This window comes from Manis pentadactyla, chromosome 8 (genome assembly GCF_030020395.1).
Source record: "Manis pentadactyla isolate mManPen7 chromosome 8, mManPen7.hap1, whole genome shotgun sequence".
Lineage (NCBI taxonomy): Eukaryota > Metazoa > Chordata > Mammalia > Pholidota > Manidae > Manis > Manis pentadactyla.
Genome location: NC_080026.1, coordinates 94783589 through 95071946, shown reverse-complemented (window position 1 = coordinate 95071946; position 288358 = coordinate 94783589). Strand labels below are relative to the sequence as shown.

The 288358-nt window shown below is 37.0% G+C and overlaps 2 protein-coding genes and 1 pseudogene across 6 annotated transcripts in view; all 3 read left to right on the top strand.

Annotated features, from left to right (window-relative positions):
• The first annotated feature begins 50414 nt into the window (after window positions 1-50414).
• Window positions 50415-286351, top strand: MICU1 (mitochondrial calcium uptake 1). Of its 3 annotated transcripts, XR_008998935.1 has the most exons (13): window positions 50415-50527; window positions 114136-114297; window positions 127634-127808; window positions 131301-131463; window positions 149647-149690; window positions 175638-175752; window positions 204392-204474; window positions 209488-209685; window positions 245181-245318; window positions 251874-251982; window positions 270529-270618; window positions 278866-282038; window positions 284838-286351. XR_008998935.1 is itself a non-coding variant. In XM_036928847.2 (12 exons), the coding sequence occupies exons 2-12, from the start codon at window positions 114137-114139 to the stop codon at window positions 279024-279026; spliced, it is 1437 nt and encodes a 478-aa protein (XP_036784742.1). In that variant the 5' UTR covers window positions 50415-50527; window position 114136; the 3' UTR covers window positions 279027-286351. The 3 variants fall into 3 exon arrangements, 2 of the variants coding, with proteins under 2 accessions (XP_036784742.1, XP_057361947.1); XM_036928847.2 differs by having other exon boundaries at window positions 278866-286351; XM_057505964.1 differs by lacking the exons at window positions 175638-175752; window positions 204392-204474 and having other exon boundaries at window positions 50416-50527; window positions 278866-286351.
• Window positions 134808-134944, top strand: LOC118933910 (U1 spliceosomal RNA; annotated as a pseudogene).
• Window positions 286352-288178: 1827 nt separating the features above from the next.
• Window positions 288179-288358, top strand: part of DNAJB12 (DnaJ heat shock protein family (Hsp40) member B12) — a 16166-nt gene continuing 15986 nt past the window's right edge. For all 3 annotated transcript variants that reach the window (XM_036928848.2, XM_036928849.2, XM_036928850.2), the window contains exon 1: window positions 288179-288358. This exon is cut by the window's right edge and continues 55 nt beyond it. In XM_036928848.2, coding sequence (XP_036784743.2) covers window positions 288281-288358 — 78 coding nt within the window. In that variant the 5' untranslated portion in view covers window positions 288179-288280.

Below are 288358 nucleotides of genomic sequence, written 5' to 3'. Positions count from 1 at the left end.
TATGTGTTAGCTCACTTAATCCCCTCATTAGCATCCTGACTATTCCTCTTTTACAGATGAGGAAATTGAGAATCAGTCATTTGTGCAAATTCAGTACCCATACCCAGGAATGAAGGACTCCAGCCCCTATCTCTTAACCATTAATGTAATTTGCCTGTCTGAAAGCCAGCAATCTTGATAAGTAGTTTAATATAATATTCTTTAAGCTACAATTCAGCATTGCCTTTTTCCTCCTAGGCTTTTCAATTTGTAATGGTAAAAAAGTAGCATGGAAGGTTAGACCTGAAAAAAACTCTGGTTCTCTAATTCAGTCTCTCAGTCCACAGTGAAGTCATTGAGGTCCAAGCACATAACTTACCTTCACAAGGTCACAGAGCTATTTAGTGGTAGAGGCAGAACTATAACCTAAGTTTCCTAAATCTCAAGGTGGTTCTCTTTTCATTGTACCACAAAATCTGCCCTTCCTACATTCTCTTCATTCAGAGGTCGGTATTGTTATATGGTCCAAAATTCTTTTTACTCTTTAAATGGACTGGCTGATGTGGGACAGGCAGGATTATTCCTTAAATCTATGCAGCTTCTACTTGCTGATCTATACTCAACGCCACCTCCAGTTTTATACGTTAGCAAAGTAGATAGCTATTATGTGCTATACTGAAAAGTTCCCTATTTTCAAACAGCTTCTTTGCATTACCTTTGCCTCGATACCTCAAACCCTCTCAAGCCATTTGCTCCTTTGGGTTGGGACAGTGGAAACATTAAAATGCCAATGGACACTATAACTAAAGGAAAGTCCTATCAATTTTTAGCTCGAATTAGTTTATACACTCATCTCCTTATTAGAAGAGTCCTAAAGGAGTGGGACTCCAGAAAGATTAGAATTTTCATGGCAGAATCAAATGGTTTCAGATGACCTGAGAAATCTGAAGTGGGCTATAATGGGAACATCAATGATGGGTCATGGGCATATGCAGTCACTGAGCATCTGGAGAAGGTGGGAACTGAAAGTCAGGAAGTGGTACAGAAACAGGGTGGAGAATGGACCACCTTTGTACAAATTAGAAAGAAAGGCTCTTTCTGCACATCTTGGAGAATGGAGCAGAGAGCACATTTTTACCCCTGCTGCCCCAACCTGTACAGTGAACAACCGTTTATGAGAGACTTGTATAAATCACATACATCATAATGTTTCTGAGGGGTTGCCCACCACCCCTACTGTTGCTATTCTTTTTCCAAGATAGCCTAGAAAAAGAATTGCAGCCCCAGCGAATTTGCCAAGCTCTCACTCTGTGCATTAACTGCTTTCACAAAAGACTCAATGATACGAGATAGATAATAGATATTATTTTTCCCAACTTTACCGATGAGAAAAACAAGGGCCGAAAGAGTTTATGTAATTTCCCTAAGGCACATAACTAAGAAATCATTCAAAGAGGCTAAGTACTATGTACGAAGCTGAGTCAAACTGAGGTCTGTCTGACTCATGCTTATCTTTGTCTCAGTACACCACACCCCTTCACAGAAAACTGCTTCCTAGATTTGCATGTTGTACATTCTCAGTTATGCCAATCCTATTCTTTACTATACTGCACTGACCTTAAATGGTCTAATTTATCACAGGTAAGCACACAAGTTTCTTATTTGTAAGTGGGCCATCTGGCAGAGAGCATATGGAAGCAGACCCTTTGACAAGATCATAAGAAGGTTAGGTCTAAATTTAAAAGTATTTTTCTAAAATAAGAAAGAAAGGTGAGAAGGAGGGGAGGGAGGGAGGGAAGAAGGAAGAAAAAGAAAGAAAGAAGGAAGAAAAAGAAAGAAAGAAGGAAGAAAAAGAAAGAAAGAAAGAAAGAAAGAAAGAAAGAAAGAAAGAAAGAAAGAAAGAAAGAAAGAAAGAAAGAAAGAAAGAAAGAAAGAAAGAAAGAAAGGAAGGAAGGAAGGAAGGAAGGAAGGAAGGAAGGAAGGAAGGAAGGAAGGAAGAAAGAAAGAAAGAAAGGAAGAAAGGAAGGAAGGAAGGAAGGAAGGAAGGAAGGAAGGAAGGAAGGAAGGAAGGAAGAAAGAAAGAAAGAAAGGAAGAAAGAAAGAAATAAAGGAAGGAAGGAAAGAGAAGAAAATAAAAGAGACAGAGAGAGAGGGAGCAAGCAAGAAAGGAAGGGAGACATAGCTACTGTTAATGATAATGTTGAATACCAGCTATTAGGAGAGTGTTATGTGGGGTGCTATAATAAACATTACATACATTAAATATACAAGCCCCTATTTTTCAGACAAGAAAAATTTGACATTGAGAAGTAACTGCTAAAGACTTCTTGGCTGTTAAGTAGTAGAGCCTAGATATGAATCCAGGATATCTGACACCAGAGTCTACACAATTAATTTATTCCTCTACACTACCTCTTCTGATTTGGAACAGTTCAGCACATGATGAAGATCTCATAATAAATCCTGTATAATCTTAGACTATTAGCTCAAAAGCAATCACCATAAGCCTTCAGGTGGTAGTGTCAGATAAAAATAGAATGAAAAGGAGATTTTGTGTTTTTAAGTAATTTCTTTGGCATGTTTCAGTGTACTAGCTGTTCAGCACGTTTTGGGTAAATGCCACATCTTTGTCTCTTTGTTTCCTTCACTCACTCAATCATTATCAAATCACTATTAAATGATATTGAATCTTTACTGTGGTGAAGGCACTACAGTGCCTAACACTGAGCTTGGTATATAATGGAGAATATTCAAAATGTTTATTGCATGATTGATTACAGAAGGCAGAGGCTTTACCCTGAACTCCTCTAGATGTATTTCCATAGGAATTAATCATTAATTATTTTGATAATTTCATCATCAAATCACTAAGACAATATTCCACTGGATAGGGGTTGAGTTAGAATCTATGTTTAGTGTAATAACTTGTGAAGGGGTGGTAGTCAGCAAATGTTCAATAATGATAACCTTTCTAGGAAGTAAGTAAATTAAAAATAATACTTGTTTGCCTTTTCTTAAAATCTTGAAGACCCTAATATCTAATAGTAGGCTGCACTAACATCAAAAGTCTGTAGTTCAGTTTATTCACTAGTATTTTCTACCTCATTTTAGATAGTGTAGGAAATCCTTTATTTATAGTAAGTCAACTCACAAATATTCCTTTTTGAGGAAAATAAACATTACATACATTAAATATACCAGCTCACAAATATTCCTTTACATTACCTCCAACTGTTGCAAATCAGACAAACATTACATACATTAAATGTACCAACTCACAAATATTTCTTTTTGAGGAAAAATATCCACTTCTCAAAAAGCAGTCAAATAGCCTAAAATTTTTATTTAGAAATTGCCTCAAAGGTAAAAATACAAATATATCCATAGCCTTCTGTGACACACTGGGAAAGGGTATTATAAGTGGCTTGAGGCAACTAGATTCTAAACCCGGGTCTAACTATCATAAAAAGTTCTGTGTGACCTTGAGGAAGACACAATCTCTACTTTCTCATCTATAAAATAATACTCTCCTCTCTGAGTTGTTGTAAAGGTTTAAAAAAAAAAGGCAATGTAAATAAAACTATGTTACACCCTAAAAACTGTCATGTTGATTAAAGCCAAAAATACTGTATTAAGGATGTTTCCTTATTTTCTTTCTAAAAATAGGAGATAAAACAGAAGTTTAAGAACAGGTATGTCTCCTGTATTCATGGGAGAGACCCAGGGAAACTGAGTAACCCCAAAGCTATTTCTTCATCTGCTAATTAGTTGTAAAAAAAAAAACTAAGAATTATTACGAAATGAGATCTTTGTTCATTTGGACCCTACCTTTCTGGAGTTTTGATTTATATGAAGAGCTTTACCATTGAGGAAGTCTATTATCAGCTTTATATTCCTTCCAGAGGGCAAAATACCCATGCCCTTGTAAATACAGGAGAAGAGTACCATGTGTCAGGCTATATAATACGAATTCATCTCACCATATTGCATCTCTTAGAATCTTTCTCATTTGGTGAAAAGTTTCTTGATTTCTGAATTATTAGTGAGACTGGTCTCATTAATCCAAATTTACAAAGTTAAGCAACAGATGTCTTAAATGTAGGGTAAAAGATGATATACATAGCCCCCTCCTTGTCTTCTATTTTCTCCTCTCCTCCCATGGCTTAGTCTCAGAGCTTAGAATGGACCACAGTACCCCTCAAACTGACACAGTTGAAAAACTGAGCTTTCCTAATTGTTGATTCACACCTTCTTTAAGCAAAGAGATGATTGCTTTTTAACTTGCAATGTTATTTTTTCTGACTCCTAATAAGCTTTAGTCAACCAAGATACTTTTTATATCATACAAGTAAATACCTATATAACAGAAGAAATGACAGTGTCCAAAAAGAATTTCGATTTGAGATTATGTTCCCTTAGGTAAACCAAAATATGAATTATTCTGTCTGCTACAATGAAAAGCTAACTGAACTAATGCTGGTTAGTCTCTAAAAACATTAGGCTGCCACTTTTTAATGAAGTTCAGTAATTCAATCCTGCAGCTTAATGGCAGGATCAATGGATGGGAGTTAGAAGACTTGGACTCTCTTTCTAGTTCTCCCTCTGGCTCATTACCATTACTCTGTCCTGACCCCCTTTTATTATTATTTGGAATCTCAACTATATTAGTAATGCAGAATGATCTTGAAAAACCACCCTGCAAGCTAACAAGTAGAGGTAACAGTCCTATTTGTGTAACTGATGTACCATTGTGGTCCCAGATAAGAAATTGTCTAAGTTGGTGCCTCAGTTTCTTTATTCATAAAAATATGATAAATTATTTGTTCCTCTTTCCCCCCAGTCCCCTCACAGAAATGCAGTAATGGTAATGGTAATGGTATTAGTGATATAAAAGATTTTTTATCTCTTTGCTATATAAATAAAAAATCTTATTTATTTTTTCTACTGGCATTTTTAGGTACTAAGTGCCCTGAGTTTTAGCCATATCAATTCTATTTGGAAAATATTCCTGTTTATATATCATTCTTTACAGAACCTTTGCAGAAATAAGATGAGCTATGGAGAACATGCTTTAAGAAAACAAAATTATTCCACAAAATTTGTGAATGTTGACAGTTAATGTGAAGAAGTTATTCTTCTGATTTATACTATCACCCCTAATCATCTTAACTTGAGAAACTTAATTCAGAGATGTCTCTAGCCATGTTGCCAAGGTAGCAAATACCAGCTAACAAATAAGGATGCCATTCAGTTGATTCTGGTCATTCCAGGATTTTTGTAAAGTACCTCAGAAAGTGTGTAAATTGTAAGGGATCTTAAAATCTAACAATAGTTGGCAGAAAACTTCTAATTTTAATTTTGTATATATAAAACCTAAGAATTTTATAGGGATATTCTCCTAGCTCACAGAGCTAATAGGAGTATTGATAGATAATAATTACATTCTACCAATTTGCTACAAGAAGTATTATCCTTACAATTCCCAATTTAATTTCTAAAGATTGTGATGATAATGCATGTTATATAATCTCTTTGTCATATTAGAGTATTATCAGATCCAAAGCTCAGACAATGAAGGAAAAAATTCTTAGATTGAGACATAAAATTGTAGTAATTCAAAGATGGGTCTGACAGTGTAGCTCAGAGAAGACAAATAGGGACTCTGTGGCATCATACTACACTGATGGACAGTGACTGCAATGGGCTATGGCGGTGGGGGGGACTTGATAATAAGGGTGAATGTAACAACCACACTATTTTTCTTGTGAAACCTTCGTAAGAGTGTATATCAATGATACCTTAATAAAAAAAAAAACTGAAAAAAAAAAGATGGATCTGAAGTCAAAAGGTCAATTTATGGATTAAAAGGAATAGAAGAACATAAGTACCAAAAATCCCAGCCAAGGAAGACCAAAGATGTAGGAGTTGGGCTGGTAACTGACAGAGATTCTTGCAGGCAGGTTAGAACTGTAGATGCCTAGCAACAAGTATTGGGGAATAGTCACTAGGAAACTGGAATCCAAAAGCAGGATCCAGGTACTTAGGTTACAAAAGTTACACATAGAACACCTGTAAAACTCCCTGAGGAAAGAGCTTCATTCATTCATTCAATAAATATATATTAGGCACCTATACATGAGAGACTCTATTCTAGACTGGGGAATCAGCAAAAACAGAAGAAAGTTCACTGAACTTATGTATTCTAGTTGCGGGGATGGGGAGGGCAGACAATAAACAAATGAATAAATAAAATGTATAGTGTGGCAATAGAAATAAGTTTATGGGGAAAATTTAAGTAGGGAATTCTGGGGATGGAAAGTGGAGTTGCAATTTTAAAGAGGATGGTAGAGAAGGACTCACTGAGAAGAGGACATATGAGTAAAAACTTGGATGAGGCAAAAGGAAGGAGAGAGTCATGCAGATATCTAAGAAACAGCATTCTAGGCAGAGAATACAGCAAGTGCAAAGCTGTTGAGGCAGAATCCTGCCCAGCACTTTGAGGAAAAGTAAAGAGGCCATCACAGTTGAAGTAGAGTAGAGTGAGGAAGGGGGAAGAGTAGTAGATGATGTCAAAGAAGAAAGGAGAGAGACTTACCATGTTGGGCTCTGAAGATCATTTTGAGGACACTGGTTTTTATTCTGAGTGAGATGAGAAACTTTCAGAGCATTAAGCAGAGGAAAAGCACAACATAACTTACAGTTCAAAAGGATCAGTCTATTGTTTTGAGACTAGACCATAAGGGGGCAAGCATGGAAGCAACACCATTTAGGATACTATTCCAATAATCCAGATAAGAATGACAGCTCAGACAGGCTGGTGTGGTGGAGGGGTGAGAAATGATTGGACTATGGATATATTCTGAAGGTAGAGCCATTAAGATGTGCTAATGGATTTGAAATATGATGTAAGGAAAAGAGGAGTCAAAGATGACACCAAGATTTCTGGCCTGAAAAACTGGAAAATGGAGATGCAGTTGATTAACACAGGGAAGATTGTGGGAGGCGTCTTACCTTTCTTTGCATCCTGATGGCCTAGCCCAATGCCAAACACATGGGAATGTTCTGTGAATACCAATAATCTCATCTGAATCTGGTAATTTATATTAAAAACAAAGGAAAAATACTTAAAAATTCATTACTTCCTAGTTATTTCACTACATTTTATGCTTCTGAGGTTATTTATGTTTATTGTATCTGTATACTAGAAATACTACATAATGGTGTGCTACTGTGCATCTCTTCTCAACTCTGTTCAGTGATGTTATGTCAGTAGCTTTAAACTGGCCATGATGTTGAGCATTTAAAATACAGGAATTGGCAAATACTACCACTGAGGGCTCCCCACTCTTTCCCTGCCCCCAGAACTGGTTGAATCTGTAAGTGGGAATTTAGTGGTGCCAGCTTTGAAGGCAGTGATAGGAGATGAGCAAGCTGTTATATATTCTGTAAATATGCATGTGCAAGCACTGCACAGAGTATTATATTATGGCTGTATAGGAGGTCTTCCCTGTTCAAGTGAGGGAGGTTTTGAGGACTTTGGAAATTGTGGTGGGAGATAGACACACAAAGAATTCCACATAGGGAAAGGAAGGTCTTAATTATTGGCCAAACTAGGAATTGCTAAAAAAGATTAGCATCTACATTCAATACACACCTTAATAAAAATAAACCTGGAAAAAATTACAAACTGTTCACAGGCGTTTTGGACTGCTTATTTGTATAATGGATATTGTAAAAGAAAAGGAGAAAATGCCATGAGTAGTGACTGCCTATCTGTGAGACTTTCCTGTATCAAGAATCTTCTATTGTGTTGGTAGGACTTGTAAAAGAAACATCAAGGGTACTAAAGACACTGTCTAATTATTCCTGTGAGACAGCTAGAAAAATTGCACAGTTTAGTTTTATTGTCTTTATTTTGCAAAGAAGTAAGCTAGAATCCAAGGAAAATAAAAATGAGTTGTGGAGTATAATAGAATGTGTGAGACAACTAGAGGGAAAAGTATATATACTTCCATATATATGCACACATATATACATATAGATGATGGACAACAGTGAAAAGTCATATCATTTAGTGATTCATTTTTCAAGAGAAGCAGAAGTAAAAATAGGGATATTAATTACAAACATGGCGATTAAAACAACAAAAACTTGAAAATGACAGAGGATCTATGAAAAAAATATATCTTTGACCCCCAATTTTCCCCAAATCTTTCCATTTTGCTGATTCTTTTCCTTTTCCTTAAATATGAAAAAATTGTTAAAACTTTTAATACTTTTTCTCCTCTTCCTTAAATATACTCATTTGCCATCTCCCATTCCCCTCCACTGGCTTTTTGTTCAAAACTTTAATCTTTTTTATGCTTTCACAGAGTTGTTTTCTGTAGCTCAATAAAACTTACTATTTATCAGAATCACTTGGTTTGAGCATTAGTCTTATCTTCCCAAAGATACTTACAGATGTGGGGTTGTGGAGTTACTGGATCAAAGGATAGGAACATTTTGATGGCTTATGGGTTTATCAAGACTTTAGTGATATGAAAGTATCTGTTCATTTTACCCTTGCTTATTCAATATGATTGTTTAAAATATTTGCTAAGCTCCTAAGTGAAAACAGATTATTTTATTATTCTTTCAGTTTGCATTTCTATGATTACTAGTGAAACTGAACACTTTTTTCTACATGTTTGGTCACTAATATTATATAACTTGCTCTCCATTTCTTTGAGGCCTACTGTACTTCTATCAATTTGTATGAGCTCTTCATATAAGAAAGATAATAGCCCTTTACATTTACTAATTTTTGCAGATATTTTCACATTCTTTTGTGGTGTTTCCTTTTTGATTACTTTTAAATATTTGTTCATATTTTCTTAGATTAAAAAATATTGCTGGGGGATCATAGGAAGATGGCAGCGTGAGTAGTTCAGTGGAAATCTCCTCCCAAAAACATATATATTTATGAAAATAAAATAAATACAACTATTCCTAAAAGAGACACCAGTGGATGCAGTACAACAGCCAGGATACATCTACATCTGTGAGAACTCAACATCATATGAAGCGGGTAAGATACAAGCCACAGCCAGGAGGGACCCGAATGCTCCCACACCCCAGAACCTGGCAGGAAGAAAGGAGTCAGAACAGGGAGGGAGTGAAAGCCCAGGAATGCTAAACAACCAGCTCTAGAAATCTGCACCCGGAGCGCAGACATGAGGTGCCCAGGGCGCTGGATATTAGAGAAACAGAAAAGCAAAACCTGCAGGCAGGTCCTCACAACCGGCGTCCCTGAGACAAAAGAAAAGCAAGTGCTTTTTGCAAGTCTTAAAGAGACAGGGACCCCACAGCTGGACGAAGTTTAGGAATAGTTGTATTTACTGTATTTTCTTTTAGGAATAGTTGTATTTATTGTATTTTCATAAATATATATGTTTTTGGGAGGAGATTTCCACCGGCACACTTAGCTAGCAGCTGGGAATCCCGGGGAACGTCAGGTGCCCTAAAGCCCTGGGTGGCAGCGCAGCTCTGAAGCCCATCATGGCACTAAGCAGCCTGCCAGTTGTTCCCCGAACTGGCGCGGAACCCAACACACTGGCCCAGTAGTGGGAGAGTGGCAGTGCGCGCCAGGGGTGGCGGCACCGGAGGGGATCGGGAGCAGCCTGCGGGTGCCAGCGGCACCAGAGGGGACCAGGAGTGGCTCGTGCAAGTCCACTGTGGCAGCGACCAAACAGCCCGGGAGGGGCCCGCACGTGCCAGTGGCAGTGGCGCCAGAGGAGCCCGGGAGAGGTCCGCACGGGAGAGGCCCGCGCGCACCTTCAGCGGTGCCAGAGGGAGCAGCCGCACTCCCAGCAGCCAACCAGAATCCCACCCAGATGCACAGCCACCTGGGCCAGACCCAAAGGCCACTGCTGGCACACAACTGCCTGGCAGGGACGCCGCTATCAGGGAGGAGTGCACCTGGCATGCCTGCCACTCCCCGCAGGGCTCTGTGCTGCTCTGACGGAGACCCTACCCACAGCAGCTTAGGGGATTAACCCAGTGGCTGCTCCAGGAGTGCGGGTAACTGACACAGGCAGCGGAGAAGGGCAAGGCATCCAGCAATCAGGAAAGGACTTTCTTCGCCCAGCTGACACACCCGCAACCTGCCTACAGCCACTGCTATCACTATGAAAAGGCAAAAAAATTTAGTCCAGTCCAAAATAGTTCAGACAACTCCTGAGAGATGATCTTCAGAGACAGACCTAACCAGTCTCCCTGAAAAAGATTTAAAAATAAAAATCATAAACATGCTGAGAGAGCTGCAGAGAAATATACAAGAGCTAAGGGATGACATCCGGAGGGAGATTACAGAAATGAAATAATCTCTGGAAAGATTTATAAGAAGAATGGATAAGATGCAAGAGGCCATTGATGGAATAAAAACCAGAGAACAGGAATGCATAGAACCTGATGCAGAGAGAGATAAAAGGATCTCCAGGAATGAAACAATATTAAGAGAACTGTGTGACCAATCCAAAAGGAACAATATCCGCATTATAGGGGTACCAGAAGAAGAAGAGAGAGAAAAAGGGATAGAAAGTGTCTTTGAAGAAATAATTGCTGAGAAGTTGCCCAAACTGGGGAAGGAAATAGTTGCTGCAACTATGGAAGCACACAGAACTCCCAACAGAAGGGACCCAAAGAGGACAACACCAAGACACATAATAATTAAAATGGCAAAGATCAAGGACAAGGACAGAGTATTAAAGGCAGCCAGAGAGAGAAAAAAGGTCACCTACAAAGCAAAACCCATCAAGATATCATCAGACTTCTCAACAGAAACCTTACAGGCCAGAAGAGAATAGCATGATATATTTATTGCAATGAAACAGAAGGGCCGTGAACCAAGGATACTGTATCCAGCATGATTATCACTTAAATATGAAGGATGGATTAAACAATTCCCAGACAAGCAAAAGTTGAGGGAATTTGTCTCCCACAAACCACCTCTACAGGGCATCTTACAGAGACTGCTCTAGATGGGAGAACTCCTAAAAAGAGCACAGAACAAAACACCCAACATATGAAGAATGGAGGAGGAGGAATAAGAAGGGAGAGAAGTAATCATCAGACTGTGTTTATAATAGCTCAATAAGCGAGTTAAGTTAGACAGTAAGGTACTAAAGAAGCTAACCTTCAACCTTTGGTAACCACGAATCTAAAGCTGCAATGGCAATAAGTACATATCTTTCAATAATCACCCTAAATGTAAATGGACTGAATGCACCAATCAAAAGACACAGAGTAACAGAATGGATAAAAAAGCAAGACCCATCTATATGCAGCTTACAAGAGACTCACCTCAAACCCAAAGACATGCACAGATTAAAAGTCAAGGATGGGAAAAGATATTTCATGCAAACAACAGGGAGAAAAAGGCAGGTGTTGCAATACTAGTATCAGACAAAATAGACTTCAAAATAAAGAAAGTAACAGGAGATAAAGAAGGACATTACATAATGATAAAGGGCTCAGTCCATCAAGAGGATATAACCATTAAAAACATAGATGTACCAAATACAGGGGCACCAATATATGTGAAACAAATACTAACAGAATTAAAGGAGGAAATAGAATGCAAGACTTTAACACACCACTCACTCCAAAGGACAGATCCACCAGACAGAAAATAAGTAAGGACACAGAGGCCCTGAACAACACACTAGAACAGATGGACCTAATACATATCTATAGAATAGAACTCTACATCCAAAAGCAACAGGATAAACATTCTTCTCAAGGGCACATGGAACATTCTCCAGAATAGACCACATACTAGGTCACAAAAAGAGCCTCAGTAAATTCAAAAAGATTGAAATCCTACCAACCAACTTTTCAGACCACAAATGTATAAAACAAGAAATAAATTGTACAAAGAAAGCAAAAAGGCTCACAAACACATGGAGGCTTAACAACATGCTCCTAAATAATCAATGGATCAACGACCAAATTAAAATGGAGATCCAGCAATATATGGAAACAAATGACAACAACAACACAAAGCTCCAACTACTGTGGGACACAGCAAAAGCAGTCTTAAGAGGAAAGTATATAGCAATCCAGGCATATTTAAAGAAGGAAGAACAATCCCAAATGAATGATCTAATGTCACAATTATCGAAATTGGAAAAAGAAGAACAAATGAGGCCTAAGGTCAGCAAGAGGGACATAATAAAGATCAGAGAAGAAATAAATAAAATTGAGAAGAATAAAATAATAGAAAAAAATCAATGAAACCAAGAGCTGTTTCTTCAAGAAAATAAACAAAATAGATAAGCCTCTAGCCAGACTTATTAAGAGAAAAAGAGAGTCAACACAAATCAACAGAATCAGAAACAAAAGGAAAAATCTCAACAGCCCCCACAGAAATACAAAGAATTATTAGAGACTACTATGTAAACCTATATGCTAACAAGCTGGTAAACCTAGGAGAAATGGACAACTTCCTAGAAAAATACAACCTTCCAAGACTGACCCAGAAAGAAACAGAAAATCTAAACAGACCAATTACCAGCAACGAAATTGAAGCGGTAATCAAAAATTACCCAAGAACAAAACCCCCGGGCCAGATGGATTTACCTTGGAATTTTATCAGAAATACAGAGAAGACATAATACCCATTCTCCTTCAAGTTTTCCAAAAAATGGAAAAGGAGGGAATACTCCCAAACTCATTCTATGAAGCCAACATCACACTAATACCAAAACAAGGCAACGACCCCACCAAAAAAGAAAACTACAGACCAATATCCATGATGAACGTAGATGCAAAAATACTCAACAAAATATTAGCAAACCGAATTCAAAAATTCATCCAAAGGGTCGTACACCATGACCAAGTGGGATTCATCCCACGGATGCAAGGATGGTACAACATTCAAAAATCCATCAACATCATCCTCCACATAAATAAAAAGAAAGACAAAAACCATATGATCATCTCCATAGATGCTGAAAAAGCATTAGACAAAATTCAACATCCATTCATGATAAAAACTCTCAGCAAAATGGGTATAGAGGGCAAGTACCTCAACATAATAAAGGCCATATATGATAAACCCACAGCTAACATCATACTGAACAGCAAGAGGCTGAAAGCTTTTCCTCTGAGATTGGTAACAAGACAGGGATGCCCACTCTCCCTACTGTTATTCAACATAGTACTGGAGGTCCTAACCACTGCAATTAGACAAAACAAAGAAATACAAGGAATCCAGGTTGGCAAAGAAGAAGTCAAACTGTCACTATTTGCCGATGACATGATATTGTACATAAAAAACCCTAAAGACTCCACTCCAAAACTACTAGAACTAATATCGGAATTCAGCAAAGTTGCAGGATACAAAATTAACACACAGAAATCTGTGGCTTTCCTATACACTAACAATGAACCAATAGAAAGAGAAATCAGGAAAACAATTCCATTCACAATAGCATCAAAAAGAATAAAATACCTAGGAATAAACCTAACCAAGGAAGTGAAAGACCTATACCCTGAAAACTACAAGACACTCTTAAGAGAAATTAAAGAGGTCACTAACAAATGGAAACTCATCCCATGCTCCTGGCTAGGAAGAATTAATATCATCAAAATGGCCATCCTGCGAAAAGCAATATACAGATTCGATGCAATCCCTATCAAATTATCAACAACATTCTTCAATGAACTGTAACAAATAGTTCAAAAATTCATATGGAATCACCAAAGACCCCAAATAGCCAAAGCAATCCTGAGAAGGAAGAATAAAGTGGGGGGGATCTCATTCCCCAACTTCAAGCTCTACTACAAAGCCACAGTAATCAAGACAATTTGGTACTGGCACAAGAACAGAGCCACAGACCAGTGGAAGAGAATAGAGACTCCAAATATTAACCCAAACATATATGGCCAATTAATATACGATAAAGGAGCCATGGACATACAATGGGGAAATGACAGTCTCTTCAACAGATGGTGCTGGCAAAACTGGACAGCTACATGTAAGAGAATGAAACTGGATCACTGTCTAACCCCATACACAAAAGTAAATTCGAAATGGATCAAAGACTTGAACATAAGTCATGAAACCATAAAACTCTTAGAAAAAAACATAGGCAAAAATCTCATGGACATAAACATGGGTGACTTCTTCATGAACATATCGCCCTGGGCAAGGGAAACAAAAGCAAAAATGAAGAAGTGGGAGTATATCAAGCTAAAAAGCTTCTGTACAGCAAAGGACACCATCAATAGAACAGAAAGGTATCCTACAGTATGGGAGAATATATTGATAAATGATAGATTCGGTAAAGGGTTAACATCCAAAATATATAAAGAGCTCACACACCTCAACAAACAAAAAGCAAATAATCCAATTAAAAAATGGGCAGAGGAGCTGAATAGACAGTTCTCTAAAGAAGAAATTCAGATGGCCAACAGACACATGAAAAGATGCTCCACATCGCTTGTCATCAGAGAAATGCAAATTAAAACCACAATGAGATATCACCTCACACCAGTAAGGATCACCATCATCGAAAAGACAAACAACAACAAATGTTGGCGAGGTTGTGGAAAAAGGGGAACCCTCCTACACTGCTGGTAGAAATGTAAATTAGTTCAACCATTGTGGAAAGCAGTATGGAGGTTCCTCAAAATGCTCAAAATAGAAATACCATTTGACCCAAGAATTCCACTTCTAGGAATTTACCCTAAGAATGCAGCACTCCAGTTTGAAAAAGACAGATGCACCCCTATGTTTATCGCAGCACTATTTACAATAGTCAAGATATGGAAGCAACCTAAGTGTCCATCAGTAGATGAATGCGTAAAGAAGATGTGGTACATATACACAATGGAATAATACTCAGCCATAAGAAAAAAACAGATCCTACCATTTGCAACAACATGGATGGAGCTAGAGGGTATTATGCTCAGTGAAATTAGCCAGGTGGAGAAAGACAAGTACCAAAGGATTTCACTCATATGTGGAGTATAAGAACAAAGGAAAACTGAAGGAACAAAACGGCAACCGAATCACAGAACCCAAGAATGGACTAACAGTTACCAAAGGGAAAGGGACTGGGGAGGATGGGTGGGAAGGGAGTGATAAGGGTGGGGAAAAAGAAAGGGGGCATTACAATTATCATGTATAGTGTCGGGGGTGGGCATGGGGAGGGCTGTGCTACACAGAGAAGACAAGTAGTGATTTTACAGCATCTTACTACTATGACGAACAGTGACTGTGAAGGGTTATGTGGGGGGGACTTGGTGAAGGGGAGAGCCTAGTAAACATAATGTTCTTCATGTAATTGTAGATTAATGATACCAAAAAAAAATTGCTGCTAAGTATAAAAAATAATCACCTTCCAGAGGCTTATTATATATTCCATTCTATTTTTTCTGATTTTTCTTTTGTTCTATATTTTATACTTATTCTTCAATTCATCTCGAATTTATTCTGATGTATAGTATGAGAGGATAATCTATTTTTCTCTAAACTGAAACCATTTAAAATGGTCATTTCTTTCCCTATGTATTTATGAAATCTCTTGTATCACACATTAAGTTTCTACATATAAAGAAGCCATTTCTGCACTAGGCTATATTTACTTGTATCTCCTTGCTTAATATAGTAGTTTTGGCATATTACTATATTGAATTGGTTTAGTCCTTTTTCATAATTAAAAATTTTTTTCTCTTCAATTACTTGCATTCTTATTCTTCCATATCGTTTTAGGATCACTGTACCTGTCAAAAAGACTGTGATAGGAACAACAGTCTATTTCTTTAATAGAACAATGGTTATTTCCCCAATATTACTGATTATATTAATAATTATGTACATTAACCAAAAGGAAAGAAGTATACAAAATTAACTCACGCTACTGAATTCTACAGTATTGTCTGAAACATTTGTATGTCCCAGAGAGCTGACAGAAAAAGGTTTTTTAAGATTTAAAAGTGACAAAAACATCTATGCAAAGTTCTTCCTGGGAGGCTATTATTTGGAAGAAGGAGTATTTCTTTTGAACCAAATAAATACAAAGAATATGAAACTCAGAGTGATTGAAAATATAAATACACATGCTTTTGAGTATATCACATACCTTACAATAAACCTTTCACAATGCCCCTGAAACAGAAGCCCAAGCACTGTGAACAATTTCACAATAGAGCTGCTTGTATTCACTGACCTAATTTAAGTTATTTTCCACATATGTTAATTTGCATATGTATCACTTAGAGCCTCTTAAAAGTTAAAAGAAGAAAATATTTTCTTTCTCATTTATTTTTTCTTCAAAATAATACAATTCTTAGATGCCATATAGAAATTGAGAGAACTTGAGAGCCTCTATAGTCTAATTATAGCAAATGTTTCTTGGTACTTAAAATAGTGAAAATTGCATTTCCAAGTTCATTTCAGCATTTTTCAAAACAGCCAAATATGGAAAGAACCTAAATGTCAATTGGTGGATGAATGGATAAAGTAAACGTGTGTGTGTATAATGAAATATATTCAGCCTTAAAAAAAGAAGGAAATCTTGCCATTTGTAATAACATGGATGAACCTGGAGGACGTTATGCTATGGGAAATAAGGCAGATGCAGAAAGACAAATGATCTCACTTATAAGTGGAATCCAAAATCATCAAGCTCATAGTAACAGAAAGTAGAATGGTGGTTGTTAAGAGCTAAGGGAAGGGGGAAATGGGGAGATGTTGGGTCAAAGGATACAAAGTTCCACTTAGGCAAGATGAGTAAGTTCTGAAGATTTAACCTACAGCAATGTAACTATAGATAACAATATTGTATTGTATATTTGAAATTTGGAAAGAATATATAGGTAGTAAGTGTTGTCACCACAAAGAAGAAAAAGGTAATTAGATGAGATGATGGATGTGTTAATTATCTTGATTGTGGTGTTTATTTTGCAAATGCATACATATATCAAATCATCAAGTTGTATACCTAAAATATATACAATTTTCAAATTGGCAATTATATCTCAATAAAGGTGGGGAAAAAAAGTGAAAATTAAATTTCATTGTCCTAACATGAACTAAAAGCTTTCATGCTTTTAGATGGGTCTCCACAGGGCTCCACAATGACATCTTCTCTTTAATATGTAAGTCAGATGAAAGGTAGCAGAAACACTCAATTTGAAGTATTTTCCTAGGAGTCTATGGTAATGCTTTAAAGTCTTATCCACAGTTATTCCTAACAATGTTTAAATTTCTTTATTATGTGACGAATGCATTAGCTCTCCCAAAATAACCAGGAACTGGACTTACCCAATAGCAACAGACCCATTCTTTACAAATGGGACACACAGGTGTGAATGGGAACTCACAAAAAGCAGCTTCACATACTCTACATCTCTCTTTCAAATTGATTCTATCAAAAATATTTCATTATAATGTTGGTGTTCCATTGTAATTGGTTCCTATTTCAAAAGGAGCCAGCCAGGTTGGAAAGGAATGTCAAGAGTACCCAAGAGTTCGTTTCTATGTTCTCTTTCTTACTTATAAAGTTCTTGAGATATGATTTCATTTTCTCATCCTGCTATTATAACTCTTGCTTATAAAACATATATCTTCTGTTTTTGATTTGTCATGTTTCTTTACATTGAATATTTATATATTTTTTAGATTTCTAATTACTTAATTTCCAGTTGCTGAGACTTGTTTTGTAATCTTAATAAAGTATAAATGGTGTCTGCTATGGAATTATGTTTACCCATGCCATTGAATAGCCACATCCTTATAATTAGAGATTCGGTAGTCATCAGAGAGTGGTACAGTCAGCACCAAAATATTGTGCCACAGGCATTTATGTAAACACTATTTTTGAATTCATCTGGAAGCAGCCAAGACATTCACTAAACACTAGGGATATGATATTTACTGTTCATGTCTATGAAATTAATAAACTTAAAATTTGGTAAGAAAGATATCATAGTTACAAAAATACTACTTTTTATGCTTTCAACAGCTCAGAAAACTCTGCTTCCTCCCAAACTCCCAACCAATAACCTGCAACTGTTTGAATTATGCCAAGAAAACAGAATTGCGGGGATTAAGAGCTATCAGCAACAGGGGTGGCTAATTATGATTAACTTACATAGTGGAATATTATATAGTCATTAATAATAATGGTTTAAATCTGTCTTTATTGACTTAGGTATTTATAGTACATAAATAAATAAAAAGAATTTATAAAAAACATGATCTCACTTTTGCTTAAAATAAGAAATAGTACTTGTATATATACATGGGAAGACATGAAAAGAATAGTTTGTAGGTGTTGAACTCAATATAACTTTAATTTTCTTCATATTTTTTATATTCTCTGGATTTTTAAAAATGAACATTTTATTACTGTCATAATCAGAAAAAAAAGAAGGATATTTCTATTTAAAAAATAGTATATGTGAGCTGTTTGCTGATGAGAAAACAGGTTCTTTCACTCCATTTTTCAATTCTGCTTGCCTCTAACTGGCTTATTACTATATACAAGTTCACTACTATATGAAGGTTCTAGTCCCAAAGTGAAAAAGATGATGTTGCCAGCTCCAGACTCCAGAATGTAACCACAATTAACTCCAGTAGGATTAGAGACAGTCTTCCCTCTTAGCCCTGGCAGAAATGTCACAAGGCTGGCTTGTCTTGACTTGTGTTAGAAACCAAAATGTGGAGGTGAGTGAGTGGGAATGGATAGGGGATGTAATTTTCTAATGAGACAGGTCTTGGTTACATTACACATCGATGGAGGGAGGAGAGGAGGTCTACAATGAGTTGGTTCCTAATAGGAAAGAGGAGTTTTGACATCTGAAGACTGGAAGAGGAAGTGATGCCGAAGAGACTAAAATAACAGATACCATTACAATATTCATTCTAGACTCTCATAATAATAATGAAGTTCTTAAAGGAGTTCCCACAGTTTTTCAGTGTTTGGGAATTGGAAACCACCATTCAATATTAAAACACAATACTTATTCATTCAATAAATATTCATCAAGTATCTACTATGTGCTTAGTAGTCTATATTCTATCAGGATGATCAGTAAACAAAAACAAACAAAATATCCCTGCCTTTGTGGATCTTACATGTTCTGACATCAGTAACAGCTCTAAAAAATGAGTCTGAAATTGTCCTCTGGGTAGAAATTTTATTACAGTAGTTATATTTTTGAAAAATGCAATTTGGCTTTCATACATATATATATTTACATATATATATACATATACACACACACACACACATATATTTTTCTTGTCTGTGAATAGTAAGATCCTATTCTTGACAGAAACCAGGCTGAAATGAGTCATGAGATTTACAAGCAAATGAGGACAGTACTGTCTTTTGTGCTTTGATATTAATGAAAAACTGTGTTATCTAGACACACCCCAAGGTGTTCTGTAGCACCCTTGACCTTTAACTTTTGTCTTACCTAACCTGCCCTCACAGGGACACTGGGCAAACCAATCTTGTGGTGCACATTTAATTTTAAGCAAAAAGCCTTCTACTGTTGACTCCAGTAACAACAAGCAAACTTCTTTTTGCAGGTCAATGGGTTAAGGTACATGGATCAGAACAAGGTATCCTTGTTTTGTTTTGTGTCTTGTTAGTGTTTATCTGCTATAAACTGAATGTTTGTGTCTCCCTAACATCCAAAATTCATATGTTGACACCTAACTCCCAATGTGATGGTATTTCAAGACAGAGCATTTGTGAGGTTATTAGGTCGTGAAGATGGAACCCTCATGAATGGCATTAGGGTCCTTATAAAAGAGACCCTAGAGAGCTCCTTTACCCCTCCTGCCATTGTGAGGCCACAGGGAAAAGACAGCCCTTGATGAACCAGGAATTAGCTCTCACCAGAACACTGAATCTGCCAGTGCCTTGATCTTGGACTTCCCAGCTTCCAGGACGGTGAGAAATGAATTTTTGTTGTTTAAGCCACCCAGTCTGTCGTATTCTGTTACAATAGACTGAACAGACTAAGACAGCTATTGTTGGTATAGCAAAACCCTAACACTAAATTTAAAAAGCTTTGGAAGGAGAACAAAAACAAGTCTTGGCAAATGTGTCTTCATGCTTCTCCTTTAAAAAAAAAACACAGCAATTATAATTCCCTAACACAGTGATTCTCAAATTTAACTATACATTAGAATCACCTTTTAAAAAATGCTGGGATGGGGATGGAGGGTGCGGACTGGGCATTGATACCCTTTAAAAAGTATTGTAGGTGATTTTAATATGCAGATGAGGTTGAAAACTACCCAAAGAATAAAACATTCTCACTAGAGGAGGAAAAAGGTGGATATTTTTAGTTTAGAACATTTGGGTATGTTCATTTGATTGCCAATCTGACTGTCATCAGTGAATCACTTTAAGTCATTATTTATCCACCTTTAAAAGAGGGATAAATGATCGCATATCCTTTCATCGTCCATTTTCCTTCCTTTTATTCTTTTTCCTTTCTCTCCTTTTCTTTTTCTCAATCATTCAGTCATTCATTCATCAAACAAGCATTTAAGAGGGGTTAGTACTGTGCTGTTCTAAGGATACAGAAATAGGATTTATACTTTCATTCTAGTATTACACTATTAATAATGTAGTACATATAAATTAGTCATCCTGAGATTCTCATGTAAAAATTACAATTAAAAAATAGTTGCAAAAAATACACACCAATCTGTCCCCTGCTTAATTTACTTTGTAGAAAAATTGTGTTGAAGGTTGAGTTGCCATGTTAGCAAACAACAACATGCCTGACCTATTGTGCTTTTAATGAGGCAGATAGTAAGCTATACATCAGCAACATGTAATTTTCATTCTTTCATATACTGAATGAAAAGATATATGACTATAATTCACTAGGTTTTACATAAGAAAAGATTCAGAGATACCATCAATTTTAATTAGGAATTATTCTCATTTAAGACTTAATATGGCTTTGGAGTATTTTGTGAGGCTCTGTTACTTCTGATATACGAAATCTCACCCAGATTCGAGCAGCATAGCTTGATCTTTGACTCCTATGAAGCGTAAGTTTCTTCACAATTCCCAATCAGGTTGTTTTGTAGATGAAGGTAGAACCCTACATACTAAAAGTAAGCAGATACTTTCCTCTGGACTGTTCATACCATTTTCCCCATGTTTAAGTTCTAAGTTGCAGCACAGCAACCCATCAAAAAACCTACTTCCATGACCAACTCCAAGACTAGGACTGGTATATCCCTCCTCGGAAGTTGGATAATATCACACTGTTCATGTAGTTACTGACACATATTTAAAGGAATAACAAACGCAGGCTTACCTCATCCACTGAGGCATCAGAATTATTTCTGAAGCGGCAGACAAGAGAACCTAACAACAACAGACAAGAGAAATATTGAATTTAAATCAACATCAGTAGGAAAACAGCAGTAGGGTATAGAGAAGAATTTTCCTACCAAGAACAGATTCAAAGCTAAACGGTTCCAAGAGAGCAAGCTTTACCCACAGCGTAGGGTTCTCTCTAACCAGGAATTTGATATTGGTACTACCATATAATTGTGATTATTATGAAGCGTAAGTTTCTTCACAAGAATCAAAATACAAAAGAGAAAAAGGAAAATCAACATGAAGAGAATAAAGTAATTCTATACCTAGGAGCAGACAGATTTACATTTTTGAGATATATAAACATTCAGTACTCTCCATGAATAAATCACTTAAGTCTGAGAAATAATGACCTTATTATTAAAAATACTAACAATAACTAATAGTTACTGAGCATTCATTTTATGCCAGGCTTTGTTTGTGCTTTACATGGATTATATCATTTAATCCTCACGACAATCCTATTTATCGTTATTCTCATTTTCCAGATGAGAATAATGAAGATCTGAGAATTTATTAACTTGCTTAAGTTAATACAACTTATAAATATGCATCCTTTGATTTGAAACCGAGACGAGCCTGACTCCAAAACCCATTGTCTTAACTATTACACAATTTATTGTCCTAATTTACAACTGGAGATTATATATCTATAGCCATCTGGCTCATAGGAGCTTATAGTATCTTTAAGACTTCCATATTTTTGCAACTACTCTGGGCTTTTGCAATTTATCTGTCACCAGTACTAGACAGATCCCTAATGGTGATATAGTACACTGGCAGGTAGTTGCAAAAAGGAAGCAATTTGCAGCTGCTGAGTGTGCACTGCACAAGTTAGGAATTGTAAACTTCTAGTTGGGTACAAATGTGAACTATAAAGCAAAACTCATCAATATATATTGTGGAACTAATTACAAGAAAGAATATTGCTAAGACTAGTTGCTCCTCTTTAAAATAAAGAAATAAGAGTTGTAGTTTTGCAAATCCTACTATTTGCAACAACATGAATGGTGCTAGAGGGTATTCTGCTCAGTGAAATAAAACAGGTGGAGAAAGACAAGTACCAAATGATCTCACTTATTTTGAATATAACAACAAAGCAAAACTGAAGGAACAAAACAGCAGCAGACTCACAGACTCCAAGATGGGACTAGTGGTTACCAAAGGGAAGGGGTTGGTGTGGGGAGGGAGGGAGAAGGGGATTAAGGAGCATTATAATTAGCACTCACAATATAGGTAGGACAAAGGGAAGGCAGTATAGCACAGAGAAGACAAGTAATGACTCTATAGCATCTTACTATGCTCATGGACAGTGACTGTAATGGGTTGCAGGGGGACTTGATAATATGGGTGAATGTTGAAACCACAATGTTGAAACCCATGTGAAACCTTCATAAGATTGTATATCAATGATACCTTAATTTAAAAAAAGAATGTAGTATGTAATACCTATAACATATAAAAAAAAAGAGTTGTAGTTTTAAAAACACTATTTGTTCTCCCTTTGTATTGAAAAGTAGTAAACACACACAATTTTCAGATTATCTTGGACATTGTTAACTTAATGGGGATATTAGGTATGTTGAGCTGAAGTAGCAGTGTTAGCCTTTATTGAGGGAAATTATGTTGCTAATGTGATAGGGAAATAATAGATTTTTCAGGACATTTTTTTTAATGAAGACTAACAACACCAACTCTTTCATATTACATCAAATGGAATGAGCTGACTTTATTAGGAGCAGATTGTGAGTTGCTCAGGACAAATTTTTGGCTCACGATATACATTTCCACATGCTTTGAGCAGCCTACGTATATCCAGTAGGTCTCTATTCAACCTCTGAATTTTAAAACTTTTTTCTATTTTTAAAAAATCACCACCCATAACCTTCAGTTTAATATATTTCCATGATACTTAACTCCCATGCATATATTGGAAGATTTAAAAAATCAGGAAAGGTGGGAAAGATTCTGGTAATAAGCTTCAGCAGATATAAACATGTATATGTGTAACTTGCTTCGGTAACCCCTTGAAGTATATACACATGAAAATTTCCAGTAAATATAGGAAGGTTTTGACTACTAGTTACAACTATTTATGCTGTAACCATGAATCGCCCATAATGTTACAAAATCCAGGGCCACACTCCAAAACTTGATACAGCTGCTGGTTCCTCCAACATAGTTGAATTCTAATGTGGTGATTCAGAAATACTCGTTTTACAGGGGCCCCTGGCAACTGCAAGTGATCTCGTACAATGTTTTTCCCACTTTATGGTGCACAAGAACCACTTGGAGGGCTCATTAAAGCACAATACTAGTCTTCACCCTAGAGATTCTGATTCTGTAGCTCTGGCTGGGGTATGGGAAATCTGTATTTCTGATGAGCACTTAGGGGAGAGGGAATCTGCCTAGCCAGGGACCATGCATTGAGTAGTATTGATTCTGAACTTTAATCATATTCTTGTCTGAATGCAAATCTGATGGCTGTAGAAGGTAAACTCGGAGAAAGTAGAAACTGGCAAAAGGTGTATATCCTTTGGCTGGATAGAACTATGATTCTTAGAATAATGAGAAGCTATAAGTATTCAATAAAGGTCCTCCTTGAAACAATTAAGACAGGCTCTTTTGCTCTAAGTGCTGAGATAATATATACAGAAATCAATGGGAGTGTTCATTGAGTTGATCATTTTAGTCATAAATTAGAGAAATAATTCAGCAGGAAGGAAATATCCTCATTCTACTCCCTTCACAATTGTAATTCGTGGACCAATGGTCACTAGACCAGCAGCGTCAGCAGCGTCTGGGAATTCATTAGAATTGAAATTTGAATTAGTGAATTAGAAACTTACTGAATTAGACACTCTGGGGATGAGGCCCAGAAACCTGTGTTTTCACAAGTCCTCCAGGTGATTCTAATGCCTGCTGAAGTCTGAGGTCAGGGTATTGCCAAAGCTAAGCTGGCTCTGTGGGTGGGCACCACTTAAACAAATTCATAGGCTAGGATCTGCCCCTCAGTCTTTAAGGCTTAAAGGCCTGATCTCATCCTGTGTCATCTTGGCCACAAAATGGTGCCAAGACTCTCAGAGGGCTGACTAATAGTAGCTGAGCTTATAAAGAGTAATATATAAAATTAGATACTGGAAAGTTTATTTTACAACAAAAATTATATTGCTAAGAGGATTAACCTATGCATCTTTTTCTTGTGTCCTTTTTCTTCCTTTGAGAGCTTTATATTGGAAAGCAAATTAGAATTACAAAGTTGCTGGGTGAGCATGGAACCAGAGAAAAAGAAGTTGGTTGAATATTTCAAATGTTTATGTATCTCCAGAATAAAGCACCTGCTACATGGCACCTTTTCACTAGGCCAGGCCCCTCAATTGCCTGTCTTTGAGAGCTTCTTTTTCTGGACTCCTGCAGCTGACTGATCCACATTTTGACTGAATCTTTCTTTAACCTTATTAGTACATTTAGTGAGTTCATCAAGTATTCTGTGTCTTTTAGATACATATCTCTACTCTAACCCACAATTATGTGTTATTTGTGTGGTCTCTCAGAGGGCAATTAAATTTCTATTTTTTTGAGGGACTTTTATTTGCTTCCTTTTATTAATCACCATAGGTTTAACTGTTGGACTATTAGAGTGAAGGAAATATCAGTGTCTCCCTATTTCAATCTAAATATTTTCTACCTTTAAAAAAATTATTTTTATCAAATTAATATAATACATTACACAGACTTCAAGACCAAAATTGCTAAAATTATTGTAAGAAAAATGGTGGAACACTGCCCCTCCTCTCCTAATACTTTCCTTGCTACCCAGAGGCAGCTATTTTCAACTTTTAAAAACTATGTCTATTGGCCCTTACCTCCATCTATGTTTCTAAATAATATCTTTACACTGTTATTTCTTGAGTTTTCTATTTCAAACATTATTTACTGACTTTTTTCTATGGAAGATGAGGATTTGGAAATCTTATACCTACATTCACACATTTACTCTTCCTCTTTCTAAACTCTCAATTATATCATTATGTTTTATTAAGTTAATAATTAGTGTTCATGTTATTAGGATTATATAATATTATTTCTTTCTGAGCCATGAGGTATACTATGAGAGCATTGCCTTTCTTGTACAATTTCTTGGTTTTCCTGGAGTAAATGATTGTCTCCCACTTCCACCAGTTAGTTCTTTAAAATACAAACAAACAGAACTGTTCTACATTTACAGAAAAACTGTAAAGATAGCACTAAGGGTTCTCATATACTCCATACCCAGTTTCTCCTGGGGGCCAAGAATGGGGAAGGAACAGCCTCAGGATTTGGAAGACTCACTTAATCCTCTTTTTAAGTTTTATATCTCATCCCCACCATTTACGTTGCATAATTGCTCCTACCTCAAGGCTTTTCTAGTTCAGTTCAAGAGAACATTTCTAGAGTTTCAAAGAGATATTCACTGACTCTGCCAGTGGGATGTACTAAGAGTGATAGATCTGTAGGTCTAACACTCTTAGGACATTAGACTATCAACCTACTCCCCTGTTTTCAGCTCACACCTCAGCCTCTGATACACCTGGTACCTCCAACTACTGAAGTTTTTCAGCTTCTGCAATGTAATCAGCTTGCTTCTTCTTGGCTTCTCCTTTGGCAAGACAGATTCAGTTTCTCTTACAAAATTAGTGACTACTGTTCCATCTATTTTGTATCATCTTGGTCTCCTCCCTTCATCTAATAAGTCACCAAAATCTTTGATTCTACCTCCTAAACATCAATGAAATTCAGCCCCATCTCTCTCTTCCCATTGTCATTGTTTTAGTTTAGGCCTTCATCATTTCTCTCCTACACTGTTGCAATAAAAGTCTATGTGTTCTCTGTGTATTAATTAATCTTTTTCCATATACACTGCTCCCCAGATTTTCTTTCAAAAACATAAATATGGTTTTTTTCACTTCTCTGTTTAAAATTATTTGAAGAGATATGCAAGAGAGATTCAAGATGGCAGAGTGAGAGGTGAGACAGAGAACTCCTCCCAAAACCACATATAATATGAAAATATAGTTGATATAACTAATCCTAAAAGAGCAAAAGGAAAGAAGGCTGCACCAGACTGCATACACGTGGAGAAGAGAGCAGACTTCAGGGAATAGGGTAACGTACCAAAGCCTTGATCCAGCAGGACCCCCAGGAGGAAGAGAAATGGAGCAGGGATGGGGTGGAAGCCTAGGACTGGTGAACACCAAGCCATGGACATCTGCTTTGTGAGCAAAAACCTACATTGCATGGTGCTCTGGAGATTAGTGGGGTTGGAAAGCTAAGACAGGCAGAATACTTGGAGAGACTGAGATTCCAGCTATTTGTGGAGGACAGGGATCCACATCTGGATGCTCTGGGACTAAGGAAAGGTGGGTAGTCTGAGAGGCATCCTAGCAGCAAGAGGGCTGCTGAAGGGGTGGGGTTTGCATGAAGCTTGCTGTGTGGAAGAAGGGATAGGTGGACAAGGTTGTCTAGGCCCAGCAGGTTGGGAACTTTCAGGAGCTTCAGGAGCTCCATACCCCTTGCTGGTTACTCAGCTCCAAGGCCCCCACTGTGACACACAGCCTACTGTGCCTTCTTCCTGACCTGCCAGCACAGGCCTCAAACAAGCAGTCCCTGCCCTTGCATCAGGCCAGGCAAAGGGAGGCCCCACCTATGGCAGCTACAGACACAAAGCACAGAGGCGTACACCTGTGCACTTGGACCACTGGTTATGACAGTGGAGACAGGCACTGCAGCCAGGAATCAGAAAATAGCTCTTTCCTCCCCCCAGGCACAAGCACCACACCCCTGTGTCCCCTAATATCACTCCAGGGATGGACCAGCTCCAGAGACTAGAACTTCTGGGCACTAAAGGGTGCCACATACAAATATGAAACATCAAAGGAAACTGGTTCAAACAAAAATCTCACAAACACCAGGAAAGGGGCCAAATGAAACTGAACTCATCAAACTTCCTGAAAGAGAGTTCAAAATAAAACATATAAACATGCTCATGGAGGTACAGAAAAATTTTCAAGAACTCAGGGATGAATTTAGGATGGAGATTCAATCATTAAGAAATTCCATATCTGACATGAAACATACAATGGAGGGATTTAAAAGCAGATTAAATGTAGTAGAAGAGATGGTAAGTGGAATAGAAATTAGAGAAGAGGGATACAAAGAAGCTGAGATGCAGAGAAAAAAGGATCTCTAAGAATGAAAGAATATTGAGAGAACTGTGTGACCAATCCAAACGGAACAATGTTCTCATTACAAGAGTACCAGAAAGAAGAGTGAGGAAAGGGGATAGAAAGTGTCTTTGAGGAGGTAATTGCTGAAAATTTCCCCAGTCTGGGGAAGGAAATAGTCTCTCAGGCCACAGAGGTACACAGATTGTCCAACACAAGGGACCCAAGGAAGACAACACCAAGACATTCAATAATTAAAATGGCAAAGATCAAGGATAAGGACAGACATTTAAAAGCAGCTAGAGAGAGAAAAAAGATCACATACAAGGAAAACCAATCAGGTTATCATCAGACTTCTCAACAGAAACCTTACAGGCCAAAAGGGAGTGGCATGATATATTTAATGCAATGAAACAGAAGGGCCTTGAACCAAGAATACTCTATCCAGAAAGATTATCACTTAAATTTGAAGGAGGGATTAAACAATTTTAAGATAAGCAAAACCTGTGAGAATTTATACCTCCCACAAACCACCTCTACAGTGCATTTTGGAGGGACTGCTATAGATGGAAGTGTTCCTAAGGCTAAATAGCTGTCACCACAGGAAATAAAACCACAGCAAATAAAGTAGAACAATTACTAAGCAGATGCAATATCAAATCAACTACCCCCAAAGTCAATCAAGGGATAGACAAAGAGTACAGAATATGATACCTAATATATAAAGAATGGAGGAGGAAGAAAAAGGAGGAAAAAAAGAACCTTTTGGTTGTGTTTGTAATAGCATACTAAGTGACTTAAATTAGACTGTTAGATAATATGGAAATTACCCTTGAACTTTGGTAACCATGAATCTAGAGCCTGCAATGGCAGTAAGTACATAGCTATCGATAATCACCACAAATGTAAATGGTCTGAATGCACCAATCAAAAGACATAGGCACTGAATGGATAAAAAAACAAGACCTGTCTATATGCTGCCTACAAGAGACTCACCTCAAACTTAAAGACATACACAGACTGAAAGTGAAGGGATGTAAAAGGATATTTCATGCAACTAATAGGGAGAAAAAAGCAGGAGTTGCAGTACTTGTATTAGACAAAATAGACTTCAAAACAAAAAAGGTAACAAGAGACAAGGAAGGACATTATGTTACATAAAGATAAAGGGGTCAGTTCAACAAGACAATATAACTATTATAAATACCTATGCCCAACACAGGATCACATACATATGTGAAACAAATACAAACAGAATTAAACGGGGAAATAGAATGCAATGCATTCATTTTAGGAAACTTCAACACACCACTCACTCCAACAAACAGTTCAACCAGACAGAAAATAAGTAAGGAGACAGAGGCACTGAATGACGTATTAGAACAGATGGACCCAATGGACACTTTACAGACCAATACCCCTGATGAACATAGATGCAAAAATACTCAACAAAATATAAGCAAACTGAATTAAAAAATACATCAAGGAGATCGTCCATCATAATCAAGTAGGATTTATTCCAGGATGCAAGGATGGTACAACATACAAAAATCCATCAACATCATCCATCACTTCAACAAAAAGAAGGACAAAAACCACATGATCATCTCCATAGGTTCTGAAAAAGCATTCAACAAAATTAACGTCCATTCGTGATAAAAACTCTCAACAAAATGGGTATAGAGGGCAAGTACCTCAACAGAATAAAGGCCATATATGACAAACCCACAGCCAACATCATACTTAACAGCGAGAAGCTGAAAGCTTTTCCTTTAAGATCGGGAACAAGACAAGGATGCCCACTCTCCCCACTTTTATTCTTCATAGTACTGGAGGTCCTAGCCACAGCAATCAGACAACACAAAGAAATACAAGGCATCCAGATTGGTAAGGAAGAAGTTAAACGGTCACTGTTTGCAGATGACATGATATTGTACATAAAAAAAAACTAAACAATCCACTCCAAAACTACTAGATCTAATATCCTGATTCAGCAAAGTTAGAGGATACAAAATAAATACACAGAAATATGTTGCAGTCCTATACACTAACAATGAACTAGCAGAAAGAGAAATCAGGAAAACAATTCCATTCACAATTGCATTAAAAAGAATAAAATACCTAGAAGTAAACCTAACCAAGGAAATGAAAGACCTATACTCTGAAAACTATAAGAGACTCATGTGAGAAATTAAGGAAAATACCAATAAATGGAAAAACATCCTCTGCTCATGGATAGAAAGAATTAATATTGTCAAAATGGGCATCTTGCCTAAAGCAATCTACAGATTCAGTGCAATCCCTATCAAAGTAACAACAGCATTCTTCAACAAACTAGAGCAAATAGTTCTAAAATTCATATGGAATCACAAAAGACCATGAATAGCCAAAGCAATCCTGAGAAGGAAGAATAAAGCAGAGGGGAATTACGCTCCCTGACTTCAAGTTCTACTAAAAAGCCACAGTAATCAAGACAATTTGGTACTGGCACAAGAGCAGACCCATAGATCAATGGCACAGACTAGAGAGCCCAGTTAAAAACCCAAGCATATATGGTCAATTAATATATGATAAAGGAGCCATGGATATTCAGTGGGGGAAATGACAGCCTCTTTAACAGCTGGTGTTGGCAAACTGGACAGCTACATACATGTAAGAGAATGAAACTGGATTACTGACTAAGTCCATACACAAAAGTAAACTCAAAATGTATCAAAGACCTGAATGTAAGTCATGAAACCATAAACTCTTAGAGGAATGCATAGGCAAAAATATCTTGAGTAAAAACATGAGCAACTTTTTCCTGAATGCATTTCCTCAGGGAAGGAAACAAAATAAAAAATGAACAAATGGGACTACATCATGCTAAAAAGCTTCTTTACGGCAAAGGACACTATCAGCAGAACAAAAATGCATCATACAGTATGGGAGAATATATTTGTAAGTGACATATCCAACAAGGGGTTAACATCCAAAATATATAAAGAACTCACACGCCTCAACACCCAAAAAGCAAATAACCCAATTAAAAAATGGGCAGAGGATATGAACAGACACTTCTCCAAAGAAGAAATTCAGATGGCCAGCAGGTACATGGAAAAATTCTCCACATCGTTAATTATCAGGGAAATGCAAATTAAAACCACAATGAGACATCACCTCACACCAGTTAGGATGGCCAACACAGAAATGACTAAGAACAACAAATGCTGGTGAGGATGCAGAGAAAGGGGAACCCTGGTGCACTGCTGGTGGCAATGTAAACTAGTGCAACATTGTGGAAAGCAATATGGAGGTTCCTCAAAAACTAAAACTAGAAATGCTAGAAATGCCATTTGACCTGGGAACTTCACTCCTAGGAATTTACCCCAAGAAAACAACTTCTCAGATTCAAAAAGACATAATGCACCCCTATGTTTATTGCAGTACTATTTACAATAGCCAATATATGGAAACAATCTAAGTGTGCATCAGTAGATAAGTGGATAGAGAAGAGGAGGTACGTATACACAAGGAATACTACTATTCAGCCAAAGGAAAGAAACAAATCTTATCATTTGCAACAACATGGATGGAGTTAGAGGGTATTATGCTCAGTGAAATAAGTCAGGCATAGAAAGACAAATACCAAATGATTTCCCTCATTTGTAGAGTATAACAACAAAGTGAAACTGAAAGAACAAAATAGCAGCAGACTCACAGACTCCAAGAAGAGACTAGTGGTTACCAAAGGAGAGGGGTGGGGAGGTCGGGTGGGGAGGTCAGGAGAAGGGGATTGTGGAATATCATGATTCATGCACATGGTGTGTGTGGGGTCACGGGGAAGACAGTGTAGCTCAGAGAAGACAAATAGGGTCTCTGTGACATCTTTCTTCACTGATGGACAGTGACTGCAATGGGGTATGGGGGGGGACTCTATAATAAGGGTGAATGTAGTAACCACATTGTTTTTCTTGTGAAACCTTCATAAGAGTGTGTGTCAAAGATACCTTAATAAAGAAAATATACATATAACCAGAAAATAAATAAATAAATAAAATTATTTGAAGACTTTCCTGTTACTTACTAGCATAAACTCCAAACTCTTCACACACAACCCCCTTCAGAATTTGGACCCTGCATACCTTTTCCAGTCTCATTCCTTGCTACCATCCCCAATGTGGTCCTATACTGCAAAGCAAACTATCATTTTCTGTCACACCTTTAGGTCTTTTTATAACTCCTTTCCTCTTTGTAACCATCCTTTTCTTTTCCTCTTTCTAATAAAGTATTACTTACCCATCCAAGCTCAGACCAAACATCACCTCCAAGAAGCCTTTCCCAATTCCCAATCCCCAAAATTAATTCAGTCTCTTCTCTACATTCTCATAGCACTTCTCACAAACCTTTGTTATAGCCCTCTATATTGTATGGTGGTTATTTTTGAGTCTATTTCTCACACAACCTGTCCTACCCATCTTTGTACCCTCGTTTTCCCCATGCACATTTCACCCCTCAGTTTATAGCATGATACCTGGAACACAGTAAAGCTGCTAACATGTGTTGAGCACTTAGGCTCTCAATAAAACCTGTTGAATAAATGAAGGCAATGTATGAGAGAACTGAGGAAGACTGAGAGTTCCTGCCCTTAGGATTTCTTGAGGTCCTAATGACAGGGGTTTACACAAGAATACACTTGAAAGGCACACGTGTGCATTCCTTACTTGTGACTAATAACAAAACAGGCATATGAATTTCAGAGAAGCAAGTCTATAATTTAGGTAGGCCTGTCTGTAAGGCATTTTGAAACTGGCAAGAATATAATCCATCTGTAATTCTCCAGAAAGCAGAAATTTTTATCTCTGTTTACTGTTGTATCTTCAGGCCTGGTACATAGTAAGTACTTGTATTAGTCAGGATATCAACATGAAACAGATGGCACACTCAAAATAGGATAAGTTGAGGAGAGACCATTTATAAAAGTGTAGGTGGAGTACAGGGGAACCACAAACGATAGCAAAGTAATATGGGGCTTATAAAATTAAGAAGCTATTACCACCATTCTAGGTCTAAAATGAGGGGTTATGCAGAGTAGGCTACGCTGCTTTGAGAAGACAATGACTATCAGTCACAGCATCTGATTGCTGGAATGGCCACCTCCATAACCTCAGTCCAAATCACAATGTTCAAGAGCATGTGGAAAAACTCAGGCTCAATGGCTGCCATTAATGCAGAAAGACTAATCTAATCCAGTATGGGGATCAAGCGGCAGGAATCTTTCAACCAAGGCTTGTAAATGTGTGACATATGTGCCCCAACCTTTTCCTTCTACATTCCCTCACTGTCACCCCCCAAGAAAGACTTTCTTTGTCAGTTATGGTTCTCTTTCCTTCTTCACCCAGAAAAGGCTACATACAGTACATCTCAACACAGTGCTCCAGGCAGCGACTAACAGTAAATTGCTGTTACAGGGTATGAAACCTATTTGCCAAACGGGTTCTAGTCTAACAAGGATTTAAATAGGGTTAGTAGGGTCTTTTCAATTTGAAGTAGGTCTCTAGCATCAACTGGAGATACAGAAATTGGGTCAGCACCAGGGAGAAGGGACTGCCAATTTCTAGACTAAGCAGATATTTCTGGGGCCCCAGTCAGGCTAGGGTTCAAGTTAGGATGCTGGTCTTAAGGAAAAAAGAATGCTAATTAGCAATCAAAACAAAAATTCTGCAGACTGGTCAAACAGTGAGAGTTGAGAAAAAGGCATATAGTAGGTGTATAGGAATATGTTTATCAGAGCAAGTTTGATTTCAAACTCATCTACTGGTGGAAATGGTATTTCTAACATACTATTAGGCATGGTATGGATTGACTTTAAGATTTGGTATGACTGAACTCACAACAGTTGGAAGATCTTAGGTACCTGCAGCTAAGCAGAGGAAGATAGGGAAAGAAGTAATAAGTTGCTTTCTTTTGATCTTCTCCCCTCCATTGGAAAATTTTTCTAAATTAAGCCAAAATCTTTTGCTGTGATGCTTAATTAACTCAAGCATATGAGATCATAATCGCCAGCATTTACTGAGTATCTACTATGTTTCATAATTTAGATATGTTCTCATTAATATGCATAACAACTCTATAAGGCATATATAATTATACTTACTTTACAGATGAAGAAATGGAAGTTTAGAGCAATAAAGCAAATAAGTTGCAGCTTTAGGGTTTCAATCCAAGCTTATTTGGCTTTAAAGCCTATATTATTTCTGAATCTTCAGCTGCTTATGCTATCCTGTTGAGACCATGATTTCAATCAACCGCAAGTCTTAGATTCCTAGGGCCATTATAAACAATGACAGGCAAGCTTAATGTGATAAGAGCATAGGAGGATAGATATTAGTACACTGCTAAATATTAGCATGGTTAAGAATAACCAGAATATTTTATTTACCTTTAAATTTTTTCATGTCAATTACTGTACTTGCCATATTCAAAGTACTCACTTATGGTTCCTAATGACAGAACAATCTGTGTTATTTTCTTTCATACTTTCCATCCTCTGGTGTGTGGCCCAGGGACAAGCACCTGCCCTAAGAGCTATTAGTCCTTAGGCTAGCCTGTGACATCCTACACAGTCTGGCATGAAAAACAAATTAAGATAATTGAGTGGGATTTTCTCATTAGAATCTGGAATTTGAAAATACAGAGAATGTCTGGTAAGGGTAGAACTGGAGCCATGTTGGATCATAGTAAACTAAAGCAGAAACTATGAGATTAAGGAAAACAACTACAGATAAACATGTAACTCAGGGGCCTAACAAGAAACAGATGGTAGTTGCAAATAAGAATAAGTTAAGGTGAGTTTAAAAAGGAACTAATTACAAATGTATGGACAAGGTGTAGGGGAAATACTAGGATAGTGGAGGAACCCAATCTAGGTAGCAAGGAACCTATTACCACCCTTAGACCTGAGGACAGGGAAAGAAGAGGTTGGAAGGGCAAAGCTGTGTACAGTGAGTCATCTTGAGAGAAGCAATGGTATTTGGTTGAGGGATAGTCTGTCTAAATGACCTTGCAGGTAGGGAGCCAGGAGAATAAATACACTGACCTCATTCTGTTGATCCTATCTATACAGGCCAGGCTTCCAAGGAAAGAGAGCACTGCAAAGAAAGATGAATAGTGGATCTGGCGAGGCACACTGAAGATATCTCAGGCACAAGAAGATAAAAAGAAAGAATAAAACAATGAATAGAAGGAGGAGAACAAAGTAAACATGTAGAAAGAAAAAGGTTCTATAAAACAGAAAGAATAAGAGAAAGAGAACACACTCCCCACAAGAAATATTGAAAGGATAGCTAATTCCTAGAGTTGCCTCAGATCCTGATGACTTTCCAGTTTGAAATCCAGTTCCAATTTTAGTCTAGGTGTATTTTTATAATAGACTCTTCTTTTAAAATAGTCTATGAGCAATTCTCTCTTTCTCGCAACTCCAATAGCCTAATAAAATGCTGGGTCCAATGAGAATAATTTATTCCTCTTAGAAATCCTGCAAAGACATTTGCGACAGGTAGGCCACCTACCGAGAAAGAATCATAACACTCTCCACAGCTTTTTGTAAAGTGTCCAGATTTAAAAATAAAGGTGTCAGGGTCATGAAAACCACTTACTGTCAAAATTGGGAAACTATAAAACTGACCTAATTAAATGAACTCTCTTGAATTATGGAAAACTAGGCTGCTCTTTAAAAGAATCACAGACTGTTCTACATGAAATTAAAACAAATTTTTTCTATACCTCTCCCAAGCTTTATTGATTTATCAATATACTAAACTGCTCATACTTAAGGAATACAGTTTGATCTGTTTTGATATGCGTATTCATCATCATAGTCAAAATAACATTTCCATCTACTCCAAATGTTTCTTTGTACCTCTTTGTAATTCCTCCCTTCCTCTACTCATATTGCCAGGCAACTGCTAATCTACTTTCTGTTTTTATTTCACATTTCCTAGAATTTCATATAAACAGATCAAAAGTATAAATTCTTTTTTGCCTGCTTTTTTTCACTCTGCATAATTATTCTAAGATTCAACTACTTGTGTATCAATAGTTCTTTCTTTTACACTGCCAAATAGTTTTCCTTGTATGGATATACCTCAACTTATCCATTCTTTTTTTTTATTGATGTATAATTGACATACAACATTATGTTAGCTTCAGGTGTACAGCATATTTTATATTTGTATATACAGTTGACCCTTGAACAACATGGGCTTGAACTCTGTGGGTCCACTTATATGTGGATTTTTTCAGTAAATATACTGGAAAAATTTTGGAGATTTGTGACAATTTGAAAAACCTTACAAACCCATGCTGAGAAATATTTTAAAAAATAAGAAAGAAAAAGTTATGTCATGAATGCATTATATATATAGATAGATACTACTCTATTTTATAATGTACTACCATAATATATATACACAAATCTATTATAAAAGTTAAAATTTGCCACAACTTATAGACATAAGCACCTTCAGACAATAGACGGCACCATTTGCAGTTGAGAGAAATGTAAAGATGTAGTATCAAATCATAACCACATAAAACTTACTGCAGTATATACTGTGGTACTACACTAATTTTGTAGCCACCTTTTGTTGCTATTGCAGTGAGCTCAAGTGGTGCAAGTATCCACTTAAAACACCATGAGCTAATCACCTCTGCTTGAATTCATCTCTCCAATAAATTTTGTGTTGCAGAAAAAGTGATTTCTCACACTGCTCGTGTATTTTTCATCATGTTTAATGCAATACCATAAACCCTGTATAACACAATGGGACACACACGAAGTGCCACCAGTGATGCTGGGAGTACTCCCAAGAAGCAAAGAAAAGTCATGGCTTTATAAGAAAAGGAAGAAAAGGTTGAATTGCTTGATATGTACTGTAGGTTGAGGTCTGCAGCTGTAATTGCCTGCCATTTCCAGGTAAATGAATCCAGTTTAAGGACCACTGTAAAAAAAAAAAAAGAAAGAAAGAAAAGGAAATTCATGAATCCGGTACTGCAGCACTATCGCCACGAGGGGTGAAAATCTTGCACTTTTTGCAAAACACCTTATCTCATATTAAAAGTACAGTTTTTATGTGGGTCAGCATTGCTATAAGAAAGGCATACCCATAGATTCTAACATGATTTAAGAAAAAGCAAAATCATTATATGACAACTTAAAGCAAAAGGAAGGTGAAGGATATAAAGATGGAGAATTTAATGCCAGCAAAGGATGTTTTGACAATTTGGCTTAAAGACTGTCAAGATAATAGGAGAAGTAGCTTTTACCAACAAGACGTAACAGACAGGTTCCCAGATTAATGATTAAGAAAATCATTAAAGAGAAAGTATATCTGCCCTACCAGGTTTTTAATGCAGACAAAAATGCCCTATTCTGGAAAAAACGCCACAAAGGACACATACAGTGAGAAAGAGAAACAAGCACCAGGATTTAAGGCAGGAGGGTATAGGCAAACTCTACTGTCTCATACAAATGCAGTCGGTTTATGATATGACTGCTATAACTTATAAAGTAACCCCTTTATAAGTAAACCCCTGAGCTAACCCCTGAGCCTTGAAGGGAAATGATGAAATACCAACTGCCAGTCTTTTGTTGTACAAGAAGGCCTGGAAAACCCTTTATCTGTATTGGTTCCATCCATGTTTTTTCCCTTAAGTCAGGAAGTACCTTGCCAGTAAAGGTACTTTTAAAGTTCTTTTATATTGGACAATGCCCATGGTCACTCAGAACCCTATGAATTCAACACTGAAGGCATTGAAGCAGTCTACTTACCCCCACACAAACACAGCAACACTAATTCAGCCTCTACATCAGGAGGTCATAAGGAACTTTAAAGCTCATTACACACAGTGCTCATGAAAAGGATCATCAATGCCTGGAAGAAAACTCCAATAGAGTGAATACTCTAAAAGATTACAGCACCATTAGAGATGCCATCATTGTTACAGAAAAAGCCATGAAAGCAATTCAGCATGAAACAATAAATTCCTGCTGGAGAAAAACTGTGTCCAGATGTTGCACATGACTTCACAAGATTTATGACAGAGTCAGTCAAGGAAATCGTGAAACAGATTGTGGGTATGGCACAAAAGGTTGTGGGGTGAAGGGTTTCAAGATATGGATCTTAGAGAAACTCAAGAGCTAATAGAAACCATACCAGAGGAATTAACAGAAGACAAGCTAAACGAGATGATGTTTCTGATGTTGTACCTTATATTTCCATGATTTACTTAGTTTATACCTAGAAGTTTGTACCTTTGTACCCCCATCACCCATTTTCCCCACTCCTCATCCGCAACCTGGGAAACCTCCAGTCTGTTCTCTACATCTATGAGTCTGTGAGTTTAGGTTTTGTTGTTGTTGTTTTTTTTTAGATTCCATGTACCTATTGGCTATTTGCATGTCTTCTTTGGAAAAATACTTATTCAGATCCTCTGCCCATTTTTTAATCAGATTGTTTGGGGTGTTTTTTTTTTTGCTTGAATTGTATGAGTTCTTTATATATTTTGGATAGTAACCCCTTATCAGATATATTATTTGCAAATTCTTCCTCCCCTTTCATAGGTTGCCTTTTCATTTTGCTGATTTCCTTTGCTGTTCAGAAGCTTTTTAGTTTGATATAGTCACACTTGTTTATTTTTGTTTTTGCTGCCTTTGCTTTTGGTGTCAAATTCAAAAAATCATTGCCAATACAAATATCAAGGAGTTCACTGTCTATCTTTTCTTCTAGGAATTTTATAGTTTCAGGTCTTACATTCAAGTCTTTAATCCATTTTGAGTTGATTTTTGAGTGTGATGTAAGATAGTGGTCCAGTTTCATTTATTTGTTTGTGACTGTCCAGTTCTCCCAACACCACTCACTGAAGAAACTGTCCTTTCTTCAGTGTATGTTCACAGCTCCTTTGTCATAAATCAATTAACCTTATATGTACGGGTTTATTTCTGGGCTCTCTATTCTGTGCCATTGATCTATATGTCTGCTTTGATTACTATAACTTTGTGATATAGTTTGAAATCAGGGAGCATGATGCTTCCTGCTTTGTTCTTCTTTCTCATGATTGCTTTAGAGATTTGCAGTCTTCAGGATTGCTATTCAGAGTCTTTTGTGGTTGTCCATTCATGTACTGTTAGATATTTGGGTTGTTTCCAGTGTCGGTTATTAAACAACTGTCAATTTTAAGGTAGGAATGGGAATAATATTTTTCTGGAAGACCAAGGGATGTTAGAAGCAATTGCTTTGGTAAAAGGAAATTCAAAACACTACACCTGGAGTCAGAAGATTTGGGTTGGTCACTTATTGTCTGTGAGACCTGAGGCCAATAACTTTAAATTTGCTGAGCTTTGATTGCTTCATATGTAAAAGAAGATTAATAATACCTGCCTTGCAGGGTTTTGTGGGGATTGAATAAGATCATTCATACATTTAACCTTTCGTTCAAATATTAATTTTGATTATGATGAAAATAGAGTGAAGAACATTAAGAAGTTAGGGAATAACACTTTTTACTTTTCAAGGCCTCTTAGTGGACGCCTGTATTGAGGACCAAAAGACATCAAATATTATGGCTATCAGCAAAAAGATACAATATGATGATCAATGTTTCTTTCTCCTTTGTTCTCTGCTGCCTCCTCTCCCTCCTCTTCCTTTTCCTTTTCCTCTCCCTTCCCTTTCTCCCTCGCATGGTGTTTGTTACTGATGAAGTGTGTCTCTTCTGGAGGGTAAGAATCATTCCTTTTCCTCTAACTTTCATATTAGTTAATATGTTATTCTTATATCAAGTTATCCATGAATATTATTGAGTTAATAGTAAGTACTCATATAATGTTTTACACACTATAATGCACAGATACATTATCTCATTCTGACCCTCAAAACTCCCCATTGAAGTAGTGACAGCAGATAATTTATCCCTATTATCAGATGCGCAAGCTAAGGTTCAGGGAGGTTAAAAACTAACTGAGACAATACCCTAGTTCTTCAAAGGCCGGCTCAGAGTGCCTTCACCTTGACACACTGCCTACCAACATTCTTGACAGAATTCAGAGTGCTTTAGCTAATATTAATACATAAAATCTTTGCAGGTTAAAAGACCAAACTTAATTTTTGGAAAACTAACAGTTGGTGGCCTTTTGGTGCTTACACTGAAATATATGCTTTTACAGAGAACAACATGAGATTTGAAATTTTCAGGATATAGTTTCAGGACTGTGACTTCTTGTAAAATTTGAGATAAATATAATTATTATTCTCCTTCCTCATAAAGTAGTTCTGGGCAAAATAAGAATTTAAAATTACTGTAAGTACTCTATACCAGTTAAAAATAGTTTCTTTTTGAATATTGTTTCTGATTTAGCCAGTATACTAAACATTGCCTGAGGATTATTTCCCACTTTTTCTTTTCTTCTTTTATCTAATCTTACGTAGAACAATTTTTGACCTATTGCAAAAGTGTAATAATTGACAGTACATAGTACATCTATTTTACATTTTTATCTGTGTAGAAAGTTCAGGGTTTTCATTTTCTCTTGGGCTAATCTCTCCCCTAACTATCTCCTGGAATAGATTTTTTTCCCCCTGTAGATAAAAGAACAATAAATGGTTGGAGACCCTTCTTAAGTAATCACATTGTATTTCTTTTGTTCGGTTTTAAATTAGATATTATCTCATAGGATCTAAATTGGTACTTTTTATGGTTTGCACATAATAAACAACTTAGCAAATGTACCCTGATATGCAATAAGCTGGACTGTGTACTCTTCATAATTAAAGTTATTGATATTATTGCTTTAAGTTCTTATTTTGAAACTCTAATACAAACTATTTTTTGTAACAAGGGACTTAGTCTAGTTGGATTATAATAATTCTAGCTCCTCTAATAAAATCGAATTCTTAAAGAGATTTTAAAAATGTCATAAAGACTTAGAAAATATTTTGCCTTCATTTTCATAAAAATGAGATTTTATATTTCAGAGTCTGAGTTTGTAACAAGGTTTGTAATACACTAAGTTTTCTCAAAATCTAGAAATGCTATAAAATTAAGTTAATTTTTGATTAGTTTGATACTAAATGCTCCATTAGTTAAATAATGCTAATAGTTTTGGCTCCCTAAGAATAGTTGGCTGCGTTTTAAATGCACTAGATAATGTACCTGTCTTATTTTAGAGGTTGATAACAATCCTACAATATTTTAGCCAGGTGAAATTTAAAATCTTATCAAACCAAAATTGGTAGATTAAAAAGAATGACCTAAGTGCATTACTTAAACTCATAAAGGTAACTAAAGTGCTAAAAGAAAACAACAAAATGGGAGGAAAAGGACATAAGGAAAATTGAGAAGTAATTTAAGTGGGCTAAATTTTGTATTTTTCATAATTAGGAATCAATAAATATTGTTGAAAGTTGATAAATCAAGAAATAGAAATAACTTTATTTTTACACCATACCTTGTAGTACTGTTTGAAAATGTCAAGTGCATACATTGCTTTTATAGTTAAAAAATTAAAACGCTGTACTATTTTTTAAGTATGGCTTAGCTAGATCTAGTATTTTGAGCTCCAATTCTGTACAACTAAACTGATTCAGAAGATAGAAAGGCAGCTTCCCAGGGAACATGGCTATATTTTAATTTGTAGTCAGAGTAAAGACTTCTAGTCTGTGGAGTTGTGTTTTTTACTCCTTATTGGGAAACAAAAGTTAAGTAGACTTTTCTTACTTAGCGCATAATCATGGTAAGCAGGGGGCAAAAGATGATTTGCCAGCCCCTGGTCAACTAGTAAGGTCCCTTGGAAGAGAAATAGTGCACTTGTGCAGAAATAGGATATGCAAGGGTTAGAGTCCCTACCTGTATACAGTTAGTAAGTGCTTTAGCTGAGAAAGAAATTAAGCTGTGAAGAGACTGGAACCCTACACAACATTTTGTAGATAGTGTGCATTCAGTAATTGTCTATTGAATTGAGAGAGGAATGTAAAATGATACATACATTATGATACTAATATTGGGCCACTTGGGAGGAGAACCCTCTAACATAAAAGGTGCCCAGAGCACCTAATATTTCCTATTTATTTTTATGAAGCTTCATTCTAATATATTCTGACTAACATTCTGGCTGATCAGTAAATCGATTTCCCAGCATCTGGACAGAAGCTCAAGCCTTGTGAAATGTGACATACCCACAAGGTGTGTCATAGTTCCATGACTACCTTTGACCCATAAGTCATTACTGGAACACCTTGTTGGTATGTAACATCTATGTTGGTTCTTATATATATTTACACTATGTAAATTCTTCAAAATTTCAGTACAATTACATTAATTACTGGTAAAGTAAGTTAAATTAGTCTCATTTTGGAGTAAACAGCCATACGGAAAGAAGCTAAGTTTACTATGCTACAAAATATGGTAATTTAGTCCATCATGATTAAACAGTTTTTACATTTGTGAACAGAGAGGTTGAGTTGAGGTGAGGATGCCCTAATGCTTAATTGCCTTCATTTGGGTTCTCCTATAAGCACACCCAAGAAGATTCAAATGCAAGTTGTTTACTTGAGAGAGTATAGGATTGGGGAAGTAAGACAGGAGAAAGAAGGCAGTCAATAAAGGGTTCATTATTCAGGTAGCTACTGAGGTAACATGAGGAAGCCCACCAACAGACATCAAGACTAAATTTCCCATGGGCAATTGACTTTAATTCATTTTCAAAAACTAATGTATCATTTCTTGTTCAGCCAAGTTGGTTACGGAATAATCTACCCATTTAGCTCATCGTCTGATACTTGTTACTACTAGTTTAGAAAGAAATTAAGTTTTGAAGAGACTGGAACCCTACCTAGCATAGTATTTTGACATAGTGAGCATTTAGTAATTTTCTATTAAATTGAGAGAGGAATGTATAATGATATTTAGTGAAACTAATATTAGGCCCATTTCCATGAATCCAAAGTCATTTGAATTGAGAAGCCAGCCTGGCAAAGAAAGATGGGCAGGGGACCTCCAATCCATAGGAATTATTCTAGAACCCTTTATGGTTCTGGAGTACATTTCAGGGTCATCTTTCTAAGGATTTTGATCAAACTTATGGCAAAATTTTTGAGTATGTGCTCTTTTTTCATTTTTACTTCAAGCATTTCTTATTTTTTTACATTATAAAGTATATCAAACATAGACAAAATAGTTTAACTGACACCTACATATTAACCATGCAGATTTTACTTCAGTTGCTTCAATTTTTTAAATAAAAAAACTCTATATAACTTAAATCCCTCATTTTTCATCTTTTTTTTCTCATAATGTAATAACTATCTTCAAGGTGATATGTATTCTTTCCAGGTTTGTTTTTATACTTCTACCTTATGTGTGTCTATGCACAACACAGTTTTTGTGCTTTTAAACTTTATATAACAGCACAATATTTTACATTGCTTTTTGAAATTTACCTTTTTAAACACAACATCATAATTTAGAGATTTATCTGTGTTGTCACATTTAGTGCTGTATAGATTTCTATAGTCTGAATAAATCATACTGGTTGCATTCTTTTACTCATGGATATTAGTTGTTTACAATTCTTTGCTATTATAAAAATGCTGCAATTCACATGTGCTCAGTTTTCTGTAGACTACATAGAAATTTATTGTCTTTTCATGTAGTTTATAATAACTTTTGCAGTTGGAAGTTTTAACTTTTAGGTCTTTAATCTAGTTGGAATTAATTTTATATGTTTATGCTGTGAGACAGGGATCTGATTTTGTTTTTCCATGGAAGAAATATGAAAAATTTCTATTTTTTCACATTAAACTGAAGTATTTCAAATATGTACCTCTCTAACAGATAAAGACTTACAAAAAAACATAACCACAATGCTATTATGATGCCTAAGGAATTAACAATAATTCCTTAATACTATTTAATTTTTCATCTATGTTCAAAATTTCCCAAATATCTTTTTACAGTTGATTTCTTCAAATCAGGTTTCAAACAAAGTCAACACATTGCATTGGTTGACACATCTCTTAAGTCTTAAGTCTACCACAATTTTTCCTCTTCCTATTTTTTATGCCATTATTTAAGCTATGGGGTCATTTGTAAAAATCCCACATTCTCAATTTGGTTGATGGCATACTTGTAGTATTGTTTAACACAGTCAACTATCCACCACATTTCCTTATAAGCTAGTAATTTGATTTAGATGCTTTATTAGGTTCCAGGCGCAATCCTTTTGGCAGGAATACTTAGTAGGTGGTTCTATGTACTTCCTATTTCATTAAATTAAGAGGAACATAATATCTGTCCACATTTTTTAAATTAATAGACCTATTTTTTTAGAACAGTTTTACATTTACAGAAAAACTAAGCAGATAGTAGAGTTCATGTGTTTACCCTGCTTCCACTCCCACTTACCCTGTTATTAACACCTTACATTAGTGTGGTACATTTGTTGCAATTAATGAACTAATTGATACCTTATTAACTGAAGTTCATAATCTGTTATTCAAATTTCCTTAGTTTTTAATCTAATGTCCTTTCCCTGGACCCCCAACCAGGACAACATAGCTGTCTCACTTTATATGATCTTAATTTTGACCAGTGGGTTCAATTGGATGGATCCCTTATAAACCTTTCCATTCAGTCTTTCTTTTAATAATTTTACTTGTCTATTGGTAATTATTGCCTAGGCCCATTATTTCATTAGGAGTTTCAAAATAGTGATTTTTGATACTCTGATTTCTTCTGCAATTATTAGCTAGAATACTCCTATAAAGAACTTGCCCTTTTCAGCTACTTGGTTACTTTTTAAATACTATACAATCTATGTTGAATAGATTTGAATAGTTCTAAATGTTAATAATTCTAATATATCCATGTGATATGTGTGAGAAATCTAATTGCTTTTAACTTTTAAATTCTTTGCACAAAATTACAAATAAAATATTTTAGAATGCTAGTCAAAAGATGTAGTTTTCATCTTCCTCTAAGTAATTTCTGCCATTTATGCCAACTGCCCAAATACATGTTGAAAGGGTAACTAAGTTGCTTAAAAAGAAAACTATTACATTATGCTTGTTTTGAGCCAAAAAAATGTCAGGCATTTAGCTCGTATTAACAATTAATCCTCATAAGTTTTTTAAAAACTTCGTTATGGTAAATGTTAGTCCAAATTAATTTGCATGATGCAATAACAAATACCATAATAGTTTATAGCTGAGGAACTGAGAACCAGATAGTTCAAGGGAGTAGCCTGAGGGAATTCAGCAATTTAAATACAGGCCTACTAAAGAGAGTAAATAATATAAAATAATATAATCCCTTCTACTAAGGTATGGCATGTCAGTTGTTTCCCTTCTCCCAAACACAATCTACTTGAATAAACTTTATTTTCTAATATTTTTTTAAGTCACATGATATTAGAACCATAGGAAAAGAATAAATACCTAGTAATCAGTCAAAAATTGTTTACAATAAAACACAGTTACCCAGTTACCTCTTGGGATCTAATTAACAAAATATTCTCATGATTAACTATTTTATTTATTTTGCTCATAAATATCAATAACATAATTGCTTAGAAATTAAGAGTATATGATCCAAATTTTTTAATGACATGTAAGATGGGATCTGTGGCTAGTTCTTGAAGAAACATTTCACACTGTCTATCTCATAAACACGTTATCAAAAAGTATGTTCCAAAAAATGGGGCGTATACTCAATTAAATATGTGAGACTGACAAGATTCATGCTACTGATCTGCGGAAGTAATAGCTGAGGGTGAGAGAAACTTAGAATTGTTCATGAAGGAGGGAAATGATGAGTACCAGTTGTGGCCGGAGACTAGCTGATGTTATGGGGCAAGGCAGCTTGTCCCACCATTATTCCTCTTCTAAGTTTCCCCTTAGGAAAGGAAGACCACAGGAAACATGGCAAATCTGCTTTCTGAACATACTGGAGAAATGCATCAGTGCAGAACAAGAGATGGATTGTGGTAGTCATGGAAGTGTGAAATGGCTTACATTTTAAAAGGGTCAGTCTGGCTGCCATGTGAGAACAGACTGTAGGCAGATAAGGGTGGAAACAGGGAGACAATAAGAAGGCAATTGGAATCATTACCTAATAAGGAGGCAATATCCTAATAACTCAGGCAAGAGACATTGGTAGACTATAATGGTACATCTGCTGAAGGGTTGAAAGAGGAATTAGTGATAAGCACAGAAAATAAAGCAAACTTAAGAAATAGTATTAACAATAGGAAAAACAGAAATGGTATAAGAAAGGAAAGGTAATTATAGTAGTCAATGTGACTCAGTTGTGAACGTTTCTGCAGTCACAATAATGTAAATACTAAATGATAATTTAACCAAACACTTCCATATGATTATATTTGGAGGGTATGTAGTGAGAGTATAACTAGTTTCCTAACATTGTGTTCCCAATCCTGTGCTCATGGTTAGGAAGAATTAACATTGTCAAAATGGCCATCCTGCCTAAAGCAATTTAAAGATTCAAGGCAATCCCATTCAAAATACTAACAGCATTTTTCAATGAACTAGAGAAAACAATCCTAAAACCCATATGGAACATGAATTGAATAGCCAATGCAATCTTGATAAAGAACAAAGCTGGGGGTATTATGCTCCCTGACTTCAAGCTACACTACAAAGCTACAGTAATCAAAACAGTATGGTACTGGCACAAAGACAGACCCATAGATCAATGGAACAAAATAGAGAGCCCAGATATAAACCCACACATATATGGCCAATTAATATATGATAAAGGAGTGTATCTATGAAGAGAAGACATATCCCTTTATATAATTAAAACATAGTTATCAAATGTGGGAGCCACTTTAATCTATGGCCCATATTCCAATTTTGCCAATTGGTCTAGTAAATCTTTTATAGCATTTTCTCCCTCTCTGGTGCACGTTTCCAGTTTAGGATCATGTATGAACTTTAATTGTGAAGTCTTTTTATTCTCTTTTAAAATGGGAATATTGGTCAGTAGACCCATATTACTGACCCAATAATATGGGTCAGCTAGTTTCTCAGCCCATTCTGTTTTGGTCTTTCCTGATAGTTATTTCATAGAATGTTCCTCAGCATGGGTTCGGTTGATGTTTCCTCCCGATTAGATTCAAGTGATGCTATGCCCTTCTCAGAGTATCACTCTGGGTAGCACATGATCCCTGATGAAAGTGTTGCCCAGTTTCTCTACTGTATAGTTACTATTTTCCCCTTCTAACAAATATGCAATCTGTGGAGAGAGACTTTGAAAACTGGAAAATACACTGCTTCTCATCAAACTGCCCCCCTAGATTTAGAATCCATTGACAACATTTCCCCAAGCCAATGTTTTCTGTGATAGTTGCAAAATGGTGATTTTCCAACCCTTTCATTGTCTATTTATTAGGGGGCATTCTTTTTTTATTATAATTTTTTAAATTAAGGTATTATTGATATACACTCTTATGAAGGTTTCACATGAAAAACAATGTGGTTACTACATTCACCCATATTATCGAGTCCTCCCCCATATTCCATTGCAGTCACTGTCTATTAGTGTAGTAAGATGGGGGGGGCATTCTATTTTAAGGAACAGCTTACCCTTTTCACCAATTTCCCTCTCTCTCTCTCTTTCATCAGTAGACTTATGGATTCTTATTTTATTCAGTGGGTTGTAATTCATTACTGTTCTTACTTTGATACTCTAGTTATCCCAGATTTGGCCAATGAGGGGTTTCAATCCTAAAATCAAGTGGAATATTACTGATTTTTATAAATCATATTTATGGCTCATTTAGCTATTTCCTTTTTTCCCTTTGTGATAAGAAAGAAGGAAACTTTAAACTTGTTTATTGAATTTCTTTTTTACTTGAATATGGTTAATTCTGGCTATAATCATCAGCAAAGAACACCAAGAGTAATTTTGGATCATAAGGGTCTACATAGCTACTTGCATGAAATATATCCCATAAGAAATTTGTGATTGAATACTATATAGGTTTTGAAATACTACAAGATAATTAGTGGAACCCTAAAGATAATGGTAATGAAACACAGGACACCTCACTGAATCCATTTTAAAGAAAATTTTATCAAAGCTCTTTAAAATAACACTTTCTGCAGTCAGATACTAGTTGCAAAAGATGTTTTGCTTTTTACAGCAGTGTGATACATTGGAAACTGCTGTGGTAACATCACATTATTATTTTTATGGGATAAAAGCAGATGAACAATAAAGTGTCTGAAATAAGTACATCAATTTCTATTTTAAAGGAATGTAAAATATGATGTTTTTTACATTCTTGATAACAGATCCTTCAACAATGATAAACTTTTGAAATACTGAAGATGAAATAAAGAGATCATATTTTATGTGTGATAGTATGAGGGGCAAAGACAAAATCCATTTCTTTGTTGCATGTACTTCATATTCATTCCCAAATCCATCATTATATAGGGATCACCCAGGTCACATTTTAAAAATGGAAATTCCTGAGTACCACCCTTGTCCACTTAAACAGCATATCTCATGATCCTTGTATTTTTAAAACCTCCCCAGATAATTCTGAGACATTTGATCATCAAACTGTTTTGGGAACTGTTGAACATGGAAAAACATATATTCATATGAGGGTATAAGTTTTGTTATATATACATTACCCAAAGACAGGAACTGTGCTTGTAAATTTTTATAAGCCCAGGATCTATTAGGAGCCTTGCATATATTAGGCATTCATTACAAGCTTATGAAAAGAATTTTGACTTAACATTTTATTGGAGTCTTACTATTAGTTTGTGCAGGGGATACAAACCCCTAGTGATATTATATATTCATGTGACAGGGACCAGCCTGAACAACAGTTTGAAAGACAATATGGGATTCATGGAGTAATTTCTAATGCAAAATATAGTTATATTTAGTAATGACCCTTGAATCCTGCTAACTTACTCTATGTTTCCCCCAAATGAAGAAAGAAGACTCACATTTATAAGATCGGCCTAGTTTCTAAATTGTGTCTGTCTTGTTCCTCTTTCCACTAAATGTTCTACTTGATGTCAAAATGATTAGACAAAAAATACAATAGTGTTAAACATTCGTATGGTTTAAAACAGTGGTTCTCTAAATGTGGTCCAAGGACTCCTGGGGGTTCCTGAAACCCTTTCTGGTGATCCATTAGGTCAATACCTTTTTCCTAATAATAACAAACTATTATTTGCCTTTATTCTCATTCTCTGAGTGTACAGTTAAAATTTCCAGAGGCTACATGGTGTGTAATATCAAAACAGAATAATGAAGATAAGAGAATCAGCTGTCTTCAAAAGGATCCTAAGACCAAAAAGCTTGAGAACTAGTGATTTACGTTTTTACATGTTATTTGATAATTAGTTTAACTGGTTATTTAGTCTTATATAGCCAAATATTGCCTAAAATCAGGATTGAATTTCACCAGTTCTTAAAAGTTGATTTTTGTTCAACATTTATATATTGATGATTTAACTTTCTTCTTTCCTTGTTCTAGCACAGTTGACTTAGCGGCTGAGCCTCTAAAGTGTTCCACAATAATTCCCATTATCAGAGTTAATGGACATACTCCCTGGGAAGGAGTCCATGTTAAGTGCTTACTAATAGGGAAGGATTTCTTTATCGGATTTCTCATTTAACAGGTTCTAAATGGAGAGACACACGGAAATGGTACATTTTGATAACTGAGAAGCAAATCAATGAACATTCCTAACTCTCGTGGCAGGTGGATCCAGATTGAAGAATACTGCTTAGGAGTCCAGACCTTAGCATCATTCAGATCAGGTCTGTGTCCCAGTTATAGAATTTACAGAATTATTTGGGGGTCTTAGTCTGCTTTCCACATGTAATTGAATAAAAGCAGTATCTATCCCACAATGGTTGTAAACAAACACTGGGTTTTATGTAAAGTGCCAGCACACTGGCATGAATACAATAATTTGTTGGTCTTAGGTTAGTGGGGCAGGAGGGTCCTCTGAAAAAAAATGGAGAATAGTTGTTTTGCTTACTTCAGAATTTAACCCAATGACAGTTGTCTGTCTTCTTTTGTTTCCATGGTTGTAGCCTTCCGACAGGTTTGATAAATAAATTTTTGAAAAGAAAATTTTTATTTGAAAGTTCTTTGGTATTATAATCAAAATATTTTCATTCTATTTCTACAGCAGGGGAGACAATCCTCCTTTCGCATTTCTGATAACATTCAGAGAAAAATATGTTATTAGCAAAGGGACTGAACCGTCCAATAGTATTAGTTTGCAAAGACAACAGCTGAAAAACCCATACAGTAGAGGAAGGGGTGAGGAGGTTTTTAAATTCAAAGCTGAAGGTCAGGATATAGGGAAATTTTACTCGCAGCCTAAACCTAAACGCAGTTCAAACAAAACAACTGCGAACTCACTGTGGTCCAGTTTTCTCTGCACTGACTCCTTTTTGCTTAGCCAACGCGTAAACTTGTACCCCTGAGGGGGCAGCGGACACAGTAAGTCTCATAACTGACTCCAGTAACTCCTGGTGTGTATGTGAGGCGGTAGGCGGGGATGCCTGAGTACAAACCCGAGAGCCCCCTGGGAGCCCTCGCGCTATCCCGCCCAAATACCGGGGGGCGGGGCGGGGCCCGAGGCCGAGGCGGGGCCCGAGGCCGGGGCGGGGCCCGAGGCCGAGGGGCGAGTAGCTTCGCTGGGCCCGCCTCACTTCTTTTCCTCCGTGCCCCGCCCACATACATTTCGCCACGATCCCGGCAGGCCCAGCGGCTAGGAGAGTCACGTGAGAGTGGGTGGTGGAGGTGGAGGCTTGTGTCTGCTGTGTATTTTTTTTTGTCTCTGTAGTTGGCGGAGGTGGGCGGCTTTTACCGAGAAACCGCTGAAGCTCGGGAGTGGACAGGTGAGTTCTGAACTTGAAGCGTGTGAGATGACAGCCATTTAGGGGAGGCTAAAGGGAAGGGGGGCGCGGAACAGCTTTAGGGGTCTGAACTCTGGGCGGGCAGCTCCCCTCCTCTGGGATCCGGCGTGTTCCCTGATGCGCCCAGCTCAGCGGCCTGAGAGCAGACCTTAGTCCTGCCTGCACTCCATCCCATTTCCCTGTCCCAGAAGTTCTCTTCGTGCCGAGTTCCCAACTTCAGAGTTCACTTGGGCGCCGACGTCCCTCTCCTCACGGGAGGTCACAAGTAGACTTGACTAGTTCCCCAGGGGCTTGTGGATGTGTTTGGAAGTGGATGAAGAACTGTACAGTGAATCTCTGGTGGGAAGAAGGGTTAATCATCGAAACGAAAAAAGAAGTGAAAACTCAATGGGGACCCGGAGTAGCAAAACAAAGTGCAGGCTTCTTGGACTGGTCAGTTCTTATCTTTTCCAATAGCTTCCCATTCTGGTTCTCTCTCAAGTGTCCTCACCTTCCCATCCTGGAGCATACGAGGTTTTGACAAAGCTGGTTGTTTTTGACTCTGTGAATGTTGTGAGAAAAGTTTAAAACAGACTGTTCTTTAAGATGCTACCTCAGGAATCTTACGGTTTGTAGCTTCTTTATCTTCCCTTGCTCGTATTTGTAAATAAAAGTATTCGTATTTGTAAATAAAAGTAAAATAACCGCTTTATAATGCAGGGACTAGAGTTCAGTATTTTATTCTCCCTTGGTACCTGGAAAGACACATTTTCTTTGTTATTTTATAAACAGATGTGTCTATCACAGTTTTTTTAGGTGGTTTCTTGGATATACCTTTGTTTATGTTTAAGCAGCCCTTTGGGTCACATGTGCAAGTGATCGAACAGTAGAGGAAAGCAATTTGCAGATAAAGTGAAGCAGTTTGGGGACTGATAGCAGTAAGAGAGTTTAGGTTTCATTAGACCATATGACAAATTAATAAAATGTCAACAACTTGAGACACAGGTATTGCCCAGGATGACCAACCTGCTTCTTTCTGGTGTTGGATGAGGTAATGAGCCTGCTGAATATATTCTTATTCTAAAAACTTTTTAGAACTCATTGCCACTTGTGTGTACTCTCCAGCTACTCTTTATCATCAACCGTGATAGGCGATTATTTCTTCCACTAGGAACATTGCTTGGGGCACCTAATTATGTCAAGAAAGTGCCAGTGGCACCTTCTGTGTGTCCTTACTGAGGAATATAAAACTAAGTAATGCTAATGAAAATGAAGATTTAGGAGTGGATTGTGTGCCTGGGGAGAACGAGAGTGATAGAAGTTTAATAAAAGCAGGAGAACAAAAGCATGTATTGCTATCTTTCTATAGAACATTTACTGTATTCCGTAGAGTTACATTCTTAAGGAGTGCATCTTGAGACTGACTTTCCTATATTTAAGAGTAAAACAATGGTGTGTAATTTCTTCCATAATACAATATAACATAAAATAACTGTAACAAAGATTTAATTGACCCTTCAGATTTTACATTATTCAGAATTATAGGACTTAAGTAATTGATAAAGTTATTAAACCCAATTTGGCTACTTTTAATCTTTAGTTTTACTGCTTGAGCAATTTTTACAGCGACTGCAGCACTTGGTGAATGTTAGCCAAATTTCTTTGGCATATAGAGTTGTTTAAAATGCCTTTTTCAAAGAGAACCAATTTTTTTTTTTTGAGAGGGCATCTCTCATATTTATTGATCAAATGGTTGTTAATAACAATAAAATTCTGTATAGGGGACTCAATGCACAGTCATTAATCAACCCCAAGCCTATATCTCAACGGTCTCCAATCTTCTGAAGCATAACAAACAAGTTCTTACATGGTGAACAGTGCAAGGGCAGTCATATCACAGAAACTTTCGGTTTTGATCACGCATCTTGAACTATGAACAGTCAAGTCAGATATGATTATTCGTTTGATTTTTATACTTGATTTATATGTGAATCCCACATTTCTCCCTTATTATTATTATTATTATTATTTTAATAAAATGCTGAAGTGGCAGGTAGATGCAAGATAAAGGTAGAAAACATAATTTAGTGCTGTAAGAGCGCAAATGTAGATGATCAGGTCTGTGCCTATAGACTAAGTATTAATCCAAGCTAGACAAGGACAACAAAACATCCACGGATGCAGAGGATTTCTCTCAAAACATGGGGGGTGAGGTTCTAAGCCTCCCCTCTGTTGGTCCCCAATTTCTCTCCTGATGGCCAAGAACTAATTTTTTTTAAAGTTTGCTCACAACTTTTTTATTCCCACTCAAAACAGTTTAATTTTGTGCCAGGCTTAAAGTCGATTCTTTTTAAATAGATGTTCTACTCACTTTGGTAAATTATGAGAAAGTTGTTAATCTTTTACGATATTAAAACATGATATCTGAGCATATTTGAGAAGAAAACGTGGGCAGTATCTTTAAATGTTTTATATTCCCTATTATAAAAGTAGTATGTGCTTATTTTTGAAAAATGGAAACATTATGAAAAAATAAAACACTGAAAGTTGAAAGCCTTATTTATCTTTTCCTTTGCCACCAGGTAACCACTAGTTCACCTTGCATATTTGAGAATCAGTGTGGAAAGAGTCGAGTCAGACTTCTTGTCCAAAATGATACTAATAGCACTAGGTTTACAACCTTAGAAACCCCAGAAGAGAAAGAACTTCCCCTTCACTGTATTTCTAGCAAACTATTGTGTCAGAGTCTCATTTGCCTGACTTGGGTCAATTCCCATTCTAAAGGCAATCTCTGTGGCCCAAAGTGATGAAATTGTTTGTGTGGCCAAGAGGGGATCTTACTCCCTCCCTGGAGTAGGGTATAGGGGGATACAGTTTTCAACCACATGAATTAAGAGTAGGCAACATATAGTTTCTAAAAGAAAATTGAGGTGTCATTTCCTGGACAGGAGAGAGAAGTTGCTGGACAGACAGAAAAAACATGTTCACTAATGCAATTTTACATATATTTGTTTCTTATAATAAAAGAACTTTCTTTCCTTTCCCAATATTAATTAATTAATTGTATTTTACAGCTTATGTGTTGCTTTTTCCTTTTAAAAAAAGGTATATTATTTAATTAGCTTACAGAATTTTAAGTTTAAACTCTCAAATGCATATATTTGTACTGTTATTACATGTTAAGTACCCATGCTCTGGCATATTCAGGTTTCTCACTTTAAATATATTGTATATTTGGCCAGTTTATTAAAATTGATTACTCATAAATATTTTTCATAACAGTGAATGTACTTGGTTAACAAACTGCAGTTTATAAATAGCAAATAAAAATGTCTTCAATATTTAAGTATATGTAATCAATATGATTAAATGCTTGATTCTTTTAATTGTTCCATGTCTAAAAACCGGTTAGTGTAGAAACTATTTCATTTTGAGCACTGTATGAAAAACAAATCACTATAATTGTCACTAATTGATGTAACTAATGTTAACTGTCAAACTATATTTAACATTAATGTCTGGTTTTACCTACTAATGGATTGTTCTGATTCATTTTATTTTAAGAGAAAATATAACTGAAGCAACATATTGTTTACTCCACTGTCTTGTTCTGTTCTTTTTTTTTTTCGTAGATAATTATTTTTTTATTGAAGGGTAGTTGACACATGGTATTACATTACATTAGTTTCAGGTGTACAACATAGTGATTCAACATTTATATACATGAAAATTCTAGGTACCAGCTATCACCATACCAAGCTGTTACAATATCTTGACTATATTCACTACATCCCGGTTACTTACTATTTTACCATTGGAAGTGTATACTTTTTTTTTTTTTTTTTTTTTTGTGAGGGCATCTCTCATATTTATTGATCAAATGGTTGTTAACAACAATAAAATTCTGTATAGGGGAGTCAATGCTCAATGCACAATCATTAATCCACCCCAAGCCTAATTTTTGTCGGTCTCCAGTCTTCTGAGGCATAACAAACAAGTTCTTACATGGAGAACAAATTCTTACATAGTGAATAAGTTCTTACATGGTGAACAGTACAAGGGCAGCCATCACAGAAACCTTTGGTTTTGCTCATGCATTATGAACTATAAACAGTCAGTTCAAATATGAATACTCATTTGATTTTTATACTTGATTTATATGTGGATACCACATTTCTCTCTTTATTATTATTATTTTTAATAAAATGCTGAAGTGGTAGGTAGATACAAGATAAAGGTAGAAAACATAGTTTAGTGTTGTAAGAGAGCAAATGTAGATGATCAGGTGTGTGCCTGTAGACTATGTATTAATCCAAGCTAGACAAGGGCAATAAAACATCCACGTATGCAGAAGATTTCTCTCAGAACGGGGGGTGAGGTTCTAAGCCTCACCTCTGTTGATCCCCAGTTTCTCACCTGATGACCCCCCTGCAACTGTGCCTGTCTTAGGTTGTTCCTCCCTTGAGGAATCTTACCCGTCTCTGGCTAACCAGTCACCTTCCGGGGCCATACAGGGAAATGTAAAGTTGGTAAGTGAGAGAGAAGCCTTATTGTTTGAAAAGGTTAGCTTTTTATTTCTTTGCATATTTATGCCCTGTAGCTTCTATGCCCAGCATTTGTCTTGAGGTATCTTTACCACTTGGAAGAATTATGATACTCGGTAAATTTGATATGAGGCACGAATTCTATTTAAGGGTTGTAATTAGGAAGGAAGAAGAAAAGCTGTAGAAGTAGCAGGCGGCAGAAAACCTGGGAAGATTGATTATTTCTTTGACATATCTTCTTGTAGAGTAACTTCAGCATGTATAGGTTTTAAGCTACTACTTAAATTGCGCACACACATTAACATAATAGGAGTATAGTTACATAACCAAAGCATACCTGTAATTACCAGCCATCTCCAGTGAAACCAATAAAACCAGTTAGGCACCTTAGGCATTTGTGAAAACTTATCTATAATATGGTGGATATTGTCCAACTGAACTTGAACAGTCTGAGAGAAATCAGACAAATTAAAACAACCCATTCCTGGGGAATGTTCACATCCCTTATGTTCTTTTAACAGTAAATAGTCTGTAGTTGTAAGATTTTGGAGCGCTACAATTTGCACTTCTAATTCTTGATTGAGTTCCAACAGTATAGATCCAGTCAAATTTGTTGTTTTAGTGTATGCACAGGCCAGCTTAGATATCTCCTTCCTCATTCCCATGGCAAGTCCAGGAACTGGTGGGATGAGTGCATCTACAGCTGTAGCAGTGCGTGGATCTTTGTTGGGGTTTTTTGATGATCATCTTCTGGCATGAGTCTTCCAGAGAGTGCTGATGTTGGAAGTTCTTTTTCATATCGTATCTTAGTTCATTTTCGGGGTACCCAATTAGGCTTTGATCCTCTGTATAAACACAAACAGACCCTTTGCCTACGCTTTTATATACCCTTTATACTCTTGTGTAGAACTCATTGGAGGTTACCACACAGGAACTGCCCTTTTTTTTTTTTTTGTATCACTAATCTACACTTACATGACAAATATTATGTTTTCTAGGCTCTCCCCTATACCAGGTCCCCCCTATAAACCCCTTTACAGTCACTGTCCATCAGCATAGCAAAATGTTGTAGAATCCCTACTTGACTTCTCTGTGTTGTACAGCCCTCCCTTTTCTCCTACCCCCCCATGCATGTTAATCTTAATATCCCCCTACTTCTCCCCCCCCTTATCCCTCACTACCCACCCATCCTCCCCAGTCCCTTTCCTTTGGTACCTGTTAGTCCATTCTTGATTCTGTGATTCTGCTGCTGTTTTGTTCCTTCAGTTTTTCCTTTGTTCTTATATTCCACAGATAAGTGAAATCATTTGGTATTTCTCTTTCTCCGCTTGGCTTGTTTCACTGAGCATAATACCCTCCAGCTCCATCCATGTTGCTGCAAATGGTTGGATTTGCCCTTTTCTTATGGCTGAGTAGTATTTCATTGTGTATATGTACCACATCTTCTTTATCCATTCATCTATCAATGGACATTTAGGTTGCTTCCAATTCTTGGCTATTGTAAATAGGGCTGCGATGAATATAGGGGCGCACTGATCTTTCTCATACTTGATTGCTGCATTCTTAGGGTAAATTCCTAGGAGTGCAATTCCTGGGTCAAATGGTAAGTCTGTTTTGAGCATTTAGATGTACCTCCATACTGCTTTCCACAATGGTTGAACTAACTTACATTCCCACCAGCAGTGTAGGAGGGTTCCCCTTTCTCCACAGCCTCGCCAACATTTGTTGTTCTCTGTCTTTTGGATGGCAGCCATCCTTACTGGTGTGAGGTGATACCTCATTGTAGTTTTAATTTGCATTTCTCTGATAATTAGCAATGTGGAGCATCTTTTCATGTGTCTGTTGGCCATCTGTATTTTTTTTTGGAGAACTGTCTGTTCAGTTCCTTTGCCCATTTTTTAATTGGGTTATTTGTTTTTTGTTTGTTGAGGCGTGTGAGCTCTTTATATATTCTGGATGTCAAGCCTTTATCGGATGTGTCATTTTCAAATATATTCTCCCATACTGTAGGGATCCTTTTTGTTCTATTGATGGTGTCTTTTGCTGTACAGAAGCTTTTCAGCTTAATATAGTCCCACTTATTTATTTTTGCTGTTGTTTTCCTTGCCTGGGGAGATATGTTCAAGAAGAGGTCACTCATGTTTATGTCTAAGAGGTTTTTGCCCATGTTTTCTTCCAAGAGTTTAATGGTTTCATGACTTACATTCAGGTCTTTGATCCATTTTGAGTTTACTTTTGTATATGGGGTTAGACAATGGTCCAGTTTTATTCTCCTACATGTAGCTGTCCAGTTTTGCCAGCACCACCTGTTGAAGAGACTGTCATTTCGCCATTGTATGTCCATGGCTCCTTTATCAAATATTAATTGACCATATATGTCTGGGTTAATGTCTGGATTCTCTAGTCTGTTCCATTGGTCTGTGGCTCTGCTCTTGTGCCAGTACCAAATTGTCTTGATTACTATGGCTTTATAGTAGAGCTTGAAGTTGGGGAGTGAGATCCCCCCTACTTTATTCTTCTTTCTCAGGATTGCTTTGGCTATTCGGCGTCTTTTGTGTTTCCATATGAATTTTTGAATTATTTGTTCCAGTTCATTGAAGAATGTTGCTGGTAGTTTCATAGGGATTGCATCAAATCTGTATATTGCTTTGGGCAGGATGGCCATTTTGACGATATTAATTCTTCCTAGCCACGAGCATGGGATGAGTTTCCATCTGTTAGTGTCCCCTTTAATTTCTCTTAAGAGTGACTTGTAGTTTTCAGAGTATAAGTCTTTCACTTCCTTGGTCAGGTTTATTCCTAGGTATTTTATTTTTTTTTATGCATTTGTGAATGGAGTTGTTTTCCTGATTTTTCTTTTGTGTTGGTTCATTGTTAGTGTATAGGAAAGCCACAGATTTCTGTGTGTTGATTTTGTATCCTGCAACTTTGCTGTATTCTGATATCAGTTCTAGTAGTTTTGGGGTGGAGTCTTTAGGGTTTTTTATGTACAGTATCATGTCATCTGCAAATAGTGACAGTTTAACTTCTTCTTTACCAATCTGGATTCCTTGTATTTCTTTGTTTTGTCTGATTGCCGTGGCTAGGACCTCCAGTACTATGTTAAATAACAGTGGAGAGAGTGGGCATCCCTGTCTAGTTCCCGATCTCAGAGGAAATGCTTTCAGCTTCTCGCTGTTCAATATAATGTTGGCTGTGGGTTTATCATAGATGGCCTTGATTATGTTGAGGTACTTGCCCTCTATTCCCATTTTGCTGAGAGTTTTTATCATGAATGGATGTTGAACTTTGTCAAATGCTTTTTCAGCATCTATGGAGATGATCATGTGGTTTTCGTCTTTCTTTTTGTTGATGTGGTGGATGATGTTGATGAACTTTCGAATGTTGTACCATCCTTGCATCCCTGGGATGAATCCCACTTGGTCATGGTGTATGATCCTTTTGATGTATTTTTGAATTCGTTTTGCTAATATTTTGTTGAGTATTTTTGCATCTCCGTTCATCAGGGATATTGGTCTTTAGTTTTCTTTTTTGGTGGGGTCTTTGCCTGGTTTTGGTATTAGGGTGATGTTATCTTCATAGAATGAGTTTGGGAGTATCCCCTCCTCCTCTATTTTTTGGAAAACTCTAAGGAGAATGGGTATTATGTCTTCCCTGTATGTCTGATAAAATTCCGAGGTAAATCCATCTGGCCCGGGGGTTTTGTTCTTTGGTAGTTTTTTGATTACTGCTTCAATTTCGTTGCTGGTAATTGGCCTGTTTAGATTTTCTGTTTCTTTCTGGGTCAATCGTGGAAGGTTGTATTTTTCTAGGAAGTTGTCCATTTCTCCTAAGTTTCCCAGCTTGTTAACATATAGGTTTTCATAGTATTCTCTAATAATTCTTTGTATTTCTGTGTGGTCCGTCGTGATTTTTCCTTTCTCATTTCTGATACTGTTGATTTGTGTTGACTCTCTTTTCTTCTTAATAAGTCTGGCTAGAGGCTTATCTATTTTGTTTATTTTCTCGAAGAACCAGCTTTTGGTTTCATTGATTTTTGCTATTGTTTTATTCTTCTCAATTTTATTGATTTCTTCTCTGATCTTTATTATGTCCCTCCTTCTGCTGACCTTAGGCCTCATTTGTTCTTCTTTTTCCAATTTTGATAATTGTGACATTAGATCATTCATTTGGGATTATTCTCCCTTTTAAAAATATGCTTGGATTGCTATATACTTTCCTCTTAAGACTGCTTTTGCTGTGTCCCACAGAAGTTGGGGCTTAGTGTTGTTGTTGTCATTTGTTTCCATATATTGCTGGATCTCCATTTTGATTTGGTTATTGATCCGTTGATTATTTAGGAGCATGTTGTTAAGCCTCCATGAGTTTGTGAGCCTCTTTGCTTTATTTGTTTAGTTTATTTCTAGTTTTATGCCTTTGTGGTCTGAAAAGTTGGTTGGTTGGATTTCAATCTTTTGGAATTTTCTGAGTCTCTTTTTGTGGCCTAGTATGTGGTCTATTCTGGAGAATGTTCCATGTGCACTTGAGAAGAATGTATATCCTGTTGCTTTTGGATTTAGAGTTCTATAGATGTCTATTAGGTCCATCTGCTCTACTGTGTTGTTCAGTGCTTCCGTGTCCTTACTTATTTTCTGCCCAGTGGATCTATCCTTTGGGGTGAGTGGTGTGTTGAAGTCTCCTAGAATGAATGCATTGCAGTCTATTTCCCCCTTTAGTTCTGTTAGTATTTGTTTCACATATGCTGGTGCTCCTGTGTTGGGTGCATATATATTTAGAATGGTTATATCCTCTTGTTTGACTGAGCCCTTTATCATTATGTAGTGTCCTTCTTTATCTCTTGTTACTTTCTTTGTTTTGAAGTCTATTTTGTCTGATATTAGTACTGCAACCCCTGCTTTCTTCTCGCTGTTGTTTGCTTGAAATATGTTTTTCCATCCCTTGACTTTTAGTCTGTACATGACTTTGGGTTTGAGGTGAGTTTCTTGTAAGCAGCATATAGATGGATCTTGCTTTTTTATCCATTCTATTACTCTATGTCTTTTGATTGGTGCATTCAGCCCATTAACATTTAGGGTGACTATTGAAAGATATGTACTTATTGCCATTGCAGGCTTTAAATTTGTGGTTCCCAAAGGTTCAAGGTTAGCCTCTTTAGTATCTTACTGCCTAACTTAGCTCACTTATTGAGCTGTTATATACACTGTCTGGAGATTCTTTTCTTCTCTCCCTTCTTATTCCTCCTCCTCGATTCTTCATATGTTGGGTGTTTTGTGCTGTGCTCTTTCTAGGAGTGCTCCCATCTAGAGCAGTCCCTGTAAGATGTTCTGTAGAGGTGGTTTGTGGGAAGCAAATTCCCTCAGCTTTTGTTTGTCTGGGAATTGTTTAATCCCACCGTCATACTTGAATGATAGTAGTGCTGGATACAGTATCCTTGGTTCAAGGCCCTTCTGTTTCATTGTATTAAATATATCGTGCCATTCTCTTCTGGCCTGTAGGGTTTCTGTCGAGAAGTCTGATGTTAGCCTGATGGGTTTTCCTTTATAGGTGACCTTTTTCTCTCTAGCTGCCTTTAAAACTCTCTTTGTCCTTGATCTTTGCCATTTTAATTATTATGTGTCTTGGTGTTGTCCTCCTTGGATCCTTTCTGTTGGGGGTTCTGTGTATTTCCGTGGTCTGTTCGATTATTTCCTCCCCCAGTTTGGGGAAGTTTTCAGCAATTATTTCTTCTAAGATACTTTCCATCTCTTTTCCTCTCTCTTCTTCTTCTGGAACCCCTATAATACGGATATTGTTCCTTTTGGATTGGTCACACAGTTCTCTTAACATTGTTTCATTCCTGGAGATCCTTTTATCTCTCTCTATGTCAGCTTCTATGCGTTCCTGTTCTCTGGTTTCAATTCCATCAATGGCCTCTTCCATCCTATCCATTATAAACCCTTCCAGAGTTTGTTTCATCTCTGCGATCTCCTTTCTGGCATCTGTGATCTCCCTCCAGACTTCATCCCATTTCTCTTGCATATTTCTCTGCATCTCTGTCAGCATGTTTATGATTTTTATTTTGAATTCTTTGTCAGGAAGACTGGTTAGGTCTGTCTCCTTCTCTGGTGTTGTCTCTGTGATCTTTGTCTGCCTGTAGCTTTGCCTTTTCATGGTGATAGGAATAGTTTGCAGAGCTGGGACGAGTGACGGCTGGAAGAACTTCCCTTCTTGTTGGTTTGTGGCCCTCCTCTCCTGGGAGAACAGCGACCTCTCGTGTCTTGTGCTGTGCAGCTGCGCGCAGACAGGGTTTCTGCTTCCTGCCGGGCTGCTATGGAGTTTATCTCCGCTGTTGCTGTGGGTGTGGCCTGGTTCGGGCCTCTTCTCCAAAGTGGTGGAGTCACCTTGGAGGGCGAGCGGCCTGAAGGCTATTTATCTCCGTAAGGAGCCTCCCTGCTCCCTGCAGCCCAGGGGTTAGGGTGCCCAGAGATCCCCGATTACCTACCTCTGGATTAAGTGTCCCGCCCTGCCCCTTTAAGACTTCCAAAAAGCACCCACCAAAACAAAACGACGACCACAAAAAAAAAAAAAAAAGTGGCTGCTCATTTTTCTTTATTCTCCGGTGCCAGCCTCAGGCACCTGCTCACCGGTCTTGCTGCCCTGTTTCCCTAATATTGGGGGCCCTATCCCTTTAAGACTTCCAAAAAGTGCTCGCCAGAACAAAACAGCAAAAAAAAAATGGTCGCGCATTTTTCTGTTGTCGTCTGGCGCCAGGCCACCAGTGCCCGCTCACTGTTCTTGCTGCCCTGTTTCCCTAGTATTGGGGGCCCTATCCTTTTAAGACTTCCAAATAGCTCTCTCCAAACGAAACAGAAAAAAAGAAAAAAAAATGGTCGCGTGCTTTTCTTATGTCCTCCGGCACCCGGCCTCCGGTGCCTGCTCACTGTTCTTGCTGCCCTGTTTTCCTAGCATCCAGGACCCCCTGGGCACGTACTGTGTCTGCACTCTGGCCCGGATGGCTGGGGCTGGGTGTTCGGCAGTCCTGTGCTCCGTCTCCCTCCCGCTCTGCCTGCTCTTCTCCCGCTGGGAGCTGGGGGGAGGGGCGCTCGGGTCCCACGGGGCCGGGGCTTGTATCTTACCCCCTTCGCTAGGCGCTGGGTTCTCTCAGGTGCGGATGTGGTCTGGATATTGTCCTGTGTCCTCTGGTCTTTATTCTAGGAAGGGTTGTCTTTGTTATATTTTCATAGATATATGTGGTTTTGGGAGGAGATTTCCGCAGCTCTACTCACGCCACCATCTTCCGCCCCTTCTGTCTTGTTCTCTTTAGAAGAAATGTTAGTGGCTTAATTTAATGGAAATTTGATCTTTAATTGCTAACGTCAGTGGCATGGGCTTTAGTTTAGACAGGTAGATCTGTATTCTAAAACCAACTCTATCACTTCTTAATATTGAGCAAGTTACTTAATCTCTCTGAATTTATAAAATAGAAATGGTATCCTTCCTAATTACAACCCTTTAGTAGAATTAGTGCCTCATATCGAAAATTACCAAGTATCGTAATTCCTCCAAGTGGTAAAGATACCTCAAGACACATGCTGGGCATAGAAGCCACAGGGCATAAATCTGCAAAGAAGTAAAAAGCTAACCTTTTCAAAGAATATTGCTTCTCTCTCACTTACCAACTTTACATTTCCCTGTATGCTCCCGGAAGATGACTGGTTAGCCAGAGACGGGTAAGATTCCTCAAGGGAGGAGCAACCTAAGACAGGCACAATCACAGGGGGGCTATCAGGTGAGAAATTGGGGACCAACAGAGGGGAGGCTTAGAACCTCACACCCCCTGTTTTGAGAGAAATCTTCTGCATCCATGGATGTTTTGTTGCCCTTGTCTAGCTTGGATTAATAATTAGTCTATAGGCACAGACCTGATCATCTACATTTGCCCTCTTACAGCACTAAATTATGTTTTCTACCTTTATCTTGCATCTACCTACCACTTCAGCATTTTATGAAAAAATAATAATAACAGTAAGGGAGAAATGTGGGATTCACATATAAATCATGTATAAAAATCAGACGAATAATCATATCTGACTTGATTGTTTATAGTTCATGATGCATGATCAAAACCAAAAGTTTCTGTGATATGACTGCCCTTGCACTGTTCACCATGTAAGAACTTATTCACTATGTAAGACCTTGTTCACCATGTAAGAACTTGTTTGTTATGCTTCAGAAGATTGGAGACTGTTGAGATATAGGCTTGGGGTTGATTAATGACTGTGCATTGAGTCCCCTATACAGAATTTTATTGTTGTTAACAACCATTTGATCAATAAATATGAGAGATGCCCTCTCAAAAAAAAAAAAGAAAGAAAGAATACCTTTGGCAGCTCCAGTGGAAAAAGATGAAAAAAAAAAAAATAGAAATGGTAATGCATATCTCATAGGAGTCTTATTAGGATTAACTTAGTAGATATCAAGAACCTGTGAAACAGCAGGTTCTCATTAAATGCAATTGTTTTTAATAACAGCAATAAGAAGTAATATCTGAAAGGATTTTATGTTCTCAATTTCAGAATGTTTAGCCCCAGGAGTTTAAAAAGTGTGATAGAGGAATTAACAAGATTGCTCTTCATTCATTTTGTCTAGCAGGTTTTTAAGTTTCATGTTGCATATATAGCAATAAACCAGATAACTTCATTTAGACTACATAATTATTAGTGGACTGCCCACTATTGAAGATTACTTAATCCAAGTGTAATAACTGTCAGATTTGGGGAATATATTGAGAGAATTTTACACAAACTCTTGAGCACAGTAAACTTTAATATTTAGTGGAAAATAGCATGTTTCTTCACTGTACAGGGGAGCTAGGCATTGAGCACCTTGGAAGTTCAGGTCAGAATTTGTGGTGACTGGGTTATAGACAAATTATAAAAATGGATTGTTTTTATTTCTAAGGATATGTTCAGGAGAATAGTTCTGTGAAGAAGTAATGCTTGAGAACATCATAATGCTGGACACCTGCAGGTGGAAGAGATAACAACTTAGAATGTTATTTGAAAAACCAAAAAAGGCAACTGGAATTGAACAACTGTGAGAAATGATTGACATTAAATATAATTAATGATCTGGCATTGGGAAGTTAAATACTGCCACATTGGGAAGAGAGGTGTTGTAGCCCTTTTTATGAGAACAGAAATAGCTAGAAATGGATTAATCTTTTTCCCCCAAACTCAGAGAGGTAGTTTTTTGCAATTTGTAAACATCCCCTAGGCTAACTAAAACTCTAGGTGGGTTTACTAACTATGAGAAAAATGAAGCTTTAGTGTAATCTTTGAAAAGTGTATGTCCTCATCATTCATGTAAAATGTACAAATAATGTTTGCATTTTTTTCAAAGTGATTTAATGTTGGTCATTTAAAACTTAGTCCCTGTCCTAATAACCTTGCTTTTTCAAAGTTGAACAGTTACTTGGTGTCTATTCATAACCAGTACTCATAATTTAGATTTTGCTTTATATGAATAAAATGAAGTTTGTTCATTAAGTATTAGAATTAAATCCACAAGCAGTTTTTTTCTTTTTAAAACACAGATATCAGTACTTTGATTGTTTACTCTCCTAGTAGAATTAGGTAAGCATTCTATAATATAGCACATAAGGAGCATTAGAATCTAGCTTAAAAGAGATTTTCATTGACTTATGATGGGGTTATGTCCTGATAAACCCATCATAAATTGAAAATATGTTTAGTTGGAAGTGTATTTAATACATAATCTATGGAACATCATAGTTTAGATTAGCCTACCTTAAACGTACTCAGAACACTTATATTGGTCTATAGTTGGGCAAAATCATCTAACACAAAGCCTGTATTATAATAAAGTCTTGAATATCTAATGTGATTTATTGAAAACTGTACTGAAAGTGAAAAACCGAATGGTTTTATGGGTACGGGATGGTTGTAAGTGTATTGATTGTTTACACTCCTGGTCATGTGGCTGACTGAGAGCTATGGCTCACTACTGTTGCCCAGCATCATGAGAGAGTGTCACACAGTAAATCACTAGCCCAGGAACAGATCAAAATTTAAAGTACGATTTCTACTGAGTGCATATTACTTTTGCACCATCATAAAGTTGAAATATCATGACCATTGTAAGTCAAGGACTGTCTGTATCTTTGTAGTTTAGTTTTTATGTCTCTACCTTCCCTTTTCCTTCCCCCATGTTCTAGTCATAGTTAACTATTTTTTGCACCCCCTACAAGCCATGCCTTTGCATAGGCTATTTGTTGTACTTGGAATGCCTCTCCATCATCTTGCCATCTTCAGTGGTAAGCTACTGTTCATCTTTAAACTAGATGAGTAAATTATTCTCCAATTTGTAAAACTTCCCTCCACCCTCAAGTGGTTATTTTACTTGGTGGTTCCCATCATAATTATTTATAACTTAAAAAAATATTCTTAATATTCTTCTTACTTTGTGGAGCAATTGTATATATTTTCTGTAAGACTGAGTGATTCTTGTTGCCAGAAACAAATCTTATTCATCATATCCTAAACACTCACCAGAGTACCTGCCATATATACTAGCTCAGAACATGTTTGGTGAATAAAAGAGTAAATAAGATACTTAATCTGCTTTAAAATCACAACAGAAACAGGATATAATCCAATAGATTAATTGTTCACTCTATAATCTCTATCAGTCTGAGAGAATTTACCTGAATACATGCAGAAAATTCCATCCACACTTTCTACCACACAGGAATAAACATGTTTTATCTGTCTAGTGTGTACCAGGGCACTGGAGAGAGAGGAAAAACATTCCATTCATCAAGGAGTTCACAGTCTAGTGATGGAGATAAGACAGGTGAATTGATAATTCCAACTTAAATTTATGTGTATTAAAATAAATTCAGTTAATCATTTTCGCTAGACATATTTCAGGGGCTCAGTAGCCACATATGTCTAGTGGTTACTATACTGAACAGTGCAGATATAAAACATTTCTATCATCATAGTAATGTTCTATTTGGCAGAGCTGTTATAGAACATTATAAATACTCTTGAATCTACATTTTCTAGTTTCAGATGATAGTTTATTTTCATTTCAATCATGTTCCCTCCTTGTTCAAATAAAACTTGCTTTTAGATTTGGAAATTGTATTGTTTAAAACTATCAAGTGGATGCAATTGTAAAATTGAAGTAAATTTCAACGCAACATTGGTAATTTTCTCAGGTCTTTGATCTGTCATAGCATTTAAATTAAGTAGTTTCAGAATTTGATTTTCACCTTCAGTATTGGTATCATCTGATTTTCTATCCCAATAATTAATTCCTGAGATAGTAGGGAAGCATAATGGTTAAGAGCAGTGTCTTTGGAATCATCAAAACCTTCCTCTTTCATCTACTGTCTATGATCTTAGGCAAATTTCTTAAAAGTGTTGAGCTTTGATGTCCTTCTTGGTAAAATAAGATCAATAATACTACCTCAAGGATTATTGAAGATTAAATGAGGTAGTTGATAACAAGCAGTTAGCATAGTACCCCTTATAGAGTAGTGTTTACTAAATGCTAGCATTAAAGAGAATTTGAACAAGTAGTGGTTTAAAATAAAAAATTTTTTAAGAAAGGGAAATTAGAATATAGACTGGTATTAGAACATACCAAAGAACTATTGTTACGTTTGTTAAGTGTGACAGTTTCATGATTATGTGGAAAGAAGATCCGTATTTTTGGAGAGACATGCTAAAATATATAGCAGTGAAATATGATGTCTGAGTTGCTTTAAAATAATTCACAAAGGTAAAGAGAAAAGGGACAGAAAAATTGGCCTTAACTTTCATTTCTGGTGAAGAAGGAGTAACAGAACATATTTACTCTCCTGCCTTAAACAGTGAAAAAGGCAGACAAAACATAGTTTCCCAAATTTTGGACATTTTGCAGCAAAGAAGAGTTATCCCCGAAAGATGGGATGCAATGAAGTGAGCTCTGTGATTGCTGTGGCTGCTGCCTGGAGTTTCCCAGCTGCGGAGCATGGAGTGGAAACCCAAGCAAAGCACAATGGTCTCCCTCAACTGAAAGAGTCTGGGTAGGCTAAGGTAGCTGGAGTTTTTGCAGAGCAGAATATTAGAGATGAGAAATCTGAAAGGAGCATAATGTAGGAGATCTGTAGATGTTCGCCCTCAAGTAGTAGCTGAGAACCGATTTGTGCATATATGTGAGGAGGAAACCACCTGAGGCTAGAAGAAGAACCACCTGAAAAGATTAAAGAGAATAGAACTTGGAGTTCTTGCAGAGACAGGAATAGTGTTTTTTTCCTACCAGTCAGAGTGGAAAATGTCTTAACAGGCTGTCATGTAAAGTACTTAAAAAGATTTTGCCTTAATGGTAGTGGGGTAAATTAGCCTTAAACTAAGCACTGCTCTGGCTCAGTCTAAAAAGCTTAAAAGCAACACTTGAAAGGGTCAGACTGTTTCTAAGTAACTTAATTGTGTCCCAGAACTGAGTTCAAGAATAGTTACAGTAATATCCAGCACCCAACAAGGTAAAATAAACAGTGTTGGGATCCAATCAGAAATACTAGACATGTAAAAGAGAAGGAAAATATAATCCATGATGACAAAAAAAAAATCAAAACCAAAACAAGTGACAAAGGTGGTAAAATTTAGAGAGGAATGTTAAAACATTTTTAAATAACTATGCCATATGCTGAAGAAACTAGAAGATTGAATGTGTTAAATAGAAACATAGAAAATATGAAAAAGACCCAAATGTAACTTACAGAGACGGAAATGATAATGTCTAGAATGAAAAATACACTCCGTGGGATTAATGGCAGATTAAACAACTGGAAAAGAAAATATAAGTGAAGGCTTATGAAGTATATAAAATCACTTATGAAGAATTCTTGCTAGAAGTACTTTATTTGACTCTGATCAAGCCTTTAGATGTAACTTCCAGTTTACAGGAAATAAACTAGAGAAACAATTTAAACCATATTACACAAAAGCAATCAAATAAATCTTGAATTTGAGAAATGCTGCAATATAGTTGCCCTGTTCACTCAGAAAATTAGGATGGTGTTGTGATTGCACAACGTGATGAATATAATTTATGTAACTACATTGTACATTTTGTATATTTCACAATTTTAAAAAAATTACCATTTTAACTATTTTTTAGTGTATAGTTGGGAGGCATTAAATATATCTGCATTGTTACACAGCCATTACCACAGTTCATTTCCAGAACTTTTTCTTCATGCCAAGCAAACTCTGTACCCATTAAACAATAACTCCACAGTACCTCTTCCTCCAAGTCTGTAGTCTCACCATTCTGATTTTTTTCTATGAATTTCACTACTGCTGGTTCCTCATATAAGTGAATCATATAGTATTTACCTTTTTGTGACTGGCTTATTTCATTTAACGTAATGTCTTTAAGGCTCATCCATGTTGTAGGATGTATTAGAATTTCCTTTTTTTTTTCAAATTTTTAAAATTGTTGTAGAATACACACAAAATTACCATCTTAACCATTTCTTAGTGTACAGTTCAGTGGTACTAAGTACATTCAAATTCTTGTGAAACCATCAGCCTCATCCATCTCCAGAAGTATTTTCATCTTGCAAAAGTGAAACTCTGCATCCATTAAATAATAACCCCACATTACCCCCACCCTTTAGCTCCTGGCAACCATGATGCTGCTTTGTCTCTACAAATCTGACTACTCTAGGTACCTCAGATAAGTAGGATCATACAGTGTCTTTTTGTGACAGACTTATTTCACTTAGCATAATGTCCTCAAGGTTCATCTATGTTGTAGCAGGTGTCAGAATTTCCTTCCTTTTAGTGGCTGAATAATATTCCATGTATGTATAAACCTCATTTTGTTTATCCATTCATCCATTAATGGACACTTGGGTTGCTTCTATCTTGACTATTGTGAATAATGCTAGGAGCTTGGGTGTACAAATATCTGTTTTATGTCCCTGCTTTCAATTCCTTTGGATATACACCCGAAGTGGAATTGCTGGATCATATGATAATCCTGTGTCTAATTTTTGAAGAATTATAATACTGTTTTCTGTAGTGGTTACACCTTTTAACATTCCCATCAGCAGAGTACAGGATTCCAGTTTCTCCAGTGCTTGTTAATTTCTGTTTATTTTAAGCAATACTGAACAATTTTTTGCTTTCTGTATTTTTTTTTCTACTGGGTGTGGGTAGACTTTATGTTATGTATATTTTAACACAATAAAAAAAATTAGGATTGTGAGGGGAGAAAAAGGTTGTGTGGGAAGGAACTATTCTAGATTAAAAGAGACTAGAGAGAGAAAGCCAAAGATAATGCATGGTTTTTATGTGGATCCTGGTTTGAAAAATCAGCTATAAATTTTGTGGACATTTGAAGATGTACTAGTGTGAGAAGATATTAGGAAATTGCTGTTAACTTGAATAAATTTGGTAATGGTATTATGTAGGAAAATATTGGAATATTTAGGGGTAAAGTGTTGTAATGTCTAACTTTGAAGTGAGTCATCATTAAAAATAGTGTGGTATTATACTAAAAAGCTGCAGTAATCAAAACAGTAGGATTCTGGGGAAAAAATGGAGTAAGAAGACAAGGCAGAGACCTCCTCCACAACTCAGGCAGAACATGAAAATATCACAAACACAACTAAACTTGAAAGCAACCTGAAGACTGCACAACTGACCACCTGCATCTGGGGAAGAAGAGAATCCCTCACAGAAAAGGGTAAAGTGTCAAAGCCTAAATCCAGCAGGACCCAATCCCTCCCCCCAATCCAGCTCACAGGTGGGAGGAAGAGGAATGAAGCTGGGAGGGAGTAAGAACCCAGGACCATTGAACACCTGGCCCTGGAGACCTGCTCTGGGAACACAAACCCACATTACATGGTGCTCTGGTGATTAGTGGGGTTGGACAACAAACACAGGTGGGAAAAGGGGTAGAAAAAGAGTTCATGCAAATAATAGGGAGAGAAAAAGCAGGAGTAGCAGTACTTATATCAGACAAAATAGATTTCAAAACAAAGAAATAAGAGGAAAAAAAGAACATTACATAATGATAAAGGGGTCAGTTCAACAATATATAACAGTTAAATAGCTATCATCCAATATAGGAGCACCTAAATATGTAAAACAAATACAGAATTAAAGGGGGAGATAGGCTGCAACACATTATTTTAGGAGACTCTCATACCACTCTCACCAGTATATCAATGAGACAGAAAATGAGGTAACAGAGGCATTGATCCATGCATTAGAACAGATGGACCTAATTGATACCCATAGAACATTCCACCCAAAAGAAGCAGGATACATATTCTTCGCAAGTGTACTGGAACATTTTCCAGAATAGAGCATATACTAGGCCGCAAAAAGAACCTCAGTAAGTTGACAAAGATTGAAATTGTATCAAGGAACTTCTCATGTAAGAGGCCACAATGATATGAACCTAGAAATAAATAACACAAAAGAAGAAAGCCTACAAACATATGGAGGCTAAACAATATGATTCTAAAAAATCAATGGGTCAATGGCCAAATTAAAGCAGAGATCAAATATATGGAGCAAATGAAAGCAACAACAGCCCAAAACGTGTGGGATGCAGCAAAGGTCGTTCTAAGAGGAAAGTACATAACAATGCAGGCTTACCTAAAGAAACAAGTACAAAAATAGTCTAAACTCATACTTAAAGAAACTAGAAAAAGAACAAATGAAACCCAAAGTCAGTAGAAGAGGTATAATAAAGATAATTACAGAAATAAATAAAATTGAGAAGAATAAAGCAATAGAAAGAATCAATGAAACCAGGAGCTGGTTCTTTGAGGAAATAAACAAAATAGATAAACCACTAGCCAGACATATTAAGAAGAAAAGAGAGTGTACACACATAAACAGAATCAAACAAAAAAGGAAAAAATCATACACCACGGAAATACAAAGAATTGCAAGAGAATACTATGAAAAACTACATGGCAACAAATAGGACAACCTAGAAAAACTGGGCAACTTACTAGAAAAAGTACAACTTTCCAAGACTGACCAAAGAAGAAAAAGAAAATCTAAACAGACTAAATACCAGCAATGAAATAGAATTGGTAGTTTCAAAACTACCGAAGAACAAAATGCCTGGTCCGGATGGCTTCACAGATGAATTTTATAAAACATTTAAAGAGCTAATACCTATCCTACGTAAAGTATTCCAAAAATTAGAAGAGGAGGGAATACTTCTAAACTCATTCTATGAGGCCAGCCAGCATCACTATAATATGAAAATCAGACAAAGACACCACAAGAAATGAAAATTACAGACCAGCATCCCTGATGAACATAGATGCAAAAATCCTCAACAGAATATTAGCAAGTCAAATTCAAAAATACATCAGAGAGATCATACATTGTGACCAAGTGGGATTTATTCCAGGGATGCAAGGATGGTACAATATTCATAAATCAACCAACATCATACATAACATCAACAAAAAGAAGGACAAAATTCACATGATCATGTCCGTAGATGCTGGTAAAGCATTCAGTAAAATTTAACATCCATTCATAATAAAAATACTTAACAAAAAGGGGGTAGAGGAGAGGATGTACTTCAACATACTAAAGGCCATATATGACAAACGCATAGCTAACATCATTCTTTTTTTTTTGAGAGGGCATCTCTCATATTTATTGATCAAATGGTTGTTAACAACAATAAAATTCTGTATAGGGGACTCGATGCACAATCATTAATCAACCCCAAGCCTAATTCTCAACAGTCTCCAATCTTATGAAGCATATGGAACAAGTTCTTACATGGTGAATCAGTTCTTACATGGTGCACAGTGCAAGGGCAGTCATATCACAGAAACTTTCAGTTTTGATAACGCATCATGAACTATAAATCAAGTCAGATATGATTATTCATTTGATTTTTATACTTGATTTATATGTGAATCCCACATTTCTCCCTTATTTTTTTTTAAATAAAATGCTGAAGTGGTAGGTAGATGCAAGATAAAGGTAGAAAACATAGTTTAGTGCTGTAAGAGGGCAAATGTAGATGATCAGGTGTGTGCCTATAGACTAAGTATTAATCCAAGCTAGACAAGGGCAACAAAACATCCACAGATGCAGAAAATTTCTCTGAAAATGGGGGGTGAGGTTCTAAGTCTCCCCTCTGTTGGTCCCCAATTTCTCACCTGATGGCCCCCCCTGCAACTGTGCCTGTCTTAGGTTGTTCCTCCCTTGAGGAATCTTACCCGTCTCTGGCTAACCAGTCATCTTCCGGGGCCATACAGGAAAATGTAAAGTTGGTAAGTGAGAGAGAAGCAATATTCTTTGAAAAGGTTAGCTTTTTACTTCTTTGCAGATTTATGCCCTGTGGCTTCTATGCCCAGCATTTGTCTTGAGGTATCTTTACCACTTGGAAGAATTTTGATACCTAACATCATTCTTAATAGGAAATAGCTGAAAGCTTTTGCTCTACAATTGAAAATAAGACAAGAATGCTCATTCTCACCACTTTCATTCAGCATAGTGCTGGAGTTAATAGCCACAGCAATCAAACAACACAAAGATAAAAGGCATCCAAATTGCTAAGGAAGAATTTAAACTGTCACTATTTGCTGGCAACATGATATTACACATAGAAAACCTAAAGACTCCATCAAATAACTTCCAGAACTAATAACTGAATTCAGCAAAGTTGCAAGATACAAAATTAATAGGCAGAAATCGGTTGCATTCTGATATACAAACAATGAATTAGCACTTAGCAAAAAAAGAAGTCAGGAAAACAACTACATTTACAATTCAATCAGAAAGAATAAAATACATAGGCATAAGCCTAACTAATGAGATAAAAGACATTTACTTTGAAAACTGCAAGACACGGATGAGAGAAATTAATACCAATAAGTGAAAATCTAATCTGTGCTCATGGACAGAAAGAATTAATATTGTCTAAATAGCCATCCTGTGTAAGCAATCTACAGATTCAATGCAATTTCTACCAAAGTATCAACAGCATTCTTCAACAAACTAGAACAAATAGTTCTAAAATGTGCATGGAACTACAAAAGACCCAAATAGCAAAGCAGTCCTGAGAAAGAACAAAGCTGGGGGGATTAAACTCCCTGACTTCAGGCTCTCCTACAAAGCAATAATAACCAAAACAGTTTGGCATTGGCACAAGAATAGACCCATAGATGAATGGAACACAATAAAGAGCCCAGATATAAACCAAGATATATGGGCAATTAATACATGATAAAGGAGTTAAGAATATACATTGGGGAAATGACAGCCTCTTCAACAGCTGGTGTTGGCAAAACTGGACAGCTATATGTAAGAGAATGAAACTGGATTACTGTCTTAAGTCTATACACAAAAGTACATTTGAAATGGATCAAAGACCTGAATGTAAGTCATGAAACCATAAAACTCTTAGAAGAAAACATAGGCAAAAATCTCTTGAATATAAACATGAGCAACCTTTTCTAGAACACATTTCCTCAGGCAAGGGAAACAAAAGCAAAAATGAGTAAGTGGGACTACCATCAAACTAAAAGGCTTCTGTACACCAAAGGACACCATCAGCAGAACTAAAAGACACTCTACAGTATGGGAGAATATGTTCATAAACAATTTATCTGATAAGAGGTTAATATCCAAAGTATATAAAGAACTCACATGCCTCAACACCCAAAAAACAAATAACCCGATAAAAAAAATGAAAGATCTGAACAGATATTTTTCCATGGAAGATATACAGTGACCAACAGGCACATGAAAGATGCTGTGCATCACTAATCATCAGGGAAATGCAAATTAAAACCACAATGAGATATCACCTCACATCAGATAGGATGACCAATATCCAAAAGACAAGAACAAATGCTGGTGAGGCTTTGGAGAAATGGAAACCTTCCCACACTGTTGGTGGGAATGTAAATTGGTGCAACCATTGTGGAAAGAAAAATGGAGGTTCCTCAGAAAAGTAAAAATAGAAATACCATTTGATGTAGAAGTACCACTCCTAGGAATTTACCTGAAGAAAATAGATACCTGATTAAAAAAGACATATGCATCCCTGTGTTTATCGCTGCACTATTTACAATAGCCACAATATGGAAGCAACCTAAATGTCCATCAGTAGATGAATGGATAAAGAGGATGTGGTAAATATACACAATATAATATTATTCAATGATAAAAGGAAATGAAATTCTCTCATTTGCAAACACATGGATGGATTTAGAGGATATTATCCTCAGTGAAATAAGCCAGGTGGAGAAAGACAAATACTAAATGACTTCTCTCATTTGTGGAGTACAAAAGCAAAGCAAAACTAAAGGAGCAAAACAGCACTGGACTCATGATACTGAGAAGGAACTAGTGATTACCAAAGGGGAGGGATTGGGGAGGCTGGGTGGGGAGGGAGAAGGGGATTAAAGGGCCCAGTCATTTGCAATCCCAATATACGTAGGTCTCGAGGATGGTTGTAGAGCATGGAGAAGACAATTAATGAATCTATAAAATCTTACAACCTTGATAGACAGTGATCGCAATGGAGGGCATGAAGGCTTGATAATATTGGTGTATGTTGAACCACTGTTTTGTGTATTTGAAACTTTTATAAGACTGGGTATCAATGGTACTTTAATTAAGAACAGAAAAACCTGTATGGTACTGGCACAAGTAGATGCCTATAGATCAATGGAACAGAACAGAGAGCCCAGATAGAAACTGACACATATATGTCAATTATCCTATAAAGGAGCCATGAATATACAGTGGGGAAAAAAACAGGCTCTTCAATAAATGGTGTTGGGAAACTGGACAGCTGCATGCAAGAGAAACTGGATTACTGTCTAATCCCATACACAAAGGTAAACTCAAAATAGATCAGAGACCTAAATGTAGGTCAGGAAACCATAGAATTCTTTGAAGAAAACATAGGCAAAAATCTCTTGAACATAAGCATGAGCAGTTTTTTTCCTGGGCACATCTCCTTGGGCAAGGGAAACAAAAAATGAACAACTGGGACTATATAAACTAAAAAGCTTCTGTACAGAAAAGGACACATTGAGCAGAACAAAAAGGCAACCTATAGTATGGGAAAATGTATTTATAAACTATCCTATAAGGGGTTAACATCTAAAATATATAAAGAACTCATAAGCCTCAGCATCAAAAAGACCAAAAAAAATGGAAAAAATTGCATGGTGGAAAGGGATTAAAAATGGTGGTGTGAGAAGTGAGACAGAGACCTCCTCCTGAAACCACATATAATACTAAAATATAATTAATACAACTAATCCTGAAAGAGTAACAGGAAAGAAGGCTGCACCAGATGGCATACAACTGGAGGAAAGAACAGACCTCATTTAACAGGGTAACGTACCAAAGCTGTGACCCGGCGGGTTCCTTGTCCTTCCCCCAGCTGAGCTCACTGGCCGGAGGAAGAGAAACAGGGGGGGAGGGAGTGGAGGCGTGGGACTGCTGAACACTTAGCCCTGGCGATTTACTCTGGGAGCATGAACCTACATTGCATGGTGCTCTGGTGATTAGTGAGGTTGGAAAGCTAAGACAGGTGGAATACCTGGCGAGACTGAGATTCCAGCTGCTTGTGGAAAACAGGGGTCCATATCCGGCTGATCTGGGCAGGCAGTCTGAGAGAGTTCCTAAAAGCTAGAGGGCCGCCAAAGGGGCAAAGATTGCACAGAGCTTACTGCTCAGGATAAAGGACACATAAACAAAATTGGGTGCACACTGCCCAGTAGGTTAGGAACTTCTACGATCATCAGGCGCTCCACTCCCCTGGCTAGCTATGCAGCACCAAGGCGTCCCCACAGTGATACACAGTCTGCTGCTCCTTCCTCCCACATTTTCTCCAACACTTGTTCTTTTCTTTTCTTTTTTTTTTTTTTTGATAATAGCCATCTCGTGTTGTGAAGTAGTATCTCATTGTGGTTTTCATTTACATTTCCCTAATGTCTAATTATGTTGAGCATCTTTTCATGTGCCTATTGGCCTTTTGTATATCTAGCTTGGAGACATGTCTATTCAAGTCCCTTGCCCATTTTTGAATTTTTTTTCTTGTTGAACTAGATGGTTTTTGAGTCAAAATACATGGTTTATTAGCAGTGGCAAAGTGATTCTGTGAATTTGAAATGGCATTTAAGTTAGAAGAAAAGGAAGAAAAATAGTCATTTCCATGATTAGAATAGCAAGGGTAGATAATAGGTAAGTTTATGATTAGATAAGTTTTTGATTAGAGCCTCAGTTTGCATTTAATTAAATGTTTGCAATAAAAGCAAGATAGTTAGGTATTAAATATTTAACATTTTAGTAAAATTTATATTACATAATACAGTTTTTATTTGAATTATCACCATCAGCAGCATCCTCTTATATATATCCACCAATATTAACATATATTTTTGTCTGCAACAATTTTTACTGTTGTATTAAATTTTCTTTTACTACCATTCCTTCTACAATTATTAATCGGATTTATACTGAAAGGAAGAGCTGCCCCTTCTCTATTTATTTAATTATTTGATTATTCATTTCAGTATGGACTCGTGGATATTTGTTTGTCTATAGTTTAATTCATTACTATCATTAATTGTTTTGTTGCTTAAATTGTCCCTGATTTGGCCACTGGTACCTCCTTCAAGTTAATTTTTCTGGCCTTTCAACAGACCTTCATCATTTTTCAAATACTTTTTACTTTCTGGCATCACATGATATTCCATGCTTGTCTTGTGTTTTCCCTGCTCCAGTCCAAAACTTAACCATTTTTTTGAAGTAGCCCTAAGTACATTTATTGATATTTAGAAATGAAGATTTGGGCCCGAGGTGGGCTCATAGTCACATATACAAACCATACACATCTATATTTAATTCTATAACTATCCATCTCTACATATATTAAACACCAGGAGTTCATAGTAATATCTCCAATTCAGCCCCACATTGCACGATTCATGATAGCCTTCTCCCTTAGTTAATTTGTAACTCCTTTCTCTGACAGAAAATTAGATCCTGTTATCCATTATAATAGTACTTATTTGTTTACTCCATCCTAGTATGCACATAAAGTAATTTCAGAATTGCTTACACATACCCTTGTGACACACAAATTTTAAAACTAGTACAGTATTTACTTGCAGTACCTTTTGTTTATAGTTTGACAGTATACAATCAAAATACTGTTTTCCAAAGTTACCTAAATTTAATTTTTTCTTCCTCACCTCCTTTGGTGTAGTTATATAATCATGTTATTCATTTTTAATACAGTTAAGTTTATTTGTTACTGTTTACATTCCATTTTGGGCATACCTTTCAATGCTCAGACAGACAATTTACAACTCTGTGGTCTTCCTTTGCTGCTTGCACAGAGCCTCAAAATCAGCCAGAGAGGAGAGATTGGGGCCTTTTCAGGTCTTTCCGAAGTATTTGCATAACTTTTCACAGTATGTGGCATTCTAGATTCTCGGGAATATGTTGGAGCTTTTCTAAGTCCTCTATGGACATCTCCTTCCCCAGTTTCTCCTTTTTCAGTTTTTGGTCTCCAGCAGCTGCAGTGTTAAACAACTGCTGCTTATTGTTTTCAACAAATGCCCTTGGGATGGAAATAGAGATATTCTCACTGAGTGAGCTCTGAGTCCTGTTAAATTTAAGACGAGACATGAGAATGGAGCTAATGGAGCTTTTCATTGAGCTGCCAGACAGGTCAAATAATAATAATAATTATCTGGGGATGAGGCTTTGGGGGAGTTTCAGATCTGTTCTATCCCCTCCAGTGATGGAGGGCTTTGGTTTTTTTAACTTTCATAGTTATGAATCTGTTAATTTTCAAGGCTACCGTGAAGTTGGGTAGAATGGGTAAGATTAGGGCAAATTAAAACTCCACAAAGCTTGATGTGAAAGTTGATAAGCAAGTAGATCTTAAGTGTTCTCATCACAAGAAAAAAATCATGACTCACTTATTTATGTATATTGCCAAATGATTAGCACAATAAGATTAGTTAACACACATCACTGCACAGTTACAATTTTTTTTCTTGTGATGAGAACTTTTAAGATCTTCTCTCTTAGCAACCTTCAAATATACAGTACAATATTACTATAGTCATCATGCTGTATATACATCCCCAGGACTTGCTTATTTTATAACTGGAAGTTTATAGCTTTTGATCACCTTCACTCATTTCACCCATTACCCCCACCCCACCCCTGTCAGTGGAAACCACCAAGTTGTATCTATTTGTTTTTTTTAATTCAACATGTAAGTGAGATCATACAGTATTTGTCTTTCTCTGTCTGACTTATTTCACTTAGCATAATGCCCTCAGGTTTCATCCATATTATCACAAACAGCAAGATTTCTTTTTTATGGCTGAAAAATACTCTTCTGTCTGTGTGTGTATTTTCTTTTTAATTAAATTCTTTATTTTAAAATGGTTATAGATTCACATGCAGATCTAAGAAGTAATGCAGAGAAATCCTGTGTACACTTATTGAGTTTCCACCAGTGATGTCAATATAATAAATGTTACACTAGAATATTGACATCAGTGCACTCAGTATACAGAATATTTTGATCACTACATTTCCATCCATTAGATTGCCCTTTTATAGCCATTCCCACTTCCCTCCACTCCCTTCTTAAACCCTGAGACTACTAACTTCCATTTCTGTAATTTTGTCATTTCCAGAATGATGTATCAGTGGAATACGATACACGACTTTTGGGGAGTGGCTTTTACTCAGCATAATTTTCTGGCAATTCATCAAGGCTTTTATGTATACCAATAGTTTATTCTTTTTTTTTTTTTACTGTTAAGTTGCAAGAGTTCTTTATGTATTACAAATATTTATCCTTTGTCAGATATGTAATTCGCAAATATTTTCTCCCACTCTAGCTTATCTTTTCATCTTAACAGGGTCTTTCACAGAGCAAAAGTTTTGTTTTGTTTTTTTTAATGTTGACAAAGTCCAATACATCAAAATTTTTCTCTTACATATTGTGCTTTTGACATTAAGTCTTGGAGCTCTTTGCTTACTGTTGTTCCCAAAGACTTTTCTCTTATGCTTTTGCCAAAAGCTTTACAGTTCTAGGACTCTCTTGTCCCCTCCTGGCGTGAGCCGGGAGCTCTGTCATTTCACTTTATCTCTAAATAAAAGCCTGTACCTTGCTCTCCTAAAAAAAAAAAAAAAAAAAAAGTTTTACAGTTCTATATTTACATTTAGGTCCTTGATATATTTTTGAGTTCATTTTTGTAAAAGGTGTAATATTTAAGTTGACGTTCACTTTATGTTATTTTATTTTTGTTTATTTTTTCCCTATGGAAGACAGTTGCTATAGCACCATATGGTTAAAAAAAGGCTATCTTTCCTTCATTGAATTGATTTGTAACTTTGTCAAAAATTAGTTGGACATACTTGCATTGGTCAATTTTTTTACTTTTTTATTTTTATTTTTTTTATTGAAGTATAGTTGATACACAATATTATATGTTTTAATTATACAACACAGTGGTTCATCAGTTATCCATACGATGTTTGGGGGAGGTGGAGAGTGAAAGATGCTTTTAGACATGCTTCTTCTAGACTATTCCTCTTCCTCTTCACTTCTATATACCCTGACCTTTGCCTTGTACAAGTTAATATTTCCTTGGCACTAATTGCTTTTGGAGCAGTGCTTGAACTTTCCTTATTGATAGCTGTTTTTTTTCATCCTGTGTTTTTTTTTAATTGGCTTGAAAGTACATTAAAAGTACTAACCATTAAAACTCTGTAGCTATGTAATTTCCAAGACTTGAATTGAAAATGAAGTTGGAGATTGTGTTTTATGGAAATTTTAAATATTGAAGTTTACTCACAGTTTCAACACATTAGCACATCCTAAAGGTTTTAGAAAATTTATATTGGTCATCATTGTTTCTGTAGTTTCCTGGATGGTTTATTTGTTTTTGTTTTTATTTTAAGTGAACTGTTTTTAGTCAATTAATTTTTTTCTTTTCCTTCTCCACACTTTGTTTTTCTGTGCAGCTATTCAGGAAGGGATATTCCTACTCTACAGTTCTCCTTCTTCCTTCACCCAACATAAGTTTCAGATTTTATTATTGCAGTAAAAAGGCTGTCGGGTATGTGTGTCTGTGTGTGTGTTAAGAAAATGAACCATGGAGGTACTTGGTGGATGAAGGGAACAATTCATGAAGTATTAGAAGGTTGAGTGTTACAGGATACTGACCTTCTTTTCCATAGCATCTTCATTTAGCAAGAATATGTACAAAGTTCTGTGTCAAACCTAACATTTCTGTGAGATGATTCTTGTTCCTACTGTTATCATTTTTTACTTTTAGAGACTTGTATGACAGGTTAACTTTATGTTCTCATCCAGTTCATTTAAAATAGCTCTTTCTCTGCTGCTGGAAAATACTCACTTCTCAGAACAGAGTTAGCTGATGTGTGAGCCGTCCTCATTTATTCTGTCAGTAATGTCACTTTGAAGTATGAAAATGCATTTTTTCTAGACATAAACATTAATCTCTACTGTATTTTGGCAGTCATCCTAGTGTCTTCAAAGCAGAAGCTTCAATCTGATCCATTTCATCTAAAAGAATGTATGGAGATGTTTAAAAAATTATTTGGCATAATTAAAGTCTAATATATTCTTGCATTTTTATAAGTACATAGTTGTGCAGCAAATATTATATTTCCAATAGCTTATCCCATTCCTCAAATAAAATGACAAAGGTTTCTAAGATAATGCATCAACCAAACTCCTTTGTAAAGAATGCTCAGCTTTTTTCCTACACTATGAAAATCTCTCATGGAGTCTTCCTTGAGACTATTCCACTTACTAACTTAATGTAATTTCTCCTTTCTTTGAATCCCTGTATTATGTTCTTGTGGCCCTTACCTTTTTTCCTTCCTTGCATTATACTTATTTGATTAGTTGTTTTATGTCCACTATCAAAGGGTCTGTGGGCAGACTGTGTCTTGCTCATTTTTGTGTCTTTTGCAGTGCCCTCACAGTACCTTACTCAATAAATAGCCAATGGCATGAATGAAATAATGGCAGTTGGCTATTTTGGATTATGTGAAATTTGTTTAAACCAGTGAGGCTAATGTAGGATGTTATTTCATTAGTAAGCATTCATGATGGCTTTCTCCTTACAGAAAGGACAAGATATCTTTACACTGTGTTTTTCTGAAATGAATTCTTAAAGCCATAAAGGATTTAGAAATAAGTAGCACCTGTGCCCTGCATCTCCCAGAGTATTCTGGGAGAGTGTCAGAGAGAATAAGGCTTTTACTGGTCATACAGCTGGCCAGTAGTAGAGCTAGAAAGAGAACCCAAGTTTTCTGTATCTGTAGTTAATAATAACTTCAAATTCATTAATTGGCTCTGAGGATACTATGAAGCCTAAAATCTACTTCGTATCTTTAAATTTGTAATCTCCTGGGCAAATTGACAAGTATATATTAGAATGGTTTTATAACCACAGTACCATAATAGTGGTATAGAACATTAATTCTCCAGTAATTCAGGTGAAGAAATCAAGAGTAATAATGATTTTTTTTTTATAATTATTTTTTTATTGAAGGGTAGTTGACGCACAGTATTACATTACATTAGTTTCAAGTGTACAACACAGTGGTAGAACATTTATATACATAATTCGAGGTTCCGGCTATCACCCTACCAAGCTGTTACATTATCTTGACTATATTCCTTATGCTATACATTACATCCCGGTTACTTATTTATTTTACCATTGGAAGTCTGTCCTTTTTTTTTTTTTTTTTTTTTTTTTTTGTGAGGGCATCTCTCATATTTATTGATCAAATGATTGTTAACGACAATAAAATTCTGTATAGGGGAGTCAATGCTCAATGCACAATCATTAATCCACCCCAAGCCTAATTTTCGTCAGTCTCCAATCTTCTGAGGCATAACAAACAAGTTCTTACATGGAGAACAAATTCTTACATAATGAATAAGTTACATAGTGAACAGTACAAGGGCAGTCATCACAGAAACTTTCAGTTTTGCTCATGCATTATGAACTCTAAACAGTCAGTTCAAATATGAATACTCATTTGGTTTTTATACTTGATTTATGTGTGGATACTACATTTCTCTCTTTATTATTATTATTTTTAATTAAATGCTGAAGTGGTAGGTAGATACAAGATAAAGGTAGAAAACATAGTTTAGTGTTGTAAGAGAGCAAATGTAGATGATCAGGTGTGTGCCTGTAGACTATGTGTTAATCCAAGCTAGACAAGGGCAATAAAACATCCACGTATGCAGAAGATTTCTCTCAGAACGGGGGGTGAGGTTCTAAGCCTCACCTCTGTTGATCCCCAATTTCTCACCTGATGGCCCCCCTGCGACTGTGCCTGTCTTAGGTTGTTCCTCCCTTGAGGAATCTTACCCGTCTCTGGCTAACCAGTCATCTTCCGGGGCCATACAGGGAAATGTGAAGTTGGTAAGTGAGAGAGAAGCCTTATTGTTTGAAAAGGTTAGCTTTTTACATCTTTGCATATTTATGCCCTGTGGCTTCTATGCCCAGCATTTGTCTTGAGGTATCTTTACCACTTGGAAGAATTATGATACTTGATAAATTTGATACGAGGCACGAATTCTATTTAAGGGTTGTAATTAGGAAGGAAGAAGAAAAGCTGTAGAAGTAGCAGGCGGAAGAAAACATGGGAGGATTATTTCTTTGGCATATCTTCTTGTAGAGTACTTCAGCATGAATAGGTTTTAAGCTACTACTTAAATTGCGCACACACATTAACATAATAGGAGTATAGTTACATAACCAAAGCATATCTGTAATTACCAGCCATCTCCAGTGAAACCAAGAAATCCAGTTAGGCACCTTAGGCATTTGTGAAAACTTATCTATGACATGGTGGATGTTGTCCAACTGAACTTGAACAGTCTGAGAGAAATCAGACAAATTAAAACAACCCATTCCTGGGGACTGTTCACATGCCATATGTTCTTTTAACAGTAAATAGTCTGTAGTTGTAAGATTTTGGAGCGCTACAATTTGCACTTCTCCAAATTCTTGGTTGAGTTCCAACAGTATAGATCCAGTCAAATTTGTTGTTTTACTGTATGCACAGGCCAGTTTAGATATCTCCTTCCTCATTCCCATGGCAAGTCCAGGAACGGGTGGGATGAGTGCATCTACAGCTGTAGCAGTGCGTGGATCTTTGTTGGGGTTTTTTGATGATCATCTTCTGTCATGAGTCTTCTAGAGAGTGCTGATGTTGGAAGTTCTTTTTCATATCGTATCTTAGTTCATTTTCCGGGTAGCCCAATTAGGCTTTGATCCTCTGTATAAACACAAACAGACCCTTTGCCTACACTTTTATATGCCCTTTATACCCTTGTGTAGAACTCGTTGGAGGTTACCACACAGGAACTGCCCTTTTTTTTTTTTTTCTTTGTTTTTGGTATCACTAATCTACACTTACATGACGAATATTATGCTTACTAGGCTCTCCCCTATACCAGGTCTCCCCTATAAACCCCTTTACAGTCATTGTCCATCAGCATAGCAAAATGTTGTAGAATCACTACTTGCCTTCTCTGTGTTGTACAGCCCTCCCTTTTCTCCTACCCCCCCTTGCATGTTAATCTTAATACCCCCCTACTTCTCCCCCCCTTATCCCTCCCTACCCACCCATCCTCCCCAGTCCCTTTCCCTTTGGTACCTGTTAGTCCATTCATGAGTTCTGTGATTCTGCTGCTGTTTTGTTCCTTCAGTTTTTCCTTTGTTCTTATATTCCACAGATAAGTGAAATCATTTGGTATTTCTCTTTCTCCGCTTGGCTTGTTTCACTGAGCATAATACCCTCCAGCTCCATCCATGTTGCTGCAAATGGTTGGATTTGCCCTTTTCTTATGGCTGAGTAGTATTCCATTGTGTATATGTACCACATCTTCTTTATCCATTCATCTATCAATGGACATTTAGGTTGCTTCCAATTCTTGGCTATTGTAAATAGTGCTGCGATGAACATAGGGGTGCACTGATCTTTCTCATACTTGATTGCTGCATTCTTAGGGTAAATTCCTAGGAGTGCAATTCATGGGTCAAATGGTAGGTCTGTTTTGAGCATTTTGATGTACCTCCATACTGCTTTCCACAATGTTTGAACTAACTTACATTCGCACCAGCAGTGTAGGAGGGTTCCCCTTTCTCCACAGCCTCGCCAACATTTGTTGTTGTTTGTCTTTTGGATGGCAGCCATCCTTACTGGTGTGAGGTGATACCTCATTGTAGTTTTAATTTGCATTTCTCTGATAATTAGCGATGTGGAGCATCTTTTCATGTGTCTGTTGGCCATCTGTATTTCTTTTTTGGAGAACTGTCTGTTCAGTTCCTCTGCCCATTTTTTAATTGGGTTATTTGTTTTTTGTTTGTTGAGGCGTGTGAGCTCCTTATATATTCTGGACGTCAAGCCTTTATCGGATGTGTCATTTTCAAATATATTCTCCCATACTGTAGGGATCCTTCTTGTTCTATTGATGGTGTCTTTTGCTGTACAGAAGCTTTTCAGCTTAATATAGTCCCACTTACTCATTTTTGCTGTTGTTTTCCTTGCCCGGGGAGATATGTTCAAGAAGAGGTCACTCATGTTTATGTCTAAGAGGTTTTTGCCTATGTTTTCTTCCAAGAGTTTAATGGTTTCATGGCTTACATTCAGGTCTTTGATCCATTTTGAGTTTACTTTTGTATATGGGGTTAGACAATGGTCCAGTTTCATTCTCCTACATGTAGCTGTCCAGTTTTGCCAGCACCACCTGTTGAAGAGACTGTCATTTCGCCATTGTATGTCCATGGCTCCTTTATCAAATATTAATTGACCATATATGTCTAGGTTAATGTCTGGATTCTCTAGTCTGTTCCATTGGTCTGTGGCTCTGCTCTTGTGCCAGTACCAAATTGTCTTGATTACTATGGCTGTATAGTAGAGCTTGAAGTTGGGGAGTGAGATCCCCCCTACTTTATTCTTCTTTCTCAGGATTGCTTTGGCTATTCGGGGTCTTTTGTGTTTCCATATGAATTTTTGAATTATTTGTTCCAGTTCATTGAAGAATGTTGCTGGTAGTTTCATAGGGATTGCATCAAATCTGTATATTGCTTTGGGCAGGATGGCCATTTTGACGATATTAATTCTTCCTAGCCACGAGCATGGGATGAGTTTCCATCTGTTAGTGTCCCCTTTAATTTCTCTTAAGAGTGACTTGTAGTTTTCAGAGTATAAGTCTTTCACTTCTTTGGTTAGGTTTATTCCTAGGTATTTTATTTTTTTTGATGCAATTGTGAATGGAGTTGTTTTCCTGATTTCTCTTTCTGTTGGTTCATTGTTAGTATACAGGAAAGCCACAGATTTCTGTGTGTTGATTTTGTATCCTGCAACTTTGCTGTATTCTGATATCAGTTCTAGTAGTTTTGGGGTGGAGTCTTTAGGGTTTTTTATGTACAGTATCATGTCATCTGCAAATAGTGACAGTTTAACTTCTTCTTTACCAATCTGGATTCCTTGTATTTCTTTATTTTGTCTGATTGCCGTGGCTAGGACCTCCAGTACTATGTTAAATAACAGTGGAGAGAGTGGGCATCCCTGTCTAGTTCCCAATCTCAGAGGAAATGCTTTCAGCTTCTCGCTGTTCAATATAATGTTGGCTGTGGGTTTATCATAGATGGCCTTTATTATGTTGAGGTACTTGCCCTCTATTCCCATTTTGCTGAGAGTTTTTAACATGAATGGATGTTGAACTTTGTCAAATGCTTTTTCAGCATCTATGGAGATGATCATGTGGTTTTTGTCTTTCTTTTTGTTGATGTGGTGGATGAATTGATGGACTTTCGAATGTTGTACCATCCTTGCATCCCTGGGATGAATCCCACTTGGTCATGGTGTATGATCCTTTTGATGTATTTTTGAATTCGGTTTGCTAATATTTTGTTGAGTATTTTTGCATCTACGTTCATCAAGGATATTGGTCTGTAGTTTTCTTTTTTGGTGGGGTCTTTGCCTGGTTTTGGTATTAGGGTGATGTTAGCTTCATAGAATGAGTTTGGGAGTATCCCCTCCTCCTCTATTTTTTGGAAAACTCTAAGGAGGATGGGTATTATGTCTTCCCTGTATGTCTGATAAAATTCCGAGGTAAATCCATCTGTCCCGGGGGTTTTGTTCTTTGGTAGTTTTTTGATTACCGCTTCAATTTCGTTGCTGGTAATTGGTCTGTTTAGATTTTCTGTTTCTTCCTGGGTCAATCTTGGAAGGTTATATTTTTCTAGGAAGTTGTCCATTTCTCCTAGGTTTCCCAGCTTGTTAGCATATAGGTTTTCATAGTATTCTCCAATAATTCTTTGCATTTCTGTGGGGTCCGTCGTGATTTTTCCTTTCTCATTTCTGATACTGTTGATTTGTGTTGACTCTCTTTTCTTCTTAATAAGTCTGGCTAGAGGCTTATCTATTTTGTTTATTTTCTCACAGAACCAGCTCTTGGTTTCATTGATTTTTGCTATTGTTTTATTCTTCTCAATTTTATTTATTTCTTCTCTGATCTTTATTATGTCCCTCCTTCTGCTGACCTTAGGCCTCATCTGTTCTTCTTTTTCCAATTTCGATAATTGTGACATTAGACCATTCATTTGGGATTGCTCTTCCTTTTTTAAATATGCTTGGATTGCTATATACTTTCCTCTTAACACTGCTTTTGCTGCGTCCCACAGAAGTTGGGGCTTAGTGTTGTTGTTGTCATTTGTTTCCATATATTGCTGGATCTCCATTTTGATTTGGTCATTGATCCATTGATTATTTAGGAGCGTGTTGTTAAGCCTCCATGTGTTTGTGAGCCTCTTTGCTTTCTTTGTACAGTTTATTTCTAGTTTTATGCCTTTGTGGTCTGAAAAGTTGGTTGGTAGGATTTCAATCTTTTGGAATTTTCTGAGGCTCTTTTTGTGGCCTAGTATGTGGTCTATTCTGGAGAATGTTCCATGTGCACTTGAGAAGAATGTATATCCCGCTGCTTTTGGATGTAGAGTTCTATAGATGTCTATTAGGTCCATCTGCTCTACTGTGTTGTTCAGTGCTTCCATGTTCTTACTTATTTTCTGCCCAGTGGATCTATCCTTTGGGGTGAGTTGTGTGTTGAAGTCTCCTAGAATGAATGCATTGCAGTCTATATCCCCCTTTAGTTCTGTTAGTATTTGTTTCACATATGCTGGTGCTCCTGTGTTGGGTGCATATATATTTAGAATGGTTATATCCTCTTGTTTGACTGAGCCCTTTATCATTATGTAGTGTCCTTCTTTATCTCTTGTTACTTTCTTTGTTTTGAAGTCTATTTTGTCTGATATTAGTACTGCAACCCCTGCTTTCTTCTCACTGTTGTTTGCTTGAAATATGTTTTTCCATCCCTTGACTTTTAGTCTGTACATGTCTTTGGGTTTGAGGTGAGTTTCTTGTAAGCAACGTATAGATGTGTCTTGCTTTTTTATCCATTCTGTTACTCTGTGTCTTTTGATTGGTGCATTCAACCCATTAACATTTAGGGTGACTCTTGAAAGATACGTACTTATTGCCTTTGCAGGCTTTAAATACGTGGTTACCAAAGGTTCAAGGTTAGCCTCTTTAGTATCTTACTGCCTAACTTAGCTCGCTTATTGAGCTGTTATATACACTGTCTGGAGATTCTTTTCTTCTGTCCCTTCTTGTTCCTCCTCCTCGATTCTTCATATGTTGGGTGTTTTGTGCTGTGCTCTTTCTAGGAGTGCTCCCATCTAGAGCAGTCCTTGTAAGATGTTCTGTAGTGGTGGTTTGTGGAAAGCAAATTCCCTCAGCTTTTGTTTGTCTGGGAATTGTTTAATCCCACCGTCATATTTGAATGATAGTCGTGCTGGATACAGTATCCTTGGTTCAAGGCCCTTTGTTTCATTGTATTAAATATATCATGCCATTCTCTTCTGGCATGTAAAGTTTCTGTTGAGAAATCTGATGTTAGCCTGATGGGTTTCCCTTTATAGATGACCTTTTTCTCTCTAGCTGCCTTTAACACTCTTTCCTTGTCCTTGATCTTTGCCATTTTAATTATTATGTGTCTTGGTGTTGCCCTTCTTGGATCCTTTCTGTTGGGGGTTCTGTGTATTTCCGTGGTCTGTTTGATTACTTCCTCCCCCAGTGTGGGGAAGTTTTCAGCAATTATTTCTTCTAAGATACTTTCCATCTCTTTGCCTCTTTCTTCTTCTTCTGGGACCCCTATAATACGGATATTGTTCCTTTTAGATTGGTCACACATTTCTCTTAATGTTGTTTCATTCCTGGAGATCCTTTTGTCTCTATGTCAGCTTCTATGCGTTCCTGTTCTCTGATTTCAATTCCATCAATGGCCTCTTGCATTCTATCCATTCTGCTTATAAACCCTTCCAGAGTTTGTTTCATTTCTGCGATCTCCTTTCTGGCATCTGTGATCTCCTTCCGGACTTCATCCCATTTCTCTTGCGTATTTCTCTGCATCTCTGTCAGCATGTTTATGATTCTTATTTTGAATTCTTTTTCAGGAAGACTGGTTAGGTCTGTCTCCTTCTCTGGTGTTTTCTCTGTGATCTTTGTCTGCCTGTAGCTTTGCCTTTTCATGGTGATAGGAATAGTCTGCAGAACTGGGACGAGTGACGGCTGGAAGGACTTCCTTTCTTGTTGGTTTGTGGCCCTCCTCTCCTGGGAGAGTAGCGACCTCTAGTGGCTTGTGCTTCGCAGCTGCGCGCAGACAGGGTTTCTGCTTCCTGCCCGGCTGCTATGGAGTTAATCTCCGCTGTTGCTGTGGGCGTGGCCTGGCTCGGGCAGCTACTCCAAAATGGTGGAGTCGCGTTGGAGCAGGAGCTGCTGGGAGGCTATTTATCTCCGTAAGGAGCCTCCCTGCTCCCTGCAGCCTAGGGGTTAGGGTGCCCAGAGATCCCGGATTCCCTACCTCTGGATTAAGTGACCCGCCCTGCCCCTTTAAGACTTCCAAAAAGCACCCGCCAAAACAAAACAACGACCACAAAAAATAATAATAATAATAATAATAATAATAATAATTTTTTTAATTAAAAAAAAAAAAGTTTTTAATAAAAAAAAAAAAGGGGGTGGTCGTTCGTTTTTCTTTATTCTCCGGTGCCAGCCTCAGGCCTCTGCTCACCGGTCTTTCTGCCCTGTTTCCCTAGTATTGGGGTCCCTATCCCTTTAAGACTTCCAAAAAGCGCTCGCCAAAACAAAACAGCAAAAAAGCAAAAAAAAAAATGGTCGCGCGCTTTTCTTATGTCCTCTGTCGCCCAGCCTCCAGTGCCCGCTCACTGTTCTTGCTGCCCTGTTTCCCTAGTATTGGGGTCCCTATCCCTTTAAGACTTCCAAAAAGCGCTCGCCAAAACACAACAGCAAAAAAGCAAAAAAAAAATGGTCGCGCGCTTTTCTTATGTCCTCTGTCGCCCAGCCTCCAGTGCCTGCTCACTGTTCTTGCTGCCCTGTTTCCCTATTATTGGGGTCCCTATCCCTTTAAGACTTCCAAAAAGCTCTCGCCCAAACAAAACAGCAAAAAAGCAAAAAAAAAAATGGTCGCGCGCTTTTCTTATGTCCTCTGTCGCCCAGCCTCCAGTGCCTGCTCACTCTTCTTGCTGCCCTGTTTCCCTAGTATTGGGGTCCCTATCCCTTTAAGACTTCCAAAAAGCGCTCGCCAAAACAAAACAGCAAAAAAGCAAAAAAAAAAAATGGTCGCGCGCTTTTCTTATGTCCTCTGTCTCCCAGCCTCCAGTGCCTGCTCACTGTTCTTGCTGCCCTGTTTTCCTAGTATCGAGCGCCCCGCACTCTGGCCCGGATGGCTGGGGCTGGGTGTTCGGCAGCCCTGGGCTCCGTCTCCCTCCCGCTCTGCCTGCTCTTCTCCCGCCGGGAGCTGGGGGGAGGGGCGCTCGGCTCCCGCGGGGCCGGGGCTTGTATCTTACCCCCTTGGCGAGGCGCTGGGTTCTCTCAGGTGCGGATGTGGTCTGGATATTGTCCTGTGTCCTCTGGTCTTTATTCTAGGAAGGGTTGTCTTTGTTATATTTTCATAGATATATGTTGTTTTGGGAGGAGATTTCCGCTGCTCTACTCACGCCGCCATCTTCCGCCCCTCTGCCGAGAGTAATAATGATTTTACATAACTTTTATGGATGAGGTAGGATTTCATTTGAGCCTTAAGAAGGGCTGGTCCAAGAGATAGAACAGAACTAGTTTGTCATGTTAAGACATTTGGAAACAATGAAAACCAAGCAGAGACTTGACTTTCCTCATTTCCAGTCCAAAAGCCTATCTATTATATAGTCATCATATTTATATTTAGCATTATTCAATTTACACTATTCAAAATATTTCTATTTAAATCAATAAACAGTTGAATGTATTTAATGCCCAAAGTATTATATTAGGCTTGGTGTATTGTGTTAGGCACAGTACTCATGTTTCAGCTTTCTTGCAGATACATAAGTCCAGTTTAAAGAGATCTATGGTTATTTAAACTATGAATATGAAATCAACTATGAAAATATGTTAATTGCAATAATTTTTGTAATCTGCACAAGGAATAGCTTTGCTGGCTAGTCTAAACTACTTGAATCTGCTCTCAGAAGTCCATAATTTTTAAATATAGCAGAAGCAGATGCTCATTTTTTCTATTATTTATTTTTTATGTTCATGACAAGTATTGTTTTCATAGATTGCACACCCTTTGCAAAAAGAATCATTGCAAACATCAGTGAAATAATACACCTTGCTTATGTTTCCACTACTGCCTACTGTGTATTTAGTAAGTTGTTGTAGGTTGTGGCTTTAGTAAAGTAGATAAAGAAAAAGCTCATCTCGTGATAGAAAAAAAAGATGATGGCATGAGAAGTGATTCAGAAACCTCCACCCAAAATCACATAAAACATGAAAATACAGCAAATACAACAAATCTTGAAAAAGTGACCGAAAGACTGCAGAACAGACTCTGTACATCGGGGGGAAAAGAGAAGACCTCACAGAAAAAAATCCCTATGGACACCATGGAAATACAAAGAATTATTAGAGAATACTATGAAAAATTATACACCAAAAAAATTGGACAACATGGAAGAAATGGACAGCTTCATAGAAAAATACAGCCTTCCAAGACAGACCCAGGAAGAAACAGAAAATCTGAACAGACCAGTTATCAGCAATGAAATCAAATTGGTAATCAAAAAACTAAGATCAAAATCCTTGGCCCAGATGGCTTCATGGCTAAATTTTATCAAACACTTAAAGAAGAGCTAATACCCATCATCCTTAAAGTTTGCCAAAAAGTAGACGAGGAGAGAATACGTCCAAACTCATTCTGTAAGGCCAGTATCACTCTAATACCAAAACCAAAGACACCACAAAAATAGAAAATTACAGACCAATATCCCAGATGAACATAGATGCAAAAATCCTCAGCAAAATGTTAGCGAACGAAATTTAAAAATACATCAGAAAGGTCATCATCCATCATGACCCAGTAGGATTTATGCCAGGGATGCAAGGATGGTACAATATTTGAAAGTCCATCAACATCATCCACCACATCAACAAAAAGGACAGAAATCACACGATCATCTTAATAGATGTTGGAAAAGCATTTGACAAAATTCAACATCCATTCATGATAAAAACTCCCAACAAAATGGAATAGAGGATAAGTACCTAAACATAATAAAAGCCATATATGACAAACCCACAGCCAACATCATACTTAACAGCAAAAAGCTGAAAGCTTTTCCTCTAAGATTGGGAACAAGACAAGAATGCCAACCCTCACCACTTTTATTCAATATAGTTCTGATGGTTCTAGCCACAGCAATCAGACAACACAAAGAAATAAAATGCATCCAGATTGGTAAGGAAGAAGTTAAAACTGTCACTATTTGCAGATGATATGATATTGTACATAAAAAAGAAACTAAAAAATCCACTCCAAAACTACAAAAGTAATATCTGAATTCAGCAAAGTTGCAGGATACAAAATTAATACACAGAAATCTGTTGCATTACTATATACTAACAATGAAGTAGCAGAAAGAGAAATTAGGAAAACAATTCCATTTATAATTGCATCAGAAAGAATAAAATACCTAGGAATAAACCTAACCAAGGAGATGAAAGACCTATACTCTGAAAACTACAAGACACTCATGAGAGAAATTAAAGAAGATACCAATAAATGGAAACACATCCTGTGCTCATGGAAAGGAAGAATTAATATTGTCAAAATGGCCATCCTGCTTAAAGCAATCTACAGATTCAATGCAGTCTGTATCAAAATACCAACAGCATTCTTCAACAAACAAGAACAAATAAGTCTAAAATTCATACAGAACCACAAAGACCCCAAATAGCCAAAGCAATTCTGAGAAGGAAGAAAAAAGCTGGGTCAGGGGGAGATTATGCTCCCTAACACAAAGCCACAGTAATCAAAACAATTTGGTACTGTCACAAGAACAGACCCACAGATCAATGGAACAGAAAAGAAAGCTCAGATATAAACCCAAGCATATATGGTCAATTAATATACAATAAAGGAGCCATGGATGGGGAAATGGGGAAATAACAGCCTCTTCAACAAATGGTGTTGGCAAAACTGGACAGCTGCATGTAAGAGAGTGAAAACTCAAAATGGATCAAAGACCTGAATGTAAGTCATGAAGGCAAGAACTCATAGAAGAAAACATAGGCAATTAATCTTCTGGATATAAACATGAACAACTTTTTCCTGAACACATCTCCTCAGGCAAGGGAAACAAAATAAAAAATGGGACTACATCAAACTAAAAAGCTTTTGTACAGTAAAGGACACCATCAGCACAGCAAAGAGATGTTCTATAATATGGAAGAATATATTTGTAAATGACTTACCCAATAAGGGGTTACATCCACAGTATATAAATAACTTACATGCCTCAACACCCAGAAAATAAATAACCTGGTTAAAAAAATGGTTGGAGGATCTGAACAGACACTTTTTCAAAGAAGAAATTCGGATGGCCAACATGCACATGAAAAGATGCTCCACATCACTAAACATCAGGGAAATGCAAATCAAAACCACAATGAGATATCACCTCACATCATTAGGATGACCAACATCCAGAAGACAAAAAACAACAAAGGCTGGCAAGGATGTGGAGAAAGGGGAACACTCCTACACTGTTGGTGGGACTGTAAATTAGTTCAACCATTGTGGAAAACAATACAGAGTTTCCTCAAAAAACTAAAAACAGAAATACCATTTGACCCCCTAATTCCACTCCTAGGAATTTACCAGGAGGAAACAAGATCCCTGATTCAAAAAGACACATGCACCCCTATGTTTATTACTGCTTTATTTACAATAGCCAAGATATGGAAGCAACCCAAGTGTCCATCAATAGATGAATGGATAAAGAAACGGTGGTACATATATACAGTGGAATATTATTCAACCATAAGAAGAAAACAAATCCTACCATTTGCAGCAACATGGGTGGAGCTAGAGAATATTATGCTCAGTGAAATAAGCCAGGTGGAGAAAGACAAGTACCAAATGATTTCCCTCATTTGTGGAGTGTAACAACAAAGTAAAACTGAAGGAACAAAACAGAACAGACTCACAGACTCCAAGAAGAGACTAGCAGTTACCAAACGGAAGGGACTGTGAAGGGTGGCTGAAGAGGGAGGGAGAAAGGAATTAAGGGGCACTATAAGTAGCACTCAAATATAGGTGCGTCACAGGGAAGGCAGTACAGCATGGAGAAGACAAGTAATGATTCTATTGCATCTTACTACTCTTGTAGACTCTACTATGGCGGGTGTTGAGAACTTGATAGTAAGGGTGAATGTCGAAACCACAATGTTGTTCATGTGAAACCTTCATAAGATTGTATATCAATGATACTTTAATAAAAAAAAGAGAAAGCTCATCCATCTGTGTTGTGAAACATTGAAGTAATTATGTCACTATAGCATAGTTAAATATGGCATACCATAATTTTTCATATGGATTTTGGCATGTTTACCATTATAATTAATTCAGAATTCCTATTTTCTTGTTTGTTTTTCTGTTTTCAAGAGTAAAATGGCAGCAGAATGGTGTATAATCTTGTTTTCCAATAGTGTAAGAAGATGAGGTATTTGTGGGATATTTTTGAGAAGTCTGTTGCTGTTTACATTAAGTATTTTTTTTCAGTAAAGTAATGAATGAATAATCTATTCAGGTGTTTTGAAAGCATAACTAGTCATTAGAAAAAGCAAAATGTTGGATGAAAAAAAATCTTCCCACCTCTGATGGAGCTTACTTAGAGATCAAATTGGAAAAGTATTAAAATGATTTAATAAAAATATTAATAATTTATAAAAATATTAAAATGATTAATAAAAATAATATTCTATTCAAAAATAACTTTGGGTGGAATAGTAATAATATAACATCTGACTTAACATATTATTTTATATCTAAAATAAATCTACAAGAAAAGAATGCCCCTGTTTTACAAGGAAGGAAAAATTAAACTTAAGGGCTGAGAATATGACTGAAACAAAAGAAAATAAATACAGCTTAATATTCTAATAACCCTCAGAATAACAATGATAAGCTCTTGAAAAATAAAGATTATCAAACTCACTTGCAATAGGGAATATACAAATTAAATTAGAAATCATTTTTTTTCTCCACCAGATAAATGAAAAAAATTGATAATAGCAAATACATGGAAAGGAGTACCCCTCATACACTGCTGGTATAAGCTGAAATGTTCATATTGAAGGGCAGGATCTATCAAAGTTAAAAATGCTTGCACTAGTTTTAACATAGCAGTTTCATTTCTAGATACCTGTCCTACAAATTACTTGAATAAAAAGTAATAAAAGAAATGCATAGGACAAAAGTCTCAGTAGCTCTGTTCATAATGGCAAAGTATGGAAACAACCTTACTGTATTAATTGCCAGATAGTTAAATTGTGGAACAGTCATTGACTGAACTACTCTGTAGTGGTTAAAAAGAAAAAGATCAGTATATCGCTTGCTGGAATGATTTTTAGTTGTATTATTTCGTTTAAAAAAATTGCAAATGTAAATGCTATGACTCTATTATATAAAACAAAGGATAATGTGGAGCATCCCAAATGCTGAATGTGGGAGTTGATATATATATGTATGTGCAATACTATTTTTACATAAACAGAACAATTTCAAGAAATATACATATAAACTTCTTCCTGAGTTTATGTCAAGAGAGAGTGGTGGAATTTCAAGTGTGTTGAAAAGAAGACATAGTTTATATACTTTCTTTTTTTTTTTTTTTTGTAGATAATTATTTTTTTATTGAAGGGTAGTTGACACACAGTATTACATTACATTAGTTTCAGGTGTACAACATAGTGATTCAACATTTATATACATGACAATTCTAGGTACCAGCTATCACCATACCAAGCTGTTACAATATCTTGACTATATTCACTACATCCCGGTTACTTATTATTTTACCATTGGAAGTGTATACTTTTTTTTTTGTGAGGGCATCTCTCATATTTATTGATCAAATGGTTGTTAACAACAATAAAATTCTGTATAGGGGAGTCAATGCTCAATGCACAATCATTAATCCACCCCAAGCCTAATTTTTGTCGGTCTCCAGTCTTCTGAGGCATAACAAACAAGTTCTTACATGGAGAACAAATTCTTACATAGTGAATAAGTTCTTACATGGTGAACAGTACAAGGGCAGCCGTCACAGAAACCTTTGGTTTTGCTCATGCATTATGAACTATAAACAGTCAGTTCAAATATGAATACTCATTTGATTTTTATACTTGATTTATATGTGGATACCACATTTCTCTCTTTATTATTATTATTTTTAATAAAATGCTGAAGTGGTAGGTAGATACAAGATAAAGGTAGAAAACATAGTTTAGTGTTGTAAGAGAGCAAATGTAGATGATCAGGTGTGTGCCTGTAGACTATGTGTTAATCCAAGCTAGACAAGGGCAATAAAACATCCACGTATGCAGAAGATTTCTCTCAGAACGGGGGTGTGAGATTCTAAGCCTCACCTCTGTTGATCCCCAATTTCTCACCTGATGACCCCCCTGCGACTGTGCCTGTCTTAGGTTGTTCCTCCCATGAGGAATCTTACCCGTCTCTGGCTAACCAGTCATCTTCTGGGGCCATACAGGGAAATGTAAAGTTGGTAAGTGAGAGAGAAGCCTTATTGTTTGAAATGGTTAGCTTTTTATTTCTTTGCATATTTATGCCCTGTAGCTTCTATGCCCAGCATTTGTCTTGAGGTATCTTTACCACTTGGAAGAATTATGATACTCAGTAAATTTGATATGAGGCACGAATTCTATTTAAGGGTTGTAATTAGGAAGGAAGAAGAAAAGCTATAGAAGTAGCAGGTGGAAGAAAACATGGGAAGATTGATTATTTCTTTGACATATCTTCCTGTAGAGTAACTTCAGCATGTATAGGTTTTAAGCCACTAATTAAATTGCGCACACACATTAACATAATAGGAGTATAGTTACATAACCAAAGCATACCTGTAATTACCAGCCATCTCCAATGAAACCAAGAAAACCAGTTAGGCACCTTAGGCATTTGTGAAAACTTATCTATGATATGGTGGATATTGTCCAACTGAACTTGAACAGTCTGAGAGAAAATCAGACAAATTAAAACAACCCATTCCTGGGGAATGTTCACATCCCTTATGTTCTTTTAACAGAAAATAGTCTGTAGTTGTAAGACTTTGGAGCGCTACAATTTGCACTTCTCCTAATTCTTGATTGAGTTCCAACAGTATAGATCCAGTCAAATTTGTTGTTTTAGTGTATGCACAGGCCAGCTTAGATATCTCCTTCCTCATTCCCATTGCAAGTCCAGGAACTGGTGGGATGAGTGCATCTACAGCTGTAGCAGTGCGTGGATCTTTGTTGGGGTTTTTTGAAGATCATCTTCTGGCATGAGTCTTCCAGAGAGTGCTGATGTTGGAAGTTCTTTTTCATATCGTATCTTAGTTCATTTTCCGGGTAGCCCAATTAGGCTTTGATCCTCTGTATAAACACAAACAGACCCTTTGCCTACACTTTTATATGCCCTTTATACTCTTATGTAGAACTCATTGGAGGTCACCACACAGGAACTGCCCTTTTTTTTTGGTATCACTAATCTACACTTACATGACGAATATTATGTTTACTAGGCTCTCCCCTATACCAGGTCCCCCCTATAAGCCCCTTTACAGTCACTGTCCATCAGCATAGCAAAATGTTGTAGAATCCCTACTTGCCTTCTCTGTGTTGTACAGCCCTCCCTTTTCTCCTACCCCCCCATGCATGCTTATCTTAATACCCCCCTGCTTCTCCCCCCTCCTTATCCCTCCCTACCCACCCATCCTCCCCAGTCCCTTTCCCTTTGGTACCTGTTAGTCCATTCATGAGTTCTGTGATTCTGCTGCTGTTTTGTTCCTTCAGTTTTTCCTTTGTTCTTATATTCCACAGATAAGTGAAATCATTTGGTATTTCTCTTTCTCCGCTTGGCTTGTTTCACTGAGCATAATACCCTCCAGCTCCATCCATGTTGCTGCAAATGGTTGGATTTGCCCTTTTCTTATGGCTGAGTAGTATTCCATTGTGTATATGTACCACATCTTCTTTATCCATTCATCTATCAATGGACATTTAGGTTGCTTCCAATTCTTGGCTATTGTAAATAGTGCTGCGATGAACATAGGGGTGCACTGATCTTTCTCATACTTGATTGCTGCATTCTTAGGGTAAATTCCTAGGAGTGCAATTCATGGGTCAAATGGTAGGTCTGTTTTGAGCATTTTGATGTACCTCCATACTGCTTTCCACAATGGTTGAACTAACTTACATTCCCACCAGCAGTGTAGGAGGGTTCCCCTTTCTCCACAGCCTCGCCAACATTTGTTCTCTGTCTTTTGGATGGCAGCCATCCTTACTGGTGTGAGGTGATACCTCATTTTAGTTTTAATTTGCATTTCTCTGATAATTAGTGATGTGGAGCATCTTTTCATGTGTCTGTTGGCCATCTGTATTTCTTTTTTGGAGAACTGTCTGTTCAGTTCCTCTGCCCATTTTTTAATTGGGTTATTTGTTTTTTGTTTGTTGAGGCGTGTGAGCTCCTTATATATTCTGGACGTCAAGCCTTTATCGGATGTGTCATTTTCAAATATATTCTCCCATACTGTAGGGTTCCTTTTTGTTCTACTGATGGTGTCTTTTGCTGTACAGAAGCTTTTCAGCTTAATACAGTCCCGCTTGTTCATTTTTGCTGTTGTTTTCCTTGACTGGGGAGATATGTTCAAGAAGAGGTCACTCATGTTTATGTCTAAGAGGTTTTTGCCTATGTTTTCTTCCAAGAGTTTAATGGTTTCATGGCTTACATTCAGGTCTTTGATCCATTTTGAGTTTACTTTTGTGTATGGGGTTAGACAATGGTCCAGTTTCATTCTCCTACATGTAGCTGTCCAGTTTTGCCAGCACCATCTGTTGAAGAGACTGTCATTTCGCCATTGTATGTCCATGGCTCCTTGATCAAATATTAATTGACCATATATGTCTGGGTTAATGTCTGGATTCTCTAGTCTGTTCCATTGGTCTGTGGCTCTGCTCTTGTGCCAGTACCAAACTGTCTTGATTACAATGGCTTTATAGTAGAGCTTGAAGTTGGGGAGTGAGATCCCCCCTACTTTATTCTTCTTTCTCAGGATTGCTTTGGCTATTCGGGGTCTTTGGTGCTTCCATATGAATTTTTGAATTATTTGTTCCAGTTCATTGAAGAATGTTGCTGGTAGTTTCATAGGGATTGCATCAAATCTGTATATTGCTTTGGGCAGGATGGCCATTTTGACGATATTAATTCTTCCTAGCCACGAGCATGGGATGAGTTTCCATCTGTTAGTGTCCCCTTTAATTTCTCTTAAGAGTGACTTGTAGTTTTCAGAGTATAAGTCTTTCACTTCTTTGGTTAGGTTTATTCCTAGGTATTTTATTTTTTTTTGATGCAATTGTGAATGGAGTTGTTTTCCTGATTTTTCTTTCTGTTGGTTCATTGTTAGTATATAGGAAAGCCACAGATTTCTGTGTGTTGATTTTGTATCCTGCAACTTTGCTGTATTCCGATATCAGTTCTAGTAGTTTTGGAGTGGAGTCTTTAGGGTTTCTTATGTACAGTATCATGTCATCTGCAAATAGTGACAGTTTAACTTCTTCTTTACCAATCTGGATTCCTTGTATTTCTTTGTTTTGTCTGATTGCCGTTGCTAGGACCTCCAGTACTATGTTAAATAACAGTGGAGAGAGTGGGCATCCCTGTCCAGTTCCCGATCTCAGAGGAAATGCTTTCAGCTTCTCGCTGTTCAATATAATGTTGGCTGTGGGTTTATCATAGATGGCCTTGATTATGTTGAGGTACTTGCCCTCTATTCCCATTTTGCTGAGAGTTTTTATCATGAATGGATGTTGAACTTTGTCAAATGCTTTTTCAGCATCTATGGAGATGATCATGTGGTTTTTGTCTTTCTTTTTGTTGATGTGGTGGATGATGTTGATGGACTTTCGAATGTTGTACCATCCTTGCATCCCTAGGATGAATCCCACTTGGTCATGGTATATGATCCTTTTGATGTATTTTTGAATTCGGTTTGCTAATATTTTGTTGAGTATTTTTGCATCTATGTTCAGCACTGGTATTGGTCTTTAATTTTCATTTTTGGTGGGTTCTTTCCCTGGTTTTGGTATTAGGGTGATGTTATCTTCATAGAATGAGTTTGGGAGTATCCCCTCCTCCTCTTATTTTTGGAAAACTCTAAGGAGAATGGGTATTATGTCTTCCCTGTATGTCTGATAAAATTCCGAGGTAAATCCATCTGGCCCGGGGGTTTTGTTCTTCGGTAGTTTTTTGATTACCGCTTCAATTTCGTTGCTGGTAGTTCGTCTGTTTAGATTTTCTGTTTCTTTCTGGGTCAGTCGTGGAAGGTTGTATTTTTCTAGGAAGTTGTCCATTTCTTCTAGGTTTCCCAGCTTGTTAGCATATAGGTTTTCATAGTACTCTCTAATAATTCTTTGTATTTCTGTGGGGTCCATCGTGATTTTTCCTTTCTTGTTTCTGATACTGTTGATTTGTGTTGACTCTCTTTTCTTCTTAATAAGTCTGGCTAGAGGCTTATCTATTTTGCTTATTTTCTCAAAGAACCAGCTCTTGGTTTCATTGATTTTTGCTATTGTTTCATTCTTCTCAATTTATTTATTTCTTCTCTGATCTTTATTATGTCTCTCTTTCTCCTGACCTTAGGCCTCATTTGTTCTTCTTTTTCCAATTTCGATAATTGTGACATTAGATCATTCATTTGGGATTGTTCTTCCTTTTTTAAATATGCTTGGATTGCTATATACTTTCCTCTTAAGACTGCTTTTGCTGCGTCCCACAGAAGTTGGGGCTTAGTGTTGTTGTCATTTGTTTCCATATATTGCTGGATCTCCGTTTTGATTTGGTCATTGATCCATTGATTATTTAGGAGCGTGTTGTTAAGCCTCCACGTGTTTGTGAGCCTCTTTGCTTTCTTTGTACAGTTTATTTCTAGTTTTATGCCTTTGTGGTCTGAAAAGTTGGTTGGTAGGATTTCAATCTTTTGGAATTTTATGAGGCTCTTTTGTGGCCTAGTATGTGGTCTATTCTGGAGAATGTTCCATGTGCACTTGAGAAGAATGTATATCCTGTTGCTTTTTTATGTAGAGTTCTATAGATGTCTATTAGGTCCATCTGCTCTACTGTGTTGTTCAGTGCTTCCGTGTCCTTACTTATTTTCTGCCCGGTGGATCTATCCTTTGGGGTGAGTGGTGTGTTGAAGTCTCCTAGAATGAATGCATTGCAGTCTATTTCCCCCTTAGTTCTATTAGTATTTGTTTCAGATATGCTGGTGCTCCTGTGTTGGGTGCGTATATATTTAGAATGGTTATATCCTCTTGTTGGACTGAGCCCTTTATCATTATGTAGTGTCCTTCTTTATCTCTTGTTACTTTCTTTGTTTTGACATCTATTTTGTCTGATATTAGTACTGCAACCCCTGCTTTCTTCTCGCTGTTGTTTGCTTGAAATATGTTTTCCATCCCTTGACTTTTAGTCTGTACATGTCTTTGGGTTTGAGGTGAGTTTCTTGTAAGCAGCATATAGATGGATCTTGCTTTTTTATCTATTCTATTACTCTATGTCTTTTGATTGGTTCATTCAGCTGATTAACATTTAGGGTGACTATTGAAAGATATGTACTTATTGTCATTGCAGGCTTTAAATTTGTGGTTACCAAAGGTTCAAGGTTAGCCTCTTTAGTATCCTACTGCCTTACTTAGCTCGCTTATTGAGCTGTTATATATACTGTCTGGAGATTCTTTTCTTCTCTCCCTTCTTATTCCTCCTCCTCAATTCTTCATATTTTGGGTGTTTTGTGCTGTGCTCTTTCTAGGAGTGCTCCCATCTAGAGCAGTCCCTGTAAGATGTTCTGTAGAGGTGGTTTGTGGGAAGCAAATTCCCTCAGCTTTTGTTTGTCTGGGAATTGTTTAATCCCATCGTCATACTTGAATGATAGTAGTGCTGGATACAGTATCCTTGGTTCAAGGCCCTTCTGTTTCATTGTATTAAATATATCATGCCATTCTCTTCTGGCCTGTAGGGTTTCTGTCGAGAAGTCTGATGTTATCCTGATGGGTTTTCCTTTATAGGTGACCTTTTTCTCTCTAGTTGCCTTTAAAAGTCTTTCTTTGTCCTTGATCTTTGCCATTTTAATTATTATGTGTCTTGGTGTTGTCCTCCTTGGATCCTTTCTGTTGGGGGTTCTGTGTATTTCTGTGGTCTGTTCAATTATTTCCTCCCCCAGTTTGGGGAAGTTTTCAGCAATTATTTCTTCTAAGATACTTTCCATGTCTTTTCCTCTCTCTTCTTCTTTTGGAACCCCTATAATACGGATATTGTTCCTTTTGGATTGGTCACACAGTTCTCTTAACATTGTTTCATTCCTGGAGATCCTTTTATCTCTCTCTATGTCAGCTTCTATGCGTTCCTGTTGTCTGGTTTCAATTCCATCAATGGCCTTTTGCATCCTATCCATTCTGCTTATAAACCCTTCCAGAGTTTGTTTCATTTCTGCGATCTCCTCTCTGGCATCTGTGATCTCCCTCCGGACTTCATCCCATTTCTCTTGCGTATTTCTCTGCATCTCTGTCAGCATGTTTATGATTCTTATTTTGAATTCTTTTTCAGGAAGACTGGTTAGGTCTGTCTCCTTCTCTGGTGTTGTCTCTGTGATCTTTGTCTTCCTGTAGCTTTGCCTTTTCATGGTGATAGGAATAGTTTGCAGAGCTGGGACGAGTGACGGCTGGAAGAACTTCCTTTCTTGTTGGTTTGTGGCCCTCCTCTCCTGGGAGAACAGCGACCTCTAGTGGCTTGTGCTGTGCAGCTGCGCCCAGACAGGGTTTCTGCCTCCTGCCGGGCTGCTATGGAGTTTATCTCTGGTGTTGCTGTGGTTGTGGCCTGGTTCGGGCCCCTGCTCCAAAGTGGTGGAGTCGCTTTGGAAGGGCCTAGAGGCTATTTATCTCTGTAAGGGGCCTCCCTGCTCCCTGCAGCCCAGGGTTTAGGGTGCCCAGAGATCCCTGGATTCCCTACCTCTGGATTAAGTGTCCCACCCTGCCCCTTTAAGACTTCCAAAAAGCACCCACCAAAACAAAACAATGACCAGCAAAAAAAAAAAAAAAAAAAAAAATTTAAATTAAAAAAAAAGTGACCACTCGTTTTTCTTTATTCCCCGGCACCAGCCTCAGGCATCTGCTCTGTCCTCGGTCCTTCTGCCCTGTTTCCCTGGTATTGGGGGCCCTATCCCTTTAAGACTTCCAAAAAGCGCTCGCCAGAACAAAACAGCAAAAAAAAAAAAAATGGTCTCGCGCTTTTCTGGTGTCCTCCAGCGCTAGGCCACCGGTGCCCTCTCACTTTTCTTGCTGCCCTGTTTCCCTAGTATTGGGGGCCCTATCCCTTTAAGTCTTCCAAAAAGCGCTGGCCAAAACAAAACAGCAAAAAAAAATGGTCGCGTGCTTTTCTTATGTACTCCGGTGCCCGCTCACTGTTCTTGCTGCCCTGTTTCCCTAGCATCCAGGGCCCCCTGGGCACGAACTGTGTCTGCACTCTGGTCCGGATGGCTGGGGCTGGGTGTTCGGCAGTCCTGTGCTCCGTGTCCCTCCGGCTCTGCCTATTCTTCTCCCGCCGGGAGCTGGGGGGATGGGCGCTCGGCTCCCGCCGGGCCGGGGCTTGTATCTTACCCGCTTCGCTAGGCGCTGGGTTCTCTCAGGTGCGGATCTGGTCTGGATATTGTCCTGTGTCCTCTGGTCTTTATTCTAGGAAGGGTTGTCTTTGTTATATTTTCATAGATATATGTGGTTTTGGGAGTAGATTTCCGCTGCTCTACTCACGCCGCCATCTTCTGCCCCTCTCCTCAGTTTATATACTTTCATACAACATTTTTAACAATAAAAATGTATTCCTATTTATTTGTAACAAAAACACAAGTAGTCTTTCTTGTTCCACACAAAATCTGTATCATATCCAGCACATGAATATTCCCATCATTTACCTTTCTTTAGACTCTTCATTTATTGCCTTCTTGTAACTCGATTACACCAAGGCAGAAGGCAAGTGAGGGTCCTTCCCTAAGTTCAGTGATTCTGTCATACAAAACTGAAGATTCTCACTGACATCTATTCCAGGGGTGGAAGATTGAATGAAATGGCAAGACAGAAGGGCAAAATGTCACCATGGCCCCAGGTCTAGCCTTTGAACCTTCTAAGTCCTTGTATTGGATCTTGTTAGTATCTTGGAATTGATAGGATTCAGAGAAGCTTCTTTAGGCTAGGATGACTAAAATCATGGGAGATTCAAATTTTAAGCCAGATTGCCAATTTATTAATTTACCATGAGAAATATAGCTGGCATGAGAACTAGGTATTCCCATCTTCTGATCAGCATGTTCTGTCTTTGAAGACAATCTAAATAGGAAGCTTAATTAAAATAATAAAATTACTTAGCCAGCGTGGGAATAGAATAAAGTATATAATTATATAAATTAAGTATATCATTAACTATATTTTTATATTTTATGTTTATATATTATGAATAAAGATATATGATTTAATTATAATGTAGGCATATAATTATATCAATAAAGGAGAAATAAGTATATAATTCAGATACTTAATGGCTAAAGCTCTGATGGACTACTGAGCCCATTAGTATATAGCTGCCCCTGGGATATATAGGGTGAATCCTTGTTGGGTACCCCAGATAGTGCTAATTTTGCAATGTAGTTCACAGAGAGCAACTGTATTTTCAGGTTCATAGTATACACCTACATGTACTACCTATGCTAGATGCTGTATTAGATTCTGCAAATATACAGATACAAAGGACACCCAGTTCTTATTTTCTCAAGCTCTTAGTTCATGTAAACTAAACACTTCGGAACCATGAAGTTTTATTTAACTGAAATCTAAGCTTTGTTGTGGGTCAAATTTGGGTAGATCTCAGAAATTTATCTTGACCACCAAATTAGTGGATGTTGCTTTTAACAACAGTGCTGGGTAACAGTTGGTGATCGTACAGCAGAGGTTTGTTTATCCCAATGTCAGGATTGGAAGAGGCAAGCAATCCTTTAAATGTGCAGTTGTCAGAGGTCAGAAACACAAGGCAGTAAATCTCAGAAAAATGGAAGCAGATATTTAAGTTAGGATCAGGATAAGGTCTGTAAATCTAATGATGTGGCAAGTTGAATTAGGATGTGCCAATAATTAGAGGTAAAAAAGTTTAAGTAAACATCTACCCCAGAGGATCATTAAATTGCATTGGCATCATCTAAATTGTTTAAATAAAATTTTTAAATTGCACATATACTTTACATTATTTTATTTGGCATGGATGTATTACCTGGTATTCTTCCTTTAAATTTCAATGAAAATGCTTATATGAAATACTGTATATTTGTTTGCATGGATAGATACATAAGCATAGCTTTGGAAATGAAGTATCTTGTAAGTTTCCCTTTCTCTTATCTTACCCATCTCCCACCCCCACCACTATTAATTTTTTGTGTGTGCTTCCAGAGTTACTTAAAAGGATCATACAAATATGCATTCTTATTTCCCCTCTTTTTACATTAAAGGTAGCATAATATATATGCTATTCCACACATTGCTTTTTTAAGATAACAGTATATCAAAACTTACATAGTTGTTTCATTCCCTTTTTACTGCTACATGGTATTGTCTTGTATATATTGACCATAGTTTAACCAGTCCTTTCTCTTTTTTTAATTTTTATTTCTTATTATTACTTTTTATTTTGGTATCATTAATCTACAATTACATGAGGAACATTATGTTTACTAGACTCCCCCCATCATCAAGTCCCCCCCACATATCCCATTGCAGTCACTCTCCATCAGCGTAGTAAGATGCTATAGAATCACTACTTGTCTTTTCTGTGTTGTACAACCCTCCCCATCCCCCCCGACATTACATCTGCTAATAGTAATACCCCCCTCTTTTATTCCCCCCTTATCCCTCCCTTCCCACCCACCACCCTCAGTCCCTTTCCCTTTGGTAACTGTTAGTCCATTCTTGGGTTATGTGAGTCTGCTGCTGTTTTGTTCCTTCAGTTTTTTTCTTTGTTCTTATACTCCACAGATGAGTGAAATCATTTGGTACTTGTCTTTCTCCACCTGGCTTATTTCACTAAGCATAATACCCTCTAGCTCCATCCATGTTGTTGCAAATGGTAGGATTTGTTTTCTTCTTATGGCTGAATAATATTCCATTGTGTATATGTACCACATCTTCTTTATCCATTCATCTACTGATGGACACTTGGGTTGCTTCCATTTTTTGGCTATTGTAAATAGTGCTGCGATAAACATAGGGGTGCATATATGTCTTTTTCAAACTGGGATTATGCATTCTTAGGGTAAATTCATAAGAGTGGAATTCCTGGGTCAAATGGTATTTCTATTTTTAGTTTTTTGAGGAACCTCTATACTGCTTCCCATTTTTTAATTGGATTATTTGCTTTTTGTTTGTTGAGGTGCGTGAGCTCTTTATATATTTTGGATGTCAACCCTTTCTCAGATCTGTCATTTATGAATATATTCTCCCATACTGTATGATGCCTTTTTGTTCTCTTGGTGGTGTCCTTTGCTGTACAGAAGCTTTTCAGCTTGATATAGTCCCACTTGTTCATTTTTGCTTTTGTTTCCCTTGCCTGGGGAGATATGTTCCTGAAGAAGTTGCTCGTGTTTATGTCCAAGAGATTTTTGCCTATGTTTTTTTCTAAGAGTTTTATGGTTTCATGACTTACATTCAGGTCTTTGATCCATTTTGAATGTACTTTTGTGTATGGGGTTAGACAATGATCCAATTTCATTCTCTTACATGTAGCTGTCCAGTTTTGCCAACACCAGCTGTTGAAGAGACTTTCATTTCCCCATTGTATGTCCGTGGCTCCTTTATCATATATTAATTGACCATATATATTTGGATTAATTTCTGGACTCTCTATTCTGTTCCACTGGTCTGTGGGTCTGTTCTTGTACCAGTGCCAAATTGTCTTGATTACTGTGGCTTTGTAGTAGAGCTTGAAGTTGGGAAGCGAGATCCCCCCTGCTTCAGTCTTCCTTCTCAGGATTGCTTTGGCTATTCGGGGTCTTTTGTGGTTCCATATGAATTTTAGAACTATTTGTTTCAGTTTTTTGAAGAATGCTGTTGGTATTTTGATAGGTATTGGGTTTTTAGGAGTTATTATAGGTTTTTGTACTAATTAACTTTGAGCAAATCATATAAATATATCTGGATCTCATTTGCTTCATCTATATGATAAGGATATTGAATTAAATAATTTCCTGGTTCTGTGACACTTTGAAATTTAACAAAAACAATCCATTAAGCTTAGTAGTCTTAAAACAGTAGATATAGAAATGTATGAATGACAGAGTGTTTACAGTTTTAAAAACTTCTCTGTCTCTTATTGGGTAAATAATGCTTTTCTTTGGTAACAAAATTATCTTTCACTTCCCTCCCTTGACACTTCTTGGTTAGAAATACCTCTTCATCTTCTTTCAATTCACATCAAAGCTATTAGAGCCTTGCCTCTTTTTGGGAGGTGGAAGAGCTGTTAGGGAAGAAAAATGCACTGCTTTTGATTTAATTTAGCCCATATCCTAAATTGTGCATGTTAATCTTCATTACTGCATAACTGCTGCCAATTGGCTTGTTCAGTTTTCCAGACTCAGTTGGAAAGCTGATCTCCTTAAGTCTGTTTAAATGGTCTCTCATAAAAAATTAACACATTCCACTAGTTACACTATTTCTTCACTACAAAGCTAGAGATTAAGTTATAATAGAGCCTTTTCTCAGTGTATTTTTTCTCTGTTACTTGGCATCTATGAAAATTGTACTATAGAGAAGATGAATAGATACGTCTTTTGATTTGTCCCTTGGGAAATAAGGTTAAAACCAGTGGTGAAATGAGATATAGACAGTAACATTTGAAGTACAACATCAAAATTTAAGTAGAATGTTAGTAAAACTCCATACTTCCAAAGTTTAAAATCCTCTAGAACCAAAGTATACATAGATTATCAAAATTAATAAATATTGAATCTGTGATATGGTCTTAGTTCCTCCCTCAAGTGAAATAGAGTAAATTTTGCCATACAGTCTCAGTTTTTTCACCAGAAACACAAGAGCATAAAGCTATAAATACTAATGTTCATCTAGGCAATTCTCTCATTTTGTCAATGAGTAAATTGTTCCCTTGAGAGGGGAGATGAGCTTGCTTTGTGAACAGCTGGTCAGTAATAGAGTTGAGACTATATATTGGGTCACTGGATTCCTCATGCATTTGACTTTTCACCATATTACTTAGTGTTGCTGTTATTGTTTCATTCTCTTTCCCCTTTTTATCTTCAACACCTCCTATGCGGTTGAGATGTTGATGTGTTAGGCACTGATTTGAAACAAAACAAAGTTTTGTTTCTTTTTGGAAATTTCTATTTTGTTTTTGGTTTCTGTTCTTATCCTGAGCTAGGCACTCATCACCCAATACTTAGGTTATTAGTTGCCTTCTGGGTGTACCAACTGCTTCCCTGTTACTTCTCTCTGCCTTTGGTTCTTTGTAGTTTATTTCAGTCACTGCTGGTAGGTAGATTGCTATTCTTTTTTTTTTTTTTTTTAGTGGAGTATCATTGATGTACAATCTTACATTGGTTTCAAGTATACAATACAGTGGTTCAACACTTACCTATATTATTAAATCCTCACGCCTACTAGTGTGGTTACTAGATAAATTGCTATTCTTTAAAAATGTTTCATCATCTTCTTTTCCTATTTAAGGACTTAAGTGGCTTCCTGTTGCGTATATGATCAAAAATCTCATGTTAGCATTCAGAGGATCTTCTCAAGTGATCATGGCTTACATATTTGATCTATGTTTATTTATTCTCCATATCTGATCAGATGTTGTAAACTTACCTTCCAGCCTTACACACCCCTTGCTTGTTCCAACTTTGAAATAGTTATTTTTCTTTAACATCGAAAACTTTCCAGTGCCCTTTTCTTTCTGTTGTCAGTGATGAATAATGTTTTCTCCAGGTGTGTATGTTTCAATTGTGCTCATTTTTATGACAAACAAAAGCCATACTATGTATGTAAATGCACTCATGGGTCTGGAAAATGTTCATTTAAAGATGAATCAGAAGTTGACACAAAGGAAATATAATGGACAGTCTTGGTGCTGGATTTTGTGACAGTATGGTGCAATAAAATTAGATGATTTCTGGGATTGGAGAGAGATGTAAAAATTGTGCTGCTGAAGCTTAAGTCATAGGAAATAGGAGGAAAATTTCATTCTTGTTCCACTTTGTCTATAATGGCAGGATTTTGCTCCAGCTTTGAAATTAGCTGTAGGTTGAATGAAGAAAAGTTTACTAGGAGAAAAGTTTATTTAAGAGATTATAGGTATAGGTCCCAGAGAAGAGTCAGTTAACCAACTCAGTGATGGTAGGACACAGATAAGTAGTCTAAACTGACTTGAACCCAAACAATAAAAGACATAGTTTTTTTCAGTATATTGGGGCTGAGAAGTATACTTTTTATTTTGGTAATTAACTTGGTTTTTTTTTACTGAAGTGTAGTTGATATACAATGTTATATTGGTTTCAATTGTACAATACAGTGATTCAGCAGTTGCACACCTTATTAAATCCTCACCCCAACTAGTGGAGTTATTATCTGTCAACATAGAAAGATGTTACAGAACCATTAAGTATATTCTCCATGCTGCACTTGCATTCCCATGATCAACTTACATTATGGTTGATATTTTGTGCCTCTTTATCCCCCTTCACCTGTTTCACCCACCCATCCCAACCAGTCCCCCCATTGTAATCACCAATCAATTCTCAGTGTCCATGAGTCTACTGTTGTTTTGTTCATTCTGTTTTGGTTTGATTTTAGATTCCACATATAAATAAAATGATATGGTATTTGTCTTTCTCCACCTGACTTACTTCACTGAGCATAATACCCTCTAGATCATTCTATGTTGTTGCAAATGGCAGGATTTCTTTTCTTTTTATGGCTGAATAATATTCCATTGTGTATGTACCACATCTTCTTTATCCATTCATCTAATTGATGGACACTTTGGTTGCTTCCATATCTTGGCTATTGTAAATAATGCAGCAGTAAACATAAGGGTGCATATATCTTTTTGGATCAGGGATTTTGTTTTCTTTAGGTAAATTCCTGGAATTGCTGGGTTGAATTCAATTTTTAGTTTTTTGAGGAACCTCCATACTGCTTTCCACAGTGGCTGCACCAATTGACATTCCCATGAACAGTGAAGGAAGGTTCCCTTTTCTCCACATCCTCACCAACACTTGTTATTTCTTGTCTTTTAGATAGTGGCCATTCTAACTGGTTTGAATTGATATCTCATTGTGGTTTTGATTTGCATTTCTCTGATGAATAGCGATGTGGAGCATCTTTCATGTGCCTGTTGACCATCTGTATTTCTTCTTTGGAGAAATGTCTGCTCAGTTACTCTGCCTATTTTTTAATTGTGTTATTTGTCTTTTTGGTGTTAAGGCATATGAGTTCTTTATATATTTTGGATAAACTATTTACAAATATATTCTCCCATACTGTAGATTACCTTTTTGTTATGCTGATGGTGTCCTTTGCTGTACAGAAGCTTTTTAGTTTGATGGAGTTCCACTTGTTCATTTTTTATATTGTCTCCCTTGCCCAGGGCAATGTGTCCAGAAAAAAATTGCTTATACTTATGTTCAAGAGATTTTTGCCTATGTTTTCTTCTAAGAAGTTTATGGTTTCATGGCTTACATTCCGGTCTTTGATCCATTTCGAGTTTACTTTTGTATATGGAGTTAGACAGTAATCCAGCTTCATTCTCTTGCATGTAGCTGTCCAGTTTTCCCAACACCAGTTATTGAAGAGGCTGCCTTTCTCCATTTTTATTCATGGCTCCTTTATCATATATTAGTTGACCATATATGTGTGGTTTTATTTTTGGGCTTGGGGCTGAGAAGTATACTTAAATGTTAGGAGCCAGGCCTGTATAATTTTCACCTTGATATTTTTCATGCAAAAGTAAAATAAAGAGTTAAATATTTTAAGCATATATAATGTAACAAGACCTGTGCTAGGCTATTTGTTTACAAAGAGGAAAAAGGTAATTTTGGTCTTAAAAGATACTCAGAGCCAAGTGGGGGAGACAAACTTATATGAACAAATATGTTAATTGCCACATGTAGAAAGTGTAAGTTAATTTAAATTAGGAAGCATTGAACTATGTGTTAAAATCAGAGGGGAAGAGAATGGATATTTTGTGTGACATGTATAAATTGCTACTGTAAATGTCATGTGACCAGGAAGAAATGCCTCTTTCTCCTTTAGTCTGCCTGGTGGAATGAAAGTGTAGGACTATACTCTGGCCTCAAAATCATTGTCTAGAAGAAACGAATCATTTTCTATTCTCTGAATAGAAGTGCCAGAAATGATACTAAGTCTTTTGTGGTGCTCCTAACATTTCTATCACTTGATCAAAATTTTATACCATTCTGAGGCTCAAGAGTAAACAAAAGCCTTTGCTGACTAACCCAGTCTTACCCTGGTCTCCCTTTTGTTTGTTTGTTCATTTGTTTTTTTATGATTAAGGTATCATTGATAAACAATCTTATGCTCAGGTTTCACATGAGCAACATTGTGGTTACTGCATTCACCCATATTATCAAGCCCCCCCCACACACACCCCATTGCAGTCACTGTCCATCAGCATAGTAAGATGCTATAGAGTCACTACTTGTCTTCTCTGGCCTATACTGCCTTCCCCATGCCCCGCCCCACCCCATACTATATGCGCTAATCATAATGCCCCTTAATTCCCTTCTCCTTCCCTTCCCACCCCTCCTCTTTGGTAATTGCTAGTCCCTTCTTGGAGTCTGTGAGTCTGCTGCTGTTTTGTTTCTTCAGTTTTGCTTCATTGTTATACCCCACAAATGAGGGAAATAAATCATTTGGTACTTGTCTTCCTCTGCCTGGCTTATTTCACTGAGCATAATACCCTCTAGCTCTGTCCATGTTGTTGCAAATGGTAGGATTTGTTTTCTTCTTATGGCTGAATAATATTCCATTGTGTATATGTACCACATCTTCTTTAGCCATTCATCTACTGATGGGCAGTTAGGTTGCTTCCATTTCTTGGCTATTGTAAATAGCGCGGCGATAAACAAAGGGGTGCATATGTCTTTTTGAATCTGGGATCTTGTTTTCTTCAGATAAATTCCTAAGAGTGGAATTCCCAGGTCAGATGGTATTTCTATTTTTAGTTTTTTTCCCTTTTGTTTTTACTTCTCTAACATCTATACCATAATATTTTTATACTTCTTCAAGGTACCGTTTTATGCAATTCCTTTTTTATTTTTTTTTAAATTGAAGTATAACTGACATAATAACTTCAGGTGTACAGATGGCTAACAGACACATGAAAAGATGTTCAGCATCACTAATCATCAGGGAAATGCAAATTAAAACCACAGTGAGATATCACCTCACACCATTCATAATGGCTCTTATCAAAAAGACAAGAAATAATGAGTGTTGGTGAGCATGTGGAGAAAAGCAAATTCTCAGTGCACTGTTGTTGGGAATTCAAGATACCACTTTAGTAATGTATCATTTCAAAAATGTTTCGTGTGCATCTCACCTGATTAGAATGTAAAAAAGAAATTGGCCTTTATGGTCTCACATAGGGCTGAATATTATGAACCTAGTAAATTTTTGTTGAATGATAACTTACCGGTAATTCTCTCAGATGCTCAATTAGCTTTTGCTGTGTCAGCAAACAACCCCCAAAGTTTAGTGGCTTATGGTAACAAACATCTATTTCTGCCCAGTATTCTACAAGTCAGCTGTGTGCAGGTGGTGTAGCTGGTCTTAACAGTGCCTGGCTGCAGGCTGAGATCTGTATGTTAGAAAACCAGGCTGAAGGATCCCTGTCCACCTGGGGCCTGATCTTCTCTTGGTAGAGAGCAGGAGCACGAGAAGGCCAGCAGCAGTGTCTCCTACAGGCACTTCGTGGAACTGGGCTCCATTCCATCAGCAACAGGAAGGCATATGGCAAGATACAAACCCAAAATGGAAAGAGTAGGAAAGTAATATTTGTTTGTAGGGTGGAGATGGGAGAGTGGATGTTTACTCAACAGTAATAAGACCAAATATAGATGATTCTGAATTAAAACAAAAAATTAAAGGAACAGGAATAGTTTTAAGTATGAATCTAAAGAATCCAGTGGAGAGGAGGGCTTCCAAAGGGCTTGGGAGTGAAGAAGATGCAATTAAAACTAAATTATTTTAACAAAAGCAGTATCAGCACTACAAGGAAAGGGGCAGCAAAGTTTCCTAGTTAAAAATAGGCTCTGGAGTCTGTCCATTCTCTGTTCAGATTATAACATTTCCTACCTGCATACTCTCCAGCAAGTCACTGTCTCTCAGTTTTCACACTTGTAAATGGATGTCCCATTTATCAATCTCCTGCTTTTCTGCTCTAAATTCATCTTTCATTGTCCTTGGAATTGGAAATTTCTCTCTTCCAACTTCTGTTAAGCTTTGTCAGTAGAGGGACAAAAGGGAGACTGGAGAAGGGAGAGATGTTTCCTCCTGATTCTAATGTGCTCCTGTAGTATGCAGGGGCTAACACAGCAGGCAGGATGCCCAGTGGTGCTCAACCCTTAGGGAGTTTCAGCGGCAAAACTCCCACATGTAGTTTCCCAGCGGGTTCCATGCTATGCTGTCTCCCCAAGGGCACCTTCCTGTTTTCCACTGGCATGATTTCTTCTAGTAGATGGCTTTACAGTGACTTCTGTTCTATGGCACTTTAGTAAATTTCTCAAACATCCATGGTCGTGTCCTCACCATAAGGTCTGGGTCTCAGCCCATTTGGAAGTGGGTTCTTTACAGATTTATTCCTTTCTTATTGCTCTGTCTCAGTCTTCAAAGTAGTCGCTGCTCCCTATATCTTCTCTTTACCTCTTAGTACCTAGTCCCCTTTTGTAATTAATAATGCTTTATGCTAAACTTTCCCTGTCAAATTACCATATGGTTTCTTTAATTATACCTTGACTAAATCAATTTTATAAGTAGTACTTTTCTCATATGATTGTTCTTAAGATTAAATGGAGTAACACATGATATTGCAGAGTGTTTAGAACAGTGTCTGTCTGCCATTGAGTAAGAGCTTAGTGTTTATTGATGAGGATTGTGATGATGATGAACATCACCTACCATACAACTAGTGCTGGTTAGGGGTAACATTTCTACTTTTTGTCCACAGGATGTTTCGTCTTAACTCACTCTCTGCATTGGCAGAACTGGCTGTGAGCTCTCGATGGTACCATGGGGGGTCACAGCCCACCCAGACCAGACGACGACTGATGATGGTGGCTTTCCTGGGAACATCTGCAATAACTGCAAGTACTGGTCTCTTGTGGAAAAGGTGAGTGTTATTTGAGCATCTTGTTCCTGCAGGTACTTTTGTTCTTCCAGTTATCTGTTATCTAAAAAGATTGAATTGATTTCTGGCTTACCTTTGTTATCAGAATTTCTTGTCCAAATCATTTGGCTTTGATAATAGTTGTCTATGAAATAAGGTGTTTCATAGAGTTCGGCTGTCATATCAAAGCAACAAACAGGAAATGTTCTGCTTCAAGATCGGTCTCCTCCACTGAACATTTTAAATAATTTACCAATTTAATAGTTGTAATGACTTTCTACTAAATAATATATAATATAATTAATAGCTTTGATAATTTAGACATTTACCAATTTAGTATGTACAGTTCAGTGGTTTTTAGTATATTCATAAAGTTGTATTGCCATCACTACTAATTCATGACAATGTTCATCACTGCACAAAGAAAATCCATGCCATTTGGCAATTGCCTCCCACTTTCCCCATCCTCCTATCTTCCCAGGCCAAGGCAACTATTAATCTACTTTCTATCTGTGGATTTGCCAGTTCTGGACATTTCATGTAAGTGGAATCATATAGTATGTGGTCTTTTGTGACTGGCTTCATTCCCTTAGCATAATGTTTTCAAGGTTCATCTATGTTATACCAGGAATCAGTAATCATTCCTTTTTATGACCAAATAATATTCCATTGTGTAGAGTTATACTACATTTTGTTTATTCATTTATTTGAAGATGGCTATATAAATTGTTTCAACTATAGATTCTGGGTTCCTCAGAAACTTTTTTAGGGGAGGATACAGCTTCTCTGTGTCTGTGTTAGAGGCTTGCCAGTGTTTTAGAGGCTTGTAATGTTTTGCTCCTTCTGGTGTCCGTCTGTAGCACTTCAACTTCTTTTGTCTGCAGGGGAAAACCACCCTACTCTCTTTTCATCAGCCACCAGGCATCAAAAGTATGGCTGCTCCCCAACAACACCTCGAGTCAGGTAAGACAGACAGATACCAGTCCTTTAGGCAGCACTCTGGAAAGCTAGAACCACACACTCTTCTACTTCTTTCCTCCCCTCCTGAGGCAGAAGCCTTAAGTTGTGTGCCTTTACCATTTCTCCAAGTGGTGCCAGCTGTAGTAAGCCATGTCCTGCTCTTCTTTGTTGTCAGTGGCCGCCAAGCAGGCAAATTATGCCACTTCTGTCAGTGTTCCCAGGAAGGTGAGCAGAAACCATTCTGTTGGGCAGCCCTCTGAATAGCCAGAACCTTGAACACCTACTCCATTATTTCTCCTCTATGTGGGAGACGTTGCTGCCTGGGTGTTCTCTCTTAGTGCTGAGCTGTGTCTGCTTGGAGGAGGTGCTGACATGAATAAAGTGAAATTGCCCCTCTCACCCATTTCAGTTCTATTCTTGGCATTGTACTTGCCTGGTGTACCTCAACTTCTTAATTGGATTTGAGAAATCTCATCAAAGTATTTTGACCAATATATCATTGTTAAATCAGTGTTTCTGTGTTTCTATGGGGGGGGACAAAGGCTGGGACTTCCTGTTCTGCCATACCTCCCAGTCTGCCTTGCTGACATCTAACAGTTATTTTATTGGATATTTTACATTGTGAATGTTAAATTGTTGAGTGTCTGGATGTTGTTGTTTTCTTTTAAAAGTATTGATTTTCACATTGGCAGGCAGTTAATTTATGGGAGAATCTGCTTGATCATCCAAAGCTTGTGTTTAAGCTTTTTTAAAGCATGGTTTTGGGTATCCTTTGCTCAAGGTCTAATTTAGCCCTACTAATAAGGCTTGACTTGTCTGCAGTATTTTCTAAATGCCTTGGATGTTCAATGGTTTGTCACTACTTAACATTTTCTGCTTGTGAGTTCTGGAAATTATTTGGTCTACAACTCTTTGGTAATTGTTGTTTGCCTAGCTTTGGATACTTTAATCCTAAAAATGCACTGCTTAATGTTAACTCAAGGAGATCTCTTTAGAGTCATGGAACTTTTTTGTGTGTAATTTCCTCCTCTCTGGTCCTTTCCCACCAATTCCAGCCACCTCAGTGTCTCCAAACTTTGATCTCTGTCTTCTCAACTTAGCATGATCACTAAGTTTTGTTTGGGATCTTGGTTGGGATCTGGAAATTTGTCCAAACGAAACTTCAGGTAATTATAGGCCTCATTTTTTTCATAGAGTTGCTATCTGCATCTGAGTTCAGTATCTGAAAGTTTGTTTTATATATCTTGTTCAATTTTTTGTATTTTTTCCCTCTGTGGGAGGGCAAGTCAGATGAAGTTATTCCATTGTGGTTGGAAACAGAAGTTCTCTCTATACATCATTATATTCCATCAGTTTTATAATGTTTAATCATTATATTATCATTTCATTTCCAATGTGGTTTAAATATCAGGAATAAAAGAGGAAAAAAAACAAAGTGACTCTTATAAGTGTGCAACTCTCAGGTGGTTTTAAAATCATATGGCTGTAAGGGATGTGACCTGTCTGCTGTACATGTGCAGCATTGAAAATGCCATGGGGATCCACCTGTAAGTTTTTCAGAAGAAATTATGAATGCTGTTTAATTAGTTAAACTGAATGAAATAGTGTGGTTTGGAGAGTTTCTGTTATTCCAGATGATATTGAATGTCTGTAGATCTTCTATTTTAAGACTTCAGTTTTTGAGAAGTCATCTCATGAGTCATCCTTTCCAGGAGGCTTTTTCTGACCCTGTTCTCTGTCTCTACATGTTCCTTTCTCAGTTCATTCTTTTGTTTTCTGTAGTGACTATAAACTTCTTAATAACAGAGACAGTCTTATTTATATTCATCTTAGCAATTGGTGTACCTCTTACACTACTTGAATGATAAATTGAAAGAATGCTATGTCTTTTCTTTGTGGATAAGTAGCTTCAGCTCCACTTTACCAGCCCATCATCTTTAGCTACACAAGATTCTTCAGAGGGAAATAAAGCAGTGAAACGATCCAGTATATCACTTGCTCAGGGTTGAAAGGAAATTTGAGCTAAGGTCAAAAGGTTGCTTTTGAACCAGGTTTAAGCTTAAATAAATGGGTAGTTTCTTGCTGATTTTTAAAAACTTTAAAACTTTAAGCTTAAGACTTTTAAATATTATTGTTTTTAACAATTATATTTAATTTAAATTATTGCGTATAACTCAAACAATTCTTAGTTTTTGTTAGTATTTAGAAAATGTTATTTACAAGTAAATAAAATAAAAACTATTTATTTAAATCTTTTCTAGTCATGTGAAAGAAATACCTCAAGAATTTTCTGACAGTGCAGTAACTCAACCCCTTGTATTTTTTTCTAATTCCTTTTGTGATCAACAAAGGTGAAGACTTCTAATTGTGTTCCTTAATCAGCCACACACATAACATGCTTTCTTTGTGTAAGGCACTGAGTGGGAATTTTGGATGCTTAAAAGAATACAGTGGTCAGTCTCTTCTTAATGACCTTATATATTGGGTTGAGCCATATGATGTTGTTGATATTGTACAGTTTTTGATTTATAAAAGCAAAAATATCAGGATTAAACAAGATGGCAGCATGAGAAGTGAGGCAGAAACCTACTCTCTAAACCACATATAATATGAAAATACAGCAAATACCACTAATCCTGAAAGAGCAATCCAAAAGAAGACTGCAACAGACTGCCTACATCTGGGGAAAAGAGAAGACCTCATGGAAAAGGGTGAAGTAGCAAAGCTGTGATCCGGCAGGACCCAAGCCCTCCCCTGACCCCAGCTCATGGGCAGGATGAAGAGAAACAGAGCGAGTAGGGAGAAGAAGCCCAGGACTGTTAAACACCCACCCCTGGAGATCTGCTCTGGGAGCATGAACCCACATTACTTGGTGCTCTGGAGACTAAAGGGTTGGAAAGCAAAGACAGGTGGAGTACTCAGAGAGACTGAGATTCCAGCCACTTGTGGAGAACAGGTATCCACAACCAGCTGCTCTGGGACAAAAGAAAGGCAGGTACTTTGAAAGACTTCCCAACACTAAGAGAGCTGCTGAAGGGGAAAGGATTACACAGAGCTTGCTGCTCAGGAGAAAGGACAGGTGGACAATATTATCCCAGCACATTCAGCCCAGCCGGTTGGGAATGCACATGCTCCATCCCCCTGGCTGGTATTGCAGTGCCGAGGCCCCCCACTATGATATACAGCATGCCACACCTTCCTCCCAGCCAGTACTGGTTCACAAACCTGCTGCCCCTGACATTGCGCCAGGCCAGCCAGAGGGCGGCCCCGCCTACAGCATCTACAGGGTGTAACACGAAGATTCCTCCCTGTGCGCTCAGCCCACTGGCCCTGGCAGTGGAAGCAGGCACTGCATCCAGGAAGCAGGGAAGAACTCTCCTACCAGCAGGCAATGGCGCCACACGCCTGCAACCCCTACCATCGCTCCAGGGGCTAGGCAGCTCCAGAGAGTAGAGCTTCTAGGCACTAGAGGGCACCACTTACACAAAGTTATTATTCCATAGGAATCATAGAAATATGAAATGGCAAAAGAACCTAGTACAAACAAAAATCCCTCTAACACCAGAAAGAGGGTTAAGTGAAACTGAAATCACCAATCTTCTTGGTAAAGATTTCAAAATAAAAATCGTAAACATGCTCAGAGAGCTACAGAAAAATATTCAAGACCTCAGGGCCTCTAACCAAGAACACTCTACCCTGCAAGATTATCATTTCAGGCCCTCAGGGGGGACTTTAAGAAAGAGATAGACACTTTTAAAAATACAGTATCTGAAATGAAACATACAGTGGAGCAATTTAAAAGCAGATTAGATGAGGTAGAGGGGATGGCAAATGAAATAGAAATTAGAGAACAAGAATACAAAGATGCTGAGACACAGAGAGAAAAAGGTTCTTTAAGAATGAAAGAATATTAAGAGAACTGTGTGACTAGTCCAAATGGAACAATATTCACATTATAGGGGTACCAGAAGAAGAAGAGAGAGAGAACCGGATAGAAAGTATCTTTGAGGAAATAATTGCTGAAAACTTCCCTCCCCAATCTGGGGAAGGAAATAGTCTCTCAGGCCATGGAAGTGCACAGATCTCCCAACACAAGGGACCCAAGGAAGACAACACCAAGACATAATAATTAAAATGGCAAAGATCAAGAAGAAGGACAGAGTAGTAATAGCAGCCAGAGAGAGAAAACAGATCCACATACAAAGGAAAACCCATGAGGCTATCATCAGACTTCTCAACAGAAACCTTACAGGCCAGAGGGAAATGGTATGATATATTTAGTGCAATGAAACAGAAGGGCCTCAAACCAAGAATACTCTACCCGGTAAGATTATCATTTCAATTTGAAGGAGAGATTAAACAGTTTTCAGATAAGCAAAAGTTGTGGGAATTTACCTCCCATAAACCACCTCTACAGTGTATTTGGAGGGACTGCTGTAGATGGAAGTGTTCCTAAGGCTAAATAGCTGTCACCAGGGGAAATAAAACCACAGCAAAGAAAGTAGAACAATTAATTACTAAGCAGATGCAAAATCAAATCAGCTACCCCCAATGTCAGTCAAGGCACAGACAAAGAGTACAGAATGTGACACGTAATATATAGAGTGGAGGAAGAAGAAAAAGTAGGGAGGAAAAAAGGACCTTTAGATTGTGTTTGAAATAGCATACTAAATGGGTGAAGTTAAGACTGTTAGATAGTAAAGAAGCTGCCCTTGAACCTTTGGTTACCACATATCTGAAGCCTGCAATGTAAATGGACTGAATGTACCAATAAAAAAACATAGAGTTACAGAATGGATAAAAAACAAGACCTATCTATATGCTGCTTACAAGAGACTCACTTCCAACACAAAGACATACACTGACTAAAAGTGAAGGAATGGAAAAAGATATTTCATGCAACCAATAGGGAGAAAAAAGCAGGTGTTGCAGTACTTGTATCAGACAAAATAGACTTCAAAACAAAGAAAATAACAAGAGACAAAGAAGGACATTATATAATGATAAAGGGGTCAGTCCAAGAAGAGGATATAACCATTATAAATATCTATGCCCTTTATATAGGAGCACCTAAATATGTGAAACAAATACTAACAGAATTAAAGGGGGAAATAGAATGCAATGCATTCATTTTAGGAGACTTCAATACACCACTCACTCCAAAGGATACATCAACTAGACAAAATAAGTAAGGAGACAGAGGCACTGTATAACGTATTAGAACAGATGGACCTAACAGACATCTACAGAACACTCCATCCAAAAGCAGCAGGATACACATTCTTCTCAAGTGCACATGGAACATTTTCAAGAATAGATCATATTCTAGGCCACAAAAGAGCCTTAGTAAATTGAAAAAGATTGAAATTGTACCAACCAGCTTCTCAGACCACAAAGGTATGAAACTAGAAATAAATTGTGCAAAGAAAATGAAAAAGCCCACAAACATATGGAGGCTTAACAACATGCTCCTAAATAATCAATGGGTCAATACCAAATAAAAACAGAGATCAAGCAATATATGGATCAAGCAATAAGTGAAAACAACTCAACACTGCATAATCTGTGGGGCGCAGAGAAGACAGTTCTACAAGGAAAGTATATAGCAATCCAAGCTTACCTCAAGAAAGAACAATCCCATATGAACAGTCTAACCTCACAATTAATGAAAAAAAGAAGAACAAATGAGGCCCAAAGTCAGTAGAGGAAGGGACATAATAAAGATCAGAGCAGAAATAAATAAAATGGAGAAAAATAAAACAATAGAATCAATGAAACCAGGAGCTAATTCTTTGAGAAAATGAACAAAATAGGTAAACCCCTAGCCAGACTTATCAAGAAAATAAGAGTGTTTTTCACACATAAACAGAATCAGAAGTGAGAAAGGAAAAATCACTTCAGACACCACAGAAATACAAAGAATTATTAGAGAATACTACAAAAAATTATATGCTTGCAAATGGATAATCTAGAAGAAATAGACAAGTTTCTAGAAAAATACAACCTTCCAAGACTGACCCAGGAAGAAATAAAAACTGAATAGACCAATTACCAGCAATGAAATTGAATTGGTAATCAACAAACTACCTAAGAGTAAAACCTCTGAACCAGATGGCTTCATCCAAAAGAAGAAACAACAAATGCTGGCAAGTATGTGGAGAAATGGGAACCTTCCTGCACTGTTGGTGGGAATGTAAATTGGTGTAACCGTTGTGGATAGCAATATGGAGGTTCCTCAAAAAACTAAAAATGGAAATACCATTTGACCTAGTAATTCCACTCCTAGGAATTTACCTGAAGAAAACTAGATCCCTGATTCAAAAAGACATATGCACCCCTATGTTTATCACAGCACTATTTACAGTAGCCAAGATATGGAAGCAACCTAAGTGTTCATCAATAGATGAATGAATAAAGAAGGTGTGGTACTTATATACAATGGAATATCATTCAGCCATAAGAAGAAAACAAATCCTATCATTTGCAACATGGATGGAGCCATAGGGCATTATGCTCAGTGAACTAAGCCAGACAGAGAAAGACAAGTACCAAATGATTTCCCTCATTTGTGGAGTATATCAACTGAGCAAAACTGAAGAAACAAACAGCAGCAGAGTCACAGACTCCAAGAAAGAACTAGAGGTTACCAAAGGGGAGGTGTGGGGGAGGGTGGGTGGGAGGGAAGTAGAAGGGGATTGAGGGGCATTATGATTAGTGCATATAATATGGTGGGTGGCACAGGGAAGGCAGTATAGCCCAGAGAAGACACGTAGTGACTCTATAGCATCTTACTATGCTGATGGACAGTGACTGCATTGGGGTGGGGGTGGGGTCTTTATAATATGGGTGAGTGTAAAAACTACCAATATTGCTCATGTGAAACACTTTTAAAAGATATACAATCTTTATAAGATTCTATATCAATGGTACCTTAAGAAAAAAAGCAAAAATTTCATCTGAGTCTACCCTAATAGTTAAAGATCAAGATAGGTTCTGGGAGAACATTAGTAACATAAATTACATGTTTTCCTGCAGTCGCTAAATGGTGTAGGAGTTCGAAGGAGTAGAGTCATTACCTTGTATGTGGAGGTTGGGAAAACCTTCATAGAATACATTACTAATTTCAATCTCCAATATGCCAGGAGGGCTTCTACTGAACATTCAGTTTTTTCTTGTTGTTGATAATTGAATGAACCTGGAAAGCACATCAGATCAGTTGTCTTCCTGTTGGATTTTTTGTATGAGTTTTACTTGGAATACCTGTTTTCTATTCTTTTGGTTCCACATGTCTTCCTTCAATGTATTTGTGTGTGTGTGTGTTGTTAAAAAAATGTATAACATAAAATATACCATTCTAATAACAGTTTTTTTTTTATGGTGTGTAACTTTATTTTCATAAGCGTATATATATATATATATATATATATATATATGTATCCATAGACACCCATAGGAAAAAGGTTATACACCAAAATGTTTTAACAGTGGGAAGAGTGTGAGATACTTAATTTTTTTCTTATCATATTTTCTTTGAGAAATATATATTACTTATATACTTTATAATTACATACATTTTTAAGTTTCTAAGAAAATACTTCACAAAGTAATGACCAGTACTGAGAAGTATTAGAGGCTCCAATATCACTTCAAACAGGAGAAAAGCTAATGATAGCAACCAACCAGTGGGATCTGGTGTGTGCACAATCAGCCTAGATGAAGTAAACCAAAATACAAAGAATATAAGGACCCAATAAATGTCTGATCAAAGTATAAAATAGCAGGGCAGAACCGTGCAGGAGTAAAGTCCATGGTTTCTAACAAGACTGCCCCTGTCTGAATTCCCAGTCCACCATTATCTTAGGTCCTTAAGCTAGCCACCTAACATCTCCATACTCAGCCCCTCCAGGGAAACAGGGATGAGGGCCAGTCTCTCTTTCACAGGGTAATGGTGAGAATGAAATGCGCTAACATTTCTAAAGGCACCTGGAATGGTGCCTGGCCCAAGTGCTCTATAAGTATTTGTTAAATAAAATAAATAGCAGATAACTATAAGCAATACTGGTTATAACTAAAGATATGCAAAGCAATGGAAAGGTGATATTACATTCTAAGTTACAGGGTTTTCTTTTTTTTTTTTTTTTTATTGAAGGGTAGTTGACACACAGTATTACATTACATTAGTTTCAGGTGTACAACACAGTGATTCAACATTTATATACATGATAATTCTAGGTACCAGCTATCTCCATACCAAGTTGTTACAATATTTTGACTATATTCCTTATGCTATACATTACATCCCGGTTACTTATTTATTTTACAATGGGAAGTGTGCACTTTTTTTTTTTTTTTGTGAGGGCATCTCTCATATTTATTGATCAAATAGTTGTTAACGACAATAAAATTCTGTATAGGGGAGTCAATGCTCAATGCACAATCATTAATCCACCCCAAGACTAATTTTTGTCAGTCTCCAATCTTCTGAAGCAAAACGGACAAGTTCTTACATGGAGAACAAACTCTTACATAGTGAATAAGTTACATGGTGAACAGTACAAGGGCAATCATCACAGAAACTTTCGGTTTTGCTCATGCATCATGAACTATAAACAGTCAGTTCAAATATGAATACTCATTTGATTTTTATACTTGATTTATATGTGGATACCACATTTCTCTCATTATTATTATTTTTAATAAAATGCTGAAGCCGTAGGTAGATACGAGATAAAGGTAGAAAACAGAGTTTAGTGTTGTAAGAGGGCAAATGTAGATGATCAGGTGTGTGCCTGTAGACTATGTGTTAATCCGAGCTAGACAAAGGCAATAAACATCCATGTATGCAGAAGATTTCTCTCAGAACATGAGGGGGGAGGTTCTAAGCCTCACCTCTGCTGCTCCCCATTTTCTCACCAGATGGCCCCCTGCGACTGTGCCTGTCTTAGGTTGTTCCTCCCTTGAGGAATATTACCCGTCTCTGGCTAACCAGTCATCTTCCGGGGCCATACAGGGAAATGTTAAGTTGGTAAGTGAGAGAGAAGCCTTATTGTTTGAAAAGGTTAGCTTTTTACTTTGCATATTTATGCCCTGTGGCTTCTATGCCCAGCATTTGTCTTGAGGTGTCTTTACCACTTGGAAGAATTATGATACTCGGTAAATTCGACATGTGGCACGAGTTCTATTTAAAGGTTGTGATTAGGTAGGAAGAAGAAAAGCTATAGAAGTAGCAGGCAGAAGAAAACCTGGGAAGATTGATTATTTCTTTGACATATATTCTTGTAGAGTAACTTCAGCATGGATAGGTTTTAAACTACTAATTAAATTGTGCACACACATTAACATAATAGGAATATAGTTACATAACCAAAGCATACCTGTAATTACCAGCCATCTCCAGTGAAACTAAGAAAACCAGTTAGGCACCTTAGGCATTTGTGAAAACTTATCTATGATATGGTGGATATTGTCCAACTGAACTTGAACAGTCTGAGAGAATTCAGATAAATTAGAACAACCCATTCCTGGGGACTGTTCACATCCCATATGTTCTTTTAACAATAAATAGTCTGTGGTTGTAAGATTTTGGAGCGCTACAATTTGCACTTCTCCTGATTCTTGATTGAGTTCCAACAGTATAGATCCAGTCCAATTTGTTGTTTTACTGTATGCACAGGCCAGCTTAGATATCTCCTCCTTCATTCCCATGGCAAGTCCAGGAACTGGTGGGATGAGTGCATCTACACCTGTAGCAGTGCATGGATCTTTGTTGGGGTTTTTTTTTTTTGCTGATCATCTTCTGTCACGAGTCTTCCCGAGAGTGCTGATGTTGGAAGTTCTTTTTCATATCGTATCTTAGTTCATTTTCGGGGAAGCCAAATTAGGCTTTGATCCTCTGTATATACACAAACAGACCCTTTGCCTACAGTTTTATATGCCCTTTATATCATTGTGTAGAACTCATTGGAGGTCACCACACAGGAACTGCTTTTTTTTTTTTTTTTATCATGAATCTACACTTACATGATGAATTCTTTGTTTACTAGGCTCTCCCCTATACCAGGTCCCCCCTATATACTCCTTTACAGTCACTGTCCTTCAGCGTAGCAAACTGTTATAGAATCACTACTTGTCTTCTCTGTGTTGTACAGCCCTCCCCTTTCTCCCACCCCCCTATGGATGCTAATCTTAATACCCCTCTTTTTTCTGCCATAATAACAGTTTTTAAGTGCACAGTTCAGTAGTGTTAAGTATATTAACATTGTTGTCAAATTGATTTCGTGAACTTTTCATTGTGCAAAACTAAACTCTATACCCATTAAGAAAAATTTCTCTATTCTCCCTCCCTGCAGCCTTGGTTACCACCATTCTACTTCTATCTCTATGAAATAGATTGTATTAAATACCTCATGTAAGTGGCATCATATAGGGCTTCCTATCCTTTTTTTTTAGAATTTCCTTCATAAAAAATTTTTACATACAAAAAGCTATATGTAATTAATACCTACAACTTGATGAGTTGTAGCTAAGCATACGCATATGAACTATCACCACAATCTTTGCCATAAACCTCTCCATTAACTCCAAATTTTCCTCCCATCCTCTTATTTATTATTATTATGGTTTTTTTATATGATAAAACACTTGACATAAGTTCTAACCTCTTTGTGAATTTTAAAGTATACAATACAATATTGATAACTATTGGGACTATGCTGTACAGTACATCTCCATTTATCTTGTTTAACTGAACCTTTGTACACTTTAACTAATACCTTCCATTTCCCCATCCCCAGACCCTGGAAACTATTATTCTACTTTTCTTCTATGAGTTTGGCTTAGTTCACTTAGTATAGAATCGTCTAGGTTCATCTGTGTTGTTGCAAATGGTGGAATTTCCTTCTTTTTTAATACTGAACAATATTACATTGTATATGTACACACACATATAATGTGTGTGTGTGTGTGTGTGTGTGTGTGTGTGTATGCCACATTTTCTTTATCTATGTCTTGATTAGTAGACATTTAGGTTGCTTCCACATCTTGGCTCCTGTGAGTAATACTGTGGTGAACATGGGAGTGTAGATTTCTCTTTGAGAGCCTGATTTTACTTCCTTTGGATATATACCTAGAAGTCGGATTGCTGAATCATATCGTGGTTCTTTTGTTAGTTTTTTGAGGATCTTCCACACTGCTCTCTGTGGTGCCTGTAGCAATTTACATTACCACCTACACTGTACCAGAGATCTTTTTTCTCCACATTCTTGCCTACACTTTTTATCTTTATGTTTTTCCATCCTGCCAGGTGTGAGGTAACATCTTACTGAAGTTTTGATTTGCATTCCCGTAATGATTATTGATATTGAGCACCTTTTCATATATATGTTGGCCATTTGTGTATCTGATTTGGTGAAATATCTATTCAACTGCTTTGTCCAATTTTAATCAGTTTTTTTTCCTATTGTGTTGTTAAGAGGTCCATTTTGAATAGTAACCCTCTATTAAGTATATGGTTTGCATAAAGCAAAACCGAAGGAATAAAACAGCAGGAGACTCACAGACTCCAAGAAGGGACTAGCTGTTCCCAGAGGGAAGAGATTTGGGAGAATGGGTGGCGAGGGAGGGAGAAGGGAATTAAGGGGTATTGTGATTAGCACATATAATGTAGGGGGGTCACGGGGAAGGCAGTATAGCACAGAGAAGACAAGTAGTGACTCTGTAGCATCTTACTATGTTGATGGACAATGACTACAATAGGGTGTGGAGTGGGGACTTAATAATATGGATGAATGCAGTAACCACAATGTTGCTCATGTGAAACCTTCATAAGATTATATATCAGTGATACCTTAATATAAATAAATAGATAGATAAATAAAATAATATGGTTTGCAAATATTTTCTCTCCTTGCATAGGTAGCCTTTTCATTTTGTTGGTTGTTCCCTTTGCTGTGCTGAAGCTTTTTAGTTTCATGTAATCCTGTTTTCTGTTTTTGCTTTTATTGCGTGTGATTTTGGTCTCATAGCATTTATTTTTAAAGCTGATATTCTCTTGTATGTATATGCTACATTATCTTTACTCATTCATCTGTCAATGGGTTCCCTCTACATTTTAGCCATTGTGAATAATGCTGCTTTTAACATGAGTGTGCAAAACTCTTTATGACCCTGCTTTCAATTCTTTTGGGTATATAACCAGAAGCAGGGTTGCAGGATCATGTAAAAAGTAGAAATAAGTCTACTTTTAATTTTTGAGGAACCTCTTCATGTAGAACTTTTCACAGATTTCATTGCTGTTGCTCCTGCTAAATTGTACCTAAAAATCTGGTTAATATTATGGACCTTTTTAATTAAAACAGGTTTCTTTTTTTTGCATATCCAGGGCCCTTGCAGAATCTCCACCATCTGTAAACAACCCAAAGAGTGAACTTGGCGATAAAAGAAAGAATAAAGATGAAGGGGAAGTTTGTAATCATGAAAAAAAGTCTTCAGATGTTTGTCTTGAACCTAATCCAGAAGAGAAAAAGAAGAAACGTTCTGGATTCAGAGACAGAAAAGTATGGAACAACAATCTTATAAACCAATCAGAGCAATAGTTAATCCCAAATTAGAATAAGGCAGTTGAGTCTCTTTTATCATGTATTTCAGAAGGTTTGTATTCATTTGGAAGTTATTCACCTCTGTGCTTCTTTTGATCATGTTCTAAGGCAAATGTGCTCCTGGAAATTGAAGTTAATGGGGATAGTGAAAAGGATCTAGGATTGGTAATCAGGATTAGCATATATTTTCTTCATTCTTTTAATTCATTTACCTCAGGTGATTCTTGCTTTCTGGATCTTTCTGATGCTGAATGTTCTCATAGATGTTGAGTCTTTGTGATATTACTGATTTTTGATGCCAACTGGTAAAGGCAGGATAAAGATCTCTTTGGAAAGATACAAGTATTTATATTCTTTTCCCTTGCTTATGCCATTAAAAATGGGAGAGGAGTATCATTCATCATTAGTCTACATCACCTAAAGTTGTAAAATCACAGTCAGAAAATATTTACTTTATTCTTTCTAAAAACTTTTTGTGAGATTATAAAAATTTACTTTTCCTTCCTAAAACTCAACTCTGAAGCAGGGGATTACTTTTTATTGGTTCGTCTGCTTTTGGTTTGATTGCTTGGTTTTGGGAAATAAAATTAAGAACAGTAAACTAAAAGATGACAGACTGCTAAATACAGGTTTTAGTTGGGTTGATTTACTATCTTCACATATCGTTTCTTAGGTAATGTAATCGTAATGATTATCTTAATTTGTTTACTCATCTTTCACTTTAATATTTCCTGTGTTGGGTAACTGTCTCACTTTGGAGTACTATTACTCTTAGAAGTTCTTCCTTATCTGGCTGTAATTTTTATCCATGAGTCTAGTTCTGCTATTTAGAATCACATAGAATATCTGAATTTTTAAAAGTAATTGTCTTACTATAAAATAATACATAGATAGAAGAATCTACTAAATGGATTTCTGTAGTCATCATTTCCTTTCATTCTTTATAGTTTTATCATCCAAATGTGCATCCCTAGGATGTATAGCTTAATCTTACCTTTTTGTTTTGATACATGTCTTTTAAATCTTTCATTCTACAGGTGGAAGAATGTAGGGCAAGTTTCCTACTGTCTGGATTTTACTGATGTTTATTGTCAGTGAAATTGAGCACATGCCTCTGTTTTCTGAATTACTTGAATATTGGCAACTGGATTCTAAGGCTTGAACAGTCTCAGATTTAATCCTAGTGGCAAGACTATAAGTGGTATTGTGTTCTTTTATCAGAAGGCACCTAATTTCTAGATGTATTTCTTTTTGTGATATTAACAGCTATTGATGTTCAATGGCTAGATCTGTTCATTGAGGTTGCAAAATAGTGATATTCTAACTTTATTAGGTCTTTTCCATTTATTAATTGGAACACTATAAAAAAGATACTTTTCCTCCTCTACTGTTTGGTTGCAACTAGTATTTTGTACTCTTTGGTGCATTTCATATAGGATATATAATTCCTGAATTTTGATCAACTTATGTCTAGTAGTTTTATTGAACACAGCTGTTCATGATACCCAAGAATGTTTTAAGTAAATGATTGACTATAACTGTTATAATTCCTTTAGTCAATCTTTTCTCCAGGCTAAACATTCCAAAACCCTTCAACAATTCTCCATGTATCTTGGATTCAAAGCCTGTGTTATCTTGAATGCTGTATTCTGAGTCTTTTTAACATGACTGCTTAGAAGGAGGCAGCTCTGTATCAGCTGATATGGAATGATCTCCAAGATGCATTGCTGAGCAAAAAAAAGCAAAATATATTCTATACAGTATGTCTGTACTAAACTCTACTAATGCGGGAATGCAAAAAGTTTATTACTTTACTTGATTTATTAAACTAAAACCATTAATTTTCAGCAAAATTTAGTGACTATTATAACAGTCAAGGAATCTGATTTTCAGTCTGAAAATAATTGACTTTTAATTTATCTTTCTGCCTTTATCTCATATTTATTTTGCATGTGATTGACTTAATTTTTTAGTTCACATAGCCATCTTTTGCAGTAACTATAGTTTATGCTCTAAAGGTTGTGAAATGATCATTTTTTGTTGTTGTTCATAAGAAGAACAAGAATATAGAGGGCCTAAAGAAAGTTACTTATCTGGTAGCCAGTATTATCCAGAAGACAGCAGTAGTATAATATAAAATGCTTAGATTCAGGACTTGTAGCTAAGTCCCAAGACTGATAAGGGGTTGAAAAGCTCCTTGGTGTTTGCCACATGCCAAATCTTTTGATAAAATATCCTCTGAAATCTCTATTCAGATTTTAATGCAAATTATCATTGTAAAGATTCCTGTCATATATAGTTACAAATTAACAGTCCTTTCTTACTTGATAAATGTACATTAGGTAATGGATTTAAGACCATTATTAAACTGCTATCAGTGACCTCAAAGTTATCGTCGAGCCAGGACTGACATTAACTAATAGCTCTGTTGATATAGTGAATTAAAACATTAGTCATGTTGTTCTTAATATTAGTGAATTGCTGTACAGGCATTGAACTGATGGATTTTTAGATTATATTGCCTTTACACATTTCTAACCAGTTATTGTTAGCTATCCCAACATATAAAATTCAGGTATGAGAGAAATCTTTTCACCAAAGCGCTCTGTAGTTGGTGTTTTGGTGAAAAAGATTTCTCATACATGAATTTGTAAAATATATATTTGTATTTATTTATATATGTATATATTTTTTTATTTAGAAGACACAGTATTTTGTATGTTCTGTGCACAGAATGGAGGCTTGGATGCCAGATAAGGAAATGGGCTTTCAGCATTACACTGTTAGTTAAATGTATGCCATATTTGATTTTGTTCCTATTCAAATTTTTGCTTCTGTTCTTCCCAATTCTGCTCTTTTTTAAATATGCTATATGTAAGGATATCTGGCAGTTTGCTTAATTTTATAGTCAAAAATAAAAGTCTTATTGCTTCAGACTTGTTAGTTTCCGTGATACATAATTTAATTTTTTTATGCTATCACTTAATGTACTTTGTGTTTGAAAGACTGATGTTCAAACCTATGAAGTCCCAAGTCTGTTTTGTTTTAGGATTCAGGAACTTGCCAAGAAGTAAAAACTGTAAAATCAGTCCCTTTTTAAAAACCTGGTATTTAAAAACCTGTAGGCTACCTACCATATATGGCATTATACCCTGTTACTGAGACCTTTTCAATTATTGTATGACATTTTTCCTTTTTCTGGCTTTAAATGATTTAAGAAATTAGAAGACTCTTCACAAAAAATTCTAAGCTAAAGTTACATGAGCATTGCCTCAACTGGAGTATGTATATTGGAAGAAAGATTAAGAAGATTTTGAAATTCAAGTTTATTTCTCATATAAAAAGTCAAGTCAGAAAAAAATGATGTAAAATTTCCCTAAAATAAAATAGAAAATATATTAAATTAAGAATTCCTTAATATAGTAACACTCTCTGAATTTCTAATTTTAGGTGATGGAATATGAGAATAGGATTCGAGCATATTCCACACCAGACAAAATCTTCCGATATTTTGCCACCTTAAAAGTAATCAGTGAGCCTGGTGAATCTGAAGTATTTATGACTCCACAAGATTTTGTGAGATCCATAACACCCAATGAAAAACAACCAGAACGTAAGTTGCTGAAGTGAAAATAAGGTTATGATACTTATTTTGTTACATGCTGCTTCGTTGCTTTCCATGTATTGCCTCAACCTTACAGGTTCATGCGATAATTATATTCACTGTGTTGCTATTGAATGTTAGACTCCAGACTTCAAAAATACAAAAGAGACACATATAGTCTAATGTGGCAATCCTCAACTAGGGTAAAGGGGTGAAGGGACTGTACCCCTCTGACTGAGATACATTGCTTGTAATGAGAATGTTCCATAGGTAATGTATTACCTTCATTTATGTCAAAGTATCTACTAACTTCTTTTGTGATCTCTTTGATCCATTGGTTGTTTAAAAGTGTATTATTTACTTTCCTCATATTTATGAATTTTCTAGTTTCTTCCTGTTATAAATGGATAGTTTCATTCTATTATGATTATGTTTAGGCATGAATAGTGCCTTTGGCCATGAATTCAATGTTAATGAGTCAAGTATATATATATATATATATAGGAAGAGAAAGAGATAAAGAATTAATCATACACACACACACAGAAAGAGAGAGAGAGGACAGAAAAAGATGTTTTCAAACAGAAAGACACATAAAACAGTTATGTGTTGATCAGATAACAAAAATGTTGTGAACAGAGGTTCACAAGAACCTAACTCTGTATTTTCCCTAGGAGCAATAGGGCAGTATTCACCAATTCATTGTCCATGGCAACTTTATAGAATGTAACTACAATTAGCAAGAATCATTTGTATATGGTACACAAGTAAAATATGAAAAAGAAACTATTTCTTTAGAGGTTGTGTTATAAAGAAGCCATCCTAAAGGGGATGACATTTGAGTTAGGTTTTGAAAAATGAATAATAGTTCATCATAAATATGAGGGGGAAGGGGCATCACTCAGAGTGAGTAAATTGTATGGTAAAAATACAGACATGTGAAATAGCACTTTGAGCTTGAGGAACCAGAAAGTTATGGCATTGTTCTAACCAGGGAGTTTATAATGTTTTGCCCGTGTTTATTAACATTCATACATCTCTAGGACAAATAAAAATTTAGGTAGAACCATATCTCAGAGGTGCGTGAAATTTGCTGCATATTTAAATTTTTTTGTTATGGAAAATTTTCAAGCCTAGGAAGTACAGACAATAATATAATCAACCCATTTGTACCGTCACTTAATATCAACAATTATCAGCACATGGCCAGTCATACTTCATCTATAACTGTCATACTTCCTCTCCTCAACCCAGATCCACGACATCATATCATATAATCTGTAAATACTTCTACTGTATGTGTCTCTAAAAGATAAGAAGTAAAAAAAAAAAAAAAAAATCCACCCAATTATACCAACAATAACATTTTTTAATACTACATTTAAAAAAATCATTTAAGAGCAGTCATTTCTTAATGGCAGATATCCAGGCACTCTTCAAATTTCCCTATCTAAAAAAGACTATTTACAGTTGGTTTGTTCAAATCAACCTCTAAAGACGGTCACACACTGTTATTTGATCTCTTAAGTCTGTCCTTATCTACAGGATTTTCTCTTTTTTTTCTTGCCATTTATGCAAGACAAATTTTACATCTTGTTTTATGTCTCTCAGACCACTTTTCACCTTTTTCTCAGATTGTTCCTGCAGCCCTTAGTATAGAGATATAACCTGAGAGGAAGAAACCTCAGCTATGCTATGTATCTCTTGCCTTCTGCTTTAGAGTATCTCTGCAGCTGTAGTATGGGACCTCTGCAGGAGCCCATTCATGTATTTTGGCACAGGCACATATATGGAGGCACAAAGGAGTTTACTTTTTGTTGGGACTTGGTCAATAAATACTCTCTTCTCTACTGTCAATTCTTAGACAAAACTACATGGATTCTCAGACCAACAGGAATTGAGCCCTAGGTGTTTATATCAGTATCAGCCCCACCACACATCCCTGAATTGGCTTTCCCTCCTTTCCTGTTTCACTTTTCCTGGTCCTTCTGAACCAGTTCCATACTTTTTAAGAAACTCAAACTAGACACCATTTATTTATAAAAGTGTATAAATCATTTATATTATAGAATTTCTCACATTTTTGGATTTTATTGCTTATACCCCTATGATACTATTTAATAGTTCCCGTATACTTGTATTTCACCCATGAAGAAAGTACACACAGAAAGCAACTGAAAGAGAACATACCAAAATTTAACTCTCTGAATGTTGAAATCATGGGGATTATTTTATTCTTTTTTTATGTTCCTTTATTTTCTAATAGATATCACATTTATTTAGTAAGTATTGATTCATTGGCCTCAACTATTGGTTAGACACTATTCTATGTGCAGGGTATTCAATAATGAATAAAACAGACAAAAATTCCAGCCTTTATAGAGTATACAGTCTTTTGTAATCAGAAAGAAGGTATATAAAGTTTCCATTAATCTCACTGAATTTTAGATTTAGAGTCTTTTAAATTAGTTTTAGCACCTTGTTTTGAGAGATGTGGAAGGAGAGATTAAAGAAAGCTTATTGGTAAGATAGAGAAAAATGATTGCAAGATATATTCCTCGGTTTATGTTAGTAAATATTTTTGTGCTTGTTAGATTATTTCTAATACCCAGATAAGATCTGCTTTGTATCAGTAACTTTAAATAAGAATATACTTTGCTTCTGTGTAACAGTAAAAACGAAGTAAGACAGTGAATATAAGCAAGATCACTAAAGATTATTTAGTCACTTAAAGAAGATTGTTTTTTTCCTTTTGGGAATCATTATGTATTCTAATTGCTTCCACATATTTTGACATTTTGTAATCTTCTGTTTTTTTTTAATTATTGAAAGGCCTGTTATATGAACAGAGTAGTTACTAAATGTCTTGATATGCCAAACACATTCCTGTTCTTCATAAAAAGCCAGAATAATGAATAATTGCTTTTCTTTTAAGATGATAAACATGACAGAAAATTATAATACATTAAAATGAGATTCAATGGAAAATTTGGCTTCATTTTGGTGTGCTTGTGAGCAGGAATTTCCACAAATGTTGGTATAGCAGAAGTAGAATATATATTATTCCTATGTGGGTTGAAACAAAGAAAAGAATGTGGCTGTTTTTTTATAGTTTGAATTTCTATTATAAGATGACTGGACTCTAGCCAGCAGCTCATATTTCAACTTGTTTTGTCATGTCTTTTGCACATACCGTATCCCAGGATACCTAACAGATCTAAATTAGTAAGTTTTAGTTTTAGAACAGTTCAAAAATAGTCACAAAGCTCATAAAGCCCTAAAATTAAGCCCTTGTTAAATGAGTGGAGAGTTGATGAATTTCAGTAAGAAACTGGTAAGAATATTTCTGTACTATCCTTACCTGGCAGGGGAGAAACCATGATCATGAAGGTGGTTTTCCCAGGGTGAGACTTATCCATTGCACTCCAGATGTGCTGACCCCTGCAATTTCCCCAGGAAAAAAAAAAAAGAATATTTCTCTACTGAATACCAAGAAAATTTAGAGTAGCCATAGTTAGGTAGGAAGAACATTAAAAGGGAAAAATATGTATAATGTATATGACTTGAATATGTCTCAGCTCCCTTACTGTGCAGTCTTAATGCCATTTGCCATGCCTGGGTATAGTGAATGAGGCAATTTGTTCAGGTTCTGGGCTTTCAGTGACTCTTACTACTCTAGTAACCCATTTTGCATAGCCAGTCAATGATTTGGAGAAATGGTGACATGGGGAAAGTTTTTAAAGTACAGTATAGAAAAACATGAGCTTTGGTCAGAGCAGAGAAGATCCCTAATTCCATTCCGTCATATCCCACTGGCTGACCCTGCTCATCTTGATCTGATCCAGTGGGTTCCATCTTTGTGCTCTCCCTCTGCCTCACTCCAGGTCACCAGTATTTCCTAGAAAAAAGCTTATGCACATGTCTAGTGCTCTGGTTTTTGCAGTTGTTGCCCAGGAGACGCCCCTTGATCACTTGCCTCTGGTGGCCAGTGAGGCTTACATTCAGGTTCCATAGGACTGTAAAAAACAAACAAAGAGTCCTTAACTGGTGAACCCCCCTAGAGTGCAAAGACTGCACACTGAAACACACTCCCAGTCTTTCTGTGAAAGAAGCCTATTTGTTTGTCTTGAAGCTTTGGCTGGAGGGGCAGGCTTCTGATTTAACATACATCTAGAGGCCAGCTAGAATACTCTGCGAAGACCTCATAGGCCAGTGGGAGCCGTCTTCATGCTCTTCCTCGCATCATTCCAGGCTGCTTCTATCTGCTGGAAGGAAGTTTGTGCTCATATCTGGTACCCCAGTTTTTACAGTTGCTGCTCAGGACACACCCAGTAATCACCTGGATCCGGTGGCCATCACAGCTTATGTTCACAGGTCCCATAGGACTATAACAAATGGAAAACAGTTCTTAACTGGCTACCTCCCCAGCTCACAGCACGGAGGTAGCAAACTGAAACACACACCCAGTCTTTCTGTGAAAAAGGCTTATTAGCTTATCTTCATAGATGTGGCTTGAGGGGCAGACTTCTAATTAAACACACATCTATCAGCCGACTACAATCCTTTCCAGAGACTGGGGAGGCCATCCTCTTGGTCTTCCTCTTCCCTGCCCCAAGATGCTTACTGAGATCCTCCCCTTTAGGACATTGACAAGTTTTGACACAACCTCAACTACAAAGAGCCTCTAGGAATAAAGTAGGCTGCTTAGATAATCACAAAGATTTGAGAGACAGCCAACAGCTATGGCAGGGTTGAATAAGGTTCAATTTTCACACAAGGCCACTTCTTCAAGACTGGGAGAGAAGGCTGTTTTGTCTAATGCATAGAAACCAACACAAATTCAAGGAGAATGAAGAAATAGGTGAATATATTTCAAACAAAAGTACAAGATAAAACTTTAGAAAAAGACCTTAATGAAATGGAGATAAGTGATTTACTTGATAAAGTTCAAAATAACAGTCGATGCTCACTAAGCTCAGGAGAATAGTGCATATATAAAGTGAGAATTTCAATGAAGAGGTTGAAATTATAAGAAAGTACCAAATAGGATTCACAAAGCTGAAGAATACAGTAATTGAACTGAAAAATACAGTAGAGGGGCTCACCAGCAGACTAGATGAAGTGGAAGAAAGGATCAGTGACCTTAAGACAGGGATGTGAACCTTATCCAATAAGAACACCAAAAAAGATAAAAAAAGAATGAAAAAAAGAGAATAGCTTGAGGATTTATGGGACTACATCAGCAGACCAACATTCATATTACTATGGGTCCCAGAAGGAGGAAAGAAAAAGAACAGAAAACTTATTTGAAGAAATAATGTCTGAAAACTAATCAGGAGAAGGAAACAGATGTCCAGATCCAGGTACCCAGAGAGTTCAAAATAATGTGAACCTGAAGAGACCCACACCAAGACACATTATAATTAAAATGTTAAAGACAAAGAGAGAATCTTAAAAATAATAAGAGAAAAACAACTTGTTATATACATGGAACCCCCATAAGACTGTCAGAGGATTTTTCAACGGAAACTTTGCAAGCCAAAAGGAAGTGGCGTAATATATTCAAAGTCCTGAGAGAAGGAAACTGCCAACCAAGAATGCTCTACCTGGCAAAGGTTTCCTTTGAAATTGAAGGGGAGAGAGAGTTTTCCAGGCAAGCAAAAGCTTAAAGGAGTTCATCACCACTAGACCACTTTTTTTATAAGGATAGTTAAGGAGACTTTTTAAACCTGAAACAAAAGGGTACTAGTTAGTAACAGGAAACTATATGAAAGTATATACAATGAATATATTCTTGAGACATTTTTGTACTAATTTTTTTTTTACCAACAAGGTAAGTTCCTTTAGTACAAGAACCTTGTCTTCTACTTTTCTTAATTTTCTGCAGTGCTACTGAGTGTGGAACAGGTAGGTGTCAGTCAGCTAACATGAACTGCCTGTTTCTGTGTGGCCCATGGGCATAGAATGGTTTTTATATTTTTAATGAAAAAAAAAGTCAAAAGGGTATTTTATGACACTTGAAAATTATATGACATTCAAATTACAGTATCCATAAAGAGAGTTTTATTGGAACACATCCACACTCACTCATTATGTATTGTTCACAGCAGCTTTCATGCGACAATAGCAGAAATGAATAGTTGCAACAGAGACCATATATGGCCCACAAAGCCTAAAATATTTACTATGTTGACTTTTACAGAAAAAAATTTGCTGACCCTGTGTGAAAGAGTAAGAGGAAGCATGTATATTGCTCTCTGCCCCTGGATCCTGACACAGAGCTCCTAAAACCCTTGTAAATAGGGTGCTCGTAGCTAGCCAGGATCTATTCTTCTAATAGAGATGGCAGAGGTGTAAGAAAGCAAGCCAACCTCAGGAATCCATTCCCTTTCCCTCCACTCACCTATTCCCCACTCCTCCCTTTATATTCCATCCCTGAGATGGAGTCAATTTACAGGTAGATAATAAATTGGACTTAGAATTTTTTTCAAATATACAGACAATATGAGAAATAATAGAAAATATGCCTGTAGCCATCACTTGGTTTTCTCACAATTTAACATTTACCCATATTTATTTCATATCTCCATTTTTATTTTTGAAATGAAACTTTACAGTTATGTTTGAAAGCCCCATGCATCTCTCTGAAACCTCATTTCACTCCCTTTCTTGTTAGCAATAACCACTGTCCTTAATTTGGTGTCTATCATTCCTATTGAAAACTATAACATTCACACATATCCTTGTCCTTCCCTGGGGGATGATTATATTCATCCCTTAACATTGACATTGGTCTTAGCCATGTGATTACTTCTGACCAGTAAAATGTTAGCAGAAATGATATATATTATGTTCTAGCAAAAGCTTTAAGATTCAGTTTGTGGTTTTCTGTGTTTTCTTTTACCTTTGCCATGTTTCAGGTAGAGGCTGCTGCTCCATTAGGCTGGATCCCAGATTTAATACCATATGGAGTAGAGCTTCAACCAATATGTGATAGATATGTAGCTTGAACAACATATAAACCTTCCTTGTTGTAAACCACTGAGATTTTAAGATTATTACTGCAGCATAACCTAGCCTGTTCTGGCTGCTACATTTCCCATGCTTTTTTTATGTTAAATATTACATTTATATTTGTGTGTGTGTATATTTGATGATCTAGGTAGCTATTGTTCTCTTATATTCCTTACTACATAGTTGTGTATATCATTTATATACAAATTTGTATAAATATGCCAGTATTTAATTTATCCATGTTCATGTAGATGGACATTTAATTTGTTTCCAGTTTTATGAGTCAGCTATTATAAAACAACCAACCACAAAATGTCAGTGGAATAAGACAATGAGCATTCATTTAGCTTATGCATCTGTAGGTCACTTAAGTGTGCTCTGCTCATCTGAGCTGGCTTTGTTTTGTAGATAAGGTAAGGCTCAGCTAACAGGCTAGGACCACTCTGCTTCATGGTTTTGTCAGCAGATTTGTCAGTCACTCTGTATTGTTTCTCAGCCTTTACAGACCACTGGGCTATTCAGGATATATTCTTCTCATAGTTAGCAGAGGCACAAGAAAGCAAGTCCATTTTAAGGATCTGTTTCTGTCGTAACTGCTAATATCCCATTGGCCAAAGCAAGTTTCATGGCTAACCCCAAGTCAAGGGATTTTCCATGGTGATTAAAGAGAAGTGAATATTTGAGAACAATAATCTAATATGCTAATGTTTTTACTATTACAAACCATATTGCAGTGAACATTCTTCCAGTACATCTCCTGGTACATGTTTGCAACAAGTTATTTTCAACCTAAAAATGGGAGTGGGCTTGCTGGCCTATAGGATACATTTCTCTTCAAACTTGTTAAATATTATAAAATTGATTAGCAGAGTAGATACAATAATTACATTTTTTCCCAAGAATGTATGAGTTTCCTCAGCATTCCTGCTAACACTTAATATTGTTAGACTTAATTTTTTAGCATACTGATGGGAATGAATTATTGTATCTTATAGTTATATTTTGTATTTCACTAGCACCTAGGGAGGCTTACTGTCTCTGAATGTTTATTGGCTATTCACATTGCCATTTCTATGAATGGCCTATTCATTTTCTCTACTCACTTTTCTATTTAATTTATTTTTGATTGGTAAAAGTACTTTATGTATTCTGTATTGAAATCTGTTATATATATTGCAGATATCTTTTCCTAATCTGTGGCATATCTTTTTATTTCCTTTATGGTAATTTTTTATATACAGAGGTTGCTAGTTATTTTCAAATGTATTAGTCTTCTCCTTGATGGCTTGTGCTGTTTCTTTTTAACTGCTTTATTGAGGTATAATTAACATAGAATAAACAGCACATGTTTAAAGTGTTTGGTTAGTTTTGATATACTAGTCACCTGTATATACTAGTGACACCATCAGCACAATCAATATAATAAACATATTCATCACCCCCAAAAGTTTCTTCATAATCCATTTGTAATCATTCCTTCCAACTTTTTTCTACCACCCAAGTCCAAGGCAACCAGGATGTGCATTCTGTCATGTATATCTGTACTGATTTTCTGTCAGTTACTGAGAGAAACATGTTGATCTCCAACTTTAATTATGGATTTATATATTCATCCTTTCTGTTCTATCAATTTTTGCTTCAAATATTTTGGTTTTCTCTTAGTAGATGCATACACATTTAGGATTATTCTTTTTGTTGAGTTGACCCTTTAATATACTATATAATTGACCCTCTTTATCCCTGATAATATTTCTGTGCTCTTAAGTATACATAGTCTAATATTTATGTATATTCTTTCATTCATTTTTCATGATGTATCTTTTTACATACTGTTTCTTTAAACTACCTATATCATAATATTTAAAATGGATTTCTTATGGACAACATATAGTTCTTGGCTTTTATCCAATGTAACAGTTTCTATCTTTTAGTAAATGTGTTTTGAAGATTTACATTTAATGTAATTATCAGTATATTTGGATTTAGGTCTACCATTTTTTTAGGTTTCTCTTTTTCTCCCCTCTTTTTTATGTTCCTCTATTACCTCTTTCCTGTCTTATTTTCAGATTATCCAAAGATTTTAAAATATTTCTTTTTAAGTGATCTTTTGGAGTTTTTACCATATTTCTTTGTTTATCTTTAATTTAGTGATTGCTATAGAGATTATAATACATATAATTATAAACTTTGCTAAGAATTTACATTTTACTGCTTCAAGTGGAATGCAGGTATCTTACCACTATATAAGTCCTTCCCCAGTTTATGGTATCATGTGTCATATGTATTGTATCTATGCATATTGAAAACTCTCCCAGACATTGTTTTAAGTTTTTCTTCAACTGTCATACATAAAGAACCTGAGAAATGGTCTGTTAGATAGATAATTAACCTTTTTATTGCTTTTTCTTTATTTCTTAAGTTCCAAATTCCTCTCATATCATTTCCTTCCCCTTTGGAGGATACAACAAATCTTGGAGCGAGTCTGCTGGTAATGAATGTGATGAATAGTCTAAGTTTTCCTTCATCTGAGAACATTTTTATTTTGCTTCATTCTTTTCTTCATTCTTGAAGCATATTTTCACTAGATAAAGAATTCTGGATTGAAGTTTATTTCTTTCAGCACTTTAAATTGGTTGCTTCAATTTTTTTTTCTTTGCGTTTGTTTTTCAGCTATTTGAATTTTAAAAAATTTATCTTGTTTGAACTAAAGGGTGAAATAGACTGCAATACATTCATTCTAGGAGACTTCAACACACCACTCACCCCAAAGGATAGATCCACCGGGCAGAAAATAAGTAAGGACACGGAAGCACTCAACAACACAGTAGAGCAGATGGACCTAATAGACATCTACAGAACTCTACATCCAAAAGCAACAGGATACACATTCTTCTCAAGTACACATGGAACATTCTCCAGAATAGACCACATACTAGGCCACAAAAAGAGACTCAGTAAATTCCAAAAGATTGAAATCCTACCAACCAACTTTTCAGACCACAAAGGCATAAAACTAGAAATATACTGTACAAAGAAAGCAAAAAGCCTCACAAACACATGGAGGCTTAACAACACACTCCTAAATAATCAATGGATCAATGACCAAATCAAAATGGAGATCCAGCAATATATGGAAACAAATGACAACAACAACACTAAGCCCCAACTTCTGTGGGACGCAGCAAAAGCAGTCTTAAGAGGAAAGTATAAAGCAATGCAAGCATATTTTAAAAAGGAAGAACAATCCCAAATGAATGGTCTAATGTCACAATTATCGAAATTGGAAAAAAAAGAACAAATGAGGCCTAAGGTCAGCAGAAGGAGGGACATAATAAAGATCAGAGAAGAAATAAATAAAATTGAGAAGAATAAAACAATAGCAAAAATCAATGAAAACAAGAGCTGGTTCTTCGAGAAAATAAACAAAATAGATAAGCCTCTAGCCAGACTTATTAAGAGGAAAAGAGAGTCAACACAAATCAACAGTATCAGAAACGAGAAAGGAAAAATCACGACGGACCCCACAGAAATACAAAGAATTATTAGAGAACACTGTGAAAACCTATATGCTAACAAGCTGGGAAACCTAGGAGAAATGGACAACTTCCTAGAAAAATACAACCTTCCAAGACTGACCCAGAAAGAAACAGAAAATCTAAACAGACCAATTACCAGCAACGAAATTGAAGTGGTAATCAAAAAACTACCAAAGAACAAAACCCCCGGGACAGATGGATTTACCTCGGCATTTTATCAGACATACAGGGAAGACATAATATCCATTCTCCTTAAAGTTGTCCAAAAAATAGAGGAGGAGGGAAGGCTCCCAAACTCATTCTATGAAGCTAACATCACCCTAATACCAAAACCAGGCAAAGAACCCACCAAAAAAGAAAACTACAGACCAATATCCCTGATGAACGTAGATGCAAAAATACTCAACAAAATATTAGCAAACCGAATTCAAAAATACATCAAAAGGATCATACACCATGACCAAGTGGGATTCATCCCAGGGATGCAAGGATGGTACAACATTCAAAAGTCCATCAACATCATCCACCACATCAACAAAAAGAAAGACAAAAACCACATGATCATCTCCATAGATGCTGAAAAAGCATTTGACAAAGTTCAACATCCATTCATGATAAAAACTCTCAGCAAAATGGGAATAGAGGGCAAGTACCTCAACATAATCAAGGCCATCTATGAAAAACCCACAGCCAACATTATATTGAACAGCGAGAAGCTGAAAGCATTTCCTCTGAGATTGGGAACTAGACAGGGATGCCCACTCTCCCCACTGTTATTTAACATAGTACTGGAGGTCCTAGCCACGGCAATCAGACAAAACAAAAAAATACAAGGAATCCAGATTGGTAAAGGAGAAGTTAAACTGTCACTATTTGCAGATGACATGATACTTTACATAAAAAACCCTAAAGACTCCACCCCAAAACTACTAGAACTGATATCGGAATACAGCAAAGTTGCAGGATACAAAATCAACACACAGAAATCTGTGGCTTTCCTATACACTAACAATGAACCAATAGAAAGAGAAATCAGGAAAACAACTCCATTCACAATTGCATCAAAAAAAATAAAATACCTAGGAATAAACCTAACCAAAGAAGTGAAAGACTTATACTCTGAAAACTACAAGTCACTCTTAAGAGAAATTAAAGGGGACACTAACAGATGGAAACTCATCCCATGCTCGTGGCTAGGAAGAATTAATATCGTCAAAATGGCCATCCTGCCCAAAGCAATATACAGATTTGATGCAATCCCTATGAAACTACCAGCAACATTCTTCAATGAACTGGAACAAATAATTCAAAAATTCATATGGAAACACCAAAGACCCCGAATAGCCAAAGCAATCCTGAGAAAGAAGAATAAAGTAGGGGGGATCTCACTCCCCAACTTCAAGCTCTACTATAAAGCCATAGTAATCAAGACAATTTGGTACTGGCACAAGAGCAGAGCCACAGACCAATGGAACAGACTAGAGAATCCAGACATCAACCCAGACATATATGGTCAATTAATATTTGATCAAGGAGCCATGGACATACAATGGCGAAATGACAGTCTCTTCAACAGATGGTGCTGGTAAAACTGGACAGCTATATGTAGGAGAATGAAACTGGACCATTGTCTAACCCCATACACAAAAGTAAACTCAAAATGGATCAAAGACCTGAATGTAAGTCATGAAACCATGAAACTCTTGGAAGAAAACATAGGCAAAAACCTCTTAAACATAAACATGAGTGACCTCTTCTTGAACATATCTCCCCGGGCAAGGAAAACAACAGAAAAAATGAACAAGTGGGTCTATATTAAGCTCAAAAGCTTCTGTACAGCAAAAGACACCATCAATAGAACAAAAAGGAACCCTACAGTATGGGAGAATATATTTGAAAATGACACATCCGATAAACGTCCAGAATATATAAGCAACCTAAATGTCCATCGATAGATGAATGGATAAAGAAGATGTGGTACATATGCACAATGGAATACTACTCAGCCATAAGAAAAGGGTAAATCCTGCCATTTGCAGCAACATGGATGGAGCTGGAGGGTATTATGCTCAGTGAAACAAGCCAAGCGGAGAAAGAGAAATACCAAATGATTTCACTCATCTGTGGAATATAAGAACAAAGGAAAAACTGAAGGAACAAAACAGCAGCAGAATCACAGAACTCACAAATGGACTAACAGGTACCAAAGGGAAAGGGACTGGGGAGGATGGGTGGGTAGGAAGGGATAAGGGTGGTGGAAGAAGTAGGGGGGTATTAAGATTAGCATGCATGGGGGGGTGGGAGAAAGGGGAGGGCTGTACAACACAGAGAAGACAAGTAGTGATTCTACAACATTTTGCTATGCTGATGGACAGTGACTGTAAAGGGGTTTATAGGGGGGACCTGGTATAGGGGAGAGCCTAGTAAACATAATATTCGTCATGTAAGTGTAGATTAATGATACCAATAAAAAAAAAAAAAGGCAGTTCCTGTGTGGTGACCTCCAGTGAGTTCTACACAACGGTGTAAAGGGCATATAAAAGTGTAGGCAAAGGGTCTGTTTGTGTTTATACAGAGGATCAAAGCCTAATTGGGTACCCTGAAAATGAACTAAGATACGATATGAAAAAGAACTTCCAACATCAGCACTCTCTGGAAGACTCATGCCAGAAGATGATCATCAAAAAACCCCAACAAAGATCCACGCACTGCTACAGCTGTAGATGCACTCATCCCTCCAGTTCCTGGACTTGCCATGGGAATGAAGAAGGAGATATCTAAACTGGCCTGTGCATACAGTAAAACAACAAATTTGACTGGATCTATACTGTTGGAACTCAACCAAGAATTAGGAGTAGTGCAAATTGTAGTGCTCCTAAATCTTACAACTGCAGACTATTTACTGTTAAAAGAACATATGGAATGTGAACAGTCCCCAGGAATGGGTTGTTTTAATTTGTCTGATTTCTCTCAGACTGTTCAAGTTCAGTTGGACAATATCCACCATATCATAGATAAGTTTTCACAAATGCCTAAGGTGCCTAACTGGTTTTCTTGGTTTCATTGGAGATGGCTGGTAATTACAGGTATGCTTTGGTTATGTAACTATACTCCTATTATGTTAATGTGTGTGCGCAATTTAATTAGTAGTTTAAAACCTATACGTGCTGAAGTTACTCTACAAGAAGATATGTCAAAGAAATAATCAATCTTCCCATGTTTTCTTCCACCTGCTACTTCTATAGCTTTTCTTCTTCCTTCCTAATTACAACCCTTAAATAGAATTCGTGCCTCATATCAAATTTACCGAGTATCATAATTCTTCCAAGTGGTAAAGATACCTCAAGACAAATGCTGGGCATAGAAGCCACAGGGCATAAATATGCAAAGAAGTAAAAAGCTAACCTTTTCAAACAATAAGGCTTCTCTCTCACTTACCAACTTTACAATTCCCTGTATGGCCCCGGAAGATGACTGGTTAGCCAGAGACGGGTAAGATTCCTCAAGGGAGGAACAACCTAAGACAGGCACAGTCGCAGGGGGGCCATCAGGTGAGAAATTGGGGATCAACAGAGGTGAGGCTTAGAACCTCACCCCCCCTGTTCTGAGAGAAATCTTCTGCATACGTGGATGTTTTATTGCCCTTGTCTAGCTTGGATTAACACATAGTCTACAGGCACACACCTGATCATCTACATTTGCTCTCTTACAACACTAAACTATGTTTTCTACCTTTATCTTGTATCTACCTACGGCTTTAGCATTTTATTAAAAATAATAATAATGAGAGAAATGTGGTATCCACATATAAATCAAGTATAAAAATCAAATGAGTATTCATATTTGAACTGACTGTTTATAGTTCATGATGCATGAGCAAAACCGAAAGTTTCTGTGATGATTGCCCTTGTACTGTTCACCATGTAACTTATTCACTATGTAAGAGTTTGTTCTCCATGTAAGAACTTGTCCGTTATGCTTCAGAAGATTGGAGACTGACAAAAATTAGTCTTGGGGTGGATTAATGATTGTGCATTGAGCATTGACTCCCCTATACAGAATTATATTGTTGTTAACAACTATTTGATCAATAAATATGAGAGATGCCCTCACAAAAAAAAAAAAAAAGTGCACACTTCCCATTGTAAAATAAATAAGTAACCGGGATGTAATGTATAGCATAAGGAATATAATCAAAATATTGTAACAACTTGGTATGGTGATAGCTGGTACCTAGAATTATCATGTATATAAATGTTGAATCACTATGTTGTACACCTGAAACTAATGTTATACTGTGTGTCAACTACCCTTCAATAAAAAATAATTATCTACAAAAAAAAAAAAAATTTATCTTGTTTCATGTTTACCAGACATCTTGAATCTGTAACAGAACTGCTAAAGAGAAACAACATAAAGTGAGAAGAGAGGGTATCTGAGGAGGTAATCCTGAGAAGTATGTACATTTAGGGGACAAACATACATTCTTCAAAGGAGTTTAATAGTTAACAAGAATGTATGAAGATGATTGGGAGAAAGAAATGTAGATGAGTGATCTTAGCCAAATTATTTAGCATCTCTGAATCTTAATTTTCTCATATAAAATTAAGATAATGGCAACTAATTTATAGTTATGTAAAGCACATATTATAGTACCTGCAAAAATGCTCAATAAATAGTAACATAGTAATTATTATGACAGAAGATAAGACCAAGTGACTACAATGGACAATGACTGCATTGGGGTGTGGGTGGGGACTTGATAATATGGGTAAATGTAGTAACCACATTGTTTTTTCATGTGAAACCTTCTTAAGAGTGTATATCAATCATACCTTAATAAAAATTTTGAAAATATAAATAAATAAATAAATAAAACCAAGTGACTACAATCTCTCTTATATATGATGAACTATAACTATATTTTGCTGGCTTATAGCATACAGTGCTGAAAAATATGATTTTATTAAATTTTTAGAATAAATTCAAGTATTAAAGTGAAAAATGAAGCTCTAAACTTTGGAGAGATAGATGGGACATCTTAACTACCATTATTCAGTGTTTCCATTTACCTAAGTTCTAATGTATAGATCTTTAAGTTTAATATTCAAGCATTGAGCATTGAATGTCTGTGAAAGTTCTTTAAAGAAACGTCTAAATATCATAGGAACCATCTTAGTGTTTCTAAGGTAGGACCCAAAGAATGAGGATGGAGAAATGGAAGGGAACCATGTCGCATGGGAGTCATCTGAGCATTTTCAGTCTATTCATGCTGTTTTCTCTTTTCATTATCCATACTCCTACCACCCCAATAATTGGGCCTTTCAGAATCTCTAGAGAAGTAGTAAGGATAGTTTAAATTATTTCATCTATCCACATTTCCCATGTTCCGCCTCCAACCATGTTAAGAACTGATCTAATCCAACCATCTGCTTCATTTGACAGGTAAAGAAATTTAAATATAACAAAATGAAATATCATTTCTTCTGACTTAAAATTATTAATCTCTTGGCCTACTTTATGTCTGTATTTGCTTGTAAAAAGACAGGAATTCTCTGCACATGCTCCTTCTTTTTTGCAAATGCACTTGGTAAAATATTTTCCAAACTATAATGAAGAGCATTCAATGAAAACCACAAATCTTTTCCATCTTCTCCACCCTCCCAGTTCATGTCACAGAAGCAATCACTTTTAGTATTTTAAGTTGACTTTTTAGTTCTTTTGGATATTACCCTAATAACTTGAAATGTGACTAGTCTGATTGAGTTGTGCTATAATCGTAAAGTACACACCAGATTTTGAAAAATCAGTACTAAGAAATAATGTAAAATATCTCAGTAATAATTTTTATATTGATTACATGTTAAAATGATGCTATTTTTGATAGAGCCAGTTAAATAAAATGTTATTCAAATTAATTTCACCTGTTTCCTTTTTTTTTTAAGATGGCTGTTAGAAACTTTTAACTTACAAATATGTTGCACATATTTGTTGCTCACATTATGTTCCTGTTGGACAGTGCTGTTCTAATTAGTAAGCACATATTTCCCTTAGTTGATGTGCCAAGTGTTACTCATAAGATATCTGACTCTACTTCTATTCTTATTACTTTGTAAAGGACTCAGGAGAGGTTTTTTTTCCTGGGACATCTTAGGATTTTTGTGTTCTGAAATTTCACAAGCGTGCACAAGATCTTTTTTGTTCATTTTGCTTAGAATGCATGGTTGATTCTTTTAGTTTGTCACTCTTCAGCTCTGTGAAATCTCCTGCTAATACTTTTTGAATTGTTTCCTTCCTATTTCTGAGTGAGCAAAGGTATTGTATAGTAGACCTCTTGTATTGAGTCTCTGCTTTTCTACGATTCTCTTTGGTATTTTCTGTTTTCCATCCTGTTGTCTTTCTGACAGTGGTCCTGGGAGGCAACCTTATCCTAATCTTTTGACAGTATATTAAAAAATAGGGGGAAATAGGTAGTCATAGTTTTAATTGTCTGCAACTCTTTCTTGTTCTCCTTTTATCATAGAAGTGTGTTGTGTCTTTATGATTATGATATCTTTTTGAATGTCTGTGAGGTTTCAAATTAGATTTGTTTTAAAATTTTCCTTTTTCCTGACTTCTTTTGCAGACAACAGTTCATTTTGCTTATGGCAGGCTTCTAGAAGATGAAATACTTTTTAGATAAGGAGAATGTGTAACCAAATGTGTAGAAAGAAAAGTATAAAAAACTTCCCCTGGGAACAATAATAAGCTGATCATTGTAATATTGTGGGCACAATGAGATAAGAGACTGAACTAGCATGAACATAGTGAAAATGAAAGAAAAGAACTGAAAAACTATGCAAGAAAGTAAATACGATTGGGAACTGATTTCTCCACTCCAAATATTCCACAGCACCCTTTTATCAAACTAATTGTATACTCCCCTATATTGTTAATTATTATATGTATATGTTCTAAATAAATTGTGACTCTTCAAGGCAGGAAGTGTATCTTATGTATTCATTGTTTTGAGGTAAATTATTGATGAAGCACTATTCCAAGTGCTGGGGTAAACAGCAGGCAAAGACAAAAAAATCCCTGCCCTCAAAGGTACTAATATATTTACTTGTATCTTTCACAGTGTTTAGAATTCAGTGCTAGGTATTCTCAAGATATGTATTATTTAACTCACCTTTAAAAGGTCTATTGAGATGGTCTATTTGTATCTACTTAAGTGTTACAAGTTTCTTTTGATATTAAACTCTTCTCTCTTTAACTTGTTAGAAGAAATTATTAAGCATTCAGATTAAACTAATATCCTCACCTTATTTAAAGGTAATATAGCACCTTGATGTAATGAAAAGAATACCACCCTGGGAGGAGTCCAGGATTCTAGTTTGACTCCCCTGTTGAATAAGTTTGCACATGAACTTTTTCCCTCTTTATCTTCTCTGAGCCTCAATTTCTAATATGTAAATTAAAAGGTTTGTATCTTTTAACACTGACACCTTGAGCCTGAAAGTGGGACAAAATTTTCATTCCTGTGGCCTTTGAATAATGTTGTGGCCGAACCATCTAATACATTTAATTGAATGATTGGAAACAAAACTGGGAGATGTCATTTCGTATAATCAGTGACTAAATTTTTTTTTCTCTTTTACAGACTTGGGTCTGGACCAGTATATAATAAAACGCTTTGATGGGAAGGTGAGTAAAGGATGATATTCATGTATATATCCTGTCTTTTACTAAGATTTTAAAGTTCCTCTAGAATTATTTGTGAGAAATTTCTGAATACTTGTTTATCTCATCAAAAAAGCATATTGCTTAGGAGGCCTGTAAGTGCCTTCAGATGCTTCTACAGAATGAATTAAGCACAAGGTTCTATACTTTTCCATATATGGTGACATTCATGCTGTATATATTAAGGGCTAATGCAGTGTATGTTGACATTTGAATTTGAATTTGAATTCAATAGCCATCATAAAGGTTACGTCATACAGTTTTACATTTGCATTTCTTATAAAAACACCTGATTTCATCTTCCTCAACCTTTGATAGTGTGCAGCAATAATCCTAACTAGAAAATTACAGAAGTCCTTTCTAGTGCTTTTATAATAATTATGAAGACCATTACAGATTTGTATATAAAGTTGTATTATAATTCTAATTCTATATTTTATATCTGAATAAATCACGTAACAAGTCACTCTTAAGTGTAGAAATGAAACTTTCAATTTTGTATTATCTCAAGGTAGTCAGTTAAATGTGTTTTCCCTTGCAGGCTGAGTTCTCCAAAAAGAAAAAGAAAATATTACACAGGGTCAGAAAGGAAAGCAAAAGGTCATTTTTAAAGAGGAAGAAAGCACATCAGAAAGAAGAACGAGCCAGGGATGACTCTGTAAAGTTGAAAGAGAAGGAAATCAGAAGGAAAATCATGATGTGGCAGAAAAAGGCAGGCTCACAAAACAGGATCTAGATGGGTAGAAGTCAGGGTTAGTAGGAACTGATCTTGCAGGAATGTGTCAATCCTGCAGCATTACATAAAACTCCTTGTACTGGTAAGGTGAAAATATATGTATTAAGGTCTTTTATGCTAGTGGAAAGAATAAGTAGCTGTCTTAAAATATAAGCCATCTCAGCTAAGGCTTCTAGCCTACAAATTACCTTTCTCTTTCAGGAGTCTGTAGGTAGTCTTTTTAAAGTCATATATTTTAAAAGAAAGAATGGTTTAAAAAGAAAGGGCATTGAACTAGATGTTAAGAGAATAGGTTCAGAGTACTGGCTCTGCTTTGGGACAGCCACATCGTCTCTCTGATCCTTGGTATCTGCTTTATATACAATAAAATACTATATCCATGTGAGGAGTTACACTGATGTAAAGGTCTGTTTTCAGAGTCTGGCAGGTCAGGCCCCTGATTTATCTGTCTCTGTGTCATCAGTGTCCAGCATATGCCTGGCACACAGGAGGTGACCAATAAATGTTTGCTGACTTGGAAAAAATCAGTTAGTCATTCACATATTCCTTTGAGGTATGATTCATTAAGCCAGTAATATCTTATAGCAAAATCAACTTAACAAATCACTTTTTTTGTTAACTAAAGGAATCCAGATTAACATGAGATTTTCAGTCTTCTATTGTACATACATAAACCTAAAAAGTTGTAAAAATGTTGGATATGTGCAAGTTGACAACAGCACATTTGCATGTTATAATGGGGATTTCCATTCCTAGAGATCCCCCAAATACAAAAATCCCTGATAATATCTCGTTTCATACATATTCTTTAACTTTTTTCTTGTTTTAGCCAGTAACTATCTACTTGATGATAAAAATTTGCAACTTTTGGCATGACTCATTAACTCCATTTTTGTTTCAATTATATTAAATTTATGAGCTCTACATTTCTTATCATTACTGTTATTTACATTTTTCTGATTTTCACTTATTTTTATAAAATAGCAGGAATAAAATGCAATAAAACATTGAAGTATTTGAGTACCCACCTTGCCGTGGAGACAAAAATGGCAGTACACAAGATTGAGCTGTTCACTTATATGCAAATTTTTTAAAATTAAAATATTGGAAAAATATTTGGAGATTTGTGACAATTTGAAAAGTCATTTTGTTTTCTCTAGTTTACTTTATTGTAAGAATGTAGTATATAATACATACACAAAATGTGTGTTACATGAATGTTTATGTTACTGGTAAGGCTTCCAGTCAACAGTAGGCTATTAGTAGTTAATATGGGGGAAGTCAAAAGTTATATTCATATTTTTGACTAGACAGAGGTCAGTGCCCCTAACCCCCATGCTTTTCAAGGGTCAACTATACTCTGGTTTTAAGTCAGACTTAACAGATGACAGTTGCAAATGTTTGTGCACTAAAGCATAAAATTCTGAAATCAGAGTAGGAAAGTCAAGATTTAGGGATATCAATGTGTGGTGTTTGAAAGTATGGCTTGTATGAAAGTCAGGCATATGAAAGTTGACTTTACGGTTCCAGGGGAACAAGTTCTAAAAAAGAATTCAGGAATGGGAGACTCACACAAGGAGATATAGAATTGAGCCAGTGACCCTGAGCCAGCCACCTTGTTTCCTAGCAAAGAGTACACAGATTTCCCTTTCATCCACAATGTAATATGCGTATTTAATGTTTTTGCTGGGTACTTCATTTAAATCTGTATTAATTTCTATCAAATATTCTTAAGGTCTTGTTTTGGAGTGAAGGTTATAATCCTTCTTAAATAGGATTTTTAAACTGAACTCACCTCTAGTTTATGTCTTTATGAATTGTCTATTTCATATGAAATTTAAGAAAGTAGTTTATGCTGTTTTTTTTAAACCTCATATAATGAAGAGTGAAAAAGTTCATTGTGTTTATTCACTTTGGGGGCTTTTCCAGGGCTTTTTGCCATGTGTGGAGTTCTTCGCTTGATAATTATGATTAAGGATCAATGTTTTATTCAACTATAAATCTTATTATTTTCCTTTAGATCTTCATGACTCTCTTGTTCTCTCAGTCAGAAAGTGTTAATTCTTAAGTAACAGTTTCCAGAGTATATAAATCCTATAACAATTTCCTGTTGAAAAACAATCTGTGTAGTAATGATAGTCAATATCATGTATCATGGCCAGAAATTTAGTAGAAAACCAACACCCAGAGGAATTTCCTTTTATAATTGCTTTGATTTTTAAATGGGCCATTTTCTCTTTCTCTCTCTTTTACTTGGAAAATATGCTAGTTATGAACTGTTTAGTGAAGGAAATATTTACTCTATCCTCTTACCCCCCATTGTTTTAACTTTTAACACAGCATTTAATGAAGTCCATCATTTGACCAGTAAGAAACACTAGCTTATTTTATTGCCTTCTAATAGAATTGCTCTTTAGTCTTTTTGTCATTGAAAGCAAGAACAAATGTAGAAATAGTATCATTTTCATGGAGTGTTTCCTTTGGTACTTGAATTTCATACAACCTCCAGATGCAAAGTAGAAAAGAATGACCCAACTAATACTGACAAATAATTGGATAGTTATTTCTTGCTTTGATAACTGTCATCTATTCTATTCTGTTTAGACTAGGAAATTCATTGAGAAGGCAAATGAAACATTCCTATTTCAACTGATAGTCAGTGAAACTGAATTTGATTAAGCAGCTTTTGAATTTTGGGGAGGATTTTTTTCCAGAGCCCTTAACTACCGTATGTTAATATACACTAATTCCTTACTCTAAGAATACTAGTTATTTCTTTTGTAGAAAAGTAATGAAATACATTATTAGTAGTAGTACGTGTATCATTTATGCATTTCAAAACTGTGTACTATCATAGGCTTTATATAAAGAAGCTATAATTAGTGCCCTTTGTTTTATGAACATGTTTTGTAGGTAAGTGATAATTATTAAAAAAACATGCAAACTAGGTTTAAAAGTTTAAAAACCTCGAAGAGTGAAAAAGTTCAGATTTTCACTTAAAAGATACTTGAAAATATTTATAAATAGCATTTTAGCACTGTTGTGCAAATGGCAATACAAAATATGGTCTGGCTTTTGTTTTAGTGTAGTACGACATAAATTGTTAAAACCATGAGCTTCCCCCTGCTATGTTCATGCATTCCCTTTATTACTTGTTAGTGCAATTTAATGAATTTTGGATTATTTCATTAATGAAAACTATATTTTTTCTTGTTCTAATCTTTTGTCATCTAATAATTGGTCTATAAAAGAAAGCACCATTTCTAAGTCGAGCCTTTGTATTACCTAATCATCAAATATTTTTCATTTAGTTGCTGTCTTTTATTGGTATAGTTTATCTCAAGTAGCTCATACCCTTCATTTTCCTTACCCCTCCTTTTTTTTTTTTCAGCATACTAATAGAAATTATGTTTTGTATTTTCTGTTCCTGTTGCTTGTAATAGATAACTTTCTCTAGATCAAATACCACTTTTTTTTTTAAGTTAACATTAGAAAACTGCTTGATCTAGGTAAAATTGTTTCTTAAGCAAAGAATACCAGTATACTACTAGAGTTTTGTGTAATCTCTCTTGTAATTTCAAGTTCATACTCTTTTTTCAAGTAACAATGGAATGCCCACTGAAACTAATTCTCCTCCAGCTATCATTCATCATGTATTTCTTCTTCAGAAAACAGATCTTTTATTATTTCCTCCCTATAAGTTCCTTTAACCCAAACCTCTCCCTGAACAGTTCGAAATGCCTCCAGATTGAGTTTTTCATTATTTGTAGTTACAGTACCCTTAGAATCCTTCCAGTTTGGAAGAAGTAATTAATGTATATTTTATTTCCATCTCCTTTATGATACCTATAAGAATAGTTGTTCACATGAAACAGGAAAACATTTTACATCAAATCAAAGTGAAATATAGCCCACATATAGGTGAAAGAGATAAAAGTACAGCCAAAGCCTAGGAAGGAAAGTACTGATTATAGTGTTTATAACAGAAAAGATGATCAGCAGAAAAAATGATGGGAGCTGTCATTAAAAATCAAGGCTTTAATTTAACCAAATGCTTTTACTTGCTTACTAGGTAAAAGTTATTTTTAAAATATTGACATGTGAACTTTTAAAATGCCATTCCCTTTAGGGAAAAGTCATGATTTCCCAAGGGCAGTGTGAGCACATTTTTTTCCTGTAATGCAATATTCCTAGTGCTTTATTCAAGTTGTGATATTTACTTCATATCACAGATAAAATAAGACTCTGGAATAAGGTCAAGTATAGTATTACTCTTTGACATATATAGTAATTTATGTAAGGGATTTCCTGTCTTTGAGGAGTAAATGTATTGCAAATCAAGGAAATGTAAATTAGGAAAGAGTGGACTGAAATTCTCATGGGACAGAATTTGGTGAATCTTTACATTTATTTGAACTGCTTTAATTCTCAAATTTATATAGCAGGTTATGATGTTCTTATGAATTCTACACTGCTAAGTAGGTAATCTCTTTCTTTTGGCTTCCAGAGACTTGAAACCAATCAAGTCTAAATTCTTGGTACATTGATACACTTATTCAGGTTTTTCTAGTGATAAATACGAATATGTAGACAGAATTTTATTAGTTTTGCTCCATGTTTTTTCCCCATGTTTTCATTACTATACATGTCAAAGAGTAATACTATACTTGACCTTATTTCAGACCCATATTTTATCTGTGATATTAAGTAAATATCACAACTTGAATAAAGCACTAGGAATATTACATTACAGGAAAAAATATGCTCACACTGCCCTTGGGAAATCGTAACTTTTCCCTAAAGGGAATGGCATTTTAAAAGTTCACATGTCAATATTTTTAAAATTTGCTTGACTCTATTTGTGTTTTGAAGGAATTATTAACAAATAGTAATTTGAAAAGAAAGAAAGAATGGCTGAGGCTTTTTGAGCATTTGTTATCTGCCACGCACTGTTTTAAGTGCTTACACATAATAATGCATTTAATCTACACAACCACTCTTTTAGACAGCTGACTTTTATCATCACTTTACAAATAAACTGCATAAAAATAAAGTAACTTAACTTTTTTTTTTTTTGCCTAAGATCATACAGCTAGTAAGTGGTAGAGCCAGAATTCCAAATTAGTAGTCTGGCTCCAGAACTTACCATCTTAAGCATTATGCTGTAGCACCTTTCATATATCTATCTAAGCTTTTAATCTATGTAACCTATTTGTAAACAGAAATTTCTCTTATCAAGTAGTTCTTTTATTTTACTACCTTGCTTAATGCCACTTGGGTAAAAAAAATTAAAACCTCTGTTTCACTTTCTTTTTGCTGAGTGAAGTTAATTTTTTCTACTTTGTTAAAGTATAGCTAAGAAAACTGTTACCAACCTCAGAAGCTACGTAGTGTTTCATATTAAGGAAAAAAAAATAAGCGGTATACAAATTCTAATACCTGAGTTTAAAAATCAGAATTTCAACTTCACTGTTTGGTCTGTTATTTTCTCATATGCCAGGCGCACCAATTGGTATTTTGAAAATGCTCTTTTTTTTAATTGAAGCCATCACTCTTAAAGTGAGCGCTGTCATCTGTATTTGAAAAATTGGATCTTGGCTCATTGTAATCAAGATAATAGAAAAAATGTCTCTGTTACAAACTAAACTATTTACTCTTTCAAATATTGATTTGGTGTGTGTTAAGCATAGCATCATCTGAATGGGGTTACTCATATCAGTCTTCAGACGAGCAAAAGTTGAGAATGCAGTTATGTTATCAAAGTGAGTTCGGGTACTGATTCAGCATTTCAAGAAATCTTTAGCACCTGTTGGAATATTCTGTTTTACTTTTAGTCTTAGTTTTTTTCATCTTCCTTTGTTCCCATCCAACATTCTTAACATTATTTTAAAAGCATTTTCTCATTTTTCTCTCTTCTTACAAGTTAGCAACTCTGGTTCTTTTGTACACACCACAGATTTAAGAAAATCTGGCTTTGCTGCCTGAAATATTTTCCAAGGATTTCCATTTTGAGCATGTCAGTATTTGACATCTATATGTAAATAATTAGTGGATGTTATAAGTATTCCCAGTTGAGTATGAAAAGTACAACATTATAGATTGGTGTACTTCTGAGTGTGTAATAGCACAGGATGAAAAGAGTGTGACTTTGGATATAGATAATTATATAGACTGCCACATTATTGGTGGGTGACTTTGGCAAGAGACCATTTAACCTTTCTGTCATTTACCTTCTCCGTAAAATCAGGATGATAGGTTACGTATCCAGCTCTACAAATTATAGATATTTGCATGACTTTGAGCCCTTTACTCAGTTTATGAAAGCAGGCGGCTGCTATCATATATATTGTCATCATTCTTGGTTTGTATGAAATGCTACAGACTAGTGTACCCTCACATAATAGCTCTCTCCAGGGTTCCTTCCTTCCCAGTTAAATCAGCTGTAAATCTTGTGCTATCACTGTAATGAGCAGTTAGCTGGGATTAAATATCTAGTCCATGAACTGAAGAGAGACAGACCTCTGGTTTGATTTCTCATCTCTGAGCTGTGCCCTATTCACAGTGAATCATTTCGCTCCTGTGCTATAAAATCCTTTGGGCGTCTAATTGAAAGTTACTAATAGCATGTAGTTAAGAACTGTTATCATGCAACTAAGCATGGCTTGCAAAGTATGTTAAATTCAGGTCAAATTTTATTCACAGCCAGTAAAGGTTATTTGTTGAAAAAAATCTTTAAAATCACTTGATATTTGAAGGTATTTCAGAGTGCTACCCAGCTAAATTAGTTAACCTATATTGCTTCACCAAATGCCGGCCTCCATAATGGCTGGCTTTTTATTACTAATGTGAATAGTACTTCATCTAGTGCAACATAATTTTTCAGGAAATGAACAAAATTTGACTGCTATATGTAGGCATTCTCAACTCTAAGGAAATTCCTTAGAGTAGTTACTATCCTCAGAATTCATCCGAGTTTGGCTATCTTATGTTTACATGGGTGGTAAAGCAAAGAATTTGCCACGAAGTTAAAAAATACCTCATCCATGAAATGATAGTGAAACATCCTAATAGGGAACCTTAATTGAAGAAATGTTTTGGCTACCCATGAAAAAAAAATGTACTGTTTGCCTCCCTTTTCTTTAAAAACAGGTAATGAATTATTCATGTGTTTTCTTTTTATAGTAAGGTGAAGTTTTTCTACAATTATGTGTTTCATTTAGGGGAGGTTAGAAATTGAGTTGTTAGTGTTTTTGTTTTGTGTTATGTACCTAGCAAATACTACATAAAATATTTCTATGTATTCCTCATTTCCTATTTCCAGATATTCAGTGATTTTATTACAGATCTTAATTTGTCCTTTATATGTTATAATAGTTTGTGATATATGTATTTGATTTTGGAGTTTTTGTTTGTGTAATCAGTGTCAATTTTTTTTCCTTTTCTCATCTTCTGATCAGGATTTCTGGCAGGTACTGACTCAGCAGCATGTGCTTTAAATTAATTAATGTTCTGAAACCCATAGTAACGCTTCAGGGACAAAGGTTGAGTGCATGCTTATGTCCTTCCCCTGCTCCCTTCAGAATGATTCAGTTCCTGTCACTTTAAATTAACATACTTTATCTGTAATATGACAATTCCAACACTGCACCAGTACTTGAGAATATAATACCTAACATAAGTTAAGAGGAAGTTTTAACATGTGTCACACAAAAGGTCAAGAAACTGTTTTAATCACTGTATTGTATGAGGGATACTCAGCTAATTGGGTTGTTTAAATAGTATTAGGATGCCATGTTCCTAGTTGAGTAACAACTTCAAAAAAATTAATAGTTTTTTCTTCTTTTGAAATTTTTTACATAATAAATACAGATAAGCACTTGGTTAGTTGCACTATGCTCAATAAAATGGCTTAAGGGGAAACATATGGAACATCTAGAAAGACGTGATTATTTTGCCGTTTTGAGCTAATCAGCAACTTTAACTGGGAACAGCAAGCCAAATAAGTGGAGAAAACGATGAAAATATATATATTTTTTATATATATATAGAGTTTAAGCTGGCAAAGAACAATTTCAGGAGAATTACATGCCTAAGTACTTTTTAAATAGATCTTTGAGAGCTTGACTCTAATTATCTATAAATATTTTTATTAAATTATTAAAATTTATTCATGTAAACACATTACTCTTGCCTTTCTTAATAAAAATGTAAACCAAACTGAATTAGAACGTATTTTGGTTTAAAATAGTTAATGATAAAATTAATGAAGATCACAGGGTGTTCTTTATTTTTATGAAATGTTTTCTGTTTCATTTTTTAAATGGAATGTATTTTTAGTAGTATCCTCACCAAATCCCAAACCAGTCATCCTGTTATCAGTGTAATAGATTATTTTACCTTTGTCTTTAACTGCATTCTGAAACAAACCAAAAAATATTTAAATAATTATGTCAAAATAATTTATTGATAACCCCATTATTAATGTTCCTAAATCCTGGAGATTTTGTTTTAAAATAGCTATGGCACAAACATCATGCACAGTGCCAAGGGAGTAAACAGATGAGATGCTAACACCTGAAATTGAGAAAAGCCACTTCCAGTTCTCTAATTATGGTAGGACAGTTTGTAGGAGGCATCTAAAAACTCTTCCAACCTTTTGATAATTGTATGGTTTAAGGCTTGAAGATTTGGAGTAAGGAGAAGAGAAAAGAGGTAGGAATTGGTAAGTGCTTGGAAGTCTGGAATCTGCAGCCTTGAGTTGACAGAAGAGCACCAATTTTCTTTAAACTTTGCCAACTGAAGGTAATATCCTTTGTTGATCAAGGATTCAAAGTCAAGTTTTACTCTTTTCTTAAGGATATCTTGTTAATAAGCTTTTATGTTAAAAATAAGCAGCTTTTTTTCTAGAATAGGTAGTGGAGGAATTGTTTTTCTATATTGGGCTCTATAAATATCACTCATTTTGGTGACACTAGTATAAATCTTTAAAGCTTCCGAAGGTCAATGAGCAGTGACTTTACAGAAGAGGGCTTTCTTGCCTGCTTCCTTTCAGGGATTTGTCCTTTGCATGCTAAATTCTGTTGCCTGTAGAAGGGTTGGAATCCTTTTGTTTTTCTGGTAGCATAGAGTGCTATTCTTCAGATGCAGTTTATGAATGGTGTCAAATACTTATTATTATTATATTCCTGTGAGGTGTATCCATAATGTCTCTTTCCAGTCTCTGAGTTCCACCACTACTAATGTCTGTTAATTTTAACCCATGAGTTTGTTCAGGTTGAAAAAAGAAACGATAGTATGGTCATTAAGTGCTCCCAGTCATAGTGTAGTTTACTTGGTTGTCCCAAATATTCAGACTTCTGTTAAGGTATTTTTAAATACATTTTCATTTTAGGTTTAGTTGTGTTTGAATTTGGGGTCACCTGAACCCATTTGATTTATCATTGTTGATTTGAAAGCATAAACATGACTATCCATTACATTTCTAACACCTTCATGTGTAACTCTGCCGTCATGAAACAAGATTTGAAATTCACTTTGATGTGAGTGCGGTCTTGGTTCCTTTTTCTTATTATTTTAGCACAAACACTTTAGAATGTTTTAAGGTTACACAAATAAAGTTCTTTGAAAGTTACTCAAAACAATTTTTTTCTTCTCTTTTGGCAAAAGTGTTTTCTCAACTTAGCCTAAACATCTACTGAAGATCTTTAGTTGTGGAGAATGTGTGAGGATTCTTCTTGCTTTACATATTTGTCTTTGCCGTGATGCATTTTTAAAGTTCTAAACAAATAAAAAGCTTCTCCAATTACAGATTAATCTAACATCTATTAATTAAGAAGAATAAAAAGAACCATTACATTCTTGAAGTGCTAAATTATGTGCTTGAACAAGTCAAGGCATAAAAATACCGTGTGTACCTGCATAATTAACTAGATTTTCCTTTTCATCTTCAAGATAACTGAGCCAATCAAGCTAAGCCCCAAGGTTAATATTTTACAATGGTGAACTATTGATTTGCTCCAGAAATATTGAGCCCCCATTAACAATTTTAGAAATTGCAAACAATACAGATACCTGGCGTATTTCTGTGCATTTGACACAATGTAACATAATAGCTCATGGCATGGGTGCTTGAGTCAGATCATGACCTTTCGTGCCACTTTATATATAGTATTGTCACCTTAGTCTACTTATTTAACTTCTCTAAACCTGAGTTTTATCATCTGTAAAGTATAGATAGTAGCATCAACTACCTCATAGAATTACAGTAAGGACTTCAAGAAATAATGCAAGTGCTTAGCACACTGCCTGGCATAGAATATGCAAACCATAATGTTTAAATTCTTGATAATGTCTTTACTGGTCAGTGGTGTTCAAGGTATACCTCTAAATGTTTCACATGACTTGAAAATTCTTCATCTAAGGGGCTACCTTGGAGATGATAATTACTAAAACAGGTTAAATCAAGCATGTATGATCCTCAGATTGAAACTCTTATCTTTGTTCTTATGATGCATTTTTTTCTCATAATAATTTTTTCCAAATGGGAGAAAGCGAAATACTATACCGACTTATTTTTCAAAATTTGTAATATTGTTTTTCATGTAGTGACAGGGAAGCCTTCTAACCCATGAGACTAAAACCAAGACTGTTGCTGAGCTCAGGACAGTTATTTTCAGCACTAATTTTTTTGTATGGCCAAAGTTCAAAATTAAATTTTAGGTTTTCTATCTAGTTATCTGCTATCTAGCAGATAATAATAGTAAAACATAGGTTGTCCCACCTAGAGCTGATTTGAAGCAAGTGTGGAGGTATAATGTGGTAGAAAATTATAATAGAGTTGACGATTTTCTCCTTCTGGGGTTTTGATAATACTTCATCAGATGCTCAGGACTGAAATCATTTCAATAAAGTTGTATCATTTTCTTGAAGTTAATGCTATTCGGTAGACTTTTGAATTTTTATCATTATTTTAATCAAATCTTGTGCAACTGTTGTTTTAAACATCTTCATTTCTATTTTCTCTATAGCCATCTAGTTAATGTAATAGGAAAATATTTGCATTCTGGGTATTTGGAGTTGTTCTCAGAGCTAAAGTGGTTAGAACTGGGACTGAAAAGAGAATGGTTTTCTGGCAGAGAGAAGTTTACAATATCTTAAGCATTCACTTTCCACAGCTTGTTGCACAGTAATTTGTTTGGTTGCCTCAAATACAATATTACCTTTGTAAAGGTTGGAAACTGAGGCAGGAGAGGAAAGCTTAAACTACTATAAATTAGAAACATCTCTATTTAATTTTTATCTGACCTATCCCCAAATTCTACCTTCCTGCATGTCCAGGTATGGGATGGGAGAAGAAGAATAACATACATTTTAACTGTGCAACATTTTCTGTTTGATTGGGAATACTGTGTGATTGCTTAATATCTTACCAAGGCTTTAGCATCTATCTATGCACCAACTTTAGTTGCATGGAGAAATTGCTGAGTATCTTACCAAGGCTTTGGCATCTATCTATGCACCAACTTTAGTTGCATGGAGAAATTGCTAAATTTTCTTTCTTCTAACACTCCTTCCCTCCCTGCCCCAATCCCAACCTTAAGTAGAAATGCTATTTAGTATTTGGAAATGATAAGACAAAATTTCATGTTCTGGAAGAAGCATATTATCATTCATTTTCAAAACAACCTCAAATACTTTTTGAGGGATTTAGATAGACTTTGAAATGTGTATTAGCAATATAGAGAAGTATTAATGTTAAACATCGAATTTTTTCAGTCTCATAAGGATGACATAACTTAAATAGTAAAACTGTGTTCTTTATTAGATTTTCTATATACCAGAGCTGTTTTGAGGTTCTAGATGTTAGCATCTATTTTGCCAACATAATCCATAGACTTCTATTTGATAGAAAAAATTTATTTTGAATGATAAAACTTGAAAAGTGGGTGTTAACTAGAATTATTAATGAAATTAATTTTCTAAATGTTATTTTTTCTCTTTGGCTTCTTTCAGTTTAGTCCTAGAAGGCAAAATTATTGGCTCTGTGTTATCAGCCCTAGAATAGTTAAGATTGCTGTTAATACTCACAGCACAGTATTAATGAATTTGAATCATGTCTGGAAATCCCAGCTAAAGGGCTCCTGATGGCACCTTCAGCTTTAGCCAGATGTTTTTTAAGTTTATGTGATTGGTTAGAAATCATATTGTGGATGCTTTAGCACAAAGCTCTCCTGGTAAAAACAAGTCTGTTTTAGACTCATTGAGAAGTGTAGCAATTACACATGTATAGGCTATGATTTGCTGTAAGTTTACTCTTAAGTCTTTATGCTTATCTAAAAAATAAAAAGATTCAGGATATGGTGCAGCTGAGATTAATGCCAGGACCCTTATAAGGTTATTTACTTATTTGCCTACTTGAGGTCAGTAATATGCACGTTTTAGTGATAGTTTATAGCTATGTTGTAAATTTTGAAACAAATAAGGTCTAAGACTAGGTCATGTGAATGAATAGTAAAAACAGTTAAATTCATTTAAGTCAGTGATTATGTTGCTTTTAAGTATTTTGCTTAACTCTGTTCTCCAAAAGGGGATAATATTTGTCAGTAAATTGAATAGAAATCCTTTTCTTATATGACCTATATTCTACTTTCACAGCCTTAATTTCAGTGATTAAAGTGATCGGAGTAAAGTTCAATACATTACTTTGAAGATGCACAAAATAGCATAATGCTCTGTAAGGTATCTGCAATTACAGTCTTTTGTTTTTTACAGCCTTTTTTTAAGTATCCTGTTCTGTTCAATTTTTAGCGTACATACTGAAGTATTGCTTAATTCTTATCTCAAGAACTTTAAAATGAAACAAGTTTCTTTTAGGCCCTTACTATAAATTTTTTCCACTAAACTGGTATCTTAATATATTACTAATCTTAAATTATATGGTCTTACAACAGAATTGGAATATATTCTATTTCTTTTGACTTTTATATACAGAAATTTCTCCCTTTTGATTTATTATGTGTATTACTTATATTGAATTTATTATATTGAAATAAATACGAATCTTTATGATGGATTTTCCTAGTAAAAATACATATGAATATAAATGTTCATTAGTAAGAAAAAATAGAAATAAGCACCTCTGAGACAGTGAGAGAAAATGAACATTATTACCAGTCTGTTAAAAAAGATTATATTTTCTTTGGACTCTGCTTCCATATCACCCCTGAAGTATGTAAATGGTATTTGCTCAGGAAAAAAAAAGACTTAAGATTTAGTCAAAGATTAAATATTATTCAGAAGATTAAGTAAGGGAACATTTTACTTGATATTTTCATTTTGCAAAATTAAACATTGATGAGATGTTCAGAATAAGAAAAAATAATCAAAAGCTTTCCCTCCATTTCCTTGAATCTTGATTTTCCATTTTCACCATACTTCAGGACTTTTATAAGTTTATTCATTATCAAACTCAAATATCTATATTTTCAGATTCCCTATGTGCCATGTTTAGTTGATTTAAGGATATCATTTATGGTAAAATCAGGCCTTTGACTTAAAAAGACCAGCTAAGAAGTAGCTATACAACACATAATAGTCTAAAAATTGCTTTTCTAATAACTCCCATTTTCTCCAAATTTTGATTCCCCTCCTAGCTTTAAATAATTTGAGGGATCAATGTTAATGGTTTTATGGCAGCTTTGGTGTTTGTTATTAATATATGTCATGAATTTCATAATAATTGTCTTTGGAGTTTGGGATACTCAAAAACCTACTTGTACATTCTTTGAGTTAATAGATGCATATCCCAAGTGTACTTTATCCGCTCTTTGATAAGTGGATGTTTCAGAAAACATACAGGCAACTTCTCTCCTTGTCTCCATCTACTCCCACCACAACTCCAGAAGCATGGAAGAACATTGTAGACCTTCACTAAATAACTAGAAGATTATATTGCACAGGGCATATAGCAAAGCATGGCTAAATTTTAAATCCTCTTTAAACACCTTAATCATTTTTAAGGAGCTGCAAAACACACATTTTTCTGTTCTCTCAAACATATGCGCACACACGTACACACACATGCTCTTTCCTTTATTTTTCCTGACTTTTATACTTTATATCCTTCTCTATCACCTCTTCTTCCCCTTCTGGTTCACCTTTCCAGAGTCCCTTTTTTCTATATCTTTTCTTCCATATGTCCTCAACTTTTTCTTATATGAAGACTTCTTTTGGCCTCTCCTGTTCTCTATCATTCTGCTCAGTACAACAGAGGTCTTGTACATAGCCACACAAATAGAAATATTTTTCTGTTTGAAGGACTGAGGACTGAGGGTTGCAAACACGGACATATCCTATGTAATGCAGTAGAAAAAGGGATATCTTCCTGGGGAGAAAAATCACACCAACTGAATTAGCATTGTAAGATGTCACCATAATGTAGTGCCTATGGAGATAATCTTCTGATAGTAATTCTCAATCAGTGTATGTTCAGTGACATTTTTATTATCTCTGCAGATTTTGTAATTTTCCTAATGGTGGAGGTGGCTAGGTCTAAACCATGACTCAAATGCATCTCCTGCAGAGTCTTTCAAGCTGCATTTTTAACCGTTCAAGTAATTCCATGTTTGTGTGTACTTTGGAAAACAATCATACACGTTGCTAGTCAAAAAACTCTTAAAAAATGAGCCGCTCAAATCAGAAAATATCATAGAAGAGCAGATCCACACTTAAAAAGTAAGTTGATTTTTAACAAAGATGCCAAAATAGTTAAATGGGGAAAGGAAGATGTTTTCAACAAATGGTTTAGGAACAACTATATATCCATATTTTAAAAAATAAATTTTACCCTTTACCTCACTACACACAAAAATAACTTGAAATGGACCATAGGCCTAAATGTAAGATCAATAAATATAATGCTTCTAGAAGAAAATAGATTTCTATGAACTGGAGATAGGCAAAATTTTATTAGCATATAGAAAACAATAACTAACCATAAAGGAAAAAATTGATAAATCAGCTCATGAAATTTAAAACTTCTTGTTGTCAAAATATAAAATAGAAATTATAAGCCACAAACTAGCTGTAAATACTTTTAATACAGACATTTGAGTATATTTATTGTCTGTTGAATTAACAAATCCAAGTCTTAGTGGCTTAAAATAATATAATTTCTTCTTTCTCATGCTTTTTTGTGAGTAAGGAATTTGGGGATAATATACTAGATGGTTCTGGCTCAGCCTTTTTCAGGAGGTTGCAGTCAGATGTTGGCTAGGGCCTTAGTCATCTAGCTTGACAGAATAAAATCATTTCTGTGGTGATTTGCCCAAATGGCCAGTAAGAGAGTACTGACTGTTGTTAGGAGACCTCAGATATTCAGATCCTCTCCCACAGGCTCTCCACAGGCCTGTTTGAGTGTTCTGCTCAAATAACAGCTGGCTTCCTTCCAACAGAGAAAGGTGCATTTTATACCTTTTATGATCTAGCATCAGCGCTCGCACATTATCACTTTAGCTATATTCTGTTGATCATACAGACCAACCCTGTTTCAGTGGGGAGGAGACTGGGTATACATAAGGTTGTGAATACCAGGAGGCACGAATCATTGGGATCATCTTGGGTCTGGCTACCATATTGAGAAGAGTCTCATGCCCAGAACATATGATCAGTACTAAAAAAACAACCTAATTAAAAATGGACAAAAGACTTGAGCAGATATTTCTCAAAGAAAGATACATAATTGCCAATAAACAGAGAAATGCACAATAAAACCACAATGAGAGACCTCTACCTACCCATTCAAATGGGTAAAATTAGAGGCTGGCAACACAAATGTTGGCAATGATATGGAGCAACTGGAACTCTCATACATGATAGTGTGAGTAAAAAAGATACAGAATCTTTGAGGGAAGTCAAAATAGCCAAACACTGAAAAGAACTTAACTATTTCTCAATAAAGGAATGAGTAAATCATTTTGTATTATGCACAATATTACTATATATTTTTTAAATTATATTTATTTTAATAGATAATACCTTTATTTATTTTGATTTTGTTATTTTTTATTTTATTGATGAGTAATATACCACTCTACCATAAAAATTAAAGAACTACTGGTAAATACAGTATGGATGGATGATTCTCCCAACATTATGCTGAGCTAAAGAAGCTAAACACCAAAGAGTATATGCTGGTGAAATCATTTGTAGGAAGTTCTAAAACAGGCAAAACTCATCTACGGTGTAAAAATATGGTGGGAATTAGCTGTAGAAGGGTATAAAGGAAACATCAGGACTGAAGGAAATATTGATAGGGATGTCAGTTACGCAGGTACATGTATTTATAAAACTCATTGAATTATACATTAGATTTGTGCATTTCACCCTAAGATTTTAGAAGTAACAAATACTGAACTCCAGATGGTGTGTCTATTTTTTGCAGAGATGATTAGCAATTGTAAAGCTACTTTCTGTATCTTCTAAGCTTGAGCAAATGAGTAAATGTATAGAGGACAATGGAAACCAAGTTTCTCCATGTTGGAGAGGGGAATGACAAGTGGGTAAGGGGTAAAACTAAACTGTACCCTGTGGTATAGAATGGAATTAGAGATGTCAGTATGGATTCATAGTTTATAATGGACAGATAGATATGAATATAACCATGCAGAAATATCAACCTAATTCAAATTGAGGAATATTCTACAATATAATTTGCCTGTACTTTTCAAATCTTTCAAGGTCAAAAGGTAGAAAGAGACCAAAAATGACAAGTGTTGGTAACTCCAAAACTATATCCCGCCACTAAGACAATTAAGTTGGGAAAAACTGTCAATCAACTTTTTCAGATCTCTGAAATCTAACTAATCAAAGACTGGTTGATTGATACTGTCTAAGAATAAAAGAAAAAAAAGGAAAAATGACCAGGGAAATGCTTTAAGAATAAAGAAGCTTCTGAAATTTAGGAAGACACAGCTGTGGTGTTTTAACTTACCCAATGACCATTTCCTACTCTCCAGCAAGATGTCACCCATAAAAATTGTGACCCCCGTACCTGGTACAGCTTGCTGGTCCCAGAAGGAGCAGTGCAGACCTTGTTCTTGGAGAATGTGGATATGATCTGTCTAGTCAATAAGGGATCGATTGGCTTGGGGACTTCCCTTTTTCTTGCCTACCTTGGAGTATTCTTAGGGCTGGGGTGGCCTCCCAGGTGGCATTTGTCAAAGGCATTGAAAGGTAAATATACTAGGCTTGGCAGCCAGAGATAAGCAGCAAACAAAACGAAGGCATGGGGAAGAATAGGCTGAAGCAGGAGATACATGAGAGAACAAGGACTTTGAAATGCTCCACCACATACCAAGAGATGAATCTGGAAGTTCATCTCTATTCCCAGGGCTGAATGAATGCTTAGAAGAAACCTTACCAAACCCTAAGTTTTTTTTTTTTTTTAGTTTTATTTTGGTATCATTAATCTACAATTACATGAAGGACATTATGTTTACTAGGCTCCCCCCTTCACCAAGTCCCCCCCACATACCCGTTCACAGTCACTATCCATCAACATAGTATGATGCTGTAAAATCACTACTTGTCTTCTCTGTGTTGCACAGCCCTCCCCGTGCCCCCCGACACTATACATGCTAATCGTAATGCCCCCTTTCTTTTTTCCCGCCCTTATCCCTCCCCACCTGTCCTCCCCAGTCCCTTTCCCTTTGGTAACTGTTAGTCCAATCTTGTCAAACCCTAAGTTTTGTGGCTGACTTTTTGCTTCCATGAAAGCAGGAAGAGAAGGCAAAGTCAGAATTGTAAATAGTGGTTACACATTGAAAGAATGCCCAACACAGCCAATCTGCAAAGACCTGAAGAGAATTTTTTCACCCTTTATCTCCAAGAAATTAAGGAAATCTCTATCACATCACTAGTTACCACATTGTAATATACAAACTGTCTAGTGTTTAAACAGCAAATTATGCTGGCAAAGAAAACAGTAAAGTAATGCCCATTTACAGAGTTAAAACAAATGGGAACTATCCTTGAGAAAGCTCAGATATTGCACTTACTACAGACTTTTAATCAACTGTCTTAAGTATTTTCAAAGAGTTAAGGGAAATCACAGGCAAAGAACTTGAAACAAGAATAATTATGCATGAAGTGTTAGAGAATATCAATAAAGAGGTGGATATCATAAAAATAGGAATTAGAAATTCTGCAACTGAGAAGTACAATAGCTAAAAGGAAAATTTCACTGAAGGGGTTCAACAGCAAATTTGAACAAGCTGAAAAAGTCATTCAACTTGAAGACTGGTTGATTGATATTATCTAAGAATCAAAGAAAAAAAAGGAAAAATGAACAGAGTCTAAGAGATGTTTGTGAGGTCATCAGTGTACCAACGTATGTACAATAGGAATCCCAGACGGCAAAGAGAAGGGGACAAAATATTTGAAGAAATAATGGCTGAAAACTTCCCAAATTTAATAAAATGCATGGATCCACACATCCAGGAAGTTAAACTCCCAACAGGATAAACTTGAGATCCACACTCAGACACATTATAATTAAACTGTCAAAAGCTAAAAATAGAATCCTGAAAGCAAGAAAGAAGCAAATCACCACATACAAAAATATACACAATAAGATTAACAGCCAGTTTGTCATCAGAAACATGAAGGTCAGAAGGCAGTGGGATGATATATTTAAATTGCTGAAAGAAAAAAAATGTCAAACAAGAATTCTATTCCTGCAAAACTATCCTTCAAAAATGAAGGAGATATTTAGCTGTTCCCAGATAAACAAAAGCTGAGGAAGTTCATTGCTAATAGATGTACCCTAAAAAAATGCTAAAAGTAGTCCATAAGGCTGAAATGAAAGGGCACTAACTATAATTTGAAAACATATGAAAAAAATAACACTAGTAAAGATAACATAGGTAAATATAAAAGCATAGGTAAGTATGTATTTTTGGTTTTTGCCTCATTTTCCCATATGTGATTTAGATGCATAAAACAATAATTATAAATCTATATTAATGGAATAACAAGTGCCAACAAGTGTTCCTGAGGATATGGAAAAAAGGGAACCCTTGCATACTGTTTGTGGGAGTATAAATTGGTGCAACCACAATGGAAAGCAGTATGGAGGTTCCTCAAAAGAGTAAAAATAGAAATACGATGTTACCCAGTTATTCTCCTTCTAGGAATTTACCTAAAGAAAACAAAATCACTAATTCATAAAGATACATGCACTTCTATGTTTATCCTGGCATTATTTATAATACCCAAGATATGGGAGCATCTAAGTATCCATCAGTAGATGAATGGATAAAGAAGCTGTGGTACATCTTTACAATGGAATATTACAACTATAAAAAAGAATGAAATCTTGCCATTTGTGACAACATGGATGGACCTACTGGGTATTATGCTAAGTGAAATAATACAGAAAGACAAGTACCCTATGACTTCACTTATATGTGGAATCTAAACACAAAACAGACAAAACAGAAATTGACTCAAACACAGAGAACAGACTTGTGGTTGCCATAGGGGAGGGGAGTGGGGGAATGGGCAAAGTAAATGAAGGTTTCCCTCCCTTTCCCAAGCCCTTGTTTGTGATCCTCCCTTTGGGAGAAGCTAACATCAATGCCAACTGCTTTGTAAAGAGTCGTACAAACTTCTAATTATAAAATAGTCACAGAGATGGAAGCACAGCATAGGGAACATGGCAATACTATAATATATTTGTATGTTGCAGATGGTAACTACACTTACTATGGTGGCCTTTAGTAATTATATAATTGTTGAATCACCATGTTGTACACCTGAAATAAATGTTATTATTGAAAATCAATGCATAATATTGTATATCAACTATATTTCTATTTTTAAAAATTAAGTAGTAGTTAGGTTTTACATCCCCATCTGTGTTAATGGGCATACTGTATAAACATGTAATATGTGAAAATAACAACATAAAGGAAGATAGAGCTCTATAGAAGCAGAATTTTGTTTTTTTTGTTTTCACCTTCGGGTTTTTTTTTTATCATTAATGTACAATTACTTGAACAACATTATGGTTACTAGACTCCCCTTATTATCAAGTTCCCCTCACATATCCATTACAGTCACTGTCCAGCGTAGTAAGATGCTATAGAGTCATTACTTGTCTTCTCTGTATATACTTCCTTTCCCTTGTCCCCACCTGCTGCATTATGTGTGCTAATCATAATGTCCCGTTTTCCCCCTTATCACTCCCTTCCCACCCATCCTCCCCAGTTCTTTTCCCTTTGGTAACTGTTAGTCCATTCTTGGGTTCTGTGAGTCTGCTGCTGTTTGGTCCTTCAGTTTTTTGTAGCAGCAGAATTTTTAATACTCTAAGTTTGTATAAATTCAAACTAGATTGCTGTAAATTTAAGAAGTTAATTGCAATCTGCAGAGTAAGGTGATAATTGTAATCTCAGAAAATAATTACATGTAGTTCCATTATATGAAATATCCAAAAAGGTGAATCCATAGAGACAGAAAGAAGATTAGTAGTTTCCAGAGGATAGAGGAAGGGGGCAGTGGGGTGTGACTGCTTAATGAGCAAGGGATTTCCACATAGGGTGATGAAAAATTTCTGTAACTAATTGTAGTGATATTTACATAATATTGTGAATGTACTTCATGCCACTAAGTTTTACACTTTAAAATGGTTACCGTGCTAAATTTTATGCTCATTGTGTTTTAGTGCAATTTTTAAGTATTACAGAAACATAAGCAGAGTGGTATTGGCATAAAGAGAGACATGTAGATCAATGGAATGAAATTAAGAGTCCACAAACAAGCCCATACATCTATAGCCAGTTGATTTTCAACAAGGATGCCGAAAGCTTTCAGTGGTGAAAGAATTGTCTCTTCGGCAAATGGTGTGGGGTCAACTGGATATGCACATGCAAACAAATGAAGTTGGACCCTATCACCCATTGCATAACAAAATTAACTGAAGTGGAACTATTACCTAAATATAAAAGCTAAAACTAAAAATCTTTTAGAAGAAATACAGGAAATCTTTATGACCTTGGATATGGTAATTGAATCTTAGATGTGACATCAGAAGCCCAAGCAATAGACAAAAAAAAATGGACAAATTGAACTTCCTCAGTATTTAAAACTTTTGTGCATCAAAGGACATCATTAAGATAGTGGAAAGACAATGCACAGAATGGGAGTAAATACTTGAAAATCGTACCTGATACAGGCTTAGAATATAGACATTATAAAGAACTCTTAAAACTCAACAACAAAAAGACAACTCAATTCAAACTTGGGCAGAGGATTTGAATAGACATTTCTCCAAAGAAGATATGAAGGTGTCCAACACATGAAAAGATACTCAGCATCATTAGGCACTAGGAAAATGTAAATCAAACCACAGTGAGATACCACTTCACACTCACTAGGATGACTGTAATTTTAGATAAATAAGTAAATGTTGGTGCGGATGTGGAGAAAGTGGAACACTTGTACATTGGTGGTAGTAATGTAAAATGGTGCTGTCATTGTGGAAAACAGTTTAGTCATTCCCAAAAATTTAAACAGAGTAATGATACGACCCAGCAATTCTACTCCTAGGTATATACCCAAAAACACTGAAAGCAGATAGTCAAATACTTGTACATGAATGTGCATATTAACAGTAGTCACAATAGCTGAAAGGTGAAAACAATTCACCAAATATCCTTCATTGAATGAGTGGATAAACAAGTGGTGGTATATATACAATAGAATATTATGTGACAACAAAAAGGAATGAAGTACTGATTTGATGCTACAACAAGGATGGACCTAGAAAACATTATGTGTAAGAAGGCAAACTCAAAAAGCCCAAATATTATATGGTTAAATAGTTAAATTATCCTACTACACTGCTGGTGGGAATGTAAATTAGTTCAACCATTGTGGAAAGCAGTTTAGAGGTACCTCAAAAAACTCAAAATAGAAATACCATTTGACACAGGAATTCTACTCCTAGAAATTTACCCTAAGAATGCAGGAGCCAGTTTCACAAAGACATATGCACCCCTATGTTTATTGCAGCATTATTTGCAATAGCCAAGAAATGAAAGCAACCTAAGTGCCCATCAGTAGATGAGTGGATAAAGAAGATGTGGTACACATACACAATGGAATATTATGCAGCCATAAGGAGAAAAAAATCCTACCATTTGCAACAACATGGATGGAGCTAGAGTGTATTATGCTCAATGAAATAAGTCAGGTGGAGAAAGACAAGTATCAAATGATTTCACTCATCTGTGGAGTATAAGAACAAAGCAAAAACTGAAGGAACAAAACAGCAGCAGACTCACAGAACCCAAGAATGGACTAACAGTTACCAAAGGGAAAGGGACTGGGGAGGATGGGTGGGAAGGGAGGGATAAGTGGGGAAAGGTGCACTGTGATTAGTACACATAATGTAGGCGGGTGGGCACGGGGAAGCCAGTATAGCACAGAGAAGACAAGTAGTGATTCTATAGCATCTTACTATGCTGATGGACAGTGACTGTAATGGGGTATGTGGTGGGGACTTGATAATGGGGGGAATCTAGTAACCACAATGTTGTTCATTTAAGTGGATATTAATGATACCAAAAATAAAATAAAAAATAGTTAAATTAGTAATTTTATGTTATGTGAATTTTAACACAATCAAAAATATAATAAACCTCCAATAGAAAAAAATAAAGAAGGAAAGAAAACTGTTCAGGATTAATGGAGACTAGAGAGATGTGACAACTAAATGTCATTTATGATTGTAGATTACATCCTGAACTAGGAGAAAAATAGGTATGAAGGAAATTATTGGGACAGGTGACTAAATTTCAAAATAGATTGTGGATTACCTAATAGTATATATCAGCATTAAATATTCTGGTTTTACTAAATTTATACTGTGGCATGTAAGAGAATGTCTTTGTTCATAGGAAATATATACTGAAATATTTAAGTATAAAGGGGCATATGTCTCCAACCTTCAAAATAGTGCAGAAGAAAAAATATATATGTATAATGATACCTCAATAGGATATATGTAAACTATTGATGAATCTGAGTAAAAAGTATACGAGGGTTCTTTATATGGATCTTTCCACTTATCTGAATTTAAAATTATATAAAGATTAGAAGTTACTAACAAAATTAAGTTTGTTTTTTGTTATCTGCTAAGCAACAGTGTAGTCCACATGATTGTTAGAAAAATAATGTTTGGTATGTTTATTTGGCTTAGCCACCTTGTTTCAGTCTGTCCTTGGACTTTGGTCTGTTTCTCAACTTCTGAATTCCTGTATATTATTTTTTACTTATAGCAATTTCTCTATGAAGATTATTATGTAATTAAAATGAAGTACTCAGCTTCTATACACATTCTGGCTAATAACAATTCCCTTGGGAGCCAATTTTGCATTTTGTATATTTTTTCTAATTCACATGCTTTACTTTTACAGTATCTTGGATAATGTAAAAAATGTAACCATTTGTTTCTTTTATTCTGAGAAATTAAAATATTAACTTGCCAGTGAAAGGCTTTGCTGCTCTAGTTCTCATTGAGTAGCTTTTTTGTCTGAACTTTGTCTTCAATGTCTTGGTAGATGATCGTGTTATATGTGATCTAACCTTAATTTAAACATTTTGGACTATGTATTCACTTTTGTCATCAACTTAAAGAAGTAATCTCTATGTACTGAAGTAAGACCCTGCTTACTGTCCACCACGAATGAGTCAGAGTAGCCCTTTCCTATGTAGAATCCGCCATCAAAACCTTGTACTACTTTGTTGACTTTCAACTATGGATTTTTACCCATCTGTAGTTACCCTTCCGTATGAACAAGCAAATATCCAGTAGTGGCTATTTTGGACTAGTTTACTAAGAAGATCATGATGATTCATTTGGTGCTTGTGTTTTCAACTGGTTAACCAGTTTTCTTTCCTTTATGGTATATGATGGGATCTCCACTAGACAGAGGTAACCTGTTGGATAATTGTGTACCTGGATGCTGGTGTGATGGTGCTTGTTTGGTTTAGTTTTCATGATACTCCTCCTGAGGTCATGTTTGCATTGTTGCTTCTTATTTTGTTGTTCGCATGACATTATTTGATTGCGCTTTGTTGGTTTGGGTTCTTAAAACCTATTTCTTTTTTGGTACCCAGAATAATTCCTTGAATATCTTTGTTTGGTCCAGAACTTATGGAAATTAGTTCAAAGTCTAACTGTTTGGTGGATCCTTTCCAGTTTTTGAAAATATCTTCAGTGTCACCAGTAGGTTTGTGGTTTAGCTAGGAATTGAGGAAACAGGGTAGGTTTATTTCAAGACCCAGGAAGAGACCACTTGCCAGACAGGCCATCACTGAAGCTGAGAATTAACTCTCTCTATTAGCTTTATAGATTAAAGAAAAAATGAATATATACTTAGAAGGAAGTCAAAGTTTTAGGAGAGTTTTATCAAATAGCTGAAATTTAGGAGCCTCCACCAAAGTAACAGTAAATATAATTAAGTCATGCCTCAAGACTGGTGTGCATGTCTGATTTTCCATCATATTTCAGAGATGCTGTTTACTCTGCAAACTGTTCTCCATTCCAAAAGTAAAACTCTTGGGGGTCATGAGGTAAGAATTTGAATTAGTATTTTAGAAATTAGTTTTCTGACATTAGTGTGAGCCTTGGAAATAGTTGCTTATCTCTTCATTTCTAATCACTAGTAGTGTAGTGTTTCCTGAGCAATTAGCTGATTTCATTTGATCAGATTAAACTGATTTCATTTTATTTTTTCATTTGTTTGTTGTAGATATTTTCCTACTTTATATATCTCTATAGAAAAAGATGAATTGTTTTTAAAACTAAGAAACAAAGCCAACCCTGAAGTGGGCTTATATATGTTAAGTAGCAGAAGTTCATAAAATTGAAATTATTTTCCATTGTTCATATTAAGCCAGTGTTGAAACAAATAAGTAAAATCCTCTTCTGTCTTTGCAATTTTAATATCTTGAAAACTGTAAAGGATCCATTAATTTGGAATGGCCATCAGGGAAATGCTTATGATAAACAGCATAAAACTGTCAGATAAGTGGTGATTCATATAACTATTTCTGTTCTCATTCTGTTATATCTTCTTTTTATCTTTTGGTGGGACCCATACATTTAATAGAAAATTGCCCAGGAACGAGAAAAATTTGCTGATGAAGGTAGTATATTTTATACCCTTGGAGAATGTGGACTCATATCCTTTTCAGACTACATTTTCCTTACAACTGTTCTCTCTAGTAAGTATAAACTTCTTTTTATTCATTTATAGGGAGTATATAGAACTGTAAAGAGTTAAGTTGATTGGAGGGAGAAACAAGACATGTTTGTAGAGTTAATGAATTATAAGTTACATAAAATTTCATTTTTTGGGGGTTCTTTATAACTTGTATGTACAACTATGTGAGAAAAAGGAAGAAAAAGTTTCAAGGTGAGTTCAAAGAAAAAAAGCAACTGTGAACTTACACTTACCTTTAAATATTTATATTTGAAGCACTGTATTCTGTCAAGATAAATTATGTATTGTCTGCTCCTATAGCCTTCACTAATATGTCTGCTTCCCTAGTAAAACACATACTGATCTGTCATTTCCCCACTAAAGAAGAAAATGTGCTTGGTTGTTCTAATTTTGTTGAGTGTTCACTTTTGAATCTGGGAGGATTCCTTCCGAAGACACACAATCCAAATCTGACTCATTTACAGCACTGATGAATCTGATATTTTTAAGCTAAACAATTCGGTCAGTTAGTATGTTACTCCATTTCTTAATATTATTTCCCTTTCGTGTGACTTTTTTAACCTCTTGGAAAAGCAAAACAAATGTATGTTTCTAGCTGTCTGTATATACTCTAGTAAAACCTACCTAAATTCAACCAAGGAGATCTGATTTGTATGTTTGAAAGAGGTGATTCTCAATTTTTGTCCATCTGGGACACACCAAACCAAAAGAAGTCTCTTCCTTCCTTTCTCTAGGCTAGTCATCTGTAAGAATAAAACTATAGGGCAGTTTTTAATAAATGACGCATACAGTTCCTGCCATGGGTGTGAGCATTTTCACACTTAACTCTCCGTTGATAGGAAAATGAAGAAATACAGACTGATGTACCTTACCCTTGCCTGTCTTTGGGATACCAGTGTCTCAATAAATTCATGTGGTGTATGAGTACTCTAGCAATGTAAATCTACATTGATTGACTTGTTATAAAGATCCAAAATAGTAAACTAAATAAAAGCATATTTGTGATCTTAAATCGTGTATTAAAGTTTTCGACAGGATGTACATTTTCAAAATAGGCATCAGTTCAAATCCTGGCCCCACCACTTCTTAGCTTTGTGATTAGGGGCATGTCAGTGGGTTTGTTCATCTGTTTTGTCTGTAAAGTGAAGGCGGAAATAATACCAAACCCAAATGATTTATATGAGGATTATGAGATCATGAATATAAAGTACCTAGTTCAGTGTCTAGTATTTAATAGGTATACAATCTGTCTGGGCTTTTATTCTTGATATCCTGAAACAACACGTTATTTCCTATCCATAAATCTGGTCATTTAAAAAGAAAAGAACAAAACTGGTGCGGATATTTAAAACTTTTTTGTGACTTTGAATAGAATTCACATTAAATGGGTAGGATGTGTCCAGAAGAGTACTGCATTAAATGAAGGGACACCGACTTGGGGAGCTGCATTGATGTATAATGTATACTGTGGAAGTAGTCCCAAGTGAATGTTTGTTGAGCTGTTGAGCTGAAATGGGATTTTAACTTGTATCTACCACTTAGTCCTATTACTTCATGCCTTTCTAACTGTCAGAAGGACCACAAGGCAGAACTTTCAGAATACCTGGCACATTGTGTTGCTCCTGTAATTCAGCCATTTAAAAGAAGGTATAAAAAAAAATCACATTGATCCATGAATTCTGGGAACCTCTCCAAGTAGTTCTTCTGGTCGAGGCACCTTTACTTCTTGGTGCTCAGCTCATAGCTTAAACATGGTGAGTGACTTACAAAAAGTGCTTAGCATTTCAATATCATATACTTTCTATATTTGTCAGGAATGAGAAAATATAGGAAGGATATGATTTTAAGATATTCTTTTTATCACTGGGTTCATGCATTTTGATTGTTACATGCCTTTAGTGTTTCTCAGTCATAACACTATTGAGCTTTGGGGCAGGAAAACCATTGTGTGAGAGCTTTCCTGTGAATTGTAATTTGGCACCATTCCTTGGCCTCTACTCACTAAATGCCAGTAGCGCACCCTCTCCCCTCCCAGTTGTGATAATCACAGATGTCTTAGGAACTACCGTATGTCCTCTGGGGATGAGAATGGGAAGGAATCAGCTCTGGTTGAGAGACATTGATAGAGTTTCTGGCAGGTTTTTTATTACTATTGTGTGTCTTGATGTAGTGTTATTTTTCTTGTCTTAGGATTCTTTGAGCTTTTGGGGTTTGTTGATTTACAATTTTCATCCAATTTGGAAAAAATTCAGCCATTATTTCTTCAAATCCTTTTTCTGTTTCTCTTTCCACTCCTTTGGGGACTCTCCAATTACAAATCTATTTTCCTCACAGTAACCCTAATATATTTGTACTATTATAACCTTCATTTTACAGATGAGAAAATTGAGACATACAGGGGGTTACATACAGAAAGCTGGCCCCAAGTCCCACAGTAAGTAGGTAATTCAGGGTTGAACCAGGCTGACTTCAGCATTTAGACTCCTGTTTCTTGGCTTTAACTGCTGCGGTGACATTTTCAGCAGTGACAAGCCATAACTAGCTATAGTGCCTCTTCTTTCTCAATGGCTGGGCTGTGGAAAGGCTGGTCATAAACTGTCCTGTAGAAAATGGGCAGTTCAAGCATCCCTGCAATCTAGACGTTGCACACTGCATTATCCACTTTAACTAACAAGCCACAGGAGGAAATGTGCCACAGAAATTTTACAGAATCAGGTGTTTCCTGTGTCCAAATTGCTTACTGCTAGGACAATAGGAAATGAGGCACTCAGTGAATCAACTTCCTTGTTGGTAAAAAGGGATCATTACTATCTAGATACCCTAAATGATTCCCAAGTCATCCTGCAAGAGAGAAGACAATTCTTTAAATACCAAGTTTTGCTGAGGAGTGGTTTGAACCTAGGGGAAGTTCATTAGCATATTCATCAATCTATTACTCTCGTGGACAATAGGGGTCATCCATGAGATTCCAGCTGAAAACCAGCCAAAACAATGCAAACAGCATAACTCAGATAATGCAGGACTGTCATATTTCTAAATAGCTGGGTTTTTTCTGCAAATTAATGGACTCAACAGTGTTCTCAAATTGCTCTCATTTTGAAGAACGTGAACACACTGCCCAAATGGACTGACATTCAGAATCTCAGAGTACTTTAGGAACTCTACTGTGTTGTCTAAAATAAAATTTGACTGCTGTATGTAAATAATGTTTCCTTTCTCAATTTATAATTACCTCTCCTAAAAATAAAATAAAACTACTTTTCTAAAAAAGCATGTTATGCAACATAATTTCCCCCATTTCATTTTTAAACTTTTTATTAGTTTAATTTTTAGCTAAACAAGAATTTCTTTTACACACTCAAAGTAACAACCAATTTGGCAGCAGTAATAATCAATGGCATGGATTTCTCACACTTCTCTATATGTCCTTTGGATAATGGGATCTCCTTTGGCCAACCTAAAATTTTAAACACTGTCTCTCATTCACTCACACACATATACACCTCCTAAACCCCTTTCATGCTTTATTTTTTCTTCTTGGCACTCATCAGTATTTAACGTTCTGTATAACCGACTTGTCTATTTTATTATTTAGAATGTAAACTGAATGACACTAATCACAGGTTTGTAATGATATTCACTACAAATTTGTAATGATGTCCACTGAAACATACCTACTGTATATAAAGCACTGTGGCTAGGTAACAAAGCAGGAATAAAAATTTTTTCCCAATTTTCTCCTAAAGGAAGTTTAGCAAACTTAACTTGACTCTGCTGTTTATATCCTAACTTGAGGACAGTCCTTGTAGACATTGGTAACTTTTTTTTTTTTTTTGTAGATAATTATTTTTTATTGGAGGGTAGTTGACACACAGTATTACATTACATTAGTTTCAGGTGTACAACACAGTGATTCAACATTTATATACATGATAATTCTAGGTACCAGCTATCACCATACCAAGTTGTTACAATATTTTGACTATATTCCTTATGCTACATATTACATCCCCGTTACTTATTTATTTTACAATTGGAAGTGTGTACTTTTTTTGTTGTTGTTGTTGTTGTGAGGGCATCTCTCATATTTATTGGTCAAATGGTTGTTAACAACAATAAAATTCTGTATAGGGGAGTCAATGCTCAATGCACAATCATTAATCCACCCCAAGCCTAATTTTCGTCAGTCTCCAATCTTCTGAGGCATAACGAACAAGTTCTTACATGGAGAACAAATTCTTACATAGTGAATAAGTTACATGGTGAACAGTACAAGGGCAGCCATCACAGAAACTTTTGGTTTTGCTCATGAATTATGAACTATAAACAGTCAGTTCAAATATGAATACTCATTTGATTTTTATACTTGATTTATATGTGGATACCACATTTCTCTCTTTATTATTATTATTTTTAATAAAATGCTGAAGTGGTAGGTAGATACAAGATAAAGGTAGAAAACATAGTTTAGTGTTGTAAGAGAGCAAATGTAGATGATCAGGTGTGTGCCTGTAGACTATGTGTTAATCCAAGCTAGACAAGGGCAATAAAACATCCACGTATGCAGAAGATTTCTCTCAGAACAGGGGGGGGTGAGGTTCTAAGCCTCACCTCTGTTGATCCCCAATTTCTCACCTGATGGCCCCCCTGCGACTGTGCCTGTCTTAGGTTGTTCCTCCCTTGAGGAATATTACCCGTCTCTGGCTAACCAGTCATCTTCCGGGGCCATACAGGGAATTGTAAAGTTGGTAAGTGAGAGAGAAGCCTTATTGTTTGAAAAGGTTAGCTTTTTACTTCTTTGCATATTTATGCCCTGTGGCTTCTATGCCCAGCATTTGTCTTGAGGTATCTTTACCACTTGGAAGAATTATGATACTCGGTAAATTTGATATGAGGCACGAATTCTATTTAAGGGTTGTAATTAGGAAGGAAGAAGAAAAGCTATAGAAGTAGCAGGCGGAAGAAAACATGGGAAGATTGATTATTTCTTTGACATATCTTCTTGTAGAGTAACTTCACCACGTATAGGTTTTAAACTACTAATTAAACTGTGCACACACATTAACATAATAGGAGTATAGTTACATAACCAAAGCATACCTGTAATTACCAGCCATCTCCAGTGAAACCAAGAAAACCAGTTAGGCACCTTAGGCATTTGTGAAAACTTATCTATGTTATGGTGGATATTGTCCAACTGAACTTGAACAGTCTGAGAGAAATCAGACAAATTAAAACAACCCATTCCTGGGGACTGTTCACATCCCATATGTTCTTTTAACAGTAAATAGTCTGTAGTTGTAAGATTTCGGAGCGCTACAATTTGCACTTCTCCTAATTCTTGGTTGAATTCCAACAGTATAGAACCAGTCAAATTTGTTGTTTTACTGTATGCACAGGCCAGCTTAGATATCTCCTTCCTCATTCCCATGGCAAGTCCAGGAAATGGTGGGATGAGTGCATCTACAGCTGTAGCAGTGCGTGGATCTTTCTTGGGGTTTTTTGCTGATCATCTTCTGTCATGAGTCTTCCAGAGAGTGCTGACGTTGGAAGTTCTTTTTCATATCGTATCTTAGTTCATTTTCGGGGTAGCCCAATTAGGCTTTGATCCTCTGTATAAACACAAACAGACCCTTTGCCTACACTTTTATATGCCCTTTACACCGTTGTGTAGAACTCACTGGAGGTCACCACACAGGAACTGCCTTTTTTTTTTTTTATTGGTATCATTAATCTACACTTACATGATGAATATTATGTTTACTAGGCTCTCCCCTATACCAGGTCCCCCCTATAAACCCCTTTACAGTCACTGTCCATCAGCATAGCAAAATGTTGTAGAATCACTACTTGTCTTCTCTGTGTTGTACAGCCCTCCCCTTTCTCCTACCCCCCCATGCATGCTAATCTTAATACCCCCCTACTTCTCCCCCCTCCTTATCCCTCCCTACCCACCCATCCTCCCCAGTCCCTTTCCCTTTGGTACCTGTTAGTCCATTCGTGAGTTCTGTGATTCTGCTGCTTTTTGTTCCTTCAGTTTTTCCTTTGTTCTTGTATTCCACAGATGAGTGAAATCATTTGGTATTTCTCTTTCTCTGCTTGGCTTGTTTCACTGAGCATAATACCCTCCAGCTCCATCCATGTTACTGCAAATGGTAGGATTTGCCCTTTTCTTATGGCTGAGTAGTATTCCATTGTGCATATGTACCACATCTTCTTTATCCATTCATCTATCGATGGACATTTAGGTTGCTTCCAATTCTTGGCTATTGTAAATTGTGCTGCGATAAACATAGGGGTGCATTGGTCTTTCTCATACTTGATTGCTGCATTCTTAGGGTAAATTCCTAGGAGTGGAATTCCTGGGTCAAATGGTAAGTCTGTTTTGAGCATTTTGATGTACCTCCATACTGCTTTCCACAATGTTTGAACTAATTTACATTCCCACCAGCAGTGTAGGAGGGTTCCCCTTTCTCTACAGCCTCGCCAACATTTGTTGTTGTTTGTCTTTTGGATGGCAGCCATCCTTACTGGTGTGAGGTGATACCTCATTGTAGTTTTAATTTGCATTTCTCTGATAATTAGCGATGTGGAGCATCTTTTCATGTGTCTGTTGGCCATCTGTATTTCTCTTTTGGAGAACTGTCTGTTCAGTTCCTCTGCCCATTTTTTAATTGCGTTATTTGTTTTTTGTTTGTTGAGGCGTGTGAGCTCTTTATATATACTGGACGTCATGCCTTTATTTGATGTGTCATTTTCAAATATATTCTCCCATACTGTAGGGTTCCTTTTTGTTCTATTGATGGTGTCTTTTGCTGTACAGAAGCTTTTCAGCTTAAATAGTCCCACTTGTTCATTTTTGCTGTTGTTTTCCTTGCCTGGGGAGATATGTTCAAGGAGAGGTCACTCATGTTTATGTCTAAGAGGTTTTTGCCTATGTTTTCTACCAAGAGTTTAACGGTTTCATGATTTACATTCAGGTCTTTGATCCATTTTGAGTTTACTTTTGTATATGGGGTTAGACAATGGTCCAGTTTCATACTCCTACATGTAGCTGTCCAGTTTTGCCAGCACCATCTGTTGAAGAGACTGTCATTTTGCCATTGTATGTCCATGGCTCCTTTATCAAATATTAATTGACCATATATGTCTGGGTTAATGTCTGGATTCTCTAATCTGTTCCATTGGTCTGTGGCTCTGTTCTTGTGCCAGTACCAAATTGTCTTGATTACTATGGCTCTATAGTAGGGCTTGAAGTTGGGGAGTGAGATCCCCCCTACTTTATTCTTCTTTCTCAGGATTGCTTTGGCTATTCGGGGTCTTTGGTGCTTCCATATGAATTTTTGAATTATTTGTTCCAGTTCATTGAAGAATGTTGCTGGTAGTTTCATAGGGATTGCATCAAATCTGTATATTGCTTTGGGCAGGATGGCCATTTTGACGATATTAATTCTTCCTAGCCACGAGCATGGGATGAGTTTCCATCTGTTAGTGTCCCCTTTAATTTCTCTTAAGTGACTTGTAGTTTTCAGAGTATAAGTCTTTCACTTCTTTGGTTAGGTTTATTCCTAGGTATTTTATTTTTTTTGATGCAATTGTAAATGGAGTTGTTTTCCTGATTTCTCTTTCTGTTGGTTCATTATTAGTGTATAGGAAAGCCACAGATTTCTGTGTGTTGATTTTGTATCCTGCAACTTTGCTGTATTCCGATATCAGTTCTAGTAGTTTTGGGGTGGAGTCTTTAGGGTTTTTTATGTACAGTATCATGTCATCTGCAAATAGTGACAGTTTAACTTCTTCTTTACCAATCTGGATTCCTTGTATTTCTTTGTTTTGTCTGATTGCCGTGGCTAGGACCTCCAGTACTATGTTAAATAACAGTGGAGAGAGTGGGCATCCCTGTCTAGTTCCCGATCTCAGAGGAAATGCTTTCAGCTTCTCGCTGTTCAATATAATGTTGGCTGTGGGTTTATCATAGATGGCCTTGATTATGTTGAGGTACTTGCCCTCTATTCCCATTTTGCTGAGAGTTTTTATCATGAATGGATGTTGAACTTTGTCAAATGCTTTTTCAGCGTCTATGGAGATGATCATGTGGTTTTTGTCTTTCTCTTTGTTGATGTGGTGGATGATGTTGATGCACTTTCGAATGTTGTACCATCCTTGCATCCCTGGGATGAATCCCACTTGGTCATGGTGCATGATCCTTTTGATGTATTTTTAAATTCGTTTTGCTAATATTTTGTTGAGTATTTTTGCATCTACATTCATCAGGGATATTGTTCTATAGTTTTCTTTTTTGGTGGCGTCTTTTCCTGGTTTTGGTATTAGGGTGATGTTATCTTCATAGAATGAGTTTGGGAGCCTTCCCTCCTCCTCTATTTTTTGGAAAACTTTAAGGAGAATGGGTATTATGTCTTCCCTGTATGTCTGATAAAATTCCAAGGTAAATCCATCTGTCCCGGGGGTTTTGTTCTTTGGTAGTTTTTTTATTACCGCTTCATTTTCGTTGCTGGTAATTGGTCTGTTTAGGTTTTCTGTTTCTTTCTGGGTCAGTCTTGGAAGGTTGTATTTTTCTAGGAAGTTGTCCATTTCTCCTAGGTTTCCCAGCTTGTTAGCATATAGGTTTTCATAGTATTCTCTAATAATTCTTTGTATTTCTGTGGGGTCCGTCATGATTTTTCCTTTCTCGTTTCTGATACTGTTGATTTGTGTTGACTCTCTTTTCTACTTAATAAGTCTGGCTAGAGGCTTATCTATTTTGTTTATTTTCCTGAAGAACCAGCTCTTGGTTTCATTGATTTTTGCTATTGTTTTATTTTTCTCAATTTTATTGATTTCTTCTCTGATCTTTATTATGTCCCTCCTTCTGCTGACCTTAGGCCTCATCTGTTCTTCTTTTTCCAATTTCGATAATTGTGACATTAGACCATTCATTTGGGATTGCTCTTCCTTTTTTAAATATGCTTGGATTGCTATATACTTTCCTCTTAAGACTGCTTTTGCTGTGTCCCATAGAAGTTGGGACTTAGTGTTGTTGTTGTCATTTGTTTCCATATATTGCTGGATCTCCATTTTGATTTGGTCATTGATCCATTGATTATTTAGGAGCGTGTTGTTAAGCCTCCATGTGTTTGTGAGCCTCTTTGCTTTCTTTGTACAGTTTATTTCTAGTTTTATGCCTTTGTGGTCTGAAAAGTTGGTTGGTAGGATTTCAATCTTTTGTAATTTACTGAGGCTCTTTTTGTGGCCTAGTATGTGGTCTATTCTGGAGAATGTTCCATGTGCACTTGAGAAGAATGTGTATCCTGTTGCTTTTGGATGTAGAGTTCTATAGATGTCTATTAGGTCCATCTGCTCTACTGTGTTGTTCATTGCTTCCGTGTCCTTACTTATTTTCTGCCCAGTGGATCTATCCTTTGGGGTGAGTGGTGTGTTGAAGTCTCCTAGAATGAATGCATTGCAGTCTATTTCTCCCTTTAGTTCTGTTAGTATTTGTTTCACATATGCTGGTGCTCCTGTGTTGGGTGCATATATATTTAGAATGGTTATATCCTCTTGTTGGACTGAGCCCTTTATCATTATGTAGTGTCCTTCTTTATCTCTTGTTACTTTCTTTGTTTTAATGTCTATTTTGTCTGATATTAGTACTGCAACCCCTGCTTTCTTCTCACTGTTGTTAGCTTGAAATATGTTTTTCCATCCCTTGACTTTTAGTCTGTACATGTCTTTGGGTTTGAGGTGAGTTTCTTGTAAGCAGCATATAGATAGGTCTTGCTTTTTTATCCATTCTATTACTCTATGTCTTTTGATTGGTGCATTCAGCCCATTAACATTTAGGGTGACTATTGAAAGATATGTACTTATTGCCATTGCAGGCTTTAAATTTGTGGTTCCCAAAGGTTCAAGGTTAGCCTCTTTAGTATCTTACTGCCTAACTTAGCTCACTTATTGAGCTGTTATATACACTGTCTGGAGATTCTTTTCTTCTCTCCCTTCTTATTCCTCCTCCTCGATTCTTCATATGTTGGGTGTTTTGTTCTGTGCTCTTTCTAGGAGTACTCCCATCTAGAGCAGTCCCTGTAAGATGTCCTGTAGAGGTGATTTGTGGGAAGCAAATTTCCTCAGCTTTTGTTTGTCTGGGAATTGTTTAATCCCACCATCATATTTGAATGATAGTCGTGCTGGATTCAGTATCCTTGGTTCAAGGCCCTTCTGTTTCATTGTATTAAATATATCATGCCATTCTCTTCTGGCCTGTAGTGTTTCTTTTGAGAAGTCTGATGTTAGCCTGATGGGTTTTCCTTTATAGGTGACCTTTTTCTCTCTAGCTGCCTTTATAACTCTTTCCTTGTCCTTGATCTTTGCCATTTTAATTATTATGTGTCTTGGTGTTGTCCTCCTTGGATCCTTTCTGTTGGGGGTTCTGTGTGTTGCCGTGGTCTGTTCGATTATTTCCTCCCCCAGTTTGAGGAAGTTTTCAGCAATTATTTCTTCCAAGATACTTTCCATCCCTTTTCCTCTCTCTTCGTCTTCTGGTACCGCTATAATACGAATATTGTTCCTTTTGGATTGGTCACACAGTTCTCTTAACATTGTTTCATTCCTGGAGACCCTTTTATCTCTCTCTATGTCCGCTTCTATGCATTCCTGTTCTCTGGTTTCAATTCCATCAATGGCCTCTTGCATCCTATTCATTCTGCTTATAAACCCTTCCAGAGTTTGTTTCATTTCTGTAATCTCCTTTCTGGCATCTGTGATCTCCCTCCGCACTTCATCCCATATCTCTTGCGTATTTCTCTGCATCTCTGTCAGCATGTTTATGATTCTTATTTTGAATTCTTTGTCAGGAAGACTGGTTAGGTCTGTCTCCTTCTCTGGTGTTGTCTCTGTGATCTTTGTCTGCCTGTAGTTTTGCCTTTTCATGGTGATAGGAATAGTTTGCAGAGCTGTGACGAGTGATGGCTGGAAGAACTTCCCTTTTTGTTGGTTTGTGGCCCTCCTCTCCTGGGAGAACAGCGACCTCTAGTGGCTTGTGCTGGGCAGCTGCGCACAGACAGGGCTTCTGCTTCCTACCAGGCTGCTATGGAGTTTATCTCTGCTGTTGCTGTGGGCGTGGCCTGGCTCGGGCCGTTGCTCCAAAGTGGTGGAGTCACGTTGTAGGGGGAGCAGCTGGGAGACTATTTATCTCCATAAGGGGCCTCTGTGCCTCCTGCAGCCCAGGGTTTAGGGTGCCCAGAGATCCCGGGATTCCCTACCTCTGGATTAAGTGTCCCGCCCTGCCCCTTTAAGACTTTCAAAAAGCACCCGCCAAAACAAAACAACGACCACAGGAAAAAAAAAAAATGTTTGAATTTAATTAATAGATAAATAATGGCCACTCGTTTTTCTTTATTCTCTGGCGCCAGCCTCGGGCATCTGCTCACCGGTCTTGCTGCCCTGTTTCCCTAGTATTGGGGTCCCTATCCCTTTAAGACTTCCAAAAAGTGTTCGCCAAAACAAAAACAGCAAAAAAAAAAAAAAAAAAAAAATGGCCGCTCGCTTTTCTTATGTCCTCCTGCTCCAGACCTCCGGTACCCGCTCACTGGTCTTGCTGCCCTGTTTCCCTAGTATCCAGGGTCCCACGCACGCACTGTGTCTGCACTCTGGCCCGGATGGCTGGGGCTGGGTGTTCAGCAGTCCTGGGCTCCGTCTCCCTCCCGCTCTGCCTGCTCTTCTCCCGCCGGGAGCTGGGGGGAGGGGCGCTCGGGTCCCACGGGGCCGGGGCTTGTATCTTACCCCCTTTACGAGGCACTGGGTTCTCGCAGGTGTGGATGTGTTCTGGATATTGTCCTGTGTCCTCTGGTCTTTATTCTAGGAAGGGTTGTCTTTGTTATATTTTCATAGATATATGTGGTTTTGGGAGGAGATTTCCGCTGCTCTACTCACGCCGCCATCTCGGCTCCCTCTGTTCAGATGTTGGTATCTTTAATCTGCATCCAGTAACATTGGATTAAGTGAAACATGTTTAAATTAATCTATTTCCAAACAAGGTTAGTCTCTTTTAATTCAGAATTCATATGTATGTATCCCACCCTTATTCCTTATTTGTACATTCTATTGCTTTCTACCCCACCCCATCTCTCTGATCAGCTTTGATGGATTAACTTGAAGAATTCTCAACATGAGAATGCACTAAGTAGAATATTAAATATTTACTAAATAACCACTCATTAATAAATTCAGATTCATTCTAGGCAAGATGAAGAGGCTGTTAATAATTACTATTATTAAATAATTTCCAAAGAGCTTCTATTCCTTAAAGTAGGTTAATAGGAATTGAATGAGACTACAGAAATCTGATAATTAATGGCTTAATTCTGTCCACTAACCAACAGCAACATCAGCTGATGGTCTTAAATCTTGTAATAGAAGTCAGAGATTTTTCTCCATGACTAGGTACAGAGAAGGGTTGTCAAGATTTATCTAGAATGCTACATATTATTTATTGATTTGTATCATTCTTGGTAATGCTAAGATTCACTACATATGATAATATAACTTAGAACCTGGATCTTGGCATAATTTTTGAATTATGAAATATTTATTTTGTGCCTTGTCTTCCTATGTGTTCTAAGTAAAATGACTAGCCCTGTGAGCTAATAACATGAAAACAGCTCTGGATAGCTTACAGAGGCAATAATAAAACAATTACAAAAGTTGATTATCAAGCATCTTATTATTATTTACTATTAATCTTTGAAAAGCCACCAGAAAAATCTAAGGAAAACATGCCACGGCATATTCAGTACAGACCTAATGAAACCAAGCATAATTCAGTGTATTCTGATTTTGATTCCCTCTTTTAGTTTTGAGTAATCAGTGGAAATTGAATTAAGTGGGTTTTCACTGTAGCAGGATTTGATTTACGGACAAGTAAACCACATGCCCATTGTGATGCATCTTTCTCACAAAACTTTTGAGAAATTACATCATTCAAGTGAAAGTTTATATTTTATTTATCTTGTCATACTGAAGCCAAGAGCAGATCACAAAGTGTATATGACTTGGAGATAGTGGTGCTGATAAGTGCCATTCCATCTAAGGATAATGCTACAGAAATTATAGGTGAAAATAAGTTTTTTGGATTGATCTGTTGAAAAATATGGGCAAGGTAACATACTGAGATCTATCAGTAAGGCAGTTACAAATCTTTTTTATTGTGACATCAGAGTTGGGGAAGTTATAGAGAAAATTTGGTTTAGCTATTTGTGTTACTTTTTATGTCAAGTCATGAAAGGCTGATCTTACTCAATGTTATTTTAGTCTGTAAGAGGTGCTTAGAATTTCAGAAATATTGATTTGCATCCTGAAGGGCCAAAAGTATCTCATTGTGTTGTATCTTCTTTCTCTAGGATAACCCGTTCTTATGGTTAATTCATTGATTTTATAATAATGCAGCTTCTGTCAAAACAATAAAATAATACTTTCAAATGTAGCAAATATTTATTATGTTAAATTCATTTTTAGCCAGATGTATTTGGGAACACTATGCCACTTCAGTAGCCCCCACTGTTACAGAAAGTTGAAGCATTTACATCTTTGTATCAACAACCACATCAGAATTTTAGTTCAGCTGAGCAAGAACTAAGTGGTGTTTGTATTTAAGTCTCTCAAATCTGCTGGTGGCTGTACTAGAAGATTAAGGTATTTTCTTTATCTGCAAAAGGAAGTTTATCCTTTGGGAACAATTGCTTGAGATTTGTTCTGAGGGTTGTCAAGGGCAGAACAGGGACTAAAGAAGCACACTGTGGCTTTTAACAAAAATAAGACCTAAATGCATTTTGACACTATTTTGAGAAAGATGTCATAATTTTATACTGTGAGGGAACAAGTTCTTATGAGCCTTTCATATTTGTGTTTTATTTGAATTGGTCTGTTTTCATTTTTTGAAAATTCTAATATAATGATTCTAGTAAAAGTCTAATATTGACTTAAAATGTTATAGAAATCTGATTAGGGACACATGATTTCTGTAGCTGTACCCTTTTAGTACAAAGAGTTAAGATGGGGCTATATTCTAAAAAGAAAAGTGTACTGAATGAGGTAGTGAGGAGTGTTTTCTGTAATCTCTGTGGGCTGATGCTGACACCAAAATTCTGTTTGCATACACATTGTCCTCTCTTGAATGACTTAATGTTGGTGTATAAAGCTTTCTGCTACTTTTCCATGGTGTCAGTTCTCTGTGATATCTGAGATTCACACAGGAACTTGAGAAGAGAGAAGTTAAGGAGGTCTGCCCTTGGTTCAACTTTTCTGTTCCTTGGGTTCTTTGAAAGGAAGGCCTAGCAGGGGATGCACTTGGTAAATCCTCTTTCTGAGGCTTCATTTATCAAAGGGAGAAAGTTCATGGAGGAAGAAAAATAAAACTCCAAAATAGACTAAATTCTCTGCCTCCTAGAAAGTACCCTAAGCTATAAAATTCTTTTGTCCCTTCACTTTTCAAATCAAAACTCCCTTTCTCTTAGCATATCTCAGCTAAGATTTTACATATTTTAAACAAATATCAAAAGTTTAAAAAATTTTTATATTTAACTGTAAAAACTGCCTCATAGCAGCTCCAGAGATATTTGCAGGAAAATGCTTGTTACTTCAAAAAGATGTCTAATTGATAAAAGATTAGACACGTGGATGTAGTATCACTGGATAATATCTTGAAGTAGAAAGGAACTATGTCATATGACTTTGTCTCCCCAAAGCCTAACATTGTGGCCTACTAAAAATAGCCATTCTGAAAATACATTTTTATTTATTTTATTGACGTATAGTTGACATACAAAATTATATTTGTTTCAAGCATACAACATAGTGATCCATGAAAACACTTTAATGAAAGGATATTTGGGATGTGGCTTCTCTGATTACCTTTTAGGTAGAAAGGAGACCTAGCACCCATCCATGTCCATACCCTTGATTACAGTATCAAATGGACCTCAGCTTACCTTTCTGCCATAGTCTTTCTTTCATTTCCCTAGAATAGATTATAGGAACTTCCTCAGGTTCCAGTCTCTTATAACTCTTCTAACTTCTGTCCTAGCCTCTTAAAGGCTGGACAGAAGGCCTACACTTGCAGAGCTCCTGGACAAACCCATAACCTGTGACTTGCTGGTCTATAGTTAGCCACAGGGTAGCCAGTTAGAGCAGTCCTGTTTCTGTTCTGTTGATGGCTGGCATGGCTCTGTAGGAATTCAGCCTTCAGTAATTGATGATGTTTAAAGATCTTTGCTTATGGTCTGTGAGCCCCAGTTTTTCACATTGTTTGCCTCTTAGAAGCTGTACTAGAATCAAGTGTATCTGTCCATCTAAATAGCTGACCATTCCCTAAAACCATGACTTAGTAGTGTTTGGTTATGCTTAGGCTTCACCTGTTACTTATCTGTTACAATTGTTCCTGGAACAGCTTTAGAAAATGCATTTTTTGTTATGCTGGAGAATTTGAGGGTGCAAAAAGGAAATAAATCAATCGAAATGCTTTGCTAATCACTACCCCTTCTTGGGAAGATTTTCAGCATAGGATCTGGCACATAATAAGTACTCCATGTATATTTGTTGGCTAAATAAGTATCTACAGATTTTTCTGAATACTTTCTTCTAGTATACATACTAAAATTTCATATTATTCCAAGTACCTTAAGCATCCTACCTAGTATTTAAAATGGTTCTAAAATAATAGCTATTTTCTATCTATACACAATTAAATCTACAAAATTAATTAGAATAACTGGACTTTTCTATTTGGACAGTAAACTGAAAAAAACCAAATAGCTTTTGGGTGAATGCCAAACCAAGTCACCTATAAAGAAGGTCCTTCAAATTAGCATAAATTTTCAGATATCTTATCTCTTTATTAAAGCAGCTTATTCTGAGCATCTGTACAATATATTGTAGTTAGGCATAAGCTGTTCCTTTGGCTATTATTGAGCACATGGAGTGGAGTGAAACCACATAGAATGAAATGAAAGTCAAGCAGATGATTATTTTTTTAGATCTATTTAGATAATGGTGGGGATCTATCACACAGGCATATGTAAATTGGGTATAAAAATAGTACCATGCATTTGAAAAAAATATATTCGTAAATTAGGCTGAGACCTTAATTGCAAGGGTAAACAACTGGCATGCCTTCAGAGTCTCTCTCCCAGGACTCCTGGGGAATCCAAGCTTTTTGACATCTCTGGCATTGAATACTCTTCCTGTAGCAAAACTGTCAAGTAACAGTGTAAGGAAGAGTAACTTAAATGAAAGACTGTTTCTGGCAGCTCTCTGAAGGTCATCCAGTAACTGAGGCTGAGATACAGCTCAAAGATAGCTTATATACTATGAACTAGGAACATTAACTATTTATTTTCATCAGGTGTGAAATTAATTATAATTTTCTTTTTCTTTTGAGAATCATGGCTGAAATATATTTTCTAGAAAAAATGTAATATTTAGAAAGAAAAGGGTACAGCTGCAGTTTTGCTAAAAGAATTCAGAAAAATTTTATAATCTTCTTAGGAAGTTTTTAAACTCAGCTTCTTGACATGTAGTGTTCAATATAACTTAGGAAACCTCGCTAATTGTCATTAAGTAACAAATCGCACTGAGAAAAAAAGAATTCTCTTTGTAGCATTGCAGAGCTTATATGTAATCATGATAAGCTCATAATAAATGTCTCATGTAGTTTTTTTCATTGTCTTGGGACTTTCAAACAAAAGCAAGAGTAGTAATTTTAAGTTTATTTAAAAAATACACATTGAATTTCTAAGTGCTTTTTCCTTATCAGAATTTGTTAGAGCAGAAACATAGGTCTTCTTAGCAGATCCTTCCAATAAGTGCTGCTATGCACAGCCATTTAACTCCCCCACCCACACCCACACACTATTCATGGGGTCCTGGCTACCCTGTGACTAACTATAGACCAGCAAGTCACAGGTTGTGGGTTTGTCCAGGAGCTCCGCAAAGTGTAGGCCTTATAGCTGTGCCTTGCATCCTGGGCTTGGGCTCGCTCCTCAAAGCTACATCAGGTGAATGAAGTCTTTTCTGAACTGAGAGATGTAAAGGACTCCAAGAAACTGGGGTAAAGATTAGGGTTGATTACCTCTTTTGAAGGAGTAATTCGTTGCTGTTCCTCTCATTTCACTACCAAACCCATAGTGCTTCAGAATTAATTATTGGAATGAAACTTAAATTTAATTGACTATGTAGTATTGATGAGAATATAATTATTGGCATACTTTTTTGATTCTTGACAGTGTTTATCAAACACTCATAAGTGCTTACCCTTTGGCCCAACAATTCCATTTCTATAACTTTAAACTAATAAAATGATCACATGTATAATTATGATGTTAGTCAAAATAAATCAGAACTCAAATATCAAATAGATGGCTGAACAAATTAGAATAAATCTATGCAATGAAATTCAATACAGCACTTAATGTATGTAATGCAGAGATTTATTAGTACATTCACAATGTATTGGTGAGTCAAAATGTATATATCATGTGATTTCATTTTGGGAAAAGGAAAAATACATGTGTTTTGTGTATGTGTATAAAAAAATAGTCTGAACATTTGTATTTTTTATCTGTGGCAAATGCTGTCAGTTCTACCTAGAAATAATCCAGAATTCCACCATTTTTCAGTATACTCTCATATCTCACTTGGACTATTTCAATACCTTCCTAATTGGTCACCTTTCTTTCATACTTGCTTCTCTAGAATTCATTCTCAGGGCAGCATCCAGAATGATCTTATTAAATGTCATTCCTCTGTTCAAAATCCCCTAGAGGATTCTAATCTCTCTCAGATTTTAATCTCTCACTGTAAATGCTGAAGTCTTTACAGTGGCCTGCTAGGCACTATGTGCTCTCCTCTCCACTATACCTTTTAAGGAAAACACGGTTATCAGCAGGCACTAGAATTCTCTGTGCTTATTCTTTTTCTTTTTTCTTTTAGCCACAGTGAAAAAAGGATACTCTAATTATTGCTAACCCACAATAATACTTAAGGATGTTGGAATGCTGGGCATAGGTTCTTCTCTAATGGTTTTGAAACTTTTTCCTTTTTTTAACACCTCATAAAATTAATATTTTTACTGTTTGCAAAGCTTTTCTGTCCATGTCTAGGTTGTCTGGTACTACTGAATTCCAAAGGTCTATGTTACTTGTACCTTAGTGTACAGAAATAAAAAAGAAAAGCTGTTAGATTCTTGCAGTGAAAAGACTTAAGGGCTTAGAATACAGTTAGACATATTTATGTACCAAGAATACCTCTATAAGCCAAAACTTTCAATGTCTAATCTGTTATCTAGAGCCAAATCAAGTATATTAACTCTATGAAGTCCCTAGACAATTACATAATTAACTTCAGTCTCCTGTGCCATTCATCTGACAACAGATGGGTGAATATTTGAAGCTGGGTGAATATGAATCCATGAGAGAGTTTAACAGATGCCTCACATTAAGAAAAGCAGTGATGCTCCACTCCTAGGAATTTACCCTAAGAATGCATAATCCTGGTTTCAAAAAGACATATGCACCCCTATGTTTATCGCAGCACTATTTACAAGAGCCAAGAAATGGAAACAACCTAAGTGTCCATCAGTAGATGAATGGATAAAGAAAATGCAGTACATATACACAATGGAATATTATTCAGCCATAAGAAGAAAACAAATCCTACCATTCGCAACAACATAGATGGAGCTAGAGGGTATTATGCTCAGTGAAATAAGCCAGGCGGAGAAAGACAAGTATCAAATGGTTTCATTCAGCCGTGGAGCATAAGAACAAAGAAAAAACTGAAGGAACAAAACAGCAGCAGACTCACAGAACCCAAGAATGGACTAACAGTTACCAAAGGGAAAGGGACTGGGGAGGGTGGGTGGGAAGAGAGGGAGAAGGGAAATAAGGGGCATTATGATTAGCACACATAACATGGGTGGGCACGGGGAAGGCAGTATAGCACAGAGAAGACAGATAGTGAGTCTACAGCATCTTACTATGCTGATGGACAGTGACTGTAATGGGGTATGTGGTGGGAACTTGATAATGGGGGGAGTCTAGTAACCACAGTGTTGCTCATGTGATTGTATATTAATGATATCAAAATTAAAATAAATAAATAAATAAATAAAAAGAAAAGCAGTGATGCCAAATTCAGACTTATAAAACAGGTAAATTAAAGAGTAAGGAATCACTGCAATGTTTCTTCAGTTTCCTTTAAAGTGTAAGCTATATGTAAAGTAATACTTAACTGTGTTTGATTCTAATGCAAACTTACCTGCAGACTTAGTAACAAATCATATGTCAGGACTTATTGAGAAATAATACATAATTCAACTTATTTCAAAATCCAAAGGTAAGAATATTCAAAGCAGAGCATTATTTTATCCTAACACCATTGTTCTCACAGATGTGGTCATCTGTCTTCTTGTTTTATGCTAAATTTGTCAGGAAATCCTTCCCTGGCCTTTTATAGGACTAACCTCATTCATAATTCTGATTTGTGCTTGGCTCCCTGGACTTCTCAGTAGTGGAACATTAGTTAGATACACAGGGCTCCCTTCTTTCCTGGGTTCTTCCCACAGATGGAAGGAAACCCTTTGATCTGTACCAAGATAAATTGTGGGGTTAAGACTAGTCTTCAGTGAAATATCAAAGTAGACTAAATTCTCTGCTTTCTGGGAAATTCTTCATTAAAAAAATTACTTTTCCCCCATTGTTGTACAAAGGGAACACAGACACACATCCTACTGGTACTATTTAGCCTAAATGTAATCTAAAATAGTGGAGAAACCCACAGGCAGAAAAGCAGCGAAATTACAACAGAAGAGTGTGTCTCATCAGGTCAGAACAGCTGGACTACATCATGGAAAGGGCTCTAGGGAAAGATGCTTCCCCTGTAACTCCCCCTGTCATTACAGGGATGGGAGGCAGGAAACATGCGGGAGGCTGTGTAACAACAGTGGGAACATCCTGGTTAACTAAGTGGTCTTGTTAAGAGGGAACTTCCACTCCACAGGTAGTATCAGCCTCATCCATTGAGCTAATTCAGATCTACAAAGCTATCTGTTTTAAGATTCCAAAGGGACATCTATATATCTCTCCTCATCCTTCATTCCAAAAAGCAAAATTACCTTCCTCATAGTGCAACAAATTTAGGTTAAAAAATTAAATGCTCAAATGTAATGAATTTGCACTAAATTATAAATGACCTATTCATTCCCATGATAGTTCTACAGATATTCTCAAGAAGATATTTGTAAATGCATAAGATTCCCCAAATGGTGAGTTTTCACACATTGGACATGGTCATGTAATAAAATCCTTGAAAACATAGGAATATGACCTGATGTTGAAATACCAGAAGCTTCTTAAAGATGAATGGAAATCCAGAAGTGGATTCATCAGCATGAGTATCCCCCTTGGTGATGTCACCAAGATGAGAAAGTAGAAAACTCCGACCTCCATCCTACAAAGATCAATAATTAGACAGCTGTCCATGAACAAAAGCAGCTCTGGGAGAACGCTGGGGTCCAGTTAACAAACTTCAGCAACATAGTGGCAAAATAATGTGAGAATAACAACACAAATAAGCTGGAAAAACAACTCCATTTGCCTGGGTCCTCCCCCGCCCCCCCACCCCCATTGCTTAACACCAAGAAGGAACACCACCTCTAGAAAGGGTTCCACTTACTGGAACAGAGTTGGGTGACTGACCAGCTTTCCCAGCCTTTTAGGACACTGCACAAAGGACTTGCTTCAGTCTGACCCTACCAAGGGCAATCAAAGCTGAGATGTATAGAGACAGCCAGGAATAAGGAAGAAAAGCAGAATACTGATACCAGCTGCACAGTGGGAACAACAGAGATTCTCAGTGATGTACTCTGTGCAAGACCCCAGCAGCTTTGCCACTGAAGAAACCAGCGGCCAGCACAGCCACTACAGACTCCCTGCAGACACTTCTGGTTTTCATCCCACAGGTATTTCCAATTGCTAACGCCGGCCATTGGTTCCTCCATGCCTCATTCCCCACTGGAGCCTGAGTCTTGCACCAACAGCCAGCCCAGGCCTCTGAGGCTGCATGAATGCAAGACTTCAGCCTAGACCCATGCAGCTGAACCCCACCACTGTGCATGCACTCTGGGCTAACCCCTCCACGCTGTGCTCTTGCACACCACCAGCTTATTGCCCATCACTAGCCTCCACTGCTGTGTTTGTACCCATGGCAGGTTTCTGCAGCCACAGAAATACATGCTGATAGTCAAGGCCCCCACAGTTGCTTGTGATCCCAGATTCAGCACTTCTTCTTTTTGCTGGCTTGCACTGCTGGGGTCACATGCATCTACCCTTCCCAGCTGTCCACCTGCATGCCCACAGCCTGAACACTGTCATCACCAGCCTCCACTACTATGCACACACCTTTGGGGAGACTGTGTAGCCACAGAATGGCATGTTGACAACTAGGGCCCCTGCAGCTGCTTGTGGGCCTAGATCTGGCCCTCTTTCCTCTCTCTGGCCTGAATAACTGAACTCATCTGCAGCTAATCCCCACCTGTATACTTGCATGCCATGGCTGATTCAGGACACTGGCCTCTACTGCTGTACCCCGACAGCAAGACCCAGCAGCCACAGTAGTGCATGCTGGCATCACGGCTTTCAGTGCGCCCATAGTTGGTCCTGGCTGTTGCTGCTTGCCCTGGCCCCCACCACTGCATGTATGTTTGCAGCCAGCCCCCACCACTACACAGGCACCTGAAGCTGGCCTCTACAGCCAACTGTATGTATGCTACCAGCTCTGGCTACCACCACTACCTGCCCTCGTCTCTACTGACTGGAGTCATGTTTCCCTGATTCTTCATGGTCCCTGTTTCTTTGCATAGGTGTCTGTGCATCTGAAGAAGAAGTTTACTTTTCTAGACTTTATGGACTGACTTCAATAAACAAAGATGTTCACCTGAGGGTAGGGGCACACTGGAGTGTGCTGGACCCTGGGTCTAGTGGTACAGGGTGTCAAGTGCAGAGGTGTGTGGCAGCCCTGAGTCTGGGGAGAGGATTAACTAATTCATATAAAGTGCTTGATATATAATAAACAGTTAATAAATGCCAGAGGCTCTGATATTATTGTATTAATAACCATTATTTAAGCATAACTCTATTCTACTGATTTTATTGCTCACTTCTCAATTGACCTCATCTTCACTGTCTTTATTTCTTTATTCTGATTGACTTTTGTTGTTGGCTGAAAAATTTCATCATCCGGGGTTGGCAAACTTTTTTTGGGCAAGATAAATATTTTGGGTTTGCGGGACATAAAGTCTCTGTCACAACTACTCAACTCTGCCCTTCCAGCTCAAAAGCAGCCATGGGCAATACACAAATGAATGGCTAGCCAGCAGGTCTACTATTTGTTATGGAAACTTATTAGGAAGGGATGTGAATTATACAATTTCAAAATCTTTGCATGTCTGAGAATATCTTCTGTCACTAATACAGGTGAATGATAACTTCACTTGTATGTAATTCTTAGATTATAGTTGTTTTCCCTCAAGATAATAGAGAACTTACTCTGTAGTATTCAAGTATTATGGAGAATTATGATACACCCTAATCCTTTCCTCTTTATGATAATTCTTTTCCTCCTAGATGGCTGAGGATCTCTTTTTTCTTCATCCTTGGCATGTGTTCTTTCACCAGATTTTTTTTTCCCCAGGAGATTTTTTGTTAAAAGAGTGAGGCTAAGAAGTAGAAAATGTACTTACATATCATGAACTTCTGCTATTTCAGATTGCCTTATTGTCTTTTTTCCCCAGTAAGGAAATTTTCTAGATATTGTATTCCAAAAGTTAGCAATGAAAATTTTGTATAATTTTATTATTTCAAATTGCATATCTTGTGGGAAACTAGATAGTTTAAGTGGTAGAATGTTCACTATTTTATTTTATGTAGTTTGGTCCTCCTGTAGTAGTCTAATGGGAGTACACAGCTACACAACCACAGGAAACTATCTCATTTACCCTTGTTTGAGCATATTAAATCACTAAATGGAAAGAAACTAAAATTTGTAGTATAGTCAAGAATTATTACAGCTGATAATTTAAGTTGTAATTCTAGCAAAACCTATAGAAAAAAAATTCTAACTATCTCACAACACAGTATCTTCTTGTAACTAATTATAGTCCCTCTGATTTTTAAAATTTACCATTCCATATCTTGCATTTAAAGAATAATTATTTGCCTGCTTTAAGTGCAGAATGCCATAGTTATTGTCATCATCTCCGTCAACTTCAGGTGGCAAGATTAATAGTTGGATACCTTGGTCAATAATTTTATAAAGCAAAGATGAGGGCAAGCCTGACTATGGGACTTCTGAGTTAAAGCAGAAAGTGTAGTAGTTAAATTTTGAGCCACTGATATTATTCACATTATGTCTTGCCTCACATTAATATGCCTTTATAAACAGTTAACTGTGTATAAAAACTGAATGTAAAATGTATATCTTTATAAAAAATATTTCTTGATTTTGAGCTTATCTATTATCATTCTTCAAGTGTCATGTTTTTCAAATATTTGCAGCCCTTTCATTAGCTATGGTGTTTGTGGCACTTACCATGAAACTGTTAGAAAATGATGAAAAAGCTAGCAGATGATCAAAGAGTACCTGTAAAATAGTTATTAACAAAAATGAAATCAGACTTACAAGGTGACTAGGTTGATGAAAAGAAAATTGAGCTGCTGTTGTTCAAGTGTGTTTAACATAGTTCTTAGAATATTTTCATTTTGTGTAGCATTCTTCTGAAGCTAAATCATCCAAGGAAATACTGTAGTACGGCAACCCCATTGTACCATGAGGATTTTTTCCCTCTGCTCTGTTTAAGGGGCAGAAAGATTTCTTCCAGACAGCACCTAGCCATCATACCTTGAAGAATTCAGAAGAATTGAGGGAGAGGTCTCATATTCTAAAGTCTGCTTTATAATCTTGTAGGTTTTTCTCCCCCTTTCCCCAAGATTAATGTTATATAGAAAGCAAAACACTAAACCCTCATGTAAGAATAATGCTAGTACACTAGTCTTCAGAGTAACAGGCCTGTTATTTCTAGGAAGGATAAGTCATTCCAGAATTAACTATTTTTAGGTTACAGCATTTATGGGAGACATTGGCCATCCAAAGTACTGCAGAGCAGGGCTCTTAGAATATTGAAGTTCTGGAAGCAAATTCTGAGAAACCTTAGTAAGTTTGTAATGTAGTCAGAGGGCCATTATATAGGTGAAGAAACAAATATATTTTTCTTTCTCTAGAAAATTAAACTAGGTCACTTGTAGGAACTGCACAATTAGATTTGGGCTTTGCATAGGAAAAAAGCTCAATTAATATAGCCAACAATGGTTAGACCTCAGAAGGTTGGCCTCCTTCCCAGAAACCATCAGAGGCTATGTGGCCATCCTTACAGATCCAGCAGGCCAGTTCATCCTTGACTAGAGATTTCTCATATTCTAAAGTCTGCTTTTTTCTAACTCAGAGTTCTCTGATAGTGCATATTAATTACTTCATTTGTCCTAGAGAATCATTTTAAAACAGGAATCATGCAAGTAGGAATTCTGTGGTATGAGAATCAAATCAGCCAAAAATAAACTTGTTTAGATTCTAACCTATTCACTTTTTTGTTCATTTCGTCAGTACTACCAAAAGGGAATTTAAGGCACAGTGACTCATTATGTTGTTGGAAGAGCCAGAATTAGAAACCTCATCTTGTGCATTTTTCTATTAAAGAACAATAAGTGAAATTGTCAGGAAAATCTTGAGATAGTGAGTGTTGTTGCAGTCTGATTATTTAACTTACTACACATAGAAGAAGGATCTTTTTTCTTATTACTAAAGCAAAGTAGAAAAACCTGTGCTCCCAACAGTTTACAGTTGTTATTGTTATCATTATTAATGATAGATAATGTAAAAATAGGTTTTGAACTAGAAACCTAATATAGCTCCATTTCCTAGTAGTAAAGATTGTCATGGGATTCTGAGTGAAAGATGTATAGTAATGAACTTTATATAGAATCTTACTGTTTTAATCAGTTCTGACATATGTTACAATCATTTTGGAAATGGAGAGAAATCTCTACAGTTCACTCTATAAGTAGCCTGGGATTCAAAAGAATTCCCCTTTCAGTACCTTTCTGTGGAAATAGATTGTGAGTTGGCATAAAGCCAGGACACCTTAAAGCTTTCCAGAACAGCTAGATTTTAAAACTCTGAAGCCAACGTTAAAGGAGAGATGGGGAAGCACAAGAGAGTTGCCTGACAGTGTATTCCTGTGTAGCCTGTCTCACTTAAAGCAAGCTAGTTATTTATTTGTCTCAAATGCTTTGACACCATTAACCTTTAAAGACTGAATGACTAGGCTGAGAGACCCACTCCTGGAAGGACCTTCCCTGACAGACTGCTAAGGCCTCAATGAGATCATGCAAGGCTGCCATCCTCACTTGCCTTTTCAGTGACACACACAAAGGTGCTCAGCCTCTGGTGTGTCAGCACATACACTTTATTAAACACTCTGAGTAGCCTCACAGAAAGCAAATACTCGGCTTGAAAGTAAGCCAATATAAAAAGATATAAAAACCTCAGGGAATACAGGTTGTGCTATGTTTGGTAAAATGAATTTAACCTTAGTTGTAGGAGGACACTAACTACGATTTGCTAAAATAACTCATTCAGTCATTTAAATGGTGACCAGGCACATGCCTTCATAGAACTCACAGAACAGTAAGAATAAAAGATTATGTAAAGCTAGAATTTTCAGCACTCTGTAATCAGTGGAGGTAGGGAATGGGAATGCTGTTTAATTCATGTGTGGCAACACATTGACTGGTTCTTGCCAAATTTTTCCCTATTTCTGTTCATCTTGACTGTCTTCTATTTTTCCTGATGTTATGATGCAACCTCCTCTGCCACTGCTTCCTTTCCACCTTAAAATACTGGCTTCCAACTACATTCTATCCTTTTCTTACCCTTCTCCTGAACCCTCGGTTCTCTCTGAGCAACTTGATTTCAGACTCTGTGCAGCTAGCCCCATTGATGCTAATGATCCCAGCTTTAACATCTGTCTCCTAAGCTTTAGACCTATATTTCCAACTATCTCATGAACATTTCCATTCGAGCATGATGTGGACCCCTTAAATTCAGCAGACCCTATCTGAGCTCACTTTACTTCTCAAACCTTTTACATGTATTTTATGTTTTGGTCAGTGACATGCAAGCTACCCAATAGCCTAAGTCAGTCATGCTGTCAGCCTTTTCTACTCTCAGCTAATCACAGCTAATTAATCATTAATGTATAGAATTTCTGCCTCCTTAAATTATTTAAATTTGTTTTCTCTTCCCCATTATCACTGCCATCAATCACCTCAGTTCACATTTGCAACATTTAGAGAGGTTTGTATGATCTTCTCTGAAACTGGTTCTTTTTTTCCAACTCCTCCTTCACACTCTAACCAGAGAAGTCCCTTATAAATGCCTGTTTGATTGTGTTACTCACCTACTTAAAACTTTCAGTGACTTGGTAATATGGGTGAATGTAGTAACCACAATGTTGCTCATGTGAAACCTTCATAAGATTGTATCAGTAATGCCTTAATTAAAAAAAAACTTTCAGTGGCTTCGTATTATCTGCAGTTGTTACAATCTCATGTACCTATGAGGACTAAGCAAATAAATATATGAGTGAAGTGGGCCAAGTGTGAGACAGTAGCAGAGTGCATTCCTGTCTAACTAAATTAATATTCAGAATTTTAAAAAACATGTGACAAACCTATCTGAGAGTCTAATGTAGCTTAGGGGTCTCCAGGCAGTGCAGCCAAGTCTACTGAGCATACGGCATATGCAGTAAGCATATGGCATATGCAATGCTTCTTAGGCATCAGTATGTCCTTGAGATGAACAACTTGGAACTCTCAGCTTTGCAGAGAGTGATGTAACCATTGAGTCATCTTTTTGTTTTGTTTCTAGATTAAAACAGAATAAAAAGTATGTGTTTATTATCTTAAGTACCACTGTCATCATATTGAAGGCCGTGGAACACAATGAAAATTCTATGGGCTTTGGAGTCAGCATTGACCTGAGTTCACATACGAGCTGTGCCATTTTGAGCAAGTCATTAGGTGGCTTTGAGCTCCAGGTTCCTACTCTGTTAAAAAATAAAGAAGTAAAAACTTTCAGGATTGAGAATACAAAATCAGATAATCAACAGCTTTAAATTATCCAGCTCAATGGTTGGCACATAGTAACTTGAGTAAAAGACAGCATTGAAACAAGTAGGAAACACTTTTAAAGCAGCAACAAATATACAAAAATCTAATTCACCCATCTGCATCCCTCCCAGCAATTGCACTTGTGCCCTACAGAACAAGCCTGTTGGAAGCCACTGTCAAGTAGGGCAAGCAACTAAAAAACCCGGTCTTACCAGCCTAGCTGGCTAGCTAGCTGAAAATGGAATTTAAGCTAGAAGGTGTTGCTGTTGACAAATTGATGAGCAAGATGGAAATATGGACTCTACAACTATGCATAATGTACTAAGCCTTTTTTTACATTTCTGTCCACATATAATTTTAAGTTTTTTTTGTAAAAATTATACTACCTGAAAATTTAATTCAATAATATTAAGATAGATATATAAGATATTTTTTTGGTTTATTCTCTACAGCTCTATAAAGCTATCTCTATCTTCAAAGTGCCAAAGCAAGAAAGTGAACAACTTTGTTTTCTTTTCTAGGTCATTTATCATGATAAGGAGAGCTCTTACATTTATATTTTATTCTAATGCACAAGTATATTATGACTGATACAGAAATACTAAAGAAGTGTTAAGGAGCTTTCTCTCTTTCTTAAGGGAAAGAAAATACAATCTTCTCAGACTGTATTTTTCATTTTGTTCTTTAAACTTCGGCTTAATTTTAACAATTAAATATACTTTGCTCAGTAATTTGGGTATCCAGCTGACATGGTTGACATAGGGGGCTGAGTAGCTAACTATGTTTTCTGCCTTACCACAGAGCCATAGTGATGATGAGTAAACTCGTATAGATAAAAACCTGCTAGCTGAATGACATCCACTGAACTCCTGATTGCACTTACATTGGAGAGACTAGAAAGAACAAAGTGGGAAGTTAGCTTCTTTTAAAAAGGCAAGATAAAGACTTGGAGTTTCAAGTTCTTACTTTGCAGTACTATGTCTCACCCTGAACAGACTTTTATGCCCAGGCAAATGATACCATATTTAAGTAACAGAGCAACATCATTAATATTACACAGCTAAGAGGATGGTTTCTAAGAAAGCAAACTTGAAGTGTTTAAGAGAGTGTTGAAACACAAAGATAGACAAGTGTTATCTTTACTGACTATGATAAAATTTTCTTTTGGTCTGAAAGAGTATTGCAAAAAGGTTGATCTAGATAAATATGGTGGCATGCTATGACTTGTTATTACATTTTAGTGTTTAACCATGTTTTTCTCAAAAGAATGATATTTTATTTTTGGCCAGTTCCTTCTAACTATTCTTCTTTTTCCTTCCTGTCTCCCTTCCTCTTTCCTTCCTATCCCTTTTTCCTTCCTTTCAACTGTAGCTCCTCAGAGAAATTTTGAAATTGCCTTCAAGATGTTTGACTTGAATGGAGATGGAGAAGTAGACATGGAGGAGTTTGAACAGGCAAGTTATCCTGAAAAGTTCCTTTAAATACATGAATATTTAACACATTTTCACATGCCTTGGAGTTACTTTTGGCCAGTATACTCAGATGCTATCTAATTTTTCAAATACCTAATTTATCATTTTTCAAAATTATCCTCACTTCTAATAGGTGAGCTTTTTTTGTTTCTTTTCAGTCCAAATGTTAAGGAATTATTTGAACCTATGATTAAGGTCAAGGTTGCTCTGATTCCCCAAGATGAATTAGGCTGTAATACTGAGTGGCTAAGTTATGGCTGTTCACCATGAATTCAGTCAACATTTATTAAACAGCTCCTTTGTGCCAGGCAGTTCCAGAATATAAGGAAGATTGACATATGATCTGAAAAGATTTCAATAAGAGAAGAAAAATGGCACCTGCCTTCTTTTGTAACAGGCTTCAGCCACAGATGTATATCATTTTTTTTCTGAATCCTGGGAGATTGCATTTCCATAAAATTTTTGTCATTGGAGGCCCATGGTACCTCACCAGGTACAATTATTTTGATCATCAAAAGTGGTTTTGAAACAGAAAAAAAATATGTTCATGGGAGAAAGCACTTTGTAAACAAAATGAGGAAAGGGCCAAAAAGGAAGTAGAAGAAATTATCAGGTACAGTATATTTTTAAATAAGAAATGAACAGAGAAAAATATTTTTTAAAACATAGAGACATTTATTCAAATTGACACCCTATCTCCATCTAATACCTTCACTTTTCCATATTCCTGCACATTACTGATATTACAAGGTGACCTCATATGATCATAAATAGAGCATATTTTAGAATTTTTTATTTTATTTTATATAGAACCATTTTCTTTATTATTGAGATATAATTGACATGTAACATTGTATTAGTGTACGTTGTATTAGGTGTACAACATAATGATTTGATCTGTGTATGCATTCTGAAGTGATTACCACAATAAGGTTAGTTCATATCCATCACTACATGTAGTTAAAATACTTTTTCTTGATGTAGGAACTTTTAAGATCTACTTCCTTAACAACTTACAAATATAAAATACAGTCCTGTTAACTATATCACCATGCTGTGCATTACATTCCCAGGATTTATTTATCTTATAACTGGAAGTTTATACCTTTAGACCCCCTTCACCCATTCTGCAAGCCCCTAAACTTCCCACTCTGGCAACCAACAATCTGATCTCATTTTCTGTGGGTTTGACTTTTTTCCACATGTAAGTGAGATCATACAGTATTTGTCTTTCTGTACCTGACTTATTATGATGCCCTCAAAGTCCATCCATGTTATCACAAATGGCAGGATTTCCCTCCTTTTTATGGTTGAATAATATTCCATTGTATATATTTAACACATTTTTCTTTACGCATTCACCCATCAATGGATGCTTAGGTTGTTCCATGTCTTGGCTATTGTAAATAATGCTTCAGTGAACATATAGGTGGGGGTGCAGATATCTCAGTCTTGAAGGAATGGCCTTGTGTAGGTGATAATCCTTCTTGTTTAACTTTGCCCAGAACTCGGTTGTCTCTTGGACCTCTTGTTTTTTCTCTTTTTATTATTGAAGTATCATTGGTATACAGTCTGATATTGGTTTCAAGTATAGAATACAGTGGTTCAAGTTACCCATATTAAATCCCCACCCCCACTAGTGCAGTCACTATCTATCCACATAGGAAGATGTTACAGAATCATTGACTATATTCTCCATGATGTACTACGATCGCCATGACCAACTTATGTTGTGATTGAAAATTTTTGTGCCCCTTTATCCTCCTCATCCTTCCCACCAATCTACCCCAACCCCTCCCCCATGGTAACCACCAGTCACTACTCAGTATCTATGAGTCTACTGCTGCTTTGTTCATTGTGTTTTGCTTTGTATTTATATTCTACAAATAAGTGAAATCATATGGTATTTGTCTTTCTCCACCTGGCTTATTTCACATAACATAATGCCTTCTAGGTCCATCCATGTTGTTGCAAATGACAGGATTTCTTTTCTTTTTAATGACTGAATAATATTCCATGGTATATATGTACCACATCATCTTTATCCATTCATCTATTTATGGATACTTTGGTTGCTTCCATAACTTGGCTTTTGTAAATAAAGTGGCAATAAACATAGGGGTGCATATATCTTTTCAAGTCAGAGATTTTGTTTCTTCAGGTAAATTCCTAGAAGTGGAATTACTGGGTTGAACGGTATTTCTATTTTTAGCTTTTTTGAGGAACCCCCATACTGCTTTTCACAATAACTACACCAATTTACATTCCCACCAACAGTGTAGGAGGGTGCCTGTTTTTCCACATCCTCACCAACACTGTTATTTCTTGCCTTTTGGATGGTGGCCATTCTAACTGATGTGAGGTGATATCTCATTGTGGTTTTGATTTGCATTTCCCTGATGATTAGCGATGTGGAACATCTTTTTTTCTTGTGCTTGTTAGCCATCTATTTCTTCTTTGGAAATATGTCTGGTTAGGTCCTCCATCCATTTTTTATTTGGTTGGTTGTTTTGGGGGTGTTGAGGCATATGAGTTCTTTATATATTTTGGATGTTAACCTCTTATCAGATAAATTCTTAACGAATATATTCTCCCATACTGTAGGTTGCCTTTTTGTTCTGCTGATGGTGTCCTTTGCTGTACAGAAGCTTTTTAGTTTGATGTAGTCCCACTTGTTCATTTTTTGCTTCCCTTGCCTGAGGAGATATGTCCAGGAAAAAATTGCTCATGCTTATGTTCAGGAGATTTTTGCCTATGTTTTCTTCTAAGAGTTTTATGGTTTCATGACTTACATTCAGGTCCTTGATTCATTTCAACTTTACTTTTTTGTATGGAGTTAAACAATAATCCATCTTCATTCTCTTACATGTAGCTGTCCAGTTTTCCCAGCACCAGTTGTTGACTAGGCTGTCTTTGCCCCATTGTATATTCATGCTCCTTTATCATATGTTAATTTACCATATATGTATGGGTTTATATCTGTGCTCTCTATTCTGTTCCATTGATCTGTGGGTCTGTTCTTGTGCCACTACCATACCGTTTTGCTTACTGTAGCTTTTTAATATAGCTTGAAGTCAGGAGATGTAATACCCCCCAGCTTTGTCCTTCTTAATTTGGATTGCTTTGGCTATTTGGGGCCTTTTGTGGTTCCATAAGAATTTTGGAACTATTTGTTCTAGTTCATTGAAAAATGCTGTTGATATTTTGATAAGGATTGTACTGAATCTGTAAATTGTTTTGGGAAGGAGGGCCATTTTGACAATATCATTTCTTCCTATCCATGAGCATGGGATAGATTTTCATTTATTGCTGTCTTCTTTAATTTCTCTCATGACTATCTTATAGTTTTCACAGGAGGTCTTTCACCTCCTTGGTTACATTTATTCCTAGATATTTTATTATAAATAAAATTGTAAATGAAGTTGTTCTCCTGATTTATCTTTCTGCAAGTTTGTTGTTAGTATTTAGGAAAGTATATAGGAAAGTCTCCCTCTTCCTATCAGGCAGCAAAGTCTGGCCCCTGCTGTTCAGGTGGATATTCAGGGAAGCACCTCAGGGCTGAGCCACAAGCATCTGGGGCCCCTGCAAGCACCTGACCATTTGGGCTGAAGTGTCTACCTGCCATTTCTCCTGCAAAGAGAGCTCCATCCTACTTTCACCCCTCTGGCATCCCTCCTGCTGCTGGTAAATCTTTCAAACTGCTGGCTCGGTGTTGTGTCTCAGTGGGACCTATGGAGATGCCTGTCCTCTGCAAACAGCACAAGTCCCAGCCTCCCAGAGTGCTCCAACTCTTCATGGTGTCCAGCTCTGTTAATCTCCAAACTCTGATGCAAAGTGCACTTGTGTTCCCAAAGCAGATCTCAGGGGCAGGTGTAAGATTCCTGAGGAATTATCTCTTCCCCTCTTCATTCCTTTCCTCCTGCCTGTGGGCTGGAATGGGAGAAGAGCTGGAATCCAAATTGATTGTGGCTCTGCCACTTTACCCTTCTCTGTGGGGTCTTCTCTTCTTCATCAGGTGTAAGGTGGTCTGTTCTGCAGTCTTCAGATCATTTTCAGGATTAGTTGTATTTCATGTAGTTGCTTCCTTGGTCTGTGTGGTGGGGGAGGGAGGTTTCCACACTGCCTTCCTACTCTGCCATCTTTTTCCCCAACCAAAATGATATGTTCTGATTGACTCTCATGTTACACCCCTAACAAGTTAATTAATAAAAATGTATTAAGAAAATATTTACCAACTGAGAAATTCTAATATCTCTGACACACATAATCATAAAATCTTGTGATACATACTTCCTAAAGTTTTTAATGAAAGAACACTTACAGTTAATAATAGTTTACACATAAGTAGGATATTATTTGGACTGTGCTATTATTAATCACAAATGTCTACTTGTCAAAAAAAGGGAATGTATCATTCCAATAAGTGAGTCATCTGTCTTAGATGTCAAGTATTTGCCTATAGCTATGGTGTCTCTCATCACAACCAGAGACTCAGTAATGAGAAGTGTGAAATGTTTAAGTCTTCTGAGATATGGAAGTTATTACTGTGAGTCTCAGCCTCCCAGAGTGCTCCAACTCTTCACAGTGTCCAGCCCGTTAATCTCCAAAGCCCGATGCAAAGTGTACTTGTGAGGTTGATGATTACTTCAGTGTTGTGTGAAAGGTTTTTCAGCCCCCAAAAACAAAATGTATACTCTTTTCTGAAGAGAGATTTTTAAGAGCATCCCAATTGTAAAGGTGTCAGGTGTCTGTGTTAGAATCCTGGTTCTGCTACTTGCTAAATACATGTCCTTGAGCATGTTTCACACTATGGGCCTCAAATTCCTCAAGTGTGATATGAGGATAATCATAGGACTTACATAGGATTATTTTGAACATTAAAAGAGAGTTATAACACAGTGCAAGCAAATAGTAAATAATGGGTAGTTTTTCTTGCTTTTCTATATTTTTCCACTTTGTAATTTTTTCCTGGATTGGGGTTTGTTTCTGTCTTAGGTGCAGAGCATCATTCGCTCCCAAACCAGTATGGGTATGCGTCACAGAGATCGTTCTACTACTGGTAACACTCTCAAGTCTGGCTTGTGTTCAGCTCTCACAACCTACTTTTTTGGAGCTGATCTCAAGGGGAAACTAACAATCAAGAACTTCCTTGAATTTCAGCGTAAACTTCAGCATGATGTTCTGAAGCTAGAGGTAGGTATTCTTTGAACTTCAGGAGATCAACTCACTGTCTATCACAGCTACTGGGTTGGGAGGCCTGCACTATAAGAGTTCATTCAATAAATTTCCAGCTGTGAGAACTGACTGGTTTGAACCTTACCAGTGATCTATAAGTTGACAGCAAGTAGGGAAATAATATGTTCTGTGAAAATGTCTTGGGAGTAAGGTAATTCTGGGACTGAAGCCAAAAAAGTCAAAATTGAAAATCTTAGCTGTTTTTGGATACCAGATTGAAGAAAAAGAAATAAGGGTCAGAGCACTTCTCCATCCAAGCATGTATCTCCAGTTTTATGTTTATTGTTTAGAAGGACCCAAAAGTAGAAATGAGGGGGAATGATAAGTAGCTCTTTCTATGAAAATTTACAAAGATAATACCAGCTGGAAACACAAAATGTCAGAATAAAAAATATATGTGCTCAGAGTTACAAAGGTGACATACTGTGTTTGGAGATTTATATTTCCACTTAAGGTTTAGACCATCATGCTTTTTCGTTCCTGGGTACAGCTGTGTAAGAGGGCTGCCATTTTCTATGTGTATATGTATTGAATTAAGTGTGTTTTGAGTTAATTGGCTACTGAGTCTGTTCAATTCAAAATATTCATTAAATACCTTCTATATGCACCTCTGTCTGGAGACCAAAAAATGAAGTATCTGATTTCCTCAGATTTTAAAAAATTCCTTTCTGCTGGTGTTTTTTTTTAACATATGTCCTACTTTACTATTACTTGAAATATCAAAATATTAAATACTATAAGTAAAAACACATAAACGTATTGGTGAAAAGCACTGCTTTGCTTTTTTTTTTTTCTTAAGGTACCATTGATATACAATCTTATCCTCAGGTTTTAAGTGAGCAACATTGTAGTTACTACATTCACCCATATTATCAAGTCTCCCTCACACACCCCATTGCAGACATTGTCCATCTGTGTAGTAAGATGCTATAGAGTCACTACTTGTCTTCTCTGAGCTATACCACCTTCCCTGTGCCACCCCTATATTATATGTGCTAAATATAATACCCCTTAATCCCCTTACCCACCCTCCCCAACTCCTTTCCCTTTGATAACCACTAGTCAATTCTTGGGTTTTGTGAGTCTGCTGCTGTTTTGTTCCTTCACTTTTGCTTTGTTGTTATACTCCACAAATGAGGAAAATCATTTGGTACTTGTCTTTCTCTGCCTGGCTTATTTCACTGAGCATAAAACCCTCCATCCATTGCAAATGGTAGGATTTGTTTTCTTCTTATGCCTGAGTAATATTCCATTGTGTAAATATACCACATCTTCTTTATCCATTCATCTACTGATGGACACTTAGGTTGCTTCCATATCTTGGCTGTTGTAAATAGTGCTGCAATAAACATAGGGGTACATATGTCTTTTTCAATCTGTGATCTTCTTTTCTTTGGGTAAATTCCTAGGAGTGGAATTCCTAGGTCAAATGGTATTTCTATTTTGAGTTTTTTGAAAAACGTCCATATTCCTTTCCGTACTGGTTGAACTAATTTACATTCCCGCCAACAGTGTAAGGGGGATCCCCTTTGTCTACATCCTCTCCAGCATTTGTGGTTGCTTGTCTTTTGGATGTTGGCCATCCTAACTGGTGTGAGGTGATATCTCATTGTGGTTTTAATTTGCACTTCTCTGATGATTAGTGATGAGGAGCATCTTTTCATGTGACTGTTGGTTGTATAAATTTCTTCTTTGGAGAAGTGTCTGTTCAGATGCTCTGCCCTTTTTTTAATTGGGTTATTTGCGTTTTGGGTGTTGAGGCATGTGAACTCTTTATATATTTTGGATGTTAACCCCTTATTGGATATGTCACTTATGAATATATTCTCCCATACAGTAGGATGCCTTTTTGTTTTACTGATGGTGTCCTTTGCTGTACAGAAGCTTTGTAGTTTAATGTAGTCCCACTTGTTCATTTTTTGCTTTTGTTTCACTTGCCTGAGGAAATATGTTCATGAAAAAGTTCCTCATGTTTATATTCAAGATATTTTTGTGTCTGTTTCCTTCTAAGGGTTTTATGGTTTCATGACTTATATTCATGTCTTTGATCCATTTTGAGTTTACTTTTGGGTAGGGAGTTAGACAGTGATCCAGTTTCATTCTCTTGCATGTAGCTGTCCAGTTTTGCCAACATGAGTTGTTGAAGAGGCTGTCACTTCTCCATTGTATGTCCATGGCTCCTTTATCATATATTAATTGGCCATATATGTGTGGGTTTATATCTGGGCTCTCTATTCTATTCCATTGATCTATGGGTCTGTTCTTGTGCCAGTACCAAATTGTCTTGATTACTGTGGCTTTGAAGTAGAGCTTGAAGTTGGGTAGCGTAATTTCCCCCACCCCCCGCTTTATTCTTCCTTCTCAGAATTGTTTTGGCTATTTGGGGTCTTTTCTGGTTCCATTTGTTGTACTTCATTGAAGAATGCTATTGGTATTCTGATAGGGATTGCATTGAATCTGTAGATTGCTTTAGGCAGGATGACCATTTTGACAATATTAAGTCTTCCTACCCATGAGCATGGGATGTATTTCCATTTATTCATGTCTTCTTTGATTTCTCTCAACACTGTCCTGTAGTTTTCAGGGTATATAGGTCTTCACTTCCTTGGTTAGGTTTATTCCTAGGTATTTCATTCTTCTTGATGTAATTGTGAATGGGATTGTTTTCCTGATTTCTCTTTCTACTAGTTCATCATTAGTATATAGGAATGTGACAGATTTCTGTGTCTTAATTTTGTATCCAACTTTGCTGAATTCAGATATTAGTTCTAGTAGTTTGGGAGTGGATTCTTTAGGGGTTTTTTATGCACAATATCACATCATCTGCAAACAGTGACAGTTTAACTTGTTCCTTGCCAATCTGGGTGCCTTTTATTTCTTTGTGTTGTCTGATTGACATGGCTAGGACCTCCAGTGCTATGTTGAATAAAAGTGGGGAGAGTGGGCATCCTTGTCTTGTTCCAGATCTTAAAGGAAAAGCTTTCAGCTTTTCACTGTTACATGTGATGTTGGCTGTGGGTTTGTGGTATATGGCCTTTATTATGTTGAGGTACTTGCCCTCTATACCCATTTTCTTGAGAGTTTTTATCATGAATGGTTGTTTAATTTTGTCAAATGCTTTTTTGGCAACTATGGAGATGATAGTGTGATTTTTGTTCTTCTTTTTGTTGATGTGGTGGATGATGTTGATGGATTTTCAAATATTGTACCATCCTTGCATCTCTGGAATAATTCCCACCTGATCATGATGGATGATCTTTTTGATGTATTTTTGAATTCGGATTGCTAATATTTTGTTGAGTATTTTTACATCTATGTTCATCAGTGATACTAGTCTGTAATTTTCTTTTTTTGTGGTGTCTTTGTCTGATTTTGGTATTGGAGTGATGCTGGCCTCACAGAATGAGTTTGGAAGTATTCCCTCCTCTTCTACTTTTTGGAAAACTTTAAGGTCTTCTCTAAATGTCTGATAAAATTCAGCAGTGAAGCTATCTGGTCCAGGGTTTTTGTCCTTGGATAGTTTTTTCATTACCAATTCAATTTCGTTGCTGGTAACTGGTCTGTTCAGATTTTTTCTTTCTTAGTCATTCTTGGAAGGTTGTATTTTTCTAGAAAGTTGTCCATTTCTTCTGAATCATCCAATTTGTTAGCATATAATTTTTCATAGTTCTCTAATAATTCTTTGTATATCTGTGGTGTCCGTAGTGATTTTTCCCTTCTCATTTCTGATTCTGTTTATGTATGTAGACTCTTTTCTTCTTGAAAAGTCTGGCTAAGGGTTCCTCTATTATGTTTATTTTCTCAAAGAACCAACTCTTGGTTTTATTAATTCTTTCTATTGTTTTATTCTTCTCAGTTTTATTTTATTTCTTCTCAGATCTTTATGTCCCTCCTTCTACTGACTTTGGGCCTCATTTGTTCCTCTTTTTCCAGTTTCATTAATTGTATATTTAGACTGTTCATTTGGGATTATTCTTCCTTCTTTAAATATTCCTGAATTTCTATATACTTCCCTCTTATAACTGCCTTTGCTGCATCCCACAGAACTAGGGGCATTGAGCAATTGTTTTCATTTGTCTCCATATAAGGCTTAATCTCTGCTTTAATTTGGTCATTGATCCATTGATTATTTAGGAGGATGTTGTTAAGCCTCCATGTGTTTGTGGGCCTTTTTGTTTTCTTTGCACAATTTATTTCTAGTTTCATACCTTTGTGATCTGAAAAGTTTGTTAGTATAATTTCAATCTTTCTGAATTTCCTGAGGTACTTTTTGTGGCCTTGTGTGTGATCTATTCTTGAAAATGTTCCATGTGCACTTGAGAAGAATGTATATCCTGCTGCTTTTGGATGTAGAGTTCTGTAGATGTCTATTAGGTCCATCTGTTCTGATGTGTTGTTCAGTGCCTCTGTCTCCTTACTTATTTTCTATCTGGTTGATCTATCCTTTGGAGTGAGTCATGTGTTGAAGTCTCCTAAAATGAATGCATTGCATTCTGTTTCCTCCTTTAATTCTGTTAGTATTTGTTTTACATATGTAGGTCTTCCTATGTTGGGTGCATAGATATTTATAATGGTTATATCCTCTTGTTGGACTGACCCCTTTATTATTATGTAATGCCCTTCTTTGTCTCTTATTACTTTCTTTGTTTTAAAGTCTATTTTGTCTGATACAAATATTGTAGCTCCTACTTTTTTCTCCCTATTGTTTGCATGAAATATCTCTTTCCATCCCTTCACTTTTAGTCTGTGCATGTCTTTGGGTTTGAGGTGAGTCTCTTGTAGGCAGCATATAGATGGGTCTTGCTTTTTTATCCATTCTGTAGCTCTTTGTCTTTTGATTGGTTCATTCAGACCATTTACATTTAGGGTGATTATCACTAGATTCATACTTATTGCCATTCCAGGCTTTCATGGTTACAAAAGGTTCAAGGGCAGCTTCTTTACTATCTAAAGTCTAACTTAACTCACTTATTACACTATTATAAATACAATCTGAAGATTCTTTTTTTTTTTCTTCCTTCCTTTTCTTCCTCCTCCACTCTTTATATGTCAGCTGTCATATTCTGTACTCTTTGTGTATCCCTTGACTGACTTTGTGAGTAGGCATTTGGTTAGTAATTAAGTGGTCTGCTTCCTTTACTGTGGTTTTATTTTGTCTAGTGACAGCTATTTAGCCTTAGGAACACTTCCTTCTCTAAAATACACTGTGAAGATGGTTTGTGGAAGGTAAATTCTCTCAGCTTTTGCTTCTCTGGAAATTGTTTAATCCCTCCTTCAAATTTGAATGGTAACCTTTTGGGGTAGAGTATTCTTGGTTTGAGGCCCTTTTATTTCATTGTATCGAATATATCATGCCACTCCCTTCTGGCCTGTAAGTTTTTTGCTGAGAAGTCTGTTGATAGTTGGATGGGTTTTCCATTGTATTTGATCTTTTTTCTCTCTCTCTCTGGCTGCTTTTAGTACTCTGTCCTTGTCCTTGTTCTTTGCCATTTTAATTATTATATGGCTTGTTGTTATCTTCCTTGGATCCCTTGTGTTGGGAGATCTGTGCACTTCCATGACCTGAGAGACCATTTCCTTCCCCAGATTTGGGAAGTTTTCAGCCATTATTTCTTCAAAGACACTTTCTGTCCCTTTTTATTTCTTCTTCTTCTTCTTTTGGTACCCCTATAATGCATATGTTGCTTCATTGGGATTGGTCACACAGTCCTCTTAGTATTCTTTCATTCCTAGAGATCCTTTTTTTCTCTCTGCCTCAACTTTGTATTCCTATTCTCTAATTTCTATTTCATTTATCATCTCCTCCACGTCATCTAATCTGCTTTTACATCCCTCCATTGTATGTTCCATTTTAGCTACTGTATTTTTCAAGGTGTCTGTCTCCCTCCTGAATTCATCCCTTAGCTCTTGAATATTTTTCTAGCTCTATTAGCATGCTTATGACATTTATTTTGAATTATTTTTCAGGAAGATTGGTGATTTCAGTTTCACTCAGCCCTCTTTCTGGTGTTTGAGGGACTTGGGGTTTCAAGGTTCTTCTGCCTTTTCATAATCCTATTGGCTAATAAGAAATATTAGTTTGTATAGGCGGTGCCCTCTAGTGTTCAGAAGCTCTGCTCTTCGGAGCTGCCCAGCACCTGGAGCGATTGTAGTGGTCACAGGTGAGCAATGTCAGTGCCTACCCTAAAGAATGAGCTCTTTCCTTCTTTTTGGCCACAGAGCCAGGCTCCACTGTCAAGGACAGTGGGCCACGCACAGGGAACAGCCTCTTCATTGGGGCCCTAGGCTGCCATAGGCAGTCGTGCCCTCCGGCTGGCCTGGTACAATGGTGGGGGTCCCAGGCGAGCGGTGCAGGTACCTTCTGGGAGGACAGAGCCCTTTCCTGCTTCCCAGCCTCAGAGCACTGCTTTGCTCTTAAGCTATGTATATTACTTCTTTATCTTGCTCCCAATTTTCTCCAAGATTCTGATAAACTACTCCCACCTCTTCCAACCACTTAATTCAATTGAGAGATTTTGAAAAATCACAACTGAATTTCCATTATTGATATGAACATTGCTTAATACTCATACTCTAGGAAAAAACAGAAGTAAGGATAATACTAAAAATCAGATCAAACCTTGAAATGCACATTCGTACTTACTTTTTTAAATGGTGTAATTGATATTCAAAGAATCTACCTCAGAAAACAAAATGATAGATCTGCACAATTCAGCCTCCTTGAGGAAACTGTAGCTCTCATAAGTGGAAAGTATATCTACTTACAGTGCAGGAGAGGTAAAACTTTACCTCTCCCCCTCCTCAGTTGCTGACTGGGCCTGAGAATCAAATTAATCTGACATAAGACAGATTAATAGGAGAAAAGCAGACAGATTTTTACATACACATGGGAAGCCCCCCCACCATAGGAAAATGAAAACCTAGAGAATTGGCTATCGTATATGTTTATATACTAGGCTGAAGAAAGAAAGACAACTCACCTTTATGAAGTTTTCATTCTTATCAGCAGTGAAGAGGAGGCAAGGTGGAGAGTAATCTGTACAAACAGACCTTGTTAAAATAGCTCTTATCTTCCTTTACTCTCCCCATGTATTTTAGTTATATTTCCACAATTGTCTCTCTTTATTTCTTTCTTGCTGGTATAGGGAGGACGTCTTTCACATGGGAATTTTACCTCCTGCTCTTTTTTTTTTTGTAAGAGTTGGTATATACTAGGAATCTAGACATATGCCTTGGCCCCTAATATACATACCTGGGATGGTCTTTGGAAATATTATAACATAATCTGGAATTGTAATTTATTTAACTTACTAATTATAGAATTATAATTTACCATAGAGTATAAATCCATAAAGAATAGTTAGAGAATAAAGCAAAGCTAGAGTGATACTTTTAGCAATTTTTAAACAATAATACAGGGTCATCCAGAATATGGAGCAGGTGCCAACCTGACTACAATCTAGCCTAACACTCATGCCTGGACACACAAGTGGAAGTCTCAAGAGACAGATCATGAGATTTTGTCTTTCATCCTGAGATGCTACAGAGCTGAAAGCCCACTAACATACTGTATAGATTGCCAGTGAGGCAGAATATTGTAAAGCAGATTAGGGATTTCATACATCCAAATGAAAAGAAAAGAGATCTAAAAAATAAGTCATATCTAAGATATTTATTCTAGAATGCTCTCTTGCTTTTGACATTGACTTAGGATCATCTGTAGGCTTTGGGCTAAGATGTACCAAGACTATTCCTGCTTGCCAATCATCAGTTCCTCATGTAAGGGAACCAATAGGCTCGTTTGTGAAAGAACCCAGCCTAACATGTAATAAATACTCTATAAATGTTTACTAATCCTGATTCTTGCCATGTAATGGCACAAGTCCAGTGAATAAGTGCCTCTTTATCAATAACCCCACATTTAAAGTTTCTTGAATTAATATTTTGTCTTCCCAACTGGATTTGCAATTCTTTGAGGAGGTGTGAATACCAGAAAGAGCATAGGTTTGGTACTGTCATAATGAAACCATAAAAATTTTATTGCCACTGCTTACTGGCTATGTGACAATTGATAAATTATATATTCTCTTAGAGCCTAGCTCCTCATTTGTAAAGCAGGGCAAAGGTTAAGTCAGATGATATGCCTTGTGGGCTGAATTGTGTTCCCCCAGAATTCTTCCTTTGAAGCCCCAACCCCAGTACTTCAGAATGTGACTATATTTGAAGATAGGGCCTTTAAAGAGGTGATTAAGTTAAAACAAAGCCATTACCATGGGCCCTAATCCAATCTTAGTGGTATCCTTATATGAAGAAGAAATTTGGGCACACAGAAATGCAGCAGGGGTGTGCATGCACAGAGGGACAACCATGTGAAGAGCACCTGTACCTTGGGCTTCCAGCTTTCAGAACTGGGGAAAAAATAAATTTCTGTTTGTCACCCAGTCAGTGACATTTTGTCATGGCAGCCCTAGCAAACTAATACAGTGGTATTTGCCTCACACCACCTGGCATATTCTATGCTTTTTATAAGTATTCTCTCACCTTCTCTTGTATATCCTTTGCCACTTAGTGTGGCATACAGTAGGGACTTAAGTAGGTCATCTTAGATGAATGCCTGAAAGGCCTTATTTTCATTTTGAAATAATTTTCTAATAAAACACCTGTAAAATGGAAGCAGTTTTTGTTTTTATAAAACACTTAATTTTGCTTTTCAAAGTTCAGGTAATTTCTCCACCCACCAAATATGAAATACAGTATCATCATAGCCAAGAGGAAAATGGAAATTATTAACAGTAGCTTAACTTTCAAATGGGTTTTATAATTCTGTCATTCTATCTCTTACTAGTTTTATATCACTACTTACTTAACCCCTAAAATATCAGATCAAGGAGATTTTTTATTGAAATATAGTTGATATATAATATTATATTGGTTTCAAGAATACAATATAGTGATTCAACAGTTATATACATTATTAAATCCTTACCTCAACTAGTGTAGTTACTGTCAACACAGAAAGATGTTATAAAACTGTTGACTGTATTGTATATGCTGTACTTTCATCCCCATGACTAATTTGTTATGATTGCGATTTTGTGCCTTTTTATCCCTTTCACCTATTTCACCCACACACTCCAACCCCTCCACCATGGTAACTACCAGTCACTTTTCAGTGTCTGCGAGTCTATTGCAGTTTCATATCAATGAGATTTGTTGTTCCAGTTAATTATTTCTATCTTTTCTCACCACAGTAGCTTCAAGAGTGAAAAGAATAGTTTATCTGTCAAATTTAATTTCCAGAGGCATCAGGGAAGAGGGAAAAGGCCATGAAGGTTTATTGAGTGCCTACTCTGAGCCAGGCAAATCACACATACTACTTGCCTTCTTTATTTTAATTCTCACCAATCCTGTTAGGTTTAGTGGTATTATACCCATTTTACAGATATAGAAACTGAAATTCAAAAAGATAAATGTTACAGAGGTATTAAATAATAGAGCCATGATTCCAGCTCAGTCTTTCAGACTGAAGTATTGGCTATTTATCTGATTATTACTTTTAGTCTGAGAAGGTTTCTATACCTGACTTATTTGGAGCCCTAAAGAAAAACAAAATGTTGTGAATTTTAGGAGAAGAAAGACTACATTTCTTGAATATCTATAGTTGACCTTCTTCAGCACTATCTTTCCCAGTTCCTTTGCCCCTCAAGTTGAGTCTCATTACTGAGAAGTTACACTGTTCTTTTGTGTTTATAAGATACTACCTAAACTAGTGTTTTCTTTTTAACAATCATTAGTTTGTTAGATCTTCTTTAATGTTTTAAAACTCTTAATTCTGGTCATATTTTTTTTTCCTGCCCTTATTTCTCTATTTAGGAACTCAAAAAGCATGGGTTTAAGGAATGTCTTAAGAATACACAGTTGTTTTTTTAAAAGTCTCTTTTAAAGTTATTAAAAATTCCAACTAAGGCTATCAAGAACAATTGAGTTCCTTGGAGACAGGTGCCAAGTCTAATTCCAGTTAATATATTCATTGATTTCTTGAGGATTCTACTCTAGCAAGTAGGATGTCAGTCAAAAATGAAAGGTAACAGAGAGCTCTTTGAAAGATTATGATTAATTTTAATTTGGGGGTAGGGGAAAAGGGAGCTGTCATTATGTCAAAGAAAAGCAAAAACTAATTTATACAAGGAGGAAGAAGCCAATCGGAATATACAATAAGGAAACTGAAAGAGTATCATCTAATAGAATTAATCCGTAACATGATCTTTTTTTTATAAATTTGGGGTTCACATGCTTATTGTATAATCAGTCAGATCACATTTTAAGAAGGCACAAGTATCAATTATCTGAAGGCAAATTAAATATATTTCAAAGAATAGCAGTGACTGTCTTACATTCCCAGTCTTCAAGAAAAAAATATTAAAGTTAACAGATTTGTTCAATTAGGAAGATAAAAGATATAAGAACAATGCTCATTATTCTCATCTATTGATAAGAGTAGAGCAAAAAAATAGAGGGTTAATTTAAGTTAAATAGCAAAGACTTTAAAAAAAAAATTATAACTACAACTGCATGATTAAAAGTACCTAAGGAAATTCCACATCAGTTACCTTCACATCATCAAACTGACATCTTTGTACTCATGTCTTTAAAGTACTACAGCAGAATTAAATCTATCTTGACCTGATGCAGAGAACCATATTAAGACACAAACCTTAGCTCCTTTCCTGGCCAAAAGGAGACCAGAAAGTAAGAAGTGTTTCAATCAAACACTTCCTGGAACTAAAGCACTCTTGGTACAGATTTCTTTTTATCCTAATACCCACCTTTGTTTTTGTTTTTGTTTTTCTGGGAAACTGATTCCTATTATGTAAACTCAAAAAGATGAGAGTTGATCCTTGATTTAAGACTAAGAAATAAAATATGACATACTCAGTGCAGTTTCCTTTATTTTTACTCTCACACTTTTGATTCTATAAAGCAGAATGCAGATAGTAATACATCTATAGTTTCCTATTCCATCCTTAGATGTATTCAGCTTGAATTTCTCAAAAATAGTTAAAGGGATTATTAAAGAGTACTTGTCTGTTTTAGGTATTTATAACTTTAAGGAGTCAAGTATATGCTTAAAGGTTAAAAAAATATATTAAGATAAAAATCCCCACTATAGAAAAATTCTAACTTTGATAATTGGTCACAATAACAAGATTCATTTGCAACTCTATTTTTTCCTAAAAAATGTAAAGTACTTATCCAACGTGAACTACTTTGTTCTTATAGCAAGCATTTTCTTTAGCATGCATTATTTTCCCAAATGTCTAAAAAATAAAAAAGAAATTTGTTACTTTCACCATATAAAATACTTCTATTTCTTGCTTCTTTCAAGTTATTTTCATTCCTTTACTTATGTCTTAAATCCAGATGTCTGTATATCCTGTGGAAATTAACAAATTGGATTAGTAACATGATCTATGCAAACTACTAGTCTTTCTTTGCCTAGTATACCAAGTGATGTTTTAGGAAATAATCATTACTTTTAAAAATAGAAATATATAGAAACAATATAATACAAATTGAATTGCCCTCAACAAGTCTTTATAAGTCATTCACCCATGACTTGATGTCAGTACTTTTTTAAGCTAATTGTATTTTCTCTCTGTATGTTACCTCGTGAAGTAGGTCCCATATCTTGCCCTGATGAGCCTAAGTTAACTCTCAGCGTGAGTTATAACAAGAAGATATGTAAAACCCAAAGTCAAACTCTGATTTAATATCTTGCAATTCCCTTCACATACTGTAGCTCAAGTTTGTTATCATTTGTGGCTTATAAGTCCCCTGGCTACAAAGTCAGATTGAAAATACAGTATGTGTATGGTATAATGTCCATGTTGATATAAAACTCCTTTAACATTGTAAGTGCAACATTGATAATTACTCTGGAAAAAATATACAAGACAGTTTTTTTTGTTGTTTCATATCTTTTGGAGAATGAAGGAAATAGTTTTAAGAGTGATAATGTGTTGCTTAAAACATATGATGTAGGCATGATATATATATTTTTTTTTTTTCATTTTTCCCATTTTTTTATTGCGGTAAAATACACGCAACATAAAATTTGCTACGCGGCCATCTTAAATGCACAGGGCAGCCGAGTTAAGCGCACTCACGTTGCTGCGCAGACACCACCGCCATCCCTCTCCAGAACCCCTCACATTTTGCAAAACTGAAACCCTGTCACCATGTGACCGCAGCCGTGGGAAATGGATACCGGTGTTTAGAGTAACCCAACTGAGGTCACCAAATGCAACATTTTCTCGGAGAGTCTGGTGGTGAGGACAGCATACTGCTGCCCAACCTCGGCTTTCTCCCTGAGGCATGATATTTTAAAGGCATTAATTATCACTTCTGAATCTGACCTTGCAGAGTGATTGTTAAAGTTCAGAAAACTATTAGAGATTGATATTTTTCTTTGATTTGCAGATGTCATTGCAATTCCAAAGTCAGTGTTAGTGGTACCTTTATAATACTTAGCAACCTCCAGGATTTTCCTATCAGCAAATTATCTTTAACTTTACATTCTAAGTTAATTTTTAACTGGCCACAAGAAAAAAGGAGCTCATAAATAAGTCATCAAGATTTGATCTTTCTCCAGTGGACATTTTTTCTTTACTCTTATCATTCAGATAATCTTATCAGCCATTCCTTAGTAGAACACAGATGCTTCTCAATTTATGTATGCTATGTACCAAAGTCCATAGGTCAGTTGTTTGGAATTCAGAATGCAGTGATAGTTTTTTTTAGTCTCACACACAGCACAGTATTTAACTTACAATATAGTTGAATGTAATGCATTAAAATGAAAAGTAGAACAAAGATGATTGTGAATCGATTAGTTCAGTGTTTAATCTTCTACCTGCAGCATTCTGTGGGTGTAGACCTCTGGCAGTATCAAGCATTTTAACAAGTTTGAGTATATTCTATATAATAAAAATATGTTTTTGTGTTTTTAGCCAACACTTCTTGAGAGTTCACCATTGAGCCAGGCACTATTCTAAGTGCTCCATTTAATCTTCATAACACAGTAAGGTTGGTTTTATTATTATTCACATTTAACAAATGAGGAGACTGAGGCACAGAGGTACAGTAATTTACTCAAGAAGGAGCAGAGATTTGATTCCAGGTAGTGTGCCTCTAGTGACTGCTCTTAGCTACTAAATTATACTAGCTTTCCAGGAACTGTGCTAAATGCTGAAGATACAAAGATGAACAAAACATTGTCCCTGTTCCCAAGAAGCTTATAAAGGTGAGATAAATGAACCAGAAATTCTTGTACAGTATTAGTACAGTACTAGAGATATTTATATGGTACAATGAGAATATAAAAGGGAACATGTAGCCCAAAGCAATTTATAGATTCAATGCAGTCCCTATCAAAATACACAGCATTTTTCAATGAACTAGAACAAATAATCCTAAAATTCATATGGAACCACAGCAGACCCCAAATAGCCAAAGCAATCCTAAGTAAGAAGGACAAAGCTGGGGGTATTAACATTCCTTGACTTCAAGCTATATTACAAAGTTACAGTAATCAAAACAGTGTGGTACTGGCACAAGAACAGACCCATAGATCAATGGAACAGAATAGAGAGCCCAGATATAAACTCTTGCATATATGGTCAATTAATATACAATAAAGTAGCCATGAATATACAATGAGGAAAAGACAGCCTCTTCAGTAATTGGTGTTAGGAAAACTGAACAGCTACATGCAAGAGAATGAAACTGGATTACTGTCTAATCCCATACACAAAAGTAAACTCAAAATGGATTAAAGACCTAAATGTAAGGCATGAAACTGTAAAACTCTTGGAAAAAAACATAGGCAAAAATCTCTTGAAATAAGAATGAGCAGTTTTTTTTCGTGGACACATCTCCTTAGCAAGGGAAACAAAATAAAAAGTGAACAAGTGGGACTACATCAAACTAAAAAGCTTCTCTTCAGCAAAGAACACCATCAGCAGAACAAAAAGGCAAACAGTATAGGAGAATATATTCGTAAGTGATTCACCCAATAAGGGGTTAACATCCAAAATATGTTAAGAACTTATACACCTCAACACCCAAAAACAAATAACCCAATTAAAAAATGGGCAGAGACCAAGTATCATAATTCTTCCAAGTGGTAAAGATACCTCAAGACAAGTGCTGGGCAATGTTCAAGGGTCAACTGTATTTTCTTCTTTTTTAAAATGAGAGGAGAAGGATTCTGATTGAAATATTTTGTTTCAATATTAAAATTTCAGTGAGCTACATATTTATAAGCTTCAGCCTCCCAGTCTTTCTTGCATTTGTCTTATGCTTGTCAGGCAACTTAACCTGAATTCTAATTTCTGTATATTGTATTTCACTCTCTAACCTTCCATATTTTGACCTTTAAAAAATGGCAGTTTCCAACCTAGTTTTTCCTGTCTGAAAAAGTGTTAACAGTTCCATAGAACCTAATGAACATGAGCGCATTACCCATACATGCAGTGGCTTTCTAAATGGTCAGAAATAAAATGGATGGGTAAGATTTAGCCAACCAAAAACTAGTCAGTCATTTTAAGTGAGATAAACTGAGATTTGAGGTATGGAGACCAAAGAATAGAATGTGTTTCTAATTTTACAGATAATGTCTTCAACTATAGCTTTTTAGAGTTTTCCAAATAAGGTAGAAATTTGAAAATGTGAACCTTAATGTTTAGCTCATCCCATATGGGTAAAAATAGATACAACCTTAACCTGTTTTATTATTCTAATATAATACACCTATGTCTCTCTCAGTTAAACTAGTTAGCTTTTGTGGAACATAGAGACAGTTTTCATGGTGGATTCCTTGAACACAGCTTTTTTTTCTAACTGCCACACTGATTTTTTCATATCTTGCATCTGTGACATTGTTCCTGTAGAAAACAGAACAATAACTATTTTTAATGATGCTATCTCCTTCTGGGTATAACTATCAGTGTAACTTATAATTACCTAACTTTTCTTTTTTTCATACTTATTAACAATATATATACTTACAAGATTATAAAGTCAGCCTCTAATCATGGGCTTGTTAATCATTCATTTGCAGAAATGATATATAATTTTATCATAGCTGTAACCATGCCAGTAATACACATCCATGCAGAATAACTAAAAAAACCCACCACCAGATGGTATTCTGGTCTTGGCTCTGTCCCACTAGCTCTTGAGACAAGAGCTATTACATATATTGCAAAGATAATTATGAGATTCAAATAAGAGAGTGAATAGGAAATATTTTGTACATTATCATCCCTCAAGCCATTTGTTTATTTGTGCCCCATGTGTAGTAATGACAGGGCTTATCACTCATTCTTTCTGCTCTTATTTCCATAAATGTTTGTGTAAGTCCAGTTTTTTTAGGGAAAGAGCATTATAATTCACCTTTCCATGCACTCAGCACAGTTCCACTCCTGCCCTTCTCTTTTCCTTCTCATAAACATGTGAAATGTTCATGTGAAGAGTAGAGAGGATGGTGTTAGAATTACTTAGTTGTAGATTTTCTTTGCTTTTTCAGTTTTGTTTTGTTTTGTTTTTGTATGGTCTTTGTACAAGACAGAAAGTTTGTTTCTCTATAAACAGAGCTGAAGTTAACAGAGGCAAGTTGACTCCAAAATTATTTGTAGCTACTGTTTATTGTTATAAATTGCTACCATTTTGTGAGCTCTTAATATGTGCTAGACATTGTACTACCATATTTCACTGAATCTAAAACACAAACATTAGTAAAATGCATTATTTATGTATCACTAAGAAGGAAAAAAATGATGTAAACCATGACAAAAATACTTCTTTACACTAAAAATAATACCCTTTAAAATACTCCTTTAAGTTTATATTTTTATGCTATGTTATTCTTACACATACCTAAAAGGAAATTCTAAGCAAAATTAATTGGTCTAAAACTTCTTCCCATTCAGAGTCCAACTGTTCTGAATTTACTTTTGACTCTGAATCATGAGTGTTTGTGCTTTTCTACACAATTATTGTCCTTTGAGGCATCAAGAGCATTGATAACGCAGCATTTCTTAAAGGAGTACTCCACTGTTACCTAGGATTTTCTGCTAAGTTATTGACACCCTTTCTGCCAGCTTTCATATACTTGCATAGGCAGTGACAGCAGTGTCACAACTACTGCCTAACCAACAGTTATCGTAAGAAGCATGTTGATTTCAGAGGTATTAAATACTTGAAAAAAATAAGTAAGTACATCTTAGAAAAGATTAGAGTGATCACTTCATGTGTATTCTCTAATTTAACGCTCACTATAATCCCAAGAAAAACTACTCTCATTTATACCCATTTTACAAATGAGGGAACCAAGGCTTAGATAGATTGCCCAGGAGTTCACAGTTGGTAAGTAACCAAGAAAAACCAAATCCAACGCAATCTGATTACAAATTCTATCTACACTCTTGTCACTGAAATATACTGGCTTCATTTATATTTCCCAAATAATCAAGACCTCTGAAATGAATGTAGGAAGAATATACTAATCCTTCCAGAGAGCCAGAACAGCAAGCATATAGTGCTGCATAAAGTATTTCTCAAAGGTTGTCAAGCTAGAATTTCATTGAGAAAAGGCTGAACAAAAAGACTCCAACAAATATCTTCAGCTGAGCATAAATACTACAATTCTGACTTTAATTTAGATAGATGGGTCTCTGTTTTATCAAAATATTCTCATTTTCCTAATGGACTGAAGTGAGATGATAATGATTTTTTGATATCTACCCTGGCTTGAATTTTATGAAAATCGATAATGGTAGTTTTCTAATATCAATTGGCAGAGGAAAGGAAACCTTACTAATGGGTTTTTGTGGTTTTTCACTTGAATGAATAAAAGCACCTGCTCTTCTCACCTAATTTATCATTCCAGGAGAGTTTCAGACTCTCTGAGTACAATTGTTTTGGCCTGCAGATTCTGACATTGCCTGTATTGTCTGCATCCTACTGTGCACCTGTTGGTTTACCTGCCTGTTTTTGTTGTTTCTTTTAGTTTGTTACATGTGAGCTAAAAATTATTGAGAAATTTTATATATAAGACAAATCAGATAAAATAGCAAATGGAGCTTCATGGCAGAGCCCACAACTAATATCCTTGAAACTCTAGGGGCAACTTTAGGATTTATTTCCCTCTGGGAATAATGACCAATTCTAAAGAAGGGGCACATCTCTCCTTATGTATTCGAGAGTGTAGGCTAGAAAGTGTGTCTTGTGCTCCTACTAGATGGCAAAAATGGAATTGGTAGATGAGTCTTATGAATAAGGCAGAGATTTAATCAGTCAAACAAAATTGTTTATTAAGCACATGCTATGTGGCCCAGCTCTAGGTATGTATGACACAGGAAAAATACAAGGCAGACTCTTCCCTCAAAAAGTGTGCAATGTTATAAGAGAAATAGAGGTACTTTCAGTAACTCATGGGTAATATAATGCAAACCATACTCTTTTATGAGGTCCAGACCTTACATACTGTAAAGAACTCAGAAGAGTAAGGGAAGTTGAATGTGTTTTGGGATCATCTGTAGGGCCATTAAGAAATTAAGTTCAAGAAGAGGCTTAAAGATGGCAGCATGAGAGGTGAGACAGAAACCTCCTCCCAAAACCACATATATGAAAATATAACAAATACATCTAATCCTGAAAGAGCAACAGGAAAGAAGGTTGCAGCAGACTGCCTACCTGTGGGGAAAACAGCAGACCTCAAAGAAAAGGGTAAAGTACAAAAGCTGTGATCCAGAGGGACCCAAGCCTGAGTTCACCAGCAGGAGGAAGAGAAACAGAACAGGGAGGGACTGGAGGCCTAGGACTGAACACCCAGCCCTAGAGATCTGCTCTGGGAGCACAAACCTACATTACATGGTGCTCTGGAGATTAGTGGGGTTGGAAAGCTAAGACAGGCAGAATACTTGGAGAGATGGAGATTCCAATGGCTTCTGGAAAACACATATCCACAATTGGCAGCTCAAGGACCAAAAAGGCAGGCAGTCTGAGAGACTTCCTAACAGTGAGAGGGCTGCCAAAGGGCCAAGGATTTCATGGAGCTTGCTGCTCAGGAGAAAGGATAGGTGGACAAAATTGTCCGGGCACACTCTGCCCAGCAGGTTGGGAACTTTCAGGAGCTTCAAGCACTCCATCTGCCTGGCTAGCTATGCAGCTCCAAGGCCCCCCACCATGATTTGCAGCCTGCTGCACCTTTCTCCCAGCCGGCACCAGCTCAAAAACCAGATGACCTCACCATTGTGCCAGGCCAGCTAGAGGGAGACCCTGCTATAGCAGCTAAAAGTGCAAAGCATAGAGGCTTCTACCTATGTGCTCAGCACACGGGTGCTAGCAGTGGAAACAGGCACTGCAGCGGAGAAGCAAGAAACAGCACTTTCTTCCCAACAGGCACCAATGCGACTTGCCTGCAAACCCTTCCATCGCTCCAGGGGTTGAGCAGCTCCAGAGAGTAGAGCATCTGAGCACTAGAGGACACCACCTACAAATATGAAATGTAAGGGAAACCTGGTTCAAACCAAAATCCCACAAACACCAGAAAGCAGGCCAAGTGAAACTGAACTTACCAATCTTCCTGAAAGAGATTTCAAAATAAAAATCATAAACATGTTCATGGAGCTACAGAAAAATATTTAAGAACTCAGAGAGAAATTCAGGAATGAGATACAAACATTGAAGAATTCAGTATCTGAAATAAAACATACAATGAAATTATTTAAAAGCAGATTAGATGAAGTAGAGGAAATGGTAAGTGAAATAGAAACTAGAGAACAGGAATACAAAGAAGCCGAAGCACAGAGAGAAAAAAGGATCTTTAGGAAAGAAAGAATATTATGAGAACTGCATGACCAATCCAAATGGAACAATATTTGCATTATAGGGGAACCAGAAGAAGAAGACAGAGAAAAAGGATAGAAAGTGTCTTTGAGGAGGTAATTGCTGAAAACTACCCATTCTAGGGAAGGAGATAGTCTCTCAGGCCATGGAGGTGCACAGATCTCCCAACACAAGGGATCCAAGGAAGACAACAACAAGACGTATAATAATTAAAATGGCAAAGATCAAGGATAAGGACAGAATATTAAAAGCAACCAGAGAGAGAGAAAAGATCACCTACAAAGGAAAACCCATCCAGCTATCATCAGACTTCTCAGCAGAAACCTTACAGGCCAGAAGGGAGTGGCATGATATATTTAATGCAATAAAGCAGAAGGGACTTGAACCAAGAATACTCTACCCAGAAAGATTTTCATTTAAATTTGAAGGAGGGCTTAAACAATTTCCAGATAAGCAAAAGCTGAGAGAATTTACTTCCCACAAACCATCTCTACAGTGTATTTTGGACAGACTGCTCTAGATGGAAGTGTTCCTAAGACTAAATAGCTGTCACCAGATGAACTAAAACCACAGTAAAGAAAGTAGACCAACTAATTACTAAGCAGATCCCAAATCAAATCAACTACCCCCAAAGTCAGTCAAGGGATAGGCAAAGAGTATAGAAAATGATACCTAATATATAAAAGTTGAGAAAAAAAAGAACCTTTAAAGTATGTTTGTAATAGCATACTAAGTGAGTTAAGTTAGACTGTTAAATAGTAAGGAAGTTACCCTTGAACTTTGGTAACCACAAATCTAAAGCCTGCAGTGGCAATAAGTACATAGCTATCGATAATCACCCTAAATGTAAATGGTCTGAATGTACCAATCAAAAGACAGAGTCACCGAATGGTTAAAAAACAAGACAGTCTATATGCTGCCTATAAGAGACTCACTTCAAACCCAAAGACTAAAAGTGAAGGGACAGAAAAGATATTTCATGCAACTAATAAGGGGAAAAAAGCAGGAGTTACAGTACTTGTATCAGACAAAACAGACTTCAAAACAAATAAAATAATAAGAGTCCAAAGAAGGACATTACATAATGATAAAAGAGTCAGTCCAACAAGACTGATATAACCATTATAAATGTCTGTGCACCCAACATATGAGGACCTACATATGTGAAACAAATAATAACATAATTAAAAGGGAAAATAAAATGCAGTGTATTCATTTTAGGAGACTTCAACACTCCACTCACTCCAAAGGACAGATCAACCACACAGAAAATAAGTAAGGAGACAGAGGCACTGTACAACATATTAGAACAGGTGGACCTAAGAGACATCTACAGAACACTCCATCCAAAAGCAGCAGGATACACGTTCTTCTCAAGTGCACATGGAACATTTTCAAGAATAGATCATATTCTAGGCCACAAAAAGAGCCTCAGAAAATTCATAAAGATTGAAATTGTACCAACCAGCTTCCCAGACCATAAAGGTATGAAACTAGAAATAAATTACATAAAGAATACAAAAAAGCCCACAAACACATGGAGGCTTAACAACATGCTCCTAAATAATCAATGGAACAATGACCATATAAAAACAGAGGTCAAGCAATATATGGAGACAAATAACAACAATAACTCAACACCACAAAATCTGTGGGACACAGTGAAGGCCATGATAAGAGGAAGTATATTACAATACAGGCTTACCTCAGAAAAGAAGAAGAATCCCATATGAACAGTCTAAACTAACAATTAATGAAACTAGAAAAAGAACTACAAATGAGGCCCAAAGTCAGTTGAAGGAGGGACATAATAAAAATTAGAGCAGACATAAATAAAATCTAGAAGAATAAAACAATAGAAAAAATCAACAAAAGCAGGAGCTGCTTCTTCAAGAAAATGAACAAAATAGATAAACCCCTACTCAGAATTATCAAGAAAAAAATAGAGTCTACACACATAAACAGAATCAGAAATACAAAGAATTATGAGAAAATACTATAAAAAATTATATGCAAACTGGATAACTTAGAAGAAATGGACAACTTTATAGAAAAATGCAACCTGCCAAGGCTGAGCCAGGAAAAAACAGAAAATCTGAACAGACCAATTACCAGCAATGAAATTGAATTGGTAATCAAAAAACTACCTAAGAATAAAATTCCTGGACCAGATTTCTTCACCACTGAATTTTATCAAACATTTAGTGAAGACCTAATACCCATCCTCCTTAAAGTTTTCCAAAAAGTAGAAAAGGAGGGAATACTTCCAAACTCATTCTGTGAGGCCAGCATCACTCTAATACCAAACCAGGCAAAGACACCACACACACATAAAAATTAAAGACCAATATCCCTCATGAACATAGATGCAAAAATACTGAACAAAATATCAGTAAACCAAATTTAAAAATACATCAAAAAGATCATTCATCATAATCAAGTGTAGGATTTATTCCAGGGATGCAAGAATGGTACAGTATTTGAAAATCCATCAACATCATACACCACATCAACAAAAAGAAGGACAAAAACCACATGATCAGAGATGCTGAAAAAGCATTTGACAAAATTCAACATCCATTCATGATAATAACTCTCAAACAAAATGGGTATAGAGGGCAAGTACCTCAACATAATAAAGGCAGATCTGACAAACCCACAGCCAACATCATACTTAACAGCGAGAAGCTGAAAGCTTTTCCTTTAAGAACGGGAACAAGACAAGGATGCCCACTCTCCCACTATTATTCAACATAGTACTGGAGGTCCTAGTCATGGCAATCAAACAACACAAAGGCAAAAAGGCATCCAGATTGGTAAGGAAGAAGTTAAATTGTCACTATTTGCAGATGACATGATATTGTACATAAAAATCCCTGAAGAATCCACCCCGAAACACTAGAACTAATAACTGAATTCACAAAAATTGGAGGATACAAAATCAATACACAGAAATCTGTTGCATTCCTGTACACTAATGATGAAGTAGCAGAAAGAGAAACCAGAAAACAATTGCATTCACAATTACATCAGAAAGAATAAAATACCTAGGAATAAACCTAACTAAGGACATGAAAGACCAATACCCTGAAAACTGTAAGATACTCATGAGAAAAATTAAAGATACCAGTAAATGGAAATACATCCTATGCTTATGGATTGGAAGAATTAATATTGTCAAAATGGCCATCCTGCCTAAAGCAATCTGCAGATTGAAACTCTACTACAAAGCCACAGTAATCAAGACAATTTGGTACTGGCACAAGAACAGACCCATAGACCAATGGAAGAGCCCAGATATAAAGCCAAGCATATATGGTCAATTAATAATATATGATAAAGGAGCCATGGAATACAATGGGGAAATGACAGCCTCTTCAATAATTGGTGTTGGTAAAACTCGACAACTACATTCAAGAGAATGAACCTGGATTACTACCTAACTCGATACACAAAAGTAAACTCGAAATGGATCAAAGACCTGAATGTAAGTCATGAAGCCATAAAACTCTTAGAAGAAAACATAGGCAAAAATCTCTTGAATATAAACATGAGCAACTTTTTCCTGAACGCATCTCCTCAGGCAAGGGAAACAAAAGCAAAAATGAACAAATGGGACTACATCAAACTAAAGAGCTACTGTACAGCAATGGACACCATCTGTAGAACAAAAAGGCATCCTACAGTATGGGAGAATATATTTGTGAATGACATATCCAACAAAGAGTTAACCTCCAAAATATATAAAGAACTCACATGCCTCAACACCCAAAAAACAAATAACCCAATTAAAAAATGGGCAGAAGATATGAACCAACAGTTCTCCAAAGAAGAAATTTAGATGGCCAACAGGCACATGAAAAGATGCTCCACATCGCTAATTATCAGGGAAATGTGAATCGAAACCACAATGAGATATCACCTCACACCAGTTAGGATGGCCAACATCGAAAAGACTAGGAACAACAAGTGCTGGTGAGGATGTGGAGAAAGGGGAACCCTCCTACAGTGCTGTTGGGAATGTAAGCTAGTTCAACCATTGTGGAAAGCAATATGGAGGTTCCTCAAAAAACTCAACATAGAATTACCATTTGACCCAGGAATTCCTCTCCTAGGAATTTACCCAAAGAAAGCAAGATCTCAGATTCAAAGAGATGTATGCACCCCTATGTTTATTACAGCACTATTTACAATAGCCAAGATATGGAAGCAACCTAAGGGTCCATCAGTATATCAGTGGTTAAAGAAGATGTGCTACATATACACAATTATGTACTATTCAGCCATGAGAAGAAAATAAATCCTACCATTTGCAACATGGATGCAAGCTAGAGGGTAGCTTGGAGGATGGAGCTAGAGGGTATTAGTCAAATAAGCCAAGCAGAGAAAGACAAGTACCAAATGATTTCCCTCATTTGTGGAGTATAACAACGAAGGAAAACTGAAGGAACAAAACACCAGCAGACTCACAGAGTCCAAGAAGGGACTGTGGTTACCAAAGGGGAGGGGTGGGAGAGGGTGGAGAAAAGGGAGAGGAGATTGAGGATATCATGATTGATACACATGGTGTGGGGTGGGTCATAGGGAAGACAGTGTAGCACAGAGAAGACGAGTAGTGACTCTGTGGCATCTTTGTACACTGATGGACAGTGACTTCGATGGGGTATGGAGGGGACTTGATAATATGGTTGAATGTAGTAACCACAGTGTTTTTCATGTGAAACCTTAATAAGAGTGTATATCAATGATACTTTAATAAAAAAATAAAAAATTAAAAAGAAGAAATTAAGTTCAAGAAAGGGCAGTGGTCATACAGGTAAATAAGGAGGACAGCATCCCAGGCAGGAAATATTAATGTAAAGAAAAACCCAAATGCTTTGCATAAAACAAATCTTTCTCTAGAGCCATAAGCTGTTCCAATTCCTTTCATAGCTGATGAAAGGCTACTTTGGATACAGAATGTCTAAAAGTGTTTGGATTCCCTTTGCTGTGGAAAGGCTTTTATGTTTATATTTTATAACTATGAAAAAAGCATTAGGCACATGAGCAACACAGCCTGGGGAGTTTATATTGAATATAGTGAATATTGAAATAGCTAATTTGTATCATGCTGGGGCCCAGTAAAAATGTACACCCTCTCCTTGCCTTTATTAGGCAAGTTCTGGTATTTTGATCGTTTGCCAGTGATTACTATCTACTGGCTTGGAGAGTTTTCTCCCATTATGGTAATGGAGGAAATTACCCATATTCTCATTTGAAAATGGTAACAAGAAGAAAATTTTGTCTCTGTCCCCAAGATTGCTTTTCAAAGTTATTTGACTTGGTTTTTAATTTCCTCACTTTTCTTTTTCTTTTCTTTTTTTCTGTCTGTCCTTCTCTTCTCTTTCTATCTGTCATATAGTTTTTTACCTTTATTGTGTTGATAATGGTGTATTATCAGTGCTAGGAAAAAGAAACAGTATGGATATATGTTGTATTATCACCAGACAGTAGATCCCAGAGAGTTATCTACAGAAATGATAAAGTCAGAGGAAAACAAAATAACACTCAGGTGAGAGAAAATAGCACTTTGCTTTCCTACTATGGTTAGTCCTTTGTTCTTATATCCTAAAATTGGAGTTTTGTATTTTTTTCCAATAGATAGTCTTTCTGTTCGCAAAACTCTTGTGATTTCACATGAAAAAGAAGAATATCCTTGAACTCTGAATAATGATGGACCTCAAATCTCAAAGGAATATATAGTGCAAGACAGGTTTTTTCATGGTGCTGTGATTTAGAATAGAATAGAATAGAATAGAAAGCAGAAATTAGATAGAATACCAAGTATGTTTTCCAAGTTGTATAATAGCGCTTTTACACCTTCTTTACTTTGGACCCGAACTATTTTTGCCCACTTTCTTCATGGCTTATAGTCAATTATGTATCTTTAAACAAAAAAAAAAAGGAAGTTAACTGGATTGAATTTACTTGAGAATATCCCTTCAATAAAGAGACTATCTGGTTAAATTAGACTTAAATGACACCATTTTAGTCTAAATTCCAAAAAAATTCAGACTAACTAAAACGTCAGCAGACAGTAGAAGTCTTTTTATAACAAAGTTGATCTGCCTTTTTGTTATGAGTTCTTAATCATTTCATTGATTGAAATTGAGGAATATATTTTAATATTTTAACTTACGTTTCTTGTTTTTAAAATGAGGAGACTATAAATCTAGATTTGAGCCAATGTAGCAATTCACAAAGAAAAAGATGCATTCATTTTACCATGAAAAGATTTAAAACTTATGTACAAAATACAAATTTAAACATAAAAGAAGGGCAAACTGGACCAAAAAAATGCACTGTATATATTAATAAAAGGAAATACTTTTAATCTGATAAATTAATAAGGTAAATATCAGCATTTTTATTAAAAAATAAGTGAAGAACATACAAAATTCAGAGGAAGAAATAGAAATGGGCAGCACACGTTAGAAAAATGGTCAGCCTCCCTAGTAATCAAAGAAATGTAAATTAAAATAAGTTGACATTTTTCCTCTAGCATAGATTTTTTTTTTTATGATACTTGGTGTTGTCCAGTGTACTGAGAAATGAGTATTCCTATATACTTTAGAATTATAAGTTGACATATCTTTCTGGAAATTAATTTGACAGTATGTACCAAAAGTACTAGAGTTTATACCTACCATTTTTACACAAACTAGTATGGGAAAAAATAAAAAGTCTGAGAATATCAAGTGCTGGTGAAGATGTGAAGCAATGAAAGCTCTTATATGTTAGCTGATAAAAATAGTGGTGTGAATTCTTTTGGAAAAATAATTGGATATTATCTTGATAAACAAGCGGGTCCACTTCTATATACATACCCTAGACTTGGAACTCTTGTTCTTGTCTCAGCAGGACACTGATGGAAGGATGTTCATAACAGCATTGTTCATAAAAACAAAAGCTGGCAATAACTCAGATAATCCATTTACAGGAAAATGATTAAATAAATGGTATTTTCAAACAATAGAAATCTGTAACAGTAAAAATGAATGAAGCACTCTTAAATGTATCAACATGGATAAATCTTAGAAATATAATGTTGATTGAAAAAAGCAAATTGCAGAAGAAGAATTTCAGTATGATAACATATAAAGCTCAAAAATAAGAAATAAACAATATATTGTTTATGGGCACAAACATGTTTTAAAATTTTTTAAAATAAGGCAATAGAAACTAGGTGGTGGGTACCTCTAAGGGGAGACGGGGCTGAGCTAAACCATTTTGCAAATGCCGCCTCTCTCAGATTAGTGGTAGGTTCATGGTGAATTTTTTTTAATTATCGTGCTTTACAACTTGTCTACTATGTATATTATTTTGTATATACCAAATATTTCCTAATTTAAAAAGTTTAAAGAGCCTATAGATTTTTATTTCATAATTCCATTTTTAGCAATAAATCCAAAAAATAATAATGAAAAGATATTTACAGAAATAGTTTATCCCAGTTGTGGTATTTATTGTAACCCAAAACTGAAACAACCTAGGTTGTCCACACCATTTTTTAAAACCTGCCTTGTTCAAGAAAGTAGTTGAAGTCTTAAAGAATACATTCAGTGAGACAAAAGTAAATTAAGCCTTGCTAAGAAATAAGAGAAAACTAAAAGAGGAAAGAAGATAAGAGAAAGCCAGGAGTAAAGTTATTATGAAAAATAGAAATGGTAAAGTCTCCTTTCTTATTAGAGGTGAGCCACAAACTTGACTATAAGCTTCCAGTAACCAGGATAAAAAGGGAAACATGATTCAGGGTGCCTTTATGATAAGTACAAATCAACCCTTCTGACTGAGACCAGAGAGAAATTTCTCCCCAGATTAACTGTGGGCAAGTTACTTAACTTCTCTCTGCCTGTGTTTCCTTGTCTATAAAATAGAATGATAATAGTGCTTGTTATAGAACATTGTGAAAATTACTTAAGGTAAATTCCTAGGATAGCACCTGGCAGTAGGAAACACTCAAATATGCTACTGATTAGCTGTAATGAATGACATTCTCAAGAGTATCCTTGTAGAGATTACCTTTATGAAAGTAGATATAATTAAAGGAGAAATGGAAAGGTAATCCTTGCCTCAGGTAAAAAATACCCTCAACAGTAGGATGGAGTGTTATGAGTTAATTTTCTGAATTCAATAATTCAGAAAAGCAATGAATTCAGAAATTAATTCAGAAAATTCTGTGTGTGTTCACTCAATACATATTTGTCAAGTACCTCCTTTAGGCATGTTTTCTGTCTGGTACTATATGGCCACGGTATAGGACTTATAAGTTGGTGTTTTTCTTCAGCCAAGTCTAAGTAGTATAATCTTGAAATTATTTTAATGTGTTGAATAATAAATAAAATTTGTGTCTACTTTTCCTGCTCTTCAAATGCGAATGTAGTATTCTGTAAGCAAAGACTGGGCAAAAGCAATTATGAAAACGACAAATAGTGATTGAACTTAATTACTACCTACTAAGAACAGAATAATCAATTGAGGCTTTATCTTCCTGAGAAATGATACCAAGGTGATACATTTATTGAATGCTCACTGTGCACTAAACTCTATGTTAATTTTTTTTACATGTATTTTGAAATCTTTTTACATGACTTTGAATCTTTACAACACTTTGAGGTTGTAAATATTATCTCCACTTTTTGGTGGAAAGATTTTGAAGCCTCAGAGGCTTAAGCCAAGCCTGAAGTCACAGCAGCAAGTATGGATTCAAGCCAGAATTTGGATCCAGTTCAATGGATTCTAAAGCACATGTTCTTTGTCACTTTAATACAGTATCTTCCATGAATACAACCAAAACTTATCAAATTTTGAAACCCTTTGTTCTAGAACTGAAATGTTTTTCCCTGACCTCAGTCAAATAAACCGTTTGTGGCACATGAAAAGATCCTCCTCATTGCTAATCATCAGGGAAATGCGAATAAAAATCACAGTGAGATATCACCTCATACCAATTAGGGTGGCCGATATCCAAAAGACAAGAAACAACAAATGCTGGTGAGGCTGCGGAGAAAGGGGAACTCTCCTACATTGCTAGTGGGAATTAAATTGGTTCAACCGTTGCAGAAAGCAATATGGAGGTTCCTCAAAAAACTAAAAATAGAAATACCATTTGACCTGGGAATTCCACTCCTAGGAATTTACCCTAAGAATGCAGCAGCCCAGTTTGAAAAAGACATATGCACCCCTATGTTTATCACTGCACTATTACAATAGCCAAGATATGGAAGCAACCCTAGTGTCCATCAATAAATGAATGGATAAAGAAGAGGTGGTACATATACAGAATGGAATATTATTCAGCCACAAAAAGAAAAGAAATCCTGCCATTTGCAATAGCATGGATGGAACTAAAGGGCATTATGCTTAGTGAAATAAGCCAGGCAGAGAAAAACAAATACCATATGATTCCACTTATTTGTGGAATATTAAAAAAAAGCAAAATTGAAGGAACAAAATAGCAGTAGACTCACAGGCACCAAGAAGGGACTAGTGATTACCAAAAGGGAGGGGTTGGGAAGGGAGAAGGGGATTAAGGGACACTATAATTCGCAATCACAGTATAGGCACATCACAAGGAAGGCAATATGTACAGAGAAGACAAATAATGACTCTATAACATTTTACTACTCTGATAGACAGTGACCTCAACTGGAGACAGTGAGGACTTGATAATATGGGTGAATGTTGAAACCACTGTGTTGTTTATGTGAAATCATCATAAGATTGTATATCAATGATGTTTTAATAAATGTATACACACAACCTGTTTGTTATTATTTAATAAGTTTGTGCATCAGTCTTATATCTTCCTGGTTTTAACTATTAGACTGAAAAGCTAACCTTTTCCTGATCTAACTATATAATTGGTACTCATATCATTTAGTCACTTGATTTAATCACTAGTCTGAACTTAAGTATCCTTGGATTTGAAGTAGAAAAATCTAGCTGCTTAGTTTGATAATCTATAATCTCATGGTCCCCAACTCTGCTGGACTGTTTTGGCCCTTGCTGAGGGCACTGAACTATTTTGTCTCCATCCCAAATTGTGAGCCTTCTTCCTCAACTCACTAGTTAGCCAAATGACCACCATGCTAGTGTTGACAGTGGAGAAGCATCTTATATTTAAATACCAAGAAAATTCAGGCTTCAAGCAATTTGACCTGGGACTCTTCAATGTCCCCTGCCAATCTTAGAAACATAGATTTCACATTCAAAGCTATGATGTGCGTATGTCATGCACACTGGGTGGATTTATAGTAGAGAGCTTTGCCTGTAGTCATTTTTCCTTATGATGGGCATAACAGACAGTTGCTCTGAGACTCCTGGTAGAAGCAGAAGTGGCATGGTTAAGATCTCAAAAGCCAAATATTGTCAAATTGAAAAATGTATGTATTCAGCTCAGTGGCTTGCGATTACTACGCATTACTTGCATTGTGTGGTTCTGAAACTAGAAAAAGCCTATCAAGAAAATTATTCTGAAATACTTGTGTAAGGGCAGGATTTACTATAGGAGATAGACAAAATCTCTTGAAAGATAACTATGAAAGAATAGGGTTGAACTTTACATTTGTTGGAATATATTAGCTGCAAAAGTCCTTAATAAATCAAAATCCATTTGTAGATAGTGATTTCTTTTTTCTTGTACTCTTTCTAATCTTATTTTTGGTCTTTGTTCATAATACATGTTTTCTTCCCTTCCTGGCTTCCCATATTTCTTAAACCATTTCATCTAGATATATGTACACCATCTGTCTGTCCCTTCTTCTCAACAAGGGGCAGGGATGGGAATAAGGCACAATATGGACAGAAAGCCAGGAAAAATCTTGCAGACAGTTTTTTGGCTCCTCTCCTCTGGCCCCATTGCCTGCCCTGCAGGTCCCTAGGGAACAACAGGAAGCCAACAGCTTGTATCCATTTGAGAAAGTGGCAATGGCTGCAGAAGAGAAAATACCAGGTTGCTCAGCTCTCCTCTTAAACACAGAAAAACAGTGCAAATGATGGGTGGTGGGCTGGAATGCATGTGTTATATGCCACAGTATCAAATAGAATGGAATTTCTGAATTATCATGTAAGTGGAACATCAGAGGCTTTATCAAAAGTTGGCTAAGTAAGCCATAAGCTAGTCATTTGAATTGCTTCCAAATATACAATTAAAAGTGTGGGGGAAATGGAAGTTCCTATGGCCAGGATCCTCACCTGACCCTCAACTACTTGATGATGTAATTGGCCTATTGCTAGGCTAATGTTTCCACACCCATCGGCAATGAGCCATTATGGACTGAGTCACAGTATAAAGAGTTCTGCCCAGTGCTCTTGCTGGAGGCAGAGACAGAGGTGGATTATGAACTTGCAGACTTGCTGGATGCAGACATGATCCTAGTGGTCAATCTACTGCCATGAGAATAAAGCTGGATATAAACCTTTTTACCCCAAGAATGTACCATTGTCATTTCTCAGTCTCACTGAATCCAGAGTGACCTTGCCCAGAGCTGAAACCTTCAAGCAAGACAGAAACATTCTACATTGTGATAACATTGTAATAATTTATGTCTTTCTCTGACTATTTCATGATCTTGGGGATTACATGTACCCACAGGATTGTGTAGGCCTAAAATGCACACTTCATCCCTAGAGCCACATGATGTCTAGCTGCTACCCTGGAAAATTTAGCCCCAGTGCAGGTCCTTGAGAGGCTGCCCTCAAAGCTCCCTAGCCTTAGCATAGTGGGTCCTCAATTAATAAATGTTGACTGAATAGCACATTAGTTCATATTGGTTTCCATTAGCATTTTACGTGTAAAGAGAATCAGCTTTCCCCTGCTTCCTCCAGCCATGTTTAAGATCTCAGAAATAAGACAGTCTTGCCTCAGAAGAGCCTACAAACCTATAAGAAGAGGTGTTGCCCAAAATCAAATTACAGTGAAAGTAGTAAACTGTGAAGTGGGCCATACTTCAGGGAGCTGAACTTTATAGTTCTGAAGTCCTTTCAACCACATAAAAATACTAACATTAATACTAGAACCCATTGCCCAAAGGCAAGTCTAAGTTTTCAAAGAACATTAGTAAAAATGCTAACTTGAGCATTGACATTGGTACTTGGGGCTCTCTACTAGAAATTGTCTTATCTGTCTTTCAAACATAACAGAGGAGAGCTTTATGTCCCTTGGAGAACAGACAAATACAGACCTTTCGTAAACCTTGAAGAAGCCGCCACCACCACCAACGTTATGAACAAGAAACATTTCAACATTAAATCTATCTTGTGGGATAACGCTTAAAACTCATCTGATTCAGGTGGATGGAATTTCTCCACAGCTGTGAGATCCCCCAGATAAGGATAAACTGAGTGCCCTGAATGGTTAAAGCCCCGGCTGGAGATCAGGGGCCACCGCTTCATTTCACTTGCCTTGAGGAAGCCTGTAGATGAACTATGCATGTCCAGCTTTTTCCTGGCTATCACATTTCACTGAAACTCTGATTTAAACTTTGCAGAAAGTATTCCCATTTGCAAAATTCTTACCAGTCCTCCATTTTGTTCTAAGATGGTAAATTGAACTATAAATCTGAGTTAAACTGAATCCTGGAAACTTTTAATATTGTCAAAAATTAATCAGCTCTGTAAAAGTGATGATGTGACAAACATGAAATATTAAGTGGCTCCATTAAAAAAAAAGGCTTCACTTAATACTGATGATGATGATGATTTCTTTGGAAATAGTTGCTTCTCACTTAAATATGCTTAAGCCCATCACTGTATACTTATCCAAAATAATGTAGTGCTGTCCTGTAGGATGAATATGTTCCACTGCTTAGAAAAATGAAAGTGTGATATTGAGATTAGTATTTGAGTCCAGAGAGGGCTGTTTGAATCCCAGCTCTGTTACATGCAACTTCATGTTGTCTCAGTGTTCTCATCTGTAAAATGGAGCTGATAATGTGTCTCTATATATTGTTGTTACTCTGACTAAATGAAGGAATATGTGGATGAAGTACCTGGTCAATAGTGCATGTTCAGTAAATGTCTGCTGTTGTTAAAATGTAGTTCTTATGTCTTGCTCACCCACACAGCAAGGAAACTAAGTTTTATCAACTTACCAAGCTAACTAAAGAAATGAGAGTTGAAAGAGAATTGCACTCTTGATTACATATTAACTTATTTTATGTCTCATGTGTATTATCTCCCTAAGATGGTGAAGTCCCTAAGGACAGAAACTGAACCTTCTCTTTTTTTCCTGTACACCATAGTGACTAACATAATGCTACACAGACACCCAGGAAATGTTTGTTGCCAGGACCTTACTTAACAATGCCTTATGTCTGTGTATACCCCTCCTATGAGAACAGGTATGCCCTGCCATATAAAAAACTGAAAGTTTCCTTGTAGCTCTTATTTTCCAATAAAAACTGGGACATTTTACCATCTTCAAATTGTTTTGCTTTCTAATTGTTTTCTGGGCCCATCTTTAGCCATTTTATTATTTATGCATTTATAAATATCATTAGCACTGCAGTTGGTACTGAGATATTCTTCTTGTCTCCGTTTTTAAATGAAAATTTTGGTTTTCTAATATTACTTAGATTAGTTAGGCGGTCCTTTATATTTAAACTTTCTATCTGCATATTTAAATACATTTAATGATTTTTCTGTAGCTTTGTGGTAAGTAAACTTATCTAATTAAGGCATCTTACACTTTACACATTTTATTCAAGTTCTATTGATGTCCTCACATCTGATTACCATTTTGCAGAACACTTGAAAATGCATTACTCATCTCTGAAATCCTTAAAAAGGCCTGAATGTATAATATTAATTACAGATTGAGGAACTACTACTACTGACTTGGATATGTATAAGTGATCAAATTGATAATTAGCTTTTAAGTCATCTCTTGGTAGCAGGAACATAGTAGGAAGATCCAGAGAGCATTTACTACAATAGTATTACTCAGGAACTTTTTTTAAATTAAGGTATCATTGATATACAACCTTATAAAGGATTCACATGAGCAACATTGTGGTTTCAACATTCACCCATATTACCAAGTACCCCCCCACCAGACCCCATTGCAATCACTGTCCATCAGAGTAGTAAGATGCTATACAGTCATTACATGTCTTCTCCATGCTGTACTGCCTTCCCTGTGACCAACCTATATTGCATGTGCTGGTTATAATGCCCCTTAATCCCATTCTCCCTCCCTCCCCACTCACCCTCCCCACCCGCTCCCCTTTGATAACCCCAGTCCCTTCTTGGAGTCTGTGAGTCTGCTGCTGTTTTGTTCCTTCAGTTTTGCTTTATTATACTCCACAAACGAGTGAAATCATTTGATTACTCAGGAATTTGAATGGAACTTTAACATTGTTTTTATCCCCACAAGGATGCTCCTGCTCTATAAGGTATTTAACTGTTATGGCAGCTATGTTTTATCCATGAGGAAATTGAGGCCCAGAGCAACTGGTGACTTCCCCAGTCATAAATAGTTAGTGGCAGAGCTGGCATAAGAACCCACATCTTCAGTTTCCAATTACTTTTTTCAGATCTTGTTAAGAATTGTAGTTCAAAATTACAGTCTTGGCCACCAACTATTTACTTTTTTATTTATTATATATATATATGTTTTATTTAAGTATAGTTGATATACAATATTACAATATTATATTGCTTTCAAGAATACAAAATAGTGATTCAGCAGTTATCTACATTATTAAATGCTCACCCCAACTAGTGTAGTTACTGTCGACATAGAAAGATGTTACAGAACTATTGACTATATTCTCTGTACTGTACACTCATCCTCCTGACTAACTTACATTATGATTAAGATTTTGTTAGCAGCAGACTCACAGACACTGAGATGGGACTAGTGGTTACCAAAGGAGAGGGGTTGGGGAGGATGGGGAGGGAGGGAGAAGGTGATAATTCACAAACACAATATAGGCAGGTCACAGGGAAGGCAGTACAGCATGGAGACGACAAGTAGTGACTCTATAGCATCTTACTACGCTGATGGACAGTAACTGCAATGAGGGAGGTGGTGAGGACTTGATAATATGGGTGAATGTTGAAACCACAGTGTTGTTTATGTGAAACCATCATAAAATTGTATATCAATGATACCTTAATAAAAAAAAAAGATTTGTGCCTCTTTATCCCCTCCACCTACTTCATCCATCCACTCCAGTGCCTCCCCCATGGTAACCACCAGTCACTTCTCAATGTCTATGAGTTTATTGCTGCTTTGCTCTGTTTTGTTTTGTTTTTAGGTTCTGCATGTAAGTGAAATCATATGGTATTTGTCTTTCTCCACCTGACTGATCACTTAGAAAAATACCCTCTAAGTCCATCCAAGTTGTCACAAATATCAGGATTTCTATCTTTTTCGTGTCCGAGTAATATTACACTGTATATATATGCCTCTTCTTTATCCATTCATCTATGGATGGATGCCGGTTGCTTCCATATCTTGGCTATTGTAAATAATGTGTCAATAAATAGGGGTGCATATATCATTTCAAGTCAGAGATTTTGTTTTCATTGGGTAAATTCCTAGGAGTGGAATTACTGAGTCAAATGGTATTTCTATTTTTAGTGTTTTGAGGAACCTCCATACTGCTTTCCACAGTGGCTGTGCCAGTTTACATTCCCATCAACACTGTAGGAGGGTTCCCTTTTCTCCACATCCTCACCAACACTTGTTATGTCTTGTTTTTTGGGTAGCGGCCATTCTGAACTGGTATGAGGTGGTATCTCATTGTGGTTTTGATTTACATTTCCCTGATGATTAACGATGTGGAGCACCTTTTCATATGCCCATTGGCCATATGTATTTCTTCTTTAGAGAAATGCTTATTCTGATCCTCTGCCCATTTTTTAATTTGTTATTTGTTTTTTTGGTGTTGAGTCATACTAGTTCTTTGTATATTTTGAATGTTAACAACTTAAGGGATATATCATTTACAAATGTATTCTCCCATACTTAGGTTGCCTTTTTGTTTTGTTGATGGTTTCTTTTACTGTACAGAAGCTTTCAAGTTTTATGTAGTCCCACTTGTTTAATTTTGATTTTGTTTCCCTTGCCCAGGGAAACATGTCCAGAAACAAATTGCTCATACTTATGTTCAAGAAAATTTTGCCTATGTTTTCTAATGAGAGTTTTATGGTTTCATGTCTTATATTAGGTCTTTTATCCATTTAGACTTTACTTCTGTGTATGGTGTTAGGGAGTAATCCAGTTTCATTCTCTCACATGTAGCTGTCCAGTTTAACCACAGCAATTATTGAAGAGACTGACTTTTCCCCATTGTATATCTTGCCTTCTTGTCATATATTAATTGACCATATATGTGTGGGTTTATATCTGGGCTCTATTCTGTTCCATTGATATATATGTTCTTGTACCAGGCCACCAACTATTTTTGCTATCCAACACAGTTGATCATTCCACATTCCATATCAAAATACTTTTCATTTGACCCCAAAACATGTTTTGTGTTTCCCCCCAGTTTGAACGCAATGACCCTGTGGATGGGAAAATTACTGAGAGGCAGTTTGGTGGCATGCTGTTGGCCTACAGTGGGGTGCAGTCTAAGAAGTTGATTGCCATGCAGAAGCAGCTCAAGAAGCACTTCAAAGAGGGAAAGGTAAATATTTGCCTAGATGAAGAAAAGGAACCATGGAATATATGGTTATTGCAGAGGTTTTAACATAATGAGAGAGGTCATGAACCAGAGATTATGACTAATTGATCTCTGGTACCTGAAAAAAATAATAATAACAGTGGATAAGGAAGAGGGGAGAGCCCAGAATGAGTATAAGTTTCTTGTTCAGACAAAGAGTAGCACCATGAACTGAGATTGAGAATTTAAAAAGAGAGGCTGGTTTACAGAGGAAGATAAGTGTTGTAGATATCTTTAGTTTAAAATGCCTGTGGACTACCCAAGTAGACATGATCAGCAGTCATGTGGGTATACAAAGCTACTGTAGAAGACTGAGGTAGATTTTGGAGTCATCAGCACATTATTAGAGTTAAACCATGAGAACCCTAGGAGAATATTATATAGAAAATACTACTCCTCGTTTGGCCAAGGACAAAATCAAGTGGAACACCAGCATTTAGGCAGCTCAGGAAGGAAATCTGGAGGAAGTAGTTAGAGAAATACATAGAGAAAGTAGTGAAATCAAAGCCAAGGAAGTAGAAGGTTCAGGAACTGAGGGGTCTGTAGTGTCACATGGGACAGAGGATCCATCCAGTAAAACAGGATGATGAACATCCACTGGTTTGCGTAAAATGGTAATACTGATGACCTTGAGGAGACCTGTTTTATTAGAGTGGTTGGAGGGTGAATTATAGGGAGAAGCAAGGAAGTAGAGAAAGAGAACAGAGGAAGGAAGAAGAGGGGAGACGAGGTTCCAGAAGGCAGGAAGTAAAATATATCAGAAACTCTGAGGCAGTATATTAGTCCACTTGAGCTGCTATAACAAAATACCACCATGTGGGTGGTTTAAACAACAGAAATTTATTTTCTCACAGTTCTGGAGTCTAGAACTCCCTGATCAAGGTGCCAGCAAATTAGGTTTCTGATGAGGGCTCTCTTCCTGACCTGTGGTCAGCTGCTTTCTTGCTTTGCCCTCACATGGCCTTTCCTCAGTGTTTGCATGGTGAACGGAATCAGAGCAGGGAAGGAGCATGCACTAGCTCTGATGTATCTTCTGATAAGGACACTAATCTAATCAGACCAGGGCCCCACCCTTAGGACTTCATTTAACCTTACTTAATCAGAGGCCCCATCTCCTCATACAGTTACACTGGGGGTTAAGGCTTCTAAGTTTTAGGGAGACACAAACATTCAGTCCTTATTAGGCAGGGAATAAACTAGCATGTGTGAGAAGCTGAAAGAAGACTACCATTGTTGGTGCATACTAGCAAGGGGTAGAGTGACTTGAGATCTGACAGGCCAGAACTAATAGAAAGCACAGAAGCAAAACGACAAATGCTAAGAGTGTTCAAGAATTCATGAAAAGATGGTTGAGCATTTTCTGAGCAGCACTGAGATTGGAGACCATGGACTTGTAGTGGCAGTAGCCAGCACTGCTCTCCAGTACCTTTCAACCCAACTGCACCTGATGCACAAAGAGGCAGCTTGTAGAACTGAGTCAGCATCTGGGGTTCTGTGGGGGTGGGGTGGACAAACTGAAGTAGAAATCCCTAGTTAAGAAGCCAGACTTCTTGAAGATCACACACACACACACACGCACGCACGCACGCACTGGGGCCAGAGCTGGATCTTCTTATTCTCAGCCCAGCACCCTTTCCACTGGACAATGATTACCACTTGGCCATGACCAGAGAAAACTAGCACTAAATATGTTCCATGAGAGAGATTGCCAAGGTGGCTTTGTATGGTAGACATAGAGCTTGAAGACTTGAGTTCGGGCCTTGCCTCAGAGGTTTCCATGAATATTGGACAATGGCTTCATGAATTGAGAAGCTCATCCTAGGTTCATGCTAGAAGTGCCCTTCTAGCCTTAAAGACTCAATACCTGAAAATATAAAATAGGGCTGCCAGTACTTGTCTCAGTTTTCCTAGTTATTAGTCTTTGTGTAGGAATCTTGCATGAATAGCATTGCTCTAAGTTGGTGGAAAGCAATTCTTATCTCTCAGACTTTTTTTCTTGTCTTGGATGTTGAAAAGCTTGAAGGGCCTCTGAACCAGGCTATGGACTACAGCTGAGAGTAAACTGGGCTCTGAAACAAAGCATCAGCTTCTCTGAACTCAGTCCAGCCTGTCCCTACAGCAAGTGTTCCCTTGGCTATGGGGGGACACTCATCATTAATGGAAAGTGACAGGACTTCTACAGAGAAAACTTCTACACTACCCAGTACCCAGCTTATATTGGCTGGAAACTGTAATTTCAGAAAATTGATTACAAATGTTTATGTGGATTTTTTACATTAGGAAACACTCCTTTCTTTTGGCCAGACTTACTTTTAAAGTTTGGTGCATACATTAATTGGACCTTAAAATAATTGTCTATCATGATAGGCTATGTCATGTTTTATTGTGAATTTAAAAGTAATAAATTGGGTGTTGGAGACATCTCCCTTGACAGAATAGAGTATGTTAGCTTTGGTAGGAGTTAATTTAGGACCTGAAGACCTTGCAAAATGAGCTCTGAAGTAAAAGGACAAAATGTTGTCAGGTGATGAAAATCTAGGGTGCTAAATTACTTCTGGTCCAGAATTTATGGCCTGCTTTAGGCAAGGAGATTGAGATTAATTGTCCTCTCATGTTGATTAAATAGTGAACATAGCAATTAACTAAAATTAGAGTTAATGAAGGGCTTTTGCTCCAAAGTTACCAGTCCATCTCTCTAGGACCATTTCTCATTAAAGGGGACACACCATGTGCTTTCTAATTGTTCCTTTTATTCCTCTTTGCACTTGTTAACATGAAAATGATAAGTTCTCACTTGGTTTGTGTTAGTCATTTTCTGTGTGAGGTTCTATACAAAATACAAACCAGACCTAAAATATTGAAGGTCCTAGTGGTGGCATTAAATATTTGCATGTTACTTAGTGATCATGCAGTGCTTCACAGCCATTTTTCTTTTTCTGTCTTTATAACAGCTTAGATCTCATTTTGCCTTTGAGACTATAGAGACAGAGAAAAAGGGACACTAGTGACCCACCCAGAGTCTGGACTAAAATCTAAGGCTTCTTATTCCTGATCTTGTCCTTTCCACAGCAAAGTTCTTTGTCTCCTAACCATACTCTTCCTCTAAAGCAGTGCTTCTCCACCCTGGTCTCCCAGTATCACTTCTGAAATTTTTTAAAAATGTGGTTGTCGAGCCCTGCTACAAACCAGTTAAATCAGAAGCTCACTGGGTGGGTCCAGGCATCAGTGTTTCTTAAGACTCCACGGTGATTCTGATGTGCAGGTAGGCGTGTGAGCCACTGCTCTGGAGGGGCTGTGCTCCATCAGTGTCTCTACCTGTTTTGTACCTAAGTAATAGCTTCAACTGGGGGACCTACAGTACCTAGAAACATTACTCTGTTCATGCTCTGAATAACTGCCGTGTTTCTTATTTAATAGAGAGAGAGTTTTCTTTTTTTTTATGGGGAACATGTTTTATTTTGGCTTTATTTTAAAGATTAATCCCTATCTTGTACCCGATTTTCCACATTTCCCCCAGATAGTTTCCCTGTGAATAATTCTTCTAGGCCAAATCTGACTCAGCTCTAAAATGTCCTTACTTTCCATCCTCCAAATTATCTTCTTCTCCATATTAAAAAAAAGACAAAAGTTCTCTGAGACTTCATAAATATTAAGTGGTGGTTCTCTATGCTTAAGAGTGCAGAAGCTGAAAACTTTAGTAATTCAGCAAATGCACTTAAGGACGAATTGAAAATTATATTTCAGTTCAGTGGTAGACATTGTTATATGCAAGACACGAAGCCAGGTGCTGTGAGAAAGATAAAAGGTAAAGAAAAGCCATTACCTATTCTTAAGAAACATATAGTCTGTAATGGTTTAGTAAGAAAAAAAATATGTACACGAACTATACTACACAGTGACTTTGTTGAACACCTAATAGAGTTAATTCAAGTTTTTTAAGGGCTGTGCAGCAATGTTTCTAGACTCTGATATTCCACGATGACCACAATGTAGTTCAACTCTTAAATACTAGTGAGAATAAGAGTAGGAGAGCCCAAATTAACATTATCTACAGATAATATGCAAAAGTTAATAATCTAATAGTTTTATTTTAACTATTTGGTAAGCATCAACCCTGCTTAATGGCTAATAACCATATTAAAATAATAAACAGTGACATACACAGAAGGCTGTTGGGGATAGGGCCATAAGAGAAAACGCGTAGAAAAAGCAAATGCCTTTTATAACTTTCGCTTGTCAAAAGCCTGCTCTTTAAGACCACGCTCAAATTGCACCTGCCCCAAGAATTCTTACTCGGTCTCTTCAGTTGGTTTTACTCTTTCTCACTGGTGCCCCCAAAAGCTTTCATACCTTTGTTAGGGTGCTTACTACATTCACCAATGACTCCGACAAGAATTTGTCTGTGAGACACTGACCACACTGAGTACAGGCAGAGGTGCGTAAGACACTGTTCTCAAGGGGCTCCAAGCTGGGTGGGTGGTGGTGTTCTATAACTCTTCATCATCCATCTGCTCCTGTAGGAGTATCAAGCTGTGTGAGGGCAGAGACTTGGTTTTGCTCGTTGCTGTGGTCCCAGTATTTAGACGAGTGCTGGCTGTTCCTGGACTAGTGCTGATGGATGGATATAAGTGCACAATAAATATTTTTTATTATATCTATGTAATAAAAGGCAAAATATTATGTATTTTGATTTAATAATGGCATAATGTGATTTGTGTTCCACTGCTTTTCTAAATCATCAAATGAATAGTCACTCAATTCATTTGTTCTCTCCATCTGTCCTCAAATAATTCTTAGCATAAGCACTGTAGTCTTGAGCTATAGTATTTGGTGTTTCACAGTAAATTCACTAACAAACATTAGAGGCTGTTCATCAGAGTGGGAAGCACTTCCACTACCATGCCCCTTCAGTTTTAGGAATTTGGGTTAACCTTTTATTCCTAAACACCCTTGAATAACTCAGATCCCTATCCTTCCCTCACCCATGGAAATCTACACCTTAAAAAAAGTAAATAAGCTTTAGCATTAGCATGCCATTTTTTAAAAATCATGATAAAATATACATAACAAAATTTGCCATTTTTAAGTGTACAGTTCAGTGGCATTAAGTATATTCACACTGTACAACCATCACCACCATCCACCCACAGAACTTTTTCATCTTCCCAAACTGACACTCTGTACCCACTGAACAATAGTTCCCCTTCCCCCTTCCTGCCAGCCCTTAGCTACCACCGTTCTGCTTTCTGCCTCTATGGATTTAACCACTCTAGTTACCTCATATAAATGGAATCAGGGTATTCGTCCTTTTGTGTTAATTTATTTCACTTAGCCTAACATCTATGTTGTAGCAAATGTGTTTCCTTCCTTTTAAAGGGTGAATAGTATTCCATTTTATTTTGTTTATCCATTCATCCAGTTTTATGATTCTAGGGAGAAAATTGTAAAAAATGTGACATATACATATTATAATCAATATACTCATGATTATACATACATTATTTTAGCTCTTAGTTTAATTGATAAAATAAGAAAGACACTATTGAACCTGTCTGGAGAATACAAGGAAAGAACTATAAATCGTCCGTAATAAGGTCCTTTATTACCAGGTTCCCAGTGTGGATCCTAGGCGCTCTAGTTTGGGGAAATGGAAATTGGAAAAGGAGCACCACTAAGTAGAATCCTGTCAATATCTGCAATCCATTAAGGACCTGGTACTTCATTAAAAGGCAGTAACCCCAGTGGCTCCCCAGTGTCATCCACTTCTTAGACATTGTATTCATTTCCATCACAGGGTTGTGTCTGAGAGGTTGGAAATAGGCAAATAGGACAAGTCTTCCTCCCTGCAGCCCGGGTATATACAACTACTCTCTTTTGAGCCATCATAGAATTTAGAATTAGAGATCAGCAAATCTTTGAACAGTTTCGAAAAATATTTCTTTCACAGATTTTCATCAGATTAAAGCAAATTGCTTCGTTAGTAGCTTTTAAATTGAGATAATGAACAGCTTCCCAAATGCTTGGGCTCTGCTAAATTCTGAAACTGTTTCCCTGTGAATCATTGACTTTGATGATTCTTTAATTAGCTTAAGGCTCAAAAAGCTTGGCTAGCCTATTAGTAAATTACTAAAATAGATGTCCTGACTCTGGTCTCGTTAAGATGTATGACATATAACTGATCAAGTGGCCACAGCTTCTTTAGGGAGTGTCATATTAGATATTCTGACTAATTGGAGGGCTCAGAAATATTTTTATTAAAGATAACAGCCATCACTGTAAACAGCTTCATGTCAAATTTTAAATGTGAGGAAAAGCAATTAGCCAACTTCTTCTCAGGGTAAAATTTTAGAGTTTTGTTCCATTGTTGTATACAAATTTGACATTCCTTGACTAATTTATTCAGTTTCTATTCTAAGCATGGTATAAATTTCTGATTTATAGACATGAATAACTGCCTGGTTTTCTGCATTTTGTGCTTTTTGTTACAGGTTCCTTACCTTGCTGTCTCTCTTCTTTCAGGGTCTGACATTTCAGGAAGTAGAGAACTTCTTTACTTTCCTAAAGAATATTAATGATGTGGACACTGCATTGAGCTTTTACCATATGGCTGGAGCATCTCTTGATAAAGGTAATGAAACTCAAACACTTTCTCTTGAAGGTAGAAACATTACATCTGTTATCTGTTAGGTGACTATGCCTCCTTTATAGTAATGTGTGTTTTTCTTGATGTTTTTGATTTGTTTTGTTTTGTTGACACTGCATGAACCTTGTGTATCACCGTAAGAGGCCAAGCTCAGCAAACATGTTTTCTTGTGCTAAAGGCTATAGTCAAGGCAGGTGCCCATCTCTACATGATTTACCTTGAAAGTGGACATCTAAGCTGAGGCATGGTGCATGAAACAAGAACTTCTCTCATCAGAGCCAGAACTGGGACATACACAATGTGAAGCTACAGTCAGTATACATTTCAATTCATTCTTTGGTGAGAAGGAATGGTTTGTTTCATTTCTTGTATTAAAGTGACTTTTTTATACCCCCTATTAGCTTAGTTCATACAAATTCAGTTCTAGTTTGTACAGGCAATGCAAGAGAGACGAGGAATTGAAAACACTAGATTTTCCCCAACATTTTCTTAGGAATATTTTCAAACATTCAGAACGATTGAAATAATTACTCAAAGAACATCTGTATATCCAGTTCAATTAGCATTTATTTGTTATTTTTCCCTGACATTACATCTGTGTATATATATTCTTCCCTCCATTAATCTTATTTTTCATGCATTCAAAGTAGGTTACAGACATTAGCGCTCTTTACTCCTAAATATTCCACCATGAATATTCCCTAAGTTTGGTATTTATTTAAAGTTCCCTGGTGCCCCTTCACACTCATGTATTTCTGCCTCCACTCACCAAGAAGCAGTATTAACTCTGTGTATTTTTCTACCATTGATTGATTTTTTTGTTCTAGAACTTCATACAAATGGAATTAAGCAATGTACACTCCTTCTAAAGTTCCTGTCAGCCTGTTTTTGAGATCCATCCAAGTTGTTGCATGTATGGTAGTCTGCTCCTTTTTTGAGTAGTAACCCAGTAAATGAATACCCCACAATTTGTTTCTCCATTCTTCTATTGGACACCTTGGCTGCTTTCTGTTATTGGCTATATTGAAAAAAGCTGCTGTGAACCTTCTTGTGTTAGTCTTTTTGAAGGCATGCATTTTCATTTCTCTTGGATAAATACCGAGGAGTGAATAGCTAGGTCCAGGGGAAGGTGGATATTTAGTTTATAAAAAAACTGTCAGATCCTTCTTCACAGTGTATCTTTTTATGTTTCCACAACAATTCACATTCTTATCAACAATTGGGGTATCAGTCCTTTTAAATTTCAGTGATTCTGGAGTGTTTTTAAAGGCATCTCACTGTTTTTTTTCTAATTAAAGTGTAGTGGATATACAATTTTATATTAGTTTCAAGTATACAACATAGTGGCTCAACAGTTACCCACATTATTAAATCCTCACCCCAACTAGTACAGTTACTACCTGTCAACACAGAGATGTGACAGAATCATTGGCTGTATTCTCTGCGGTGTACTGCCATCCCCATGACCAACTTATATTATGGTTGAGAATTTTTGTGCCCCTTTATTCCCCATCCCCACCCATTCCAACACCTCCCCCATGGTAGTAACCAGCAGTCACTTCTCAGTGTCTATGAGTCTACTGCTATTTTATTCATTTTGTTTTGTTTTGTTTTGTTTTTATATTCCAGAAATAAATGAAATCAAATAGTATTTGTCTTTCTTGACCAGACTTATTTGACTTAACATAATACCCTCTAGGTTCATACATGTCGCATGGCAGAAATTCTTTCTTTTTTATGGCTGAAAAATATTCCATTGTGTATGTGTACCACTTCTTCTTTATCCATTCATCTATTGATGGATGGTTTGGTTGCTTCCATATCTTGGTTATTGTAAATAATGTATCAATAAACATAGGGGTACATATATCTTTTCAAATCAAGGATTTTGTTTTCTTCAGGTAAATTCCTAGAAGTAGAATTATAGTATTTCTGTCTTAAGTTTTTTGAGAAACTTCTATATTGCTTTCCACAGTGGCTGCCCCAATTGACATTCACACCAAGAGTGTAGGAGGGCTTCCATTTCCCTGCATCCTCACCAACAATTGTTATTTCTTGTCTTTTATATAGTGGCCATCCTAACTGGTGTGAGGTGATACCTCATTGTGGTTTTGATTTGCATTTCCCTGATGTTTAGCAATGTGGAGCATCTTTTCATGTGCCTGTTGGCCATCTGAATTTCTTCTTTGGAGAAGTATCTGTTCAGGTCCTCCGCCCATTTTTTAATTGAGTTATTTGCTTTTTTTGGTGTTGAGGCATATGAGTTCTTCATATATTTTGGATGTTAATGCCTTATCAGAGAAATCCTTTACAAATATATTCTCCCATACTGTAGGTTGCCTTTTTGTTCTGATGATGGTGTCCTTTGCCGTACGAAGCTTTTTTTTATTGAAGTATCATTGATACACAATCTTATATTGGTTTCAGGTATACAACACAATGGCTTAACAGTTACCTATATTATTAAATCCTTAAACCCACTAGTGTTGTTACTATCTGTAAACATACAAAGATATTACAGAATCATTGACTATTCTCCATGCTGTACTTTACTATCCCCGTGACCAGCTTATATTATGATTGAGAATTTTTTGTGCCTCTTTATCCACCTCACCCTCTCCACCAACCCACCCCAATCCCTCCCCCATGGTAACCACTACTCACTTCTCAGTATCTGTGAGTCTACTGCTGTTTTGTTCATTCTGTTTTGCTTTGTATTTATATTCCACAAATAAGTGAAATGATAAGGTATTTGTGTACAGAAGCTGTTTAATTTATGTAGTCCCACTTGATCATTTTTTATTTTGTTTTCCTTGCCCATGGAGATGGGTCCAGGAAAAAATTGCTCATGTTTATTTCAGGAGATTTCTGCCTGTGTTTTCTTCTTAGAGTTTAATGGTTTCATGCCTTACATTTAGGTCTTTAATCCACTTGGAGTTTACTTTTGTGTATGGGATTAGATAGTAATCCAGTTTCATTCTCTTGCATGTAGCTGTCCAGTTTTACCAACACAAGTAACTGAAAAGGATGTCTTTTCCCCATTGTATATTCATGGCTCCTTTATTGTATATTAATTAACCATATAGGTGTGGGTTTATATGTAGGCTCTCTGTTCTGTTCCATTGATCTATGGGTCTGTTCTTGTGTCAGTACCATACTGGTTTGATTACTGTAGCTTTGTAATATAGCTTGAAGTCATGGAGTGTAATTCCCGCCCCTCCCCTCCAGCTTTGTTCTTCTTTCTCAGGATTGTTTTGGCTATTTGGTTCCATATGAATTTTGGGATTATTTGTTCCAGTTCATTGAAAAACGCTGTGTATTTTGGTAGGGATTGCATTGAATCTGTAACTTGCTTTGGGCAGGATGGCCATTTTGACAATATTAATTCTTCCTATCCATGATCATGGGATAGATTTCCATTTATTTGTGTCTTTAATTTCTCTCATTGGTATCTTAATACTTTTCAGAGTACAGGTCTTTCACCTCCTTGGTCGCATGTATTCCTAAGTATTTTATTCTTTTTGATGCAATTGTAAATGGGATTGTTTTCCTGATTTCTCTTTCTGCTAGTTCATTGTTAGTATAGGAATGCAACAGATTCCTGTGTATTAATTTTGTATCCTGCAACTTTGCTGAATCCAGTTATTAGTTCTAATAGTTTTTTCATGAAGTCTTTAGGGTTCTCTATGTATAATAACATGTCATCTGCAGATAGTGACAGTTTAACTTCTTCCTTACCAGTTTGGATTTATTTTATCTCTTTATCTTGTATGATTGCCGTGGCTAGGACCTCCAGTACTATGTTGAATGAAAGTAGTGAGAGTGGACATTCTTATCTTGTTCCTGATCCTAGAAGAAAAGCTTTCAGCTTTTCACCATTTAGTATGATGTTAGCTGTGCTTTGTTGTGGATGGCCTTTATTATGTTGAGATATGTACCCTGTATTTCCATTTTGTGGAGAGTGTTTATCACGAATGGATGTTGAATTTTATCAAATGCTTTTTCAGCATCAATTGAGATGATCATGTGATTTTTATCCTTAATTTTGTTAATATGGTGTATGATTGTGGGGAAAATGGAACTTTCTGACCAGGATTCCCACCTGGCCTTAATAGCACCCATTGTGTATGTAATAAGAGTATGTTTGCACATTTATGAGAAGTTTACCAGTAACAGAGCTGCTAATTAATCACAGGAGTACCTGCTCAGGAGAAGGGTAGAAACACCCATTCTCTCTTCTGCCTGGCCTGTAATTGGTCAGGTGTACACCAGTCACCAGGGACCTACCCACAGAGTTGCTCCTAGAGCATGGGAGCAAGAAGCTGGGAGTGGCTGGGAAAGCAGGAAAAAAGCCATGGAATCCCAGTGCTCCTGGAGAATTAAGCCCAAACCTGGGAGCAGGGAGCTAGGCAGGCCACAGGTAGAACAGGGAGCAAAGGGAGACTGAGACCTACTGCCTAGAGTATTAAGCTTGTGCCGGGGAGCAGAAACTGTAGCTGGCCTGGGGAGCACATTCCAGCCAGCCACATATACTGAGCTGCCTGTGACCGCTGTGAGAATAAACATAGTAAGGTACTTTACTCCCATTTGTTTTTCATTCTAAATGATATCAATCTTTGTTTCATGAATTTTGAGCTCTGGCATTAAGTGCATACACACTTTATGATTATTAAGCTTTCCTGATGAATTAACCTTTTGTCATTATGAAATGTTCTCTTTATCTTTAATAATGTACCTTTTCTTGAAATCCATTTTGTCTGATATTGATATAATTACTCCAGCATTTTTTGTCATCATTGTTTGCATGGCATGTCTTTTTTTCCTATGTTCAACCTATCCATGAATTTAAGGTGTATCTCTTCTAGACATATAGCTGGGTCTAGTGGATTTTTAGCTACACTAATTTGCATTTTATATTTTAGTGGTTTCTCTATAAATTATAACTGTTCATGGCTTACTTAAGGTTAATATGGTACCACTTCAAGTGAAATATAAGAACCTTACAATCATATAGTTCCATTTACCATCAACCCATCCTTTATGCTATCTGTCATCTGTTTATCTTATAATCCCAATAATATAATATTAGATTATTTTCTTTTAAAGATATTTTTAAGAAATTAAGAGAAAGATAATCTTTTATATTTACCCACATTTATCACTTATTCATATTTACTATTTTGAGTACTGTTTAGCTATTCCTAAATAGCTAAATTTTTTATCTGGTATCACTTCCCATCAGTCTGAAGAACTATCCTTTATCTGTTCCCTTGTCGTACAGATCTGGTAGCAATGAATTCTCTTAGTTTTTGGTTAATCCGACAGTGTCTTTATTTCACCATTGGATACTGCAATGTGTGATTTTTAAATTTGTGAAGCAGTGACAGTTTTTAGGAACACAGTTTTGCTTATTCAGCACTTTTTGGTGAATTCCTTAAGATTCTCTAATGTCTTAAGATCGTGCCACCTACAAAGAGAGATCATTTCACCTTTCCACACTGAATGCCTTTTATTTCTTTTTATTGAGCCGCATACGTTTTTAAAATAGCAGTTGTTTGCTTATTTGTTTGTTTAAAATAATACCTCCTCTGACCTCTGTAGAATCCTTTGAAAAAAAATACATGAATGATATATCATGGCGGTTATGTATCTCTGTGTAATACTGCAGGGTCATTTCTCCCGAATAGCTTTGGTTATATTGCCCTGTTTCATAAAACAGATTTGACAGCATCTGCAAATCCAAAGATACAAGACTTAAAGTCATCACTTATTATAAAAATAAAATTAATAAGCTCCTCTATATTTACATACTTTTTTTTTTTAAGCACAACTAAAGACAGAATTGCTTTAAAGAACTGTTATATAGGATGAATCACTGTGTTAGAATTATAGGGTGTACAAAATAGAGTGACTGAGGGTAGTGGTGACAAAGGAAAGTACAACCTAGTGATTAAAAAAAAAGTGTTTCTTTCACATGACTTCAGGCCATTTCCTCCATATAGTTCATGCCTCATTAGCCCAGCTAATAGGAGCAGTGGTACAAATTACAGTCATATCTGATATCCAAAAATGTATTTGGCTTTGAGATACATGATAATTGGCATTTGTTTTGACTTCTTAGTTTGTTTCATCTGTGTCATTCTAGATTCCCCGAGTATAAAACAATAGACAGCTAGCAGAAACTGGCCTAGATTCATGCTATATAACAGTGTAGCCAATTGTATTCATTTCCTATGGCTGCCAATAAGAAATTAACTTGGTGATTTAAAACAATAGAAATTTATTCTCTCACAGTTCTGAAGGCCATAAATCTGGAATCAAACCTGTGTGCGGCAAACCAAATATAGTGTGGTTCACCCATTTATTCAGCCAGCAGCATGGGTACTGTGCTGCACACAGAGTTCTACCCTCAAGAAACGTACAATCTAATAGAGGAGAAAGATAAGCGTACAAGATGTTCAAGTCTGGTGTGATAAGTGCTAATTAGACATACGAAGATTCAAAGTGGAGCCTGTTACCCATACTGGGGGTGGGGAAAGAGTAGGGCAGGGGTAGAGAGAGCAGTACTATTGCCTGCCTTCTGCTCTCAGACTCTGCTGTCTTTGTTTTTTCCCAAAAAAGTTAGGACCTTCAGAAATTGTTACCTTTTAGAGTCCCTGGCACCGTCTCTTCCTTAGCTGTTGAAGAGCTTGCAAACCTGTCTTTAGACATAACTGAGAAGAGAATTTCCCAAGCAACATTGTGAAGAACACTGTATACTACAATATGGTAATGGTTCTGTGAGTTTTCTTTTTTTTTTTTTAAGTGTTCCATGGTTCAAACAAGTTTAGGAAATGCCAGGTTATACAGAATCTCTTCCTGCAGCACTACTCCTGCCAACTTTTTAATATGCTAATGTGCTCTATTAATCTCCAAGCGAGCAACAGAGTTCCCAAACTTGATTTTCCCCAAAATGTCTTTTAACAAATTATAGAACAAATGTTCCTCAGAACCGTTTGAGAACCCAGGCAGGTGGCAACTGCAGATTTACCATATGACAGCATGATCTGATGCCTCCAGAGGAAAAGTGCCACATTCCGTTGAGGCTTTTTCTTTAGTTCTGCATGGCCCATGTGAGAATAACAACTCACAGCCAAGAATTAAATGTCCTCGATGAATTGTGACCATTTAAAGAAAGAACCTATCTCCATGAAATTTAGTATGCTTCCACTATAGGTAATCTCTTTTGTTTAGCACTTAAGAGGAATTGGCATTCTATTGCTTATTTGTACACATACTGGGCATAAAATTAGATATAGAACCTCTCAAGTAATGTCTGAATGATTTACCAAGTCTTCTGAAGAAGGTCATAGAAAATTGAACATGACTCCTTACCCAGTGGCATCCCATGATAGACAAGTTAGAAATTACTTGAGTTACAGCGTTAGAATGATCTGTGGCCTGTGTAAGAGTATTCTTATTTCTGCCAAAACAGTGAAAGATTTCCAGGTATGGTAAAGTCCCCATTATATACCTCAGGATAGTATGGATTTGGTAAACGTATAGGTCCACTTGTGTCCCCCATTGTACTTTGAACTATAATATAGAAAATAATCACACAAATATAGTCCATGACCTTTAGTACTCATGCCCTAGCACAAGCCTAGTTAGATTGAAAAATCATAATTTGAGACATGGTTGTTCTTAATTCTTTGTAGGCCTTTTATATGTACAGTTTACCATATTGTCTGATAAGCCATGACAATAAATGATAAAACCTGTGGCATAACTCCTACATGATATGCTCTGCAGCCCCAGGTATTTTTTTCTGAAGTATCAGTTACATCATCGAATTATTTCAGTTTCTTTTATCTCTGAAGGGACATGGAGGATATGGATGACTTCTAAAAACCTTGATGGCTTTCAAATTCTTCGAGTCTAATAATTTTGAATGAGTAAAGGAATCTCGGTCTTTTGGCATTTAGGACCCTACTGGGTTGTTGGGAGAGTCAGAAGTTAGTGATGGGGTAACTCTAGCACACAACAGACTCTTGTGTACTGAGCAGTCATTTTGACAGACAAACTGCCACCCTCTCCTAAGCCCTAGGAATCCTGTAGCATTGCCCTTTCGAGAACTGTGAGGCCATCGCACATGTGGAACGCTAACAGCAAACTAGCATTTCATAGCAGCTTCTATATCGCAGGCATAAGGCCCAGTGCTTTATGGACATTGTCTCTCTTAATCCTTAAAACTTGAAGGTAGTTGGTATTCCTCCCCATTTTATGATGAGGAAATACAAAACAAAGCAGCTTGCTCATGTCACCCAGCTAAGCAGTGGTAGAGCCAGGATTCAATCAAGCTCAGGCCCCTCTACTCCCAAAGTCTGTATTCTTTCCACACCATTATGTTGCCTCTCAGTATACCCCAGAATGATGCTGGAATTTGAAAATCTTTGCTGAAGACAGGCTCTAGGCTGATTCTTCCCAGTTCCCTTTGGCTAAGAGTTGACAGTTCTTAGGGTGAGAATAAAGTCCATTTGGTAAACTATGATATTTTGGAGTTAGTGCCATTCTCTTGAATATGAAATATGGTATTTCCCCCCTACAATTGTCCCTTGTGTTTAGGTCCAGGTTCTATGGACACACTCTGACATCTGTAATGCATACCTTACAGTAACATAGACTCTTCGAGTTGTTGTCTCATCTGGCTTCTTATCCCACATAGGAACATCTTAGTAGACATATCTGTGTTCTTCACCTTTCTAACCATATTACTCTTTAGTGGGGAAACAAATACCCAAAAGCCTGAAGTCACTTAAATAAGGTCCTGCAGTCAGGAAAGTTGGTATCCCTTTGAAGGATGCCACAAAGAGAAAAAGATGTATGTATATACTAAGCTGTCAGTTTCTCAACATCCAAATACAGGAGATACAGATGTGGACTTCTCAGCTTCTGATAACCAAGTTGTTCTTCACTACTTCTACTCTGTGGGACGGCAGTGCATAGTTACACTTTTAGATACTGTTCTAACATCTAGCATTTATTGAAAGCTAACTATATACAAGAAATTTGTAAGCATAAATCTTGGTTTTAAATCAAACATGAGCTTGGGTCCCTGCTACTCACTAGCTTTGTGACTTTGAACAAATCACTCAGATCCTTGGTTTCCTGATCTATAGAATGGTGATAATAGAACACTTGCTTCAGGGTTATTGTAAAAATTAGATGAGATAATACTGTATTAATATACTTGATTGAAATTATAACTATGCTCAGGTGCCTCTTTTGGTTTTCAGCCCTTAGGCATTGACTTTCCCCTGCCTGCTTATTAAGGAGCTAATAGACTGGAAACAATCTATCCCAATATGGGAACTTTGCAAAGTTATTTTTAAAAAAGTAAAAGATCACCATAGGGCTGATGAGACTTAATTTTGTTCTCTTAGGAAATAGTATCTGCTGCTTCTTTTCAGCTACTTTTGAAATATTTATTAGTTCAGAAGTTGTAAGTTGTTCATACTTATCTATGAGGAAGATAGCTTTCATCATTCATCCAAAAATTCTTGGGATAATTGCTTTCAGAAGGCACTATCATTATTTAAGTACTCTGTCCTAGGAAATCTAACCCCTATTAATGTCTATAGTATCCCCAGTGTTCAAGGGGGGGATTTTCTAACTAGACCGTGAACTCTCAAGGACATGAACTGTGTTTTCCACATCTTTGTATCCTTCTCTGAGCCTAGAATAATTCTTCTTATGCAGTAGATGTTCAATTAATGTTGAACGAGTGAGCGAATTAATTCTAAATATGGTCCTGGAAAGGATGGTTAAATATTCTAATAAAAGCCTGGGGTTGGGGGCAGAATGAGAGGACTATAGCATCTTCCCATGTTACTAATTTTCACAATGGACAAGTTACTTCTCTAACCCTCAGATACAGTGATATTAAATATCTACAAGGATTCTTCCAGATTTGAAATTCTATGACTATAGCTAAATCAGCTTTTTACTAAGCATAGAAATGTTTTAAGGGACATGATATAGCCTAAAGTTATATCCAAACCTGTGTGAAAATGAACTAATGTTTAATTATCAGATACATTTGAAATCAGAGCAAGGCTGTTGAATTCCCAAAAGTAGAGTGACAGTTTTAATTTATTTTCTTGTTAAGAAATTTAAAACTTAATTAGACCTTGGCTAGTACCTCTGTTATGGAGCATTGTATTGTAATTACAAAAGAGTGATAGTTCCATAAAATATATCTAAAATGAGTGCAGCTATGTATGAAGTATGATTTGAGGAACTTAAAGAGGATTCCCAACCATAAATACCTTCCCCAGTTAGCTTTCTTGGTGAATAACCAAATACTACAAATTCCGTGGCTTAAAACAACACCTATTTATAATCTCAGTTTCTGTAAGTCAAAGTCTGGGCACAGCATAGCTGGCTCCCCTGCTCAGGGTCATGACAAGCCTGAAATAAAGGACTGCATTCTTATCTGGAGTTCAGGGTCTTCTGGGCTCACTTGAGTTCTTGGCAGAATTCAGTTCCTTTGAGCTGTAAGACTGAGGTGCCCTTTTTTTTTTTTACTTCTACTTGCTGACTGTGGCCAGGAATCACTGTCGGCAGGCTGCCACAGTTCCTTACCATGTGGCCCCCTCACAGCAGAGCAGCTCACTTCTTCAAAGAAAACAGGAGCATCTCTGTAACTCTGGGGGGAAAATCCCAGGGCAAAAATACCTTTGAAACCCGAATCAGGCAAAGGAAGAAATAAAGTTAAGAAACACATTCATTTCTTTTTTATATATATATATACAATTTTTTAAGGTATTATTTATATACACTCTTATGAAGGTTTCATATGAAAATGTGCTTACTACATTCACCCATATTATCGAGTCCCCCCCCCACACCCCATTGCAGTCACTGTCCATCAGTATAGTAAGATGCCACAGAGTCACTACTTGTCTTCTCTGTGCTATACTGTCTTCCACATGACCCACACACACACCATGAAAACACACTTATTTTTTACAAGCAGTCCTCCCATCTCTTTCTTGACCCGGCTGCAGCAGAAGAGCATGCCACCCAACCTCTCTGATCCAGATAAGCCCTTGCACACCCTTGTAATTACCTTTTGATATGTAGGTGGACCACCTCTCTCCTCCATCCCTTGAAATACCTATTGATATGGAGATGGTACTTCTCTCCACCCCTTGGAAATACCTATTGATATGCAGATCTACTAGCCAGGCCAGAGATTCTGTAAATATTACAGTTTTACCCACAATCTCTTTCCCCAAGTGCTGAGAGGTAGTAAGTCCAGGGAGAGGAAATTCTGGGGCAAAATACCTCTAAAACCAAAATCAGTCAAAGGGAGAAATAAAGTTTAAAATCCATTTATTGCTTACAAACTGCAGTCCAGGCCCATCTCTCTTTCCTGCTCCAGCAGAAGTAAAACCGGCCCTCCAGCCCTCACCTCAGGTAAAGATAAGCCCTCCATTGCCCAGGTAATTACCCATTGATATAGAGATGAACTTCATTCCTGAAGAATGATGCAAATGCACTAAAGCCATACTTCTTTCCACCTCTGAATGCCTATTGATATGCAGATGTACTTAAGCCAGGCGAGATATTCTGGAAATATTACAATTTTACCCACAGAGGCACTCCTATATTCTATAACTGTAATCACAGAAGTGACTATACCATCCTCTTTTCCACATTAAGTAACCTGGTCATGGGGGTGTCCCATCATATCCACAGGTCTGCCAACACTCAAAGAGAAATTATACAGGCTGTGTATACCAGAGGGTGGCCATGTTGGGGACCATCTCAGAATTCTGCCCACCACACCCGCCATAATTCCAGAACTTCCCACCTCTAGATTTATTCTTTTAGGACTTCTGGGATAAGGACGTTTTAGCTGATTTAAGCTATGTTATCTAAAGAATAACAACATGGCAGTCTTAAATTTTTATAGCTGGAAGAGAGCTTAGAATTATTTTATTTAAACTCTTACTTTATTGTTTTTAGTCTCTTCATTTACACATGAAGGTAATGACTTGCTTAAATCACAGCTAGTGTGATACAAAATAGACCAGAGATTAAGGTTCCCTGACTTCCATACCACTATTGTCTTTAGTTGATGATACCCACTACTGTTAAAAGAACCTAGAGATTTCTATAGGGGACTCAGTGCTTATATGTGAAGGCAGAAATAGGGAAAATTTTACAGCAAGAATGTATTGGAGAGCATCCCCCAGACAGTTGTAACATGAAGGCAGAGGGGTAGGAATGTCATAAAGATGTGTGAGAAAGGGTTCATGGGGAAAAAGCTATATATTATAAATTCTTTTAAAGTTTGTGGGAGACAAGCCTCTGCACTTCAGTTCATCATTGCAGTTTTTAAAAACGCTTGTATATGAAGAGCAGTGTTGGCCAGGATTCTACTCATTTAAGACAAAGTCATCAATTTTAAAATTAAAATTATTCAAGATATAGACAAGGAAGCTCAAATTCTGAAAGAAATGTTTGCGTTATGAGGCACTTTCTCTGCAGAGACCTGGTTTATTTTCCCAAATTTAAAGTCACTTAGCAATTCTAGAGATTGATTCAGACTTAACTACTCTGCTTTGAACATACTTAGTAAAATTACTTAAGTGCCCCAAGGAGGAAGAGAACTGCTTTAGGGATTAAATGAGAACTGATTATCACTGGGGATTTATCACTGGGAGAGAGAGGAGGGTGAGGTCAGGATAAACTGCCAAAACATCCACACAATTAGATAAGTAAGGACAAAGTCAGCCAACATTCCATCCCACTGAGAAAAGGATCAGAAAGGAATTACACCAACTGGGGAAGTATAGAGGTGATAGGTATTGCAAGCACTGCTTCTTTGGAGACTTCAAGGTTTACTGCCCTCTCAGGTTCTGATAAGACACTTACAAAGGTGAAGAGTATTTACCCTTTCATATAATTACAGCAAGCCCGATGTAAATCTGTCAGTTGCTCTTAACTTTAGCTATCAGAGATTCATGCTCTGTTGAAGCTGACATCATAGACCACCAAGGAAGTCATTTTGTATAGGGGAGTAAAAGGTATTTCCCCCTGAAGACTAAGGTTAAAATTAATTGGGAACTGGTTAAATAAATAATTATTATTTATTTATTTCCTGTCAGTGGAATACTATAGAGCTGTTAAAAAGAAACTTTAAGCACTGGTATGGAATTATTTCTAAGATACACTGTTAAATGAGTAAAGCAAAAACATTTATTAAATACACTACCATTTTGTGGGAAGACATGAAGAATAAATATTTGATTTTAGATCCATAAATTATTTCCGGGGAAACTGGAGATACTGATTGCCTCTGGACAACTAGGTGACTAGGGAATAAGGTTGGGAGGGAGACTTCAACCTTTTGGTACCATATGAATTTTGGAACAGATGAATATACTACCTAGTGAAAAATAACTTTCTAAAATAAAAAGAATAAGAATTTAAAGAATTGAAGAGAGAGAAGCAAGTGAAAAAGCAATTGGTCTCCAAATAAGACCTGGCTCTGTTACAAAGGTTTCCTTGCAAAAAGACTTGATTGGCTCTCTGTAAAATCTGTCCTGATGCTCTCATCCTGCCCTGCACCTTCTGTTCTAGCCTGCTAGTCAGGCGTTAGCATCCCTTCCTGCTTTCAGTACTTTATTCAAATGGATCCTCCCCCCGCCACCCAAATCACCCTTTACCATACATGCACAGATCTGGAGTGGTCTGTCTCTTTAATCCTTTAGAATTCAGATCCAAAATGTACCTCCTACCAAATACAGACTATTCCACTGTGACCCATATGTGTCTATTAATATGCCTGATATATCTCTTATGTATTCTCAGTCTTAATAGTAGTATGGTTTCCCCCACTAAACTGTGATCACCCTCTGGGTATGTCAGCTGAAATCACTGACTACGTAATGGTGCTGGTAGAAATGCTTGCCCTTTGTGGACAAAATGTGATGAGGATTTTTAATGAAGTCAGATATGATACTGAATGATGGCAGCAAATCTTACCATAAATCCAGTGGGTTTACCGTGGATTAAACACATAAGCCCATTGAAGAGTCATCTGGGATGACGCTCTGAGGTTTAGAAACCCTGACCACTGGTTCTCTGTGGCATGTACCAGCATTTAGAAGCCAGGATCACCAGCATCACCTCTGACAAGTAGGCAGCCGAAGCACACAGAAAGGCACAATGCAGAACAAGGAATTGTTGTAATTTTCATTATTAGTATAGTGCATAATTATTGGCTCCTTAAGTTGCTAGTTCTCTTAAATACTGCCCTTTCTCACCCTCCCCTACCCCTCAGAGTCAGGTTGAAATCTGTGTGTTGTGTTAGCCGAAGTATCTTAGGAGAAGATACAGAGAAAGGACAAGGGATCTTTAAAAGAAGATCCCTTCCCCCTGTACCAGCCACCAAAACCATCTAGGGATGGACTTAAAAAACTAAGACATCTGCATCATAAGTTTTCCCAGAGCTGAAGCAGAAGTGTCTCCCCTCACTTAACCTTGGCAGTCACAAGCCAGCTTTTAATTTCCTCCACTGCAGTCAGGAAGGCAGGAGCAATCACGTGGCCACACAGCTAAAGACTGTCAGCCCAACTTGGTATATCACCTTTCCAAACACCCTTACGTGAGGAAGAGACGGGCAGCTCCTGACTGGGTCATGGTGTTCATGTATCTACACAGCAGAGGCAACTGTGGGGAAAAGCTCCCGGGGCCACCCTTGTTTCATATGCTTTTCACTGGGTTCGAGTTAAAAAACCCTTTAAGTCATCCCTGAAATGGACAGTATCAGTTCCAAGGGAATGCTAGTAAAGTCTTCCACTGTACAGGGCAGTCTGGTCTGCAGTCAGACCATCATGCTGGCTGCTCACAACCACCATCTATTCAGTGCTCATCCCTGCCATGAGCATGAATATTCCCCAGTTTGGCTTTTCTTTCATCTGCGCTCTTTCTCTTGCTTACAGTGACAGATTCGTGGAGAAAGTACTATTGTCCACATGAGGGATCAAGTGGGCCCAGGGTATACAGGGAAAGAGCACTGGGCTGGAAATCAGGAGACCTAGATTCTAGACCCATCTCTGCCACCAGCTAGCTTTGTGACCCTGGGCAAAGTAATTAACTTATCTGGGTTTCACATTTCCTGTGAGGTCTCTTCCAGTTCTAAGATTATCTGGTTCCAAGTGGATATTTAGGTTCTTACCCTCCAGAACTCTCTTTTCTTCTGTTAGACTATTGTGGTAGTTTCATGTAATGTAGTTTCTGGCATAATAGTCACACAAATTCAGACCATGCCAGAGAGCAAACTGGGGGCCTGGCACAACTCAGATTCTGCTTGGACTTTTAAAAAAGCCAGATGGTACCCTCCTTTTTTAATGCTAGTTGAGCTGATTTCTCCAAATTCTTCCCTATCCCAACCTAACAGAAGTCACCCAATCTCATGTCCATTTACTGTTTAGGCAGCTGGACCATATTTGTACAAAAGGAATACATGGGTCTTGGACACCTAGACCTTCTCCAAAGTGACTTCATGCTCCAGGTAGACAATTTTCAGGTTAGAAACCAGAATCCCAGCCATCAAGGAATTAGCATCCTCAAAACAAGGAGACCCATATTCCAGTACCAACAGTGGTCTGCATGAGGAGGTCAGGATCTGAGGGGCGGATTGTTCTGCTTGCTGTAATTTAATTGTTATGACTTTGTGATTCAGGGAGTAGAAACAGATATGAGTGAGCCAACTCTGAGGACCAGCTGTCTAGCAGTGGCTTTAATCTACTGTCATCCCATTTGTCCCTAGATCTTCCAGTTTGACAGCTCTCCAGCTAAATGTTTGTTTCCTCCACTGCTCTGATTCATACCCTGGGGACTGAGGATCTTGCAAAAGGGCACCCCAGCTAAGCTGTTTTTCTGCTTGGTAAATCCCAGTGGTTTGAGTTACATTGACTTTGCAGCCCTGGTGTTTCCTCCTAAAGTTCAAATGGCGCCAGAGCCCCCTCTGTGTGGATGGGACATAATCCATCATTGTTTGGTCAAGAGATGGCATTTGTAATGAGGCGTTCCGGCTGGTGGCCTCCAGAGGTCCCTAATCTGCAACCACTTAATACTGCTTTAATGAGCTTTTCACAAAAAGAAATTGTCAACAGCTCTCACTGACATCCTCAGATACTATTTTAGCTAATGGTTTATCTAAAGGAAAGGGCCTGTCTTCCTGGGGAGAAGGATGGGCACTAGGAATATCGAGGGGAATTAGCAGTATGCACTCCGCCCTGAGAGAATGGAAGGACTGGGAGAGAGAAAAAGAGGATATTGTCAGTTGTGACACAGTGTGGGATTGGTGTGAAAGGCAGAAAGAGGAATGGTTAACAAAAATGTTCATGTTTAAAACAGAACAGGTTTTGATCCACTTCTCAGGACATACTTCTGTGGCCACAAAGGGTACAAGTAGGCAGTCACAGTTTGAGAGCATCCAGTCTCTTCTGATTCTGTTTTCACTGAGCAGTTTTCTGAGGTGAATTGAGTTTCCTTAGCAGATTTTCCAACTGAGAGGTATAATAACCAGCTGTTACCATTCTAGTTCTCTTAACAGTTACTATTCTTGTAAATTGACCTTTGGATTTCTGTTCCTTCCCCAGGCAGTTTAGTTAGCAGGCATCAGTTCTTCCTGGGCCAACCGAGAAAATCAAGCTTCTAGACCTATAGGCTGTTTCTAAGCCCCAGAAACAGCAGTCACGTAGATTCCCCAGCCCCCATCAGCAGTTAACCACATCTCCTGAACATCCACCACAATATCTTCTGCTGAAGTCTTTTAGTTCCAACAGACATTGATTCCTCCTTTACCCTAACTCACATCCCTGGAGAAAGGGTGTTAATGAGCAGTAGCCCAATGCTGCAGGAAGAAGAAATGGCTCCTCCCACTGTCCTGAGCAACCTATGACCCCTCGCCCAGGGCTTTGAACACCAAGGCACAGCCTAGGTTGTGGCCAGTATACCTTTCCTCTACCCCCTGCCACACAAGATCTTTGGCTATTTCTGTATCCCTGCAGCCCCATCCTCACCCTAGATTCTAGAAAACACCAGTAAGCCATTCTTTGCACTGCTGAGCTGCCTCTGCAGTTATCTTGTGGCATCCTCTCTCATAAATATGAGAAAAGAAAAGAAATTAAGCAAATCCACCAGGGTCACACAGCAAGTTGGTGGTGGATCCAGAGCTAGAGCTCAGGTCTTACGACTCCAAACACAGTTTTTACTATATCCCCTTGCTCCTCTGCATTGCTCTGGCACTTGTGTCTGCTGACCTTGTGGCCCTGTGGGGAACATATGGAGGTGACAGAGGTGAAGTGAAAGATCAAATGCAGAAAAAAAATGACAAATTCCAAAGTTATAGGAATGAAATAAGCAGAGAAGGCACAGTGACAATAGTTTAAGTTCACATGCTTCTGGATGAATCTAATGTTTATGGAGAACACTTTATTGCTAGTTGACTGATAAGTAGAAGAAATTAATCCTTTTCTTTCCTCCAAGTTTACCTTACTTAAGAGTATGTCTATAAGCAATAACAGTTTATAGATGCTTGATCAGGTTTGAGGATAAATGGGAGAAAAGGCAGTAGATATCGTCTAGTCCTTCCTGGCTTCTTTTTCATGAAAACCCAACTGCTAATGTTTAACAGTAAATGTCAGAAAAAGAGAAAATGACGAGGGAAGAGATTTTCTGCTGAGGTCTGGAGGAAGAAAAACAAGGCTGCATGCTGACCTAGTGAGTTAGGGACCACTGCTTATCCCCAGGGGCACAGATGGAAAAAACAAAGTGGCTGGTGGGAAACCTACAGGGAGGAGGGCCAAGGAGCTCATTGGTAGAGGTACTAGGCTGTCAATCAGTAACTAAAGCAGAAGCCCTGGGGTGCTGAGACAAGCCTCCTTATTCCCCACCTCCTGTTCCTTCTACTGCCTGGTTATTTCCTTGACTTTTTTATTACCATGTTCTTCACAGTGGGAAGGAAATGCCAAGAAGGAGACTATAGTAATACCAAGCATTCTTTTGTTTCATATATATATAAAAGATGCCTCTTAATCCATTTTTAAGTATACAAGTCAGTGGCATTAATTATAGTCACAATATAATAGTAAGCCATTGCCTGTATCTATTTCCAAAACTTTCCTTTCACCCCAAACAGAAAGCATACCCATGAAACACTAACTCCCCAACCCCTCTTCCTCCAGCCTCTGGTGACCTCTAATCTAATTCCTGTATGAACTTAAAGCAGGTATTCCTCCGTAACTATATACACCTCCTAAAGTGTACGAGCAGTGAAAAAGAATGGAACCTGAGATGAAAAGGAAAGTGGGTTATGGATTAAAAGCTAAATTATCATTTTCTTAAATGTGACTTAAATATAGTTGAAAGCTTTTTATTATGACTGAGTAGTTTTATCCCCCTGTTCAGAGAAGTCAAAATGAAAGTCCCTCTGCTGTGCTAATTCAGCCTCTTTCTTACCTCTTTCAGTGACCATGCAGCAGGTGGCCAGGACAGTGGCTAAAGTGGAACTCTCAGACCATGTGTGTGACGTGGTGTTCGCGCTCTTTGACTGCGATGGTGAGTGGGGCCCTCTGGAGTCAGGCTGGAAAACCAAGACCCAGTGCCCTTGAAGTAGACATTGTTTATAATGGAGGCTTGCAGACAATGTACAAGCCTATACCTCTTCAACTTGCCTTAATCATTTCAGTAGTTCGGTCCTCAGTATCTGATATTGAGGAATATCTGTTAGGCTGGTCCTGGTTTGTGTTTTCCATTTGTTCTTGTAAGTCCGATTTGCCTGTAGGCCTAAAATAATTTGTGAACATAAGGATCTTAAAGATAGACACAATTCAACTACATTAGTGTTTTAAAAGTTCAATAAAGAATAAATTCCACTGAATTTTATAAAACATTTAGGGAAGACATAATACCCATTCTCTTTAAAGTTTTCCAAAAAAGTAGAAGAGGAGGGAATACTTCCAAACTCATTCTATGAGGCCAGCATCACTCTAATACCAAAACCAGGCAAAGACACCACAAAAAAAGAAAACTACAGACCAATAACTCTGATGAATATAGATGTAAAAATACTCAACAAAATATTAGCAAACTGAATTCAAAAATACATCAAGAGGCTCATACACCATGATCAAGTGGGATTCATCTCAGGGATGCAAGGATGGTACAACATTCAAAAATCCATTAACATCATCCACCACATCAACAAAAAGAAGGACAAAAACCACATGATCATCTCCATAGATGCTAAAAAAGCATTCAACAAAATTCAACATCCATTCATGATAAAAACTCTCAACAAAATGAGTATAGAGGGCAAGTACCTCAACATAATAGAGGCCATATATGAAAAACCCACAGCCAATATCAAACTTAACAGCAAGAAGCTGAATGCTTTTCCCCTAAGATTAGGAACAAGACAAGGATGCCCACTCTCCCCACTTTTCTTCAACATAGTACTGAGAGGTCCTAGCCACAGCAGTCAGACAACACAAAGAAATAAAAGACATCCAGATTGGTAAGGAAGAAGTCAAACTGTCACTATTTGCAGATGACATGATACTGTACATAAAAAACCCTAAAGACTCCACTCCAAAACTACTAGAACTAATATCTGCACTCAGCAAAGTTGCAGGATACAAAATTAATACACAGAAATCTGTTGCACTCCTATACACTAATGATGAACTAGCAGAAAGAGAAGTCAGGAAAACAATTCCATTCACAACTACATCAAAAAATAAAATACCTAGGAAAATAAACCTAACCAAGGAAGTGAAAGATCTATACCCTGAAAACTACAAGACACTCTTAAGAGAAATTAAAGAGGACACTAACAAATGGAAACTCATCCCATGCTCTTGGATAGGCAGAATTAATATTGTCAAAATGGCCATCCTGCCCAAAGCAATCTACAGATTCAATGCAATCCCTATCAAAATACCAACAGCATTCTTCAACGAACTAGAACAAATAGTTCTAAAATCCATATGGAATGACAAAAGACCCCAAAAAGCCAAAGCAATCCTGAGAAGGAAGCATAAAGCAGGGGGGATCTTGCTTCCCAACTTCAAGCTCTACTACAAAGACACAGTAATCAAGACAATTTGGTACTGGCACAAGAACAGACCTGTAGACCAGTGGAACAGACTAGAGAGTCCAGATATTAACCGAAGCATATGTGGTCAATTAATATACGATAAAGGAACCATCAATATACAATGGGAAAATGATAGCCTGTTCAACAGCTGGTGTTGGCAAAACTGAACAGCTACATGTAAGAGAATGAACCTGGATTACTACCTAACTCGATACACAAAAGTAAACTCGAAATGGATCAAAGACCTGAATGTAAGTCATGAAGCCATAAAACTCTTAGAAGAAAACATAGGCAAAACTCTCTTGGACATAAACATGAGCAACTTCTTCATGAACATATCTCCCTGGGCAAGGGAAACAAAAGCAAAAATGAACAAGTGGGACTATATCAAACTAAAAAGCTTCTGTACAGCAAAGGATACCATCAGTAGAACAAAAAGGCATCCTACAGTATGGGAGAATATATTCAAAGATAACATATCCGATAAAGGGTTGACATCCAAAGTATGTAAAGAGCTCGCACACCTCAACAAACAAAAAGCAAATGATCCAATGAAAAAATGGGTAGAGGATCTGAACAGACACTTCTCCAAAGAAGAAATTCAGATGGCCAATAGGCACATAAAAAGATGCTCCACATTGCTAATCATCAGAGAAATGCAAATTAAAACCACAATGAGATATCACCTCACACCAGTAAGGATCGCCACCATCCAAAAGACAAAGAACAACAAATGTTGGTGAGGATGTGGAGAAAGGGGAACCCTCCTTCCTACACTGCTGATGGGGATGTAAATTAGTTCAACCATTGTGGAAAGCTGTATAGAAGTTCCTCAAAAAACAAAAAATAGAAGTACCATTTGACCCAGGAATTCCACTCCTAGGAATTTACCCTAAGAATGCAGGAGCCCACTTGGAAAAAGACATGCACCCCTATGTTCATCGCAGCACTATTTACAATAGCCAAGAAATGGAAGCAAACTAAGTGTCCATCAGTAAATGAATAGATAAAGAAGTGGTACATATACATAATGGAATATTATTCAGCCATAAGAAGAAAACAAATCCTACCATTTGCAGCATCACGGATGGAGCTAGAGGGTATTATGCTCAGTGAAATAAGCCAGGCAGAGAAAGACAAGTATCAAATGATTTCACTTATTTGTGGAGTATAAGAACAAGAAGAAACTGAAGGAACAAAACAGTTGCAGACTCCCAGAACCCAGGAATGGACTAACAGTTACCAAAGGGAAAGGGACTGGGGAGGATGGGTGGGAAGGGAGGGATAAGAGGGAAAAAGGAGCATTATAATTAGCACACATAATGTAGCGGGGTGGGGAGCACAGGGAGGGCTGTACAACACAGAGAGGACAAGTAGTGACCCTATAGCACCTTACTACGCTGATGGACAGTGACTCTAATGGGGTATGTGGTGGGGACTTGATAATGGGGGTAGTCTTGTAACCATAATGTTGCTCATATAATTATATATTAATGATACCAAAATAATAAATAAATAAATTCAAAAATTATAAAGATAATTACAAAAGACAAAGAAATAAAGCTCAAAAACATGGGAATGCAAATGCTAGCCCCAACTTGCTGCTTAGTAGATTACAGGAGCACTAGAGTACTGGAATGTCTCAAGGAAGAAGTGAGTTCTGATCTCTCCACCTCCCCTAGGCACATCCCAGTCATTCACATTCCATGTTAGCATTCCCACTTACAGTGGTCTCTTACGTCTGTGACCACTCTGTAGTTTAGCCCATTAGGAGGTCCTGGTTCCACTCTGGCATTATCCCTCAGCTGTGTTAGCTGACATAATAATAAAAATATTCACAGTGGAGGCTCACCCTTTGTTCAGTGCTTACTATGAGCCAGGCACTGTGCTGAGCTGCTTGTTTTAATGTCACCATAGGAATTGTTACTAACCACATTTTACAGATGAGGAAGCTGAGACTCAGAGGTTAAGTATGTTCCCAGGATCACATACCTAGTAGTGGATGGCAAGACCAAGATTAGAATCAAAGCTGTGCTGCCTCCCTCAGTACTGTATTACCTCCATTGCTTGTCTCAGCTCAGACTCACTGTTCATCTTCTTCCAGGAAGTGAGGCTAGTCAAGAACCAGCTCAAACACTCTGCCTCTGTGAAAACAGGAAGGACTAGGCAAAAAAAAAAAAAAGTTTTGTTCTGGTCCCATCATGATGAGTCACTCTGGTTTTCTCATTCCTTAACTTGGTTAAGTTTGTCTGCATCACTACCTTTATACTCTCATTCTGTGTATGTGACCCAACTACCCTACAAAACTGTGGGCTTTTAAGGGTAGTTACAAGTCCTTTGTTCACCTTTGGACACACACACCCCCACTCACTCCTGCCAAAGGACCTCAGATAGTATTTTGCACGTAATTGGTGTTTATTAACTTAAGTTATATAAGTTCTTAAGTTGAACTTGAGTTATTTAAATCTCCCACCTGCACTCAAAACCGAGTCAGAGGAAGACCCAGGGCTCAGACAAGGTCAAGTTATTCTATAGAGCTACCCTGTCCAATATGATAGTTATATGTGGCGATTTAAATGTGAACTAAGATAAATCAAATGCAATTTGAAACTCAGTTCCTTGGTTTCTCTAGCCACATTTCGAGTACTTAGTAGCTGCATGTTGACTAGTAGCTACTATGTTTACTAGCACAGATTAAAAACATTTCCCTCATCAAAGAGAGATTAACTTTCCCCAGATTTTGGGTTTATTCTTTTTTTTTTCTTAGGTATCATTATCTTATGCTCAGGTTTCACATGAGCAACATTGTGGTTACTACATCCCCCTTTTATCAAGTCCCCTTCACATACCCCATTTACAGTCACTGCCATCAGCATAGTAAGATGCTATAGAATCACTACTTGTCTTCTCTGTGCTATACTTCCTTCCCATGCCCCACCTATTGCTCTGTAATGTATATACTTCCTTTCCATGCCCCACCTATATTATGTGCACTAATCATAACACCCCTTAATCCCCTTATCCCTCCCTTCCCACCCACTCTCCCCAGTCCCTTTCCCTTTGGTAACCGCTAGTCCATTCTTGGGTTCTGTGAGTTTGCTGCTGTTTTGTTCCTTCAGTTTTACTTTGTTGTTATACTCCACAGATGAGTGAAATCATTTGGTACTTGTCTTTCTCCACCTGGCTTATTTCACTGAGCATAATACCCTCTAGCTCCATCCATCTTGTTGCAAATGGTAGGATTTGTTTTCTTCTTACGGCTGAATAATATTCCATTATGTATATGTACCACATCTTTTTTATCCATTCATCTACTAATGGACACTTAGGTTGCTTCCATGTCTTGGCTATTGTAAATAGTGCTGCAATAAACATAGGGGTGCATATGTCTTTTTGAATCTGGGATCCTGTTTTCTTAGGGTAAATTCCTAGGAGTGGAATTCCCGGGTCAAATGGTATTTCTATTTTTAGTTTTTTGAGGAACCTCCATACTGCTTTCCACAATGGTTGATTTTGGGTTTATTCTTACCACTTCTAAGTGGTTTGAGTTTTTTCTATAAAAACATTTATATTTATAATTTTTTTACTCTTTTAAATTTTTTTATTGAAATACAGTTGATATACAAATATTGGTTTCAGATGTACAATATAGTGACTTGACAATTACATACATTACTAAATGCTCATCACAATAAGTGTAGTGACCATCTGTCACCATACAAAGATACTACAATATTATTGGCTGTATCCCCTATTGTCTTTATAACTTTTGAAGCCAGTATCCTAGAGCTGGTTTATGAAGTGAATATGGAAATAGAGACAACCAGCTATGTGGTTCTCCTCTACTCCAGGAATGCCTGGGAAATGGCACTTGATTTTCGTGCTTTTTAGAAGGAGGCTCTGTCAATATCGACTTGAATCACCTTTTAGAAAATCATTGAATGTCTCTGGGAGATTTTTTCTTTATCTACAGAAAAAGGAAGTCTATATTAAATTTAAAAGCCATTGTCATTTATTTCAGTACAAGATCCTAGATCAAAATGTGAGAGGACAGAGAATTCCAATTTTCAGACTTGTCTATCACGGAATTTAGAGTTGCTCTCACAGATCACACAGGCACACAAATGGCATTCAGGTACTTACCTAGTTCATAGGTAGAGCCATTCAGGCCAGTTAGCTCTGACCTTAGAAAAGCAGGAAGCAAAATCCCATGGTAATTTGAGTGAAATGAGGTCAGGTTATTTTTTTTAAGCATCTTTTTATACAGAATAGTAAGAATCTTGCTTAGACCTTATTCTTTTAATTACATTCTTACTCAGCCATATTATCGATTACTATTCAGCATAGCCAGGCTACATTTTAACTTTTTGTATTGAAACACAGTGTACATACAGGAAGGAGCAAATATCCTAAGTGTCAGCTTGATAATTTTTAAAAACTGAACAAGCATTATCCAGAAACATCACAGTACCAAGACCACACAGCACCCCCTTCCTGCCTTCTAGTCATTTCCTCTCCCAAGGGTAGCTACTTTCCTGACTTCTAGTACCACAGATCAGTTTTACCTGTTTTTATTTGTTTGTTTCGTCTTGCTCTGAGATATCTCTGAGGCTGCCCATACCCTCTTCAGCTTAGGTGTTCAGGTACTCTCTACAAAACGAAATCATCTATTCCCTCTTCATACTCTCTTCCCAGACCAGTCATTAGTAGGTCTGTTTGCTCCTTTTCTGTTGTCATCACCAGCAGTAATAGCTGCCATTCTTATAATCAGCAGACATTTGCTCCAGGCATCTAGTCAAAGGGAAAACTGTCCTCCACTGTTGGAGTGGTTATTGTTCCATCTGGCTTGAGAGGTGACCTTTGGTTAAACCAGATGATCTCCAAGTTCTTTTCCAGACCTGAAAGTTTGCCACTGAGGAGGGTAGATTGAGAAGCTATGGGAAAATTGGGCTTAGCCCATAGCCAGATTTTGATTTGGGTTTGCACCATGAAAAACCCTTATCATCTCTCACCTGCACCATTGCAACAGCCTCCTACCTGGCTTTTGTAGTCCAGTTCTGTCACTCTCCAGTCTGATCCACATATATTCACAAGACAAATCTATCCAAAATGGAAATAAGATTCCATTTCACTCCCCTACTTCTAGTCCTTCCCTGGTGTTCCACTGCCCAGAAGATAAAGTGCAAACCCGTTAATGAAAATGCAAGGGGGGTCATCAGGTGAGAAATTGGGGATCAACAGAGGTGAGGCTTAGAACCTCACCCCCCCTGTTCTGAGAGAAATCTTCTGCATATGTGGATGTTTTATTGCCCTTGTCTAGCTTGGATTAACACATAGTCTACAGGCACACACCTGATCATCTACATTTGCTCTCTTACAACACTAAACTATGTTTTCTACCTTTATGTTGTATCTACCTACCACTTCAGCATCTTATTAAAAATAATAAAGAGAGAAATGTGGTATCCACATATAAATCAAGTATAAAAATCAAATGTGTATTCATATTTGAACTGACTGTTTATAGTTCATAATGCATGAGCAAAACCAAAAGTTTCTGTGATGACTGCCCTTGTACTGTTCACCATGTAACTTATTCACTATGTAAGAATTTGTTCTCCATGTAAGAACTTGTTCGTTATGCTTCAGAAGATTGGAGACTGACGAAAATTAGGCTTGGGGTGGATTAATGATTGTGCATTGAGCATTGACTCCCCTATACAGAATTTTATTGTTGTTAACAACCATTTGATCAATAAATATGAGAGATGCCCTAACAACAACAACCAAGAAAAAGTACACACTTCCAATTGTAAAATAAATAAGCAACCGGGATGTAATGTATAGCATAAGGAATATAGTCAAAATATTGTAACAACTTGGTATGGTGATAGCTGGTACTTAGAATTATCATGTATATAAATGTTGAATCACTGTGTTGTACACCTGAAACTAATGTAATGTAATACTGTGTGTCAACTACCCTTCAATAAAAAATAATTATCTAAAAAAAAAAAAAAAAAAAAAAAAGAAAATGCAGCATCTCTTGGGGACCCGACTCCTGCCTGCCTTTCTAATTTACTTGCCATGCCCCCCACTTCCTTGTGTCCAGCAATTCCTAACCACCTGCAGTTCTCCAGCAGCCATGCTGCTTCCTGCCTATGCGTTTGCTTAGGCTACCACCACTACCTGGAATGCCTCTCCCATCTCACACCCCTTCACTTGGCCAATTCCTGCTCATCCTTTGGGAATCAACTTAGAAGTCACCTCCAGGAAGTCTTTACTGACCTATACTTGCACCACCCCCAGCCTGGGCAGGATATTCTTCTTCTGTGTCCCCACAACATCCTCTCTTTACCCTATTTTGATTTACCACACTATGAAATAATGTATTTGTCTCTCCCACAGCCTGGGAGTCTTTTCAAAGGACAAAGTCATATTTATCTCTCTATTCTCAACACCTAACACAGGACTTGACATATACTATATTCTCATTCAGCTTTTGTCATGTACACTAAACTACCACTGAGTTGCAGTTGGAAATATCAAGGAAGGAGCAAACTAGCTCATTTTAAGACAAGAGAACTGAATTTGGCTGTTAGAGGGCACTGGGCTTTGGAACCCACATTGTGTGAACGGTGGAATTTTTTCAGTATCTTTGTTCCCAGGCCTCCACTTATCCCTGTTGTGTTTGCCTCTTCCTCTAGGCAATGGGGAGCTGAGCAATAAGGAATTTGTTTCCATCATGAAGCAACGGCTGATGAGAGGCCTAGAGAAGCCCAAAGACATGGGTTTCACCCGCCTCATGCAGGCCATGTGGAAATGTGCACAAGAAACCGCCTGGGACTTCGCTTTACCTAAACAGTAACCCAAAGCTGGAAGAGGGGCCATTCCTCCCCGGCCAGCACCCTGGTCCCTTGAGCAGAGCAGAGCCCTTCCTGATGCTAATTCTGGAAGTAGGTTTCTTTCTTCCTGGGAATGATCTCAGGATTCAACCAGTTTCCCCTCTCTACCCTCTCACTGTCCTAGCATTTGGCTAGGCTCTGAGTCTGCCTGGTGACTATCCCCACAGGGTCTCAGAAACATGAACAAGACCTCAAAACTCAGATTTAGGGCACTTTCAACGGTATACCCATTTAAGCACCCTACAGACAATGAGAGAACAATCCACACACCTACTAACCCTGGGAAACACCCAATGCTTGAGTTGTTTTTGCTGTGGATTTATATTAACAAGAATGCTCCTTGCTTTTCTTCCTACTACAAGGGTTTCTTTAAAGCTACAAGTTGGGAAAACTTTTGGCAGGCAAAAGTATCATTCTGTGATGAATGGTAGTAAGGATGACTCGGGCATCCTGAGCTGGCAGGAAGCCTGGGCCAGTGGAGGGATCTGTGTCAGTCCTCAGGCCAGCTCTGAGGCCTGCTCTGGGAAGGCGATGTGCACAGTGGAAACAGAGCAAGACTTGGAATTTAAAGCAGCTGTTTCGTGGCTCTCTCCACTCCCTTCTTTTCCTCTAGGGCTCCCTAAGAAGACTCCACCATGACTCTGCTTATGAGCAGCAGTGACTGAGTTTATGTTCCCTGCAAGTGCCATTGCCCCTCCAAGAGTGTGTCTCGGAAGCTGAGGCCTAGCTCAGGGCCTAGCTCAGGGCCTGTCTGCCCTCCATCTTAAACAGTTGTAAAATATCATTTTAATTATAACAGTTTGCAATAAGCCCCCCCCAAAGGCTCTTGTCTCCTGGATTTTAGGACCCTCTGGAGCACTTTTTATTTCACTTCTCCACCAGGTTTGAGATCCCGCTTGCAGTGACCTATTTTCTTTCTACCAGAGTCTGGTTTGTCCTGTTGAAAGACAGCTTTAGGCACAACAAAAATGAGACTGTTCAGAGGCTAAGGGGGACACTGTTCCAGCACAGTTCAGATAGCATTTCATCCTGGGCCAAGACACAGTGTCCTTGATTACTCATAACCCACGATAAGGAATGAAGATGGCTGGTGGAGTATATATGAGAAGTCATCCAGTATGGTGAACCTAGGCTTTAAGAGCCACAGCAACCAGTGTTTTATATGAACTCAACTCTGTCACTAACTCAACGTGCCCTTGAGCAAGTAATTTCCCATCTGTTTCCTCAACTATAAAATGACAGGGTTGAGTTTAATGCACTTTAAGTTTTCTTCCAGTTCCAAAAGCCTCTCCTTCAGCTCTCCTGCAGAATAATGTTCCCTTCAGGACAGTTTTTCTAGTCTAATGTAATAGAACCATCACACCAAAACCCAGTGCTTCCTGCCAGGCCAGGAAGGTGGTAGGGAGGGCTCACCAGCCAAGAAGAGCAGAGACCTGGGTCCGCACCTATGACTCCCCAAGGACGGTACCAGCACCAGCATTTTCTCCAGAGCAATTCAGCAACCTCACTTCTAACATCCTTTCTGGGAACAGGTTAGATTCGCTCTCAAAGGAGTTTGCCACTCACCTACCTCAGCTGTCTTCCACTCTTTCCTTTCCGGGGCTATGTATCCCTGGTACCCAAGTGGAGTCTTTGCCTTGCTCATTGCCCCAGGGCTGAGGCATTAGCAAAATGTGAGCTTTCTTAAATTTGTCCCAGAATCCCAAAATCACTCTTTTCCTTGGACCTTGTTTCTTCAGCCTAAAAGGGACCCATTTATAGCCTTCGTGGAGCATTCACTCCCTACAAAAAGAGATCTGCTAATCAGCCTGGGTTCACTGAAGCTGAAAGCTAGAGCACTGTAGGAGAGGGTAAGGATCTCAACTACAACATCTTGAAACCTGGGGTCAAGGGCACATATCACAGGGATATGGAATTCCAGCTGAACACCTTTAGCTCCTGGGAGTATCTGAGGAAGCAGAAGAAGTGCAGGTGCTCAAGAAGACAGGATGGCCATAATTCGGCAGAATGGGATAAATGTACATGTAAGAGGCACTAGCCAAGTCACCCAGATGAGCCCATGGTTCCCCAAGGAAGTCCTTGAGCAAGATGGCATGTGAGGAGACTGAGAGGATTTTAGTAGGCAGACGTTGGGGGTAGGCTGCGAGCATTTGGGAATACAAAAGACTGATTGTGCTTCTCTTTTTACTCAAATTATTTCTTCTGCCTCCATAGAATAAACTTCCCCTTCTCCTTCAAGACTCAGCTCAAACTGTCCCCCCCTAAGGAAGCCCTTCAGGATCCTCGTCCAGGCAAGACTGTAGCCCCATCCTTGCCTCCCACGGTTCACTTGCCCCCCCATCATAACACTGCTGTAATTCGATCTAATTTTTGTGAGATTGTCACCCCCAAAGTTGAGACCCAAAGCAGTGATATGACCAAAGAAACAGCCACCACTGAAGGTAACTTAAAATTTTAAGTCTTAGACAATGTAAAAGTGATTCCAGCAGCACCTCAATAAGCTTCTCCCACATACTCACTGCCACTCCCCACTTCTTTGGTTGTTTTCTCTACTTTAAAAAAATAAAATAACTCTCCAGTCTAGCCACTAGGCTTTGGGGAGGGAAGGAATTTCAGAAGTGACCCAGGCTGCTGGGCTCCCTTGGCTGTGGGCCATCATCCACAAGGGCAGCTGGGAGAACAGGAGCGTTACTAAGGAAAATGGGCTTTAGAATCTGCAAGCTCTTCAAAACGTATTTTAATAGCTTTTAAAGCCCCACCCAGTTTTAGGTCTGGTTGGAGCATATGCACTCGGACTGAAGTGGAGACCAAGACAACAGAGAAGTCCAGGCAACGACTACTACCAGATAGAGAGTAAGGGACAACAGCATGGGAGCCAGGAGCCAGGTCCTCCAGCCAGAACATCCACCCCAAGCCTTAACATAGCCCAAGCTGGAGGATGTGACACGCAGCTTGGCAAAGAAAAGGAAGCAGAGGTAAAGTTAAATTTTCAGGCTTCAGATGCCACCTGCTGGCAAGACGGCTGAGCGTGCAGACTCACTGGTCTGGAGCAGAGGAGGGAGGCTGCTTTAGTCGAGCCCCAGCCCTTTTCTAATAGGCCTCCCAGGCTCCTAAGCAGCACAGGTTTGAGTGGGATGAGCAGCCAGAGATGGACCATAACCATGGGAGGGATGCTATGGACATGATTATAACAGAAGGAAAGAAGCTATGCTTGTGTATTGTTCTCTATGGCTCCAGAATGGGAATTTTTACCAGCAAATGAGAGGGTATGAGTTACTCTATTCATTGCACCACTCTTTACTGCTCACCAACCATGTGCCAGGCACTGAGCAAGGTCTCCAAGCAGTTTGCATTCTAGTGAGGAAAACAGAAAAGAAGCAATAAGGCTAAGTTCGTCTGCTATAAGAGCACTTGGAAAAGCAGAAGGGCCATCTAATCCAGATTTTGGAGTGCAAGCAGGCTTTCATAGTAAATTTTTCTTTTTTTTAATAAAAAAAATACTGAGGTCTGAGAGTTCAATAAGAGTTAACAAAGGAGGAAGGGGGAGTGCCCAGGCAGAGGGTACTGAGTGTGCAAAAGTCCAAAGGCCAAAAAGTATATTTCTGTGAACAGAAGCTCTAGAGAGTACCCAGTGCAGAAGACTGGGGAGTGATTTTGTGACCCAGAAGTTAATTAAGTCACAAAAAAAGATCAAAAATTACATGTGGGCATTTTAAAATACACTTAGAGGTTACAGAAAAAATCATGATGAAAATTTTTAAATGCTATGGGAAAATAGTCATGTGTTCAACAAATAACTTATTGAAGCTCAAATTAAAAATTCAATTACCTATCAATCATTCACACTCTTGGGTGAATTCTCATCATCTTCAATGTGAGGTTTAGGTTTGTTTTTTTTTTAATAGGTAAACATTCACATGGTTCCAAAAGCAAACTTACATAGAAAGAAACACACTGGAAAGCTTCCCAACCATTCCCACAGCTGCATAGTATTCCACTGTATACAATAGTGTGATCGATAAGGGTACTTTCTTCAATGAGGGATTTTGGAGCCTGGAGCTCTCTGAAAGGAAGGCCTCAGTGTGGGTCACATTTGGAGGCAGCAGGGGACAAAGGTGCAAAGGAGAGGAAGTGAGAGATACTCCACTGACTTGGCAATTCTTCCTGAAGTCTTAGGAAGGAATTTATCCCCCTGGCTAGCTCAGTGAAACCCTGGATAAGGTGTCTGGGGAGAGAAAAACCTGTCTCTGGGATTCATCTATTCTGTTCACTGAACAGATACCTATTGAGCCCACTGTAGGTATCAAGCCCTGTGCTCAGACCCTGGGGAATATGGGAGCCAGATCGCCACCTTAGTTTAGCTGGAGACAGGTGGGCCAGCTGCGCACAGCAGTGAGGGTGAGTGTTCAAGGAAGGGCCAGGCTCGGGTGCTATGGGAATTCCAAATGGAGAGCTCATGGAGGAGGCCTTTTCTCAGCCTCAAACTCTGGCTCAGATGTAATCTTGCCCAGAAAGCCCTTTAAGTCCTATACAAAACTAACAGCCCCCTCTCTCAAGCCTTCTCTGGGGCTGACACACAATCCCACTGTTATGCTAACCACACCATCCTGTAATTCTTTTAACATCAATCTCCCTTACTAGACTGAGCTCCCCACTGCCAGGTTCGGGCTTTTATTCATGGCGCATCTCTGAATCTGTAAAGTTCTGCTCAGTGCCTGGCTTGCAGTATAGACATGTGACTACTAAATTAATTCTGCCTCTTAACAGAGAAGATAGAGTTTAAGCTGAGCCCTGATGTATGAATTAGACTTTGGTAGGATGGAAAAGATAACGAAGGAGGACAGGCAGATAGATAGAGGCGGGATGACATGTACCTTACTAGACATGGGGAGGGGACAATAGGAGAATAATTCATGTTAAAGTCAGACTGAATTCTTGGTGTCCCCAGGAAAGAGAAATCTGGAGGATGGTGGTCACTTAATACAAGGGCAACTTCAGCTCTAGTTGAAAAATGAGGAGATGCTAAGACTCACTTGGAGATTCATTTTCTCAGTTACTTCTCCTGGGTGTCTGTGGAGGCACTTAAGGATTGAGCCCCATTCTCCCACAAATACCATGATTCCAACTAGTCAGGATAGAAGTTCCCATTTTTTCCTTAGATCCAAAATCACGACATCTTGATTTCAAGACTATCAAGGAGAAGAAGCTGTCATTTCAGGTCATTCCTAGCATACCAATTCCATTTTTAAACAAAATCTATAGACTAAGGATCATAATCTTTACCAGGTTTTACTAAGGACCTGAGCAGAAGTGTGGCTCTCTTCCTGGCCTTTGGACTGAGAAGGACCCATAGAAAGTCAAACTGCATCAGAACAAAAACCAATACACCCAGTTTGAGATCTAAAAGAATGGTAGAGTGTGATAACATGGAGGCTGGTTAGACCTCAGTTTATAATTCCCTCTGAAACAACAAAGTCTATCTGAATTGAAACAATTTGGGAACCCAGCTCAGCAGCAGAAGGGAGGGAAGGAGAAAAATGCGAAAATAAGGTGTAACAAGATACCATCCCACCACACACTCGGGCTGCCTCTCCAGATCCTTACTGCTCCATACCCTGCCAACCAAGCCAAATTACTGACTAGACTCAAAGGTTAAATAAAATTTTGTCATGTTTATGCATTGTGGAAAGGAGAGGAGGGCTCACCAGCCAGTAGCTGGGCAATCACAGTCCAATTCCTTAACACAACAAAATCACAGGCCTTCTTTAACACAGGAGTGCACTCCTCACAAACTGAAGTACCTTCAGTGGCTGGCAGGAGAAGAGGGGCCTCATGATCCTCAGGAGATGGAGGAGGAGATTTCATGATACTTCACAGGAGAGAGGAAGAGGGACACTGAAGTCCTCCGTCAGAAACCTCAGGCTATTTGAAAGTCATCCCAGTGTTTACCATTAACATACATTAAGGAATTGAAACAGTTTGGGAGACCTATCAATTTATTGAGACCTTGACTCTCTCTAAGTGTTGGGCTGTCTTATTAAGGAGGGGCTGATTTCCTCACCACCGGGATACTCTAGCAGGCCAGCTTGCAGTCACAGGAGTTTGCATCAGGATGGGAATAGTGGGAATGAGAAGGAAGGTTTGATGTAAAGCTGTGAGCAGGCTTTTTTATTACACTGAAAAAATAAAAGCTATCTGGAAAGAACTTCCACATGTTCCCACTTCGAAAATGACCAGCTGGCCTGCAGCACACCTTGCCACCCTGCCTTTCCTCCAGAAAATTAATGAGTTGTCCATGTGGCCGTCTAAGACCATCCCTCACTTGTGCTCCAGATCCTGCCTCCTCTGTCTACTGCCATAGTGGTCTCCTTCCTTCCCTGCATTACCAAAATGTATTGTCCAATTAAATAATTCCCATCACAGAATGCAATAGTACACCCCATCTTGAAAAAACAAAATACTTCCCCACATTCTTCTCCACTATCAATCCATTTCTTCCTCACCTTCAAAGATCCATACCTGACAGGCTTTCACTACCATCCACTAAGAGCAGTCTTGTCAAGGTCACCACTGACCTCCACACTGTCACACCCATTGGCCATTTCCCAGTCCTCATGTTGCTTGGTCTCTCCACAGAGTTCACCAAAGTTTGACCCCCTCCCTCCCTTTCTCTTGAAACATTTGCTTCCCTTGGCTTCTGAGAACTCATTTTCTCATCTCACGAGCTGCTGCTTCATTCTCCTTTCCTGGAATCTCCTCTTCTTCCAGACCTCTAAATATTGGGGTTTCACAGTATTATAGCAAGTGGGTAGCCAGACAGGAGCAGGGAGGGGGTTGGGGACTTTGGCTGGTGTTTACATTCAGTTAAATGCTTGTTTACATTCTGAACATTCCTGTAAGCTGTTCTAGTGGGATGTGGGGAGGGAGGTTATTGATACCAGACCTGACAAAACTGACTAGTTCCAACATGGAAAAGTTGACCCCGACTTCACCTCAAAGTACATTATACTCATTAGCATACTAAAAATCATACCCTTGGCACCATGATAGTTCCAAGGAAGACCATCTTAAAGACAAAATAGGGTGTCACCCTGTTTCCCAGAAATCCCCTCCCTATTCTGAGAAAACCCCAGCCAACCTGTGGGGTTTAGTCCACCCCTGCTTAAGCTCCAGCTATAAAACCACCCAACCCAATCCCACCATGCTGCTCACCTCCGGAGCACCCTGCACTCCTTCCTTGAGTGTGTACTTTGCTTTATTAAACTACTCTTTGGTTTTATCTGCTTCACCTGCTTGTGAATTCTTTGTCAGAGTCAAGAATCTCCCACGGGTTGAGTTCTCACCTAGCACACAGGGAGACCTCCCCCGACTGGATTGCCCAGCAACAACTGGGTTCAGTAATCAGCTTCTTCTCTTCCCTATCTACATTCCTTTCCTTGGTGCATTTAGTCCCATAGCTTAAAGAATCCCTACATACAGATAATTTCCAAAATTATATTTCCAGCCCCATTGTCTTCCCCCAACCCTACATATATACAACTTCCTACTGTACCTCTCCATTCTAAAGAACATCACAATCCCAACACACCCTAAAGCAAACATTTACTAGTTGCCCCAGTTCCCTGGTTCAGCAAATAGGAACTCTGTTCTCCAATTTAGGCCAAAAATCTTGGAATCATCCTTGACTTCTCTTCTCTCACATCGCACATCCAATTCATCAAAATCATCTTGTGTCTTCCAAACGTATCTAGAATTTGACTACTTCTCACCACCTCCACCATCCCCCTTATCCACATTACTGTAGGGCCCACAGGTGGGCCACCCCAAGATGTGCCACTTTGGCCTGCAAATTATTTCAGAGCTGAAAACAATCAAGGCCCAAAGACTCAGAAAGAAACTTTGACCTTCCCCCTAACTACATAAACCAGATTTAGATAGAGGAACTGCTCTAGGAAGAGAGCCATCACTTAGATAGCTGCATTATAATGTGAACTAGGTAGACAGGGAGGAAAGTGGCAAAGACTGTTAAAATTCCTCTCTGTGCCCCATTGTTTCTGTGTGGCCCAGCAAACATTTGTTTGCCAAACATTTGCTCTTTCATAGTCCTGTGAAATGCTTACCTTTTCCTTTGACATCCCATACCCAAAACCCCTAATCTAGTTCAGGACGTCAGATATACCTCATTGCCCCAATAATCTTTGGAATCTCACATCTATGGTGTCCCCATACATAATTAAACTTTGGGTTTAATCTCCTGTTAATCTGTCTCATGTCAATTTGACTCTTAGACCAGCTAGAAGAACCTTGAAAGGTAGAGAACAATTCTTCCTCCCCAACATTACCATTAATTCTCACCTGGATTATCGTAGTAGTGTCCTAACTCTCACCTGTAGTAGTCTCTTACTAAATATTGCTTGAGAGGCTAAGTAATATAAAAACTAAGAAATGATTGATGGATTTGGCAAGGTGGGTCTTTGGTCACCTTGCCAAGATTGCTTTTACTGGAGTGGTAGGCGTGGAAGCCTAATAGAACTGGATTCCACTCTGTAGTGGAGTCCTACATGCTCTCCGTAGCATATCCTCACTAACCCTTACTCATTCTACCTGGACCATCCTTCCTACAGAGAGTCACATCTGGATTTACATTTTCTTTCTCCTGAATTCACATTTTCTGTTAAAATGCCAGTTTTTGAGAGATTTATCAGCTTAAAGTAGCACCTCTCATTCTCTATCACTTAATTGTTTTCTGTTTTTCTTCATAACATTTATCAGCCTCGGATTATCTGTTCATTGGATGTCTCCCCACTACCCAGCTACACACACTAGAACTAAGTAAACTCTGGATGGGCAGGGGCTTTGTTTTGTTCAACACTGTATACACAACCTGGCAAAAAGCGGGTCCTTGATAAATATCGTTGAATGGGTAAATGACTTTCGTCTCAAAAGCACAGAACATGTAAACATACGCAATTTTAAGACCTCGAAATGACCCTTCGGGTTCCAGGAATGTGGGCGCGCACCTTAACACCTGTTTTAAATGGCCTCCTCTTACAAGACATACGGTAGCACTTCCTCCCTGGCTCAAATCTCTGAAAAGGAGGGAACAGAGGGTTTATGTCATCATCCTGCGCCCGCCTGCTCAGCGACGTGCCGGCGGCTGGCGCAGCCCTTCGCTCGGCCGGCCTCCCCCTCCCTGGTTCCGCGCTCGGGTTCCGCCATGGAATCCAACAAGGATGAAGCTGAGCGCTGTATTAGCATCGCCCTCAACGCCATCCAGAGCAACCAGCCTGACCGG

Coding starts and splice junctions, on each gene's coding strand:
- MICU1 (XM_036928847.2), top strand. CDS start 114,137: ATGTTTCGTCTTAACTCACTCTCTGCATTGGCAGAACTGGCTGTGAGC. Junction 209,686..245,180: donor ATGATGTTCTGAAGCTAGAG/GTAGGTATTCTT, acceptor GTTTCCCCCCAG/TTTGAACGCAATGACCCTGT. Junction 270,619..278,865: donor CGCGCTCTTTGACTGCGATG/GTGAGTGGGGCC, acceptor CTCTTCCTCTAG/GCAATGGGGAGCTGAGCAAT.